Source organism: Mastigoproctus giganteus, chromosome 9 (genome assembly GCF_048544385.1).
Source record: "Mastigoproctus giganteus isolate SK-2022 chromosome 9, ASM4854438v1, whole genome shotgun sequence".
Classification (NCBI taxonomy): Eukaryota; Metazoa; Arthropoda; class Arachnida; order Uropygi; family Thelyphonidae; genus Mastigoproctus; species Mastigoproctus giganteus.
Genome location: NC_143583.1, coordinates 211020916 through 211309273, shown reverse-complemented (window position 1 = coordinate 211309273; position 288358 = coordinate 211020916). Strand labels below are relative to the sequence as shown.

The 288358-nt window shown below is 40.8% G+C and overlaps 3 protein-coding genes across 3 annotated transcripts; 2 read left to right on the top strand and 1 right to left on the bottom strand.

Annotated features, from left to right (window-relative positions):
* The first annotated feature begins 135674 nt into the window (after nucleotides 1-135674).
* Nucleotides 135675-156565, top strand: LOC150081098 (astacin-like metalloprotease toxin 5). Its single transcript, XM_090380921.1, has 7 exons — nucleotides 135675-135754; nucleotides 138438-138511; nucleotides 138594-138669; nucleotides 138800-138914; nucleotides 141902-142077; nucleotides 144649-144848; nucleotides 156437-156565. The coding sequence occupies exons 1-7, from the start codon at nucleotides 135691-135693 to the stop codon at nucleotides 156563-156565; spliced, it is 834 nt and encodes a 277-aa protein (XP_090237047.1). The 5' UTR covers nucleotides 135675-135690.
* Nucleotides 156566-157531: 966 nt separating this feature from the next.
* Nucleotides 157532-172677, bottom strand: LOC150081097 (astacin-like metalloprotease toxin 5). The gene is made up of 6 exons (XM_090380920.1): nucleotides 172668-172677; nucleotides 169902-169978; nucleotides 165151-165226; nucleotides 163755-163872; nucleotides 160395-160573; nucleotides 157532-157749 (listed from the first exon to the last, which is right to left on the bottom strand). The coding sequence occupies exons 1-6, from the start codon at nucleotides 172675-172677 to the stop codon at nucleotides 157532-157534; spliced, it is 678 nt and encodes a 225-aa protein (XP_090237046.1).
* Nucleotides 172678-174351: 1674 nt separating this feature from the next.
* On the top strand, nucleotides 174352-277542 carry LOC150081096 (astacin-like metalloprotease toxin 5). The gene is made up of 6 exons (XM_090380919.1): nucleotides 174352-174409; nucleotides 174505-174578; nucleotides 176104-176179; nucleotides 192634-192748; nucleotides 268465-268640; nucleotides 277319-277542. The coding sequence occupies exons 1-6, from the start codon at nucleotides 174352-174354 to the stop codon at nucleotides 277540-277542; spliced, it is 723 nt and encodes a 240-aa protein (XP_090237045.1).
* Nucleotides 277543-288358: the final 10816 nt, after the last annotated feature.

Here is a 288358-nt window from a genome sequence, read left to right as displayed (position 1 = left end):
CGTGATTCGTTTATCCACATGAACCCTGATGAACTCCAGAAGACCATCACCGAAATTATAACAGTGGCTGCAAACACCTCAATCAAACGGAGACGGCCCAAACCTGGTGCTGTACCTTGGTGGAACCAAGAACTTCAACAGCTTCGCAAGGACGTCCAGACCAAAAGGACAAACTTCCAAAAGGCAAGAAGAACTTGGCCTGAGCAGGAGGTGGACGCGCTCAGAAATCTGTATAGAGAAGCACGAAATGCTTATACCGCCCTCATAAGGAAAAATAAAAAGGAAACTTGGGAGAGACTAGTAGCAAACTCAGGGAACACTGACCCCTGGGGTGTTGTGTACAAGGTTGTCACAAAAAAGCTCCCCAGAGGTGAAGTGCTTACAACCACTGTCACGCCCCAAGGAGAAGAAACCTGTTCCTGGGAGGCATCAATAAACAATATATTAGATCTCACCTTTCATCCCCAAAAAGACCCACAAACGGAGGAGCAGATCCAGACCTGTAGGGAAAATGATAAGTACGGAACAGATAATGCAGAACCGCGATTCACTACGGATGAGCTCATCCTGGCGGCTTCACGTATAGCAGCGAAAAAATGCCCAGGTCCAGACCTCTTGGAGCCGGAAATAATCAAAAAAGTCGTAGAAATAGAACCGGAACTCTTGCTCCAGCTCTTTAACCTATGCCTCACAGTGGGAGCATACCCGCAAGATTGGAAAATGGCCAATGTTAAACTAATAATTAAGAATCCAAACAAACCACCAGAACAGCCATCTTCCTACAGACCGATCACACTACTCACAGTACTAAGTAAACTTTTTGAAAGGCTACTGTTATCCAGAATAAATCACCACTACCAACAGGCAAACCTATCCTCACCAAACCAGTACGGATTCAAACCAGGTCGATCTACAGTAGATGCACTCCAAAGCCTAATTGCCCAAGCACAAGAATCTGAGAAAAAATACGTGCTAGCTATCTCAATTGATTTTGCCGGGGCGTTCGACACCCTATGGTGGCCGAGCGTCCTGGGTCGGCTCCGGGAGGCAGGGGTTCCTGGCAACCTCTTCAATGTGCTTAAAAGCTATCTCACCGATAGAGCAATCAAGATAAAAGCTCCCTACAAAGAAATAGAAAGAAAAATATATAGAGGGTGCCCACAGGGGTCAGTACTTGGACCAACAATGTGGAACCTCCTGATGGACCAGTTTCTAAACAAGGATCTGGAAGGGTTCCGCTCACAAGCCTTCGCGGACGACCTCATCTTAACAATAGAAGCTAATTCCAGGGCACAACTGGAAATACTGGCAAACCGCGCTGTGCAAATTCTCCAAGACTGGGCCACACACCATTTACTACAAATCTCACCGACGAAGACCAATTCCATACTCTTAAAGGGAACACTGAACATCCACAGACCACCCCAAATTAAAATTGGCACTAGAACAATAAGGCTCAGCACAGAGCTCAAATATTTGGGCGTCATCTTGGATACCCGCTTATCCTTCAAACCGCACCTAAACTACGTAAGAAGAAAAATTCTAGTCAAACCGCGTGTCACTGCTAGACGTTGCGGGGAAGTAAATAATCCACTGCGTCCAGTCCTGAACAATCTTAGTAGCCTGCAAAGATTCTTCCCATCAAATGCAGCGAAAATATTTAACTCACTACACATAGATGCCGAAAAACTGTGTGAGGATGCAACATACCGGAAAGAGATCTTCCAGGATTCGTACAGACTTACCAAAATATGAATCGGCTGCAAAGTACCAAAGAATTTAGAGTAAAAGAGAAACTTTCTGCTTTCAGAACAATAATAATTTGTTGACTGTAAAAATATACCTTCTGTAACAGTTATGTAAATATGTAATTTATAGATGGAATTATTAGTGAATTGTAAATATATGAGTTGTAGAATGTATGTACAGAATGATTAATGTGTAAATACTGTATATATTAAACATAAAATGTGTATAAAATGTATTTCGGGACGAGACTACGTGTTCAGTATATGTAACCCACTGCACGTAGTATCTCGTACCCTGATTTGTACTTAGCACCCTCCTGGCACTTTGCCGTCCCGGGGTGGTTTCCTTATGGAAATAAACGGATAATAATAATAATAAAAAATAAGAAACTGCACTGCCTTAATAAACAGAATTGCCCGAAGAGACTGGGGATTGAAACAGAGAACGATGATGTTTTATTATAAAGCAGCCTTCTTACCAATCGCAACATACGCAGCTGGTGCCTGGTACAAAAAGGCCAGCACAGCTGCAAACCTAAGAATACTTGATTCCATACACAGAATCATGCTACTCACTGCTACTCGTGCCTGCAGCACAGTGAGCACACACGCTCTGCAAGTCATCGCAGGAACCCTCCCCTTAGACCTAGAGGTAGTGAGAAGAGGCATCCTCCATGAGCTCGCTAAAGGCAATGCTTGTACACACCTTGACTTCAACGGAGATCCAGGAAATAACCGCATTGCGGAAAAAAGAAGACTCCAGACCCACTTGCTGCAGGCGTGGCAGGCACGATGGGATGTCTCCATTAAAGGTCGGATTACAAATAAATTCTTTCCAAATATACATAGATTCCAACCTAAATTACCAACCTGGTATGCACCTGGTCTGTTTGTGACGTACCTACTCACAGGACATGGTGCCTTAAACGCCAAACTAACAACTCTGGGAATAATTGAAAATCCAAACTGCACTTGTGGCATTCCAGAAACTTGGTCGCATCTAATGTATGACTGCCATCAATACGACGACATCCGCTGCCAGCTGGTGACAAGACTACAACATTCACCCAAGGATCAGGAGCAATTCATTCTGGACGATAAAGGACCATACATGGCATTCACCGAATTTGCACAGAAACTGTTTAACAGACGCCGAGCCACACTAGCCCAACAAGCAAATAACAACACAACTGGAAACTAAATGGGACAAGCCATTCCCACAACAAATTCAATACCTCCAATGAGAATAAAAGGACATGGCCTACAACTCTGCGACTGACTGAACCCTGAATCTGCAAAAACCCACATGGACCTGAACCATGCAGCTTCACTGCCATCAAGACTCGTTGGGGACCAGAATCGAGCACCTGACTCGATTCCTTTCCAAACCTACCACGGCGGGGCGGAGACTCCTTGTGTCCCCTCGCCGAACCCCCCCCCCCTTTCCTCTCTGGTGAGGCATGGGCATGCCTCACTGACCAACTGGGGGCATCTTCTCTATCGCTCCCATATTTCTATCTTTACCCCCCAGTCTTCTGTCTCCCCTCCTACTCTATCTATGTACAATGCGAACGCCCCACACACTAAATTTAACAACACTCAAAATAATCTTCGCCCAATTTCGGCCTATCCATCTATGTAATATCAAACCCCCCAGCGGTGTGTATAGGCATACAACATATGGTGTATGCAGACAAGTGAAATGAGTATATACATGTGCATATACATACATATTATGATTTTTTTTTTTTTTTTTAAAGGTCCTAGCCGCCGAAATCTCAGGAAACTAAGCGGCAGGACCTGCCAGAGTAACTAAGTCTACTGGGTTCCTGGTCTGCCTCCACGGGGCGAAGGTGGGGCAACGTTGGGCTCCAACAGGGGCCCAGCGGCTAAATGACCAGATGAACAACGGTACACGACATTACACATGTACAATACCCACACACTTTTAAATCTCTGGCATTCCCAGCAAGCTGGTACACCCACAATGAAAGCAACGCGGAGATGGGGGAAACCCCTGGTGCCGCATGACATCAATATACCTTACACCTTACACACCTTATCCACATATTTTCCTTCATTGTTCCGCTGTTCAATCACGACGTTCTCGTCACCACTGCAAGCGGATTTTTCTGTTTTTCTCTGAAACAAGTGGCTTTCGGAAGAATATGCGGGCGATTGCTAATTCCCAATTTCTTCAATTTGCTGCATACTAGGTTGAAAATTCAAATGTTATTTGCTGCACACTGGAATCCTATTTTTCCGTACAGGCCTCCTTAAAGTATGGCGGCTTCCTTTTGAAGTATAATTTTTTTACCACATTTATGCCTTTGAGATGTGGAAGAACCCCTTGCATTCCAGTCATTAAAGACCTTCGAATGAATGCTTTTGAGAAACCAGTTGTCTGTCGTTTGTTGAATCGTTGCTCCTGCTAAACGTGCACCCACGGTAAGACCTTTTTCAAAGTCTGATATTTCACTCATTTTCCCCACTTCAGATTACTGCAATCGAACAGCCTGTGCAGTGTTTATACTCAACGAGGCAATACATCATCAACCAACGTCACAGTTTTCTTTGATCTGTTTGCATTTGTTCTCTCTGTGACTGTCTTAACTCAAAGGTTCGTATTTTTTTTGGGCTTCGTGTTCATAAGCCAGTGAGATTAACAGCTTTGGTAGAGAATATCATGGAATCTCTGTGGTTAATATGATGCGATTCGGGCTCATCTCGAAAATTATGGTATCTTAAAGAGATCACGGTATAGGTTTGTTAACGGGAGATCATACCTCAGCAGTCTGGTACATTATTAATTATTATTATTATTAAAATCCGTTTATTAAAAATAGCAAGTGTTTGCCTTCACCCCTTATACACAGCCAACCGGCTAGAAGGGTGTACAAAATGCAAGAATTGCAATTATATACAATATAAGAAGGGTGTACAAAGAGCAAAAATTACAATTATTTACAGTATTTACAATATAAGAAGAGTGTACAAAAATGCACGAATACAATTATTTACAATATTTATACAAATTGTTTACAAATTCACTCACTGTCAAGATTATAGTTGAATTAAGCTGTGCGCTTCTGAGATGCTCTTCACTCTGTACTTCTTGCTTTCGGAGTATTTCACAGGGTCTATTGTCAATGAGTTGAAAAGGTTCACTGCGTTGTTTGGGAAGAAGTTCTTCAGACAGCACAGGTTGGATAGTGTAGAATGCAACGGTAGGTAGGGGTTGTCAATACTGCGCCCAGCACGTGGAGTAGAGATAAGTCCTCGAAGACTGGGGGCGTCAATCACTCCGGTAAGCATCTGAGAAAGAAGAAGAATATTCCTGGATGCAATGTGAACTCTCCAGGGGGTGATATTTAAGTTGGTATATAACACAGCCCTGGAGATGGTGAAAGCATTGCCCGTGACCCTGTTCATCCATCGCATTACCCAGTACTCGACTGCGAGGAATCTATTTATGTACGACGTCGGGGCAGAAGACGTCGTAGATGTAGTCATTAAACAGTTGGATGCAGGTAACAACTTTGGCATTATATATCTAGATACCTTTCCCCATGGAAGGCTGGTATATAAACTGGAAGCAGTTGGAGTTACTGGTAAGATCGTACGCTACATCGCACGCTGACATTTATGACAACCCTCTTGACAGGAGACAAGAGGTTTGTCATAAATGGTAAGATTTCAAGTGGACAAGGGTAACAAGTGGGCTCCCTCAAGGTTCGGTTTGTCCCCTCCTATTTTTAATTTTCATAAATGATATTGAAAAGGGTTTCCAATTTTGACGAAGCTGTCAAAGTTTGCTGATGATTTCAAAGTGGTTAACAAAGCCAGGCCACGTTGCTTCAAAAAGATTCGATCCGTTGCATATATTGTCCGACAAAGATAAATAAAGTTCCGTGCTTCTAAATTCAAGGAAATACATTTGGAACACAAATCCTGGAATCACGTGTAAGCTTAAAGGGAGAGGGTCCAAAGTAGTTCAACAAACAAAAAAGAAGTGAGGTGTTATGATTCTATCTGACATGGAATTTCCCATGCAGTGTAAATAGAGAGTTAGGAAGGCATAGGATGTCCTGTCTATGATTTTTAGGACCTTTGCCAGTAGGGAGAAGGAAGTCATTATTCCTCTTTATAAGGCGATGGTTAGACCGCATTTTGAATATTGCATTTCTGGAGACCGCATCTGAAATAGTAAAGCTTCTAGAGAAGATTAAGAGAGGGACGACCGGATTGATGACGAGTGCAAATCGATGCACATATAAAGAATGGCTTAGAAGGTGTGGACTGAAAAGTTTGATTACCAGATATCTACGGGGGAAAACTGAGGTGTTTAAGGAACTGAAAGGATTGAGTAAAATGAATGAGAAAGGTCTGTTCTCCTTCGTGGATGAGTCACGAACTAAGGGACAGAACAATAAGATTGGATTTAATTAAGTTTACTTGTGGGCAGCGGGTTTTCGGGAATTGGAATAAGTTATCTGCCAGTCCGGTGGAAGCGATGAACCTTGTTAAGTTTAAAGCAGAATTGGATGAATAACTTATGGGAACAGTGTGAGTATTCTGTTTTATTCGACCATCTTAAAGACCATTTTGTTGCATAATTTGCCCTTACTAATAATACTCTTTCCCTCCCCTTTCCAATATATCCACTCTTTTCTCCTCCTGTGCTTGACAGGAGGGGAAAAGAGTTTGTTCGCTTGCAAACAAACACCATAGCAGCTAGGAATTTGGAAGAGAAAGCAATAAGCCACTGGAGCCTCGCTAATTGTAATGTAATTTCTTTCCTTATCTCGCTAAGATGATGTTAAGAGAAATGACTTCGGCAATTATAGGAAACCTTATCTTTATGAGCAAACACGTTGTGCTCCCCGATTGGGGCGCACATGTAGAAAGCCAAGCGAATCAGTCTCTGGTAGTCCCAAGGTTAGAGTAAGCCAGTTCTGGAAGCCCTTCTTGCGAGGATGAAATATGGCACGGACGTGACACGAATGAAGAGCAGCGAACGGGATCTTCTTGCTCACCCAAGATTTGCGTAACTTAGACAAGCTCTTCGCTGTTCTACCGCATGCTGTGTGCCGACGTATTGAGATGTCGGGGATTGGCAGGAGATTTGCACTCGATTTGTTTATTGCGGAATTGAAATTACTTGAGAAACCGATGGTCTCCATACACTTCGAATTAATTCATTGACATTTATTTTCTCTGAGGTAATCGCAGTACGTTTTTTAAATACTTTTTCTTCGATGTCTTAAGATTTTCTTAAGCTTTTTTTGCTCAAAACGGGAAGATTAACTCTTAAAACACCCAATTTATGGATAAGATTTATCTTGATGTGTCATGGCCAACAGACTGTAAAATTTGGGCTGGTTTCCGATGAATGGACTTGGAGTATTCTCTCACCGTAGTGTTTCTTTTAAGCAATCTCGTGGTAGCCATCTTTTCAAGCTTTGATAGACACAGACATTATGTGGTTCTTCGAGCATCTAGTCTGGTTACGTGTTGTTAACTAAGATGTCGGATGGAGAATGAATGAAGCGCACTCAAACTCCGGAATTCTCGACCATTACTGCGCCGCGACTATTGCTGGTCTTTTTTTCCTGGAAGATGCTGTGTCGCATTGCCGTTTCCTAGGCAACGCATTCCTCAAATGTCAGTCAAGTAGCGGATGAGGCCCAACTCAGGTGATTGCTGTGGTTGCTAAGGGAGATATGCTCTCCTAACAGATGAGGGGGGGTGAAAATGGGTTGGGAGGAGAGAAGAAGGCAGTGATCACGTTGCAAATGTAGGTACTTTTAACAACAATTTTCTGGAGCAGCGGATGTCCATTGCGCAGTCTCCGATGTTTGCTTTCAGCTTTATGATGGAGGTTTGTAGGGATCTTTTCCACACTTGTGCTCCGATAAGATACACCCCGCCGTGTGTCATTATTTACACAGTGCACGGGCAACTTTTGCCGACGTCGATATGCAAAAGCACGATGACATTCTCCTCGGAATCGTCCGTGGATTACTCGCGATTAAGATAAGCAAATTTTTATCGATTGCTTCGCTCTGTCGCTGGCGTCTCTGCATCCGCTCGCTGGCAGGAAAACGCTCGTGATGGAGACGCATTAGAAAATGGAAGACAAGCAACGCGTCCCTATCGTGCCGTACGTGGGAGAGACGGGGGATCGGTGGGGGTGGGAGGGAGTCGGGAGGTATACAGATACAGTTGTACGAACATGCGAAGGGGATTGCGCGAGATTCATCAATTCTGCCTGTTTATTTCTGCCCGTGATATTTCGGAAGACCCTTCCGTGGAAATATGTAAAGCAGTCGTTGAATGGGGGAGTCGTGCGCTAACAATGGGCGCGAGATAAAAGGTCTACTTACGGTATTGAGAATGCACGCGGGTTTACTGATGTGCTGGGGGGGGGGGGTTAACTGCTCCCGTGCGTAGCATTTCTTGTATTGGTGTTTAAGATCTCCAATCGAATTTCAGCGAACAATATCGCGTGCATTAAGAGAAATAGTCGATAGGGAGAAGGGCACGCTCGCATCATCGACTATCTATTTAAGGAAGGGTGAGGAGAAGGAGGACAGGGGTCGATATTTGGCTGAATCGAAGTGACCTTCAGATGAGGGATTAAAGACGCGGCTGAGCCTTCAAGAGCGCTTTCCGTTATTAAGATTTAATTAAATAATATAATTTCATTACTCGCTGCGCATGTCCTTGTAACTCTGCTCGCTACTGCTTGCCAACCTACTTATTGCAGCTGTTAATTGTGGCAACCTTTGTGTAACCAGTTTCGCTGTGTACGAGAAGGAACTTATGACTCTGTTGGATATCATTAATTGCGGCCTCTTGTGTACGTTTTGCATTATAAAACAATTCGGGAGAAACTGCCAAGTTAACCTTGGTTCGCAGAGACCTCTCCCGGAGGTTTTGAGGAATTTCTTCGTGTCTGAATTCCCAGAAAGGCGTGCTACTTTATTCGGAAAGTGAACGCTATCACAAAGACTTTTCTGCCGATCCCAAGTGGGCCTCGAGAACAGGCTAGAGTCCGGTGAGCACGAGGCACTAAACTTCACGGACATTTTGCTGGCAGGGTAGCCCCAATTAGAACACGCGAAACGGGACAGCCTGTCAAGTAAACGAAGCGTTAATATCCGCCACCTGACGCCTCAGACTGTGCTCCTGACCTTTGGAGGAGCATTTCTCAACCTTTTTCCGCTTCGTAGCATTCCTCGATGCTGGTTTCACCTTGGTGAAATAATCGCTTGGTTCGGATCTACGTAGCAAATCGCGCGCTAACGGGAACAGCAACAGGATGCACAGACGTCCATGGACACGTCTTGGTATTGGAAACTTCGCTTATAACGAACAGCGGTCAGAAGCAGAGTCGAATTAGAAAACCATCGTGGAAGAGACCCAGCCGAAAATTCTGCTCTTGAACGTTTGCGAGGCGAATTTCTCAAGTTCCATTAATAACAGTGGTTTTATTGAATTCCTTTACCTCCTGAGAAACACCAAGATTATCCATTTCGTCAAGGTTATTTTTAACCTGGCCCTCCCCCATAGTATGTTTGTGTTGAAACCGCACCTTCCTACTGGGTTTTTCATGTTTAACATAAAAGGGCTCTCTTTCTTTTTCTTTCTTTCTTTCGCCCCCTGTCATCTCCCACCCAGTCGCTGTCTTTCATTCTCCTGTTACATCTCTTTGCGTTTAAAAAGAATAAATAAAAGATTTTCAGTTAGTTCGGCACTTTTGAAGTGGAACGCTACTGTCTTCTTTCTGTTCTAAATCCCCCCCCCCCTCGTTTTACTCTTGGCAAAAGAAACGAAGGCCTTTTCCACACCGCACTTGAACAGTAAAGAGCGATGACTATCAGGCACAGTTAGCAACAGAAAGTGACATCACAATACTAACTTAAGTGTCACGTGATGGAAAAAAGATTGTGGATTTCAGTAAGAACACACATATACGCACATCAGTATTAGTAGTGGCACATCATCAGCCAAAAAAATCCTACCAATCTCACCCGCCCATCCCCTCCAAAACTTTATTTGGTTCTTTTTTGAATTTATTCAAACGTTATTTATAAAAAATTTATTCACCCGCTGGCTGAAGGCAAGTTTCCGCACATCTATTCTGCAACTGTCCCTCCTCAATTTTAATTTATGCCCCATAATGTGCGTAGTCTGAGCAAGAAGAAGAATGAATTCAGCATTGAGCCCGCTCAATACATTTAAGGCCTTAAACACCTCAGACAGATCTTCTCGCAGGCGCCTAGACGCTGCAATTTGCAGCAGAACCTTCACCAATCTCGTTGCCCTTCTCTGCAACTGTTCCAGCAGTTCTACGTCCTTCCTAAAATGAGGCCTCCAGACCAATATGCAGTACTGAAGGTGCTGACTGACTATGGTCTGGTACAAAGGGATCATCGTCTCCTTGTCCCTTCGTGAGGAAGAAGAATAGTGATTAGAAGTTAGGGTAATCTCCAATAGAGATATATAATCTTGCCTAGAAATCGGAGTGTCATCTAAGATAAGCATAGGAGCAGAAGAATCTTTTTTTGCGAGATATATGACAGGACTGAGTTTTAGAAAGATTGAAATCAACTAAGTTGTCTTTGCCCCATTGGAGAATTACCTGGAGATCAGCATTTAAGGAATTGGTAGTGGATATTCGAGAAGTTGAAGCTGTTTATTCAGAGCAAGGTTTCTCAAACTGGAAGGTGGAATGCAATCTATCATCAACAAAACTAAAGATAGGATTTCCGGTCAATGAAAGAAGGTCATACAATAGGAAAAGAGTGGGAGAAAGAACTGAACATTGGGGAACTCCTGCATTACTGGAGAAGTTAGTAGACAGAGCCATCTACCATTACCAGCAGCGAGCGGTCAGAGAGAAAACGGGATACGCAGTTACAAAAACACAGTTGGCAAACCATTAGATGGAAACTTATTTAGAAGACGTTTATGCCAAACACAATCAAAAGCTTTTGAAATGTCAAGAGCAACTGCTTGAGTCTCACAAACTTTTCCATTGAATTTGTTCATAGATGGTTAACATAAGCCAGAATGTTGAAAGTGGATCGACACTAACGGAATCCATACTGGCGATCGTTGATGAGACGGAAGGTTTCTAGGTAGTTTAAGAGTTGGCGCTTAATGATTTCTTCATTACTTTAGAGAGAGTAGAAGTAAGTGCAACGGGACGATAACTGGACGAGATGGATTTGTCTCTCTTTTTAGGAACTGGCTGGGTATGAGCAAATTTCCAAGCAGAAAGAAAAACACCTTTGGTATAAGAAAGTGAAAAACAGGACGACACAGAACAGGAGTAAGCTCAGAAGCAGCTTTTGAGAACAAGTGGAGAAATACCATGAGGACCTGGAGTTTTCTTAGCATCAAGATTGGTTGAAATCCTTCTGACATCCTTTTGACGGAAGGCCAGCGGAAGCATTGAATGAAGTGTGCTGGGAATGGTGGGAGGTGGTTTACCACAGTCATCGATACACGACGAAAAATAGGACGCTAGTAGGTCAGCTTTATCCTTGGCTGAAGTGACAATAGAACCATCTGATTTTGACAGAGGTGGGAACAGAGATGGGCAAAAGTTGCGGCCTATAGCTTTGGCAACAGACCAGAATGCTCGAATACGATTTAGATAATAAGTCAGTTTTCTATCCTTAGCCTGTTCGGAATCTGTTTTGGACTGATTAATAACTGCTTTACAATTGTTGCTAACTTTGGTGTAGGCAGAAAATGAACCTGGAGATTTGGAAACAAGCAAATTGCGATATGTAACATTTTTCTCTTGAACAGCCTGAGCACATTCATTGGAAAACCAAGGTTTAGATAAAAGACGAGATTTTAAGGTGGAGTTTGTAATAAAGGATTCCATTCCTACAAGAATAATTTCACTGACACGATCTGAGCAAACGTTGATATTAGATTTGAAATAGTAATCCAACCAAGGAATAGAAGAAAAGAAATCTCGCAGGTCATCCCATTTTTGCATTCTTGTAAAGCCGCGAGAGAGAAAGGCTCCATTAGAGAAGAGGCTGTCACCAAGTTGTGATCTGAGGTGTCTAGACTCTAGAGGACCACTCACCTCGGCCGTGTGCTTAGAAGGGCTGTTTATGAGAAAAAAATCAAGCGTGTTGACTGCGTGTTGGCCAGAATACCAGACATTCCTTAGGACTGTCTGGTATTCTGGTAGGTAAATGAACAATCTGTGGGAGGATATTAGTAATTGCAAAAGCCTCCGAATCTCGACCAGCTGGATTCGTGTGACTAGAAAACCAAAGCCAGCTAGAGTTGTGAATATTGAAATCACCAAGGAAAATTACCTCACTGTTAAGAAAGTTGATGATGTAGAGAGAGAGAGAGAGAGAGAGAGAGAGAGAGAGAGATTTTAAGCCAGAGAAAGTCGAAAAGAAGAGATTCCAAATTTCCAAATCTCTGACAGGGAATATCGTAATAGACGTATGCACAAGTACTACATTTGAGAGAAAGGAATCATACAGTGAATAATTTGGGCAACTGAGATGAGCAGTGGTTGAGTCAACCGATAACTGAGATTCTTTCAGAAAAAGTACATGGGGGTTTGGCACACTGCAAGTGAAAACGGACTTCATTGAGATTGGAACGAAGACCACGTATATTTGGGAAATGAACGAGAAAGTCTCTTTGGGAGGTTTAGATTTTTTCCCAGATAAGTTTGTTCTGTTATTTTGACAATTCATGGTGTATTCTGAATTAAGAAAAGGTGGCGAGGACATGCTGTATGAAGAAATGAGATTTTTGGATGTGGCTTACAGATGGCAAGAATATACCCAGCTGCTTGATATAACGTGGCCTCTACAGTGCCCACGGATACACACTAATCGGACACTCTCCAGTCATTGTCTGGCAGAATGGAGTCAGTTAGATTAATCACTAGCTGGTCCAGAAGTCTCCTAGAGAATTAAGGTTCGGTCCGGTGTACTCTCGAGCGGCCAGCCTGCGAATACCGTTTTTGAACTGTACCCTCGAAATGTAAGGAAGTTTGGATCTCGCCATAATGTCCATCATAATCTCAAATGACATCAATCATACTACATGATGAAAGAGGAGAGGGGGGGAAGCTTACTGGAGCTTTTCTCTTCAGACTAAACATGGGTTCCACCACTTCAAGCCTCCAATAAGCAAAGTGGTGATGTTGCACCGGTTAATGAGAGTCATCTACCACTTAGTATTGCCTGGTAACACAAAGTGGCTACATTGTTCCTCCGTTTGGTGTGGGCGCCACACTTAAATCCGTGCTTAAGTTGATTTGCCCTTGGGTGGTCACCTCTGGTGTGCTAGGTACCGTATTTCCGGACTTTCACATGGGGCAAGTCCTGAAATACGGTATTATCAGTCCAACCATCTTGAAGGTGCAAGCAGAGGATTTGGCTGTCACAGACCGATCGGACTTTGCGGAAATTAGGTCCACTTGACTTGAGTTTCGCTCGAATATCAGTTCCATCAACGTTTTAGACTCCCAGGTATCAAGCACAGCCTGAAGGACCAGCCCCAAAGCTGCAAGGATCAAATTGCTGTATATCATTGACAAAACCCCATGAGCTGTCCTGACAGCCTGTCTGCACTTCTCAGAGAACTTCATATATGACTGCACAATTCTCCCTCTCTGCATTGCACACAGCATCCATGCCATATCGATTGTGATCTCCATAGGCTTTATTGACAGGAAAACCATCTGGAGGTTATTTAATAACGGTTTTATGTGGAGAAAAGAAACTTGATTAATTTCTTTCATAAATTTGCACAAAATTCTCTGCTTGAACTAGTACGCCCTATTTTGACTGTCAATTATTTATCAAAAACATCCCAAAGTGTGTTCAGTTGAATTCAGGTCTGGGTTGGAAACAGAAGATTAATTTATCAAGACATAGAATATTCTAACAATTTCTATATCACGATCAAATATTTTCCATAGGCATGCTTCCAGTGAAGTTAATTTTGGTGTCTCATTCTTTCTGCTGTTTGGCGAACGAACATACCCACTATGTAGCAACCCTATGACACCTCTTTTGAAAGGGATCTAACTCCTTTCAAAAGAGGTTAACACGTGCTTTTTATATATCCTATTTTTAAGTGGCACCGCCGTCTACCTGTCATGTTAGAGTTCCAGGGGTGGGGGTGTCCCAGTACATATTTGAAGACAGTGTATGTATTTTGTTTCTTCATACGGATTAAATTATATATGAGCAAAGGTGGGAACTGGATACTCGTAATTCTTGTTCTTGAGATATTCAAAAGCGTTTTAGTGTTTTCATTGATATGGAAATCACTATGGCAATTTTGAACTGAAGATCAGAGTTCTTCACGAGCTGCGTAGTTTTGAAATGGAAGGTGGAAAAACTGAATAAATAACAACAGTAAGTAATATTATACAAGCTGTAATATCATTTGATAATAATTCTAGAGGGGTACTAATTGCATGCAAGTATACAAAAATAAACTTACATAATTTAAATGTAAAAATTACAAGAAAGAGTCCAAACTCATCAAGGAAAGCATGGCATGGAATCCTTCGATAATATGGCTCAAATCTCCTGTCCTTGCACTAACCTATCGGATGAAGACACATTCGCTAAGAAAAAAAAAAAGTACTGTTCTTCACTAGGGTTTTTCCAATTACATTTGGATTATAATGTCCAGAAGAAATTTTTAGCAATTATGACATCGTAATTGCAAAGCCAATAGACAGGAAATATTGAAAAAATAAATAAATTGAATTTATTTATAGCCTTTAGTTATAACCCTTTATAAAATAGTTGTCGCTGGTCTTCCAATTGGATTATATGATTCCCAGTAGATTTGTTTTTCCAATGACTTAATTTGGACATACAAAATCTTTTAACGAATTCGTTTAGATGTATTGAGTTCTTCTGGTTTAAGCGTATCTATTGTTCGAGAGAGAGAGAGAGAGAGAGAGAGAGAGAGAGAGAGAGAGAGAGAGAGAGAGAGAGAGAATCTATTGGTCTTTCACTTTAACGTTTACTGAAGGACCATGACCCCAGTGATCATTTCTGCCAATCATTCGTGGTATTCAAAATTTGGAAACGCCCAATTTCCAGTCCATGCCAGCTGGTAAACATTAATTCACTTCTCTTGATTTTATAAATATTCACGCGTCGCCATGCCTAAGTGGATTCGGTTCCTAAATCAAATGAAACTAACAAGGTGACGTCATAAATCAAGACCACTAAGAAATCTACCACGCGTGCTGTCCGTGTCTGACATCTGACTGGTAGCGACCACAGGCCACGTGACATCGGATCCGGCGAGTTCACGACGTTTCGCTTTCAGCTGGATATTGTGAACTCCATCACGTACTGTCCGACGACTTGGTACAGCTCCGGCAAGTTTCGAACTGGCCCGTAAGCTGTAATTACCGGGTCAACGGGAGAAGATGACAATAGGGTCATTATTGTCGCTGAACCCGATTTTCCTGACTAATTAAGTTATAAAGAAACAGTTTGGGCATGCCCAGAAGCATTCTATTTATTTTTCTGCAACTTTCTGTTGTCTCCATTAACAAGTAGAAGTGCTGATTATCAGTTTACACCCGGCGATGAGCAAAAAAGATCCGATCCGGGCTTCGTGCATCATCCACACTTACACCCTCCCGAAGATCTCGCTAACAGCGGTTTCTGGAATCATATTTCAAGCTGGTGACCTCATCGATATTTATCGAATTTGTGTCGGAGGAAGAGAAAAATCAGCGTCCTTGAATCAGTGACGTCATGGCTGTAAAGATAGCTCGGATCACTTTTGTCCTTACAGGTGTTCGGCTCGTTTATCAACCCTCTTCTGAGAACACCTGGAAGGCAAAGTATTAACAACTGTGGAACCACTACTCGGTGCACGACAAAGTCGTACTCTTTGAATCGAAGTGTTCGATGGTGCCTATTCTGTTGCTAAGGAAACCAAGGTTATGTCATCGTGTTGTCAGAAATCTCCATTTTCGTTTTTTAAAACTCAACCACAATTTCATGATTGCAACAAACTGCATCTTAGGGGGCGGGAGGTGGTTCTCGTAACTCGTTAACGGAGAGTTCTCACACCATCAACGTGACACCTAAGAAAAACATAAAATCTGTTTTTTTCTTCGTCTTATTTTTGACCTACTTGTGCCGTAAGATGGCGCTGTTGCGTACGAGCTATGCCTAGCAAAAACGCATAACCCACTTTTAAGAACAGATCTGGTTATAAGCCAAGGAGAGCCACTATATCTATCACTCACGTATAAACACCAGTAATCCTCCCCTTTAAAACTAAAACTCCCTTTCTTATTTATTTGCTTATTTTCTTCTTCTTTCAGCGGTGAGATGAAGCGTAGAGTTTGCTGACGCATTCTGATAAAACCCACATGGGCCTAACCCGTATTGTTGTTGTCGGTCCAGCCCTGTTTCGGTATCAGACGTCATGAGCACAATTGGCGTCTAAAATCCGTTTCTGTACACTGAGCAGAGAAAGTAGGGCATGTATACAAAATAGGCCTTTCATTTCTCCCCACTAACCTTGCTCTAGTTGCTAGCCGGTTCTGCGTGTACGTTAATTACAAGCGGTTTCACTAAACTTCGTGTTTTCGCTCTCTCCCACTATTAAAAGAAGGCGCTGGGATTGCGAGTGAATGACCTCACAGAATTACTGCTCTTCATCCACGTGACACGAATACGTAATAACGCTTCTTCCCGTCCTTTTCTGCGCGCTGGTAACAAGCTTTATCGAAGACAAACGACAAGTAGGCATCGTTTGGTAAACTTTCTCTCGTTTGCGTATTTTCTTTTGGTTTTCTGGCAAACAGTGAATTCGACACCGTTGCAGATACTGAAATTAGTCGGTTTATTTTATTTTATTTTCGAATACTACTGCACATTTTAACTAAAATTTGAGCAGCAGATTACGAATTAATATAAGCAGAAGATTACGATTTAATATCAGCTGAATATTATACGTTAATATTGGCAGAAGTTATGAAATAATCTTCTGCTGATGTTAAATCATATTATATTATAGATATCGGCATAACAAATTTGAATTAATCATCAAAAGACTGAGTTATAAGCAAAAGATTATGAGTTAATATAAGCAGAAGATTGAGTTAATATAAGCAGAAGATTGAATTAATACCAGCAGAAGTTGTAAATTAGTATAAGCAGAAGATTATAAAAGTATAACAGTTGACTGAAATTTTTGGGTGAGGGCTTTTCGTGTGCACAATTTTAGAATGGTCTCTAGCTAATGAAGTTTCCTTTAGAATTCATTGTAGAACTGGCATGCAATGAGGCGAAGGATATTACTTCGCATGAATATTATATAATCCTTTTGTCCACAACTCATAATAAATTTACAGTGGAGGAAATCGCGTGGTTGGTTTTCCTTACTGATCGATATCCAGACAAAAATGGAAACGATGAGGGATTTGCTTTCACCAACATTGGGCGTGCTAATGTAAGCGGGTTTTGAGCTGAAATCTAATGGGACCAACGTCGCGGGCGCGCGCACACACACATACACTAACGTGCTTAACTGCTTCGGATATTCAGAAAACAATAAACGAGGAGGTAATGACCTTTAATTGTAACGACGATTTGGCGAAGAGTTTTGAATCAGAATTTTATAAAACATGGCGCTAATGGGAAAAGGATGATTTCGAAAAACCGAAAATAAGTAGTGAATGTTGAACACGCTGGGCAGTTGGGGCATCCATTTTGGATTTTCTCCTATATAACACATCATAGTAATATTGCCATAAAGAAGAAGCTCTGGGAAGTTTTCAGCTTGGAAAAACCTCTGTTCTTCTGAACTTAAAGTGAAGATTTGCAGGGCCCTTAGTCCACTAATGGGGTTTTGCTGGTTGTGTAGCATCTGTAGGTTCCCGAGGCATCAGGTAGGCGTTTGAAAAGCAACCAATACGCACATACGTCAAACTTTTTTTATATAAGAAAAAAAAAACTGTGTTTCTTTGTTCTTGGAGCCAGACAGAGCATCTTTGTTCCCGTCCATCAGCTGTTTGCTGGCGTGTCCAAACAAAATTTTCTTACGGAGAGCTAAATGAACGGCATGCAGAACTCGTTCCGGACGTTCGCTGCATCAGCATCCCCCCCCCCCCTTCTCTTTCCTTTCTGGAGGCACTAGCCGTCGGCATAGCACACGCACGTGCACGTTCCTCGAATTTTCTTGTCCCGCTAGGAAACTTAGATGCCGAAGTGGTATCAGGTTCCATTCAGACCGTAGTCGAAAGGGAACCAAAGATTTACAGGGGCATGGACACTTCGTGGATTCGATTCTTTAAATCTCTTTGGACATCAAAACAAGTCTTAACGGCAAAAAAAAAAAAAAAAAAAAATTCAGAGACATCTTTAGATGTAAGTTCAAGAAACCGCTTGGATTTGGTTGTGGTAGGAGGAGGCCACCGTGCCATTGTTAAGACACCAGAAATCGTTCTGAATTGTTGTTTAATTTCAGAGCAAAGGCATTGGATTACCGTTATGTGACCTCCCACCACAGTGACCTCATCGGCACAATATAAGAAATGAAGATTTCACCAGATCGATCATTAGACCCTTGTACGAACTTTTTTTTTAATATAGATTAATCTCAATTAATTTAGTGGTACAATAAGCTACTTTTTACAGAAATGAGAAGATTGGGAGGGTAGTGGTATATCGTTTCATAGTTCTCGGACCCATGCTGCTAACGTTGTCACTTTCTCTGCAATGTCGACAGCTTTCCTGGCCCGATGGATCCCCTGATTTGTCTTCCATTGAGTATGTTGTTAGTCGTTGACGCATCGGCTTCTGTGGCCATAATGCACCGCCCAAAGTTTTTGCATTTTTTTACTCTGATCCAAGCCCGTGGCGCGATTCGAACCCATGACCTGGTTGCCAGGACTTTACCCACCTGGCTAGCCCGGTCGACTTTCATTGCGTATGTCTGGGGGCATCGATGCCTCAGCGTATAACCATACCTCACTCAGATGAGTGCATCCTTACCTTGGCGTCAATCAAAAAAGGCACCTAATCACTTAGATGAGTGATTAGGTGCCTTTCTTGATTGAAACCTAGGCGCATAATGGCATATATTAAATAAAAAATAATAAATTTTCTGTTTATACTCCGGGACGACCAAACGGTCAGAGGATTACTGCTAGGGAGGTTACATTTCGTATGACGTATGCAAGTAACCTCATTAATTAAATGTTTTTCTTTTCTGGTGTTCTCATGTTTTGCCTTTATCCTTACCTGCGGCCTGAGGTAGTTGAATTATCAACGTGAGTGGGCAGTAGCACTCGCATTTGTGTTGATCTTAGTTCGATGTCATATAACTAGTAAATACGGTGAAGAAGTTATGAAATAATCTTCTGCTGATGTTAAATCATTTTATATTATAGATATCGGCATAACAAATTTGAAATAATCAGCAAAAGACTGAGTTATAAGCAAAAGATTATGAGTTAATATAAGCAGAAGATTATAAAAGTATAACAGTTGACTGAAATTTTTGGGTGAGAGCTTTTCGTGTGCACAATTTAATTGTATTCATTGACAAAATGATTAGTTGTTAACTCTTCTGATCTAGCGGTTGTGACAGAATATAAACACAATATATATATATTTTTTTATTTGCTCAGATACATTTTTATAACACCGATTAACAATAACATAAAAAAATAATTAGTGGTATATGAACATTTAATATTTTTATAGTGGCAGGTACAGGCGTGTGCTGAGGGTGTAGTACGTACAGGTGCAGAAGGCACAGGCGCCTTGGGCGATAATACGTTCGTGACCGACGTTTTTAATACTTGGGATGGTGCCTTGAATCTGCCTCGTGCACTGTAAATTGTCACTTTGCAGTGAGTACGGATTGCAGTACTTAAGTTAACGAGGATGTGGACCGGTGATGTTAGGGATTATTGACAGGCGAAGCAATAAATGTCTTCCATGCTCAGCATAAAGCGGTGGGCAGCCTAAGGGCTCGTGCGAATCGAAATGCTTTATACTCGCACATTAAAGTGGAATTGTTATGAAGGGGTGAAGTAAAAATTCACTGGAGAGAAGTATCTTTTTAATCCACGGGCCAGAGATATTATTTGGAAGCCCCGAGGCTCCGGCGCGAATCGGAGAGGTGACAGCCTCACCTTTGACTCCACTGTTACCATGGTGACCACTTTTGTGTTCGGCGGTCGGTAAACTCGTACGCCGGTTTATTTTGAAAAAGGCCGTGGGAAAGTAGATAAGAGGAGAGGGGTGGGGTGGTTATTCTCACTGCAGACGCGACCGACCTCTCCACAACCAGCAGATATACACCACTGGCTTCCCTTTTTGGGTCTCCCCATTGTTTTTCCAGGGTTTCGCTGCCGCCGCTTAATATCGAGATTACGACTGTTTATGTGTTTGTCACAGAGTTTCAAGCGACCTCCTTCTTGCGAACAGTCTACCATTTAACCACGTGTTTATCTTAGCAAGATTACTGGCGTTGTATCCCCCTCCTCCTCCCAAGTTCTCTCTCATAACCAGAAATCTTTCTCTCATACTCAAACACACACCGTCCCAATAAGTACAGTATTAAAAACGTGATATTAGTGCCATCCAAGAATTACCTCGTCCACCCGTGTCTGCAAATTGCGTGCGTTCTCTGGTCTGTTTGCCTGTTTGAAGGAAAAATAAATAATAAAGCCTTTAAACTATCCACGCGTCATTGACGGGATTCGAACTGGCCCTTTCCCACCCAGTGTGGGGGGAAGGGATTATAACAAATACGCAGACACCGCGAAGACTGTAGGGGTGTTGCGCTTTCATTCTCAGTTGTTTTAGTTATTAATTTTTGGGGAAGAGGGGGAGGAGACTTCTTAAATCGTTTTCAACCTAAGCTGTAGTCAACTTATCACAAGCGTAGGGAACAGGGTTTCTTCCTCGTGAATTCTTCAGGGCTTTCCATCAGGCATGATATTGATATGTAATCGGCCCATAAGCACATTTTTTACAGACCAATACATATAAGGATATGAGCAGCGAGCTTTCTGCTGTTAAAATAATAATTTGTGGGGGATGAGAGAAAGATATTAAACACTGAAGGATGGTCACGTGGAGAAAGGCCAAAGATAATTTTTAAAAATAAATTTTTGCCATTTTGTAATTTTCAAGAAATTCATAGAGAGAAAGGTTTTTCCAAAGAAATAAGCAGTAGTAATACTAAAATGGCATAATGATCAAAAAACAATAAATAAATAAACCTGAAATTATCTGTCGTAGTCATAAGGTAACTATCCAATTCTTCTTTGAATTTTTCCAAACTCTACGCTTCTGCCAGCCCTCGTTGGTATAATCACCGTACAGTTGGTGTAATTACCGCTCTCCCCACACTGGGTGGAAGAGACCCGAGTTCGAATCCCGTCGATGATGCAAGAAATTTTTATGGCCCTTTTTCAAAATATCGCTGAGTTAGTCGGTCTGGGGAAACGGTAGCGTGGTTTTTCATCCAGCAAACAGAAAATCTACCCCCAGAACACACGTTATTTACAGATATGTTATATGGCGCCATATGGCCTAAGTTGCTGTTGCACCTGAAACTCCACAACGACCAACCATCCAAAGACCAGAGGAAAGCAGGCGACCATATATTGGATGAAAACCAGAGTGCCTTCTACAAGAACATCAAGTTAGAGGAGAAGGAGCGCAACGAACCCCTCTCCTTCTACCAGAAGGCATTCGAGGAGTTCTGGCGAAACCTATGGAGCAGAAAACTTAGCCATAACCGCCGTTTCCCCTTGATAAACCTAGAGTGGAAGAAAACCATACAACAGATGACAGAATGGGAGATTCAGGAGGAAGAAATACTACAGCCGATCAGAAAGTCGCGCAACTGGCGAACCCCACGAATAGATTTTATTATTATTATTAGCCACATGGTGTAAGGAAGCCTGAGTCTTTCCTGAGTTAACCAGAGAGAGAGAGAGAGAGAGAGAGAAAGAGAGAGAGAGAGAGAGAGAGAGAGAGAGAGAGAGAGAGAGAAGGCGCCTCCGTAGCCAGGTGGGAAGGAGCAGCAGTGCGTAGCACACGCTTCTTGATTAGACCGGGGTTCGAACCCGTCGCCACCAAATACGGTGGATGCGGAAAGGTCAGGGAATGACCACCGCATATCCCGGAGCAATATGGCCTTAGTTGCTAATGCTCCTAAAAACAAAATAACAACGACAACAACAAGATTAGAAGGGAATCACCAAGAAAGAGAAAAATTATGATATCCAACTCAGGAATCCACAACTTCTGGTACTTACAAGAAGTTCAGCTGCACACACAGGCACATAGTGGAGCAGTTCACCCAGATGTCAAGGCACCCTGACACAATACCAGAGTCTCTGCCGATCGCTCACCTGTCTCCAATAATGTACAGTATTCTGACTAGCTGCATGATTAAGAAGATATTAGACTACTTGGAGAGCCAGAATGATACTTTCTGAATGCAGCCGGAATTCTGAATGAGCCAGGATGTAAGCAGATGAGCGAAGGACACAATGACCAGTTAACCATCGACGCGACAGATATCGATAAAAACCTACAAGAAGCATCGCTAGATGTTCACGGGCTACATCGACTACCACAAGGCCTTCGACTCCGTACCCCAAAGCTGGTTGATAGAGACACTAAAGATCTATAAATTTAACCCGACACCGATACATTTCCTAACCATGTAAGCAACCATGGTTAGGAAATATTAGGAGTGGACGACCATCAGGTCGATAGCATCATGATCAGAGCGGTCCCAAAATAGAAGAGGAATCTTCCAAAGAGATGTCCCGAGTGGACTGTTCTTCTGTCTAGCACTTAATAACAGCAAATATGGATATATCCTTAAAGAAGAGAGGAACAACCTGTATATCCTCTCTCGCCTTCTGTACATGGATGAGATCAAACTCTATGCAGCAACCGAGAATCAACTCCAACAGCTACTTCGGATCGCCCTTGTGGGTAGCACAGTTGGTAGAATCGCTGTCCTCCCCACACCGGATGGCAAAGACCTGAATTCGAATCCCGTCGATGAGGGGGAGGAATTTTTGTGGGTCTTTTTCACAACATGGCTGAGTTAGTCGGTCTCAGGCGCGGGTAGTTTGGATTTTTCTCCTGGAAACTCAGGTTTTTCTTCCAGCAAACAGAAAATCGATCTCAGAGCACATGTCATTTATAGACAATATACACGGAGCAACATGGACTTAGTCGTCGATGCTCCTAAAACCCCAAAAGAACAAACTACTCTGAATCACTGAGGAGTTCTGCACTGACATCAGGATGCAATTAGGCCTAGGCAAATGCACGACCCGCTGATTACATCAGGGAAATCCACTCGGCCGAAACTACCAGCTCAAGAAGGTGAAGAGATGAAATCCATGACAGAGGGAATTACAAATATCTGGGAATGATGCAGGTTCAACAGTTAGAACGCAAGTGATCACGGCCCCCCCCCCCCTTACTGATGAATACCATCAGAGACCGAGGGGCCTGCTTAAATCAAAACTGAATGGCGGGAACATGGTCAGAGCCATAAGCGCGTACGCAGTACTTCGGGATCGTAGATTGGACATGGAGCTGGAGGTGGTTGCTGGGATAAAAACCATGCAACCCTCTCGAGGCCAACTAACTCGCCCACTTTATGAAAATAGCCCGTAAAAATTCGTCGTGTCATTGATGAAATTCGAAACAGGGCATTTCCATCAGGTTTGGGGTGGGGAGGCGGCAATTATATCCACTGTACTACCCACGAGGGCATGAACACGATAACTCGGAATACCGTAATAATCTTGAATTTTCTATCGCGTAACCTTCTCTTACCCCAAATGGCGATCCTGGAGTGTGGCCGGAATTTGTGTTTAACTACGTTGAGATTGTGTTCTTAGATGGCTAAAAAAAATCCCTGCATAAGAAGTAAGAAACTTGGTGTGACTCCTGCAGCTTGCGATGAAATGGAACAATATTTGGTCTGATGATGTACATAGCAAAATGATGAAACGAGAAGACATCGAGAAACTTCGGAAAGGTATAACAGACATTTATAGGGGTTGTAAAAGAATTACCAGAAAGGTTACATTAGAGAAGTCGATATAAGATGCTAGAAAACATGGTCACATAACATCAGAATGGCCTGTGATTCCCTCCAATGGCTGAACGGGCTTGACAGTGGTGAACTATGCTGCATATAAGGTTGTCTACTAGATTTTGTGAGAAGAAATGCCATTCTTCCACAAGCCACATGTTAGCTCACCAAGTGACTGAGGAGTTGGCTGTCGCCCAAAGACGTCCCACACATGCGATCAGATTTAAGTCTGGTGAGCGTGCTGGTCACGGCAGTTGCTGAATATCTTCAATTTCAAGACATTCCTCCACCACTTGAGCTCTATGTGCAGTGGCCTTGTCATGCATTAAAAGATAATCTAGGCCAACCGCACCCATAAAATGTCGCACATAGGGTTCGAGGATCTGTTCTCGGTACCTCTGCGCAGGTACGGTACCCCTATCAAAAACATGAAGGGATGCGGCCATTGATCATTATTCCGCCCAACAAGAGAACATCACCACAGTAAGTGCCCCTTTCTCTGACATTGGAGGATGGTAGCGCATTCCTCGTTGTCTTCAGGTTAAACGACGTCTACCATCTGGTTTTAGTCTAAAACGAGACTCTTCAGAAAAAGAACTGTTCCCAATTTGTGAGGGTTCCAAGTTATATGTTCATGTAGCAGTTTCGACGAGTTCTGCCGTGGTGTTTGGTTAATGGATATAAACCACTGGTTCCTTGGGTAGAGTCCACTTAAATTGAGCCTTCTTAACACATCTCTAACCTGACGGTTGGATATGTTTTCACATGTGGCCGCAGCCACCTCAAGTTGATGATAGGACATTGTAGGGTTCCATCTTGCTGTTAGAGCCAGATAGCGGTGTGTTCTGGCTGACATAACCCTCTGGCGACCTTGTACTGCTCTTCTTGTAATGATTCCTGTCTGTTGAAACTGGGTCCATAGTGCCGAGACGACACTGCGTGACACATTAAGCCGACGTGCCACCTCTGCCTGCTACTGCCCGGTTTCAAGTCGTCCAACCATCTCAAAGAATCATGTAAATGACGATGACTTGCCATCCTGAGCACTGGAGATGTGGCTACCCCTCTGAGCAAGCCAAAAAAAAACGGGAATGAAGTGATGTTGATGCAACCCGTCTTTTTATGGGATTGAGTAATTTGCATAACGTGCGGCCTGTGAGGTGCTTGATCGATTTCTATTGGATACTCGAAATTTGCATGCCAGGATGCCAATTATGTCAGATATTCGCCTTCGGCAACACTGTTCACAATAAAATATTCAAGAAAAACATTTTCTTCTATTAATTTTTTCGAGCAGGGTAGTTCACACCCTAAAAACATTTAAGGGCATTTACTTTGTATATACGCGTGCAAAAGAAACTTTCTGATGGACTGTAAGAAGTTGCCTGTAAGAAGTTGCTTGTAAGAAGCAAACTAAACCTGATCAACGAACACGTAAAAGTAATGAGGTAAACTGTCAACACTTTTTCTACGTTCGAGGAACGCTAAATAAATAAACCAAACACCTACTGGCCTTCCGAAGTATCTGCTTTGCTTTCATCAGCGCTTCTTTGTGAGTTCCACTTCTTTGAAGTTTACGTTGCAGAATTAAACATACGCTGTAGCTCGATAAACTACCACTTACAATCTGAGGAGGTGCGCAGTTAATTTATTTTTGCTATTTCGGTGTTCTGCTAACGTTTCGGACTTATACTACACTCACTGACAAAAAAATTAGAAAACGATATGCAATTTCTGGTAGGTTGCCTTTTGCTCGAATTATAACCCGTACAAATCTAGCGTGGATTCCAGTAGGTGTTTGAGGAACTCTAGCTCCATATTCGACCATTCTTCCATTAGAATATTTGTTAGCTGCTGTATTGTGGTCGATAGAAAAGTGAGAAGTCGAACTGCCCTTTTCAATCCCGGGCATTCCCAATTGGATTAAGATGTGACAACTAGGATAGATGCTGGAAATCTTGAGAATGTTTCTCGAACCATTCAGAGATAATTCTTGACTGATGAATTTCAAGACGACAACGCCGTCTTGAAAGAATCCCTCACTAAAAATGAAGCATTGCAAGGTGAAGTTGTCCGATACAACGGAAAGATATTATGCAATCCAAGAAATACTCTTCTTGCGGTGGTCTTCCATCTCTGGCACGTGAAACTTGTTTTTCGACATGTTCTTCAGTGAAGCGGCTGTGGCTTCCTTCACCTCCACACCCCAGTACTCTTACCACTTGATGTCCTGACCCTTGTCCCAACTGCTGCCTCTTATAGCATTGCAGAGTGGTCAGTATCAGAACTTTTCAAACGACCCACATTGTATACAAGTTTTAGCGTGATGGCCTGTTGGCTGGTAGTTAACCTTCAAATAGGTATCTTTTTTGTTTTTATTTTATTCTGACTAAGTAGCTATATGTAGATGATTGAGCAGCGCACCCATTGTGTTCTTTAAAATGTCTTCTCTGGGATTCGTGGAAGTTCCTTATGTTCAAGTGGCTATAGATGGAGTCTGGTACAATTGTTTGGTACACACGATTGTCTGATCCTTCTCTGGTCTATCCTGTTCGTATTTTCTTTTTCACGCTCGCACCTTTCAAATGAAGCAGGCGTTCCAATACGGGTTAATTCAAAATCCACTTACTGTTACACGTTTGCATACAACAGCGTGGCAGTTAATATAAACATCGAACGCGGTTCGGAATTAGGGGAAAGAGGATCCCATTGAACTGTAGTGTCCCTTAAGCAGGGTGGTGTATGCGTACCACCGCTCACAGATGAAAACTCTAATAAGGCAGCCTAATGCCACGTGGTGCGGGCCTAAATTTGACAGACTTCTTCTTCTCCTTGGCAGTTTGCATTGATCAGGAGCGAACTCAACTACGGGAGAGCCCATGATTTATAGTGTCGCCGGTGTTCACGTTGGTCCCTCAGTGAGACCCACTGCCTCCTAATACGGTCGTAATGGATATTAAGGCAATGCATGTCGCCCACAGCACCCCAGAGGGAGCTTTGCAACGAGGCGAAATTTCGGAACTCCACGTGACAACGCAAAGCTAATTATTGAGAGAGAGGGAGACAGTGCACGTGGATTTAATGCGATAGTCGTGGTAGTTATTGTTAAAGAGAGATGCTTGATTGCCACTGGCTCTTTCGGACACGTGGCCAGCCCATTTGTACGTGAAATTCGGTTCACTGTGCGGATTACGTTCGGATGATATGAAAGTTTTGGAGGATTAATGTACGCATGCGTGACTTCCTTCTCTTAATGCCTGTATAATGAGATACATCAATGTTTCAGCTTTCACTTAACGCCCTGCTTCTCGCCGTTTCTTTCGTTTGGGATGTTCTTCTGTAATAGGCGTCTGATAATAGGGGCACCTCTGCGTTCACTGTTCCAACCGCACCCTCCTTACAAATCCTTCCTTCCCCACCGACCTTCTCCTTGCTTTTAGGAAGACGTCTCGCGTTTCTATTCACACGCCATCAACAACACCCTTTTCGTGTATTCTTCGCATTCGTCTTGCGCTTCCCCTACCCTTACATCTTGCAAACAGCGCAAGAACTGTGTGCAAGTGAATCGTTCTGCGTGTCCTTATACGGACATTTTTGGTCTTCCATTTCAGGCCGACCTTGCCAAAACTTGGAAGGGCAAGTCTTTTACGAATGGCCTTGAAGGGGCGAAATTGTGATGGTTCGTGTTAGGGGAGAGAGAGAGACTGAAGAAGTTCTGAGGAAACGGGGAGAAGTACAAGAGCGAGAGAGAGAGAGAGCTCTGCTAGTAAACAGTGGTATGGAAGACACTTTGCTTTGACACTGGGGTGTTAACCCGTGATTTATTGAACGAGGATGCTTCCCATGTAATTTATCGGAATGTGTGTTGTGGAGGTTGGAGTTCTCCTCGCACATGTTTGCCGAGTTGAAGATGCACAACATCGAGGAGGCAGCCGAATGATTTTCTTAAAAAATTCTGTTTTTTATAGCGAAACAGCATTGCTGTCATCTGGTGAGAAATTTGGAAATCTAACTGTGCTACTTTCTGTACAGAATACAGTTTATCATCGCTTAGCATCTTAGTTCTGGAAGGCATGTTATAACGAATCGAATTTTACCACAAAAATTATTTCATAAATTCGAGATATTTTTGCAGACAAATAATCAGAATGCCACCAACCCCACAAAACAGCGAATAAAGTAAAGGACGCGTAGATCGAGTGTCCTAAGTGAAGCAATAGTCGTTGACTCGTTAATAGCTTGGTTAAATATTAAACTAGGAGTGTTTGCTTTAGATGGAACATTATTATTATTATTTTAGGGTTGCCCATAATTAAATACATTAACCCGTATTTGTGTCTGTAAATTGAGTATGTTCTATAGTCGATTTGCCTGTTTTGCTGGACGAAAAAACCCCAGTTACTGGGGAGAAAAACCTTGCTATCTAAGCCTGAGACCGACTAACTCAGCCACGGAGTGAAAAAAGCCCATTCAAGTTCCTCGCGTCATCGACAGGATTCGAACCCAGGCCTTTTCCACCCGGTGTGGGGAGGACGGTGACGATACCACCGTGCTACCCGCGCAGACGCTTTAGATGTGTTTAAACATGTCTTCACGACTAGCAGAATCATTGTTCTCGCTTCTACAAGAACGCCGACTTGTATCCTTCTAGATACACATTGGATTAGTGTCATCCAAGGCAGTGACAACGAACTACATACACGCGTGTTGAGCAATGACGCTCAAAGACATTAACAAAATGAATAAATTTTCTGTTTATAGTCCGGGACGACAACACCGTCAGAGTAAATATTAGTAAGGCCAAATGATGCAACTTTTTGTCCATCAGCTAAATAATAACAATAATAAAATGACGAACGTCCATACTGTTCTCATTTCCACAAGATAACCATCCAATTCCGCTTTGAACTTCGTCCCTCACTACCTTTGCCACGTTGGGAGGAATCTTATTCTGCCATTTTTTTAGAATACAATGTTCTAGACACAGTCAGCCATCGCTTTATAAAGAGGGATAATTTCCTTCTCCCCATTGGCAAAGCTCCGTTGAACATGGCCCCATGTGCCCTCCTAGCAGCCTTGTTTACATTGCATGAAAAATTCATGTCAGACTGAATCACAACACCTACCTAAGTTTTCTTCGTCTTGAACTATTTTTAGATCCTCTCCTCCTAGCTTATATGTTACTCCACGATTTCTGTTCTCCAAATGCATATTATTACCACTCAGTGGAGTAGCCAGAGTTTTTTTGTCAGCAGGTACATTCACTAAAAAAGGCCCAAACTGCCTAATGCTAAAAAGCGCCACAATACCAGATTTCGGCGTCAGGGGGTATAATGTACATGCTCACCCTACCCTGGCTACGCCACTAGTACCACATGAGATGTCGGCAACTATTACTTGTAAGCGAAAAATGCATTTTTAATTAAACTTTGATCTTCTTTTCCTGGGTTTATCCAGGTTAATCGTGTACGTGTAAATGGACAGGATAAACGACAAAAAAAGGGATGGAACAGATAAGAGTCTCCAGGCGCTTCTGGTCACAAGATCCTTCGTTGTAAGCATTGAGGAGATACCTGCATCTGAGGTTTCTCCTCTATACTTCCTGCACTTCCATCAGTTAAACACTAGTCATTGCAAAAAAATTCCCAGAAGGATCTGCAAGTGATCAAATAGAAAAGATCCTGATTTATCACACCCGGAGTGCAGTATGCAGCATATTGAATTCATTCCGCGCAGCTTCAAAATCATTGTGAACTCATTTTGGAATTGCATCTCCCTTAAAAATGCATTGAGAATAGTGATTACATCCTTCAATAGTTCCTTTTCTTCTGACCTCGCCAAAGCTACTTAAAATTTTTTACGAAATTAAAGGCAAGAAATTCAAATACTAATTGTAGAATAATTCCAAATATGAAGTTCCACTGAGATAGGTTGTTTTTCCAACACTCTTTATTGTTAGCTGTTTGCTAACTTGAAATAACAAACGTCACACATTCAGGTTCGTGCACTGATTTTGCTACAGAGGTTTCTTCCATTTGAACTAGGAGCGAATGGATTAGCTGTAGACACATTTGAGAAAACTCCAAATTTCTGACTTCCATCAGAAGCCTTGTCCACCAGGATTGTAAAACATCAGTAGCCTTGTCCACCAGGACTGTAAAAGAATTACTTTATTTAGAGGCAAACGTTTGTCTTCAGAACCCCCTTTCTCAAGTTTTTCTTTGAGTGTCCTTGGTCTATCAACCTTTGAATACAGAATGCTCATAACAAAATGAATCTATCGACAAGACATTTTATGTCCCATTGCTCAACTTAGAATTGTTTGAACTTAGAGGATTTCTCTGTTACTTCAAGAACCCTTTATTGTATACTTAAGGCCATACACAACACCATTCACGGCTACAAGCCAGAGATTCAAATTATTATACGAAAATTCCACGTTATCAACTCACGGAAATGTAAAACCTCCCTGTTCTCTACCATTACGTTCTCCAGGACAAACTTTGAAATGCGCAGGCAATCCTTCCATTAACGATTACTTGTACTTTGTATGCTTGAACTGACATAAGCCAGACTTAGTGATGGAATTCTTATTGAGATAAAAGTCACAAAAGGCGAAAATCGGTCTGGTTGAAACCTGTCATGATTCTGTTAAAATACAAGCCGTGGTACAAGCGATATTTACGAGAAATACGAAACAGAGTAATCTTTAAACTAGGCAATCGCCTGGTTTATATTTATCATTCCCACCGACACCGACCGGTGGGAATGATCTATCAGCCAACCAAGTACCGACTTAAAACGTTTCATATATAGTACACTGACAAGCTGCAAACCTACCCTAATAATCCGAGAAAGACCATATCCTAAGTGGATTGTTGACTAGTCCTGACAAACTTATTTGCATAACTGTAATTTCAAACTAAAATTTGTTCAGTCATTGTGCATTATTAAGACACTTTAATACATATGTCTGTTTTTTTTCTTTATAATCTAATAAAAGATATATATATTTATATATAATCTTTATAGTATACAAAAGTGATATATACAATATACCCTTCACAGCAGCAATGGCAGGAGTTTTACATTAGCTGGTGGACAAAAAGGCCTTGGGGGAACAGGGCCCATAAGTTTCAGAAATTATTTACAATATATTCATAAAGATATTATACTTTTGACATTATTTACAATATTACACAGACATACTTTTTGACTTTATTGTACTGCCCACATTACCGTGCAGTTTGCCTGGTTGAGGTTAGGCCATCAAGGATCTGGCTTCAGTATTTCCGCTCCTTGGCAAATTTGTAGAGGTCGCTGTGGATTGCTTGGACTGTGATGAGCATCTCCTGGGGAGAAAGTCACTAAGGGCTAGTCTATTAGGGCGGGCTATAAGTGTGGGAGCTGACCTCAGTCAGGGGGTTGAGGGATTCTCCAGCTGCATAGTTCCCAGATGTTTGGCTCAAAGATTATTCCGGTAGTCATTTTAGCAGTTAGGATGGCGCATCTTTCCCTTACAAGATTTGGCAGTCTGACAAAGTTTAGTGCGGTTGCCATCGCAGTTGTTCTTTGCTGGGGTGGACGACGATGTTTATGTGTAGTCCAACGAAGGAGCCAGTGTTCGGAGGAGAACACGCGCTTGATGTTGGTGAGGGCTGCAGATGCCCTGAAGTCCAAATTGATGGAGATAGGATTCTAAGTCGTGTAATTTACGATTGATCTTTTCATTGACGTTTGAGATATATTATAAACTAATATTTAGTTGAACCGCCTCTGGCCCTGATGACAGCAGCAAACCATCGAGGCATAGACGATCAATTTTTGAAGATAATCAATTGATAGTTCGTGGTTCCAAACACCGATTATGGCTTCCACGAAGGATCTTTGGTTTCTTTCTGGCAACTGCAGATTCCACACGATGCCAACAGTTCTCTAGTTCTCTATAGGATTCAGGTCCAACCGGGCTGTTTCCTGGCCAGCTAACAGTTGTAATGGACCGTTCTTCCAACCAAATTTTCACCTGTAACAAATGTAAACACATTACTGTCGAACCTCTAATGCAGAAATGAGGCTAAAGTAACTACAGAAGTGCCTACTTACACTTTTCATCCGATGACAAGGAGCAGAGTCGTCCTGAAAGATGCAGTTACTTGGCAGGTTGAAATAGTCTCTAATGGTTAGCAGCAATTTGCCTTCCAATATAGTCAGGTATCCATTGGCATTTACGGAACTTTTATAAACTGCAGGTGACTTACTCCGCGATACGAAATGCACCTCCATATCAATTGGCTAGTAACGAATTTCACTGTAGACACCATACAGTCTGGATGGTATTCTTCACCAAGTCTATGGCGAATCGTTTGTCTCCCATCAGAGCCAAACAGGTTGAATTTCTTCTCGTCCGAGAAAATAACCGACTTCCCCTGCTCGGGGAAGTCGGTTATGCTCCTTACACCAAATTAATCGAGCACTTTTCATTTTTTGTGTGAGAAGGGGTTTCTTCTTAGGACGATGGGCTACAAGTCCATTTTTGAAGAGGCGTCTTCTGACTGTTACTGAACTTCCTACCACTGCTTTATGTTCTTCCCATTCTCTTTTCAGCTGAGACGAAGAAGCTTTATGGTTTTTAAGGCATAAGCGCTTCAAAACGCGGCCCTGTTTTGGCGTAGAGACTCGCTGGCGTCCGGTTCCTTTTTTTCTATCAGCAGAACCAGTATTCTTCAGTTTGGAAAGAAATCTACTCACTGTCGACTGATTACAAAACACTCTATGTGTGTGTGCGTGACATGTGTTGTGTCTTAAACTAACGTTTAGGGCGTTTAGATGAACTAACGTTTAGGGCGGCCCCTAAACGTTAGTTCATCTCCGCCATGGTTCTCTGTGATGATATATAAGACTCTGTACAATGGCCAGAAATGAGTGTACTGTTATGTTTTCGTAGTGTGTGTGTGTTGTTGTGTTGCGTTGTTTAGCTGTTTCTGGCTGCTTTGCTATCAGGAAGCAGCGATCACCAGGATGGCTGCTTTCCAGTACCCGTCCACGCCACGAGGAGGCGGGCCCAACTCAACACGTACTAAACTAATGTAATATTTCCAGCACCCATACGAATAAACGCAAGTCCTATGGGTGCAGCAGTCTCCTACAATTACTAAACCTGGGAAGAAAAATAAGATTGCAGTTATGATGTCGCTGGATCGAATTGAAGAAGACGAGCTTTCGAAGAATCGTGGCCAGTTGGAATGTATGATGTAAGAAGGCTTGGGTAGAACCAAAACATTACTTTTTTACGTAGTGTATTTAATATCAGGTATAAAACAGCTGGTCACTGCTCCTTTGGCCGAGGAATTCCATCTCACTTGACATCTTTCATGAAGCTCAGTCCAACCTCTCGCTTTTTCATTGTTTGGATCGGCAAGGGATCATAGGTCAAATCGAAAAAAGTTAGAGGATATCCTTTACGAATATAGTAAAGAAAGCATTTGTACGTAAGATACAGATCCAGAGGTAATAAGCCTGCGATGGCTTGCAAAGAAGAGGTTGAAACTGTTCTACAAGTTCTCAGGAGAGCTAGCAGAAAAGTCCTTTGGACACTGTCTAGTTTGGTTTGAATTGTAATGAGTTTGGGTTGAACTGTAATGACTTTGGTTTGAACTGTAATGACTTTGGTTCTGTGAAACTATATGCTGGCTGCATATGTAACGATTGGAATAAACACTGTGTAGTATAGAATTCTGAGGGTTCCCTTTTTTAAATCCCCAGTCCTGCCGATAGATTTTGAATAACATGGCTGTAAAAGTTTTCACTTTTTTTGGAAAGATTCTGGATGTGTGGTAAGAATGACAATTTTTCATCAAAAATAATACCAAGATGCTTGTGTGTGGTAACAAGTGCAGAGATACTCCATTAAATTTGACAACCAGAGGTCCATTATGGTCTAGTTTTCCGTAAAATATCATCATCTTGGTTTTAGATGGTGACACTCGTAATTTATTTTTCAGAGTCCAATCCATCAAGTTATCGAGTACAGAGTTAGCTCGTTGTTCCAATTGAGACCTGGAGTTACCATGTACTAAGATGGAGACATCGTCGGCAAAGGCAATCGTTTGCGCATCGGCCGTGTCGGAGGGAGAAGACAGCCAATCATCAAGGACGAGGTTCCACACAAGGGGAGCCAAGAATGGAACCCTGGGGACACCCTCGAGAAACAGCTTTAGATACCGACTGATGTTTGGTTTGGATGTAGACAGTACGTTCAGCAAAGTAACTTTTGAACAAAAGGAAGAGAAGTCTATAACAACGAGCGATCTATGGCGCCGTAAGACACTCTTCCACCAAACATTGTCGAAGGCGCCTTCAAAATCAATAAAAACTGCCAGTGTATATTTGTAAGTAGAGCTATCAATTAACTGTTTCAATTCAAAAAACGTATCTTCACAACTACAACCAGGTTTAAATCCATACTGAAGAGACGAAGATAGATTATTTTCCAAAAGAAGTTTATTACATCTGTATGCCATGACTTTTCTAGTAACTTGCCTAAGTGGGATAATAAAGCGATAAGCCTGTATAATTTAGGATCACTTGGTGGTTTACCTGGTTTTGGGATTATTCTAATGAGAGCAGACTTACAAATAACAGAGAAATTCCCAGCTACAAGACACTTGTTGAAGAGTTTCGAAAGATGGTTTGGTCTAATAGTGAAGAATCTTTTTATGAAAATGGTTTCCAGATTAGTTTCTGGGTATTTGTTATTATTCATAGAAGAAACTGCATTTTTAAGCTCTTCCATAGAAAATAAAGGAGTAGAAATGGGAAGATTCATAGTGCTCATTTTCTTTCCTAACTCCAGAGTGGTAGGCAGAATCAAGAGTTCTATCATCATTGGGAAAAAGTCTCTCAGGTATTTGATTGGCTGTTTGCGTCCAGTTCACAGTTTCAGTATTATTTGAGATTATTGCATTAAAGATATCACCAGGAGTTAATTTATTTCTATTGATTTTGTATATATGACCCAGGGGATCTTGGTTTCCAGTTGTATGTACAAAATTCTGCCAAGATTTGACCTTATTATTATATATTGCTTTAGTATAGATCCTCTTCTCATTTTTATAATTTAAATGTAGCGTTGACCTCAAGTAAAGACTGTCTATTTTGTTTTGCTCTTTGATAAAGGCGCCTAGCGTGATGAACTTGCGATATTGAATTGTTAGCTCATTTGTCCATGATGGGAAGAACATCCTTCCTCATGTAAAGCAACAATAGCACTCTTTCTTCGTGGCGTCAACTGCACGTAACTCGCCATCCTGACACAAGCAAGAAATGACTGCAATTCTTGCAGAGCGTGCTTATATATAGCTGAAAGTAACAGCTGATGCAATATTACCTCATCACTTACGCGTGTCGATCTTATCTGATGCAATCTGTAAGAAATATTGCCATATACTTATGTTATTCGGACGACAATTACAAATTTAAGGGGGTGATGCACTTTCTTTGAACACCTGTGTATATCGTAGCCGGTGGGCTGTTCAAGAGTGAAACCATATTTCGAAATAAACTGATTTCATCGATAGTAATTATAATTTCCACTAAAGATTGCTGTTCCATTGTCCACCTGTTTTGCTTAACAACCCTCATTCTTGCTTTGTCATTCAGTTTTCTGAAGTTCTTTCAGATGGATAAATAAATAAATTTTCTGTTTATACTCTGGGACGACCAAACGGTCAGAGGAGTTTACAAGATACACAGAATACAAGAAACAGCACAGTATTCTGCAGTCACGGGCTTGAACCCCGGTCACTCAAGGCAACGAGTACCAATTATGCAGAAATTTAACTTACCCTTCAACTTCATCATTTTGCAGGATGATTAATAACACTAATTATCTCTTGTTATCAAGTATACTATAGTTATGCGTTATCTTCAAATGCATATGCACTCTGGATGGAGTAGAACCTGGTGTTTATAATAACATTAACTTAAAATTGCAGTTTATCAAACTGCAAGTTGTGAAGTTGAAATCAAACGCTATCTCTCCCCCAGTACCCTTACAAGATGTTAATGATGATTGCTAGATTAGAAAAGTTTAATTAACGGTTCGCTGAACTGCCCTACCAACTTTTCATTCAATTGAAACTGGGCTACCCATATTTGTACAACGCCGAAGATTTTGCATGGAAAAAACAATGAAAACTAGCGCGTCTGTTAAAGTACAGGCAAACTGAACCAATTAGCTAATGTAAAAGTTGTCTCAGTATGTTCATACTGACAGTGTTATAAGTAACACGTCTTATGATATTTAAGGTCCCTAGGAGCGCATTTATTTAGATGAGTTAAAATATTACTTGCCACAAGAGGATTGGCAAATAGATATGGACTATTTGGAGTTTCATGTGTGATTCTTTTCATTATGTATACACATGTATTAGGAACTGAGATGTCTGCCTGCTTTACGCGGAAACGTGTTATTAAGGGATTTCTTCGCTATTAACAGAAGCTTTCAACAAAGATGGAGTGAGCGTTGTATAACCCGCCCATGACCGCCGGCTTCATGTGTTTACGATTAGAACTTGACCGTATTCGTAAACCGTGTAGTCTTTTCTGAGGAGACCGGAAGGACACCATATGGTAGCGTTGCTCTTGGAAAACAGGGAACAAAAGGCCCCTCCGGTGACCGGATTACACCCGTCCAATGGGTCGGGACAAGGAAATCAAGGCTGAAGATCGGTTTCTCTGGTTTGGAGGTTTTTGCCAGTCCCTAGAACGGCAGGTGGTCCGCATTGACCGTGAAGGTCATCTTTTCCTTGAGGTTCGTACACACCCCAGAACGTCTTACAGGGAGGGGAGTTTTTGTAAGGAGTTTGGGAAAAGAAGACCTTCTTCAGCGGTCGTGGACACGGTTACTGGGAAAGTTTGTAAGAAACTCCATGTGACCTGCATAGTCGTGAATGGCTAGGCCAAGTATAGAACTGAACGATGAATTACGGAAGGCGGAGGGGAGAAGGAAACTTCCTAGAGATAAGAGAAGAATCGAGTTCTGTTTATCACAGCGCCCTCTAACGAATTTTAAAAATTTTAGTTTTGGACAGCAGTAAGAATTTAAATGAAGACTCCTTTTCTGATTTGCATGTATAATCTTGTGTTTGTAAAATTGGAAGGTTTAAGCTTTAGACAACGCCTTTCCCTCTACTGTATCTCGAAAAATTTGAACATTAGCCTTGAAGCATACAATTTATTCCTTAATATTGATGCAGGATGAAAGCTAAGACTGATTCCCGATATAAAATTTGGCTGCACTTTGTACAATGTAGCCTGCTACTATATAATAATTTCGAACCATTTTTGAGGGGCCTTTATTAAATTCAAGGACAACAAGGGAACTGTTCCAAAACTAATTAACCCCGGTGGTTCTATAGTTGGAAAGGCCTTCGGTTAACAGTCAAACGTGTTTGCCAGAACCTTCAATTTGAACGTGGGGCACATAAGCGATGCAAGTGACTACAGTTTTCCTCTAAACACAATGTATTAAATCTTATTGCTGTAGCTCCTTGGGAGAGGAATGTCTTGTAGATTTAGATTCCCTCTGGAAATGTATTTTTACCAGAACAAATGCAAGGACACATTTATCGATATATATCGTGTATTTAAAATAGTAACACCAGTATTAGTTGTGAACAGTATCTCCTAAATAAATGAATATATTTTTCCCTGCTTATATTACGGGACAGTCATAAACAATTTACGAGAATATTACAGTATTTTGTGGTATCGCCAGCCGATTAGCCAGTATAAAGTGGTCAAGTACTGGTACTTGACTACTCGGCTACGGATTTGCAGCTCTTTACATGCATTTGAAAGCTTCTTAGTTCATATATCCTTGAACAGTAACGCGCTATCTGACTTGGAAATTGGGCGAAAAATTTTGTAGTCTTCTGGCATTAAGTCAATATTATTGCTATACATAAATGGCTCCAGTTTATGCACTCCGTATTTACGAGCGATTTCGATTTTTCTCTTATTAAGAAGCCCAATTGTTTTGATGTCCTGAATTCCGGGCATTATGGTGATAAATAAGTGGTAAAGTTGAGTAAAGCAGGTTCGGCATCAGAATTTCCCAAACTGTGCCAATGCAAAGACACCTCAAGTGAGGTGCTGAGTGTTTTATTCGCATGTATAATTATATATTTTATTCTCTGAGACATGAAAATGTAAGGTTTAATAAAAAAAAAAAAACTCACTACAAAGTATTTTAAGATTTTTTAAATAAGGATCGAAAAATTTACAAAAAAAATATTTCAGTGATTTATATTAGCAGCTATATTGATTTTTCATCAAAATCCTACACGAGATTTTATCACTGCTTTACGCAGACGTAGCATTCTAGTGATTAATTTTGCAATAGTGTCTTGACTAACATTATTCCAAGAGATCTGCAATGTTTCCCAAAAAATTTGTGAAGATGGGCAGACTTCACGAACCTGACGGTCTAAATATCCCATAAAAGCTCTATTGGGGCAATTGAGGTAGCCACAAAATAATTTGCAATACCCCTCCTGTTCTTTAGTTGCTAAAAAGTCCCTGCACAGCTTAGAGCTGTGGTTCGTTGTCTTTGTTGTAATGTAAAATTTCTTTCAGAAAGTCGAAGTCCAGTAGTCTTCTTTTCTTAAAATTCCTTCAATCCTGACGATGTCACCCACTCCAGGAAGACAGAAGCAACGTCAGACCATGATGGCAGTGTGGCAACATTTTTTTTTCAGTCGATCGTCTCACATAAACTCAACGCGTGGATCTAAAAATTTCAAATTTGGGTTCATCCATCCACAGTACTACTCCTCAGAGTATATTATTTTTCCACTCTTTGATTGTTGGTGGTTCTTAACCCAAGCAACTGTTTCTTTCGGTTTTCCGTTTTAATAGTAGTTTTCGGACCGCTGAAGTACGACGAAGTTTTACAGTTGGGTGTAGACACGGGAACTTTTCTGTTCATTTTGAACTCAACTCGAATTTCAGGCGCAGTAAATCGTCGATCGCTTTTAGAAATCCGTGTTATGGTCTTATCTTGTGCTTCCGACGTTAAGTGAGGTAATTTTGATCGTGGCTTGTCCTTTAAATTGCCAGTCTCCTTGAATAGTCGAATGGCAGTTTGTACACTTTAAAGGAAACACCTAGTTTTTTTGCCAATATTTCTCATGGAATACTTTCTTAATACAGAGTTATAACAGCATTTCTTTTCTCAGCACTCACTTCCTTATTTCTTGCACGTTTATCACGAAACACTCTTTCTGAATGACGGGTGTTCAATTTTATAAGGTGAGGGGCAAGAGCTCTTGCCCCTCAGTTTATATTATTGCAAAACGCTCTAGAAGTATCTCCAATCTTCTATAATATTGAAACACTACTCCCACTTCCTAACAACTTCTAGAATCATATCTACAACGTTCAGGAATATGTACAATGTTTTATCACATTCAGGAGTCCTCTACACCTTTCGGGAATATTCTAGAAATTTCTTAAATACTATTTAAGTTTTTTTTTTTAATTTTTTATACATAACAGAAAAGATTTTAATAGAAATTGGAAAACAAGGTAGTCCTATTGAACTTTAAAAATTTATAAAAATAAAACGAGATTCCAAACTTTTAGGCGAGAGTGCATATACATGTATATTCAGCTTTCTTGCTGAATATATTTTTAATGCGTCTTTTATTTTCGTGTAAAAAATTCTTTTTTTTTTAAAGATATTATACAAATATGTCGGATAAATACCTTGTTTACTTTAAACATGAATTTAAAAGAGTTTGTGTTCTCCAAACACCTAGAAGTCGCAAGGCGAGTCATTTTTCAACATCTTTTATCCGAATTTATTCTTAATTGTTTTTATAATGAGAATAAATTTGGAAAAATAATTATTCTCAATAACTTTTGAAACAATAATTGCAGAGGTTTCTTGACAGAGAAAAGATCTTCTTCGCTATACTATGAATTCGCATATAACGTAATCACCATTGAGTTCCCAATAATTTAGAGAGTTCCCAATAATTCTGAGAGCCCCAGTTACATCAAGAGGTTGTCTTCAGAACACCTCGTCGTAACACCACGAATAATTTCAGCGATCATTCAGGCGACCAATGTATCCTCTTACTTTCCAAGAACTTTCAAATGTGCTCTGCTTTTGAAACGTCATACTGACAGAGGTACTTTCCGTTTCCTTAATCGTGCAAGTTAATCACCAGTTAGCTTCATTTGCTTAAATTTTAGGTCATCGTCTGGCTGGCGAACTAACAACGAGAGGGTGGACACCGGTGGTTTACCCAAGGTTGTAATTAACTAATAATTATCTACTGAAACCCTAATCAGTGAAGTCAGCCTTAATTTATTTGAAAGCATAATTATCAGAGGAAAACATTTACTTTTTCGTATATCTAGGCCATATATAAAGTGACCCCTTTCTGCTGAGAATTTTAATGAATTTGTTTTTTAAGCCCTCGTGCTAGATTAAATTTTTTTTTGCTGATTTTTCGATCTTCTTCGGATTAGTAACCATTTTTTTTTTTATGCTCGTGCAGTCGTGATTATCATTTGGTTCGTTGGTCTTTTCTCCCTCCACAGGGGAGGGGAGGGGAGGGAGGAAAGGAGACTGCGGTTTCATGCACGAAACAACCCATGCAACTGTTCGTGTACAGTACTTTGTTACTATGCGGTGTTTCCCCTTTCATTACAGAATGATTTTTTTCAGTTTATGTCGAGATTATCTTTCAACAAACCAAAGCGGTTATGACCAACGAGATATAATAAGGGAATGTACGTAACACATTCTCACTAAAATGCTTTTGAAAAAAAGTTAATAAAATGGAAATAAAAAAAACCTTGCACGAACGTGCAACCAACAATAATTGTGAGAGGGCGCGGTGGTGTTTGTGAAAGTTTGGCTTTTCGTGTCTCAGATTTGGTGATTTTAACTATTCGTCACAGTGGGCTTTACTTTAGGGTCGTACTTTTGCTTGTAGTGGACTAGTAAGTTTTGATAAATCTTTTATAGTATTATTTATATTTCGAGAACCTTTTTTTTGGAAGAGTTTCTTTTGTATAGTAACTTAGAATCTGCATTCACTTTTTATAACGTAATTTTTGATGTACTTCACTTTTCTCTGCCACTCAGTTGGAAGTGGCTAATGCATTTTAACTGTAAAACTACGATTACAACGTTCTAATTTTTTTTTTTTTAACATGTAATTTATTTTTTCCGCAAAAATGTAGCGCAGTTAAAACTGCGAAGAATTTTTAGATACCTCGTCCTGCCTTCCAATTGTTTCAACCTGTTGAATATGGGACGTATTTCCATTTAGTTTCATTATGGCGGCTCGAAATAACTCTGATATCAGACAGAATGTATGAACTAGTTCCATGCACTGCAAATTCAAATACTGTAGTTTTGAACCTGCTTTATCACTTCTACAAGCGTGACTAAATTTCTATTCAAAGAAATTAGCTCAGAGAGGAATAAACACGCTTGAAGAAAAATCATGACATTTTACCACGCGCTTATATTTCTGAATCAGCTGGGAAATGTGATCATTCGTAAAATTGAGCATGAAATGCTACCTGAATGTAATTTGAGTTCAGGGTTTAGACAGGCCGTTGTAGATTTCATGCTGCTCAAACAGCCTCGAGGACTATTACCACCGAAAACTCCCTATCTGCCAACCAATAATTTGCATTCCATTACTATTTTGCATATCACTTTAACAAAAAAAAAAAAAAAGAGTATGACTATGGTGTTAATGAGCACCATACTTCCTTTTCCAGACTATTTTTACAGTATCCCATTTTTGCAATTTAACAGTTTTCTTATACTCCTACACCTAAATTCCCTCCTTCCAGTACAAGTACGGTCTCTCATGGACACCTAATTTTGCTACCAATTAGATCTGGAACTGGTAAAGGTGAGAACAACTTGCAATAGTACTTCCCTTATGCAGAGAAAACGGCTGCTTGTTGGGGAGGACACATTGTGTCCTCCCCAACAAGCATATTTAACGTGTTTTACATTTAAGTCATCGGCAGGCGTTAAAAACGCTTTAATTTTCAGATATTTATAAAATTCATGGATAATAATGTTTTTATTTTATTAATAATAATTACATATCGGTTACTGAAAGTATTGGTCTGTGATGACCAAAGTGCGACAATTTTTGCGATTAAGAGTTCGACTAAATACACCATCTATAGTTGTTCCATTACGTGTAGTATTTATCGAAAGATCTGATGACATGTCCAAGTTGAAGAACGTTTTCATAAATGTGCACAACTCTCTTCCAGCCTCAGTTTAATTGTAAAGAAAACCAATTTTTTTTCAAAAATTCAAACGAATAATTTTTTTTTGTTTGATGCTTTAACAGGGGTGGGCCGACTTAATTTGTGATGCGGTCTACTTTTTTTTTTCTTCAAAATATGCCGCGATCTACCGTCTCAAGAATTTCATTGCACATGGTTAGAAAAGATAAAATATTGAAAAATGTGTTGATTATAAATTTTAAAATTAAATACAATTCAGAATTCTTTTTTTAAAATTATACTTAACATAAATTTTTAATTTGTGGTTTGTCTTCGTGTCATCTGCCAAGCTTTTAAAATCGGCGGTATACCGTGATAAGGACAACCGTAAAGAATCTTCTGTTTGCAAGTCCGTAAAGAGTAGAGCGATTCTTCGTCTTAGTTTCAAATACGAAAAGGCCGATTCACATATGTGTAGCCAAAACAGCTATTTAAAAGTTCACCGAATTTTTTTACATTTGGTTACTTTTATCAGCAAACATATTTCCAAGAGTCTTTCTAATGATCTGCTTTTAGGAAGGTATCATTTCGCAGTATAATTTCATTTTCAAGTGATATTTTCTCCAATTAAAAATCTCAGCGTTTTTTCTGCAATTTGTTTCTTATCTAAGTCGACATTAAATGGATAAAAATTATATTAAAAAATGTCTTCAATTGTTTCGAAATCATCCACAACTTTATAATTTCAGAAACATCTCAATATTAAATTCAAAAACAGGATATTTTTGCAAATGATCTTGCATATTTGCAAAATATCGGATTTTTTTTTCTTTGAGATCCTTAGCCATTGCCAAAAATTGATATGAAATACTACTAATCATGTAACCCACATTTTTATTTTTTTCTCGTAATTCCAAATTCAGATCACTTAATTTACTGGTCACACAACCACTCCGTATCTTGTAGCTGCTGACAATCATCTCCGCTTTGATCAAGAAATTTAATTTCATTCAGCAAATTTCGAAATCTCTGTAGAAACTTACTCCGACTTAACCACCTCACATCTGTGTGTAATATCAGATCTGGTTCATTTTCATAGAGTTGTATTTTGAAAAGTCTCCTTTGAGGGGATTGTCCTCTGATGCAATTCACGATTTTGAAACCAATGTCCATAACACTTTTAGTATTTAATCTTTTGCTGGCTAACATTTGTTGGTGGATGTTATCGTGGTAACTCGAAATATTGAATTCATCCTTTTGGCACGATGCGATGAATCCATTAAGATGCCCCATCATTGCTTTAGCTCCATCTGTTATTGATACGAGCTTAAATAGCGGTAATTTAATTTTTTCAATAAAATTTTTGAATGCGTTAAATATATCAAGACAGTTCTTTCATTAAACGAAATCATACCCAGCAGTTCTTCTCTAGCGGCAGAATGATCGAAAACCATACAAATAAAAATGAGCAATTGAGCTGTATCACTGACGTCTGTAGACTCATCCAGTTGTAAAGAAAAGGTCAGAATTAGCAATATGAGAACAATTCGCTCACATTTTTACTCTTTTTTTTTTTCAATGCATCGCATCACAGTATTTCGAGATAATTGCAGATCTTGAAGAGCACTTTTAATTTCATTTTTGTTCTTAAAATTTTCAAAAAGACTTATTTCTAAAAATGCTTCTTTGATGAATTGACCATCAGAAAACGGTTTGCATTTTTTTGCAAGAAGATGACTCACTTTAAATGATGCTACAGTTACTGCTTTAGATTGTAAATTAGGTGTCATGAAGAAATTTTACTGTACGCATAATCTGGATTTAAGTTTTTAATTTATTTTTTCTTTAGGTCAATATTAGGCGGAAAATCCGATTGGTATTTACCATGGAATACGTTGAAATGACTTTCTAAATTTCATTTTTTGGGTATAGCCATGGAAGCATTGAAAATCAAAGAACATTTTTGCTTTTATCATTAAAAAAAGTATTCTAGTTTCCACTCTTGATGAAAATTATACCATTTACCCTTTTTAGCGGTATTCATTTTAAATCAGAGGTTATTAAATTAACATAAGTACTGTCCAGTTATTAATATTAAGTGAGCTAAATAAGAATTCGACGCATACACAACGTAACTCTGCACAACGTTACTGAATTTTCACTAGACAAGCCTAGCGGCTGCGCGGCCACGAGAGTAGTCACGTGGTTAAACGGATTTGTAATAAACGTATGCAAGTGGGGCGCATAATAATATTTAGAACTTGACTAATTTATTTTTTATATATACTTAAAATTCATCGTGATCGACTGATAGATCGCGATTGACTTGTTGGCCCTCCCCCTGCTTTAAGCTTTCTTGCATAATTTGCCACCGCTAATACTAATAAACATTGAAATAGGCGCCGAAACATCAACAACCACCACCACAGGAAATACGTACCGTATTTCCCCATGTATAAGACGTGTACCAAATACGGAGGATGCGGAAAGGTCAGGGAATGACCATCGCATATCCCGGAGCAATATGGCCTTAGTTGCTAATGCTCCTAAAAACCAAATAACAACAACAACGCTCCCATGTATAAGAGGCACCTTAATTTTGGGGCCCGAAATTTGAAAAAAAATCTATTACATAAAGTTACTGAACTCAAGTTTTATTCATCATAAAATTCATACAACTCCTCATCACTGTCAAAACTGCCATCCATTAGCTTGTCCTCATCTGTGTCTGATGATGAATCACTATCTTCATATATTGCCTCGTCCTCAGTTCCATCTATGGCATTTGAAATGCCACACTTCTTAAATGACTTGACAACGATCTCAAACTTGATATTATCCCAGGATCATTTCATCCAGGTACAAACTTCTCCTATAGTTGGTTTCTTCTCTCTTCCTGCTGGTGTCAAATTGTCCCCAGAAGACTTCATCCATTGGTTCCATTCGTCTCTCATGGCAGCTTTGCAGGGTTTATGTTGACATCAAGTGGTTGGAGCTGGGATGTCAAGCCTCCAGGTATGACGGCAAGTTTTGTTTTTTGCTCTGCAGTAATCTTCTTTGTGTTTTTTGTTATGTGTGCCCTGAACTGATCAAGCACCAATAGGGCAGGTTTGCGTAAGAGCCCATCTGGTCTCCTGCTCCAAACTTTCTCAAACCAGATCTTCATCCCATCCTGATCCATTCAACCCTTGTCATGAACGTGGATAATCACTCCTCGAGGAATGTCTTCTTTTGGCATTGTTTTGCGTTTGAAAATCAGCATAGGAGGCAGCTTGGTTCCGTCGGCACAACAAGCTAGAACAACTGTATAATGGCTCTTTCCATGTCCACTTGTCTTCACAGTTACAGTTTTCACCCCTTTCTTATCAACAGTTCTGTTACTTGCGACATCAAATGGAAGGGGGACTTCGTCCATATTTGCAATCTGTCACAACTCAAACTGATGTGCCTTCCGACATTGAATGACAAAACGATGAAATTCAAGGACCTTCTGCTCATAGCTTTCAGGCATCTTTTGGGCAAGTCTGGTGCGTGTACACATGCTTAGTCCATTCCGTTTACCTGAAGCACCAATTGTGTCCTCCTTTGAAATCAGTAACTTCTTTTTCATCAGCAATTCTTCTTGCCTCCTGCTGAACCATCTTTGTGGACACAGGAATTCCAGTTGCCCTTTGCTCTTCAATTCTCTCTCAAAATCAGGCCATTTTGCTGACTTGCCTTCTGCCTTGGCGTTTTCAGTAGGGTTTCTTCTTCCCGTAGCCAGTCTCGGATTGTTTTCTCAGTTGGAGGAGGACCAAACTTACGTTCAGCAGCACGATTTCCATTCACTTTTGCAAATTGGATCACTTTTAACTTGAATTCAGCACTGTACGAAAATATTTTCTGAGCCATTTCTGGACAGAACGTGGCAAAACGTAACCTAATATACCGGTAACAAGTGCGAAACAATGAGCGCAAAGACAAGTGAGAAAAAGCAGGAAATGCAAGTAAAAAAATCTATAACCACTGTATAAGACGCACCCAGTTTTTAGACGCCAAATTTTTCGAAAAAAGGTGCGTCTTATACATGGGGAAATACGGTGTATATTTAAGCAGTTATAAAGGAGGCATCAGGGTTATAAAAATCCAAAAAAAAAAAAAAAAAAAATACAATTTAATTTGCCTTCATAGTAAATTCGGGAGTATAACCTTAAGTTAACTAATCCTGAAATAATAGAACTAACAGAATGATGGTGCCATTCAGAGATAAGGGATGAATTTCATTATGGCGAGTATAGCATTTTTAGGAAGGTTAGGGAGTGGAGCCATGCTGAGCAAAGCTTCCTGAAAGACATTAGACTGTGCCGAGTCAGATCAACTTCGGATGTAAGTTGAGTTTTTGGTATAAAGATGACTTGCGGTAAAGGAAAGATAGTCTAAGAAGTAGGACAACGATTTCTATAAGCAACTTGAATGGATATCTAAGTGTGATTGCTTCATTATGGGCGACTTCAACTGGCCTGTTATAAATTAGAAATCGTACACCGGCAATGCGACATGTGGGATGATTTTTGAGCTGTCTGGGTGATTATTTATTGCAGCGTGATAGAGAAAATACCTACCATTTGAAAGTAGAGGATATTAGAGCCAAGGATCCCAGACTTCAGAGCTTGGCTACTTGACAACGTCCTCGCAGGGGGAGGGGGAAACCTGATAGAGGTATATAAGGCCCTGAAGAGGGAATCAGTAAGATCAATGTGAGCAGCACACTTTCACCAGCAGCAGGTAAGAGAACTATGAGGGCCAAATAAAAAAAATTGTTGGCAGCAGCATACTGGATGCCATGAAGTTTTTACATTTGGGGATCGAAAGTTACAATTAATCGCCTGCCACAGTTGCCGAGGTTGAGAGTATGGTGAAGTTCAAAACTGAATTGGATAGTTTTTTTTTTTAGCGAAGTGTTGTGAAGAATTGTTTTTTTTTTTTTTTTTTTTTTTTTTTGCTGACAAAAGACCACTTGCTTGCTTATTTAGCAAATTTAATAGTAATATGAAGGCATTCAAAATACTAGTATTTGCAATGTGTGCAAGAATATTTTTATGTGAAATATGAATAACTGTAATAGTGTTCTTCTCTTATCACTCAAGATTTAATAATTTTTCCCACTGTTTGATTAGGGCTCCAGTTTCGTTAAAATATTGGTATCTCTTCTTTCACCCCAGTAATTTTAACCGGTGGCCAAAAAGTTATAGTTTTTCTCACCGTCTTGCGCAAATAGAAATTCCTGGACACGATGCTGACTCACAATAGATTGTTAGACGAACTTTATTTCTAGATCAAAGTTTTCATTCAAATATTCCATTGAATTAAAACAGTGTGGTTAAAACGGAATATTTGTATTTAATTAATATATATTGAAACATTAGGCTTTCTACGACCGAAAGCAGAGAAATAATGTACGAGAAGTGGTTAAAGTATCCAGCTTCTCATAGAAGGTATGCTAGAAAATTGTGGAAACCCTTTAATTTTTCGACATAGTCCCCCCACCAATTCAACACTTTGTGGCACGATCCACTGGTTTTCGTAACTAGTTCAAATAAAACTCCGAAGACTCAAACCAGTTGTTGACTGCATCCATCTTCGGATTTCTGCCCTTTAAAGTTTTTTGATATTTTGAAATATAAAGTAACCTTGTGAGCCAAATCCTATGAGGGATGGATGCTGTTAGAAGCGCTGCTGAAGCGCTTGTAACAGCATCCGCATGGCCCGATGCTAGATTGACTCCTTTGGACAATTACCCGCATCTCTTGAGCTCCAATTCCTCTCGGAAACGTCTCAGTAGGTTAGAATAATACTCGGAATCGATAGCAGCACCTCGTTCCAGGAAATCAACCATGATCACTCCTCCTGTATCCCAGAAAATGGATGCCATGACTTCTGCACTCGAAACTTTTTAGGAGCTGAGAGAAGAGGGATGTTTGGAATGTTTCTTGCTTCAGGGTCGAAGTGGTGCACCCATGTTTCGTCTACAGTGACATACCGCACATAACTGAGTTTCATTGGCTTCAAAATACTGCACAATCTCATGACAACGCCTTATTCTTTTCACCTTAGTTTTTTTTTTTTTTTTTCCTTGTGATTTTGAATCGGGACATGACACCCCAACTGTTTTTCTGCTTGTGGAATGAAAAACGAATTTCAGAAAAAAACACAAAAACGCAGTAACCATCGAAGGTTCAGTTACATCTCCACTTGCTACTTGACCTAGAAAGGACTTTCATTCGGAACAGGCATCAGGTGGAAGTGGAGGATTTAACTCGAGATCGATTCCGGATTTTTGTTATTAAATCAGCTTATTTATTATAGCAAATTTTGCTTTCACCCCTTTTACACAGCCGATCGGCTAGAAGGATGCAAAAAGGCAAGAATAGCAATTGTTTACAGCATCTTACAAAAGTAAAAGTTCAACAGTGATTTTATGTTACATTTTCACTTCATACAAGGTAATGCTTCTTAATTATAGTATTACATCTCGTTCCATCTTTGTCATTGAGTTTTCTCATGGACGCTCCCGTTCTATAGATGAAGTGAGCTGTGGACTTCAGATAAGCTCTTTACTTTGTATTGCTTGCTTTCAGAGAATTTCGAAGGGTCTATTGCCAGTGAATTAAAAATATTGAATGCGTTTTTTGGAAAGATTCTTTAGACAGCATAAAATGGCAACGGTACGTAGGTGTTGTCATTACTGCGTCCAGCTCGTGGAGCAGAGATAAATATTTGAAGACTGGGACGTCATTCACACTGCTAAGCATCTGAGAAAGAAGAATATTGCTGGGAGTAATGTGTATAAAATGTATATGATGGTGTAGAAAACACCCTTGGAGATGGCGTGGTGGAATGGTTTGTCCGTGACCCTATTTATCCATCGCATTATCCAGTAATCGACTGCAGGAATCTGTTTACATCCAGTCGAGGAGCAGAAGGCCAGATTGGCGATGCGTATAGTGCAATTGGCTGGACGTATCTCCCGACTACATCGACGTTGAGTAACCCCTTCAGTTGTTGAATTGCTCACATCGCCGAGTAAGTCTTCGTTTTCATGGTTAAAAAATGGTTTTGAAAAGTGAGGCCCTCTACCTTTTTGATTCTTTTTCGCAAAGGTCATTTATACTGATTTAGATATGTTTAGCTCCAGACCTATTTGCAGTAGATACGCTACAACATTGTTAATCAGGGCAGAGATTTTCATCCATAAACCGGTTCATCAGATCGTGACAAAAGTAACCTGAGATTACTAGTATCTACTATTTTTAATTGGATTATTACAACTGATGTCCACTAACGTGCAAACCATGACTGAGCTGGATTGCTAATTAAAGGAGTGCTCAATTCAAATAGATGGATCTGGTATCTGGCTATTAATTCGGCAGAACTGTTTTAAAGCTTATGAATTTAAAATAACTTTCAAAAACTGTACTGAATCATTAAAATAACATGGACACAAGAAAGTTGACCAACGCAGCCGTGACATCAATGACTATATGGGGAGGATGGGGTCAACGGGTGGCGGCAGGAAGTGCTAGAAGGCCCACTGCAATTCCATTTCGACTGTTTCTCGAGATATAGCATTCTGTCACATGAAGAGCTATTTTTGTACCAAAAACGCATTCTCGTAATCAGACTTTGTTACCAATGTCAATGCGCCCCCGATGTCTACGGAACGATCCTATCCCTTCTCTCACTCGATGGTTCGAAGCGAGGGAGGGGAAATGGATGAGCGAAGCAAATAACATATGAAGTGTTTTATACGCGCTTGACTGGATGACTGTCTGAAGAGCGAAGTCTGAACGCATTGGCGCAGTGAAGGAGCGTATTTTTTCCCACTATTTTGCGAAGATTCTGTTGTTACTATTATTAGATTTCAAGTACTATCTGGGGTTGTCACATCAAGGGAGAATCCGCGTAAATCAACTTCAGAGAACAGAAGCATCTAACTTTTAAACGAGAAGTGATGAATTAGCTGTAGATTTCGATCAGAAACTGAATGAAGTATTAGAATGGTCGTATGACGCAGTTGAGAAAACTCTTTAAATAATTCGCGCGTTATCCACCGCTATTGAAATGGCCAGTTATTAGCATAACTGGCCATTTCAATCGTTCGTTAAACTTAAAGCCTAGGACTCCTTGGAATATAGTTATTCCAGTAGTTTACAGCAGTGCTTCTCAAACTATCTGTGGTGACAAACCAGTTCCTTTTATTTCCAATCCGTCGTGAACCGGCACCGGTCGGCGGACCACACTTTGAGTAGCACTGGTTTACAGCATTTCGCATGTAGCTTCATGACAGTCTGATTTTAAATATTTTATTTTTGTCTTCCCTACTTCTTTTAACATCTCGTATATCTGCATCCAACTTATTCATTTCAAGACCTTGCACACCTCAGTCAGGTTTCCTCTCTACCACCTCATCAAGATCTGGTTCACAAGGAAGGAAGAGGATAACGTTTCCTCTCCATCCTCCCCACACTAATCTGGTATCCCATTTTTGAATCTGTTCTTTTAAATGCGGCTTCCAGACCTTAATTCATTATTTCGAGCGCAGTCCCACCATCTTCGTATGTTGAGGAATAATGGATTCTACCTGTTTATGAAGTTACGAAAGTCATTGATAAGACGATGTCCCCCACCTGGCTGCCTGTTTATATTTTCGTCTTTAAACATCTTTAAATTCCGCAGTCCATAAGTTACTCAGAGTTCTATTCTCCAACGCAAAATTTTACCAACGTTCAAACCATCAACTGAATTTCAGTCTCTGTTCTTCCACATCATTGCCACTGAGAGATTATAAACAAGGTAGTAGGATAGCGATCCTTGAGCAATTCCATTTGCAGGCCTACCTCCAGTGTACTCCGAAAAATGCACATTTGTGTCCCTCCTGTTCAGCCTGATCACAACGAAGGAGTTGTGATCCCAATTAGCTCCAGTTTATTCAATAAGGAATAAACTAGAGCCAATTGGGACAGTTAAATTCATTTCAGTGGATTGAAGACTTAGAATTAGGAAGTTCCATGAGGTCATCAAAATGTTAATTAGCGCTGTTACTAAATTCGTTTTGTTAGATTGATGTGATTAGTTATTGCATCTTGGTAAAATGGCAACTGTTCCTGCTCATCCTTCCTGAATGTAACGATATGGCCTTGGTTCTCAAACCTCCATACACGGTAGATCTAGTTCTGACTTCATTGGTTTTGTTTTCCTGACTTATTTCGTTTTTCAAAGAAAGGATTTCGACCAAATTTGGTCGCTTTTTGTATTTGTTATCTCAGATCAGTTGTATGATGACTGGAATAAACAACGGCGGTATTTAGGGAGAGGGCATGCGAGAGATAGAGGGATAAAAAAAAAAAAAAAAAAATGTGGAGCAGGGTGTAAGACGACTGTGAGCAAGCCAGAAAGGAGAAGGCGAAATCAAAACGAAATTAGTTTTCTGTCCCTGAACTGACAGGTGACTTGTGTCGTAACTAGCTTTCCATGCATGTCGACAGTTTGCTTTTGTAACAAAGGGGGTTTCCAAAAGCATGCAAAGAGTCAGCAGACCATTTTGACCTTAGGAAAATGTCCTCGTTATTACTGTTCCATCACCAACCCCAACCGTGAGAAATCGTTAAATGATAATCACAGGGAAGCTGGCAGAATTATTGTGATACGTATACATTAACGACATCCTTGAAGTTGCACCACTTCTAAGACAACAGCGAAAAGTGATTTGAGCAGGAAATGTGCGAAAAACTTACGCCCCCGAGCCTTTTGCATTATACCGGAAACCCTTCAGACAGACAAACGTTCGCTGGCCAATTTGGAGATCAGAGATCAATGAAGATCAGTTTGATTGGGACATGCAAATTACCTTCGGAGCTTTTCTTAGAAACAGCTTTTGAATTAATTGCTTTCGAGACCTTGATTTCGATTTGACCGATCCACATTTCGACATTCAGCTTTTTTTTTTCTTAAATTACTTCGTTCTTATTATTCACCTAATCTCTCTTCCCCCCTCATTTAAAGTTTTTTTTATACCGCTGTCATCCTCTTCTTGCTTCACCATTCGCCCTCATTAACTTTCTCCCCTTCGAGGTGCATTTCCTTTCGATTTCTGCACGTAATTTTAATTCCAGCGTTAAAAGTGATCTTGAATGTCCTTTAAACTTATTCATTTGCGATGTTATCTGTACTTCCGATAGATGGCGTGTCTGCAATGCCATTAATCGAAGATTTCAGTCACCGACTTCAAATAAAGAGGTATTTAGGACAGATTCCTAGAAGCACCCGAACACAGACAGCGGCAGCACCATCTCTGTGACAGCGACCTCTGCCTGTAAATTAGAAGATTAGTTGCAGCGTACGGTCTTTAGCGGGAGATTAATTGGGCGAGAGCTAGTTGTTGACGTATACAGATGCACGCTTCCCGTGGCACGTTTCCATTCTTTCGCTGAGTCCGTGCACTTATAATTTTCGCTCACCTCCAGCGACAAAAAATGTCTCCCTTCAAAACAATCTCATTAACTCATGTACAAATTCTAATGAGTGTAAACTCTCCCTCTTCCATCACTTTTTTTTTCACTTTTCTTTTTCATCTAGCCGTGACTGTCCGATACCAGGTGCAGCCAGTTTTAGTTGTACCCTCGGTAAGGTTAAAGTTCAGTTTTTTCCATCTACTCTCTTACTAGAGTAGCTCCAACATTGAAAGGTATCTAATAGTTTTCAGCTGGTGTAGTGAGATAAGAAAGTTGTTTTTATTATTATTACATAGAAGATCAACGTCAGATCCTTATCACGTGATAATCGATAATCATGGTAACCGAGAGCCGCTGAAAAACGTCCACAGTTTTAGATTTAGCAACACACGTGCAAAAATATGAAAAGTTATTTTTGATAACATACAGATGAACGCTGCCAGTCAGTCCATAGAAGCGCCACCTGAGAAAAACGGTGACTGAATAAATCTAATTTAATTCAGAGAGGAAACTCATTTCATTATCTCTTGATTATAAAAAAGTTGGGATTATTCCATCCCTTCCAGCTACTGGAAATACATGTGTAGAATTGGGTCCCTTTACATCACTCGTTTGGAGAGGCCTGCTTTAATCCGTCGATGACTGGAGGAATTTTAAAAGATCTCTTTCTGAACTGCAGTTATCGGATCTCAGGCTGACAGAGTTCTTCCTTGAGTTAATAGTTTTTTCAGCCCGCAATTGGCCCAAACGCACACTTGTCCAGACAATGCAAAGAAAAGTATGGTCTGTCTCTGGTTCTTAAAACCAAAATATGTGTGAAGATATTTGAAGAAGAATGCTAGTTCTACAAGATAAAGACTGGAACCCACCTAAAATGGCCAGAGTGAATTTGTCATTTAACTATATGGATATTAACGGTTCTCATAATGGCCGCACTTAACTAGAAACTTTAATGTACTCACTGGCCAAAAAAATTAAACATAAGATATGCAAATGTAATTTGTCACATGGTATGATCACTGGTTTCTTGGTAGCAAATAAATACCGTACGCTTTGCTGGGATTAATCTATTTGTTCGAAAGCACAGGCGATCTTCCCGATTTTCAGAAAGGTGTTTGACTACGTTTAGTAGGAGAGCCACACGACAATTGAGAAAACAAAGGAAATCACTGGTGTTTCAAAAACAACCATATCAGAGGTATACAATGAGTGGAAGATGAAAGGAAGAAATGTGACAAAGTCAGTACTTTAAGTACAAGACAGTAGGAATTTAAAGCGAATTGTGCGTCAGAATAGAAGGTTCAGTGTGCAGTAAAAGGACTAAAACATTCAACTTAGGCAACGCAAGACGCATTTCCAATCGAATTATGCGGCCGACTCCGAGAATCTGACGTTTGTTAGTCGTGGTCTGTGCGAAAGCCACTTTTACGTAAAATATCAACGATTCAACTGGAATGGTAACACCAAGACTGAAGAGTGAAAAAAGTTCAAGATATCCCGCAACCACCCTGAATGATAATTCCTGAATCCAATTGAGAATATCTGTTGTAAGGACAGTTCTACTTCGCAGTTCTCTGTTTTGATGAAAGACTGGTCAAATCCGGAGCTAGACTCTCTCAGATACTGTGGAATCCACGCTACCCTACCAGAAATTTACAGAAAGTTTTTAATGTTTATGATGAATTTGTATTAAATCGGCATCCCTTATTTTTTTTTAATACTATTCAGTTAAAAAAATAAAATAAATAATACAATTTTAGCAATAATTGTAAAATGTTACTCTCCAATTAATATTTTAGAATTAAACTATTTTAGATGCGATAAAACAAACTAATGAAAGTTTTGAGTAATTAAGAATTAACAGAACACACACAATGCATTGGGCATAATTCCAATGCATAAAATGAACAAAGAAAAATGCTGTTTCAGTCTCCTGACTGAAAAGACATTCCACCTTGAGGTTTTAGGACCATATTTTCAAAAATTCAAGTGCATCTTCATGATCCCCACGGGGTTGTACTTTCGGGACTTCTTTTCAGTGCCTCTGCCAAAAATTAGCTCAGAGTTTGTTACCAATGAATGTGTTTGTACAAACAATAGCTTGCAAGGTTGATTGGGCAAGAAAGGAGGGGCGGTTCACTGTGTGACCAATTTTGATAACCAAAAGAATAGGAAATTCAAGGCTATGCGTTGAATAAATATACATCACAGTTTGAGTGAATAAAACGTGTTGATTTTGCATGTCATATCCGAAGTGAAATTTCATTCAATTTTCATAACAACAGTAGATGCAAGTCCGTTTTTACCCTAATTTTGGCATATCTTAAAGAAAAAAAAAGTGCGAGTAGGAGGACGTAAGGAAAAACGACAGATAGAAAACTCAAAGCACTAAGAAAGGAAAAAAAAAGTATACCCATTCAAGTGTGTGTGCGCGCACATAGAGAGCTGAAGGCTATTAAATTGCCGCTTGTTTTACCTAAGGGCAAAACGTAATTAAGTTCAAGATTAAGTTTCCCTTGTGCCTCAGATAATTGCATCTTTCAGTCATGATTGCACTTTATCATTTAGATAGCAAAAAAAGATGACTTTGGTAACTCCATCATTATCAGCCAGCGGGCACCGTAGATATATATCTGTACTTTGAGCTTCAGGATCATTTCTGCCTCCTTTTCCCAGCCTCTCTCTCTCACTCTCATAAGGATATAAAAAAAAAAAGCACAAATGCGCCTAATAAACACAAATCTTATTTAATGTCTGTAAAGTCACTCAATGAAACCATTACTACAGTTGATTTAAAAATATTTGCATACAGTAGAACTCAGTCGACTTTCTCTTTTTTATGATCCCCACGAGGGACTGCAGAAGTCATAAAAAGAGAGAGGAAAAAAAAAAAAAAATGATGCTCTGTGAATTTAAGAAAATGCCCGGGACAGATATTTATATTCATCAAGTTTTGTCTAGGTCAATTCTTCAAAAAACAGTAATCGCGAAGCATTTCCTCCAACACCATAACCGAATTCATCTCGGGTATGGGCCCGTGGCAGATTGGTCTGCATGGTACATCTGTACTAGTTTGGAGAGGTCTAGGTTACCCCCATCGACGACTAGACTAATGTGTAAAGGCGTGTTCAGTAGTTGAGTATCAGGCAGAGAAACAATAGATTTATTCCAGATATTTCATCCCGCACAATATGACAGTCAGCCGTCTGCATGCGCTTTAGTGAAGCAGCAGTTTCACTTATACGAGAGTAAAAAGCTCCAAATTATTCGAAGGAATTTGATTAAGTAGAGACAGAGGTTAGCAATCCAAGTGTTGGTGACCAAATTTTAAGTTTCATTGAAACATACTGGAAGATGCTTGTGCTATACATTGGTGTGGTTGGTACCTACACTTTAGGGTGTTTTACTAAGAATCGCCATCCCTTCCCCGGTTGGCCTGAGCAGGATTCCACAGAGAACTCGAAACGTAGCTTAAGTTTTAATAAATTGGGAGCACTGGGTCAAGGTCTTTGTATCTTCCAGTGTGTTTCAGTAAAACTAAAATCTTATTATCAACAAGCGTGTTAAGCCTCTATCTTTGGCGAGGATTGCCTGGTTTTTGTTGCAGAGGACTGACTTTTCTTGTCAAACTGACTATAAATACTTTTCAGAGAAATACACTGACGTCAGGTGTTCCAAATTCAAAACTGTCCTACCTCTGTTATCCGGCTTTTATTGTAAAACCGAATGTATAAACACTAAAAACATAAAAAAAATTTAAAACATGTGAAAAATGCGAAACAGTTAACTTCATTTGATCTCTTCCCACCCACATACTACGCCTATATGGGGGAAAAAATGATGCAAAATGCGAACTATGCAAAAAGATATTCTTCTTAGTCTACTGGTTAAAATTTCGAATAGTAGTTAACCTATTCAGACAAATTCTTCTATAGTTTGGGGCAATTACCTTAAAAAGAAACTTCTAAATGAAGAATCGCGCTGCGAATCTGCTTATCTCTGCGTCGATCAGATGCCACTAGGTAGCGCTGCAGAAATAGGGTAGCGTCGATCACGCACTTCCCCGCATCACGCACATACAAGAACGAAACGGTAAAGTACCGTCTCTTGGGAGCCGAAGGGTAGAAAGAGGGGTGACGTCTTAGGGTTGTGGTAAGTGGCAGCGGGCCGACAGTAATCATCGGGATTGGAGCGATGGAGGAACCAGTCTGTAATCTGCTGGGATCGAGACACTAACCCTGATTGGACTTAAAAGGCGAGAGCGCACAGCGAAAGCATCTGTGACCTTGGCAAGTAACCCTGCTAGCAGGACGGGATTTGACCTACCAAGGCCTGAGAAAGAACGTATTCAGTAGAAGATTCTCGAGTCAGGAGGAGGCGCCTGTTCTTATTCTGATCACGTGCTACTTCCCCCCTCATCTCTACTCTTTTTATTTTTGCGCTCTTGTGAATGGGTTGCGGTTGATGGGATTTAACTGCTAATTGCTGAGTGGACCTGACGAAATATTGTTTTCATTTTTATTAGAGACAGAGTAGGAAAAAAGTTTTTCCGCGAAGGCAGTGGTAATTATAAGAGCTAACCACAGTTGTTGTGGAGACAATTATCATTTCTGTTTAAACACCTGGCTATTAGAAGTTGAAAACCTACCGAGCAGATATTAGCAAGCCGTGGCACTCCTCAGGAATATGGAAGGTGTTGCTTCCAGCAATGGGGATAAAGAACATTGTCTTATTGCTAAATTAAGGGGTAGACGCACATATCACTTGTGAAGCTTTGTTAGGAAATGGTTCAAGGAATACAGAAACAAACCACAGAAAACCAGTAGGAAAAAAAAGGAAGGCAATCTTAATATTTTCTAAGATGTCGCCGACATCTCAGACGTATTGATTTAATTGGCCCACTGTTTTAATATACCTTTCCCCGAGGCATTCCTGGAAATAGCTGGTTAAGCACTGGCCGAGTCCACGAGTCTAGACAGAGCTGAGAATTACAGTGAACATAAGTAAATTTCTAGTTTTTCCTTAGAAAAGGATGATGGTTTATTCTTTTTATTTAGAACCACCTCCCCAGTATTATTCAACTACCTTTTATTGTTTCTAATTAACGAAAATGCGTATCAGGCATGGGTAGCTTTAATGCCATTCATGTAATTTACGCGCATTAAGAAATTATGGTATTCCAGGATTCTTATTGATCCATCAACATTAACGGATTTTATTGTGAGAAAAATCATTGCATTTTACTCTGTATATGAGAAAAATTCGGAGTTCACTCTTGCAAGAGTATGTAAGTTGAGAAACAATATTATATCATCAAAAATATCTGAAGTTTATTAAGCGAATATTCTCTTCAGTTACAGAAGCTATCCATGGATCACCCGATCAAAAACTGACATGTTTTGTTTATTCATTAACGTGTGGCCAAAATTTAGAAACCGGATTGAATCACAACCCGACTTCGACACCGAGGATGCCTTTGAACATTTACTAAACTGGAAAACGATTGCATAATTTAGAAAACCCCACGGACTTATAAACTTGAGCCCAGGGTTGACTTTTGTGAACTTTAATATTTTCATAAGCTTAGAAAGAATTTCAGCAGTGACATTTTATTTGGAGTTAACTCCTTGGATTATAATTAGCGTGTTAACCAAACAAAACATGGTGGTGGGTCGCACTTTAACCATTGGGTCATTGGTTGCCGAAAACTGCCGCAGGCAATAACGACATCAGCCTGCAGAAAGATTCGTGGAAATTGCTGTAGCTGGGGTTTTTTCATAGCTTTCCGGTGGTGGTACAGTTGGAAAGCAACAGCACGCCATCTATCTCTCTCATATGATAAATACCACTACTTGATCTTATTTGTTTATGAAAGAGTGAGTGACAGATGATGGGGAATCGTACAATAAGAGGGGGGAGTTAGATGGAGGTATCGGGGGTTGTGCTATTTTAGCACATGAACGTGCTAAACAATACCTGTAGACAATAAAGAATTCTCTTGGTCCCTCCCCCAGGATCACATATCACACACGCACACTCTCGGTATATACGCAGCGCACCCAGGTGGTGGTGGGAGGTCATTGGTCAAGGACAGTCTGTTGTTAACCCCGTCTACCCTAACGTCAGTCACCCGAGCACTCGTCTACGAAATAACATTTCGCCTTGAGTTTCTCCCGGACTTCTAGGAACGTAAACAGACTCATCTGGCGATTCCACGACCCGTAATGTGGTGCGTGGAAAGTGCTCTAAAACGTGCACGTGAGTACGATTGTCATCGAGCACTGACTCACGAGCAAATTTAGCCAAACAGAGGACCTGTCTGGAGTTCGACGCGGGACTAATGACCTGGTACTGCCATAGTCCCAGAAACTGGGTGGAGACTACGCGGGACGTTCCAAAGGCCACAAAGAAATACTTGGACACGTAGGTTGGATTCATGGTCTCGGGTTTCCGTTCTCTTCCCTTTTGATTTCCCCCTAGTCTTCTGTACATCCCTCCCGCAATTGCTGCCTTCTTTCGTTTCATCCTTCTCCTTCAATTATCTGTTTTTTCTTTGTTTGTCTCTTTCCGAATATGTTGTCCAAATGTGTCACATTTCAGGAAGGGTTGAACAGCACATAGTGTTGAGAAGGTGATCATAGGAACGCAGAAGAACTTATGAAAGAAACAAAAGAAAATGCAAGAAGCTGAGAGAGGAATTAAATAAGATTACGGAAGACAAAAGGTGGAAGGCAGTTGTGGAGTGAAAAACCGATGTCTGAGAGCGAAAGTGCCATTTTTACCATTCCAATACAGTTGAAGGCTACAAATATAAAGAACTTTCTTAGAAGCATCTCACTGTCAAAAACTGAATGTGTAACTTAATCCCGCTGTTTCTTAAGAGAGATAAATTTTGCACATAACTTGTGGAATCATGCGGATGCTCGTCAAGATCATGTCGCTCCAGGTATTGTTTCGTTTCTTTAGAGGTTTCTGTTGAACGTGCATTCAGCAAAGGAGAAAATTCCTCCTTACGTTTCATTAAGCGGTTTGACATTCCTCAGTGGCATTTCCCACGACCATCGCTTCAACAGTTTCTTGTGACCCTGAATATAGACACGTCCTAAGTCAGAGCTTCCGTTATACTTCTTAGAAGACAGTTGGGATATTTCCAGAGGTTTTTGTCCCTCCGTTCACGGACATAGCCCTCAGAATTCTTCCTGATATTTCTTTAATCCTACTCTAGCGATGATAAGATACAGAAGTGGTGGCGTTCTTTCTTTTCATCAGTTTCAAGAATGTGTACACAAAACATTAGTGGTCGTTCAACCGTGCTATATAACCCCCTAATTACCCTGCTCATTTCCACACATGCTCTTTTCTTCTTCGTCTGGTAAGACGAAGAAAAGAACCCCTTCTCTTCTTCCCCCAAATTCCGGTATTTAAGAGAATAAATAAGGCAATCCGAGACGAGCTTCTCTGTAATTATTTATTCATCGAAGAAGCCATACAGGAGTCTCGCTTCATTACCACTCTCCAGGTTAGCTGCAGGAGAATATCTGCTAAATTAGCAGATATCTTGCTGCAGTTGGGATAGTGAGGAGGGATATTAAACAGATAAATAAAAATGAACACATGTAAGTTTTGATGTCATTGAACTACTTGTGGTAATACATCTTGTTTCCATGATCACCATATTTCTCAATCTTCCGATTTTCACTAACAAAAGTGCATTAATCGTATTTAGCAGTCATATTGAATTAAACTGCGTGAACTGAAATGCGTGAGCTTTTGTACTGTAGTGTTGACTACCCTCCTACATCAGGCCTATATTTTTCTCCATTTTTAATGTTTCCGTAAAATTAACCATCCTTGCTTGCACCCCGAATATACAAACGTATTCTATAGTGAAGAACAGTTTATGTTAAAGATACTTCCGAACTGTTGACTCATTTCTCTCTCCAAGAAATTGTTAAAATAATTCCATGGAATTATTTTAACAATTTTGGGATCGAAGGGTGTGCTAGGCCAGTATATTTTTATATTAGTGTGCTGTTTCGTGTTGGTCCCAAAAGGCAGAAGGTCTGGAGTTTTTTTTTTCTCTTTAAATAATAACTCAAATCACCACTTCCTTTCCTAACTATATTCTAGAGTTAATCTTTTTCCTAGTGACAAGGGGTGTCTCCAAAGGGGAAGAAATCTCATTAAGAGAAGCACTGCTTTCCACCTTGTTTTCTGGCAGGTTTATGAATCCTTTTAATGGGAAACCCGCGTATTAATGTTTATTTGATCGCCATCCTTAAAATGTCATCGTGCGCCATTACGACGTCTCATGTTTTTTTTGTGCATTTCGTTTTCTTGTGCATCTACACCAGTGGGGATGAAATTGCGAAGAAAAAAATTCCTTATCAGATTTCCAAGTTCGGGAATGAACGAGTCTTAGAAGTTGAAGAGAGCGTTTGTAATCTCTTCCAAGTGCATCCTTTCGAGCAGAATTTTTAAAATTCTGCCCACTGTTCGTTTTATCTGTTTTAGTTCATCTGTCTCTCCGCATCCGCTACCATCCCTGGAAACTCTAATCATTTTCTTCGCATCATCTTTCCGTTTTCTTATCGCCACTCAGCTTGCCTTGAGAGGATGAATTCACAAACTGTTTTCTCACACTTTTGAGTACTTTATGCAGATCTGCCTCTCGCCAATCCGACAGATTAATGAGCCTCTGTTGTCATGGCGACAACAAACGAATTTAAATACGAATTTAAATTATCCGAACGTTTGGCATGCCTGAAGTGGCCTTGGTATTTATTTTTTCTCTTCTCCTCCCTGGAAAGAAAATGCTCTGCAGTGCGCTTCTTGATGATGACGTCACGATGGTATTTCTGCCATTTCCGTTAGGATCACCTTGGCTATTCGTTGGGGTGTTATTACCGTTGGCCAGTTGTTTTCCCCTTTCGTCAATCTTGTTGTCTTGTCAACCAATTACGGATGCTTCTTTCATCAGCCGCCCTTACGTTGATGACGCGGTACAGTGCCAGATAGCTCGAGTCTTCTTCAAGGGGAAGGTCAAGGACGGACCACACCGCAACAGGATTAAAGTGATGGAGAAAGTTGGTAAAGCATCCGGAATGCGCTTCTTTTCCCCTTTGACTTCCCACCTTTACGTCTCATCCACTTCTCTCGATTTTTCACATTCTTCAAAGTCACCTTCCCTCCATCCGAACTTCATTTTCACCGCTGGTTTCTTTAACCTCTTTTCTGACAGCTCGTGAATCATCAGCACCCGTCGTCACTCTTTCCTACGAGCTTGCCTCCCTTCGATACCATCTAACAATTCACTAACTTCAGGATCAGTATACACTCCTCTCTCTCTTAAAAAAATAGGACTATCTTCTGTTTAGATAGTGAATAATATTGTGTTGTGAACGGTTTTTCGAAAAACAAGAGCTAAGCTTAGTGTGTTTCTTGAAGATTCACGAGTATAAGTGAACTTTAATTTTGCGCAAAAAGAACCCCCTCCTCTCCGGATCTTTCAGATAACACAATATTGCCAAAATGACATCTCCCTTAAGCAACATTTTCATTGGTCTCTCCTCTTCGAATTAAATAACTCAATTTCTTAACAGAAGAGTTCTTTAGAGCCTCCTGGAGGGACGGCGCTCATTATCAAACATGCCTGTCCCAAAAACCACTGCCTTAAATGACGCATGAAATGCTAACTGCCTTAAGACAATTAGCTCCCTTGACGATCAACATTCTTGGAAGTTACTGGTGGTTTTGAGTATTCATCTTGGCCTTATAACTCTGTAACAATACATGATGGGTGCAATTTTTAATTCACTGACAGGAAATTTTCAAAACTGGAATACAGCAAGAGGCGATCAGGACAGTCCCTTTATCCTAGATCTTTAATTAACTGGGACAGTTATGTTTTAGGAGATTAAGTTGTGTGGTAGCAATGCATATTTTATGTATATTACATAAAAGATGGTTAAAAATTTTAGGTAAATTCAAACCAGGTTCGAGCTTAATTTTCAGTTACTGTCAACATGTATCATCATAGTTATATCGTTCCCACCCTGACGGATGGGTCAATTTCCACGTGTCAGTCCACTGTAGCCTCCACCCACTATCGAATATTTTTAGCGTTCCTCATGTTGGGATAGATTTCTGTATGCGGGACTGCTTTAGGCAGAAAATCGACGTTTAAGTTTAATGGGCAAACTTGCTGTGTTAGGAGACGAATAGCATGGTTGATGAAAATCGAGATCATAACTGATGACCCCAAGCAGATGGTTGAGTTTAACAGGTCCTTGTATTTACACAAGAATATACATTTCAAAGACCTGTCAGTTCAAGTAATAATTATTGGAGAAACTGGTTATTTTATTTTTATCTTCTGGATCTTGAAATATTTTATGTATTTTTCAGATTTAAGATATCTGCTCAATGGTTATTTTGACATGACTCAATTATCGTGTTTTTTGATGGGTAATTTCATTCATTTAAGTTGTAATTTTGCCTCTCAGGTTCTTTCATTACCCCCCCCCCCCCACACAGCTATCCCGGTGTAAGCACCTGGTCCTGGTTTTTTGTTTTTCTAGTCATATTTTAAAGTGAAAGCGCAAAGATTCACGGTATTTTATACAGTTAGTCTACTAAACGAAGTGACCCTATCTAGAGGGATCCTTATCTCTAGTGGTGGCATGTTTAGAAGTTGAAGTTTCAAAAGAATGGAAGTATGCAGTTATCTCAAATGCAAAACAAATGAACCAGTGTAATGAGTGGGGACCCCTCAGTTCTGCCTGTGCTAAGGCTCTTGCGTCTAATTTTTATTAATCGTATTGATGACATTGTCACAAATTGAATGCCAGAATCTGCTTTATGGGCAGGGATGTTAACAGCTGGATCTCAGGAAGAAGATGGAAGAATTGAAAAAGAAGGGAGAGATTGTCGAATGACTGGAGGTGGAATTCCTTTACATTGAGATCTCCGCTGTTGGCGAATATGACCAATAATCATCTTTACTACACAGACTTAACTTGCTTTTCAATCAAAGTGGGAAGACGTTTTATCTTCACTACAGAAGCCGTCGTCGGCTGAATTTAGCGTTTATTCTAACAAATAAATCGTTCCGCATCTGGGTCACCATAATCAAGTTAAATTATTAGTTGGCGGGTAACACAAGCAATATGGTTGAAGATGAAAAGGATATCATGGTTGTAAAGCGGTCTGACATGAATGCTGAACTGGTGAAATAGCCCACAGCCCTATTTCAGGAAATATACACACTTCTTTGAAGGAATATGGCAAGAAGAGTAGTTGAGAAAGTAAAGAGATCTTCCTATCGCGAACTCTGTAGGTGACAAAGTTTGTAAACTAGGGATATTGCATGGGGATCTGATTGAGGTGTCCAGCCCTTGAAATGTTGAGAATGTGCGAGAAAAAGTTCCTTCCGATTAAGCAAACACATGAAATTAAGGCAAGATAACTAGTAGACTGCGATGTAAGGAAATTTGCCTCTATTCAAAGAGCAAGTTACTATCCTTCATTTAAAGAGGGGTCAGATAAATATTTGTAAGAAGTAGACAAAATATAAAAATAGGAGTTAAGTAAATTTTCGCCATTTCCAAGTTTTTCTTTTATTTTGCGCATTATCTGGGGTTACCTTACCTCTGGAAATTTATTTCCCTACCATCCTGGATAATCGAGAGTAGTGGATGGTGTTCGGTGGCGGCCATTTAAGAGATATATTTTTAAACACTGAGGAGAATAACATAATTTGATGTTTATTATTGAACTGTAATAACAGTAAATGCCTTTATCAATTTTGTGGCCCAATCCTAGTTTTAATTTGTTTTAAAAGTGGAATTGTATGAATTTAACTCTAAAACTGTTCTTTTTCTTTAGGGAATCAAAATGTGAATCATATGTTCCCTCGATGCATCTTTCTGAACCGATGCTGCTCTGCCCTGATAACTACAATCGGCATCTTGAACCGAAACGTAGAGAACAGCAGATGCTCCTGATGAAGAAATAGGACTTCTCGAGGGCCATCCTAGGGCTGGATGGAGCCAGAGCTGAGGGAGGATGATTGATAAACTTAAAGGACCCCCGAAGGTTCACAGCACTGCGCTAGCCAGTTTATCCTCTACATTTCCACGCTTCAAGAGAAAATGCAGGTGTGTTGCGTATTCTTTTTGTTTTTTTAATTCCTAAATTTTTTATACGAGACGAACACAAATAGAAGGGGAGACCTTGAAACAAACGACAGCAGTAATGGAAGAGCACAGTCACTATTATGATAATTGAGCATGGACAATTAATTCGCGCGTAAATATGTCAGCCTTTTCCTTTGTTGGTCCACCTGCAGCCATAAACTTGTGCAGGTGAGCGTGATATCACAGTTTTAGCCCTTTAAAAAAGGGGGGAAGAAGAAAACGAAAGAATGAAGGCCACCAACCGCAGTCAATGAGTTAAAAAAAATGTTTAAATGCCAGTTCCATTTAAATTTCTGCGGCGTATTTGAAGTCTAATCCGTCCCTTTAACAGGTACCTCGCAGCTGATTGGATTTCCACTGAGCGTGGAAATGCGTTAAAGGAATTAAATATTTTAATTTTTAAGAAATGCAGTTTCGTTACAAAAATCCTCGCGAAAACGTTGCGGACAAATATTTGATTCAGAACCAGTCTCCGTCAAAGTTCAAATAGAAAGCGAATAATCACGGTGCGTTTTGTTTTCGGTGTCTGTTACTATTGACAATGTCAAATTACGTAGTGGCATTTAAGAATTACCGTTAATGTATTATGACCCTTAATGCGTCCCGAAACAGTTTTCGGGGCGATATTTGACGCCAATAACAAGCAGTGTCAACGGACACCTTGAAGAATGACCAAAACGACAGAGAAAAGGAAAAAAGGGGGCAGTGGAAGGGGCTGAATAGTAACAGGGTTGAGATAGGCCCAGCCCAAGTGAACAGACCATGGGAAAAAGGAGAATAGTAAAAGGAGAGCCAGACTACAAAGAAAGAGCAAAGGAACTGGTTTACTTATCGCATCAAAAGAAAGAAGTGTGCGTAGCAAAGATTCACTAACATCAAGATGGTGGTGAGTGAATTTTAAGGAAAGAAGTTTTCCCATCCCGTGATCAATGAAATGGATCGCGCTTTTAAAATTTCCCTCGCTCCTCCTATCGGGATGGGCGACTCCTCTGCAACTGGCAGGGAGGAGAAAATAAGAAATAATGGCATGACCTCTGGCTGGATTGTCTGCTTTCTCACCTTCATGGTACGCAGGAGGTGGGGAACACCGCGCGAAGAGCAAAATTACTTTTTTGTGCGTTAGGTTCCCCCAACCCAGGGCCTGCGTAGCTCATCGCCTAACGCCTACTGGTAATACAAGCTGTGGTGCGACACTTCAGCGGGTTTATTTCCTCGACAGAGCTTCATTTCGGAAACTGCATCTGCGGACATATATTAATGGAGTTTCCGTCTCCGTAGTCGAGATCCACCTTCGCGTAATGACACTTTCAGCGTCGATTTCGGGTTCTGCGCTGAAATAACGCCTTGCAGCGAATACTTTAGTTGTTTTCGGTGCGATCTTTCAAAGCCACCATCTTTAATTCCTCTAACGCTACCAGAGCAACAATTGGAACCATCCCCATGATATTGCCGGTTTACTGATGCAGAATAAACTTTAATTCTTTTTAAATTAATAGGAAAACGGTAGCGTTACCTCCTTAAAACTTCGTATAAGCTATTATGTTTATTGATTAATAATATTGTTTTTATACGGATATCTGTCAGAGGTTCTCTGTATTCGTAACACCTGAACTCGTTATTGTGCCGATTTTTATATATAGGATAAATTGACATTTTATCCCTTTTCAAAGATTTGTATATGTAAATGAAAGCAGTTTCGGAAGTTAAGTTAAATGAGAGGGAGAAGTCAAATTGACACCACATTTTCCGCCATGTTTTGTTGGTTCCTGAGATTTCTCGGTCTAATTTTGATTTCCACATCTCCGAGTTTCTTCTCTAAAGATACATCGTGATAAATTTGAATCGAATGGTACATTTGCCAAACTTACTGACGATAGATTAATCCATTTTCCTTGTGCATAGAACTACTACAAGAATATGAGCCCACAGCTATCTATGACGTGAACAATACGCTTTTTTTTTTTTTTTGTTATCTTAGAATTATAGAATAATATCATGGGAAACGACGCTACGCATATGAGAAACTTGAAAGCAGACGCTTTACTTATCACCAGGTGGAGCCACACGAGCCTGCTTTATGATGCTGCCGTTCTCGGATCCCCACGTGTATTTGTACTGGCATTTTCTTAAACGGAATGACGAACATGTCAGCTTATGTCGGCAGCCTACCTGCACGTGGTCTGTCACAAGGACAATCTTTGAGTTTGTGCACCTCAGCCTGGAACAAGGGTCCCTTTATTCCTCCCCCAGAGAGCTATTTGGGAATGCTTTCGTCTGTGCAGCTATTTCATTAGTTCACCCTCTGCACTCTTGTCTGCAGATTTCTGACACCTGTCATTTTACGTTTTGTATTTCTTCATGACGGTCTTAAGATTGTTCGGCTTTTACCCTGTACGTACAACGCCTTCAACCAGTGCCGGATTAAGACAAATGGGGGCCCTTGCGTAAAACTGAAGCGAGGCAATCCCAGTAGTCTGAGGACTGCACGAAACGATTAGTGTACTTGCATTTTTACCCTGAATAAAATTGAACAAAGACGTGTCAGGTCGATGCTCCCGTCCCATATTAAGTATCTTAAGGATATATGGCACAACTTTATTTGTAAAATTCTCACGAACTGTGAAAAAGAAATGGGGTGAAAGGAAAGACATTAGATGTGCTTTACAAGTGTTTTCACACTTATGACATTGTTCGGTCCTGGCCAGGAACATTGTACGTAGCCATAACTGGCGCAAAGATTTGCTCTTCTGTGCGGTGACCCGAGCCTGCAGGTTAGGCAGAATTCCAATAGATTTGGTGATAGCACAGAAAGCATTAGAATGCACTATAAGGATAAATGATTCTTGTGGCGATCCTAGTAGTATTGCAGCGTGTCATAGGATGGATATTGAATATGGGAAACTGCTCTGAAAGAAGAAAGAAATTGCGATAGTAAGACAATCTAACCTGGAGTTTGACAACCTACATGGGAATAAATTTCTGATGTAGTGACAGTTGCAGCAAATTGTGTATGGTTATACTTAATTGCATGGGTTAAAGATTGTGACAGGACACAGATTGAGATCCAGTTCGGCTTCGTTTAGTATAGAGCCAGTTATTTTTCTTCTTGTGGGGACCGAGGATACGACCGATCATATTTTTATTCTTTTATGGTATATGACGGCAGAACGTGGAATTAAGCTGGAGTCATTAAAACTTCAAATTAATGTGGCTTTTAAGAGAAAAAGATAACGTCACACTCCAAATTGAGATCATAATTAAGATCCATATAGTACTGTATATGAATATTTGTGAGAATATTGTACGCGGTATTTTTTATTTTTAGAATGTTTTATTTAGAGAAAGTTTTAAGATGGTACGCTTAGCTGTCATGAAGAGATAACGACTCGTCTCCCTTTTGAGACAAGCAACCAAGGCATTGACGTTTGATTTTGTTAAGTATTGTCCCGGAATAAGTGGTCTTATTTTGTTAGGTTGATCAATGATATGGGCATGTTTCAGCGCAAACTCGAGGTCAGACAAAAATTGATCTACAGACTGCGTAACACGACTTGTCTTCCCTTAGAACCTGTTTCCCCTTCTGAATAATCCAAGAATTTGGTCTGGGTACTATCGCAAGCTGTTTGGTGTGATGTGGGGATTCTGGGACTCTGCTCTATGAATGCCACAATGACAGAATCAAGCAAACGAACATAAACCCATGGTGTGAAGTATACCCTAAGGACCATGAGCACACACTTCTATTTCTGTGGACAAGGATTGGCGATGACAATCCATCAGTTTTTGCGGCCAGTCTGATTGCTCACACTATTCCCTCTTTCAATCTTTTCACTATTCGGCATCTGTTGACAGCAGTTGTCGCAGAGCGTCACAATTTTTGGTATAGCATCTGACAATTAACCTCTTAAGTACCACTTCTGCAATCTATTCCGCCTGTATGTTGTATCTCCGAGTTACCTGAATACTTTTAAACTTTTTCCTGCATTACGATGAGTGTCTGAATACTTTGTGTATTAGTAAATTTGTGTAGAAGTTTGCAACTTATTCTCCTAATATAAATGATTATTTATTTGAGGCACTGCTGGGAAAGAAGTTTGAAATTGGCTCTAAATTGTGATGAAATTAGTTTTTTTGTTTTGAAAAAAGCAGAAGTTAAGAAAAATTATTCTGCCCGAAAGAAATTGACTAACTTAGCACCGGCTGCGAACGCCTATAGTTTCTCGTCTATCCTTTTCGAAAGAAATCTGAGGAAATGAAATTTAACATTTGCAGAAACATTATGTAAGAAACCAATAACGTTGGTTGATTTGATTAATCCACAGCCAGTGGTGCATTATGGCATAAACGGGACAAGCTTTGGGGGCGCCAGAACTTAGGGAGCGTGTTTTCAGTATATTTAAAGTATTGAGTTCGTTAATTAAAATACTTGTTTAAACATTCGTATTTCGAACATATCAGAACTGTTGTGTTTTGGTTTATGTTTTACCTTTGTGCTGTAATGATGTCATTAAACCCTTGAGGTCGGAATTCCTACATCAAGGGTCTTAAAATGAACAAATGATGCTCAATCCAGGTTATCCATATTTCCAGGTAATACGTTTCACCACAACGACCAATAATTCTTCCCACCGCATTACTGTCTTAGCTGTATCCGTGCTTGCAGCTGAAGGTGACCTTGTAGGCCCTAGGGTCAGTCGGCCGTTCACAGTTCTTTATGGAATTGGGGAGGAGCTTTCTATGTGCGAAGAGTGCATCTCACAGAGCAGGATGAATGGAAAACATGGGAGAAACACACGCTGGAGGAGAAGAAAGACTCCAACCACTCTCAGTTTCGGTGAAATAGTGTGATCGGCAATAATTTTAAGTTGAATTCGTTTAAATGCCGGGATTAGCTGGAGGATAGCTTGTTTTGTTGTAAATGAGGCGCACGATATAAACTGTCGCTAATCTGAGTGTGGATACCTTCTTTGGAATCGTGTGCCGAAAGTATACGGCTATCGAATAACATAGACATTTGCAAGTGTTGTTGTGACACTCTAAAATATTTCTTTCTCACTGTTATTTTCAAATTGTGAACATTGACAGAGTTTACCACATACAGATTGTTTCTTCCCGTCTTCCTAGGGTTGAGAAGAAACCATTATTCATTGACCATGTATTTTGTTTATTTTATTAATTTTTGTCTCTACGCCATTCAACTCTTCTTCCTTCCTTAAAACTGAAACCCAGGAATTATCGTTTAAGCTCAAATATTAGACCGTAGAGCCGTGCGATCCGACCAGTACAAGTTCCAACCCTGATTGAGGAACGGTACACTTCACAGCCGTTTATGCTCCTCACATAACGAAATCGACAGAATTAATGGCCATACTCATGAAGTTCTTTTGCCATTCCAGTTGATCTTTGCTGAAGTGACAATTGGCAAAAATAAATTGACGGTCCCCTTCAGATTGTCGAACGACGTTCACGTGATCTTTAGTAACCACCGGAGAGTCTAGTATTTTCGTCTACTTTACATCAATGGAAATTGTCCAGGAAGATGTCCAGCATTCTAAAATTTGTCCAACCAAGTATGCAAATTTTAGAATTCGTTTATACTGTAAATTTGTTTAAATTTTCGGCTTATATTAACACTTTTCACGAATATTTTCACTTATATATAATGATACATCTGTGGGTATTATTTTTTTTTCATTTGGAATGGTGGTGGTGCAAAGGGAACCGCTAACTTTAGCTTAGTGACCCAAACAAACAAAACAACCAACCTATAAACACGGTGCGCAGAAATTCTTTAGAAGGGGATAATCGTTAAAAGGGATCGTTGCTGCATAGTGAAGATATCGTGTTAAGAGAAACCCACGAACGAGATCTAACTGTAAGACAGTGATGGATGGAAGGATAAAAACGTGGAAATGGAACGTTTAGAATGAAAGAACATGCGCACGACTTTGTGGAAGTATGAGAATATCATCTATCTGTGGGGGGGGGGGGGGGGATCGTATCCCAATAGTTCATTACTTCAACTGTTCAAGAGGTAATTATTAACTAATTAATACTTCAGTCCAACATCTGCAGCTCTGGACAGTTGTAGACGAGGAAGATATAAACTCGTTCGCTCTTGGGTCATTCAACTCCGGGAATTCTTACGATTATATTTCACGTTAATTTCCCCACCATTTCCCTTCTCTTGCACATAATTTCGTGTGTAAAACGTTTAATGGCTTATTCCCAATGCTCTTTCCCAGGAGACGTTATTTTCCCTGCGAAATTACGACTGTTGGCGAAAAAACGTAAAACACGTTTATAGCATTTAAAGATGCGGCCCTCACGGGCGATTTTCCTTGCAGAGTAGCCAGCCGGAAAATTGAGTAGGCCTCAGAGCGCTGAAACAAAAACGCGGCGCGTTTATGGCTCAGCAAATATTCATCTTTGGGCTCTGAACTGCCCTTCTGAGTTGGATTACTGCCATCTCTAAAATACTCCATTCGCCACCCTGAAAAGTTCCTCGGATTTGCATTTGAGCGCACACGGATGTCTTTCTGAAACTGGGAAGTTGGGGGGAGAGGACTTTAGCATTTGAGCGCACACGGGGATGTCTTTCTGAAACTGGGAAGTTGGGGGGAGAGGACTTTAGCATTTGAGCGCACACGGGGATGTCTTTCTGAAACTGGGAAGTTGGGGGGAGAGGACTTTACCGCCACCATAGTGATGCAGCAAAATTATTTTGCACGGAATTAAGAAGACATTCTTAATGCTTGATGAAGATCCTTTTCCTTCCAGGCGTATTCAAATAAAAAATAAGTATACTGAATTTAGTTTCCTTCCCCTTTTCTTACAAGATTTTATTGCCCAATCTTTCTCACTTTCTCTGCAATTGCTTCTGTATTTAACAGAACGTAATGCTCATACTATGCGTGAACATTCGAGCAATGCTTGCCCCTTCGCTTTTCTTTTTCAAGCGAAATAGTTGGGGTTCCGGGGCGTGATCAGACGTGTGCAAACCTGCGAGTCCGAACAATTGTTAGCCTTGACTTTAAAGGTCGCAACACCGTAATGACCTTGTATGAATTCAGCGAGAAACTCGCGAGATGACAACGTTTGCTGGCACTTCGCTTTCCATCAATTGTAAGAAATATTCTTGTGGGGTAGTCGGATCGGCGCTCATAAAACAGAGCGACCACTAAAAACAAAAGAGTGTACAAACAGCCCCTGTTTCGGGTGGTTCAAGGACAGGAGTAAGCAAGGCGGAGAAACGACGAGGAAAACTAGGAAAACTGGGAAAAAAATACTTGGAACAGAGGACTGAAGAGTTAGTAACGAGCAGTGCTTGGCACTGGAAGACAAAGGTACCATACATTTTCGCCGGCCACCCCCTGCCTCCCTTTCATAAAACACACGAGGGAATGTTGCAGAGAAGCGTGAGCTTCGCTGCTTTATTCAGCAAGCTTCGCTCTTCAAATTTCAAAATATTCAAGCATATTTGATTCGTGTCTTATCGGCCCTATTCTTCCTGGCAACGAGTCCTGGTTTGTGAAAGCCCGATCTTGCCCAATAGCCATTCGAAATTATTTTGGAATGGAACGTTGCTTACAATTTTTAAATAGTTGTTCCGATTTAACTATTACCAACACCATTACTTTATTTGTAGTTTTTTCTTTGACATTTCTTTGGTTTGCCAGCAGATGACACCACCTTATAGTTTATTGCAGCATCTGAAGTGGGAATAATCTTCTTGTTCTTTATAGACTTCTGTTATGGTTTTGGTTTAACTTCTGTTGGAGTTAAACCAATAGGACTTGGTTTAACTTCAAGTCTGAAACTAGGATATTAGATCTCTGGGCTTGAAGATCTAGGTGTTTCTTCCATTATGAGAAATGTTTTCTTTTAAAAGTTGTGAAATATGTTCTTTGGGCATCTGTATTTTTATTGTATATATTGCATCAGCCAGTATTCGTAGATCACCTGTTTAATATTTGTAGCTGCTGCCGATCCCCAGATTCCTGTACTGTATGGTGCAGCTGACGAAATTAATGAACTTGTGTTCTTTTAAGATCTTAATTACAAAAAGGTATTGCTTGGTGCTATTTGAAGGGGGTGTGAGGTCCAGAAGGCACCTTTCATCATTTTGCTGTCATTGAAACATGAAATGGTTTCGACTTCTTTGAAAAGGCTCAATTTGGGTTGATATCAAGCTGACAATATCACAGATATAACTGAAGTTCGTTATTTGTTTTTATTATTGTATTCATCTTAAAGTTGCAAAACCCCTGTTAGGGACCATTAACAAATAATGCAACTCAGTTTTTCAACATTTTGAACACTCTTCCCCTTATTATTGGTTAAAACAACTTCGATATCTCCCCATTACGAACCATGACTTTTAAATGCAATTTTATAATGTTCCAAACAGCAGTCCTGCGTCCTAGTGCACTCAGGGGCGCCATCTAGTGCTCTGTGTCCCACACTTCGCCTCCCCCCGGCCCCCTCTTTCAGCCTTAAACCTAAATATATAAGACAAGAGGAAAGAGATGGATTTTTTTCGCCAACATTTTACGCGAGATGACAGAACCTCCAACAAAGCCGTATTCTGCGATATAAATCTTGTCGTGCACAAGGTTGTTTGGATTGGAAATAGAAGCGAGTTGGTCCCAGAAAGTAATAAATGACAACACAGTCGACTCTCCCCAGTAAATATTAGCTCTACGTATAACAAATGTAAGCGCCTAAAAGCTGCAAGTAGGTGACTGCGTGCTGAGTTCTCCTGCGCGTGCAGGACCCCACGTCTGAAAGGCGTTGTTTAGCACCGACTCGGCTAAAAAAGAAATAAAACTGGCTCGAATTTAATTTTCAGTTATTACTGTTTGGGTAGGTAGGCGGAATTCATGTAAAATTCAAACTTTCACTTTTGGGTGGCCTTAAAATGAATTTGAGAGAGGTTCCAGTTGCTTTTTTTTTTGTTGAGATTGTCCATAACAGGATTGGAAAACCAAAGCCCAGTATTTCTTGTTGGCAATATTCAGATAGAACTTCAAGTTGAAAGATAAGCTACGTAAGGTCTTTGGAGTTACCATAGAAACGCCAGAAAAATCGAAGTGCAAACGCTGTCTTTTTGGAGAATCTTGTGTAAAAGTAACCGAAATCTGTCCTCTTAAAGGGAAGATTTCGGTTCCTTTCTTAAGGATGCACATCTCCTTGCTGGTCTGTGGCGTTCATTACCGTGGGTGTGATGAATAGCTTTGATCCTCGAGGGAGGAACGAGAAGAAACAAAGGATTTCTTTCACTACCTTTTGTTTGATACTGCGGACGCGATGCGGTTGCCAATGTCTCGGGACACGTGCAGCATTCGTTTAGAAATAAGTTGGCGTTTGACAATCGTGTGCAGCGGGACAAAGACCGCTAGTAAAAAGAAAGGACAGAGGTCATCCGGAAAGGCTTAGACTGCTAGAAGAGCGATATTTCAAAGAGAAATAACCGAGCTTTAGGATGGACCACCCAAAAATAAACGAAGATTTTCATTTCTGTACGCGCGAAATTTTCCGTGGAAGGGGATGCACACTTGCATCCGCAGTGCGCATCTCTAACCTGCAATTTCGACAATGGCTGCTTTTAGAATCCCTCCCTTCGATCCCTTCTGCCACCCCGCAGCCCTTTCGTACCGCCAACCCCGTTTAGCATTTGATAATCGCTGGAACGTGAGATGCTCCGCCTCAGTCTTCCCGTATCAGAAACAGAAATCACTGTACTTTCTAGTTGGATGGAAGACAAATAATCGATCACGGCACATTGGACTCCACACTCCGCCCCGGACCTGCATGCTGGAATAAATTTGCGATGGCAGTGTCAGATATTCCTCGCAAAACAAAACAAAGCGCAATCATAAGCGCATCCATTGCTACAGGAGACGTAGCAATGCTGGCGAGCACGTCTCGCGTAATGAAAACATTAACTCGCGCCACAAACAACCCTCGTCGTCATCACCATGACAACTAGACCGGCAAATGGAAGAGGCAAAGGGGAACACCGAACTGCGTTGGGCAACTGGTGGCAAAATGGAAAAGCTCCTCTGTCCTTAATTTATTCGTCGTTAAAGTGCCGATTGTGGGGGACGGGGAGGGGGAGTAGAGCGAAAAAAAAAAAAAAAGTTTGCACCGTAATACACTTCCCGAAATGCCGCGTTGTGCCCGAACGCTACTACCCTGATGAGGCCCTCCGAGAAGTCCTAATGTCAGACTCGGAGGTATTCAAAAAACATCCTTGAAGTAACGTAGAAGGTCAGCACGTGCTTATCTTCCCTCCTTTGTGCCATTCCCTCCTCGCATATTCGGGTGTAACAGAATTTCGGGTCAACGGTTGACATCGCCTTAGAGTTTCGGGGCGAGGTCGACCATAGCACGGCAACAAGAAGAAGAAGAAAAAAAGACCCCTCTTCAGTCCTCCCTGAGTTGGTGGGATCACACTTCCGGACGGTGTTTGACTACACGTGCTCGTTCGAGTAGGGGCTGAGCTGAATGAGCGCACTTTCGGAGACACACCTGTCGGTGAGGCAGATGGCGAGTGAAACTTGTCGACTGGTATTATTGTTCGCCCTTCCACCTCATCCCTCCAAATAACACGAGCGAGGAGAGCAAAAAAAAGCGTGATGCATCGTGGGAAGGGCTTGGAGGTGGAGGGAGCAGGTGACGTCATGAAGGTGGTTTTGAAACAGGTGAGAAGGGGAGCTTACAAGAAAGCAAATTCATCAGCAGGGTAACCTGTCACGTCCTGAATCTGCCACAATATAGCCCCCCTCTCTCCTTGTAAAGCTGTTTTCTCCCTCCCCAGGAGTGGGGAAAAATAAAGCGGCACAACTATTTGAAAAGGGTGTGATTATATTTTAATTTATTATTTCCGCTGCTAGAGGGCGCCAAAAAAGTTAATTCCAATGAAAAACGAGTCCATGATAAGATGTAAGAAAGATTCTTTTTCTTCTTTAGTCACATTTCACAACTTGGTACAAGATAATCGCCTCCTTAGGTCAGACCTCATCTTAAGGTAACTTCCGTTTTCCTCAATGCAAGGGCGTTTTAGAGGAACCAGCGTTCCCAGTGTGTGTGCGCAATCAATGCTAGGATAATTACTGCGCACTGTCCAACACATCTGCCACCACAGTGTATAAAATTAGCGCGTGTTATCCGCATTCGTGCTGCCGAGGTGCTATTGTTTACTGCTTAAAATGGATATTAACTTTACAAGTCTAAACTCGAGAGAGCCTCATGGGCAGATTGTGGAAACCGTGCTTGCAGATGATAATTTATTAAAATGTTTTCATCTTTTCTTCCATCCCGTATTCGGCCAATGCGAAAAAGAGGATGAAAGGCGAGTCATTAAATGCGAATTTAAAAGTGTAATTCGTCTTCTATCTTCCCTCCCTCCCATTGGACGCTGCACTGGAACTTCCTAACGTCCCCAGGATGCACGACTATGAAATTCTAAAACATATTTAACACAAACTGGTTAAGAAATCCTACGAATTGAAAATTATACAGGGCGTTCTTTTCCACTTCCGTTCTACTGTTTCCATGTACAGATCGTTTCTACCCACACATGCAAAGACAGACAGTGAATGAACGACTCGATGTTGGCCCCCCTCCCACGTTCCGAGATGGCGGACACTAAAAACCGGACAGAAGTACAATAAATGTTTCTTATATTTCAGTGCACTTGATCACCGGAAGTGACGTAACACTCGTACAGGACATTGCCTGGAAATTTGCAGACAAACGAACATTTTGAACTATTAAATATAAATCGACGCTTATCTTAGTGCGACACTGTCAATAAGATGGAAAAATATGGCTTAATGTAGCCATTAATGCCTTTAATGTAGCCATTATAGCCAAAATATGACTTAATGGAGCTATTTTTTCCTTCAATGCCAGTTTTTGTTTTTAACAATAACAATTCTGTTGTTATAGATTATAATACAGATCAGCTGATTTAATTTGCTTTTCCACAGCCTGAACTGAATGGTGACAACCAACACCTTCCCACCCGCATTATTTAGGGGGTGTTGCTTCGAAGCCATTCTTGGATAGCAGGCAAGATCATGATTTACTCCCCGCCTCAGTGGCTTCGTTAGTGTAACTACAGTGTCAAAGTTGAGTGAGGCCTCGACTGAATTATTGTTCGAACGCGTAGATGACGTATGATGTGAGGAATGAAGAGCAGGTCTACCTGCCACACTGAAACATTGCCGTTAATGATAGGCTGCGTGTTGTAATTAAAGTAATTAAACAAAGGGAGGGTTTGGAAAGCATTAATTATATTATTATGAGGATTTTTTTCAACCTTAAATGTAGCAACGCTTCTGTTTTATAACACCCCGCAACTGGTGCTGGTTTCGAAACAATATGGCATTATTTTGTTTCCTTTTCTTCAGCAAACCGGCTGCTGAAATCTGTCACAGGCTGTCTGCTGTTTTCCCTACATACACCGGTGGTCAATAAGTTATAGACATAAACCCGAGATAGCGAAGAATGTGTAATGAGAGGAATTTTTTATCATATCGTTTGTTGGAGAGGTTGTTGTACGAGGGGCACTCAAAGTTCTGAGAACGGGGTGAAGAAGACAATTAGTACAATTATTTTTTTTTATTTACTTTTCCATGATGATGAGACTTAGGGTTTCTCAACGAGGAATATTCACTTGGAGAATTTAAAATCAATCCTTGCAAATACGGACAGATTTTTTCCCGGCTGACTGCTGGTGATGAACCTGGCTACAGTTTTACGATTCTGAATCTAAATTATAAACCACGTCACAAGAGATTTTCAAACCACCTGTCAGCTGGAAAAGCGTTGGCCACAAATTTCTACGAGGAATATTCTCTTGTGAAATCTCTTGTGACGTGGTTTATAATTTAGATTCAGAATCGTAAAACTGTAGCCAGGTTCATCACCAGCAGTCAGACGGGATAAAAATCTGTCCGTATTTGCAAGGATTGATTTTAAATTCTCTTTTGTTGACTCTGAACATTCCCAAATGCTCATGTAATGGGAAAGGTTAAGTGCTCAAACTTTAACTTTTTTTTTTTTTTTTGCTACGTCAATTGCTTCAAATGGCGCACTAGACCTTGGATCATCCTCAACCGAGTTCCATCATCTTTTGAAATCTGCTCACCGTCTTTTAACAGTAGCTTAACTGGACGATACTTCCTCTAACCCTCTGGTCATTCTTTCGTGGATATTAATATTTCTTCCCCTCGTGGGTAGCACAGTTGGCAGAATCGCTATCCGCCCCGCACCGGGTGTTAAAACACTTGAGTTAGAGTCCGATCGGTGACGCGAGGAATTTTTATGGGCCTTTTTCACAACGTGGCTGTGTTAGTCTGTCTCAGGCGAGAGTAGCATGGTTTTTCGTCCAGCAAACAGAAAATGGATCTCAGAACACGAAATTTACAGACAGTGTACACGGAGCAACGTGGCCTTGGTTGCTGATGCTCCTAAAACCCTTCTACAACAACGTTCCTTCCCTCTTTGGTCAAAATTTGATTACTGAATTTGCTAGTTATTCTTCTGCCTACAAGCAGGAAAAAAAAAAAAAAAAACAATTTTAGAAACTGTATGAAGATACTGCCTTGCATTTTTTTCTCCATTTAATTTTATAAGCGATTTAATCATCACAATAATATATTATGTAATGCATTAATGCATTTTATTTCTGTTCTGGGAACTTTGCAACCTTCTTTACAACCTCAATTACATCGAGGTTGTAAAGAAGTATGGAAACATTTTCACGAATTATATAATATTGAGATTGATCATCCCAAATTGAAGTCATTTGGGCAGTGTTCTGGTGTTTAATAGGAAATACGAACATCTCCCTCACCTCTGATAGTCTGGGTAGCAAATTTTTACAATGAGCCCTCATGCTGTCTATAAAACCGATGGCATTACTTTAGGCTAATAAATTCCACTGTACAAGAGGAGTTCTCTGAGGGCGATCCGATGTGCCTTAATTTTCCTTAAAAATACCCTAACATTATGCCTCATTTCGGACGTGTTCGTTTGTTTCCAGAGAACTTGCTTGTTCTGCCCGTAGAATATTTTTTTCTCACACCGAAGTAATTCATGGACCAATTGATCTTACTGGAAAACTATCGTCCATTAAAAATGGATTCAGGATATTTTAGGCAGCTCAGTAAATCCTCGACTTGAACAGTTAAGGTCATGATCCCTTAAGGACACTATCAGCCCGTTCGTAATGTTGAATATCAGATCATTAAACCGCTGCCACAAGAGTGGACCGTTTCCAAGTTTACCCCAAATCAGAAAATTCTGGAAAAAAGAAGTCAATTTGAACACTAAACTTGACTCATTTTTAAAGATACCATAAACTCGTTGGTTTTGGCACCAGAGGTGGTGTTGTTTGCGTGAAATGAGGTGGTTTCAATTTGGTGGAGAACAAAATCTATGATCTGTTATTCAAGGTTTTGAATGATATATTCTTTCTATCATTCAGAACATTTGAGAAGTATCTTGAACTTGCCTACGAGATCTTTAGTTCAAGAGGCAACTAAAGTTAAAGATACTTTTTCAGCTTACTGATGCTTTCATATTCTTAAAAATGAAATTGGCAAATAGGAGGCCCAACTCATGACTGTCCTGCCATCATTCTGTCAAAATTCATCCACAGCTCCAAATCTTCAAACATCTGTTGCATTTTACATAAAGAGAAACTTTAATCCGATCAGAGTTCACTAGGCAACTGCCTGTTCCCAAAGAAATGTAAAGGGCCAAAGGGGTGCCAATATAGACCTTTTGCTAAATATTTTGTCTGAAGTTTGCAAATCATGCCTAAATTAGTCCTGTACTGAATTAGGTCAGAAACGAATGGTACTGTTGTAGTGCGCATTTTTATATCCTCCTTTGGGGGAGGGGATTTTAGGAGGTGCTAAACCAAGTTTCGAGTAAAAATAGTCTTAAGATTATATTAAGATCCTGTATATTTATGTATATAATTAATATTGGTATTGGAACTGTCTTAGAATTCATATAATGTTGTCTGAGTATAGTTGAACTGAATTTCACTTTGGTGAGCGGCAGTGAAGGATTGTGCTTTCCAATTACAGTTGTACCAGTGTGATAGGATCTTGTGATGCATTTACTAACAACAGAATTCCACAATCACTAAACTAATTTTTCCATGTTTTTGGGATAAATTAAATTATTTAAATTACCGCGTAGTAATTATTAAATCAAAACGCATAGTTATCAGATTAAAAAGAAATAAAACTAGCTGCTCCTTATGACTGTTTAAATAAAAATGCTAATAAACAGCGTTACTGAAAGCAATTACAATCCATCATCGTTGCTAGGACTAATAGCTGTTGTCTGTGTGCCCCACATATTCTGTTAATGTGATTGATTAGACTTAATGACCGGGTTTAATAAAAATTGATCCCCTTCTCACGGGTCAAGGAGAGTAAGCTCTGCAATGAACACAGCTGTTGGATAACAACTCTGTTCTGTCTCTCCTGTTTTAGTATTCATTGTCTACTATTGCGAAGAATAGGATTTCGGGTCAGTCAGTTCTAAGGCTGGTTTGATGTTGAAACACATTGAATGAGCTGTTCAGTCTCAGACAGACATAATGCAGATATTTACTATATTTCTGCTTGAAATTGTTTCCATTATTCGATGGATTCGAACCCGGGACCTTCACAAATAGATGGCGAGTGAGATTAACGAAATGTTTGTTGGTATAAATGCGAAACCCGAACTAAAAACGAGGTTTCTTTTCCGCCCATTCCACTGTCACCAACAGAAACCGAAACCACACGGGTGTTGACGTTATCGGAGGACCATCCGCAGGGACGGGCATGTTGATGCTTTCAATTTCCCGTGACCTTCGGGGTTGTGTAACGGCTAGCGTCCAGTGTTACGACCCTGACCTTGACATCGACCGCCAGTCGAGGAAGGATGCAGTAACGTGGGAACGGAAAGGTGGCGAAGGCAATATGGGGGAAAAGGGGGAGAAGAGGGATGAAGAAACTCGGAAATCTTATCGCGAGACAATTAAATGCTATTAAATGTTGGGAAAGCAGCGAGTACATTCATTCCGCACTTGTTTACTGCAGTGGATCCGATACTTCTTTAGGGTCGTTGTATATTTGTTGAGCAATCGGCGGCGATGAGAAAAACTGTCGCATTCTGTCCGCATCAAATGGAAGCAGGCTTTGCTCCACCGTCACACAAACCAATCGCTATTCACCCTTCCGTACGATGATCCGCAGCAGTTAGACCCAGACCAACCGGTATCGAGGCCAGGAGCTCCTCGAAGCCTTGAACTCAGTGTTCCTTTGCATTCCCCCTTCCATCTGTCCTCTAGCTCCTTTCGCCCCTCTCCTGAGTTAATCGCCTGACTGTTAACAATAGTTAGCAAGGAGAGAGAGAATTTTTTTCCTCTCTCTCTCTGCGCTGTCACGTGCGCGGTGTGGGTAATGAATTTGTTGGCCGCACAGACTTTGTTTGAATAGTTTAATGCCTTTCAGCGAGAATTTCATTCAGCCATGATATATGCTGGGACTTTATCCTTTTGACTTTGCCGCGATGAAACCGAATGACCCCCGCACGAATAAAAACTTGCGCCGGTTGCCCTTTTTGTCCTTTTCGCTCTTCGAGGAAAGGTGCAGCGATAAAGCATGTTCGCTCTCACTGCAAACACCTCTGTTTTTGTCTTTCTTTTGTCATGCATACGTGGCGAGTGCAGAAATACACGCATTATATATAGTAGATGTAGAAATATCTGTTGCGTCACGGTTTAAAAAAGAAATGGCGTTTACCACGAATAGCTCGCAGTTGCTGAGGCCAAGCTCATCTGTGCTTGAGGACTTTTTTTTAATTAACGGGACATTTTTAGGTATAGTCAGGACACCCCCACCCCCCCACCTCTGAGGAAATTAATAAATATTTTTATTCCTATTCCGAAACAAAGAAAAATCATCCAATGTAGTAAGTTTTATAATTTTGGGAAACAAGCTTGTAAACACCTGAAGCAGTCTGGTAAATTTATCCTTGAGTTTTTATTGCAGAAGTTTTCCACATTTTTACAATAATATAGGTTGGTTTCAAGTCTGTTCTGAGCGCCGGTTTGATATTATTACCTAAGCTTGACATTTACGTCAGTAGAGTAAACCACGGTGTCAGTTGGTCATGCGATGTTTGAGAGAACGTGATCTGAGAGCTTCCTCACCCTTGGAAGTTCATATCTAACCCCAAATTCAGCAGAGAATTTCTTTTTGGAGCATGTGGTGTGTCTAGTGCTATCAGTGTCTGAACTCAAGTCACGGTAGCATATAATTCCCTGGAAAAGTAAGATTTTTATTTTTCGTGTTGACTACCCTCTGCCCAATCGTAGTCCCGATCTCACGCCTCTCCAGGCACTTCAGGATTCTTCCCCTAGAAAACTTTCTCTTCATTGATCATGGTTCCCTGACGATGAGAATATACAATTCTTGGAACGTCAGTGCACGAAAGATAATATTCAGTTTATGCTGTGGTGATTAATTTCAGCTTTTTTCAATCACTTACAGAAATAAATGTAAAATTGAAGATTGTCTTCCACTGCGATATTTCTTAACTTTTTTTTTTTTTTATTCCTGCTATACTCGCTGGCTCATGTAGGCAAGCACGGAGGGTAGTATGTGTGTAGTGGAAGAAATTGTCTGCATTTGCCTTCGGGAAAAGTAAAAAAAAAGTAATTTCCGGTGTTGTTACCTGTGCTCTGAAGAACAGGATGTCCGGTGCTTGTGTGTGTGATGTTGAAACAAATGATGAAAGCTTCCGGTAAACAACAACAAAAAAACTTCCGGTAAACATTCTTATGGGAAGATTTTTCCAGTACAGTTATGAAGAGTTCTGATGTATTTGAAAATCACAAGGGGATCACTGGGTCAGTAAATATGCTCTTTATTGTAAAATTTTACCTCTGGAAATTTTTAAATAGCGTCAGTGGAGCCGTTCACTAATTGCAACGGAGGGTGGGAACATCGAATGAAATGTTGTGCAAGGGGGTTGACACGATTGCTGTGTAATGACTTTACTCCTAAAAAGGAGTATTACCTGAGAGTTGGGGGTCGACGTTATTCTTACGGGGAGGAGAGGTTTCAAAAATTAAAAATGGGGGGTGATTTGTGAACAGGCCCAAACAGAGCACCAATCAGAAACGGAGTTAGAAATAAAAGGGTTAGGTTCATTTTTCAGTCGGCTGCACTAGAAAAGGAGCCAATCTGTGCCTTTTAGAAGAGTAAAGCGATCGTTAAAAATGGTTGATACAGTCTCGAGACCGTCTTTCCTTTTTATTTGTCCTCCAGAGAACTTTCACCTGCTACTGTCTGGGAAATGTCGGCTTAATATATTCTGTTTTAAGTGAAGTTTATCGACATCCTGCTATCTTAAGTACTCGTCTAGCCAAGGCCGTTGTCAATTATATATTCATAACAAGCGCTTCTTATCGTATTGGAAAGTTCCATGGCGACATCTGATGGCCAAGTCGTAAACTAAAGTTATTGTGAAATGGTAATAATGATTACCGATCTTGCAATCAGTGCATGCATCTTCATACGAACAACAGAACTGCAGATTCCTTTAAAAAGGCGATGATTGGTGAGATTACTTGACGCCTGACATTCAACAGCACGCCATTTTGACTTTGGTTGTCTAACAACCAATTTTATAGGTTGGCTGTCTTTAACTGCCCATACTCCATTTACGATTGTCCCATTGTTTCGGAGGCTGATTTTCTACTCAAAGGAGCAGAGATATTGCAATGTGATGGCAGTGATTACTTTGGTAACGGGGGTCAATGTTTCAGTCCCAACACGGCTGGCATTTCAGGTGGTTCACCGTAAAGAGCAATCGATAGAAGGCAGTTGCCGTTTGTAATATTTCATCCCAAATTCCATTTTAATTTGCGGAAGATTCGATCATCTTGGCCTATCTGGCCACGGATTCATTCTCAAATTCTTCCTGACAGATGTTACAAGCTGAAACCATTTTCAAAGCAAGCGGTAACATGACAGATTAAAAAAAAAAAAAAAAGCCAATCAAAAACTTGCTTTCTACCCTGAGAAATTTATAAGCTATTTGCGTTATTAAGGTCTCTTCACCATCTGCTGAACTCATTGCCCTCTCATCAAGGACGAAGGAGGAACGATGGAGGTTTAAAGCAACTTTTTTATAACCTTCGAGCCTATTCGCACGCGTGTCTTTAGAATAATAACAGCGTATCTGACCCTCTATTAATTGGGACAGTCGGCTTTTCTCTCTCCACAGCCATTGCAAGCTCACGTGCAGCGTTTCTCCCCTACTTCTCTCTCTCTCTCTGCTTTTCAGCTCTTTCCCATGAAGGGCAAGAGCAACTCTTATTGAATAAGATTAAATAATACCCACTGGCACCCACTATACACAGAAAACAAAGGCACCTTTAGAAATATTTTTTTGTTCCTTGGTTACATATAACACTAACTGGCAACACAATCGGGTGATTTTTCCTAGCCGATTGCATGCAATTTTCGTCTGCAGGTGGGAGCAGCCTTAAACTCCAAGAAAGGGAGATTCTTCGTGAGGCGACATGCACGCGCAAGTGTCGCCTGTACGGTGACTCAATCGTCAAGCACGTGCCGGCAGCGGAAGGGAGGTGAGCGAAGGAGGCAAGGTATGTTCGCGACCTAATCTCACGTCGCATCCTCCTTTTTTTCTGGTTCGATGACCACCATTCGAATTTGTGCCTCAATTTAAAATTAACCCCAATGGGAGATTGAAGGGGGTGGGGTGTAAGGGCTATACTGAGTCAGGATGCTGCCATTCTCGTGACTCACCCTGACAACGGGCTAGTGAAGTGGCATATTCCCTTCATCTTTTATTATACGTTCAAACAGAAGCCCTCCCCCTTTCAAATGATCACCCCAAGCATCTCTCCTAGTTGATGCCGAAGTGTAGTGCAGATGAGGATCTACTTCAGTAGGGGTGGCACGTATCCATTGTCATGCCAATATTTTCCCACGTATTCTGGCCAAAGAAGTCTCGTAGAAAAACAAATGGTGTCTTCAGACACACACCCATAAATACCAATTATGTGAAGACACTTCTGGCCACGGAGGTGAGTGATGAGTGCTTCCTCAATCCATTTGCCGACGTTACTCTGATATGATAGTCCTTTTACAACATCCCTGTTGAACAGCGATGTCTATCCATCATTTGTTAAGTCCATACTGCTGACTCCCCTTTTCCAGATTTAATATTAGACGCTGCTAATATTTTGTCATGGTAATACACAGACGCATTACTCCCAATAGTGTGAGTGGTAGAGGACATTAACTTTTTCTTTTTATTGCATGAGCCGAATTACTGACAGCATATAATCATGGGTTAACCGTAATGGAGATGAAACTGTAGAGTTAACACGGTTGCCCAATAGGAGATTGGAAACTCGCTAAGCTTTGACTCATATTATGGACATTTCCTTTTAGTTCTGCCACTTTCCATTTATGCCAGAGTGCAGCTGTATCTTTTGTTCGTTTTGTCTTTTTAAACCGCATAACTTTTGCGTGTCAGATTTGATCTCGTAAGACAGAATTCAGTTTCAGCCATGTTATGCGAGAGGCGTGGAAGAAGAATCGAATTTTTGCTGTGTAAGAGATTGAATTCGTCTTTAAATGAATATATGGTATTTGACATGGTTGGGTTAGAGAATTGATCGCCAAATGGCTTTACTTTGAATTTTTTTTTCTAAATGTAAGAGGACTCCAAAAAGAAATGTCAAAAATAATTCTTCATAATGCACCAAATCATTTAAATAAGCTTCAAAGTGAAGGTGGTAGCTTAAACAGTTCCTTTCCCCTAACTGTATACATCTAGTGGTCTGTTGAGATCAAAAGATTCTGGAGATCAGTAGCACAAAATTCTTGTTCAACTGAACTGTATCAAAACTGTATTCAAAAAATAGCTTTAAATGAGGTGGTGTTTTCTCGCTGGGAGCATGTACCCTCTATAGCCCAACATATTCGGACACAGAATAAATATGGCAGAAATCGAAAGATTTATAAACTGGGGACAATAAAGAGCGCATCGAAAAAAAAAACAAAACGTCAAGCTTCTTGAAAGGGGCCAAATATGGGGAAAGCGCTAGGTGAGATCGGGAAAAGGGACGCCCATATGAGGAATGACTTGCGGCTGCAGAGCTTGGAAGATGCACTTTAGATTTGATTGAGACGTACAAAGTTTTGGTAGGCGAAATTAAGGAGGGTTAAATTTTCACTGTTATGATTCCAGGTAAAGTGGCCATGGATTCAAATTGCGGTGAAAGAGGTTTAGACTCAACTCCAGTAAGTTTTCTTACAGCCTGCCAGTTGTTAATTATTGGAATAAATTTCCTCCGTGGGTTGTTGAGCCGGACAACTTGGGAAAAGTGAAAAGTCGGCTGGATAATTGCGCACTTGAGGGGAAAGAGTCAAATCGGTGGATTATTCCTTATCTAATACGACTTTTACTGATAAAAAGTAAATAAAATAAGTTTGCAAGTAGATTTTTCCCCCTGCAGGACTGCCTGTTTTTCTTTTTGTAGAGGGCAGCCAAATTCATGGAGCCGTCTCTGCAAAGATATGATTTATCTTTATAGATTAAAATATCGTGATCAAACATATTCAAGAGCGGTTTGATGTCGTACAGAGATTTATCCTAAAGGTTCCTTTCAACTCCTATCCTCTTTTTGAAAACGTTGTCTTGGTTGTATTCTTTCAAATACTTTGATTCAGGAGTGCTGACTTCTCATTAAATAATTCCAAATAACTTTTTACATTGAGAAATCGCATTTTAAATTGCGTCCCTACCCCTTGTTGGGTTTTTAGGACTCTTTTCAGGATGACGGTTGGATGGAATGTGAAGCCCTCGTGTATTTACGGAAAATTACATCCAACGGAAATTCCAGTCTGGTATCTGCAAGTTTGCATCTTGCATTCTATGGTTGAAGATGGAACTTGCATCGTCCCGATCTTCAGCCCGCCTATATCATCAAAGGTCGCCATAAAATATGGTCTCATATTAGTTTAACTTACCCTGGGCTCTTGTTTGGCCCTTCTGGAGATTGAAACTCAATCAAGAAATAGCACAACTAGGACCAGCTTCACATTGAAATTTTTGAACGTGATGAAATCTATTGATGAAAAACTTTATCTTTTATAAAAGATGTTTTTTCTTTTGACATTAGGTATTTTCCTTTCAAGCGTGAATTCACAAGCGTTCCGAACTGATAGTCTGTTACCACTTATCTCAATTTTTTTTTTTTTTATGTATAGATTACCATGTCCGGTTTGAACATTTGCAGCGTCTCTGTATTAATTTTAGAAGCAATATCACCTTCAAAATGCACGAAAGCGAAGGTTGAATATGCTGTCGTTACACAATACGACTAGTTTATCCACCACGTCATCGCTGAAATATTTCTCAGAGGTAACTGCACGCTCGTAACGACAAAAAGTTGCATCAGTTTGAAGTAATTTGGGTAAGTTTGCCGACACTTAATTTTTCAGTTTATCCAGGATGGCATCTGTTTGTAATTAAAAAAAAAAAAAAAAAATATTCCCGCTTGCATGTGTACGTTCAGTTCCAAGCTCTTTGATTCGCAGTTATTATATATTTTTTGGGTAATGAAATTGGTAATAATTTTTTAATAATTATAATAATTACCACGACGAAAGACATGTTAGCCCTTAGGCCGCAGTAGTGGTCAAACGCGTGAGTGTGTTGAGTTACTGCTAAATACGACGATGTTCTTATGTTCATTTCATATCGGGAACTCTGAATACTTGAGGTTGTCTCGTAGTAAAAGCAAACTAATCGTTAGTGTTCTTATTAACTTTGATTCTTTGGTATATATTTTTCATTTATTTGATACGTAATATGAATTCAGTTGAATAATGAATTCAATTCATTGATTCAACTGAATGTGATGCTTTGGTAGAAATCTGTTATAAAATAACGTAATTTACTTTCCTATCATTCTTTTTCATTGAGTTTGAAGGATATACGTAGTCCAATTTTTCACTGGGGGATGTAATCCCAACTCTTCAGAGCTCATTTCAACATCTGCGCAAATCTTCAGTCTTTTGAAGTTAATTTTTCTTCATCTTGAATAACTTTTACTCTACACAAAGATGAAATCGTGACTTTCTTTTTGGTTAGAGGGAGCTGTTGCAGGCCCTTAATAAATGACGTCACATTCTATTTGTTATTAGTAGATTCTCACTTCCGGATTGGAATCCCTTGGGGTTTACTCTTTAGATCCATTTTTACATTTGTCCGACCTTTGCCGACACCATCCTGATTGGGGTAGAGTGTCTGTGAGGGGGGGGTGCTTAAATCTAATGGAAACAGATCGTTAGGCATTACACAGACCTACGTATCGATCGACAACATGGTGTGCAGGCCAGAGTTTCATGTTTCTATGTCACCTGACCGTTTCTATAACGTTCGATAACCGTTGTCAGTTCCAAGTATTTTTTTTTTTTACCAGGGGATCTGAGAGTGTGCGTTTGTGTGGCTGGTTCGTAACGAATCGCCAACGGCAGTGCCACAGGAAATTAGGACGGTTACTGTCATCACAACGAGCTCAGCGAGGTCCTAGTCACGTGCAGCGTCCATTCTGCTTTACCAAAGCGTTGGCTGCGCGCGCTATTCGGAAAAAAAGAGGCTCGAGTAGCCGCCAGCTGTCGCACGTGCCGCCCGAAGAGGGGGGATGGGAGGGAGATGGAGGTTGAGAGGGGGGTGGGTTAAGAATGGTCCGTAAATGATGTCGGTGGACGATAACGGTTGGTGACATCTGACGACAGTCGATATAACACGATGGCAGTGACATCACGCTTCCTAAAGGTTCTTATTACGCGGATTTGAACAAGGGGAGGGGGTGGAACGTTCAGGAAATCGGGACGGCCAGATGAAAAAGACAAAATACTTTGAGAAGTTTTGTGTTACGAAGCCATGAATAATAATCAGAATTGCACCCTTTCCCTCTTTGGTGCGAGACAGACGGGGGGAGGGGTCTGAGGAAGATAATGCCGAATCCTAAAATATGAGCTTCTGTTTATCGTATCTTAATAATAAAAACAAACCAGTGTGTGTAGTCATATTGGTTATCACATGATAACCAAATTAGGATATCGTGTCACTCCTGGACACGATATCCTAATTTACATTCTGATCCGCCTGTTTTTACGTATAAACTCTGTTCTAATCTGCACAGATTCGTATACGTTTTCATTTTTATGGAAGATAGGGTCCTCGATATCTTTTAAGAAACGAAAAAGCAGTAAAAAACTGCCAGCTGACCTGCTCAACACTGTGCGCGAACCTTCTAAGATTAAACTCGCTAGCCGTGAGGAACTTTGAAACCCTTACCGACGCAGAGATTACACACAACGTAAGCCATCACTTCTGCACACTCACCCCCGGTGCTGTGGTGAGTGAAGGGATAAAGCCGAGCGTAAGGTTTCGTATATTTGTAAGCGGTGTTCAAATGGGGGTGGTGTATTGAGAGGTATCCGTAATGAAAAGGTTCTTGACGACTTTCATTTTAGTTCTAGATGAGGCGAAGGATAGGAATCTTTCAACTGTGAAAGAGGTTTTGGAATTTCTATTCGTTTCAGACGACACACGCTCGTGCCCAAGAAAATGGAGAGGAGGGGACGGTGGAGATCTAGATTGGCTAATAACTAGAAAATTACGAAGAACTCGACTCAGTCAGGCGTATTAATACGCAATCATTTTCGAGATACCCTGCGGAATAAGGGAGGAAGGACTGTCGCGAGTAGTATGCAAATACTTTGATTACTCCGATGCATAGCTGCTCCAATGTATTCATATGAAAGGAAAACATCTTTAGCAAATCTGGCCCTCCTTCCCTACAAGAAAACATACACAAACAGGAGAAGACGGCTTTCTCAGCAAGCAAATCTTGCTACATACACAGAATTCCTATTGGTTGCTTGAATCATTCGAGATGTGGAGCAGGGTAGAGGGCCTTTCGGTTTTCTTCGCGGTTTTCACTACCTCCGTTCAGTGCGAATCGTGCTTGAGCGTACATTTTCCTTATGAATTGCATCGTTAAGATTTATATGCGGTCGTCATATTTCTAGACCAGGGTGGGCAAGGAGTGGAGTGCATAGATCACCCTTGTGTAGTCTACCGGGCCGAATTCATCATTCAGCTGTGATTCTACATTCAATAATATAGAACCATAGACACCAAAACTGGCCTTCATGGCTTGCTCTAATAATCAGTTTTAAAATTCAAAGGTCCCATTGATACTGAATAGAAACAGACATGCAGGAAGTTAAGATTTTAAAAAAGTTGAAAAATATATTTGTTGCCATTGTAACTTATGATGCAGGAGTTCGGGGACACAGCTGATAAAGTTGCAATAAGAAGGCAGCTGCACGAATAGGTGTCCTATTAAGTACCCAAGGTGGATGGATACATTGGGTAACACATTGGTACCCAAGGTATCCACTTTATGGAATGATGCACTGCATGTGTTATCTAGAAAGATTCCAGCAGATTTGTTAGTAGCTAAAAAAAAATCTGGACTATGCTGAAGGCAATGCAAAATATCGCTGGGGTCAAGCAGACCAGGGAAGAAATAAGTTCATTCATTCCTAAGGTTGATAGTGTCGATCTTAAGAAGAGGCTGTGGTGTGTATCGGAGTCTAGTATTGTGATTTTAAAATTGTTCAAGGACTTAAAGGAAAAGTTGAAATACTTTTAATTTCGTGGAAAGTGACTTATGCCGTTGTGGACATGTCGAGTCTCTAGTTCATATTATTTTATATATGCCTGAATTATTATGACTTGAGGTTAAAAATAGCAATTAACATTTAAACTGTATTCAGCAGTATTGGGAAATTCTCAATACAACATGTTGAATGTGTCCTCTATGTTTATCAGTAATCTATCGCAATCTGAATGCGAAGTAGTGAACAACACGCTGCAACACTTTCTATGACAGAAAAAATTTAATCGTCAATCGCAATTTCATCTTTCTCCAGCTTAGGAGTGGCTTCTAAATTCTTCGAAGCATTCTCTCTTTGAGAACTCCAGAGATCAATCGCATGGGTTTAAATTAGGTGACATTGGAAACCACCATAGTCTTTCGCTATACAGCTCCGGGTAGTGGCTTGAAACCACCCTGTTGTCAAATTTGGTTCACGGACTACTTGAATAGAACTGTTTTGCTAACTAACTACTCCAGGACAACTTGAATAGAACTGTTTTGCTAACTAAACCTTCGTCTACAGAGTAATGAGGTTTTTGGTACGAAAAAATTGAAGCGTGCGAGGAAAAGAAATAGCACGATTCCAGAAAGATCTGTATTATATCGTTAAATAAACTAAAATTAAAAAATTCATTCCTTTGTTATTTATAAGTTAGTCTTGATTTGTATAGTCTTGTATATCCTCACAGAGAACCATGGAGGAGATAAACTAACGTTTAGGGGCCGCCTTGCGTAAGACACAACACATGTCCATGTCCACATTTATAAGTTAATATTAGGTTATTATGAGTTAAATAATTATTTGTTTAAACTGACCCAATATATTGTTAGTTCACCATGACTCGTGATATATTTTAGGGGAAGGATTGAATACGTAATTTCTTGGCGTGTTGATATCTGGAGCAGTGAATGAGCCTATTGCATCTTGGACTACCGGGTTCCTTAGGTACTGCGAAAGATTTTCCTCCGTTATCGATCCTTCTTGCCACACAAAAAAAAAAAATGTGTGTGGCTGGCTAAATACGGGCGAAGAAAGTGAGAGCAAACAGAGGGAAGGGGTGGTCACATGCTAACATAAATTGGAATTAGAAAAAAGACCTTTAAAATCTTGCTAAGCTCTCAGATCGGCCAAGCAGCGCCACCTTCTGGATGAATACTGTCCATTGATTTCAGCTGCATCAAGAGTGTACAACACGAAGAGATACACGGGGAGGGGGAAAGCACGGGGGTAGGACCTTCTTCCGTTTCCCACGACCCGCACGCCAGGAACACCCCTACTAAAACCCCACGTAATCTGAAACCCGCAGCTGTTCGCCGGGATAAGCAGCGCCATCATTGAGGATGCGACCCACACCGTCTGTACATAGCAGACGTGCCTAGAGCGGTCTGTTAGTCGAAGAGAAAGCACGGTGCGTCGCCCAGCTCGTGTCTGCGAGGCAGCTACTACGAAGGTAATGAACGCCACTTAGGTGGTGGGTAACCATGGTTACGGCGATGGCGCGGAGACCAATAACCACACATAGAGAAGCACGTGTTGCAGAGGGAGACTTCCTTCATTGATTCGTTTTCTCTCAAGGCCATGGGAATCTTTAAGATTCATTTCTATTAGCTCTTCATTCATTGTCTAATTTTTCTTGGCTCGTCTTTAAATGACAGGGCGCCTCCCGCATGTCAAACTGTGATGTGGGCGCATTTATTTATTTCTGATGTGCTTTCTATTCCGAGTGGCATCTCGAAGTGGGTGGATGGGTGGGGGGTTAATTCCAGTGGCATTCCAGACTCAAATGAAAGTATTTCACCCTCGGTATTAAAAAAACATTCCATTTTTTATACTACGCTTGGTCATGCTGTTGCAGCCCTTAAAGTAAAAGGATTTTATTAGTAGAATGGACAACCAAACGATTTCGTGTATTTTGAGAACCCCGAGTTCCATCTCTCCTCTCCTGTCCTTATTAGTCTTCTTGCCACGTTTTTCATTTTAACCATTTCATAACAGAAGTGCGCATTATTGAGGTCCGCTTGGGGGGAGAGAATAACGCCAGGAGTTCTCCGGGATGTCCCCCCATTGTCATTCTAATGCACCTTACACGGGAGGTTGTATTAGAACACACGAGCTCCTGACTCATGCGTAGATTATGTGCAGCTAGGCCTAGCTGTCACGGATGTCATGTTGCCTAATGAAATCCAGATCCGCGTCTGCTTGTTTCTCTCGGCACCTCCCTCGATATCGCTGATCAATAGAACCAGAAGGGTGACTCACCATGCATGCGCTGCCTCCAGCCAGTGGGGGGTCGTAGAAAATGCGCCTGGTGCCTTGATAGATTGCTAGGCTTTTTATTGATTACTACCTAATGCGATTTTATAATGGCGGAAGAAAATCAAGGGGTGGTGAAAACAGGAGGGATGAATGTGTCCGTTTGAATGTTTCTAACACATTACCTCAAAGTATATGCTCAAGCGCCATCTATCGATGGGAAAGTACTAAATATAATAAATTGTCCTTCCATTTTGAAACCTCAAATTATTTTAAAATTGTTGAACAAAACAAGATTATTCGGGTATACGGAAGTCGGGGGTGGGGGAGGGGAGGGAGGGAGAAGAGTTACGACAGCTCGCTCTCGGAAGGCGCTGCCCTGACTACAATTTAGCGATTTTAACTTATTAAAACACAATGATAGAACCATTTCTTTTCGACCAAGTAGAAATATTTTCACGGTATTTCGACAGGTAGCGCTCTGTGCAGCATCTGATAACTGCACGCGTACAATAACTAGTCCACAAGCGCGGAGAGATCAGAGTACTACCTAAAAAACAAAAGTTGAATTAATAATAATAAAAGAAAGCGAATCTGTGCCACCATGCCGAATTCGTACAGGTGGCAGCACCGTCCGTTTCCTTGCTTTTAAACAGCAGAAGACCGAGGCGCCAGCTGTGAAAGCATCTATCACGATCCCTAGTCACCTAATTACCGCCTAGACGAAAAGCAGTCTAGACACATAACTCTAGCGCCCCCTACAGTACACAGTGGGGGACTTTCCTAGCAGCATCCTTTCGGTATGAGCGCAGGGCATCGTTTCAACACTAATGCCTAGTAGGTGTTCCTTTTCGTCTTTAGGTGTTGACCTCTTGACCTGGCTCCGTAGAGTTAAAAGATATCTTTTCGTGTATGAGGTGAGCCACAGGACATCGCAGTACAGTACCCCTACCGTTTAGGATAACCATAAGAACACAGCTTTTCCTAACCCCCTTAACGGGACCTAACACAGGTAAAACGAAGGATCCCATGACATTCATATTGGGATGGGCAGAGGACGTAACAGTGCACCGACATAAACACACAGTTTAAAGATTACCAAAGGATACGCTTCATGTTCACCATATTTTGTTACCTTTATGCAATTTCTACAAGCTAAACATTATCTGACGGGTCAGATTTTTCAGTATGGGATTTTGGGTGTGTCCATCCTCAGAAATTCTATTACTGATCGACCGATAGGTACTGATTTCTTTCTCCATCAAGTGCGCTCAAGGATCATCTCGATGGTACTAGTGAGCTGTCACTTTGGAAGATCTACGACTACACGAACGATCGGTTTCAGGATCGAATATTCAGATTATAAAGAAAGAAGAGTCCAGGTAACATCTTTTCCACGAGCATTGATAATTTTTCTTATGGAGAAAAATGAGATATCAGAGGGTTGGTGGAAATGTCAGGGCATTACTATTTCTTATTTGTACTCCGGAACGACCACATTGTCACAAGATAGAGAGAATACAAGAAACAGCATCGTATTGAGCAGATCATAGGCTTGAATTCCAGTCACTCAAAGCACGTGTACTTACGCACCCTCTAGCATGACTACTCGGCTTCATTCATTTAGTGAAAATCACTGACTGGTTTAAGAAGGTGATCTCTGACCATCATGGTCAGAGATCACCTTCTGGAAGCAGATAAATTTCCCGTTTTGTATGGAAATTGTGGGAAGGAAAATGTGCAGTGGATTCACTTAGGGATTTTCAGTCGACATTTGTCAAAGTTGTCTCCAGCTGATTTTAATTTACAAAAAAACTTAAGATGTTTTGTTCTATTTATCCACAATTTTTGGAACCTAGTGTAGTTGCACTTATTTGGCTTAATTTTAAGAAATGTGGGGTGTTGAGGTACAGGTAGAAGAGTTCGTTTAATTATTTTTTTAAAATATTTTATACTAATTAGCAAGAAGGGAATCTGGGCGGTTGGGTAACTATTAAGTCAACTTACTCCATGAGGTATGATAAGAAGCTGTGCATCTAATTATCGGTGGGATGATCTTTTCAGGGAATAAATAAAAAAAAAAAATTTCTGCGCAGTTTTCCCTTCTATTGAAAAAAGAAAATTATCCAAGAAAAACTTCTTACGGTTTTTCCCCACTGCGAAATTGCCGTTTTTTGTATCGCGTTAAACACGAGTGTGAAGCAAAATCGTCTTCGTTTATTCCGAGTTGAAAAGCACACCGGCGAGAAATGTTCGGTGCCTCTCAGACTGCGTAAAACTTTCTTCAGCAGCGAGAACTCTTCAAGTTTTCACATGACGGATGACCTCGGTTGCCTCTCTTTGATCACCGACTAAAGGCTACAAATGGCCTCCCGGACCCACCCACCGTCACCATTATTCTATCAAAGCCGAAAGAGAGGGTCAGATTGTTTTGACGGCCACTTCGAAAACAAGGTCACTCTTCAAACGCAAGCCAACCCCCGTGCAATGAGCGAAAGAGACATTAGTGTGGCCACCGTCCTCCCATATTGGCGAAAACCGTCGCTGATCACGTTTCGCATGTCTGAGGTTCAAAATGGCGACTTGTGCGAAACGGCCAAGAATTCAGGGGTTGTCATTCTCCCCAAATGTTCTGTCAATTAGTATGACCCGTTTCTGTGGCGACGTGACCACTAAATGGTTACTGCAAAAAGTGGTTTCGGAAGAAACTTTAAAGCAGGATTTTTCTCAGTTGCATTAGGAGAGCAAGAAAAGGAAAAATGACCTAAAAAAAACGTTAATCGAATTGGCATAAAACACGGGAAGCCACAGAGGTGTTGCGTGTGATCTTTAAAATAAAAGAAACAAAAAAAAAAAAAAAAATTTTCTGAACGACCCTGGCGTAGGCTAGTTAAGAGGAAGGCGAACGGTACATTAGTAGCAACGAAATTGACGTTTCAAAGACATTCATCAACTTTCTTCCTCAGACGGAGGAAAAATATTTGTCAGTTTGAGGAAAAAGTCTGCTATAAATTTAAGTATGTTGACTGAAGTGTTGTGATCTGAATGGGGTCCGTTGTGTTCTTGAGGGTCAATTTCACGAGTCATTCGAACTTGCGAACCTTGCAAGCATAGAAATAGACGCAGGGGCTTCGTTTCGTGAGGAAAGTTTTGATGTTTGGAATTCTGTTTGCGTTATACGCTCAGATACGATATACAAGGACTCAAAATTAAGAAACAAAGGTAAATACATCAGCAACTTACTAGATCATGATAAACCTGTAGGAGGCATCAGCACAGGTTTATCACATAATCTACTGACTTTATTAATCTAGTCTTAATAATGCTGGACGAAAATTGGACATATATCGACCTCAAATTAGAATTATGTAAACATTTTGTTGCGATCTGTCATTTATAGCTATTATCAATTGAAAATGTTCTAAGATCTAATTTGGGATATGAAAATTAACAACTTAGGCCATTCTGATAAAAACTGAACAATTTTCAATTAGTTCGGATAATGGACGTTCCATTGTAAATTTTTATCCGGAAAAGGAAAAGTTGAAATTGCTTTGGATATTCCCACTTCGTGGGATTAAAGTGATCTTTTGCACTACTGAGACTTGGGAATTCTAAGGAAAGGAGAGATGTATATCTAGTAATTGTGACCCAGACAACTAAGGCATTCAGTTCCAAAGACTTTGTTGGCATCCGCTGCTTTATTTTTATTTCTTTCTGGCACGATTGCAGTAAACGAAGTTCTGCAGGTGGTTGAAGTCTGAGAAGCGAAATCAGTAATGTGCAGTAAAGGAAAATATTAAATCTTTAAAAAGATTTTATTTAGAAACTAAAGCAGTGTTCCCCACCAGTTGTCCATGGACCGAAACCAGTCCTAGCTGCTAATCCATGAGCATCTTCAAGAATTTCTTAGCATTCTTTGGTGATAATCTTTAACCCCAGTATAATGGATTCTCCACTTTGTTACTCTTTTGGAGTGAACAGCCGTACTTAACTAGGCGCATGAGGCGGTAGTGCGGCCCCACTCTCGCTAGGAGGTTTCACTTACAATGGGTCTTCGAATACATATTAGCAGAAGAAAAAAGATGTTCTTATAGCTGCATCTAAAAGATGGAGAATGTAGAGAAACGGTAATTGAAATATTCAGTTACCGTTTCTCTACCAAATAAATTGTCTAAATCTTTCTCTCCATATGTGTGCGAAACTATTTAGACCCCACGCATTCGGCCACAAAACTAAGAGAAATTACAGAGAAAAAACACCCATTTCGTTGAAATAGGTAATTGGGAGGGGACGTTTTTATATTTATTCCATAGAACAGAGTTTCTTAAAGTGAGGTCCTTGGACCCCTAGGGGAATGGTGACATCCGTCAACCCTGTTGACGGATGTTAAATTAATTTCACGTGAATTTAAATTAAAATATCTGAATTTAAGCACACTACAACTAAAATAGTTGTTTTTACCTAACACAATGTAGGAGAACAATATTATGGTAAGGGCGATACATTTCTTCAAAGAAAAACGTTCTTCACAAAATAAGAATTAAATAATCAAAAAATACACATTTAATGCGTATATTTTTGAATTCAAATGTAACTGAATAATTAAAAAAATAATCTGTATGGACATTTGTCTCTTTTTCCAAATAAGAAATATTACAGGCAGGGGTACGCGGGGAAATAAATTAAATGAAAAAGTGGTCCTTGCACTGACATTTGAGAATCGCTGCGTAGAAAGTAGTTCCTGACCGAATAAGAATTGTCGATGGAAATTTTTATCCTTATTTCGTGGAAATTTATCAATACATACCACTTTTATTGTTTCATTCATAATAAATCAAGTTTATAGTTCTCTGCAGGGCAAGGCAAGACGCGGCCCAGGGCCTTAGTCTTCAGTAGTGTGTGGGTGGGCTTTTGGCTTGACGTTTTTATACAAAATTAATACTTCCCTTTCTATGGACTGCAGAATCCGTGTGAGGTGTGCATAAAACTTTTTATGAAGGTCGGAGTGGGAAGAGATGCAAGAGCAGGATTTGGAACATCTACAAATTTGTGTTAAAAAATTTAAACTTCTCCATTACTTTCTAAAGAAATGAAGAAATCAATTAATCGCCAACTCTTAAAACTATCTGGAAACTTTCCATCTGATCAACGATCGCCAGTATGGATTCCGTCAGTGTTGATCCACTGGTGATATTCGGGCTTATGTTACCTATCTATTGACATTTTCAAAGGCTTTTGATTGTTTTAGCATAAAGGCCTTCTAAATAACCTTCCATCTTATGGTTTGTCAACAGTTTTTTTTTTTTTTTTTTTGTAATTGGGTATGCAGTTTTCTCTCTGGCCGCTCGCTGCGAATTGATGGTAGATAGTTCTCTGACTTCTAACTTCTCCACTAATGCTGGTGTTCCACCAGGTTCAGTTCTTTCTCCCACATTTTTTTTTTTCTCTTGTATAATAATGAACTTTTCCCATTGACCGGATTTCCTATCCATAGTTTTGCTGATGATAGCACGTTGCATTCCACCTTCAAGGTTGAGAAAACTTGCCCTGCACAAACAGCTTCAACTTCACGAATATCCATTATCAATTACTTAAATGCTGATCTCCAGGTCCCCAGGGGACAAAGATAACGTAGTTGATTTCAATCCTTCTAAAACCCAGTCCTTTCTTTATATCTCGCAAGAGGATTCGTCTGCTGCTATGCTTATCTTCGATTACAATCTGATTTCTAGGTAAGATCATATCTCTATTGAGGATTACCTTGACTTCTGACCTCTTGTGCATAAGCACATTACAAATATCCCTTACTCTGCATCTAAAAACTAGATTTTCTCTTTCGCTCTCAGCGTTACTTCTAAACAGCTGTTCACTCTGTACAAATCGCCAGTACTGTGGGAAAAATATTCCATGGTAGGCATTGCATATTGTTCCCACATGTGGGCTCTCCCTCCAAAAAACCTCTCCCAGGCTTCTACTTCTATATTCCATTCAAAAGAATGCAGTTAGGTTAATTAATGACTCATCTCTAGCAGTCTGTCCACTTTCTCATAGACGTTCGTTTTTTGCTGCATGTCTTTTCTATAGATACTTCCATGGGCACCGTTCCTCTGAATTGCCTTCTATAATTCCCGCCCTCTATCAAAGAAGTCGAACACGTGCCGCAACCGATCAACATCCTTTTACTGTCCACCTTCAGACTCGGAGGCAATTTTCTTCTTCCTGATTTATTCCTTCAACTTCCGTTTTCTGGAACAGCCTTCTTTCATACGTATTTTACTGAAAATTACAATCTACAGAAATTCAAGTCTAATGTCAACAAATATCTTCTTTCATCTTAATTTTCAGTCTATGCACAATGCTAAGTGCTATAGGTTCTAATACCCCCTTTTTGGAGTTTTTATAAAAAAAAAAAAACCTCTTTCATAATGTAATCTCTCCATCAAAAAATGTAACGTCTAGAAGTTCTTTTACGACACTGGCCTTTCTTTGAAAATGTTAGTGTTTGAAATGTGAAATAACTTACTAGAGAACATAAAAATGAATCGATCACTTCCGAAAACTAACCTGGAACTTAACTTTAGAAGTAATGGCGTCTCATCAAGGCCACGTGAATTTGCAACGAGTCAATGTTTAAAAATTTGAAAAACAGCAATCCAAAGGTTTTAAATACTACAGAGAAAAATACCGATAAATGTATAAAAACGCTATAAATAATTTATTTATAGTCTTGATGATGATTCTCGTGATGACATTCAGAATTGCTGATGCTAAATTGGCGTCAGTAATTCTACCTGTAATTGATAAACCAATTTCCAAGTTGGAAGGGCATGGAAACCAAGAATTTTGACAGCTATGGCCGAAATCAGAAATGAGCCTGCATAAGTACACGTGCCTTGAGTGACCGGGGTTCAAGCCCGTGACTACTGAATACGGTGCTGTTTCTTGTATTCTGTCTATCTTGTGAACTCCTCTGACCGTTTGGTCGTCCCGGAGTATAAACAGAAAATTTATTTATTTATTTATTTGGCACCTGTTGCTTAGATTAGAAAGAAACTAAAGTTCCAAACTGGCCAAAAATTGAGTATAAAACTGCGTTATGGGTGGACAGAATAAGGACAAATGTTCATTACATGTGTAACTACAGTACTTCACTTTGTTTTGAATGGTTAATAATATATTTGAGAGATCGGAATCGTACAAAGATTTTTCAGTGGCTTTCCCTTTAATTTATAAGATCATTATGTAATGATCTTATTAACCGTAGAAGAGGGGGATTAACAAGGAATAAAAGCACGGAAGTTGATTTTGCAGTTATCCTAAATTTGAATAGGGATGGATGGGAATATAAAACTGGGAGGCTACCTCAGTAGAGCAACTTCTGCGAAGATTACGAGAATAACTTGCTTAGATCTGTTTGTTTTTGAACCCCTGAGTATTGAAAGATTTACGACGAGTTCTGGACCAGACGGCTCTTAGAAGCAACGACTTCTAAAACTCCATCAAAATAACTTGAAATCGTTCTACATTTATTGGATTTTAATCTCTATGAAACAGCGAAAAAAGCTTTTTGTAAACACGGAATCCGGATACGTACGCGGTATTGTAGGAGATTCAACATTGTGATTCATCTCCGTCCTCTCCTTTGCTGCACCATGAAAGTAAACGTATCTTTTTCCCCTTATAGTGCCACGTCGGATTAGCAGTAAGCTTCCTATCTGTTTTCCTAATGCCGCACTAGCACGTCATCCCAGTTGGGCAAGCCACGTCAAATTATAGAAGATCAAAGCGTGCTCCGTAATCCGCTCTCGGTGGATTAAAGGGGGGGGGGTCATGCTTATGTAATCAGTTTGCAGTCGTGCGATACTTGTTATGCATTTTAGACGTTACCGACAGCCATTTTTTTTTTTTTTTTCAATAGTTTACTTGAAGAGTAAAATGGAGTTCATTACAAACGGCAACTGGAAAATGTATTTTATGAATTTAATTGGAAACCAGTAAAACATCTTGGCTGTCTTGATATGTGTTGTACAGTACTGTATTGGCGAATGAGTGAAAGGTAAACATATTCTAGCTCGCAGATGAAACCTCAACTCCGTGGCGCCATCTGTTTGGTGTAGCGAGAACTACGTAAACTTAATTTTTCGAAACTAGGCGTAAGAAAGAACGCATAGTTCGAAACCAGGCGTAAGAAAATTATAGACCTTAATAATAATGATGCATTCAAGAAATTTCAAAGTTTAAGGCTAACAACTTCGGACTTATCAAGGCAAGTTTAAATTGGATTACAAACTGAGTTTAAAGGTACTCGCGGTATAAAGGTATGATTACTTCATGATTATTTTTGCTGATTTGGAGTTGGAACGATTTCTTGGTCTCTCCTTCTAAACTGGACTCAAACTATTTATATTTATTTTTTCTTGTTGGAGGTCATTATTTAAATGATAAAGTGCGTATTTCTAACAGTTGAGGGCTCTGGCTGCAAAGCGAACACTAAGGTCAAAAGGCGTTGTCCAATTTGAACTTTCTGAAGTCTCAATAGAGTTAAGGAAATTCCCCACGTTCAAGGTAATCGTGGTTGTACTTTAAGAGAGAAGTTTGTGAGGGATAGTTTCGGAAATATTCTAGGAAAAATCTGCGTACAGGTGAGAAATAATTTCAAATGAAAGGTTCCTTGAATGGTGCGAGGGATGGGGACATTGTTCTACACGCTTCTGGAAATTCACTCTTGCCTATTGAATTTACTTTTCCACTGGCACATTAAATGGAACTTGTCGAAATAATTTGAATAAAGCGGCTGACGATAACTTTAGGTTTGAATCTGTAGTTTGTTCAATAAACTCCCATTTGACGACTAAGTTCGTTTAGTGGCCAGAGTCCTTTTTTTGATAGTAACTCAATATTTTGTTATGGGTAGAGGTGTGCACAATGTACTTTTGAAGTTCAAAACTTGTTTAACATGCTAATAATTTTATATTGATTGTTGGTTGATTACAAAGAATATGGTGTCCTATGATCAGGACAAACTCACAATTGTATTTTCAGAGTGGCAGGTAAACTCGCTGTTTTAAGTAGTCATTGTGCTTGATTGGGGGTACTACCCAAGGTCTAACCATTCATGGTAACGTAAGATCTTTCTGGAACTGAGCTGAGTGTACAGCAGGGGCCGGTAAATGGTACTGTATATTGCAATCGACCCGGTCGGTCTCAAAGCATATTTTTATCGATCGCGGTGCACGTAAATATAAATACAATTTATTACTTGCTGATATTATTTGTAAGTTTCAGTGTTTATCTATCAACCTAATATTTTTTTTACAATTAAAAAAAAACGTTAATTGTCAATTCGGCATATTTTATTGACAATCATCATCAGCCATTTTCAATCCACTGCAGGATGAAGGCCTCTCCAGCAACTTTCCAGTTCCTTCTGTTTTGAGCGCTGGCCATCCATTTACTACCCAGAAACTCATGAATTTCATCTATCCATCTCCGCCTTTGTCTTCCAGGTTTTCTTCTAGCTCCTCTTGGGTACAATTCTACCATTCTGTTATTTTCTTAGTCCATCTGCCATCATGTCTTCGAGCTATGTGTCCTGCCCAAGACCACTTTAGTTTTCATAAGAATGTCCTTTACTTGAGTTTGCTGACTAATCCATATGTTTCTCTTCTTATCAAACAGTCTGATTCCCAATATAATTCGTTCCATTCTTCGCTGTGCAGTTCTCAGCTTCTCTTCCATTCTTTTGGTGAGTGCCCAAGTTTCACTTGCATAAGTCATGGTGGGGAGTATACATTGGTTCATTATTTTACCGTTTTAGACAAACTGGGATATTGCTCTTCAGCATGTGACTATATTTCCTGAATGCCATCCATCCAAAATTTATTCTTCTCTTGACTTCCAGCCATTTATCATTATTACAGCTAATAACTTGTCCCAGATAAGTATATGACTCCACCTTTTCAATTACTGCTCCTTCAATCAATGTTTCCCTTTCCGTGGCATACTTGTTCATCATTACTTTTGTTTTAGCCATATTCATCTTTAGTCCAAAATCCTTACTAACTGTGCATAACTGATTAAGATTTTCCTCTAATTCTTTGGAATCGTGACTTATGACCACAATGTCATCTGCAAATCGTAAATGGTTTAGGTACTCCGTTTACATTGACTCCTTTCTGCGACCAGTCTAATCTTCTGAAAGCTTCCTCAAGGGCAGCAGTAAACATCTTCGGAGATATTGTATTTCCTTGTCGAACTCCTTTCTCGATTTTAAATTTCCTACTGTCTTTGTCTAGTCTAATAAAGGAGGTAGCACTCTCATATATTTTCTTCAAAATCATAATATATGGGGTATCTATGCCTTGTCTTTCCAGTGCCCGAAACATTGCCTTATGCTGTATGGAGTCAAATGCCTTTTCATAATCCACAAATTCCAGGCATAATGATGTTTTATATTCATTTGCTTTCTCCATTAGCTGTGATATTACGTGAAGGTGATCCATAGTTGAGAATCCTGTCCTAAAGCCAGCTTGCTCTTTCGGTTGATTCTCATCAAGTATTCTTTCTAATCTGTTAGTAATGACCCTTGTGAACAACTTGTAAATGTGGGATAACAAGCTAATTGGTCTATAATTTCCAATTTCTGATCTATCTCCTTTCTTATGCAGCAAAACTATGATTGCATTATTCCACTGCTTAGGCATCCATCACACCTTTTCTAATGCACTTTGTGAAGAGCCTTGCCAGTTTTTGTGTTGTCTCTTCCTCCCAATTTTAACAACTCTACATAACTTCATCTTCCCCCGTTGCTTTCTGATTCTTCATTTTCTCCAATGCATGTTCTACCTCATCAGGAAGAATATCGGGTATGTCGTATGTGTTGCTACTTTGCAATCCATCTTCCCCACTGCTGGTATCATTCCCCTGCTCCTTGTATAATTCTCTATAGTAGTCTTCTGCTATTTGAATTATGCCTTCTCTGCTGTTTTTAAGTACACCATCGCTATTCTTCAGTTTCAGTATCATTTGTCTTTCTGTATTACTGCTCATGGCTGCTGATTTAAATCCTTTGTTTTCCGTTAATGCTTGTTCTATTTTTTTTCTTGTGTTAAATCTTCTTATGTCCTCTCTGAGTCTTTCTAATGGCTTTGCATAACTCAGTATACTCAATTTTCTCCCTGTCAGTGTTTTTCTTGCTCTTCATTTGTCGTCTTTGGTTCATCATGACAAGTGTTTCTTGACTAATTTTTTCTTCTTTAGATTTCTTTTTCCCTATACGGTTCTTGGGCTTTATCACTTTCAGAAAGTTGTAGTATTCCTCGTCGATATTTTGGTCCTGAGCAGTCTGCAGAAGCTCAAACTTGTTCTTAAGTTCCAGTACATACTGCTTTTTCTCCTCCTCTGTTATCTCAAAGACCTTTTGTATTATTTACTCGAGTCAGTTTTTTCCTTTCCTTTTCCACATCTATATCAAGTGTACATCTTACCCTTCTGTTAGTGAGGATGAAGTCGATTTCATTAGTTGTTAATCCATTTGGACTCTTTCATGTCCACTTTCTGTTCATCCTTTTCTTGAAAAAAGTGTTCATTACTGACAGTCCTTGAGATTCTGCAAATTCCACAAGTCTTTCACCTCTTTTATTTCTTTTACCAATTCCAAAATTTTCCTATAGTTCCTCTTTCTGCGCTGTTTTGCCGTTTTCCCCATAATAATAGTGTAGTGGATTTTCTGCTCATCTAGAAGACTCAATTTCGGTGTAAATTTCTTCAACCTCTTCATCATGGTTCGATGTTGGTGCATAAATCATTTTAATCTTTAGCTTGTGTACCTCTTAGAAATCTTGAGTATTAGTCTTGACACCCTTGGTGATGTACTTTTGAATTCCAAAATGTTGTTTTTAAAATCTTTTTGACAATAGAGAAATTTTTGTAGTTTTGTATTTACTGCTGATTTTTGTACTTTTGTTTTTTATTGATTTTTATTTACGATTCTGCTGAGATGGAAGGAAAGCTCACTATTTAAAGTGTGTTTTCTTGTGTGAGAGCGACTGGAGATATCTTGAATCTGAGCAGCGAAGGCCAACTCTAGGCAGCCCCCTCAGGTGGAGTTTCTCAGACTGGATCCTTCAGGGAATGTGTGTTTGTGTGAGAGTTAATATCAAAAGCATAAGCACTTGTATAAACATGCTCCTTTTGGTGAGGGCAGTTGGTGGGTTGTATCTGCTTTTCATTTTTTTTTTTTTTTTTTGTTGGTACTGCTACGAGAATACTTACAATGGTAGACGATGCAAGGAAGCAAATCTTATGTAGCAGTGTCATCAGAAATGATAACAATAAAATAAAAACGAGGCGAAATAAATCTTTCCCCGATTTATATCTTAGCTGCTTAAAAATATTAGTTTAATTCCTCTTCTTCAAATTTACATAATCTGTCTGCTCCAAAAAAAGTTAGGTATAACTTGTTCCAATAGTTCATTACTATTTCACTGAAGGCGAATTTCTTTACATCCAATCTTTCATCAGTTTGGGTCTGTTCTCTCATTTGCGACATCCGAGAAAGGGAAAATATGCGTCTCTGCTCATACCCTTTTAACAACTCAATCGAATGTGCAAATGTCTAGTTTCCAAACTTCGTCATGTACAGCTGTTTCTTTCTGGTGTTGTCCTCCTTAGGGATTTTTCAAGCAAGTCAGTATTTCCTGATGTGAAATTTCAATATGTATACAATATCAAAGATGTGATTTGACCATTGATTTGTATCGCGAAGTGATTATCTGTTAATCTCCAGTGGCACGATAACTGGACATTTGTTCTGAGCACCCTATTTAGTATCATAGCCCTATGTACTGCTCAGAGAATTTCATATCGGGTTGTTTTACAGTTACAGTCCTTAATGTTAAAGCTCTGATTCTTAACAGCATCATCCAAGTTTCTGATTTAACTTAGAATCACTGTAAAGATCCTTGCTCTACAAGCAAACCTAGTTTTTTTTTTATATAATTTAATTACATAACAAGTAGTGTTGCAGCAATGTTCCATGGTTCTCTTTGTGTATAACCCTGCGCTTCTGATGTCAGGTAACAAACGCTTGATCCAACATCAGTATTATTGATAAATAGGACGTCGGTATATTTTGCTAACGATTCGGTTCCCTTTCTGCCGCTATGGCAAATTAAAACCAAGAGGTATTCTAGGCGTTCTACCAGCATACTACAGCGGGTGTAATTCTACTTCTCCTGCGGGACAGTGACTAGTTGAGCTAGTCACTGCGGGACAGTGACTAGTTGAGCTACTGATGTGGATCAAACTAACACGTTCCACATTTGACGTTCTGGTTCATCCGAGAGGTGCTCCAACAAAAGTTATAGAAAAATTATTCAAACTTTTTTTGGAATAAGTTTTGTATATTCATGCCAATGAACCATTAGCGGTATGGGCATAATCCCATACAAACAAACTTGGATCTGTACAAGAAAACTGCAACATCATATGAAGCATGGAACGGTCCAAAATGTAAAGGTAGGCGTCAGCGTTCGTGATTACTGGCACAGCCACCGAAATTTTTAAACCATGCTATTAGAAACAGTTACACACGCCGTAACGTAACCTCTTGACTTACGATAGGACCCAACTATGCACTATTGGAGTTCATAGGTGGGTCATATCGTAAATCAGTCCTAGTAAGGCAACGTTGATAACAGTTCTTCTGGAGAAAAAAATCTAACAAGTATTCTATCCAGGTACGTCCTGTCAGATCAATTTTATAATTTTAATAACAGTAATAGGTGTGTAGAATCCGTTAGTAACAGATTCAGTAGAATTGAAGAGCCTAAATCGGGTATCCGTATGAGAGTTTTCTTTCATGGCTTGAAATTTAAGGATACATTTCCATATCAGTGCGAATTCTGCGTTACAAATGTAGAAACATACACAGATATGTTTCTACATTTGTAAGAAGTCTGTGGAACAGTTAACGTACACAAAAATATTGGCGGGTGGTTTGATTGGTGGCTGTTGTAGGCGTGAATATGTTTTCCTTTGGTCCGACAACTGGATAAGCCGGTGGTGAACCAGGCAACATCTCTTTTGTTTTTTTCATAAATACTTCTAGTGCAAATCTTTATTTTTGAAAGGATTCATTTTCCAAGAGAAGTTTCATTTCCTTAAGCAAAATTATTATGATAATATTTTATTGTTAATCTTTGGTAATTTGTAGTTGAAGCAATGATAAATCACGTGAGCCCAAGTTTCCTCGTACCCGCAAGAACAAAGATATGAGTTAAGCAGGCAGAATTGAAATTATTTTTAATTTAGGGATCCATGACCAGTGATTAAGAATGAAAAGTAACGACTAGGACTGAACCATCTCTTACCATGTCTTCCGGTGGCAAAGATTATGTTCTGTGTCCAGTGTGACTGGCATCCCATCTGGTTTTCCAGATGTTTATCAAATTTTCCCATATCCCAAGTTTCTCTTTAACTTCTGCATCTAAATTTCAGGTTATATCAAGAATTTCAATGTAGATTCTGTTTTATCGGAAGCAAAGACATTTGTACGAGTTGAAGGCGTGAGTGCCAAGCGAATTTCAAAGAGTCTTCTCTAGAATCAGCACACAGAATTTAAGTCTTTATTTGCAAAATTATTTAATTTCTCATCTTCTGATTAAAGAAGAAAGGTACCTTTCTTCCCCTTGTATATAGAACTAACCTATATAACACATTTACCACTAACTTCTTATCGCTTGGTTACTGGTGGCACCGCTTCGTCCTCTGCGTGGCGGGGACTGTAACCTGGAGAAAAGTTTTTCTCTAGGGTTAAAAGGAGCAACCATGGATATTAAAAATTATCCAGCTCTTGAGCTTAGACGCTAATCTCATGACTTGAATGAAACCGAACATGACGTATCACAGTCTAAGAGACTACTTAAAAATGAGAATCAGCAGGAATTCTAACATTCCTTTTACTACATTCTCTCTCAATCAACCTGTGAGTGCCCTTTCACCATTTATAATTCAGAAATGTTTAGAGAGTGTGGCTGGTACCGAAAATGGTGAAAAGACTCAGATCTGGAGATCTACTTGTTGAAACAGCTGAGCATCAGCATTCTCAGAGGCTCCCGAGTGCCAAGCATATCTAGTGATCAGGCGATTTCTCTGCGATTATAAAGCGATTTATAAAGTGAAAGTGATACACATTTATAGAGTTTAAAGCACATTCTCTATTGTATATATACAGTTGCTGTATATATACAAAGGATCCTAAGAAAGGAAAAACGCCTTTCTTTTATTTATTTTCTAGTTTCTACTAACTACTAATCAACTTCCGCTTGGTCACTAGGTGGCACCGCTCCTGCCTACCCGTGGCGGAGCCGGAAACCTTGGGGGAAAAAGCTCTCACTCCCAGGGCTAAATGGAGCAAAATGAATGATCCAAATATCACAATCACAGATCCCAAAGATCTGACTCCTTTGAGTCGGAAAAATGAGGATAATCACGCGAATGTAACCAAAAGACAAAAAAAAAAAAAAAAAAAGACATAACATCGCTTCATGTACCCAGTTTTCTAGTCCTCCATTCAACATCAGAACAGCCGTTGGAAAAACTGTCGCCATTTGCCATCCAAAAATGTCTAGAAAGTGTGGCTGAAACACCAAAAAATGTCAAGCGACTAAAATCAGACGACATTTTAGTCGAGACAGCCAATGCAAAACATGCAGAAAGACCGCTTCAGATGAACTTTTGGTGGGATCCCAGTAACGGTCTCTCTCCATAATAGCCTGAATACATCAAAAGGAGTAATTTCTGAATGGGATCTTATTAGTGTCTCAGAAGAAGAAATTAAAAATGAGCTAGAAGATCAAGGTGTCATAGCTGTGAGAAGGATTAAAGTTACTAGATGGTATATTTACTTCAACCATAAATCTGATACTGACCTTTAACACTCCCAAACCCTACATGGGTGAAGGCTGGATATCTAAATTGTAACATCAGACCATACATTCCGAATCCTCTCCGCTGCTTTAAATGCCAAAAGTATGGTCATTCACAAATGACATACTGTGGAGTTGCTATCTGTTCCAACTGTGGATCTCAAGATCACACCAATCAGAACTGTCCAGTTTAGCAACCGAAGTGTCTAAACTGTAAGGGGGACCATTCCGCCTATTCTAAGAACTGTGAATATTTGAAAAGAGAAAAGCAGATTAAACGATAAAACACTCCGTCACATACCAAGAAGCTAAGAGAACTGTACTCCCGACTATTTTACACAGACATTCCTATGCACAGGTCATAAAGAATCGGCGTACCATAGAGACCCAAACAGATTTCACGATTCCTCCAAAGAAGTCTATTTCAGACTGGGCACGAGCTCAGTCTTTCAGACTGAGCACGAGACTTAGAAGATATACTAACTGAGTTACCTCCACCCTTCTGTATACTGGAAGACCTCAATGGACACAGCCCTTTGTGGGGTAACACAGCCGTAGACCGGAGAGGAAAACAGATTGAAAAATGGATATAACAGAATGACTTAAACCTGTTGAACGACGGCACACATACATAAACGCATCTTCAATCGGGAAAGAGCACAGCCTGTCGACCTATCAATATGCTCTCCAACATTATTTCCAATACCTGATTGGTCTGTACACAGAAATTCTCTCAGTGGCGATCACTATCCGATAATCATTATCATGATATTAGGAACCACATGTCAGTCACATGGAAAGTACATGAAGCGGATTGGGAAAAGTATAAATCTATTGCAAAATTAGACGCAGATATTATCAAGCAAAAACTGTTAGATGCAGCAGTACAATATGTAACAAATAAACTAAACCAAGCTGCTGAGCAGACTATTCCAAAAACATCATCACACCTTCCAACACATCCAAAATCATGGTGGAATGAAGAATGTTTACACGCTAAAAGAGAAAGAAATAAAACTAGGAATAATTTCGGAAGATGTCCCACTACAGAGAACCTCCTATTATTCAAAAAGGCACGAGCGCAAGCCAGATATATTAGAAGAGCCAGTAGGAAAGCATCCTGGATAAAATTCGCATCCAATTTAACAAGTTGCACACCATCTCAAACTGTCAGGAATAAAATCAGCAAAATGAATGGCAGATACCAGAATAATCTACTTGCAATCCTAAACTGGAATGGACAAATCACCGCACAGTCTTCAGAAATAGCCAATGCACTGGCTGAAACCTTTGCCAAAACATCAGCAACCACATCATATACTCCTAATTTTCAAATATACAGGCAAGAATAGAAAAACACAAACTGAATTTTTCCCCAAGAAATGATGAACAGTACAACCTTCCGTTAACTTTCCATGAATTAAAAACAGCGCTGTAGGACCAGACCAAATTCACTACATGATGATAAAGGAACTTGACCAGCAATCCCAAATGGCATTACTTGAACTGTATAACGAAATCTTCCAAACAAACCAGTTTCCAGATAGTTGGCATCGTGCAATAATTTTCCCAAAACGAGGAAAGGATCGCTCTAACCCACGCAACTACTGTCCAATTGCTTTAACAAGTTGCCTAGGAAAAGTTAAGCACAAAATTATCAATGCTCGTTTAACATGGTTTTTAAACAGAAATAACCTTCTCGATCCAGCACAGCATGGTTTCAGAAAAAATCGTTCAACGCTAGATTTAATTATCAAATTAGAAAACAGTATACGGAATGCCTTCATCCGAAAGGAACATCACATCATGACCTGTTTAATATAGAAAAAGCTTACGATACGGTAGGGCGTTATGGAATTCTCCAAAACCTATACCTCCGTGGTTTACGTGGTACATCTTCCTAAATATATTCAAAATTTCTTGCAACACAGTACATTCGAAGTTGGGCTGCAGACAACCCTTTCCAAGGTTTTCATCCAAGGTGTGCTTCAGGGGTCTGTGCTTAGCACTAACCTTTTGCTAAATGCAATAACCGAGCACATTCCAAGAATCGTTTACGCAGCTTTATACTTTGATGATTTCAGCATTTCCTATCACTCTCAGAATATGCGAAGTATAGAACGGCAGCTACAAGGAACAATAAGCAAATGTGTTCAAACAAATGGCTTTCGGATTTCCACACAAAAAACTGCATGTATACACTTCTGTAGAAAAACGAAACCTACACCCTGATCCTGAATTGAAACTTGACGGACATATTATCCCAGTAGGTACCAAGCATAAGATTCTTAGGACTTCTCTTGGATAAGAAATTAACATTTCTTGATCACATTAAACAACTCAGACTTTCTTGCTTAAAGAAATTAAACATTCTCAGAGTTCTTTCCGCAACAACTTGGGGAGCAGATCGATATACACTTATCAAACTTTATCGATCTATAGTTCGTTCCAAACTAGATTATGGAGAAGCTGTTTACGACTCGGCTAAACCAAGTGCATTGAGATGGTTAGACCCCATACACCACAGTGCACTCCGTATAGCACTCGGAGCTTTCCGAACTTCACCTATAAAAAGCCTTTATGCAGAAGCCCATGAACCATTACAGCTTAGACGAAAGAACTTGTTATTACACTATGCCGTCAAGATAATCTATCAGTGATCATCCAAATAGATTTTCTGTTTTCATATAACTGGTAAAACATATACCAAGCTCATCCACGGATGAATCGACCTTCTAACATCCGTCTGAAAGACTTACTACTAAGCCGAGAGCTTGATTATGACAACGTAGCTACTGCAATTGCACAGACCATTCCACCATGGTTCAAACTTTAACCCATATATGACATGTATTTTCAAACCTGGGGGAAAAACACTATCAAGAACAAACTACCAGCAGTTATTTGCAGTATACAAAGAACAATATCCACATCACACCTTCATATATACAGATGGGTCTAAATCAGAGTTGTGTAGGAGCTGCAATTCATTTTGAGGATCGTACCTTCATCCAACAACTCCCAAAAGAATGCAGTATCGAATTACAAGCCATCTCGATGGCCGTAAACCAAGTCAAACATAAACAGATAGCAAACAGCATAATTTTCATGGAATCCTTAGCTTTGTTGACTGCCTTGCAGAATGCCAATACCAAAAGACACCCAATCCTACAACATGTTCAATTTTCATATCAAAGCTATTACAAAGAAACTGCAATATTGATTATGATTATACTCTGATTATGCCTTTTTTTTTTTTTTTTCTTTTACGCAATACCATTACATGATTACAGATTACAAGTCCTTAATCGACCAAAGCAGTAAAAAACAATGGCAACAACACTGGCTAGATCAGACTAACAACAAACTTTGTCTAATTAAAGAAACACTTCGATCGTGGCCTACTAGCTTCCAATCGAATAGACAGTAAGAAGTGACCCTTGCTCGATTGCGAATCGGGCATACATATGACTCACTCTTACTACTCAGAGGTGAAGACCCTCCCCCCTCAATTTCAAAACTGTCAAATTCCGCTCACCGTACATCACTTCATGGTGAACTGTCCAAAATTTCATAGAGAACGACTAAAATCCTTTCAATCAGTACACAAAACAACTTAATGCTTAAAACAATTTTAGATAACCGGCCAAATATTACTGACGTTTTCTTCTTGCTTAAGTTAACTGGATACTTCCAAAACATGAAATAAATAGTATACCATTTATAGAGAAGCGACATGATTATAAAGCAGAATCTTGGCTTTATCCTAAACCACAAAAGTGAAAGATGCTGATATACGAAACTCTCCTACCTAGGCTAGGCGCATTATAGCCTAAGCTGTTCTTGCGCCAATAGCTCTTAAACTGCATGCTTTATGCACTTGCTTACGCAAAACAAAGTTCTCCAGCCTGCCAAGGAACAGTTTTTGATAGAACAACCTTCTTAGTGGAACGGTTGTAGTCTTAATTAGAGCGTTTTGCACTTAAGTGACATATTCAGTAGCAGACGAGACGAAGGAAGATATCTGAGAAGTAATGTGTTGAATAAACTAGCAGAAAATATTCCGCTTGACGTTTTTGATTGTGTATCTGAGTATATCCAGTGGGGGGAGACCAGTTTATGCCGGCTAAAGATAAGAGATGTTAAAGGCCCCGCGAATCACTGTTTGTAACGTTAGTTTTTACTTATCAGTCTGCAATTTTTGGAAAGATTCCATTTGTAGCTAAGGTGACTTCTATATTAGATTTTCCCAAACTACTGGAGAAAGTATATTGCTGATGTGGCACTTCACTTTAGCCCAAAATCTGATTGTGTGCTAAGACGAACTCTTTAAATAATCATTCTCGATTGTCTAATATGCCGCTGTGCCATAATTGTGATTTGGAATTTGAGTCTATTGTTATTAATAAATTGGCAGTTCCCAGTGTTTAAGACTTTTTTTTGAGGTACAGTTATGAAGAGTTGAAGTCTGCAGGAGGACAGTATAGGGATATAATGTTACGGATACAAGAATACAAATAGAATGTTGATCACACAGACGTGATGACTGGAATATCTAGTTGGTTGTTTAATACCACAGTGGCCGATATAGGATCAGCAACTGAAGCAGGGACATGAGAGGCCAAAGAAATTCCCATGACTTTCCGTGGCCTCCTTAAATATTCACCATAAGAAGTATGCATGTTAAGTTTAGATAGTGTTATTCACTGATAATTAACTCATCTGTAACACTTGGAAATCTGTGTGCATTTATTTGCAAAATTTCTATAGGGTAGATAACTGTATTGCTGTTCATATCTATGAGATTCTTATTGGAAAATGGTCGTAATCGTCATTTGTTTTCATATGAGCTCTCTCAAGAGCACATAAGTATTCGGGGCACTGAGTTTCGGTGACCGAATGGGTGTAATCTTTTTTCCTTTTAGCAGTTAATGCATTTCGGTAGTGTTCAGCTTTGAGGGCAGTCTGACAAGTGTTCACAAGTGGCACAGTGACTGTAAGATGTTGAGTTATAGAAGCAGTGATGATCAGAATATCCGTATCCTTAAGCATTTGAAGGCATTTAGTTATATTGAACTTCCGGTATCTGTGAGCATTATGCCCTAGTATATTTATATTCTAAATTACTCTTCAAACACCTAAGAATTCTCGGAGGGAAGCCATCTACCCAGTTTACAATTGTCTTTGCTTTTGAAGCTGTATTAAAAAATGAAAATGTTTCTTGTTTAACTTCTTCAGGAGAAAGTCATAGATTGAGGTTCTTGTAAAAACAAGGTCATCCAGTATCTTAATTGGTCGTTTCCTCTGTAATATCATAAATGAGCGTCCCCGAGTGCCAAGCGATAGTGACCTTGCGATTTTTTGTGCCATATATAGAGTACTGTTACTCAGCGAATAAGTTATATTTATTTTAGAGTGTCTACTTCCTGTTTTACTCACGTGATTCTTTACTTAAGAGCTTTCAAGTAGGAATCCAGAAAGGAAATTCACTTTTTTTTTCCTTATACTTATATATTTATTTAATCCGTGCTACCCCAACTAACGTCCTCAACCGCTTGGTCAATGGTGGCACAGCTCCTGCCTCCACGTGGCGGGGCCGGTAACCTGGGAGAAGAAAGTTACTCTTCCGGTGCTAAAAAGAACAAAGATGGACTTAAATAATTTCCCTCCTTTAGAGCCATCAAGGTCAGAAATGTCTATTGATAGTGACTCAAACCAACCTAAAAGACTTAGAAGTAGTGTCAAAACCTCCCTAACTTTCTGGTGATACACTCTGTCTACTCAGCCTGTGGGCAAGCTATCACCATTTATGATCCAAAAATATTTGGAATCGATTGCAGGATCACCAACTGGTGAAGAGACTACAATCAGGAGACCTCCTGGTTGAAACAGCCACAACCAAACATTGAGTGGCTATTAAATACAAAAACATTTGGTGGGTTGCCAGTATCTGTTACTCCCCACAATACTTTAAATTTATCGAAAGGCGTCATCACAGAGTGGGATCTGCTTTTAGTGTCTGAGGAGGAATTAATACACGAACTTAGTAATCAGTGCGAAGCGCATAATGATTAAAAAAGATGGAAATCTCGTGCCAACTCGATCCATCATTTTAACCTTCAGCACCCCTGATTTGCCATCCACTATTAAAGCTGGCTATTTACACTGCCGGCTTCGGCCGTACATCCCGAATCCTCTCCGCTGTTTTAAATGCCAGAAATATGGCCATTCTCAGCAGGCATGCAGAGATGATGCCATCTGTCCTATATGTGGCTCTAAGGACCATACACAAGTAGATTTCTCAGCCTGAACCCCCCATTTGTTCCAACTGCAAAGGAACTGATTGGTCCTTGAGGTTGTCACAGACATTCTCTCAGATATGCCAGACAAGCTGTACTTGCTACCTGGGAGTCTAAAATGCTGAAGGAACTGATATTTCGGGGACACTCAAGTCAAGTGGACTCAATTTCGTCGAAGTCCGGACGGTCTATGACATCCAAATCCTCTGCTTGCACCTTCACGAAGGTGGGACTGTTAGTAATCCTGGGTATAACCCTCATGCACAAATACATGGTGGGTGACCACCCAGGTGTGAACCAACGTAAGCAGGGGTCGAGATGCGGCGCCCACACCACATGGTGGAATGCCGCCCCTCTGTTAATAGACAGTACTAGGTGGTAGATGACTCATCAACCGGTGCAATACCACCACTTTGCTTATTGGAGGCTTGAAGTGGTGAAACCCATGTTTGGTCTCTAGAGCTAAGTTCCAGTCAACCCTTCCCTATCTCTTCCATCATGCAGATTGATGATTTTTGAGGGTATGATGAACATCGTGGCGAGATCCAATATTCCTTACATTTCGAGGGTACAGCTCTAAAACGGTGTTCGCAGGCCGGCCGCTAGTTAGTACACCGGACCGAACCTATTGGTAACTCTTTAGGAGTTTTCCGGATCAGCTAGTGTATAATCTTGCTACCTCTACTCTGCCAGATGGTGGCTGGAGGGAGTCTGAGTAGTGTGTATGCGGGGAGCATTGTCGAGGACACGTTATGTCAAGGATCTGGGTATATTCTTACCGTGTGTACGCCATATCCAAAACTTTAATTACTTCATACAGCATGTCCCTCCCACTTTTTCTTACTATTAAATACACCATGAATTGTCAAACTAACAGAACAAACTTATCTGCGAAAAGAACTAAACCTCCCAAGCACTTCCTAATTCATTTCACAAATATACGTGGTCTCAATTCTAATCTCAACGATGTCCATTTCCACTTGCAGTCTGCCAAACCCCATGTACTTTTTCTGAGAGAATCTCAGTTATCGGTTGATTCAACTACTGCTCATCTCAGATGCCCAAATTATTCGCTGTATGATTCCTTTCGCCTCAAAGGTAGTACTTGTGCATATGTCCGTTCTGATATTCCCTGTCAGAGACTTGGCAATTTGGAATCTCCTCTGATCTTTTCTGGCTTAAAATCTCTCTACCTCAAGTACGCTTTAAAACTGAAATCCCTGCCAGACCACCCTACGTGGCTATCCGTTTTTGAGCCACGATGGGAAAATTTGTACAATACCCGTAAGACTGCCAATCGTCCTTTTGGTATTTGTCTCCAAGATCTACTCATAGAACTGAATATCAAGGTAGACAAGGTTGCCCAAACAACTAAGCAACCCCTTCCACCCTGGCATGCTCATGTCCCGAAATGTGATTTGTCCCTTCGGAATTGGGGAAAGTCGGACACTCCATCATCTGTCTACCTGCAGCTTTATTCAGCACGAGCTGAACATTCTGACTTCGCGCCAGTTTACACAGACGGTTCGAAGTCAGAATCATATGTGGGATCTGCTGCTGTCTTTACAGACAGCACTACATCGGAGCAGATTCCCTCTGAATGTAGCATATTTACTGCAGAGCTGCACGCAATTGAGTTAGCCTTGGATCACATTAGTGAATGCCAATACCAATGGTTCATTTTATATTCCGACTCTCTTAGCATGTTACAGGCTTTAATATCTGTGAGATATAATCCTCATCCAGTTCTGTCTAGTATCCAGCAGAAGATTCACTTTCTCCATGAACGTGAATATGATATCCGCTTCTGCTGGATTCCCAGCCACATTGGGATTAGGGGAAATGATTTGGCTGACGCCGCAGCCAAATCAGCAATTCCCAATAATAATCGCTGCCTGTCAGTCCCCTATACAGACTACAGGCAAATAATACACGAGAAGATACACTGCCAATGGCAGGATTCGTGGAATAGACAGACTGCGAATAAATTATATCATATAAAGCCTGTAATTGAACCGTGGCAGTCTAGTCTGCGCAGGAATCGTAAGGAGGAAGTTGTTCTTGCCCGGACCCGCATAGGACACAGTCATTTAACTCGTTCTTTTCTGTTGAGGGCTGATGACCCTCCTATGTGTGTGTCCTGTGGCACAATTTTAACGATTAGACACCTTTTAATTGACTGTCCAGATTTTAGCAGCACCCGTTTTACCGCTTTTAATCATCTGACTGAGCCATATACACTCAGTCAGATTTTATCTGACAATGACAACGTGTCTGCTGTTTTTAACTATTTTAAATCAATAAAAGTTTTTAATTGTATTTAAAATTTATGTTATTGTTATCTCTTTATTGGTTTATTTTTTATATACCTGTTATTATATATCTGGACATGGTGGCCACTACTTAGGTCACTGAATATTTTAACTTTTTATAATATGACCGGTATTTGGCGCATTATAGCCTCAGTTGCTGATGCGCCAATAAAACCCAAACCAACCAAATCTCTCTACCTCATTGTGTCAAATTCGTCTGTCTCTACCGTTCTCCCAACTCCACTAATCACTTGGAGCTCTTTGACTTCCTCTCTTTGCATCTTGACTTTCTCCAGTCCAACTTTCCTAACATTGAGGTAATTTTCCTTGGTGATTTTAATGTTCACAACTTCAGCTGGCTTCCGTCTTCTAGTCACACCGACCCAGTTGGTCGAGATGCTGAGGCTTTTACAATTACTAATGACCTTGCACAGATTGTTCATTTACCTACAAGAATACCGGACAATCTTAATCATACAGCCAATACGCTTGATCTTTTTCTCACAAACAACCCTTCTAAGTACACGGTCGATGTGAGAGGTCCTTTAGGCACTTCAGGTCACAACTTGGTGATTCTCTTCTCCAATGGAACCTTTATCTCATGGCTATTCCCAACCTCGTGTTTGGTATTACAAGAATGCAAAATGGGATGACCTGCGAGACTTAATTTCTTCTTTTCCTTGGTCGGATTACTGTTTCAAAACTTCTGAGGTCAACGTTTTCTCAGATCGTGTCAGTGAAATTATTCTTGCAGGAATGGAATCCTTTATCCCACACTCCAATTTAAAATCTCGTCCTTTAAATAAACCTTGGTTTTCCAATAAATGTGCTAAGGCTGTTCAAGAGAAGAATGTTGCATATCGCAATTGGCTTGTTTCTAATTCTACAGTTTCATTTTCTGCCTACACCAAAGCTCGCAACAATTGTAAAGCAGTTATTAATCAGTCAAAACTAGAGTTTGAACAGGCTAAGAGTAGAAAACTTGCTTCTCGCCCTAGTGGTAGCCGACCATTCTGGTCTCTTGCCAAAGCTATTGGCCGCAACTTTTGCCCATCTCTGCTCCCACCTCTGTCCAAACCCCAGATGGTTCTGTTGTCACTTTAGCCAAGGATAAAGCCAGCTGACCTGCTAGCATCCCATTTTTCTTCAAACTCCTGTATTAATGACCTTGGTAAAACACCTCCCACCATTCCCAACACGCTCCATTCAATGCCTCCTGTGGTCTTCCGTCAAAAAGATGTCGGAAGGATTTTGACGAATCTTGATGCCAAGAAAGCTCCAGGTCCCGATGGTATTTCTCCAGTTGTTCTCAAAACCTGTGCTCCTGAAGTTACTCCTATTCTTTGCCGCCTTTTTTTCACTTTCTTATTCCAAAGGTGTTTTTCCTTCTGTTCGGAAATTTGCTCATATCCAGCCAGTTCCTAAAAAGGGTGACAAATCCCTCCCATCCAATTATCGTCCCATTGCAATTACTTCTACTCTTTCTAAAGTAATGGAGAAAGCAATTAACCGGGAACTCTTAAACTACCTAGAAACATTCTGTCTGATCAACGATCGCCAGTATGGATTCCGTCAGTGTCGATCCACTGGTGATAATTCTGGCTTATGTTACCCATTTATGGACTAATTTAAGGGAAAGGTTCGGTGAAACACAAGTAGTTGCTCTTGATGTCTCAAAGGCTTTCGAGCGTGTTTGGCATAAAGGTCTTCTAAACAAGCTTCCATCTTATGGTTTGCCAACTGTGTTTAGTAATTGGTTATCCAGTTTTCTCTCTGATTGCTCACTGAGGGTTGATGGTAGATAGCTCTAACTTCTCCACTAATGCCGGTGTCCCCCAAGGTTCAGTTCTTTCTCCCACTGTTTTCCTGTTGTATCTTAATGACCTTCTTCCATTGACTGGAAATCCTATCCATAATTTTGCCGATGATAGCACATTGCATTCCACTTTCCATTTTGAGAAACCTTGTCCTGCTCAATCAGCTTCAACTTCTCGAAAATCTGCTACCAATTCCTTAAATGCCGATCTTCGGGTAATTGTCCGTGGGGCAAAGAAAACTTAGTTGATTTCAACCCTTCTAAAACTCAGTCTTGTCTTATATCTCGCAAAAAGGATTCTTCTGGTCCTATGCTTATCTTTGGTGACACTCCGATTTCTAGGCAAAATGATAATCTCTTTTGGGGATTACCCCGACTTCTAAGCTCTCATGGCACAAGCACATTACAAATATTGATTCCTCTGCATCTAAAAAACTTGGTTTTCTCTTTCGCTCTCGGCTTTACTTTTCTTCCAAACAGCTGCTCACTCTGTATAAATCGCAAATCCGCCCTGCCATGGAATATTGTTCCCACATCTGGGATGGTGCCCTCAAAACCTCTCTTAGACTTCTTCATTCCATTCATAAGAGGGCAGTTAGGTTAATTAATGATTCATCTCTAACAGTCTCTCTCCACTCACTGTCTCATAGATGTACTGTTTCTGCTGCATGCCTCACCTGCAGATACTTCCATGGGCACTGTTCTTCTGAATTGGCTTCTATAATTCCCGCTCTCTCTTTCAAAACAGTCCGAACACGTGCGGCTAACATCCATTTACTGCCCAACTTCAAACTCACAGAACCAACTTTTCATCTTCCTTTTTTATTCATTCAACTGCCGTTTTCTGGAACAACCTTCCTTCATACGTATTTCCTGAAAATTACAGTCTACAGAAGTTCAAGTCCAATGTCAACAAATATCTTCTTTCATCTTCTCAATCTCAAACCCAAGCACGGTACTAAGTACTATAGGTTGTAATACCTCTCGTGTTTGGGGTTTACATTAAAAAAAAAAAAAAAAAAAAAAAGTCGTCCTGCGTTTTCTAAATTATGCGATATGTGGAAAACTGGGGGGAAAAAAATTCAGAGATACAAAATAGAACATAAAGTAACATATCCCGAAGCACGCAGACAAATTATGTCCACCATGCCGAGTCAATCTTATGCGTCTCGCATCCGAAGCTATCTTTCAACAGCAACTCAAACGGGCGTGTCAATACCACCGAACACCTCTTTGGCAAATTGGGTCAAAGAAACCTTATCAGCCTCCAGAAAAGATACTCCTAAACCTAAAAGCAGTGAAGCCACAAACACCCCAATTAATATCCCAGTTGATACTCCAAAAGTTTTACAGGACACTGAAAGAATGAAAACTACTAAAGATTGTAAGAAAGCCGAACCTCAAACAAACATTATGGAAGTGGATGTACACCCGGATTATGAAGAACCCATCCTAGAATTGCATGCCAGTGACACTATGGATACTGGTCGCCCCACATTCCCAAAAAAAGACCGGAAAAAATGCCCCGCATCCAAAAAAACAGCCAGATGAATCATCCTCAAATAAACCTAAATAATGCATAACATCATACAGTGGAATTGCAGAGGACTAAGCAGCCATTCTGATGACCTAAGGGATTTAATAGCTCAATTCCTCATAGCTGTATGCCTACAGGAAACATTCCTGTCATCCCAAGTTTCGCTAAAATTCTCTCATTATATGACGTATAGACGAGATAGAAACTCAGTCGCCTGCACGTGGAGGAGTAGCCATTCTGGTTAATTCTAACGGGCCATCCAAGCCGATCCCTTTAATAACAAATCTAGAAACTGTGGCTACTCGTATTGCAGTTAGTACATCAGTTATTCTTGTTACCGTTTATATTCCACCATTCAGAACTTGACAGTCTCACTCCACAACTCCCAACTCCAATTTCTTTTCGGTGACTTTAATGGACACCATCCGTTGTGGGGTCCGCTACAATGGACAGAAGAGGCAAATTAATTGAAGAATTTATGAATAATAGTGATCTTAATTTACTAAACACTGGATCTCCTACTTACATTCAACTACCTACAGGATCTACTTCTGCAGTTGAATTGCCAATTCGCTCTCCATCCATCTTTCCAAGGAGTGGGATCTCCTATGTATCTGAGGAGGAGATCGTTCAGGAATTAGGCGATCAAAATGTAATAAATGCCAAAAGGATAGTCATTAAGAAAGATGGGGTTCTTATTCCTACTCGAACGGTCATTCTTACATTTAAAACCATTTTACCAACAACTGTTACAGCTGGATTTTTAAGGTGCAAAATTCGACCTTATATTCCAAACCCACTCGGGTATTTTAAATGCCAAAAATTTGGACACTCACAAGCAGTCTGCAGGAGTGTAACCACATATGCCTCCTGTGGTTCAAAAGAGCATGTTTACACAGACTACCCAACTAAAATACAAAGCTGCCCAAACTGTAAGGGAAATCATTCAGCATTTTCAAAGGAGTGCATCCAGTGGCAGACTGAAAAGAATGTACAAAGTGGAACACATGGTGCCATACCAAGAAGAAAAAAGACAATTGTTCAATTTCAAATTAATTGCCGTCTTATTTTTCAATTATAAAAAAAGCAACTATCCATAACAGTACAAACAGATTGTTCAGTTTAGCCAAGCATCTCAATTTCTGATTGGGCAAGATCAGTCCTCTCTACACTAAAAGAACAGCCTACCCAACAGCAATCAACTCATTTGATAAATACACCATTGACAATACCGCTAGATAAAAATTCTGTACAACAGCCAGTTAATCTAACAAGCTCTGAAAGAAATAATCAAAAATCCAGTACTGATACCATGGACATAGATCGAAATTCACACAGAGATGAACCACTTCTTGAACTTCATGCAGAAGAGGAGGACATGGACGTCACTAGCCCAAATTTCCCAAAAAGAGAAAAAAAGACTAGACGGGCGCGAACACCACATCCCTTAAGCAAGCAGCCACACCCAATAATGCATAGAATCATTCAATAGAATTGTCGCGGACACCGAGCTAACTTAGACTGTTTATGACTTAATTACCGAATATAAGCCTGCTGTTCTTTGTCTACAGGAAACAAACCTGGCCCCTAAAATATCTGAGCATGAAACATCATATAATGCTTAGAAAGGATAGGAATGACTAATACAGCACATGGAGGTGTAGCATTGTTAGTAAAGTCCAGAACTCCTTTCAGACCTGTCGCACTGCGAACAACTTTAGAAACAATCGCTGCTAGAGTTATATTTGAGATAGCGGTAACAGTTGTTTCCATATACCTTTCGCCAAACTATTCATACAATTTCTGTACCTTGGGTGACTGGAATGGGCACCTCTCTTGATAAGAGAGGTCCTTCTTGATAAGAAGGACCTCTCTTATCAAGGCGCGAGGAACCCCTTATGGGTTCCCTCGCACCTTGATAAGAACCTAGTTAATTGAAAAATTTCTTGAAAGGCACAACTTAACATTATTGAATAATCGGACTCGCACATACGTGCATTCTTCCTCAAGGTCAGCTTCTGCAATTGATCTTTCAATATGCTTGCTAAACCTTTTCCCGCTTATTAATTGGACGGTCACTGATAACCTTCGTAATAGTGACCACTTTCCAGTAATATGCACACTGTCGACTAACTCTCCTCCTCTTCAAATTGAAATAAGAACTTTTTGGAAATTCGACAAAGCTAACTTGAAGAAATATCAAGAACTGGCACATCTAGATATTCAGACCATTGAGACTCTCACCATTGACTCTGCCATAACTTACTTAACCCAACAAATGATAGCAGCTGCAGAAACCAGTATACCCAGATCATCCATGAAAATCCGCTCCCACCCAAAAATATGGTGGAATGAAGCCTGTAGCAATGCTAAAAAAGAGAAGAATAGATAGTGGAACTTATTTCATAAATACCCAACCACAGCTAATCTCATACAGTTCAAGAAAGCTAAAGCTAAATCTCGTCATATACAACGAATAAGCAAAAAAGAGACATGGTCCAAATATGTCCTCTATAAACAGAACCACAAATATCAGAACCGTTTTGACTAAGTTCGAAGAATTAATGGAAAATATCCTCCTATAACCACTCCGATAATACTTTTAAAAGGCAAAGAAATCTGCAATCCTCTTGATATTTCTAATACATTAGGTGAAACCTTTTGAAACTGTCTCAGCTGTAACCGCTTTTGAGATATGTTTCCAGGCACATAAAGTACAAGCAGAAAAACATTATCTCAAATTCAGTACTTCACGACAGCAGTAACTCTGCCATGGTAATGTACCACTTACCATGGCAGAGTTACGTAGTGCACTTGCAAGATCCAAAAATGGTGCTGCTGGCTGTGATGGAGTGTACTATGCCATGGTATATCATTTGAGTGAAGGATCCCTTTCTGCTCTGCTAAAACTGTATAATAGAATCTTTAATGAAGACTACTACCCTACCAGTTGGCATCGTTCTATTGTATTAGCTTTCCCAAAACCAGGAAAGGACCGTTCAGATCCAGCAAATTACAGACCAATACATTACAGACCAAAAGACTACTACCCTACCAGTTGGCATCGTTCTATTGTATTAGCTTTCCCAAAATCAGGAAAGGACCGTTCAGATCCAGCAAATTACAGACCAATAACTTTAACTAGTTGTATAGGAAAATTAGAAAAAATAATGCCAGATTGACATGGTTCCTAGAGGCTGAATGCATTCAAAGTCAAAATCAATATGGATTTCGAAGAACTAGATCAACACTTGACCTTATTGTCAAAGCTGAAGGAAACATTCGAAATGCGTTTCTCAGGAACGAACACCTAGTGATGATATATGTCTTGATAGCGAAAAAGCTTTCGATACAACCTAGCCATATGGAATTCTTCACGATCTGTATGAATCTGGTCTTCGTGGTCATCTTCCAAAATTTATTCAGAACTTTTTGAGCAATAAGTCCTTTCAGGTACGATTTCACTCTACTCTTCTCGCAAACATTTATGCAAGTGGGGGGTCCCTCAAGGTTCTGTGCTTAGTGCCACGCTCTTCTCCCTCAGGATTAATTCGATTACCGAATGTATTCCCGACACAGTTGAAACATCTGTATGCTGACGATCTGGCAATCTCATGCCACTCACAAAACATGCCTTTCATTGAAAGGCAGCTTCAAGGCACAATTAACAAACTTGTTCAGTGGGCAAAATATAATGGATATAGACTTTCAAAACAAAAACAACAGCAATTTATTTTTGCCGTAAACGGAATTTACATCCAAATCCCGATTTACATCTTCACTCTCATCCAATTACTTTTCAACAGAGTATTAGCTTTCTTGGACTAATTCTGGATAAAAAAGTTTCTTAGAGCATATTAAGCAACAACTTGTCTAAAGAAGCTGAATCTCCTCAGAGCAGTTCCTGCTATGTCATGGGGTGCAGATCGGTACATGCTGCTGCAGTTGTTATACCGGTCGCTCATAAGATCCAAATTAGACTATGGGTCTCCTGCATATGCCTCAGCTAGAGAAAGTGTATTAAAACGGTTCGACCCAGCACATCACAATGCTCTCCAAATTGCACTGGGAGCTTTTCGTACATCGCCAGTTCAGAGTCTCTATATGGAAGCACACGAACCACCCCTATTTCTTCGTCGGCAAGCTCTGTTATTAAGTTATGCAGCTAAAATCAGAAGTTACCCACATCATCCTATAAAGCAGTATCTATTTACCCCAAAATGGCATAATTTGTACCAAAATAAACCTTTGCAGAATAAACCATGTGGCATTAGATTACAAAGCATAACTATGTGCTGGTAATTAAATATGAATAACATAATTCTAGATATTAGCACGGCTACGCAACTTGGCAAATACCCTTGGCGAATGTTCCCCAACATTTCCAACAATGGGGAAAAAATGCACTTCCAAATTTCAGTATTCAGCAGATCCATGTAACTTACTCTTTTCAGTAAGTTGACGATTCCTTTACACTGATGGTTCCAAGGCAGATAGTAAAGTTGGAGCAGCTGCAGTTCTACCAAACATTACAATATCCCAGCAGCTCCCTTTGGAGTACAGTATTTACACCGCAGGACTGTATGCTATCCTGATGGCTTTAGACAATGTAAAACAGTCATTATATCCTCAAACTATTATCTACACAGATTCCTTAAGCGCTGTATCTGCTCTTCAGTGGAAATTTCCTTCCAGTCATCCGTTACTACAACAAATTCAAATCAAGTTAGTGCAGCTTCTTGCAAACAGGCAAAAATTAATTTTCTGTTGGATACCTGGGCACTCTGGAATCATAGGAAACGAATAAGCGGATCTTGCTGCCAAGAACGCCAGTCACATAACATCAGACATGCAGAAACCTTACACAGATTTAAAACGCATCATGCATAGCACTGTTAGAAAAAAAAATGGCTATCCATTTCGCAGGAAGAAAAAAAGCAATGAGCTCTTTCAGATTAAAAACGATCACAAGCAGTGGCTATCAAGCTTAAGAAGCACAATACAAAGGAAGAAGTAGTACTTGCCACAATGTGAATAGGACATACCCACGTAACTCAGTTACTTACTCACTCAGGATGACCCTCCACTATGCAGTAACTGCCAAACTCAACTCACAGAAAACCACTTGATCATTGAATGCCCATTATATCTGAGAGAAAGACAAACGGCTTTCTCTTCACATCTGTATTCCGCTAATAAACTTTACGTTACAGCAGATTCTCGGAGAACGACAAGATATTAATGATGTTTTTACCTTCCCCAAAACCTTTTATTTAATATAACAATTGTGTACCAAATAAGATTGTAATAGGTGCATTATGGCCTTAGTAGTCCTTGCACCAATAAATCCAACAAACAACAACATGCATTTTTCTTCTTCGCCACGAGCCTCATTAGTTCATCTAACATCCATTTAGGCCTAAACCTTGAACAGTATTTCTTAGTTGGTGTGAAGTCTAGTAGCTTCGAAGATTAATTCCTTGAATGCATACCATTTCGAATTTCCTGTTGGTAACATAACCAGTTGGTCCCACTGTATAGAATTTCAAAGCTGTCTGAGACAACTGTAGTCACCTTTATGAAATAGGTTGATGAAATTTTTGCTTTCATATTTATGAAAGCAAAAACCCCTCCCTTTACTCCTGTTAATAGTTGTCTGAGTAAATCCCACATCAATAATACTGTGGTCACTGCCACCTAGTGGTTCCTTTATCTGCAGATTCTTCATGCATGAATAATCAGTACTGAAATCAGATCAAGAGTATTACGCCCTCTGTTTGCCTCTCGAACATGCTGCTGCAGAAAACAATCATCCAATAAATCCGCAAAAGTCTTGCTAGTGTACGAATGACCAATTAACAATTTTAGTCTGTATCTGGGAAATTAATCTCCCATTCTAAGAGAAATTTATTAGCGAAATCCACAATTATTAGGCCATGAACTAATACTATTGGAGTACCATTCGCCGGAATCATTGTTCCGACACGATGTTGCTTGGATTCAACTATTACCAGTTGAAAAGCGACAAATATTTTTACTATTAATGTAACGACGCTGCTTTCAGTTCTTGGGACGAAGTTTAAGAATAAAGTGTAAGAGGTTTCTGGATGTTTTCCTTGAAGACTTGTAACAATCGTTCATCTTGGGAATGCCCGTGGTCTGTTTTTCGTTGCTGTTTAATCGATTTTGGTACTAATTCGGTCACTTCACTTTATTGCATGCAATGTGTGACCGCTTAGATTTCTGTTTTGTAGCATGGATTCTAAATATCCACGAACCTAATGAACTGGCTAGGCAGAGATCGATTTTATTTTTTTTCTACCTTTAAGAGTGTCTGTCATGAATTGAACCCTTCGCTTCCATTCTTAGCTCTTTGATTTCTGGTATTTAGCATTGCGTGTCTTATGTTATTGGTGATATATATGTATATATATATACACACACACACGTTTATAAAGCGGTATCTTTGGATACCGCATCCTGTAACTGCCTATCGCTCTTTTCATTTGCTCAATTAAACCTTTTATTATTCATTTTGGCATCTTTCGTGGACCCCTCGATGTGGGCACCTGTACGTGGTGAGGGGACCACCCAGTGATGCTGCTGGTTTTCCAGATTAGTATCATTGGAATCTAACGCCCATACCTTGGTTCCAGGGTTACATCATTGGAATCCGGCGTGTGCAGCCATGCGCCGCGACCCGTGGAATTCGAAAAGGGGGATCCTGGTGGTTGAGGGGCCCAGCCTTAAACACCACTTTGGCCCCTGCTTCGACAAGACGGGTGGTCCCGGACAGGCTCGACTGTGATCAATCGGTGGGTGGTTTTTACTGCTACGGTCAACTGCGTTCCAATAAGCCTCCCTCCCTCCCTCCCTTTGGTCCTGGGACCGGATCAAGGCTTATTGGAAACGTGGGTATGGTGCCTCTAAGCTAACTTGGCGTCCCATTCGTGTACGCAATACCTGCTAGTTCACGAGTGGTCGTCCCCTCGTAGGGCTCCGTGGTGGGTGAGGTACTTAGGGCATCGGAAATTATTATTTTACTCCTATGAGTATAATAAATTCAAATTCTTCTGGGGAGCCCCAGCAAGTCCCTACCTAATCGAGACGATGACGTAGAAAACACGTCTGTAAAAAGAGCCAGGACTGAGGATACACCACCACCATCAGTGACATCGCCTTTCCTCATTCTCCATTCCACCGGAGAGCAGTCAATTGGAAAGATGTCACCCTTCTTTATCCAGAAAGGATTTGAGGGGCTGACAGGTTCACCAAAATCCGTTAAACGACTGCGTTCTGGCGACCTTTTGGTTGAAGCTTCCAGCAGAAAATAAGCTGTAAAAATCTTGAATTCTACATCCATATGGGGGAATACCTATCACCGTAACTTCCCACAAAACTCTGAATTCTTCCCAAGGTATTAAATCAGAGTGGGACCTTCATGTTTCTGAAGAAGAGATCTGCTCTGAATTAAAACACCAAGGTGTGACAGCTGTCAAGAGTATATGGATACGGAAAGATGGGAATCTCGTCCCTACCCGAGTTCTTATCCTCACCTTTAACACCCCACGGCCTCCAAGTTCCATCAAGGCAGGTTATCTAAACTGCCCAGTGAGGATTTATATCCCAAACCCAGTGCGGTGTTTTAGATGCCAAAAATACAGCCACTCACAAACATCTTGTCGTGGTAACCCTGCCTGTGCTCGATATGGAGTTAAAGACCACGAGAGCAAGGAATGTTCAGCTCCAAAACCGATCTGTATCAATTGCTAAGGAGAACACCCCGCCTACTCTAGAGCATGCCAGCGGTGGAAGAATGAAAAAGAAATTCAAAAACTGAGCTGAATATCTCCTACACAGAGGCCAGAAAATGTATCCAACCAATAAATAGCGGGGAAACCTTCAAATGCCCAGAAGGTTTCTGCTAAGCGCACTATCGGTACACAAACTGATATGACTATACCACCAAGATTCATTCACTCCGATTGCATGATATTTATTGAGTTCACAAAAGCCCACCAAAAAAACACAATCAGTTGACATTCCCATATCCGTACCTCCTAGTGCTCCACCGCTACCAAAACCAAGTGGTAAAGAGCCTCCAGTAATAACAGAAACAATGGATGTAGAGAACAATGAGTTACCGGATGAATCAGTCTTGAACTCTTTGCGGAGGAAGAAATGGACTCAGGAAAGCATCCATTTTCCCCCGAAAAAGATAAATCGAAGACTGACAAAAGTAAGCCCTCAGTACCTCGGAAGCCGCCTCATGGACCCACCAAGCCAAAATAATGGCTAAATTCCTATAATGGAATTGTCGTGGATTCCCGGCGAAATACTGATGAAATGGCCCTCCTGCAGAAGCACGAGCCAGTTTGCTTTTGCTTGCAGGAGACTTATCTAAAAGCAAATGATGATCCCACCATGCATAACATCACAATTTTTCGTAAGGATAGAATTGCGGATGGTACTGCTCATGGAAGAGTGGCTATCGTTGTGAACAACCAGACCCCAGTTCAGCCCTTGCTAGTTACAACCAGCATAGAGGCTGTTGCAATCCCTTTCAGTGGGATTTTTATTAACCGTGTGCTCTATTTATTTGTCACCTGGGACTGACATCTCCCAGGAAGACCTTGATCTTGTAAGGCAGTTGGCTCCCTCTTTCTTACTTCTCGGGGATTTTAATGGTTAGTGCTAACATCAATGGAAGGGGACGAGTCATAGAGGGTATGCTAAATGACGATGACCTTTCCCTTCTAAATACTGGAACAAACACTTTCTTCCACATGCCTACCTGTACTTTTTCTGCCATTGATCTCTCTATCTGCTCCCCTTCTCTACCCCGTTCACTCACTTGGGAAGTGGAGGAGAACCCATACGGAAGTGATCACTTCCCTGTGATAACCTCGTTACACAGTGGAAGACCATGTCTTCCTTTCAGGTTACCACAGTGGAAGATTGATCAGGCTGACTGGACTGCCTTTCAATATCAGGTAAATTTTGACCTCAGTACCGTCAGTCAGGAGCCTATCAATGATGCAATAACTTACATCACAGAAATTATCGTCCAAGCAGCTGCGAATGCTGTTCCAAAAACATCTGCCCGGTTTCCACCATTTCCCAAACCTTGATGGAATTCAAAATGCACAGCAGCAAAAAAGGCTCAAAATAAAGCGTGAGGGATATTCCGCCGATATTCTACCACGACCAACCTTATAGCCTTTAAACGCGCACGAGCCAAAGGACGCTACATCCGCCGTCAGAGTCAAAAGGAATCGTGGATCCGTTCTACTTCACCAATTACTCATTCCACTAGTACTAAGTTGGTCTGTGATAAAATCCGGAAAATGAAGGGAAAATATACATCCGACCCTTCTTCAATCCTAGATTATAATGGATGCACTATTGCAGATCCAACTGCAATAGCCAATTCTCTTTGGGAAACATTCTCTAACATCTCTGCAACATCTTCGTATTCCCCAGAGTTCCTGGTCCTGAAACATAAAATCAAAAAACAGGAACTTAATTTTAAGTCTAAGAGCCTTTATTCCTACAACGGGGCATTCACTATTCAGGAACTGAATAGAGCCCTCACTCTTTCCAAAGCAAGTGCTGTTGGACCAGATGACATCCATTATGAAATGATTAAGCATCTTTCACCAAAATCTATGGATTATCTGCTCCTTCTATATAACAGAATCTTTTTTGAAGGGCAGTTTCCGGATTCGTGGCGAAAGGCAATCGTTCTTGCTTTTGCTAAGCCAGGAAAGGATCCAAATGTCAATACTAATTATCGTCCTATTGCTCTGACTAGCTGGCTGTGCAAAATCTTGGAGAGAATGGTTAATTTTCGTTTAATCTGGTATTTAGAATCAAATGACCTTCTCTCCAACATCCAGTGCGGTTTCCCAAGGAACCGGTCCACTTTGGACCATCTTATTAGACTGGAAACATCCATCCGGGATGCTTTCCTAAAACGTGAACATTTGGTGTCTGTATTCTTTGACATGGAGAAATCTTATGACACAACTTGGAGATTTGGCATCTTAAAAGTTTTGCATAGCCTTGGTCTTAGAGGGCATCTCCCCATTTTTATTAAATACTTTTTAGCCAATCAATCTTTCCAAGTTCTTGTGGGATCCTCACTCTCTCGTTCCTTCAGCCAAGAGGAGGGAGTACCACAAGGGTCAGTTTTAAGTGTCACGCTTTTCACCATCAAAGTCAATTCCATTTCAGAACAACTTCCTCCAACTGTAAACAGTGCCCTCTATGTTGATGACTTTAGCATATTTTGTCAGTCATGCAATATGAGGGTTATAGAAAGACTACTACAAAAAGACATTGATCGCCTTAATTCCTGGGCACTTGCTAATGGCTTCAGGTTCTCGCCGGAGAAGACCGTCTGCGTACGTTTTTGTCGTAAGCGTAATCTTCATCGTGAACCTGAATTAAGGCTCTGACAAAATGCTATTCCAGTAGCTCCGGACACAAAATTCTTGGGACTCGTATTTGATAAAAAGCTGACCTTTCTGGATCACATCCGTCAACTCCGCACAAATTGCACAAGAGGACTGAATATTCTGCGCTCTCTATCCTCTACATCTTGTGGTGCGGATCGATTGAACCTACTACGCATCTACCGTGCACTTGTACGATCCAGACTAGATTACGGGTCCCTAATATACAATTCGGACAGAAACAGTGTACTTCGATGGCTGGATCCCGTCCATCATCAGGCTCTCCGTATCGCCATTGGAGCATATCGAACATCTCTTGTCCGGAGCTTATACGTCGAAGCAAACGAACCGCCGCTATCGCTTCGACTTAAGCAGTTGTCTCTAAAGTACGCTTTAAAACTGAAATCCCTGCCAGACCATCCTACGTGGCTATCCGTTTTTGAGCCACGATGGGAAAATTTGTACAATACCCGTAAGACTGCCAATCGTCCTTTTGGTATTTGTCTCCAAGATCTATTCATAGAACTGAATATCAAGGTAGACAAGGTTGCCCAAACAACTAAGCAACCCCTTCCACCCTGGCATGCTCATGTCCCGAAATGTGATTTGTCCCTTCGGAATTTGGGAAAGTCGGACACTCCATCATCTGTCTACCTGCAGCTTTATTCAGCACAACGAGCTGAACATTCTGACTTCCGCGCCAGATTACACAGACGGTTCGAAGTCGGAATCATATGTGGGAGCTGCTGCTGTCTTTACAGACAGCTCTACATAGGAGCAGATTCCCTCTGAAATGCAGCATATTTACTGCAGAGCTGCACGCTATAGAGTTAGCCTTGGATCACATTAGTAAATGCCAATACCAACGGTTCATTTTATATTCTGACTCTCTCAGCGTGTTACAGGCTTTAATAACTGTGAGATATCATCCTCATTCAGTTTTGTTTTGCATTCAGCAGAAGATTCATTTTCTCCATGAATGTGAATATGATATCCGCTTCTGCTGGATTCCCAGCCATATTGGGATTAGGGGAAATGATTTGGCTGACACCGCAGCCAAATCAGCATTTCCTAATAATAATCGCTGCCTGTTAGTCACCTATACAGACTAATAATACACCAGAAGATACAATCCCAATGGCAGGGTTCGTGGAATAGACAGACTACGAATAAATTATATCGTATAAAGCCTGTAATTGAACCGTGGCAGTCTAGTCTGCGCAGGAATCGTAAGGAAGAAGTTGTTTTTGCCCGGATCCGCATAGGACATAGTCATTTGACTCATTCGTTTTTGCAGAGGGCTGATGACCCTCCTATGTGTGAGTCTTGTGGCACAATTTTACACATTTTATTATTTATTTATTTATTTATTAAATCAGTTTATTTCCCAAGAAACCTTGGGTCACCCTGGGACGGCTCTGTGCCATTTTAGTTGACTGTCTCGATTTTAGCAATATCCATTTTATTGATTTTAATCATCTGACTGAGCCTTATACACTAGTCAGATTTTATCCGACAATGACAATGTCTGCTGTTTTTAGCTATTTTAAATCAAAGGTTTTTACTTGTATTTAAAATTTGCATGTTAATGTTATTTCTTTATTGATTTATCTTTTTTACATTTTATACCGTTGTTATTTTATATCTTGACATGGTGACCTAAGTAATTAGGTCAGTGAAATTGAAATTTTATATATCACCTGGTTTTGGCGCGTTATAGCCTTAGTTGCTATTGCGCCAATAAAACCCAACAACCAACCAACCTTTTGTGGACCCTCTTCACTTTCCTGACATAAACGCATTTGTGTCTTCCGAGAAATCTTTTGAACACCTTACATAATGGATTCCTTTCCAATAGCGTCTTTCCAGTTAAAAGCCCAAGAAATACCCCATTCGACTGCAGTTACTTTCCTTTGATCCCAGATCTCTTTGGACACTAACCACTTTGGGACGTTCAGTCACAGCCCACTTTTGGTCCCTCTATTGTGTGAAGTTCTTGATGCGGTTTGGATTCTTGTTGACAACTAGCTCGAGGTATAGAAATCTATCTTCCTTAGCTGAGAAAATTTTGCATATATGCAACATTGAGTACAAGTAAAAAGGCATTGAATTGCTACTGACAATTCTCTCGTTATATCTCAACAATCTGAGATATGTTATGATTACCGTTTCTAGTTGAAACCGCACTTTTAGTTAGAAAAAAAAAAGTACCAAAATTGAGCATTGTTGAGTTAACTGATCTCGACCGTTAAATTGCACATTAACCGTATTACGGTATACTGAATAAAAATGAATTAATTCAGTTTAAATTATTAAAGTAAGTGCACTTAAAAATTACACAGCAGAGCGCCCTTTGCCGTTAATTCCATTCATCTCCAAAGTCCTTTGCAAAATAATTAAAACAATCATTGGTCACAAGACAACATCCTGACTCTTGGGTATTCTAGGAGATCTATATAGGTGACCCACACCTTGCATCATTCCGAAGTATAGCTGCCATAATTTTTTTTTGGCCCAGAAGTTAGATTTAAAAAGTGCATAATTGCCTTTAATCTTCCTAAATCTCTTCTTGGTATGGGGGTAAAAATTGACATATACTATCTTCTGGAACTTACCCGAGTTTAAGAATGCTTCCATTATAATAGACGAGTGTGATGCGATTATACGAGCTACAACTGCGCAGTTTTTTTTCACTGATCTGAGATTAATTATTATGAACTTGTCAGTCTGCTCCCCTTAAAAACCACATCCTTCTGGGAATTTAAAAACTTGTTTCAAACTGATCTGCCTTTTGTGATCACCTTTTCTGATCCAAAATAAAATCATATGTTGTCGGATAGCACTTCATACCTCTATTTTTAATAATTTATTTCATATATGCAAAAGTCTTAAATCCTTTCCATAAATCTGCCTTAAACTATTTCGCCCTCAAAGTAACCTGATCACAAAACACGATACGTACATCAATTTCGAACAGGGTCGCTCGATCTGAGAAAAAGATCGAAGGCCACACACCATTTAAATCAACGTTTATTGCTTAAAGTGATGTATAAAAAGTAGTTACTTTCTGAAACTCGCTGAGTTGGATTCGGATGATGTTTAAGGCTTATCTCCCTTAAGGAAAATCAACCCTTCCATATAAATGCTAGTAATTAGTGATAAATTCTGTTGAACTTTTGGGATTGATGAGGTAGCATCTGGTTAGGATGGTTTACAATTGCCTTAGAATCTGTTAGGCTTTTGTAATTGGTCCGAATTGTATGCAAATAATTCGGATGTTTTCATTCATGAAATCTGATATGGTAAAATTATAGAAGTTGAGCGAGTGTTTTTTATTTTAAGTTATATCTTTCTTTGCAAGTAAATGTAATCAAACTTTCCGAAAGTAAAATTATGAAACCATTTTCTGTTAATTATTTTTTCTTAAAACTTTCTGAAATCAATATAAACAAAATTAACGCCGATCAGCTAAACGTATCTGAATTTTTTTTAAATGGAAGCGACGGTTTTAATACCGGCATGTAAGAATGAAATCGATTAACAATATGAATTTGATGAGGATAGTCAATGAGATGACAAAAGTTGTTGCATTTGACTAATTAAGAGAAACATTCTGAAGACTCGCCTAGTTTCGTTCTTCTGTTCGAGTCCTTCCATTTCAACCTGAGGACTTTACTGAATGTCTATCTATCGAAAAGGACCTAGGCTTTTCAACCAGGCATTGCCCTCTGAATCAATAGAGTGACTTAGTGACAGTTTGTTTTGTATTCCGAAATCCACCTGAATTGCTTAATTAATGTGCAAACTATTATACTGTATATCTTTTGGAACGTAGACCCCGTGGTTGTAAAGGGGTTGGACCATATGTGGTTTGATTTTGAATGCATAAAAAATAATTTCAACAGAGTTGCCAAATGCCATATTTCAAATATCATTCGGATTGACTCAAACCTATGGCTCTCTGAAACACCGTAAAATGGTTGTTTTTTACGACAACGATAGTCTCATATTGACTATGAAAAAATTCCTTAACCATGGTGAACTTTAGCAGTCAGAACTACAAAGATCCTGTATGTTTCCATCAGTTTAATTAAATTATATAGCTATTTTATTATTTTGAACCTTCTATTTTGTAAGATTCTTAGATTGTCTGCAGTAGGAGTCAGCGTTTTAACATTGATAAAGAACTTTATCTTCTTACTTGGTGTTTAGTGAGATCAAGGACTGAATTCCAGATTATTTTTTTTTATAATATCAGTTTGTTTTATCAACTTCCCTCATATAACAATTGTCTTAAGCTGATGGGAGAATACAGGTGGTTTGCTTATGAAGAAGATAAGGTGAGCTTTTGAAAGAAATATAAAAATTTCAGCTTCAAGAAACATTTCAGCCTTATACAAGAACTTCCAGGGCAACACCATGATGAAAGTAGTGGTGCTAGTGTTTGTGTCCGTAGCAATTTCAACAACTGCTGCAAGAAATGGTGAGTTGGGGGCTAACGTAATTTACCAGCCCTGCTGCTAATTATGTAACCATCACACTGCTCATTTTATTTGTTACTTCTACCTATGTAGGCTTAATACTCAAAGTTACTCTATTCCAAATTGATTTAAAAAGATTTGGCTGATTAATTTCGTGTATAGAAGCATGATATATATCCTAGGAACTGGAACAACTGTCTATTCCAATTCATATTGAATTTTTGGTACCAGAATTTAACGCAAGATTGTATACTCTAGCCCTTTCCACATAAGATGAGAGATTCTGTGGATTTAAAGAGGGGTCTGGAATGGCTTCAGTATTTTAACAAAATACTCGCGTTTAATTAGCATCTTAGTATAAAATAAGTTCGTCCACTTTCCACCTAGTTTGCGCCACAGAGCCGAGATCTTTGGGTAGCTTCTTAAATATTGATTACTGCATTCGAAAATTAAGTACTGCAGTTAACTTTATATTAAGATGAAAAAGTTGCTGATTATATATGAATTAAAGATATGATTAGCTGAGCAGCAACACTACAGTTAACCCTTCTATGTGTAAGTGAAATGATTCAGAAAGAATGACGAATGTGGACTTGATTCCTTTAACAAAATAGGTAATGTTTTCGATTCACCTAAATTGGAACCAAGTTTTGTTAGCATTTGTTACTAAGCCTCAGATATTCGAAACGGAATACAGACAATTTATAGTATAAACATATTAATACAGTCCACTGTGCTCATTTGATTCAAATAACGTAGACCCGAAGACACACTTTATGGCTATTTTTTACAGGAAAAAATTTCATATGTGGAGAATTTTCGTTAAATGAATGAATGAATTAAATGGTAGCATTGCGGGAAAGTTTCTGCTACTGTGGATAAAGGGAGTCTACGAATAGCACGGTGGTTATAATCGCCGACCTCCTCACACCAGTTGTTTAAGGCCCAGGTTCGAATCCCGTCAGTTATGCAAGGAATTTTTATGGGCTTTTGTCATTCTGCGGTTGGATTAATCGGTAGCAAACGTTGATAGCAAAGTCTCCCACCTCCCAGATACTCGCAAGCAAGCAAATCGAGCAAGCCGCTCACAGAACACATAAATTTATGCATATATTGCACGTGGCTCTTGGGTGACCATAATGAGTCTTTTTTTTTTTTTTTTAATGGATAAAGGGATGATTGAGTGGGAGAAGACATAGTGGTTATCAAAGGTCACTGTTATTTAATGATATTGACGAGGGCACATCAGGCTCTTAATGTATAAATTTTCAGATGATATAAAAGGTTGGAAGGAATGTCAATGACAGTAATCAAGGTGTGCTATGCAACGAGATCTAGAAAAATTAGGTACATGGTCTGAGAAATGGCAATTGAAATTTAACATTGACAAATGCGAGATTCTTTGTATGAGTAGCAGCAATCCCAGATTGACGTATCATCTGTGTGGTACCACACTTAAGGGAATAGAGAACGAAAAAGAGCTGAGGCTAATTGTGCAGTCACATATGAATTTTTTTAGTGCAAACAGGCTGCTACGACATCTCACGGGGTTTTATAAATGATATACAGGAATTTTGGCGGTGGTTAGACCACCTCTTGAGTACTACGTATACATTGCTGGAGGATGGATGTGGATCTATTGGAACGGGTACAGATAACAGTAATGAGAGAAACAGTGGGTGCGCTTTGCAAGAAAGGCTTCCATTTTCCTAACCGCACTGCCTGAAGAGTAGACGCATATGAGGATATGTGATTGAGGTGTTTGAAGCTCTTAATGGATTGAGTAAGTTAAATGTTGGTGGCATCCTTCATCTTGCTCAGATTGCACACGTGAGAGGAGAAAATTTAAATTGAGGAGGAATGGTTGGTTAGAATCACGAAAATTTTTTTTTTTTAAAAACAGCCCGATTCAGTCAGGCTAATTCGGCAAATAGTGGGTTATTTCCTCCACAGCCTATCTAGTGTTTTTCATCCAGCAAACCTACCGTATTATTAGTACTGTGAATGATTCTAACAAGCAAGCTTATACAGCATAAATAATAGAATACAATTAACTTACAAACACTGTATACCGACGATTATTTTTCAGATTGTTTTTAGTAATAATAGGTTTATTTCTGGTTCCCCTGTTTCTGAAAATACATGATGATTTTAAGAAATCATCGTGTTCATAATGGTTATGAATGGTATACTCGCACAGAAAAAAGAAAAAAAATCATTACTTGCTAAAAGAGGGTAAGAAACAAATTGGTAAACCAATAATTTTATCAAGCATTGGGAAATTGAGTGATTTATCCGAGCCTTGTAAGAGGGAATGATGAAAGATTCTCTCGCCCATTAGAAGCAACGTGCTCAAATATCAATTCCATAAGAATCCTGTAGAGAAAGATTCAAAGACGTCTGTTTGAACCCCACTGAAGATATTCATTTTGCGAATGCTTCGACATCTGAAATATGGAATATTCCACATGGATATGTCATACCCCTCCCCCCAGCAATTTAGCACCATAGATGGGTCGCTCTATGGCTCTCTTAAAAAAAATTCTAATTTTTTTTATTTTTAAAATGAATGGGAACTGTTTTCTGCAGCTAATGAACCAATGTAAATCAATTTACTCTTAACAGACAATTTTTTAAAATTGTGATAAAATGCGTACTAATTTCCTCTTATTTTTTTTCCCCCAGTAAACCTCGAAGACCGTCCCATGGAAAATCCAGATCTCTTTGAAGGCGATATTTTTGGCATTTACCCCGACCAAGTAAGTATATGGCTTTGAGTGAGTCTGAAGTGATCATTTGCATTTCTGTAATCTCATTCTTAAAGCAGTTCTTTTTTTACAGGAGAGAAGTGCAGTCGCAACTAACAATGAAGTTTGGCCCGAAGGAATTATACCCTATGAAATGGAGGCTCCCTTAGGTAAGACAGAGAACAAAATTATTTCTTTAACCTTCTCAAGAGCGATGTGTTTAGTATAGGAAACTGTAAAGTGAGAAAACAGTTGAACTAGTTCAGTTCGTTATTAAAATTCAATTCGTTTTTGTTACAGAGGAGCAGAAAGATCTGATTCTTGGAGCAATGAAGGAGTACGAGACAAAAACATGTATTAGATTTGTGGAACATAAAGAAGAGAAGGATTATGTACTGCTCTTTAAAGGAAGAGGGTAAGAAACAAAACGGTACTTATACAGATCGATTTGAAAAGCAAAACGTTTAGAATGGTTGAATTCATAAACTTAGATAATGCATATCATTTTCACCCTGGAAGTTCAGTTTGTGTAAGGTGCAATCAAAGCGAACGAACAAAAAATGCGAATACTGCTTAAAAAAGCAGAACGAAATAGTCGCCATTTATGAAAGAAACAAATTGTCTTCGAATGAAGAGTAATAATGTATGATGACCAGCTGTCTATTTGCCATCTGTATACTGAGTCGGCTTTGCATTAGCAACACCTACCTAATACTTACCTCGTGGGGCAACTTTTGCCTTTTGCGTCTCGACATGGACTACACGAAGTGTTACAGGATTTTCTGTGGTAGTGCTACCCATGCGTTGCACAATATGTCTGTTAATGCCCGCACACTGTCAGGTGAATGGTCATACCGTCGAATAGCCTTTTCTAGGTCCCAAATGTGATCAGTGGGGTTGGACGACCATGGGAGGGCGGAGAATTAATTGTCATGTTCCTGAAACCAGTTAGCAACTTTCCGGGCATGGCGCGTTGTTTCGTTAATTGACGCTGTGTTGCCGGAATATATTGTAATCATGAAGTGGTGTACTCCCAAGAATACAGTCCCCAAACCATAACACCATCGCCTCGAGTTTGCCAAAAATTAACCGTGCATGCAGGTGCCACAGCCTCGTTGCTTTCTTCAAATACAGATACGCACGATAGAGTTGCAAACGGAATTCATCAGGCCAGCAACGCATTTCTACACCTTTGTTTGTAATAAGATTTTAGGCGCTTCAACGACTCGGGCAATATTGCCCCGTATACATTATATCTATAAATTGCGTGGGTTCAATGGTTGATTTTCCTGTTTGCTGGTCGAAAAATCCTGTTTCCTGGAGAAAAATCATTCCATCCCCTGAGACTACTAACTCAGTCACATTGTGAAAAAGCCCATAAAATTACCTCCCAATATCGACAGGTTTCTAAATTTGGTCTTTTCCACCTGGTGTGGGGAGGATGGCGATTGTACCAAATGTGCTACATACCAGGACAGATTTCCATATGTCGCTGGTCCAGCTTTCTTGTGTTTCGCACTGGGCACATGTACTAGTAACGGCAGGGTGAACGGGACGGTCTTTTCCGTTCCCTCACCTCCTTGCCACAACTTTTTTCGCCTGGTGGGGCCTGGGCCTGCCCCACTGATTATCTGGTGTCTTCTTCTCTATCGTCCCCATATTTATATTTTCCCCCAGTGTTCTGCTTCTCCCCCCACTCTGCATAATACGCTGGCGTATACCCCACATAACTTAAAATGTAATGATAAATTTAATTGCGTGCACAATAAAGTAATTTGGCCTTTCTACTTAATTTTCTTAAACCCCACCGAGCAAGAATTTTTATCTTATATATATTAGGTCCTAGCCACTGAAATCTCAGGAAATTAGGTGGCATGACCTGCCAGAGTACTTATTTAAATACTGGTGTACCTGGTCTGCCTCCACGAGACATAGTGTGGACAACGTTGGGTCCCAGCAGGGGTCTAGCGGCTGAATGGCCAGAAGAACAACGATACACAACACTATACTCATACAATATACAAACACTTTTAAATCTCTGGCCTTTACAGTGAACTGTTACACCTACAATAAAAGCAACGCGAAGATGGGGGAAACCCCTGGTGCCGTTAGACACGAACACACTATACTAGTGACGGCCGTCGACTGCCATGGCCTCTACAAGTTAATGGTCGGCGCCTAGTCCATTTGGATATTGGTCTTGCTGTTCCTTCTCTGTACTTGATGGTTAGCTGGGCCATGTGCTGCGTCGCTTCTATGTTATGAGAAGAGACACACGACTCTCTCCACTGGCGTTGACCACACGTGGCTGTCCCATGTATGATATTTGGCCGGTTCTTCTACCGCTGTTAGCCAGTCATGGTAGACTCTTGACAGCACAGAACGGCAGCACTTATCCATGGTGGCTGTTGTTGAGATACTGGCACCTGTACATCTTACCCCACAGTCATTCCACGTTGAAAGTTGTCGACACCAATCGGTTCTAATAACTCTAGAGAATGTGATTGGTGACAAAGCAGATCTTTCAAATTTTTTAAACTTCCTCAAGAAAACTGGAGTTTTCAATCTTTTTTTTGATTACAGATTTTTCTGACCGTACGAGAATATCTGATATCTTTATATAATAAATGAATAGAAGCATTATAGCCAAAGCAGCTTATACACCATTAAACGCCCACAACAACCAAACAACCTTTTTTTTTTTTGCAGAAATTCCAAACTGATCGCCACGCGAAATACTCTATTATATCAGCCATAGTCGACTTACCTCCTTCACTAGCGTCACAGAGCAGTCTATTTATATTCAAGTGGTGGTTATAATGTACAGCCAACTCCGTGTATATCAAAAAGAAATCGTTTTTATGTGCTGCCGACAAGCATGTTGATTGGACTCGGGAGTAATGGTATTTTCAGTGTTGAGTGGAGGTAATTGTTAACTAATAGTTTAAGATGGAAATTTTTTTCGCAACTCCTTAATCGAAAAAGTTGATTTTTTTCCTTTAGCTTTGAAATTAATAAATTCAGCCCAATTATTAAATTTTTATAAATAATCGTTAATGTTTATTGTGTACACGCTTCTTTGCGTACATTTTACATACAATAAACATTAACGATTATTTATAAAAATTTAATAATTGGGCTGAATTTATTAATTTCAAAGCTAAAGGAAAAAAATCAACCTTTTCGATTTTTTTTCTATAGGAACACTAGCGAATAGTCCAGTGTTCCTATTTAAGCAACGTAATAAGGAATTTTATAGTGAAATAATAGTATCTGGTTTAGCAAACTAATTATCTTTGCACTTAATCAGTAGGATCAAAGACATTTACTGATCGCACGATTGCTCAATAAAAATAAGTAACTGATTTTATTTTCATACCTTATGAATTTATTTTCTTACAGCTGTGCGTCCTTTATTGGAAGGCATGGGAACGTGCAGGCCTTAACTCTAGGAAATGGATGTTACAATCATGCGACAGTCCTCCACGAACTGGGTCATGCTATTGGATTCCACCATGAGCATAACAGATCTGATCGAGACGATTATATAACAATTTTCTGGGAACATATCCTGAAGAGTAAGCGATCTACTTATTACGGCTTATGCGAGAATACATTCGAGATATATACAGAATTTTGCCGAGTTCTGTATATAAGAATATATATAGAGCTCGGCAAAATTAACAGAACACGTGTAGCTCTTGCTGCTTGCGATGAAGCGGGACAAAATTTGGTATGGTGGTGGTATACTCTAGAATTTCATCAGCGAAGAAATGGGGAGACAGCGAGAAAATTCGTACAGGTGCAAGGGAAATTTATAGGGGTTGTATAATAATTACCAGAAAAGGTCACATTACAGAAGTCTATATAATGTGACCTGTTTAGCTCGAAAATATGGTCACATGACCATATTTTCGAGCTAAACAGACCTAACGGCGGTGAACCATGCTCGATATAACGTGCCTATAGGATTCTGTAACAACAAATCCCATCCTTCCACAAGTTCTCATGTCCCCTCCCCTCCCCTCCTCTCCTCGCCACCCCCTATTTCTTCTCCTGGTGGGGAATAGGCATGCCCCACTGTTCTGCATTCGGGTCGCCTTCTCTATCGTCCCCATACTTCTGTTTTTCCCCTTTAGTCTCCCTCCCTCCTTCCCTACTCTGCCTATATCTCCAGTGAACGCCCCACACAAATTTTTAAGTGTCCAAATTCTCACCGCATACGTGAACCACTTTCGTCTTAACTAGATTCTAGTATCCATCATTCAGGAAACTAGGTGGCCAGGGCCTGTCAGAATAATTTCCCAATACTGGTGTACCTTGGCTTCCTCCACGGGGCCAAGTGTGAAATGAAAGCAACACGGAGATGGGGGGAAACCCCTGGTGCCGTTTGACACTAAATAACACTTTATACTTTATTTCTTATTGTCTCGAGATGAAATAACGTCTGGAATCTGTTTGTGGACTAAAACGAGACTCATCAAAGAACAAAACTGTACCCCATTTGTCAGGGCCCCAAGTCACATGTTCATAGCACCAGTTTTGACGAACTCTGCAGTGGTTCAGGTTAATGGGATCATTTCATTTAATTACGTATATATAAATATACGCAGATACAAACATTTTATTTATAATCTTCTGATTATAAAGCTTCTCTTAGAAATCTATGTGGGAAAATATGAGGGACATCACCTGACGAGATAGTCAGGTAATGTCCCTCTGCCCAGTATCGGAGGGTGGTTAGTGCTTCGTTTGCGATGATTTCCATCTGAGTCCTAGAGTTAGCGACCAGTACCAGGGAGAGATCATCAGCAAACGCCAATGATTTGACGTTCCCTACATCCTTGCAGAGGAACTGGTCAAGTACACAGTTCGATAGCAGGGGGCCCAGTACCAATCCCTGGGGCATCCTCGACTTAGACTAAGGTTAATGGGATAGACTGACTTCCTTGCGTAGAGTCCACTTGAATTGAGCTTTTTTAACAGTCCGGTTGGAAACGTTTTCCCCTGTGGCTGCAGCAACTTAAGAGATAGTCGATGAAGGGATATCACGGGATTCGGTCTTGCTATTAGAGTCAGATGTTATTTTATTGTTGTTATTTGGTTTTTAGGAGCATTAGCAACTAAGGCCATATTGCTCCCGGAATATGTGGTGGTCATTCCCTGACTTTTCCGCATCCTCCGTATTTGGTGGTGACGGGCTCGAACCCCGGTCTAATCAAGAAGCGTGTGTTACGCATTAGTCAAATAGCGGTATGTTATGATTGACCTGGCCCTAGAGTAACCTTGGACAGCTCTTCTTGTAATGGTTACCTTCTCTTGAAACTGCTTCCATAGTACCGAGACGACACTGCGTGACACATTAAGCCAACATGGCACTTTCGTCTACCACTGCCCGGCTTCAAGTCGTCTAACGGCCGGCCATCTCAAAGAATCATCTAAACGATGACGACTTGCCATCCTGAGTACGGTTCATCCAGAAAACGGGAATGAAATGATGTGGTCGCAACCAGTGTTTTTTTTTTTTTATTCAGGCGTGGTTGTGACCAGGCCTGAATAATTTGCATAATGTGCGGCTCTCTAAGGTGTTAGATTGATTGATTGCTATTGGATACTCGTAATTTGCATGCTAAGATCTATTATATCAAATATTCGCCTTCGACGACACGGTTCACAATAAAATATTCATGGAAAACATTTTGGTCTGTTAATTTTGTCGAGCAGTGTACTTTCATAACATTTTAGAAATTACGAATTATTAATACATGTCATAAACCTCTCTTATACTAAGTGGAGTTACTAATATATTTTATTTAAGCATTAGCCTAAACTAATATATATTGTGTAGCGTTTCAGGTATCTTGCCGATATCCATCATCAGACCGTGGTGTCTGCTGACCGAATACTCTTTTCAGGTTCACAGACATGAAGCAAAAAATTTCGCTTCAGGTATCTTGCCCATACCTGAAGCGTTACCCAATGTATATTAGTTTAGGCTAATGCTTAAGAGTGGTTTATGATATATATTAATAATTCGTAATGAATAATAACCATGTAATGGACTTCCAAACCATGTTAGAAATTGTTCTTTTCTTTTACTATATTTTGATCTATTGAAGTTTCAGTGTTTTGTTTTTATATCATTTTAGGTGCCCGCAACCAATTCCAGAAACTGAACCCTGATCAAAACAGGCTGCTCAATCCCTTTGATTACAATTCTGTAATGTTGTATGGTAATTTAACCTTCTCTAATGACTGGTATTCAATGACTATGGTAGCCAAACAAGAGGGAGTGAAACTAGTTGACTTAGTGGAGAAACCAGGTCTCAGTGAGGGTGATGTGTACAGAGTAAACAAGTTGTACAATTGCACCTCAATATAACAACACTTATCTGTCAGAAGTTGCGCTTTGACTGAATGAAATAAAATGTTAAATTGAAAGTCAAATCTCAGTTCATATTTAAGTCAGTTCAGTAATACATCGGCAAGTTCTTTGCTCATTAACTTTTTTCTTTTGTGTTTGTTCAAGTCATTATTAATGTCATTTTCACTACTTTACAACAAATTTAAAATTTATACCAAAATGTAAGTATTTTTATTTTCTGAAGCATCTAAATCTCGCCTTGTTTCTAGGATAACAGAGAAGGCGTTTCAAAAGTAATGTGAAAATAAATCTTCGAAGTGTTCTAGGGTAAAAAAAAAAAAAAAAAGTAATGTAAAAGCCTATTATCAATAAACGTCCCTGCTAAGCGAAATAACTAATTCAAGAAACAAAAACAATACTTATTCTACATACACCGTTTAAATCTCTATGTAAAATTTTTTTTTGCAGTGATAGTTTAACATTTCAGTGTTATGATAAATATGTCACTACTAGAATGGAATACCCGTGGCGAATATTTTGCACTGTTTCTGAGAAGTAAAGGTTATTTTTCGAAGTAACGTCCCTCTCCGTTGAAACTTGCAAGTGGGACGGACAAGGGTAACAAAATGACTAAAAAATGTAATTAGATATTTTTTTTATCACTGTATCGTCTTTAAAAAAATTAGTTATTGCTTCAAGTTGTCCATGAACAAATATTTCAACTTTGTTTAAACCATGTACTCAAATCAGGAGCAAGTGGATATGTACGGTTTGGCGGACGGCAATACTTTGGATGCCCTTCAACGTGACCACCTGTAGGTGGTGAGGGGACCTCTCAGTGATGCTGATGGTCTTCCAGATTAGCAACACTGGGATCCAACGTTCATACCTTGGTTCCAGGGTTACATCATTGGAATCCGGCGTGTGCAGCCGTGCGCTGCGACCCGTGGAAACTCGGAAAGGGGGATCCTGGTGTTGAGGAGCCCAGCCTTGATACAACACTTTGGCCCCTGCTTCAACAAGACGGGTCTTCCCAGACCGCCCTGACTGGAATCAATCGGCGGGTGGTTCTTACTGCTAGGGTCAACTGCGTTCCCTTTGGTTCTGGGATGGGATCAAAGCTTATTGGAAACGTGGGTATGGTGCTCCTAAGCGAACTTGGCGTCCCATTCGTGTACTCAGTACCTGCTAGTTCACGAGTGGGCGTCCCCTCATTGAGGATTTACGTTCCAAACCCACTGAGGTGTTTTAAATGTCAAAAGGATGGCCACCCACAAACAGCTTCTCGTGGTAACCCTGCCTGTGCTCGATGTGGTGCTCAAGATCACGAGAGCAAAGAATGTATAGCTCCTAAGCCTAATTGTACTAACTGCCAAGGAGAGCACCCTGCATACACTCGAGCATGCCAGAAGTGGAAGGACGAAAAGGAGATTCAAAAATTAAAAACGGAGCTGAATATCTCCTACCCAGAGGCCAGAAAACGCATCCAACCAATAAATATCAGAAAGCCTTCATACGCCTAGAATGTTTCTGGTAAAATTACCATTGGGACTCAAACTGATATGACTGTTCCCACAGTGGACTCTTTTACTTCCATTGCCCGCTACTTATTGAGTTCACTAAAGCCCACCCCAAAATCACAGTCAGCTGCCACTCCAATATCTGTACCTCCCAGTGCTGCAGCATTAACAACAGCAAGCACTAAATTAACATCACAGAAAAGTGAATTGCCCACTTCAGGGCAAGAAATAATGGATGTTGAGACCAATGAGGTACATGATGAGTCAGTCTTGAAAGTCTTTGCGGAGGAAGAAATGGACACACGACAGCGTCCATACTTCCCCAGGAAATATAAATCCAAGACTGACAAAATTAGGCTGTCAGTACCTCGGGAACCACCAATTCCAAATAATGGCTAAATTCCTACAGTGGAATTGTTGTGGATACCGGCAAAATACTGATGACATCAAGGCACTCCTGCAAAAACCAGCTCGCTTTTGCATACAGGAGAGTTATTTAAAGGCAAATGATGACACTGCCATACGTATCATTCGTAAGCATAGAATTGTGGATGGTCCTGCTCGTGGAAGAGTCGCAATCCTCGTCGGCAACCAGATCCCATTTCAGCCTTTGCAGCTTACAACTAACATTGAGGCTGTACCAATCCGCCTTACAGTGGCGTTCTTATTAACTGTCTGCTTTGTTTATTTGCCACCTGAGATTGACATCGCCTGGAAAGACTTTGATGAGCTTATCATACAATTGCCTTCCCCTTGTTTAATTCTTGGGGATTTCAATGGACGTAACACTCTGTGGGGTAGTGCTAACATCAATGGAAGGGGACGAGTCATAGAGCATATGCTCACTGACAATGACCTCTCCCTCCTAAATGTGGGAACAAACACCTTCCACATACCTACCCGTACATTCTCTGCCATCGATCTTTCTAGCTGCTCCCCTTCTCTCCTTCCTTCATTTACTTGGGACGTAGAAGAAAACCCATATGGAAGCGATCACTTCCCCGTGATAACCACCCTAACCAGTGGTAGACCGTGTCTGCCATTTAGTTTACCTGCCGCGGTGGAAGATTCATCAGGGTGACTGGAATGCCTTTCAACATCTGGCAAATCTTGACATCGCTACAGTCAGTCAGGAGCCGATCAATGATGCAGTCATGTATGTTACAGAAACGATTGTCCAAGCAGCTGCAATTGCAATCCCAAAATCATCCAGCCGGTTCCCACTATTTCCCAAACTTTGGTGGAATTCAGAATGCACAGCACAAAACAAAGCCTGGGGGATATTCCTCCGATATCCCACGACCGAAAATTTAATATCATTTAAACGTGTACGTGCGAAAGCGCGCTATGTACGATGTCAGAGCCAAAGGAAATCTTGGATTCGTTTTACATCTTCCATAACTCAGGCTGCTAGCTCAAAAGTAGTCTGGGATAAGATCCGGAAAATGAAGGAGAAATATCTACCATGCCCTTCAGTGATCCGCGAGAACAACGGATGTCCAATTGCAGATCGAACTGCAGTTGCAAGAATTCTAGGAAAAACATTTGCAAAAATCTCTGCAATAACATCTTTTCCCACAGTTTTTGGCCCTGAAAAAGAAAAATGAGAAAAACCCACTGAACTTCTATACAAAAGGGCTTGAATCGTATAACAAGACCTTTTCACAGGAAGAGTTAAATGCAGCACTCTTTCTCACGCATGCAGGTGCTGTGGAGCCCGATGACATCGACTACGAATTGTTAAAACATCTCTCACTACAATCTAAGGATCACCTTTTAATTTTGTTTAACAGAATTTTTCTTAATAAACAATTTCCGGTTTCCTGGCGGAAAGCAATCGTTCTTGCCTTTCCAAAACCAGGAAAGAATCCTAGAAATCCAGGTAACTACCGTCCTATTGCTCTGATAAGCTGTTTGCGCAAGATCCTGGAAAGAATGGTTAATGCCCGACTTGTACGTATTTAGAAACAAATGGTCTGCTTTCCAGGGCACAGCGCGTCTTCTGAAGAAATAGATCCACTCTGGATCATTTAATTCGATTGGAAACATCCATTGGTGATGCTTTTATTAAATCCGAGCATTTGGTAGCAGTTTTCTTTGATATTGAAAAAGCGTACGACACAGCCTGGCGATTTGGAATATTAAAAGACCTCTATAACTTTGGTCTTTGAGGTAATCTTCCTCTTTTTATTAAAAAATTTCTTTCAAATCGCCAATTTCAAGTCCATTTAGGATCCACACTCTCGAGTATTTTGTCAGGAGGAGGGAGTCCCAAAAGGATCCGTCCTAAGTGTCACGCTTTTCGCAATCAAAATAAACTATCACAGAATGACTTCCACCCACGGTGAAAAATGCCTTGTATATTGACGATTTTACTATGTTTTGTCATTCATGCAATATGAGGGTCATTGAAAGGCAACTGAAGAAAACCATTGAGCATCTTACAGCTTGGTCTTTGGCTAATGGGTTCAGATTTTCATCACAGAAGACTGTTTGTGTAAACTTCTGTCGCAAACGTAATCTTCATCCTGATCAAATTAAGGTTTGGGCAAAACAACATCCCAGTTGTTGCATAATTCAAATTCCTTGGACTTATTTTCGACAAGAAGCTGGCATTTTTACAACATATTCTTCAGCTTAGGACAACGTGTGTTAAAAGGCTTAACATCCTTCATGCCTTTTCCTCAACTTCGTGGGGTGCAGATCGTATTACCCTTCGTCTTTACCGAGCACTTGTCCGTTCCAAACTCGATTATGGGTATCGGGTTTATGGTTCTGCTAGAGATAGTGTACTTCGGTGGTTAGATCCAATCCACCATCCGGACAGTCACTGGAGCATTTCACACATCTCCTTTCCAAAGCCTTTACGTTGAAGCAAATGAACCATCTCTGTCTCTTCGACGTAAGCAGTTGTCCTTACAGTACGCCTTCAAATTAAAATCTTCGCCCGATCATCCCACGTGGCCATCAGTCTTTGAGCCGCGCTGGGAAAACCTCTACAACACCCGTCGGACTGCCAACAAACCTTTTGGTATTCGGATTCAAGGGCTGTTGAATGAACTAGACATGACGGTAGACAACGTTGCCCAGTCACCAAGGCAATTTCTTCCACCCTGGCATGCCTATTTTCCAACGTGTGACTTCTCCCTTAAGATCTGGGAGAAGGCTACTACACAACGATCTGTCTACCAGCAAATCTTTGCATCATATAGACAGCAGTATTCTGACTTTCTGCCAGTCTACACAGATGGCTCAAAGTTAGAATGTCATGTGGGATCTGCTGTTGTGTTCCCTCACAAAACATTATCCTATAAGATCCCACAAGAAACTAGCATTTATACTGCAGAGTTGCATGCAATACAAACAGCCCTAGATCACATCAAAAATCGCGAGTAACATAGGTATATGATTTATTGTGATTCATTGAGCGTATTACAGGCTCTAGTATCGGTGAGGTTTAACCCTCATCCGATCCTGTCCAGGATCCGGCAGATTCTTTTTTTCTCTCGTGGGATTAGAATTTGATATTCGCTTTTGCTGGATCCCAAGCCAAATTGGGATCCAGGCAATGAATTAGCTGATACCGCTGCCAATAAGCCATTTCCTTGGATAATCATTGCCTGTTAGTCCCCTATACAGACTACAGGCAAATAATACGTTCTAAATTACATTCCCAAGGGCAAGATTCTTGGCACGGACAAGGCCACAAATAAACTACATCGCATTAAGCCTGTAATTACGCAATGGCAGTCCAGTCTATGCAGGGTTTGAAGAGAGGAAGTTGTTCTTGCTGCTCCGCATGGGTCATAGTCATCTAACACATTCCTGTTTACTGAAGGCGGATGACCCACCTATGTGCGAGATGTGTAACATTATTTTAGCCGTCCGTCATCTTTTTATAGAATGTCCTGTTTTTATAGAAGAAAAACGATTGTTTTACCGCTTTTAATAATCTGACTGAACCATTTACACTCAGTCAGATTTTAGGTGACGGAGACAACATGTCTAACGTTTTTAACTTTTTACACTATTAATTTTTATACAACGATCTAAGTTTTATACTGCACATATTTTTAATTTACTTTACTTTATACCTTTGTTACATAATAGTCAATCTGGTCTCCGATCCTCTTCCCAACTATAGAGTGGACAGTACATGACAATCCTCTAAACATTGACCAGTACCCGCTGATTTGTAGCATTGAAACCACCCAGTCCAAACAAACAGAAACAAAATAGAAGTTGAATTTTTTCAAAGGTAACTGGACAAAATTTACTGAACATGTATCTTTTGACAAAGATATCATTGAGTCTTCTGCTATTGACATTGCCACCGATAATATCAAAACGCAGATACTAACAGCTGCAACAGCCGCCATCCCACAGTCTCAAATAAGAAATCGTCGGAATACTAACCACTGGTGGAATAGTGATTGTAAAAAAAGCAAAAAGAGAAACTCAGCATGGAACACCTTCCGTAAATATCCAACCACTGTCAACCTTATTAACTTCAAGAGACTGAGAGCCAAAGCTCGTTACATCCGGCGAAAGGCCAAAAAAGATTCATGGATAAAGTTTGCCTCATCAATCAACAAAGATATTGATACCCGAATAATCTGGGAAAAAATAAATAAGCTAATTGGAAAATATCACCTTCACCTATTATTAACTGGAATGGGAAGGAGATTTCCTCTCCTGGAGAGATTGCCAATGCCATAGGAACTGTGTTCTGTGAATTGTCTGCCTCAAGCGCATATCAACCGTCTTTCCAAAAAATTAAATCTGAAACTGAGAAAAGGAAACTGAACTTCAAAGCTACTCTATAACCAACCATTAACAATATCTGAACTGAAAGAATCTATATATACCTCAAGAAATAGTGCTCCTGGTTCTGACGGAATTTACCATATAATGCTTCAACACCTTGATCAGAAATCACAATCTTCATTGCTTAAACTTTACAATCGGATATTCTCAGAACATATATTCCCCACTTCCTGGCAACATTCTTATATAATAGTTATACCGAAACCTGGAAAAGATCATTCGATACCACACAATTGTAGACCAATTTCTCTAATCAGCTGCTTGAGCAACACTTTGGAAAAAATGGTTCACCATCGCCTCACCTGGTATCTTGAATCCCGAAACATAATCAGAAACAATCAGTTTGGTTTTCGAAAGAATAGATCTTCTCTAGACCTCATGACAAAAGCTGAATCAATCATAAGAAACGCATTCATCAGAAATCAACATCTCGTCATATGCCTTGATATAGAGAATGCTTTTGTTACCAAATCACGCTACCGCATCTTAAGAGATCTCCATTCTATTCATACGAGAGGGCATTTACCATATTTTATTCATAGCTTCCTTCAACACGGATCTTTCCAAGTTAAGTACCGGCAGGTTTTATCTCAAACATGTATACAAGGAGTCCCACATGGCTGTGTTCTTAGTGCCATTCTGTTCTCACTACGAGTAAACAATATCACAAACCGCATTCCAAACACCGTTGATTCGTATCTCTATGCGAATGACCTTACCGTATCCTGCCATTCCCAGAACATGAACTATATCGAGAGGCATCTGTAAATATCCATTGATAACATTGAATTATGGATGGCACAAAATGGTTACAGACTGTCAAGCTACAAATCTACAGCCATACATTTTTGCACAAAGCACAGAATGCATTCTGAACCTGAGTTGCATTTGTCCACTCACCCTTTACCAATTGTATACAGTGTTCGTCTCCTAGGGCTAATTTTTAATAAGGAATTAAACTTCGAGGAGCACATAAAATATCTAAGAACCACTTGCGCAAAGAAAATGAATATACTCCGGGTAATCTCTAGTACATCTTGGGGTGCAGATCGTTATACCCTGCTCCACTTATATAAGTCCCTAATTAGATCTCGTCTAGACTACGGAGCACTTGTTTATGACTCAGCTAGGGAGAGCACCTTAGCCCGTCTTGCGCCCATCTAACATTCCTCTCTTAGGATAGCCCTAGGTGCATATAGAACGTCAACAGTACAAAGTCTATGTTGAGGCTCACGAACCTGCAATTAGCATCAGAAGAAAAATGTTGCTGATGAATTACTTAGCTAAAATTAAAAGCCTGCCTACTCATCCTGTTTGGCCACTCTTGCATGATCTCCAGTGGAAAACCCACTATGCAAATAAACCCAGAACAATTCGGCCTGCTGGTATCAGACTGCAGGTTCTAGCAGAAAGGTTGAACATCCAATTTGATAATATCCTCAGAGAATCAAAGATCCAGATACATCATGGACTAACTTCATACTTTCTTCTAATGAATACTTTGAGCGGGGTAAAGGTTCAATAGCAAATATTAACATCCAACAACTACATTATGCCCATGCACAAAAGTATCCCCAATTTACAAAGATCTATACTGATGGTTCAAAGTCTGAAAATCAAGTGGGTGCAGCTGCTGTCTTCCCTAATTCAACTGTCTGGTTTTCACTTCCAACCGAATGTAGCAGTTATACCGCTAAACTTCATGCATTAAACTTGCTCTGAAAAATATCTCACTGCTGTTAATAAATAAAGGTATAATATATACTGATTCAGAAAGTGCTATTTTAGTTTTGAAAAGCAGTTCCTCTCCTAACAATCCTTTATTAAAACTCGTAAGACATAAGCTGATGCAGCTTCATGAGCATCAACAAACTGATCTTTTCTTGGATCCCTGGCCACAGTGGTATTCCAGGAAATGAATGTGCAGATGCTGCTTCAAAGCATTCTTCCAACATAGCCTCAACAAATGATCTAGTCCCATATCCTGATTATAGACACAAAATAAGGAGAACGTGAGTGGAACAATGGACACTTCTGTGGAAAATGCAAACAAATAACGAGCTATTTCAAAATCTGCACCACAGTTATGGACTTCTAGCCTTCGTAAAAATAGAATCCGAGTAGGTCACACTCATCTATATCTGCTTACATGGAAGGATCCTCCTCAGTGTGCGCACTGCTCGCAACCAGTTACAGTAAAACATATACTCCTGGAATGTGGCTTGTTTAACAACGCCCGACGAATGGCTTTTAATTTCATTTCAGATCTGCAACAACCTCTGTCTCTCAATAGCATCATAGGCAAAGAAGCAAATCTTTCTGAATTCTTTTTCTATTTAAAACAAATTCAAATGTATGACCGTTTCTAACTGCTGTACAAGCAGTTCTAATATTGAAATTGAATTGATTTGGGAAGCGCAATATGGTCTAAGTTGCCCTTGCGCCAGAAAACACCACAACAACCAACCGAGCAGGTTACGTTACTGCATTTGAGAACAGTGTTGATGAAAAGAGAATTTGAGATGTCATTTTCAATTTAAAATAAATGTAATTAAGATAATTTGGTATTTCGTATCAGTAAACATTCGTTACTTATCGTCCCACCTCTTAAAGGTTGCAATTGATGCCACAAGACACAGATATCGCATTGTATCACTGCTTATCTGAGGCGATTCAGCTGGAAAACTGTTGACTTTGTTATCAATAGTACAGTATCTGGAACTGAACTCTTATAGCTGTTTGGAAGGCCATTCATTTCTGTGAGAAGCAAAACATCTGTTAGACATATGTCTTACGAGCTGTGTAATTCGCACGCGGAATGTCTGCATATGTGATGTTTAAACTCACACCGAAGTAGTTTTAATTTCTTAAGAAGTTTCCTACTATTGTATTTTATTTTGCGTATTGTGTTCAGATTTCGCTGTAATACAAGAAAATTAACCGAACATTTCGCAAGTTTCATTTTAAAGGACAAGTAGTACTGTGATCAGTTATAGTATTTTTATTGCAGGATAACACAACGGTTAATATACGCCGCGTTTCTCATAGCTCAGAAATGGAATAATCCATACCCCAATTGTCCAAATTGTTCGACATAATACAGAGGGTTGTATACAACACGTATTTACCCATATAAGAGATTAAGTTAACCTTGTATCCCTATTTGAAACGTGGAAGAATGATGAAAGTTAGATTTAGATATTTAGTATACTAAGTCTTATTATACTAAAATTTAGTCTATTGTATGGAGCGGAAACCTGGACATTGAATAGGCCAGCGGAAAACAAATTGCTCTCCTCAGAAATGGATTTTTGGAGACGCTCAGCAGGAACTTCTAGAAGAGACAAAACGGAATGAAGACATAAGGGAAAAAATGGAAGTGAAAAAGACTGTTATTGACATCATCAAAGAAAAGCGTCTAACATGGTATGGACATGTAAAACGGATGCAAGAAAACAGATATCCAAAGGCTATCCTGGAATGGATACCTCCTGGAAGCAGGAGAAGAGGAAGACCTAGGAGGACATGGATGGATGGAGTACGGGAGTGCATGACAGCCCGAGGCTTAACCGACCAAGACACCTTGAACAGCACTTTATGGCGGGAAAAAATTCCTAATAAGAAATAACTTGTAGGCTGAGGAAACCCATTGTAAATGGAAACACTCCTCTTGAAGAAGTATACTAAGTATTTAATTATTAATGTTTATTAGGTATCTAATTATTTAGTATACTAAGTAATTATTGATGTACACAGAGGATAGATAACCTCATTTTGTACATAGCAATGAATAAAGTAGGTTTGGTGCGAGGGGGGTGTCAATAAGTGTTTAATTTAAATTATAAATCCTGGAGTCACAGATTTGATATAATGTATACACTTATGAGCCAAAGCATGATGATCACCATATCTTCAGTGGACACATCCTATACCATCTAGGAGTGACGTCACCAACCGTCTCAGCAAAACCTTTGAAACGGGGACAGGGAAGAACCTGATGGCGTTGGAATGGTCCGGAGAGGGACAATTCCACCCATCATTCCAGGACGAACAGGTCATTACAGGTTGACTCTCGAAGTGAATGATGGTTGACTCTTGCTGTCCGCTACAACAGACAACTCACGATCCTTCAGTTAATGGCAGATTACAATCAGGATACACAGAAAATTTTTTTGGAGCGCACCATCCATCGGAAGCATTTACGGATAGGCCCGGAAAAGGCGAACTGTTCATGTGCTCATATTGACCGATCGACATAGGGAGCCCGTTTCTGAGTTCAATTGACCTCACAAGAGTACTAATGGCGCACGTATGGGAAACCACCGGTGACTCCTTGCCCCAAACACTATGCTACTACGTTAATTTTTTCTTGGATCTTTTAATGGGATGGATTTCCTTTTGATGATTTTAGCTGTAAGAAGTTTTGCGATTCTGTTTGTTGAACATATCAGGAATGATTTGAAGATCGTTTTTCATAGGGAAAGAGATAAGACGAAATAATCTGCAAGGTACCAGAAATTTAGTCATCAGTTAGCTTACAGTTTTTTTAACTTACATCTGCCTCTTTTGCTGGTAGCTGGAGCACGGAACCTGCACAACCTGTAATTGCATCGAGAATGGTTTAAGATTACATTATAATACGTATTTAACAATGACATTTTTATTCGAAAACAAGCTGGAGACTGTGAAGGAATCAGACTATGGCTGTTCCAGGTATAAAGTTGAATAACATCTATACAGATAGAATTTAACATCACCATAGTTAGGTGCATTATGGCCTTTGATGTCTTTGCGCCGTAAAGCCCTTAAACAAACAACTGTTCCAGGTAGGGGCTAAAGAGGCTATATCGTCCCCACTTCCCTGAATAATGATCAAAATATCGGTAAATTTTTAGTATTACGTGATGAATCAAGTTTTGATTCTCCGGTTTACTGCTTTATCTGCCCACCCTTAACTATTTTAGATCCTCCTTTTAGAAAATCCTGGGACCACGCTTGAATTAGACTTTTAAATTAATTAAAAGATCTGGTGATATCAGAGAAACCTTTATTAGAAAAGTCATTGATTGAATTTAAAGGAGAGGAAGAATCCAAGGGAAGATGGTATATATTCAGTTTTAATTAAAACGACTGCCATATGAGTGTATCAAACTTTTTTTTTTCTTTTTTCATTTTCAAAAATGATATTGTTACGAGTTTAAATATTATAACTTTTATTGTTCGTAGCCATGGACTTGGTATTATGGCCATAAAACCACAAATCAACCAATCGTGATTGAGGTCGACCTCGCTGCAGACGGCACCTTCAGTCACTGTGGCTCTTGTAAGATTACTGTGGTCCATGGTGAAGTATGAAATCAACATTCGCTATTCAATAATACTTGACATATAGTGAAGTATTATTGAAGAGGAAAATTTGTAATACAACGAGGGAAGGGGTCAAAATTTGTATTTACCCAGAAGTAGTTTTGATAGACTTTTGAAAAGAACACCATGTACTACACTCTTTCTGTGATCCCTTTCATGTGCACATGAAAGGGGTCACAGAAGTCTGGACACCCATCTAGCGCACACGCTTTACTCATACGCAATTGTTGATGGATGATGTTCTCCACAGACCCTAACCTAGTTTAGTTTGGAGCTCTGCAGCTAGTTCTCTGACGCTAATACAGCGGTCTTCCAGGATTAAATCGCCAGTAAAATTCAAATAAAATCAAAATCCAGGATTAACGCATAATTTTTGTAAGGGTCTTCTGTTACAGCAGGTTGCTGAGCGTCCTGGTGGGATTTGTTTATCATGCACTGAGGATCTTCCATATTTCAATTGTTTATATCAATGTGGAATAACACTAATCTGTGCTGTCTTCTTCATGAACTGCAATTTTTTTTTTATTTTTGGATTGTTTGGGGGTTTTCCGTTGCGGAAAGCGGGATTGAATCACTGAAATGTATTCCACTTTATCCATTGTGATACTTCGCTGTGATTCAGCGCTGCAAAGAAAAAAAAGTAAATTGTCAAATCGAAACCAAAATTTGTTTGATTTCTGTAGAGATTTCAACGTATCAAACAAAATAAATTCGTCTTGCTATCACAACTACTTGGGTGAATACACATCTCTTTTGTCAACCCCCCCCCGTTACGTAAAGTGAAGAATTGTCCTAGTCGGTGAAACTGTTTTGATTTCCATATTTCGAAATAAAGTCCCATTAAAGCGTACTAGTCTTAAAATTTTTATTAAATGTAAATTACAATTTCCAACTGTTTAACATATTTTAATTGGAATGTTCACAATATAACTCTGGAATAAAAAAAGCGACGATTTAGCAGTCGTATAACAGATTTATGCTTCTGACGTTGCCTTCAGACAGGCCTGTCTTACGATACACATCTTTCAGAACAACTCCCCTCTGTTTGGCAGTCATAGTTTTGGAGTAGCCATCTTTCGAGAAGGAAGTTCCCCCGTACAGCATGATGGAATCGTAATCAAATGGAACATGCAGTATGTCGTCTTCCAGTTTCGTAAATTGCTTTCTTTGATCTATAAAGTAATAGGAAAAGACGAATAAGGAAATTTTATAAGTTTATACAGTGAAACCTCTCTAAAGCGGACACCTCCTGTCAGAAGAAAGTGCCCACTACAGGGAGGTATCCGCTTTGCAGAGGCAACCAGTTTCCTTAATTCGGAATAATGAAATTCACTAACTAGGAGTGTTTTGTTTATTGATTATCGTGGTACATTGTGTTTTAAATTAGCTTTTAGTAAAAATTAATATAAATGGCTTTGTTTAGAGCATTGCACTTTGGAAATTTAATTTTCATTATCTATAAAGTGACCATTTGCTAGTTTTCATCCACAGTCATCGCTTTTGCGCCCATATATTTTTAATGTTATAGTATAAACCTCTCTTCTTCCCCTTAATAGGTCAAAACTGTTCCCTTTTATGCATACAGCCGTACTGCAAATAGCAAGAAATATTTCTTAAATTTAGCAAGGAGTCACGTCTAGGAAAATTTTGACCAGTATTCTAAGGGAAGATCTACGTACAAAAACCAACTTCGTATACAGATACTAAATCAACCACATGATACAAATCTGAAACCACTTCTAAGTAACAGAGGATATCTTCAATCGGAAAATGTGCCTGCTGCAGTAGACGACGGCCTAATCTCAGAACTATAATGGTGGAGAAATTCATCAACAAAATTACATCCTGAGTTTTGTCGTAGATCAATGACTTTTACAGAAGCTGTAACTTGTACGGTTTCGTCCCCAGATGGCTACGTCAACATGATGCACGCTGTTCACTTTGACACGTTAAGCTCACGACTAGCATTGCCTTATGGGTTCCCTGAACTTCGCAAAAACTCCGCTTCGCGCTCTCTGACTTTCTGACCCAACTGTGACCGGAATGATAGCACAAACACGCGTCCTTTATGAATTTTTCGAACTATTGCAGAGCTGTGGGTGTACTCAGTAGTTTATTTTTAAAACAAGTTGGAAATTTGCTTATAACAAATGTAGATCGTTGAACCAAATTACCAATCCCGAGATATCCTCTATCGTTTGGAAGTGGTTTTAGAGTTGTATCATATACCCTATTCACATAATGTTTTACTTTCATTGAGGAGAATTGTGGGCACAGTGTACTCAGAAAATGCTCCTGGACTACTGGTCAAGATTGTCTATGCAGTTCGTTGGAAAATTTTTGTTATGTATAAATCGCCAACTGAATCCTTTATACAGACTTAATACAGTACTGTTCCCCTACAGTTCTGGAAACAGAATTTCTCAGTTTGGCAGTTGTGCGCTTTGCTAATAATGATACACAACAGTGGAACTGAATCGGACAGCTCAAATAAACATCCATTACCAGAAGAGTTGAGTCTATTAACGAAATTGCGCCATCTACTTTTATTTTTCTTTTAATTTATTGAAGAATACGGCCCCAGCCAGCTTTCCTGGCAACACCGCCATCTATTGAAATAATGTACAGGTTTTTTTTCTAGTATAACATAGTACCACTGGTTGGTTAATAATTCGTGGCACATGGAAACAGCCAAGAACCGTTCACCAGCGTACGGATAATAACAAATACTTCATCAATCATCTGCGAGCGTACTGTTAACACTATACAAAGCATCAATATAATACCCCAAATTTGGAGGGTATGTCAGTTTATTAGTTGATATATCAATGAAACGGGTATTTTGCATTAAAGCTGATAATGAGTCTGCTGGTCTTGATTAGAGGACAAGCCTTTCGCACGAGGAAATATTTAACCGCTTCAGCTTACCACAGAAAAAAACTTAGCATTTACTGCATAAAATTACCACCTTGTACCCACGACAACATATGCAGCTGATATAACCATCACATACCTGTGGTGAAGCCCTAATTAGGAAATGGAACGCAATCCATACAGTAATGGATTGTTCATTCCATGCAGTAATAGAATGAACAGGGGATGTACCACCCTTTCATTAACTACAAAGGAATACTCAGCTCAGTAGCAGACCAGTCTAAATCAACAACTTCAAGAAACAAAGCAACGATTCGCAGTGTAAGCCATGGCCATCACAAGTCTAATTAGTGTTATTGTAATGATCTTTATCTTCACTTGCTTTCTTGCAAACATCTGCTAACCAACGAAAATCACTTTGTGAAATTGTCCGTTGTGGAGAGAGGTCGTCTGACATGCAATTGTTAATACCTAAGTGTCCACAACAAAAGGTTTCCCTTCTAAAGAGGTGTAAATTTCTCCTAATGAAGGTTTCGCCGCACTTAGAATGGAACAGATCATAATTAGTCAGTGCCAGCTATGATAAGGACATATCCTATTAAGCAGCGCGCATTGCATCATCGTTTCTAATATAGCCCCAGTATAACCAAAAAAGACTCGCTTTTGCATCTCTATAAGGCATTGAGGTCACGGTTTGATTATAGATCTCTGGTATATACCTCGGCCAGGAAACGTGTTTTGCAACGACTTGGTGCCATTCAGCTTGGTACCCTTCGGAGCGTCTTGGAATCTTTAGAATTGCTCTACTGCAGTCTCTCTCTCACACACACACAGCTTTTCCTCGTATAGCGCTTTACATACCTTAGTTCTGCATACGCCTATTCGTATATATACCCCCCCCCCCTATTATTCAGGAAGGAATTAAGAAATAAATGCAACTTACTGGGTTCGATATTTTGCCAATGGATGTACAAATAGTCATCCCTGTCCGAACGATTGTGCTCATGGTCGAAACCAGCGGCATGTCCCAGTTCATGTACAATCGTTCCTTTATCGTGACATCCATTATCTAAGGACACGACTTGTGAACCACGACTAGCCATGCCAACATACGAGTTGCACCTGAAAATAAAGTTGAGTTTAATGTTTTGGTGTCACAACCAGAGCCTACTTCGAAATGAGTGAAGTTATAAGAATGGTTTTTAATCGGTGGTAGATTTCAATATTTTGGGGATGCCTGACATATTTGTGCAACTCCTGCTGTACCTTCCAGTATTAACAATAAAATATAATTTCAAACTGCCCCGACTGCCAAGCGATAGTGACAAGCGATTTTATTTGAGATATACAGTGTGCTCTTTCTAAGTGACAAAGTTTAATTTCCTTTCTAGTGTCGTTTTCTCTTTTGATTATCTAAAGTTGTTCTGTGCTTCAAGTGTTAAAGTAAGAACCAAGAAAGGAAAACTACCTTTCTTTTTTCAGAGTATATATATATTAATTACTAACCTTTACAACCGCTTTGTCACTGGTGGCACCGCTCCTGCCTCCACGTGGCAGGGCCGGTAACCTGGGAGAAAAAAGCCCCTCTCCCAGGGCTAAAAGGAGTAGACATGGAATTTGATAATTTTCTTCCAAGGCCTCGACGCTCATGTCCTAAATTAAATGATAATGACCATTACACATCACAGTCGAAAAGACTGTGGACTGACACAGAGCAAAAGGAATGTCCATCTTTCCTTATCTTCCACTCCTTGTCAAACAAATACATGAGAACACTCTCCCCATTTCTGATACAGAAATGTTTGGAAAGCTCAGCGGGTTCACCTAAAATGGTGAAAAGACTTAGATTAGGTGATTTACTAATTGAAAGTGTGAGTCGTAAGCAATCAGAGACTCTGCTCAACCTCAACCGTTGGCGGTATTCCCGTGCGCGTTATCCCATATGCAACACTAAATGCCTCCAAAGGGGTTATCACTGAGTGGGATTTGATCAATGTCACAGAAGATGAATTAGTCCAATCATTAAAAGAACAAAAAAGTCACACATACTAAGCGGATTATGATCAGAAAAGATGGCCAGCTTGTTCCCACGCGGAACATCATCTTTTCGTTTGGTACACCTAATTTACCATTGAGCGTTAAAGCCGGCTATGTCATTTGCCGCATAAGACCCTACATTACTAATCCCATCAGGTGTTATAAGTGTCAAAAGTTTGGACACTCTCAGATCGTTTGTCGAGGGAATGCAGTGTGCCCAAACTGTGGTTCAAAATCCCACACACAAACGGAATGTGATGCTGAAACACCACTTTGTCCAAACTGTCAAGGCTTACACCCCACTTATTCGAAGTCCTGTGAACTATGGAAAACAGGAAAAAAGATCCAAAAATACAAAGTAGAGCGGAAAGTGACTTACCAAGAGGCAAAGAAGCAAATTATGCTTACGACGCAGCAGCAACAAAGAAATACCAGTGAGCAGCCACTCAAACTAACATGTCAATTCCCCCATCCATGTCTATTGCAGATTGGACCCAAGAAATACTCTCAACCTCACAGCAATCTACTAAGGAACAGCATGCGATAGATAGTGCTAACAACATACCAATTACACTACCGCCAACTGCTTTGCAGTCTTCCTCAGAAACGTAAAAACTCACTTTTAATGACACCTGGTAACTCCTACCATTGTTTGGCGCATAATGGCATTTAGCTGCCGTTGCGCAGAAAAATCTCCAACAACAACAACCCTGGAGAATATAAAAGAAGGCTCGTACTCTATATCCATCATATATACGGACTCGTTAAGTGCTGTTATTGCTCTACAGTGTAAACTCTTCCCTAGTCATCTTCTGGTACCGAAAATTTGGACACAATTACTAGGACTACATGGACAGTTCGTAATATTTTGTTGGATCTCTGGACACGTTGGAATCCCAGGAAACGAGCAGGCAGATTTTCTAAATATGCTACAAATGTGATTACACTTAATTTCAGGACTCTTTATATTGACCATCCATTATCAAACAGACGTATAAAGAACAGTGCACACGGATGTGGCAAGGACAAGCAAATAATAAACTTCTTGAAATCAAGAGAGAACCCAAGCAATGGCAATCCAGTCTGAGACGAAGCAGAAAGGAAGAAACCATCCTAGCCAGATTACGTCTTGGGTCATACATTCCTCACTCATAGCTACCTATTAACAAAAGATGATCCTCCACAATGCAGTAACTGCCTATGCTCATTAACAGTAAAATGTATCATCATAGAATGCCCGCTATATCTGAAAGAACGGAAAACTGCTTTCTTCTCTCATTCTCATAATTGCAACAAGTTATCAGTAAAGCGTGTTCTAGGAGATCGCGAGGATATGGATGACATTTTTCTCTTTCTAAAATTGATAAATAAATATCACAATATATGAACCATATTACTTGTAAGACAGACGAAGATGATATTAGACGGTAACTAGTGAGCCTAAGTTGCTGATGCACCAACAAATCTAACAACAACAGTTCTCTGTAGGGTTCAGCAGAAGATGCATTCTCTTTATGAACACAAGTGTGATATCCACTTCTGTTGGATTCTTAGCCACATTGGGATTAGGGGAAATGATTTGGCTGACACTGCAGCCAAATCAGCAGCTCCCACTAATAATCTTTGCCTGTCAGTCCCCAATACAGACTACAGGCAAATAATACGTTCTAAATTATATTACCAATGGCAAGATTCTTGGCACGGACAGGCCACAAATAAACTACATCACATTAAGCCTGTAATTACGCAATGGCAGTCCAGTCTACTCAGGGTTCGAAGAGAGGAAGTTGTTCTTGTTCGACTCCGCATAGGTCATAGTCATCTAATACATTCCTTTTTGCTGAGGGCGGATGACCCTCCTATGTGTAATACTGTTTTAACTATTCGCCACGTTTTTATAGAACGACGACGTTTATTTTTTAGCGATTTTAATCATCTGGCTGAACCATTTACGCTCAGTCAGATTTTAGGTGACAGAGACATGGCTGACGTTTTTAACTTTTTACGGTCAATCAATTTATATAGAAAGATTTAAGTTTATATTTTTTATTTACCTTTATACCGGATTATATCATGTTTATAGGCTACCAATTTTTTGTATCGGCTTTAATTTTGACTTGGAGCATTATGGCCTTAGTTGCCAATGCGCCATTAAACATTAAACCAACCAACAACAACATCACACTATTCGGAATGAAATTTAATGATCATGTACTATGTTAAGCAGAATTTCTTCAAGAAGGAATTTTCAAATGAATTAACTTACCCACTGCCACGGAGTATTATGATGTAATTTGTCTGAGTGTCCCTTCGTGGCACAAACTTAATACACGTTTTTTGGTGGTATTCTTCCATGGCATCCTCTATTTTGCTTTGTACCGACGCTAAAAAATATAATTTTTACTCTTAACTGATTCTTTCTGTAAAACAATATCAAAATTGAATAAGAAAATATTACATATTGATTTGCCTGGTCCATAGTAGGCTTAATTAAAAACATTTCGGCAGTGATTCCTGTCAAAGACGCGAGGGAACCAGTATAAGCTTTTTCTTTCCGTGGCTGAGTTAGTCGGTCTCAGACGCGGAGGATACAGTATTCTGTTAATTGATCTGAAGAATTAAATAATATTTAATTAGCAAACAAGCCAATTATAAAAGTGATAAGGCTTAGAGTAAATGCTCCGAGTTGTAATGGTAAGTCACAACAAAGCACAGGCCTCAGGTGCCAAGGGATTTATAGAGTGTTCTAAAAAATATACCAGTTTCTTTAATTTTCATCTTTAAATTCCTTTTATTTTTGTGACACAGCTCTTTGTCTTACAATCAGTAAGTGAAGACAGAAAGGAGACTTATCTTTCTTATTTTTTCTCTTATTCTCACTTTTACTAATAATTTACACAGCCACTTGGTCACTAATGGCACTGCTCTTGCCTCCACGTGGCGGGGCTGGTGAGCTGGGAGAGGAAAGTAACACTTCCAGGGCCAAAAGTGCAAACATGAGTAGTAAAATAACTACTGATACTACAAGGCTTCAAGAGAAAACCCTACCAAGAGGTAGGGTTTTCTCTTGAAGAGGAAGAGACAGAAGACAGATATGGGCACACCAAAAATACCGACATACATTGTTATACATGCTATAGGAGATCAGACATTAGGACGTATGTCTCCCTTTGTAATTCAGAAAACATTAGAGGGTCTAGTAGGATCTCCCAAGTCTGTTCGACGCTTGAGATCTGGGGACATACTAGTGGAAACAGAAAATGCCAAACACTCCCAGAAGCTGCTATCAACAACAATTTTTGGAAGAATGCCAGTAGTTGTAACACCACACAACACGCTGAATTCTTCCAGAGGGGTGATCTGAGAGTGGAACCTCTTAAATGTGTTAGAGGAAGAGCTCACAAAAGAATTAAGAAGCCAAGGAGTAACAGGAGTGAAGAGAATTAATATCTGAACGGATGGAAATATAATTCCGACAAGAACCCTTATCGTAACCTTTAATACTCCAACAACAGTCAAAGCAGGATATCTGAACTGCGAAGTACGACAATGCATACGATTTTAACAAAAGAACCTTACGAAGTAGAAGAGTAGTAATGTACTATTTTAAAAAGTTAATAAATTATTGTTTAATAGAAAGTAAGTCAATATAATATACTTACCTAAAGAAGAATCTATTACATAGGGAATCGTCTTGTTCGGCCATTTTACAGTGTGGCTAGAAATGGCGTTGCGGTCCTAATAATGAAATAATGAACGTTCTTAGAAAGCTTGAAAAATATGTACGCAAATAAATAAAAAGTCATGCATTCGACACGCAAGTGTCGAATGCATGACTTTTGTTTGTTTTTCAGATAGCATCTTTTAGAGGTGATTTGGATGAGATAATACTCATTTATGTTTTTTTTTTTTTTTAAGATGGCTATATAATTTTTCCAAAAAACTGTATGTGTACATTTCTGCCAAAAAAGAAATCTCCATCTTGATCCTGAATTAAAACTAGAAAGCCAGAAAATGGCAACGCAACCGAAAGCAAAATTTCTTGGGCTAATCTTAGATAAGAAACACATTCGTGGAAAATATGTGGCAACGACGAAAAAGCTGTACAAAACATCTTAACATACTTAAAATCCTCTCATCAACAGCATGGGGAGCAGACATATTCCTAACTAAACCTATACAAAGCATTAATTAGATCAAAGTTGAATTATGGGGCCCAAGTGTACGATTGAGCACGGAAAACAGCTCTGAAATGGCTGGACCCAGTTCATCACAATGGACTGCGTGTAGCCACTGGGGCCTATCGCACATCTCCGATATACAGTCTCTATGCCGAAGCTAACAAACCATCCATAACACTTAGGAGACAACAACTGGTGTTGGATTATGCATTTAAAATAAAATCTATGCCCCGACATGACCCCGGGTGCCAAGCGAATTCGCGGTCAAGCGTTCAAAGTGCGATTATATAGCGATTTATCTCAGCGATAAAAGTTCATTTTAAGTTATATCGTTCTCTATTAGCAGTTCTACACTTGGAAAGTCACAAGTAAGAACAGAAAGAAAATTCATCTTTGTTTTCATTACATATATTACTTTATTTTTTTACTAACCAACTAACTTATCTAGTCGCTTGGCCTCCTCGTGACTGGGCCGGAAACCTGGGGGGAAAGTCAACTCCCCAGGGAAAACGGAGCTGACCATGGACTATGACGATTACCCAGAGCTTGAGCAGCCTAGGCGCTCATCCAGTACTGTCAGCGATGCTGACCATGAAATTACCCATGATGCAACAAAGTCTAAACGACTGCGTCTAGACACAGATCAACAGGAATGCCCATCATGCCTTATCTTACATAGTCTGTCGGACAAATCTATGAGCTCACCATTTCTTATACAGAAATGTTTGGAAAATGTAGTAGGCTCTCCCAAATTGGTGAAAAGACTAAGATCTGCAGACCTCTTGATAGAAACAGTAAGTCGAGCACATTATGAGAGACTGCTGAAACTAACGACATTTTGAGGACTACCCATTCAAGTTACCCCCACATGCATCCCGTAGTTCCATGATGGCGATACAAAATATCAATTCTAACAAACATCCACTACAACAGCAAATTCAATACATAATATTAAAACTCCTTGAACAACGTCGTAATATTTGATTTTGCTGAATTCCAAGTCATGTCGGAATACATGGTAACCTCTCGAAAACAAAGCTCAATAGAAAGCATGGGGTATAGTTCGCCGTTACCCCAGTACAAATAACCTAATAGCCTTCAAACGTGCACGAGCCAAAGCACGTTATCTTACACGTCAGAGTCAGAAGGAATCTTGGATCCGCTTCACTTATTTGATTTCCCAGACAGCGTCACTAAAAGTCGTCCGCGATAAAGTCCGGAAAATGAAAGGTCAGATACACATCGTACAATATATCGATTCTAGAACATAATGGATACGTAATCGCAGATCCAACTGCAATTGCAAACACTCTAGGGGAGGCATTTGCCAAAGTATCTGCCAAAACATCATACACCCCTGATTTCCTGTCCCTGAAACAAAAACTGAAAGGTTGCCGTTGAAGTTATCTTCAAAAAACTCGAAGTTTCAACCAACCATTTACAAAAGATTAACTGAAAGTGGCACTACCTCTGTCCAAAGCGAATGCCGTTGGGCCAGATGATATCCATTATGAGATGGATAAACATCTTTCATCTCATTTTATGGATCGGCTGCTCTTTCTTTACAATAGAATCTATCTGGAAGACCAGTTTCCGGACTCCCGGCATAAGGCAATCGTTCTTGCCTTTCCTAAGCCAGGAAAGGATCCCAAAATTCCGAACATCTGTCATCCTATCGGTCTGACGATCTGCTTGTGGAAGATCCTGGAAAGGATGGTCAATGCACGGCTCATGTTGTATTTAGATGCAAATGACCTCCTTTCCAAAGTGCAGTGTGGCTTCCGAAGGAACAGGTCAACGCTCGACCATCTAATACGATTGGAAACATTGATCCGAGATGCTTTTCTGAAACGCGAGCACCAGGTGTCAATTTTCTTTGATATGGAAAAAGCTTATGACACGGATTGCAGATTTGGAATTCTAAAAGATATCCATAATCTTGACCTTAGGGGTCATTTCGCCCTTTTTATTAAACCGCTCCTTCCAGGTTCGTGTTGGATCCGTTCTTTCTCGCTGTTTTTGCCAAGAAGAGGGAGTCCCAGAAGGATCAGTTTTGAGTGTTACGCTTTTTGCTATCAAAGTTAATTCTTTTACTGAACAACTTCCTCCAACCCTAAACAGTGTCCTCTTCGTCGGTGACTTTACCATTTTTTACAGTCATGTAATACGAGGATCATGGAAAGGCAATTGCAACACGCCGTTGACCATGTCAGCTCTTGGGCAATGGCTAATGGTTTCAGGTTCTCTCCTCATAAGACTGTTTACGTACACTTTTGTCGCAAACGGAACCTTCAGCCTGAACCAGAAATCAAGCTCGGACAAAATATTATTCCAGTAGCACCCGAGACGAAATTCTTGGGGTACATATCCGTCAACTGCGGACAAAGTGCACAAGAGGATTGAACCTCTTACGAGCCATTTCATCCAATAATTGGGGAGCAGACCGTTGCACCCTACTCCACCTATATCGTGCACTTGTCCGTTCTAAATTAGATTGTGGGTCCCAAGTGTACGCATCAGCAAGAAACAGCGTACTACAATGGCTAGACCTAGTCCATCATCAAGCCATCCGCATTGCTACTGGAGCCTTCAGAACATCCCTAGTCCAGAGTTTATAAGCCGAAGCAGGTGAACCGCCACTGTCCCTACGACGAAAGCAATTATCACTAACATATACTTTTAAACTGAAATCCCTGCCAGACAATCCTACGTGGACATCCGTCTTCGAACCACTATGGGAAACTCTCTACAATACCCGTCAGACTGCCAACCGTCCATGTGGTATCCGTGTCCAAGATCTCCTCAGAGAGCTTAATATAACGGTAGACAATGTTGCCCAGGCACCAAGACAACCACTTCCACCTTGACACGCTCGCTTACCATCCTGCGACCTTTCCATTAAAAATTGGGGTAAGGCTATCACCCCATCTTCTGTCTACCAACAACTGTATGCTGTCCACCGAGCCGAGTACTCTGACTTCTTACCCGTCTTTACTGATGGCTGGAGGGCGGAGTCATCTGTCGAATCTGCTGCCATCTTTCCAGATAAAACTATATCTGGGAGACTTCCCCACGAATGCAGCATGTATACGGCTGAGTTGTACGCTATAGAATTAGCCTTGGACCACATAAAAACCCACAAGTATGAAAGGTGTATGGTGTATACTGACTCCTTAAGTATACTGCAGGCTTTATCTGGGATTAAGTTCAATCCACATCCATCTTTGACCCGGGTCCAGCAGACGCTATTTTCTCTTTCTGAGTGTTCATTCGACATCCGTTTCTGCTGGATCCCAAGCCACATTGGGATCAAGGGTAACGAACTGGCTGATGCTGCAGCCAGGTCACCGCAACAATAATACTCTGCCTCTTTGTCCTCGATACAGAATACAGGCAACTAATACACGTTAAATTATTCTCTCAATGGCAGCAATCTTGGCATGGGCAGGTTACAAACAACTGTATCAGATAAAGCCTGTAATCCAACACTGGCAGTCTAGTCTGCGCAGGAACCGCAGAGACGAAGTTGTTTTAGCTCGCCTCGGCATAGGATACAGTCATCTTACGCATGCATTTCTGCTGAGGGCAGATGACTGTCCTATGTGTGAGAACTGACACCTTTTTAACTATTTGTCATATTTTAACTGAGTGTTCACATTTTAGACACGAACGTGGCGTATATTTTACCGCTTTAATTATTTGGCTGAGTCATTATCTACCTTGCTATTGTTACATGTTAATGAGATTTGTCTTTTTACAGTTTATACTTGTTTTTATATTTTGACTTAGTGACCTAATTCATTAGGCCACTGAAAGTTTTACTTTTTTATGACCAGGTTTTGGCACATTATAGCCTTAGTTGTTAATGAGCCATAAATCGCAACCAACTAGTTCGGGAACATATCGTTATTGAGCCCGCCCTAGATTGTTTAATGCACGCCGTTTATGTTTTGCCCTTTTAATCGTCTGACCGTCGGTCATATTTATCTGACTTCTTTTAGTTCTTTAATTATTTTCGCACATTTAAATTTACCGTTTTATAAACTTTTTTTCATACTTTTATTGCTGTTTATTTCGACTTAGTGAACTAATTCCTTAGGTCACTGAAATATTAACTGTTCTGTTTTCTACGCGTTATAAATTTAGTTTCGATGCGCCCATAGAATCAAAAACAGCAACAACGCAACTGAATAAATGAATTGGCTATTCATGATTTATCACTATTTGCTTACCGTAGAACGAGAGTATCCTAAAATGTCCCCTTGAAACAGGTGCTTATTTTCCAGCAGACGGTTCCTTGGATCACTACCTATATAGTTAAAGAGATAAATAAATAAAAACAAACGTACAAACAGACACAGATTAGAAGAAGTCAGTCTTTGTTACCTTCCCCTTGTATTGCTGCCAACGACAAAACGAAGACAGAAAAGATTAGTTCCATTCTGGTGTCGAATTTAGTCTCCTGAAAGCATTTCGTGTTTTGCTGTGTTTGTGGTATAGCGTGGGAGATAATCCAACTGTTTTCAATCAAAGTTCGCAAATGACGACACAGCACACATTTTTGTCTATATGGTAGCAATTGAGCGTTTTGTTTTTACATTTTATCTCTATTTAAAAAATAGAAGTACTGTAATGTGAAAGGTAGAAGAAGAAGAAGACTGCTTTGATAAGGCAGCCAGATGTGCTAGAGTCAATTATAGGAATGCTTTTTTTTTGTCACGGATTTTATACTTCATTTATATACGCATTTTGGAATAAAAGAAAACTGACCTGTCTAATTTATTAAAATTTGTTCCTACAGACAGTAATTTGTTTTCCACTTCCTGGTATGTCGAACTTGCGGTCCACTAGTTGTCATGTGTTGCTCAAGGGAGTTCATAGTGATATTTTCTAACACAGTACTCTCTAAAAAACGGACACACTTCGGTTTCACATTGACGTCAACGGCAGAATCCTTTGGCCTATGGACTAAAATGGCCAATAAACGGTAGACAGTTGGTATAGTCCGACCTTCCACTCGATCAGCAGCATTAAGCTAAATGGAAACCCTGTTCCACTTAATCTGAAGTTAAATTAACGGAGTTTATATTTTACAGACAGGCGACCATTCTCGAGAATATTTGCCACTTAGGACAAAATGCTGGAACGGCATCAACACCTTCACTTTAAGGCCCCAAGTGCCAAGCGATTCTGTGATCAAGTGACTTTTCGCTCTGAATTAGTGCTCTTTCTTGAAGTAGAAATCGTTTCCTTATTTAAAGCATTTATTAACACACAATTAAATAATCCATGGTAAAGAAAGCAACTTTACTAGATTAAGAAGGAAAGCAACCTTCTCCTTCCCTTTTATTTTCTGCTATGTCTTAATTATTAACCTCCTAGTGCTTGGTCACAGGGTGGCACTGCTTCTGCCTCCACGTGGCGAGGCCGGTAACCTGGAAGATGTTGTTGTTGTTATTTGGTTTTTAGGAGCATTAGCAACTAAGGCCATATTGCTCCGGGATATGCGGTGGTCATTCCCTGACCTTTCCGCATTCTCCGTATTTGGTGGGGACGGGCTCGAACCCCGGTCTAATCAAGAAGCGTGTGCTACCACTGCTGCTCCTTCCCACCTGGCTACGGAGGCGCCAACCTGGAAGAGAAAAGCCCTCCCTTCCAGGGCGAAATGGAGCGAACTGACTCCAATACCCAGGAATCCACTGGGTCAACGGACCCGAATAGAACTGATCCAAGATATGAGAAATCTAGTTCTGTCGGAGTCACCTCTAAGGCAATCAGAAAAGGCGACAGAAATGACTCTGTCTCCACAAAGAGATTAAAAACTGACTCTCAAGTTTTAATTTCTCCAACATATATTACTGTACACTCAAATACTGAGAAAGCGGTAGGACAATTGTCACCCTTTCTCATACAAAAGCCAGTTTCTCAAACGGATTAACTACTATAATTTGATATAAAATTCATAACAAAAGACATCATTGAATAAGCCATAAATCATAAGTTTGGCGCATTATAGCCATAGAAGCTGATGCGCCAGTAAAATATCCAATCCAACCAACCATCATACAAAAGACTCTTGAGAGTTATGTCGGCTCACCAAAACAAGTTAAGAGACTAAAATCAAGCGACATTTTGGTAGAAACGGCCAATGCTAAATACTGTACTCCGAAAAATTATTACAAATGACAACCTTTGCAGGAATACCAGTAATAGTATCCCCACACAATACAGTAAATACTTCAAAAGGTGTCATTACGGAATGGGACCTCCTAAATGTGCCCGAAGAGGAAATTCGAATGGAACTTCAGCAACAAGGAGTCATCAGTGTTAAAAGAATTACAATTAAAAAAGAAGGGATAATCACCCCCACCAGGAATAAATAAATAAATAAATAAATCTTTATTGTGAAGTAGATTTACAGCACAATATCCCATCACGGCGACGAGCGCCAGGGGTTCACATATAGATAACATAAGTACAAATTCAAATGGCTACAAAATATAGCGAACACATACAAAAGGCTACAAAATACAGATTACAAATCTGATACACACCAGGAATCTATAACTTTCAATATCGCATCCCGTCATAAAACAAATTTTTTCCTGCTTAAACCACCTACGAAGTAAGAATCATGCAGTGCTATTTTGTTGGATCCCATTGCACTCTGGTATCACAGGTAACGAGAGAGCAGATCAGGCAGCCAAACAACCAATCAGTGCAATACCATCACATTACTAAGTACCATACGTAGATTATTTGAAGCACATTAAAAAAATCAGTACAATCCAGTGGTCTGAAATCTGGAGGTCACAAACGAACAACAAATTGCTTGAAATCAAAGAGAAACCAGCACTATGGAAATCTAGTTTAATAAAAAACAGACAAGAAGAGGTTGTGCTAGAAAGATTACGCATAGGGCATACACATCCAACCCATATATATCTACTCAAGCAGGAGGTCCCACCTCAATCCACTCATTGTGCTTTACCACTTACCGTCAGGCATATACTCTTAGATTGTAAAGTATTCTTATTTCCGAAAAAATAGTTTCCATTCACTGTCACAACTGAAAGAGCCTCTATCACTTGCCCATATTATTGGAAACAATGCGAATTTAAAAGAACTATTTACCTTTCTTAAGCAGATACAAATATATGATTTTCTATGATTACAAACTGGAACCAAATTTTATATAAAAACAGGTCATAAGAACAGGCACATTTTGGCCCTAGTTGCCCTTGTGCCCAAAAATACCAATACCAATACCAATACCCAGTCAGATTTTATCAGACAACAACCACGTGTCAGCAGTTTTTACGTTTTTACAAGCTATTAATATATATACACATATATAAATTGGATAATTTACCTTTAAACTTATACTGCCTTATATATATAACAATTTGACGAGGTAACCTTTTTAAAGGTTACCAGAATTTATCTTTGCTGATATTTTAATCTTTTCTTGGCGAAGTATAACCGTAGTCGTTTTTGCGCCAATAAAATCAAAATCAAATCAAATTATTGATATTCTCTTTTGCTGGATCCCAAGCCACATTGGGATCCAGGCAATGAATATCTGATACCGCTGCCAAATCAGCCATTTCCCTGGATAATCATTGCCTGTCACTGTCCCCTATTCAGACTACAGGCAAATAATATTCCCAATGGCAAGATTCTTGGCACGGACAGGCCACAAATAAACTACATCACATAAAGTCTGTAATTTCGCAATGGCAGTCCAGTCTACGCAGGGTCCGAAGAGAGGAAGTTGCTCGGCTCCGCATAGCTCATAGTCACCTAACACATTCCTATTTGCTGAGGGCGGATGACCCACCTATGTGCGAGATGTGTAACGTTATTTTAACCGTCAGTCATCTTTTTATAGAATGCTCTGTTTTTACAGAAAAACATCGCTTGTGTTTTGCCGCTTTTAATAATCTGATTGAACCATTTACACTCAGTCAGATTTTAGGTGACAGAGACAACATGTCTGACGTTTTTAACTTTTTACTATCTATTAATTTTTATACAAAGATCTAAGTTTTATACTTCATATATTTTTACTTTACTTTATACCTTTGTTACATAATAGCTCGACGTGGTAGCCTAGTCTACCAAATTGTTTAGTAGCTTTTGAAATTTGTCTTGGCGCATTGTGGCCTTAGCTGCCAATGCGCTATTAAAAACCCTGTCAATCATTGTCATACACCACTCACAGTCAAACACATACTTTTGGACTGTACTCTATATAATAATGCTCGATTAATGTCTTTCAGTTCTCTGTCAAATTTAAAGGAACCTTTTTCACTTAGCCATATCATTGGCGAAAATTCAGATTTCGCAGAATTTTTCTCCTTCCTAAAACGAATAGGATTGTATAACCGTTCTTAACTGCTTCTAAATCAACAAACGCAGGCAGTATGCACCACTTCCATAAGTGAAATATGGCCTAAGTAGCCATTGTACTTAAAACCCCAACAACAACAACAAGATTTTAATTGTTTTTCATGCCCTGATTCTATCTGAAGGTTTCTCTGAAATGTGTATCAATCACACGATACGTACTTCTGTTATCATTACCAAAGCAGATAAACACGATCATAAAAGTCGAATAAACTGTCACATTCACCTTTTTCCTGTTTGAAGCAGTGAAAGGAACACATCGCAAGTACTGTCATGTATCGTGTCGGTTTCGTACTATTTCTGGTGGCAATAACAAACTGCCAACCATTTGGTAAATTTTTATGCATTGCAATCTTTGCCTTTGAACTAATTTGAAATCTGCAGGTGGTTCACGAAGCAATTATTTGATTTTACTCTCTTTTTTAGTGAACATTGGAGACCTTCCTATGCAAAATCCTGATTTGTTTGAAGGAGATATTGTTGGTCTTCACAGCCTTGAGGTATATTTCTTTATGTTAGATTTATAATTAGAGAGAGAGAGAGAGTCTAAGATAAGAGTTTTCAGATGTATTAACGGTATCTTGCTTTGCAACGTGTGATCAGCGAAACCTTTAATTTCTCAAAGGGAATCCTGTTAAATTTTGTTTAGTTTAATACTTGTATTACTGTTTTACTGTACCAAATGTTTCGTAATATGCGGGCTGTGCTTTCAGAATCGATTCCGAACCTGAAAAACAATGAAACATGTTCTTATAAAAAAATGTTTATTTTGCGTTTAAATTTTAAAATTCCTGGATTAAAAATTCAGACATCGTAAAAAACTTATTTTTGTCAATGCAATAAACTTCCCGTCTTCGGTTTAGTCGATAAATGTCATGGTGGTTGTTGTACGGTTTTTTGGGGCATCAGCGACTGAGACCATATTGCTGTTCGTAAATTGCTTGGTTCTGAGGTCGAGTGTCCGGGAGAAAAAACCATGTTACCCTCGCCTGAGACCAACTAACTAGGTCACGTTGTGAAAAAGGCCCATAAAAATTCCTTCCATCATCGACGGGACTCGTACTCAGGTCTATTCCACCCGTTGTGGGAATGATGGCGATCCTACCAACTGTGCTACCCACGAGGGCAAAAACGTAATGGGTGTACTTCTGTTACGGCTGTCGTTGGTAGCACAGTTTGTAGAACCGCCTTTCTTTCCACACCCTGTGGCAAAGACCTGAGTTGAGCCCTGTCGATGACGTAAGGAATTTTTCCCACTGAGAAAAATTCAGGTAAAAAAGAAATCTCTTTAAAATCACAAGATATAAACCGCAATACTTTGTCCAATTTTAATATCAAATTCAAAAATTTCTGCCCAAACACGACAAACTTCCTAGATCTAAAAGTAACACAGACAAACACCGGTGGAGTTAAATGAAACACCCTGTATGGTTATTTCTCCTTTTAAAGATATTAGAGCTATATATGCTATCACTGCATTGCATTAAATTTTTAGGCCTAATTCAATTGAATGGAAATTCGAAAAGGATTTATGAGATGTGTATGTTTACATTCTCCACCCACACGACAAAATATTGCGGCTTTGGATTGTGCTCAACTGCGATCCAAACCAAAATTGCAGTACAGACGTTAGGGTAATATGATGGTAATGGCGTTTTTAATAATTAACTGTGATTTATACGAAAACTTTTCCATTCTAAAAATATTATGTACACCGTGTAAGCTGACTTCTGAAGATTAATGCATGAAAAAAAAAATTTCACATTGGAGTTAGCGGAGAACCACTTCATCTACCCCGGTAATGTTTCCATAAATTGTGTGTTCTCTTGTCGGTTTGTCTGTTTTGACGAAATACCGGGACTCTGAGAGAAAAGCGGAGATGAAAATAGACTAACAGTAAAAACCATTAAATCAAAACTGGACATTTTCGAAGATATTGGTTTCAGAAGTCAGGTTGCCTGGAATGCAAAGAAAATAACAAGCATTATTATGTTGAATAAACAAATAGGAAATTTACCATTTTAGGATCGTAATGCAATACCAGAGGATGATATGAAATGGCCAAACGGTATAATCCCTTATGTGATTGAGGATTCTTTAAGTAAGTATTGAAAATGTCTGTTGTTGAAATTCCTGTGCTGTAAAATGAAGTAATTAAAATAGCTTTATGAAATGAGGAAACTCTGCATTATTTTTTGGCCCCGAGTGCCCAAAACAGATCATTTTGAGAGTGCTCTCTCAAAATGACATCGTTCTGTTTATTTCTAAAAATGCTAGTGCTTTTTTCTCTTCTCAGTTCACTAAAAGTGGTTCTGTACTTAAAAGATTTCAAATGAGAACTGAGAAAGGAAATGCGCCTTTTTATCCTTATTATAGGCCCCGGGTGCCAAGCGTTATTGTGATCGAGCGATTCTCTGAGCTATTTACAAAGCGTTTTCTTACTGCGACAGTTCTTGTTAATTTGGAAAGTTTCTCTTACGTTTAAAACTATTTATTGTTAACTTACTCTTACGAATTGTAAGTAAGTTACAGAAAGGAAAACCACCTTTCTTTTTTCTTTCCTTAAACTAACAAACTAACTTACACCGCTTGGTCACTCTAGCGGCACTGCTCCTGCCTCCCCGTGGCGGGGCCGGTAACCTTGGCAGAAAAGTCTCTCTGCTAAAAGGAGCTGACATGGATCTCAAAGATAGTTATCCATCTGTTGAGCCTCGTGCCTCAACCTGTCCAAGGACAGACCAAACTGATTTTGACACCTCCCATCCTAAGAGACAAAGAACAGAAGTTTCCAAAAAGGAATCGCCTCTGTTTCTTATAATACATTCCCAAACAAGTCAACCAATAGGTGCACTTTCTCCATTTCTTATCGAGAAATGTCTCGAGAATGCTGCCGGACCACCTAAAATGGTGAAAAGACTCCGCTCCGGAGATCTACTTATAGAGACCATGAATAGTAGGCACTCTGAAGCCCTACTGAGAATTTCAAAATTTGCTAATATTCCTGTCACAGTAACCCCACATGCCACCCTAAATTCATCCAAAGGAGTGCTCTCTGAGTGGGACTTATTAAATGTTACTGAAGAGGAATTAGTCCAAGAGCTACAAGATCAAAAAGTTATACAGGCAAAGCGAATTAAAATCAAGAAAGATGGCGAACTGGTTCCGACACGCAGTGTTATACTGACGTTTTCAACACCAATCCTTCCAGCTACAGTTAAGGCTGGATATCTGAACTGCCATATCCGACCTTATATCCCTAATCCGCTCAGGTGCTTCAAGTGCCAAAAATTTGGCCATGCTCAAACAGTGTGTAGAGGGGTTTCAGTGTGCCCCAACTGTGGATCCAAGGAACACACTCAGACAGACTGCCCAGCACAAACACCAGTATGTCCAAACTGCAACGGTAGCCATCCAGCTTACTCAAAAGTTTGTGAAACCTGGAAAACAGGAAAGAAGATACAGAAATACAAAATAGAAAACAAAGTGACTTATCAAGAAGCAAGGAAACAAGTTTTGCTCACAGTACCGAAACTCACATATGCAGCTGCAACACAAAAATACAAATCAGAAGGAACACAAACTGAAGTGTCCATACCACCAGCTACATCCATTTCCGGCTGGGCTCGGACTGTTCTAGCGAATCCGCACGAGTCCCCTAAAGAAAAAGTAAAAGAACAAGCAAATAATACCCCAGTAACCGTACCACCAACTATTGCTCCATTACGTTCAGATACTGAAAGTCTAAGAAATCTTAAACAGCAAAATACTTTAACCGCAGATATGGAAACCGATAACACCACCAACAATGATGAAACAGTCTTAGAAATACATGCTGAGGAAGACATGGATACTGCACGACCCACTTTCCCGAGAAAAGATAAAATAAAACTGGAACGCCATAAACAGATTGGTTCTAAAAAACAGTCAGAAATAATTTCTACCTCAAAAGCTAAATAATGGAACAGTTGATTCAATGGAATTGTAGAGGCCTCCGTAACAACATAGATGACATTCACGACTTGATAAATCAGCATCATCCAGTAGGCATCTGTCTACAAGAAACGAATCTCTCTCCACAAGTGACACTTTCAGTTAAAAACTATACCTTGTTCAGGCAAGACAGGATCTCTGCCCATGGATCACATGGTGGTGTAGCTATATTGATTGACAGTAAAATCCCATCCAGACGTATTCCTGTCCAAAGCACTTTAGAAGTAGTTGCAGTACGCCTCGCTCTTGGCACAACGCTTACTCTCGTATCTATATATATCTCACCAAATCAGAACTGCCCGATAACTGAACTAGATGATCTTATCTTACAACTACCTTCTGGCCCCGAGTGCCAAGCGAGTGACTATAGCGATTCCTAAGCGATTTTGAAAGCGATTTACTTAAAAGAGCGGTTGATTATAGAATAGTGTTATTTTTCTGAGCTTATTTAATTTTGCGCTTCTGAAGTAAAGAAGTTAGCGCACTTGACAGAAAGGCAAGACACCTTTCTTTTTGTATATAGGAATAACTTATTAACACACTAACAACTAATCTCTTTATCGCTTGGTCACTGGTGGCACCGCTCCTGCCTCCACGTGGCGGGGCTGGAAGTCTGGGAGAAGAAAACCACTCTCCCAGGGCTAAAAGGAGCAGTAATGGAAAACACAAAACAGTCTAGCCATGGATCTACTGATCCAGATGTAGATAGGCATGACCTAGATCATGACTTAAACCCATCCCATGCCAAGAGACAAAAAAAAGAAGGGACAGATTATTCTGCTCCTCTCTTTTTAATATTGCATTCCTCCACAGACCAACCACTGAGTAAGTTATCTCCATTTTTGATTCAGAAATGTCTCGAAAATGTGGCTGGCCCTCCAAAAATGGTTCGTCGATTAAGATCTGGAGATTTATTAGTGGAGATGAACGAACATAGACATGCAGAGAGACTCCTGAAAATTTCTACCTTTGGTGGAATTCCCACAAAGGTTACCCCACATGCCACCTTGAACTCCTCTAAAGGGGTAATATCAGAATGGGATCTCCTAAATGTATCGGAAGATGAACTTGTCCAGGAATTAAACAACCAAAATGTAATCCACGCCAAAAGAATTTTGATCAAAAGAGATGGAGAGCTTGTCCCTACTCGGACAGTTATACTGACTTTTAAAACACCAATTCTCCCCACAACTATAAAGGCTGGATACCTCAGATGTCATGTTAGACCATACATTCCCAATCCGGTACGGTGCTTCAAGTGCCAAAAATTTGGTCATTCACAAACGGTATGCAGAGGTGTAGTCACTTGTGCTGCTTGCGGTTCTAAAGAACACACACATACCGATTGTAACAAGGAAACTCAAAACTGTCCTAATTGCCATGGAAATCATTCTGCCTTCTCTAAGGACTGCGATCAATGGAAACGAGAGAAGAATATTCAGAAATATAAAATAGAGCATAAGGTGTCATATCAAGAGGCAAAAAAACAATTTACAACTCCTGTCAAATCATCTACGTATGCATCAATTACTCAACGACTACGCTCAATATCAACTCAAACTGACTGCTCAGTCCCTCCAAATATTTCTATATCTGGTTGGGCTAAATCAGTACTTTCTTCATCAAAGGAACACTCTCCCTCCAGATATGTAACAAAAGAAGTAAATACACCAGTAACAGTTCCTCCAGATAAGAATCCAAAACAGCAACAGAAAGAACAAATCAAGAGCTCTGAAAGAAGTGATAAATACAAACTCAGATCTGATACCATGGACATCGATGAAAAAGCAGGCGATGACGATACAATTCTTGAAATTCATCCAGAAGATGACATCGACACAGGCAGACCAGTATTCTCAAAGAAGGAAAAGGGGAAACTAGACAGGCGTAAGCAGACTACTTCACGGATGTTAGCAGACACCAGTTAAAACCAAACAATGAGTACAGTTATTCAGTGGAATTGCCGTGGGCTCCGTGGTAACGTAGATGACTTTTACGATCTATTAAGTAAATATAAGCCTGTTGCAGTGTGCCTTCAAGAAACCAATCTCACAAATACAGTGTCTATGACAATTAAACATTATACTATATATAGAAAAGATAGAAGTTCCTCTAACTCAGCTCATGGAGGAGTAGCAGTCATAGTGAACTCTGTAGTTCCCTGTAGACCTATCCCCATGCAAACATCTTTAGAGGCAGTTGCAGTTCGTGTCACCATTGGTATAACAGTAACATTAGTTTCGTTGTATCTATCGCCAAACCATTCATACAGCCTTGATGATTTAGATGATATAGTTAAGCAAATACCTGTTCCCTTTTGTATTATGGGTGACTGGAATGGCCATCACCCCCTATGGGGTTCCCAACATCTTGACTCTAGAGGACAGATAATAGAAAAATTTTTAGATAAACATAATCTAACTATTCTAAACACTGGTGATCACACATACATACACTCTCCATCTGGTTCAAGTTCAGCTATTGATCTTTCAATATGCTCCCCAACAATATTTCCTATCATAGACTGGACTGTTACTGACAACCCTTGTGGTAGCGATCACTTTCCTATCATCTGTACTTTTAGCTCAAGTTCTCCTCCCCAGAGAGAAATTAGGACAAGCTGGAAATTTGAAAAGGCTAACTGGACTAAATACCAGGAAATAGCTCGAATAGATACTGCCGTCATAACAACCCTCACAATTGATTCTGCAGTCAGGTATACTACACGAAAAATAATGAAAGCATCGGAGGCTGCTATTCCAAAATCTTCATCCAAAATCAGGCTTCATCCAAAAATGTGGTGGAATGAAGCATGTAACAATGCTAAAAAAGAAAGAAATAAGTACTGGAATCTGTTTCGAAAATATCCAACTACAGCCAACCTCCTACAGTTTAAGAGAGCCAGAGCTAAAGCTCGTCATATAAGACGAGAGAGTAAAAAAGAAGCATGGGCACGTTTCGCTTCCACCATAAACAGATCCACAGATACTTCTAAAATATGGAAAAAGATCAAACGAATTAATGGCAAATACACACAAACAATTTCTCCTATTCTACTCGTAAGAGGGAAGGAAATTTCTGAACCTCTGGAGATTGCCAATATCTTAGGTAATTCATTTGAAACACTTTCAGCTGTTGCCACATATGAACCAGCATTTCAATTGTTAAAATCCCGGACAGAAAAATACAAACTAAAATTTAATACTGCCGTCCCATATTCGTATAACCTACCTCTGACCATGATTGAATTGCGCAGTGCACTTTCCCAATTAAAGAATAGTGCTCCAGGCCCCGATGGAATTTTTTACACCATGATCTTTCATTTAAGTGAGGATTCATTAACTGCCCTATTACAACTGTATAACAGAATTTTTCTAGAGGAGTATTACCCTGCTAGCTGGTGCCATTCTTATGTGCTAGCTTTCCCGAAACCAGGAAAAGACCACACAGATCCCAGAAACTACCGCCCTATTTCTCTAACCAGTTGTCTGGGAAAAACATTAGAAAAAATAGTTAATGCTAGATTGACGTGGTTTCTAGAAACGGAAAACATTCTAAGTCCAAACCAACATGGCTTCCGGAGAAGAAGATCTACACTTGATCTCATTATCAAAGCAGAAACAAATATCCGGAACGCTTTCCTCAGAAACGAGCACCTAGTCATGATATGCGTTGACATAGAGAAAGCCTTCGATACAACTTGGCGATATGGGATTCTTCAGGACTTACATAAATGTGGACTTCGGGGTCATCTGCCGATATTCATTAAAAACTTTCTAGGCAATAGATCATTTCAAGTCCGATTCCATTCATCATTGTCTCGAGCATATGTACAAGAAGAGGGAGTTCCCCAAGGTTCAGTGTTGAGCGCTACACTCTTTGCCATTAGGATTGATGCCATAACCAAGTGTATACCTAATACAGTTGATGCATACCTATATGCTGACGATCTTGCCATCTCATGTCACTCTCAAAATATGCGACTAATTGAAAGACAACTACAAGGTACTATTAACAAAATAGTCTCTTGGGCCAAAAACAACGGATATCGACTTTCTAAACCAAAAACAACAGCAGTACACTTCTGTCGCAAACGTTCTTTACATCCTGATCCAGACCTACAGTTAGATTCTCATCGTATTACTTTCCAGCCTAGTATTAGATTCCTTGGTGTAATTTATGATAAAAAATTAAACTTCCTGGAGCATATAAAACATATCCGTACAAGTTGTCTTAGAAAACTAAATCTTCTGAGAGTAGTTTCCTCCATGTCATGGGGCGCAGATCGCTACATGTTGCTACAGCTATATCGATCGCTGATTAGATCCAGGTTAGACTACGGGTCTCCTGCATATGACTCGGCCAGACCGAGTGCACTTAAATGGCTCGATCCTGTACATCATAGTGCCCTACGAATTGCACTGGGGGCTTTTCGTACTTCACCAATCTTAAGTCTATATACCGAAGCCTATGAGCCACCGCTACATCTTCGACGACAAGTTCTGTTACTAAATTACGCAGCCAAAATCAGCAGTCTTCCACATCATCCCATATGGCAATATCTCTTTATACCCAAATGGAGTAAACTTTATGAAAGTAAACCACGGCTCAATAAACCATCTGGCATTAGGCTTCAAGCTCTTATCACAAGCTGGGGCCTGAATTTTACTAACATTCTTCAGGACACTAGCATGGAAACCCAGCCATGGCAAATGCCCCCGATACATATTGATAGACACTTTCAGCAATGGGGAAAGAATAACCTTCCAGATTCCAACATTAGACAAATTCATAAGACCCACTCCTCTGAGTTTAGCACTTTCATTCAAATATATACAGATGGATCCAAAATTGGTAGTAAAGTTGGTACCGCTGTAGTATTACCAAATATCACCATCTCCAGACAGCTTCCGTCTGAATGCAGTACTTATACCTCAGAACTATACGGCATTGTTCTAGCTCTAGAGAATATCAAAGAAGAGTCGTGTACCAAATCCATCATATATACGGACTCATTGAGTGCTGTTAATTCTCTACAGCGTCAATTCTTCCCTAGTCATCCGCTGGTACAAAAAATTTGGGCACAGCTACTAGAACTTCACGGACATGGACAGCTAGTAATATTTTGTTGGATCCCTGGACACGCTGGAATACTAGGAAACGAGCAGGCAGATCTAGCTGCTAAATGTGCTACAAATGTGATACCATCTAATTTCAGGACTCCTTATATTGACCATAAATCCATTATCAAACAGATGTATAAACAACAGTGGACACGCATGTGGCAAGGTCAAGCAAATAATAAACTTCTTGAAATCAAGAGAGAACCCAAGCAATGGCAATCCAGTCTGAGACGAAACAGAAAAGAAGAAACCATCCTAGCCAGATTACGCATTGGTCATACATTCCTCACACATAGCTACCTACTAACAAACGATGATCCTCCACAATGCAGCAACTGCTTATGTTCACTAACAGTAAAACATATCATCCTGGAATGCCCACTATATCTGCAAGAACGGAAATCTGCTTTCTTCTCTCATTTTCATAACTCCAGCCGGTTATCATTACAGAATGTTCTAGGAGATCGTGAGGACATGAATGACATTTTTCTCTTTCTAAAATTGATAAATAAATATCACAATATATGAACCATATCATGTGTAAGACAAACTAAGAAGATATTAGACAGTAACCAGTGCATTATAGCCTAAGTTGCTGATGCACCAACAAATTTAACAACAACAACAACAACAACAACAACTACCTTCTCCTTTCTGCATATTGGGTGATTTTAATGCGCATCACCAGTTATGGGGATCTTTACATACAGACAACCGGGGACGCACGATAGAGGCTTTTCTTTTAAAGCATAATATCACACTGCTGAACACAGGCTCCGACACCTATGTCCATTTTCCAACAGGCTCAACTTCTGCTATAGATCTGTCCTTATGCTCACCAATGTTATTTCCAGATTTCGATTGGAGAGTTTCAGAAAATCCATTAAACAGTGATCATTTTCCTATAATCTGTAAGCTCTGCACAAGAAGAAACTTACCAGTAAGTAGTCGAACCAAGTGGAAATTCTCAAAAGCTGACTGGAATAAATATGCATCAAGCGTTACACTAGATGATGATATTATCCATCATCACTCCATAGATGACGCCGTTAAACACATCACAGAAGAAATGCTGGCGGCAGCTGCTATAGCCATTCCTAAAACTTCAATTAAAGGATTCAAACACAAAAATTACTGGTGGAATTCGGCGTGTAACACTGCTAAGGCGGAAAAGAACAAGGCATGGAATCAGTTCCGAAAAAATCCAACCACTGCCAATCTGATTACCTTCAAGAAACTTAAAGCCCAGGCCCGATACATCCGGCGAAAAGCTAAAAAAGAGTCTTGGATTCGTTTTGCCTCATCTGTCACTAAAGACTCAAGTGCAGGACTGATCTGGCGGAAAATAAGATGCCTTACCGGAAAGTCTCCATCAATTCTCTCCTCTATCATTGTCTATAAAGGACAAGAGGTAACCCTTCCCGAGAATATTGCAAACATCCTCGCGGAATCCTTTGCTCACCATTCTGCATCAACCTCATATGATCCAACTTTCTTAAAAAGCAAATCAGTAGCTGAAAAATATAAAATAAATTTCAGAACGAAGTCAGCCCTCTCTTATAATGAACCACTTACCATATATGAATTAGAAGAATCTCTAAAAAAATCTGTCAATAGTGCATCTGGTCCAGACGGCATATTCTACTTAATGATAAAAAATCTAAATGAGAAATCTCGTTACTCTCTCCTAAAACTTTTCAACCGGATATTTGTCACAAATTACTTTCCCCTATCTTGGCGCCATTCTGTAGTCCTACCCATTCCAAAACCAGGAAAAGACCAATCAGACCCACATAATTATAGACCAATCTCACTTACTAGCTGCTTAGGTAAGACCCTGGAAAAAATGGTACATCGTCGCCTCACCTGGTATCTGGAAACTCAAACTACGGTGAACAACGATCAGTTTGGATTTCGTAAAAACAGATCTACCTTAGACCTCATGATAAAGGCTGAGGCAAATGTGCGAAATACATTCATAAAAAACGAACATTTAGTTATGGTGAGCTTAGATATAGCGAAAGCCTTTGAAACTACGTGGCGTCATGGCATCCTTTGTGACCTGCATGCCCTAGGATTAAAAGGACATTTACCAGCATTCATTCAGAGCTTTCTTGAATATCGAACTCTCCAGGTCTGTTATCGAGGTACACTCTCCAAAATCTACATACAGGAAGAAGGAGTCCCACAAGGGTCAGTCCTTAGTGCCACACTCTTCGCAGTTAGAATACACACTCTAACAACAACCATACCGAATTCAGTAGAAACTTATCTTTATGCCGATGACCTCACTATATCCAGTCACTCACAAAATATGTACTCTATCGAAAGGAAACTCCAAATATCAATAAATAAAATACAAACGTGGATGTCACAAAATGGTTACAGACTGTCACCAGAGAAAACTGTCGCTATACACTTCTGCAAGAAACGAAAACTGCACCCTGATCCTGAATTGCGCCTGGGAAACCATGCTATTCCAGTTAATGATAATATTAGATTTTTAGGATTAATATTAGATAAAAAATTAAACTTCCTGAAACACATACAGCATGTACGAACTATTTGTTTGAAGAAAATGAATATTCTTAGAGTGCTTTCTGCGATGTCATGGGGAGCTGACCGACTCTCCCTCCTTCACCTGTATAAAACTATAATCCGATCCAGACTAGACTATGGTGCACCCGTATATGGCTCAGCTAGAAAATCAGCTTTACAGTCCCTAAATACCATTCAACATAATGCACTTAGAATAGCCCTAGGTGCCTTCCGAACGTCGCCAGTCCAGAGTCTTTATATTGATGCACATGAACCTCCATTATCGTTTCGGAGACAGATGCTGCTGCTTACGTACGCTGCCAAACTTCGGAGTATGCCCTCACATCCCATCTGGCCTTACATGTTTGCTCCGTCTTTCCAAAATTTATACAGAAATAAACCAAATGAAAATAAACCTGCTGGAATCAGATTGAAAGATGTTGTACAGAATTGGAGTGTCCCACTCGACAATATCCACCCAGACACGGAAGACATTGAGCCTCCATGGTCCAATTTTACACCTTTAATCGATGAATACTTTCAAAAGTGGGGAAAACAGGCGTTGGACAATCACAATATACAGCAGCTACATTCAACTCATGCATCAGCAAACACTCACTGTTTTCAAATTTATACTGATGGATCAAAATCTGATAAAGATGTAGGTGCTGCAGTAGTTCTTCCAACTTGTGCAATCTCCGAAAAACTTTTCCCAAGTTGTAGTATTTACACCGCTGAACTCCATGCAATAAAAATGGCTATCAAACACGTCAACAACAGGTCTAATGAAGAAATTATAATCTATACCGATTCCTTGAGTGCAGTAACGTCTTTACAACATAAATTTCCGAAATCTCATCCTATTCTGAAAGAAATCAGAGCTCAGCTAATTAATCTCGCAAAACATAACACAGAGGTAAGGTTCTGCTGGATTCCTGGGCATGCTGGAATCCAGGGAAATGAGAAAGCAGATCAAGCAGCAAAAAACCCAGTCAACCCCGTATCTTCACTTGCCTCGATTCCTTATATGGACTGTAAACTTATCATAAAACAGTTATGTATTGACCAATGGACATCAGTATGGCAGCAGCAAACCCACAATAAACTTTTCCAAATCAAGAAAAAGCCACAATACTGGAAATCTAGTTCACGACTAAACAGAAGAGAAGAGGTTGTCCTTGCAAGGACACGCATCGGGCATACCTATCTCACCCACCTCCATCTGTTGACAGGGGATGAACCTCCTCACTGTCGTCGGCCGAATGCCGTGTAGCAAAAAGAGACCAAAATAAAGCTTGGAATACTTTCAGGCGCTATCCAACCACCGCTAATCTCATTCAGTTTAAACGTGTTAGAGCAAGAGCGAGGTACATTAGACGCAGTAATAAAAAGGCCGCTTGGATTCGCTTCACTTCAACCATCAATCAAGCAACTCCCACACATAAAATTTGGAAAACAATCAGGAAAATGAGTGGTAAATATCAAATGACACCTCAGCCTATCATGGAATGGAGAGGGCAGAACATTTCTGACCCTACCCAAATTGCCAATATACTAGGAGAAACTTTTGCCAAAACATCAGCAACAGAAAGTTACATACCAGCTTTCAGAAGATTCAAAGCAAATTCAGAAAAACAAAAGTTAAACTTTTCTTCAAAAGCAGAAGATCAATATAACCTACCATTCACTACCTACGAACTACATAGAGCCTTGTCAACATCTAGGCGTAGCGCTGTAGGACCAGATAATATCCATTATTCGATGATACAGGAACTAAGTGCTGAATCACTGCAGTCACTTCTTGATCTGTTCAATAGGCTCTACCGGGAAGACACATTCCCTGAACAATGGCACCACGCTACAGTCCTTGCATTCCTTAAACCAGGAAAAGACCCGACAAACCCTACTAGCTATAGACCCATTGCCTTGACCAGTTGCCTTTGCAAAATTCTTGAAAAGATGGTGAACCGTCGACTGATATGGTACCTGGAAAATTTAAATCTCTTACATCCTGCACAATTCGGCATTCGACAAAACAGATCAACACTAGATATATTAGTAAGACTAGAGAATTCCATTCGGAATGCATTCCTTAGATCGGAACACCATGTGATGGTTTGCTTTGACATCAGCAAGGCCTATGATTCCACTTGGAAGTATGGAATACTCCGCGAACTACATCGCCATGGACTTCGGGGCCATCTCCCGATTTTCATACGCAACTTCCTAGACAAGAGAACTTTCCAGGTTCGATTTAAAACTTCGCTGTCCAGACTATTTTTCCAAGAAGAAGGAGTTCCCCAGGGCTCTGTACTCAGTGCTACGCTCTTTATAATTGCGATAAACACCATTGCTGAACAACTTCCGAACACTATCGATAAGGCACTGTTCGTAGATGACCTTAGTATTTCTTGCCATGCGAAAAACATGAATACGATCGAGAGACAATTACAAGGGGCAATAAATAAGATCAGTACATGGGCACAAACCAATGGTTTTCAGCTTTGTTCTGAAAAAACGTTGTGTATCCATTTTTGCCGACAACGTAAATTGCACCTACACCCGGAACTACAACTGAACGGAAAACCAATAGCAGTTCAACCCAGCATACGATTCTTAGGAATCACCTTAGATCATAAACTTACCTTCCTGGAACATATTAAAAGACTAAGAACATCCTGCCAACAAAAACTAAATATCATCCGGGTTCTCTCAGCAACAAAGTGGGGAGCTGATCGCCTTACCTTATTACGGCTATACAGATCTTTAATAAGATCAAAACTTGATTATGGGGCCCCAGTATATAGCTCAGCAAGGCCTAGTGTCCTTCGCTGGCTTGATCCTCTCCATCATAGTGCAATACGCATTGCTCTAGGAGCATATCGCACGTCCCCAATACATAGTCTATATGCCGAAGCTCACGAACCCCCTCTCTCTATCAGAAGGCAACAACTTATATTACGCTATGCATATAAAGTTAGATCTATGCCTGAACACCCAAATTGGGAATTACTTTTCAATCCCCAACACAGCAGGTTATACCATAACCGCCTTACTGCTAACAGACCGTTAGGTTTAAGAATAAGACATCTTCTAGAAGAACTTAATCTGAGTCTTGATAATATCGCAAATACCCCTCCACTACTCCTTCCACCGTGGAAAATTACTCCACCTTTATGTGATAAATACCTGCATAAATGGGATAAATCTGCACTACATAAAGAAAATTTCTTGCAATTGTACCTTGCAGTGGTGGAGCAGTTTCCAAACTTCATTGTTGTTCATACAGATGGGTCAAAAAATGACACCCACGTTGGAATCGCCGCAGTTTTCCCGAACATAACATTAGCCTACAAACTGCCACATGAGTTCAGTATCTTTTCTGCTGAACTAATGGCAATTCAGGTTGCACTGAAGCATATCGAGTCCTCCAATATTGAAAACAGTATAATATTCTCTGATTCTCTAAGTGCACTTCAAGCCCTGGAAAACATCATGAACATCACCCACCCAGTCGTTAAAGAAATAACAAACTCTTTATATACCTTATCTGAGCTTGGAAAAACCATACACTTCTGTTGGGTCCCAGGACATATGGGAATTACAGAAAATGAATTAGCGGACAGTGCCGCAAAAGCGGCCGACTTACCACCTGACGTACAGTGGAGAGTTCCACATCAAGATTATAGACGAATAATACAGGAAAAATGCATGTACCAGTGGCAATCAACATGGCAAAACCAACTTGAAAATAAGCTTCGAAGTATCAAGCCAAATCTTGAGCAATGGCCTTCAAGCCTCAGTGCAATTCGACAACATGAGGTAATACTAGCTCGTCTCCGAATAGGTCACACTAATATTACTCATGGTTATCTTTTAAGAGGAGAGAATCACCCCCAGTGTGATCACTGTAAAACAGTGCTTTCAGTAAAACATATCCTTGTGGAATGCAAAAAATTTGCAATAGAACGCCAGAATATCTTCACTCCAGCCACTACTGAAGACCCACTAACTCTTATTTCACTTTTGGGCAATAAAACCAATGTCTCAAAAATTTTTACCTTTCTCAAAGCGATCAATATATACCACCTCATTTAGCTAGTCAAAAATCAGTTTCCTGACTCTCGATCCATAAAGAAATAGCATAAGTATTAACCTATGTATGGCGCACTATGGCCATAGACGCCCATGCGCCAAAAAAATCCCCAACCAAACAAACAAACAATCCTCACTGTCGCCATTGTTCCGCCCTACTTACAGTGAAACACATTCTCCTCGAGTGTCCTTACAATCATGCTGCCCGATTAACAAATTTTAAATCGGTTTTAACCCAAAACAATTCATTAGAGATGAACCATATTCTCAGTGATGACGCAAATCTATCCGATTTATTTAGTTTTTTAAAACAAATTCATTTATTTGAACTTGTGTGACGTACGACTGAAAAAAAAAAAAAAAAAAATTTTTTGCACAATTACTGTGACAGGCACAATTTGGCCTTAGTTGCCCTTGTGCCAATAAACTTCCATTTAAACAACATCCTTATTATAATTATTTAACTTTTTTATTAACCAAACTAATTTCAACAACCGCTTGGTCACAAGTTATCCGCCGATAGAGCAAAAACGCTCTAATAAAATAAGGATGCATGAAAAGGGCCATGAGCCTTCACAGGCTAAAAGAATTAAAGAAGATTTATCCTCGTTGGAAATATCATATTTCCTCATTATGCATTCGTGGAACGGGCAAAAATTAACAAATTGTCTCCTTTTCTTTTACAGAAAATTGAGGCAGTAGCTGAATCTCCAAAATTGGTTAAGCGACTTCAGTCTGGGGATCTTCTAACAGAAACATCGTAACCAAGACATTCAGAGCAGCTGTTGAAACAAAAAACGTTTGGTGAACTCACAGTTACAGTCACTCCTCATGCTACAATGAATACCTCTAGGGGAGTTATAGCGGAGTGGGACTCGTTGATCGTCTTAGAGGAGAAAATTGTTGAGAAGCTTAAAGATCAGAAAGTTACACACATGCAAAACAAATTATGCTTAAAAAGAATGGCAATTTAATACTCACACGCAGCATCATACTAAATTTCAGTACTCCTGTCTTGAAGTATTAGGCTTTTTGCTAATTAATTCTAGTACCTACCAACTTCCTCCAACTGTAAAAAGTGCCCTCTTCATTGTTGACTTAGCATATTTTCACTGTTATGCAACATGAGGGTTATTGAAAGACAATTTCAGCAGGGTAATGACTAATGGTTTCAGGTTCTCATCCCAGAAGATCGTTTGCGTCCAATTTTGTTGCAAACGGAGCCTTAATCTTGAACCAGAATTAAAGCACGGGCAAATATTCATTCCAGCAGCACTCGAGACAAAATTCTAGGGCCTCTTATTCGATTGTAAATTGACATTCTTTCTGCCTATCCATCAAATGCTGACCAAGTGCACAAGCGGACTGAGCCTCCTTCGTGCCACATCATATAATAATTGGCGAGCAGATCGCTGTATTCTACTTCGCCTCGATCGTGCACTGGTCCGATCAAATTTAGACTATTGGTTCCAAATGTACGCATCGGCCAGAAACAGAGTACTACGACGGCTAGTCCCAGTTTACCACCAAGCCATCTGCGTTTCTCCTCGAGCATTTTGAACATCATTTGTTCAAATTTTATATTTCGAAGCAAATGAACCACGTCTCTCAATTCGACGAATACAATTGTCGCTAAAAGATGCCTTTAAAATGAAAGCCCTGCCAGACCACCTTACATGGACATCTGTTTTCGAGCCACGATGGGAAAAATCTAGGTAAAACTCTTCGGACTGCCACTCGTCCCTTTGGTATACGTGTCCAATAGCTTAATATCGTAATATTGAACTGCTCAGACAGCTCAATATCACCATGCTGCCGAGTAACCGAGAAAACCTCTTCCACCTTGGCATGGCAACTTTACATCATGCAATTTCTCTATTCATAACCGGGAAAAGCCATCTCTTCACCATCTGTCTACTTACAATTCTATGTTTCTCACCGATCTGATTACTCAGATTTCCTAACTGTCTTCATTGGTGGCTCGAAATCAGATTCATCCGTGGGATCGACTACAGTCTTCCCAGAGAGTACGTTATCTGAGAAGATTCCCTACGAGTGCAGTATGTACACCGCAAAGTTGCACTGGGATCTAACTGTCACAACCCGGGGTGTTTACCCTGCCCTGCAATCCGTGGAAATTCGAAAAGGGAGATCCTGGTGGTTCAGGATCTCCCTTTTCGAAAGAGAGATCCTGGTGGTTCAGGGGCCCAGCTTTAACACACCACTTTGGTTCCTCCTGCTTCGACAAGATGGGTGGTCCTGGATGGTTCGGCCAGGAATAATCGGCTATTGGATTCGCTGAAAGGATCAACATGTCAATGCTATGCACCACTTTTCATGGTCCGAAGGACAGGAACCATGCTGGCGGCGATGCCGGTATGGTATCTGGGAAGCCTTGGCATCCCACTTCCGAGCGCATTTATTGCTTGTCGGGTAGTGGGCGTCCACCTCAGCACCTTGGTTTGATTTCCATAGTGGGTGAGGAACACAGGCATCGTAAAGAGGAAGTTGTTCCAGCTTGGCTCTTTATTGTGCACAGTCATCTGATAGGCTTTTTTTTTTGAGGGCGTATGGAAAGTTTTTATCAGTTTGGGCGTTTATGTTTTATGGATTCTGATAGAATGGCTGAACTGTTTACGGCCCATTAATTTGTGTACACGTATTTGAATTTACCCTTTTATGTCTTTTGATATATATTTACTACTTTTGATGCGGTAAGTTGGTTATATGTTACTAGAAATATTTACTGATATCTCATTAAGGGCTTAGCTACCAGTGTGCCATTAAACACCAAATAACCAACTTGTAGGTTTGGAAGAGGAGGTGATCAATCAAGCAATACAGCATATTGAGGAGATTACATGCATTGATTTTGTTCCCAGAACGACAGAAGAGAACTACATCGAGATGAAGAAGGGCAAAGGGTAAGAAAGAGAATTTACATTATTAGTCTTCAGTAAATTCTTCTGCTCTCAGTCAGCACACTGCTGAATGGTAGATAGAAAGAACGATAAGTCTGTTTTTTCATGCGACTGTGAACATGATTATGACTTTGATAATAACTTAGAAAATAAATTCTAAACTTAAGTAGGATTATTTAAATTTAGTAGTAAGTGAGACTAATGAAGGGCAAGACTAAAGAAGAACATGAATTTCTTAATTAGTCTCACTAAGGAAGAAATTCATGTTCTCTCTTGAAATGATTTCTAAATTGTTGCCACCACATTTTAGGACGCATTTACGGTTTCGAGTTTGATCCAATTCAACACAGTGCTTTGAGATTGCACTTGGCGCACAGCCTCTACACTGATGTTTATGAGTCCCCATTAATACACATACATACATATATTAAAAACTTCATCCCATACGTCCCTCCAGGGCCTTGGCCCATATGCACTAATTCTCAAGGTCCAAAGACCATGCATACAGCTTTTGATTTTAAAGTATGTATTCATAATCAACTTAATAATAAAAAATAAAATAAAATAAAATAAAAATATATAAATAAATAACAATAAATCTTTCTAAAATTTCCAATAAAATCTTGGAAACAGGAAGACAGGAAGTACGTACTTCCTGTCTAAAAAAGTTAAATATACTCAGAGCTTTATCCTCCCAAACATGGGGCGCAGATCGTACATCTCTGCTTCGGCTATATCGGGCTTTAATCAGATCCTGTCTTGATTGTGGAGCTCCCATTTATGACTCTGCCAGCAAGGCGCATTACGCTGGCTTGATCCAGTTCAACACAGTGCACAGAGGATTGCACTTGGCACATTAAGAACATCGCCAGCACATAGCCTTTACATTGATGCTCACGAGCCGCCACTATCTTTATGTAGGAATTGCTATTGCTGAAGTATTCTGTCAAGATACAAGGTTGTGCCTCGCTTCCCATTCAGCCATATCTTTTCAATCCACCATTAGAAAACTGTACAGAAATAAACCTAGTATAGTAAAACCAGCTGGTCATCGCCTTCTTGAACCCAAAAGAATCACTATATTTTAATGAAAATCAGGAGTTTGCTATTGCGAATTGATCACCGTCAATAACTAGTGAAGTTTTGTGGATTCCGGCACATTCAGACATAAAAGGAAATGAACCGGCTGATATATCTGCTAAAAATCCATCAACCTTAGATTTAAACTCTGTCTTCATTCCAGCTTCTGATTATAATATCATAATTCAAAGAGCATACCATGCACAGTGGACAGTGCTATGGCATAAAGAAACAAATAACAAACTTTTCCAATTGAAACAGGACCCCAAAATTATGGCACTCATGCACTCAGACAGTTCGGCGATAAGATGTGGTATTCGCACGGATTAGAATAGGGCATACCCATCTGACTCATCTCCATTTACTCACCGGCGATAATCCTCTTCAATGATCACACTGCTCTGAACATCTAACAGTCATGTATATTTTGATTGACTGCCCACACTATCAACCACATCGTACTTCAACACTTCAGAAAAATGGCTAACTTCAAGAACCGTTGACAATATATCATATCATAGGAGAGGAGGCAAATATTAAGGAACTTTTTTGCTTTTGAAACAAATTCGGGTGTACAATCTTTTATGAATAGGTTTCGAACTGAAATGAATTTGAACTGCTAAGTTCTTAATTATTTTCTGATATAACTACGAATAGGTGCATTATCGCCATAGCCACCTTTACCGCTTCGACGTAAACAGTTATTTCTAAAGTACGCTTTAAAACTGAAATCCCTACCAGACCATCTTACGTGGCCATTCGTTTTTGAGCCACGATGGGGAAATTTGTATAACACCCGTAAGACTGCCAATCGTCCTTTTGGTATTCGTCTCCAAGAGCTACTCAAAGAACTTAATATGAAGGTAGACAAGGTTGCCCAAACACCAAAGCAACCCCTTCCACCCTGGCCTGCTCATGTCTCAGCATGTGACTTGTCCCTTAGATATTGGGGAAAGTCTGACACTCCATCATCTGTCTACGTGCAGCTTTATTCAGCACACAGTTTACACACTTTACTGACTTCGCGCCAGTTTACGAAGTCGGAATCATATGTGGGATCTGCTGCTGTCTTTCCGGACACCACCATATCACAGAAGATTCTCCCCGAATACAGCATATTAACTGCAGAGCTGCACGCTATAGAGTTAGCCTTGAATCACATTAGTAAATGGCAATACCAACGGTTCATTTTATATTCCGACTCTCTCAGCGTGTTACAGGCTTTAATATCTGTGAGATATAATTCTCGGCCCCGGGTGCCAAGCGATTGTGACTGAGCGATTTATCTGTATTTCCAGTGCGATTTCTAGAAAGCGATTTACAGTTCCTTTTTGTCCTTACCGTTAAAAAATCCATTTATTTTATAACAGCTCTTGTAACAAAGGTTCCTGTACAGAACAAGGAAGGAAAGTCACCTTTCTTTATTTTCTCATAGTATATTACTAACCCCTACTACTCTTCGCTTGGTCACACCAGGCACTGCTCCCGCCTCCCCGTGGCGGGGCCGGAAATCTTAGCAGAAAAGTCTCTCTGCCAAGGGCTAAAAGGAGCAAAGATGGACCATACCAATACTGACTCTTGTGGGATCAATGCCCCATCACATTCGAGAGAGCAGGAAGATTACAACCCTTCCTTTGCTAAGAGACAAAAGAAGGATACAGACCAGAATATCTGGCCTCATTTCCTCATTATACATTCTTTGACTGATCAGCCAGTCAGCAAGCTTTCTCCTTTTCTGATTCAGAAAAGTTTAGAGAACGTCGCTGGCTCACCAAAAATGGTTCGCAGACTGAAATCAGGTGACCTGCTTGTTGAAACAACACAATCCAAGCATTCTGACAAGCTACTTAAATTGAAAACACTTGGAGGAACTCCTATAGAAGTGTCACCTCACGCCACTTTAAACTACTCAAAAGGAGTTATAACAGAATGGGATCTTTTACATGTATCCGAGGAAGAAATTAAACAAGAACTTTCAGAACAAAATGTTATTCAGGTAAAAAGAATACTAATTAAAAAGGATGGTTCACTACTTCCAACCAGAAACATTATACTAACTTTCAACTTGCCAAATCCACCAACATCTGTAAAAGCCGGATACTTGAACTGTCATGTCCGACCATATATACCGAACCCAATCAGATGTTATAAATGTCAAAAATTTGGGCATTCACAGACAGTATGTCGAGGGATTGCTGTATGTGCTTCATGTGGATCTAAAGACCATACCCATACCGAATGTTCTGCACAAATCCTACAGTGTCCAAACTGTAGAGGCAACCATTCCGCTTACTCCAAAGACTGTGAAACATGGAAAAAAGAAAAAATGATTCAGAAGTATAAAACCGAGCACAAAGTCTCCTACCCTGAGGCAAAGAAACAAATATCACCAATTACAATAACACGCTCATATGCAGCAACTGTCCAACAGCATAAACAAATAACTGCTGTCACCACCACTACCACTTCAGTTCAAACCAAAGTTACAATTCCCCCAAACATCTCTATTTCTGATTGGGCTCGCTCAATCCTAGCTCCATCAGCAAAATCATCTTCAATCTCAACTTCTAATGGCCCCGGGTGCCAAGCGAATGTGACTGAGCGATTTCTCTGTGCTATTACTGCGATTATCCAAAAGTGATCTATAGTTATTTTACGTTCTTGTCGTTAATAAATTTATTCATTTAAAAACAGCTCTTGTAACAAAAACACTTGTACAGAGCAAGAAAGGAAAGGCACCTTTCTTTATTTCTTCTAGTTTACTACTAACCACTTACTACTTTTCGCTTGGTCACACCAGGCACTGCTCCTGTCTCCCCGTGGCGGGGCCGGTAACCTTGGCAGAAAAGTCCATCTGCCAGGGGCTAAGAGGAGCCAACATGGAACAAAATATGTTTCCAACTTTAGAGCCGTCAAGCTGTCGGCCAACCACAGAAAATGACCATGACCATGATTCGTCGCAAGCAAAGAGGTTGAAAACCAATCCCTCGGCGACAGACTTACCTGCATTCTTAATAATGCACTCACTATCTGAACAGCCTCTCAGTAAGCTATCCCCCTTTTTAATTCAAAAACATCTGGAAAGTATTGCAGGGTCTCCCAAGACGGTTAAGAGACTGCAATCAGGGGACTTACTTATTGAAACTCTGAATAGCAGGCACTCTGAGAAATTACTAAAAAAGACAACTTTTGCTGGTATTCCAGTGAAAGTAACTCCACATGCAACCCTAAATACATCAAAGGGGGCCCCGGGTGCCAAGCGTTCCGTGGCCAAGCGATTTGTAGTGCATTTCTAAAACCGATTTCTGCAAAGAGTATTTGAGCAAACAGATTCTATTTTTGTTTCAAAAACCGTTTCCTTGATTTCTTTGTATATCCAAGTAGCACTTTCACTCTACAAGAAGTAGGGAAAGGCCCAGAAAGGGAATCCACCTTTCTGTTTTTTTTCTATAAATACTAATTACTAACCCAACCGCTTGGTCACCTCGTGGCACTGCTCCTGCCTCCCCGTGGCGGGGCCGGTAACCTGGGTGGAAAAGATAATCCCCCAGGGCCAAAAGGAGCCATCATGGATTCTACAAATTTTCCACCCTTAGAGCCTTCAAGCTCAAGACCAGAATATGGTAACGAAGACAAGGAAAATAGCCAACCCAAAAGGCTTCGAACAGAAACACACTGTTCAGATATTCCCAATTTTTTGGTGATGCACTCTCTGTCTACCCAGCCTGTGGGTAAGTTATCTCCGTTCGTGATTCAAAGACATCTAGAATCTATTGCAGGATCACCAAAAATGGTAAAGCGACTCCAATCCGGAGATCTCCTGATTGAAACAGCCACCACAAAACATTCGGAGTGGCTATTAAAGACAACGACATTTGGTGGGTTGCCAGTATCTGTTACTCCCCACAATACCTTAAATTCATCAAAGGGTGTCATCACAGAATGGGACTTAATTACTGTGTCTGAGGATGAATTAGTACAAGAACTTAGCAACCAAAAGGTAATCAGCGCTAAAAGAATAATGACAAAAAAAGATGGAAATCTCATTCCAACTCGTTCCATCATTTTAACTTTTAGTACTCCTGATTTGCCATCCTCAGTAAAAGCTGGATATTTAAACTGCCGAATTCGTCCATACATCCCAAATCCTCTTCGCTGTTTTAAATGCCAGAAATATGGCCATTCACAGCAGGCATGCAGAGGTGACGCCATCTGCCCTATTTGTGGAGCAAAGGATCATACGCAGGCAGATTGTCCAGCCGCAATTCCCATCTGCCCCAACTGCAAAGGCAATCACCCCGCATTTTCTAAAACATGTGAAATGTGGAAAACAGGTAAGAATATCCAAAAATATAAAGTAGAACACAAAGTCACATATCCTGAGGCACGCAGACAAATAATGCTGACCATGCCAAGTCCATCTTATGCCTCTCGAACCCGAAGTTTTCATACAACTGCAATTCAAACAGATGTGTCGATACCGCCCAACGTCTCGCTAGCTAATTGGGTTAAAGCAACCATATCAACCACAGGAAAAGAAAATTCTAAAACGAAAACCAGCAATGCCACCAACACCCCAATTAGTATCCCAAATGATACTGAGACAGTCTCAAATGACACAGAAAAATTCCCAATTGAGACTCGGACAGTTCTGCATAACAAAGAAAAACTTAAAACTGCTAAAGATAAGAATAAACCTGAATCAACAGCCAGTAGTATGGAAGTAGATGTAAACCCAGATCATGAAGAACCCATACTAGAACTTCATGCAAATGACACGATGGATACTGGACGCCCTACTTTCCCGAAAAAAGACCGAAAAAAATCCTCTTCAAACAAAAAACAGTCAGATGATTCATCCTCAACTAAACCAAAATGAACCACAACATCTTACAATGGAATTGCAGAGGCTTTCGTTCCAACACAGACGATATTCAATACCTAATTAACCAATATTCTCCGGTTGCCTTTTGTTTACAGGAAACTTACCTAACCACACAAATTTCTCCTTCGATAAAGAACTATTGGATTTATCGAAGAGATCGAAATACTGCTAACGCTGCCCATGGTGGTGTGGCAATACTAGTAAATTCAAAGATCCCATCTAAACATATCCCACTCCAAACTGAAATAGAAGCTGTTGCTGTTCGTATAACTCTCCATGGTACAGTAACACTAGTCTCAGTCTAGGCCCCGGGTGCCAAGCGAATGTGATCGAGCGTTTTCTCTGTGCTTAAAAAGTGATTATATAAAAGCGATTTAAAGTTATATTAAGTTACTGCCCTTAAGAAATTTATTTTTTATATCAGCTACTGTCACAAAAAGTACTTGTACAGAGCAAGAAAGAAAAGCTACCTTTCTTTATTTTTCATACTTCTTTTACTAACACTTAATACTCTACGCTTGGTCACACCGGGCACTGCTCCTGCCTCCTCGTGGCGGGGCCGGAAGTCTTGGCAGAAAAGCTCATCTGCCAAGGACTAAAAGGAGCAAACATGGATCAACATGCCTTTCCGCCTCTCGAGCCGACAAGCTCTCGGCCAGAGTTAGACCCTGACCATAATACGTCGCAACCCAAGAGGTTGAAAACCACTTCCTCAGCGACAAATTGTCCTGCATTTCTTATAATGCACTCTCTTGCAGATCAGCCTCTCAGTAAGCTCTCTCCGTTCCTTATCCAGAAACAACTGGAAAGTTTGGCAGGATCTCCTAAGACAGTCAGGAGATTACAATCAGGCGACCTGCTATTGGAAACAGCGAACAGTAGACATTCAGAGAAACTGCTAAAACTTACAAGTTTTGCTGGAATTCCAGTAAAGGTTTCTCCCCATGCCACCCTAAATACATCTAAGGGTGTTATATCCAGCTGGGATCTATTGAATGTCACGGAGGAGGAGTTAACACAAGAGCTTCAAGATCAAAATGTCACTGCTGTGAAAAGAATTATGGTGAAAAGAGAAAATATACTCACACCTACAAGGAATATTATTCTAACTTTTAACACGCCAAATCTACCACCATCGATAAAAGCAGGCTACCTACTCTGCCGCATTAGACCATATATACCTAACCCATTGAGATGTTTTAAGTGCCAGAAGTATGGCCACTCTCAAACGGCATGCAGAGGAAACCAGGTTTGTCCTAATTGTGGGTCCGCTGACCACACCCAAACTGACTGCTTGGCAAAAGAAATGACTTGTCCCAACTGTAAGGGAAACCATCCTGCCTACTCAAGGACGTGCGATAGATGGAAAACTGAAAAGCAAATCGTTAAATATAAGATTGAAAATAAAGTGAGCTTTCAGGAAGCACGGAAATTAATTGCTCCCAGTATGAATAAACGTACGTACGCCAATATTACGCAAAAATATCAATCAGTAGCCACTCAAACTGATGTTACAGTCCCTTCTACCACCTCAATCTCTGACTGGGCTCGGACTGTTCTCTCTCAGCAACAGTCCAATGTCCCGAAACAGTTGAACCAGGCAAGTAATACTGCACTTACAGTACCAGCTACAACTTCTTCTCCTTCCCCAGTGATTTCTTCTATACCGAATAATCGCAACTCAAATTTAAAAAAGAATATCCAAGAAACGTCTATGGATACTATTGACTCATCCAGACAGGAAGAACCGATCTTAGAAATATATGCGGAAGAAGAAATGGACACCGGTCGACCATTATTCCCAAAAAAAGATAAACCAAGGCCTGAACGTCACAAGACAGTCACATTAAAAAAACAGTCAGAAGCAGCTTCTTCTACTAAACATCAGTAATGCCTTACATTCTACAATGGAATTGTAGAGGATTTCGTAGCAACCTTAACGATATTCAAGTCTTAATTAACCGCTACTCTCCAGTTGGTTTCTGCCTACAGGAAACCTATCTAACTCCGCAAATTTCCACCAACATAAAGAACTATGTAATCTATCGGCACGATCGTAATAATTCAAATACTGCCCGTGGGGGTGTGGCCATCTTAGTCAGCTCAAATATCCCGACCAAGCAAATTTTTTTGCAAACTACAATTGAAGTTGTCGCCGTACGTTTGATAACCCAGATTGCTTTAACACTGGTATCAGTCTATCTCCCACCAAGTCATACCTTCTCTTACCAAGACCTTGAAAACCTGCTAATGCAACTAGAACCCCCTGTCTGTCTCTTGGGTGATTTCAATGGCCACAATCCCTTATGGGGATCGACAAAATTAGATATCCATGGCCGCTTAATTGAAACCTTTCTGGATAAGGAAAACCTTACTGTTCTTAATACTGGTGCACCTACTCACATACAACTACCAACTGGACAAACCTCTGCAATCGATCTATCAATATGTTCCCCGATTCTGTATCCAATTATAGAATGGTCTGTTATAGACGATCCCATGGGCAGCGACCATTTTCCGATTATTTGCGACCTGCTCACTGCACAACCACCATTAATCATACCCTGCAGGAAATGGAAGTTCTCTCAAGCCAACTGGGTCAAATTTCAATCAGTTGTCACCCTGGATGAACAATATATACAAACACAGTCGATAGATGAAGCCACAGAGTATATCACTTCACATATAATATCTGCAGCTAAATGTTCGATTCCATTGTCGAATCCCCAGTCCCGACGGCACCTTAACTATTGGTGGAATCAAGAATGCACAATAGCTAAGAAGTTAAAAAATAAAGCGTGGAATTTATTTCGTAGATCCCCAACCACAGCTAATCTTATCAATTACAAGAAACTAAGAGCAAAAGCACGTCGCACTCAAAGAGAAGCAAAGAAGAATTCTTGGATTCGGTTTGCATCCACCATAAACAGAAACACTAACTCCAGGTTAATATGGAAGAAAATCAGGCAGATTTCTGGAAAATTTCCAACCACCCCTTCACCAATTCTTTCATGGAATGGGCAAGAACTATCTGCTCCTCAAGACATTGCAAATGCCTTGGCTAAAACTTTTGCCGAAGTTTCTGCGGCATCAAATTATTCTCCGGATTTCCAGAAAATAAAGACCCAGACTGAACAACGAGCCATCAACTTTCGAACTTCAGTTTTCTTTCCATATAATCAGCCTCTGCAATATCATGAACTTATACATGTCATTAAAACAACACGCAACAGTGCCGCTGGACCAGATGGAATCTCTTACATTATGTTACAACACCTTGGTGAGAGAAATTTACAAATACTGCTGGTCTATTATAACCGGATATTTATGGAAAACATTTATCCCAGCTCTTGGCATCATGCCACAGTTCTTGCCTTTTTGAAACCCGGTAAAGATCCTACCAGTCCTAACAGTTATAGACCTATTTCTCTATCCAGTTGCCTCGGTAAATTACTTGAAAAAATGATCCATAATCGCCTTGTTTGGATCATCGAAACGCAACAACTAATTAGCAATAATCAGCATGGCTTTCGAAAGAACAGGTCCTCCTTAGATCTCATGATCAAAGCTGAGTTTGCAATTCGTAATGCCTTTGTGAAAAACGAACATCTTGTTATGGTTTCCATAGACATAGAAAAGGCATTTGATACTACCTGGCGTCGTGGCATTCTCAGTGACCTCCATGCTCTAGGTCTACGAGGCAACCTTCCTATATTCATCAGGAACTTTCTCAGGACTCGTTCGTTCCAAGTTCAATACCGCAACTCGCTTTCTATGACATTTTTACAGGAAGAAGGAGTGCCACAAGGGTCCATACTTAGTGCAACCCTGTTTGCCCTAAGAATCGATTCCATCACAAAAGATCTTCCAAATACTGTTGAGACCTACCTTTATGCCGATGATCTCTCTATTTCTTGCCATTCTCTGAATATGAGATCCATTGAACGGCAGCTGCAGATATGTTTAAATAAAATCCAAAGGTGGGCAGAGTTAAATGGCTATCATCTATCACAGCAGAAAACTGTTGCAATCCACTTTTGTAATCAACGGAAAATGCATACAGATCCCGAACTTCAGATGCAAAACTTTACTGTTCCAGTGACTAACAGCATCAAATTCTTGGGCTTAATCCTTGACAGGAAACTGAATTTCCTTGAGCACATTAAATCTGTGCGTATATCCTGCCTCAAAAAGCTGAACATACTAAGAGCTTTATCTGCCTTGTCTTGGGGAGCAGATCGTACATCTTTGTTGCTCTTATATAGAGCATTGATCAGATCCCGATTGGATTATGGTGCTCCTCTTTATGATTCCGCCCGTAAGAGTACATTGAAATGGCTGGATCCTATACAGCATAGCGCATTGCGGATTGCACTTGGTGCTTTCAGGACATCTCCTACTCATAGCTTGTACATTGAAGCTGATGAGCCCCCCCTTCACCTCCGCAGAAAAACGCTGCTTCTAAAGTACGTAGCCCGAATACAAAATTGTGGTCATCATCCTGTTCAGCCATACCTCTTTAATCCACCACTTCAAAACCTCTATAGAAATAAACCCAGTAAAATAAGACCAGCAGGCTTACGCCTCATTGAGTTAATGCAGAGTTGGAATGTTCAGATTTTCAACAGGCAACATTTAATGAATTACTCCCAACCGCCATGGATTCCGCCTCCTCAGTTATATTTCGATACTTATCTTGACAAATGGGGAAAGAATCGTCTACCAACACTCAATATGAAGCAACTCCATGCAAGCCATATTCAGAAATACGTTGATTTTTTGCCCATATATACTGATGGCTCCAAATCACATTCAGCCGTTGGAGCAGCGGCAGTATTTCCCTCTACTATCATCTCAGCTGCCCTTCCACCTGAGTACAGCAGCTTCTCCGCAGAACTTCATGCAATAAAATTAGCTTTAGAAAACCTGAATCTCAACCCATCTGTAAAATATGTTGTATACACAGACTCTCTCAGCTCAATAACTGCAATGCAAAACTCCTCCTACAAGGCTCATGGCCCCGAGTGCCAAGCGAGTGATCAAAGCGAATCTACAAGTGAATTTCAAAGCGACATCTCTAGAGTTAATAGATTTCAGAGAAATTTCAAGTGTTTCATTTGCTAAGTTATTTATTTTCAGCTCTTCTAAATAAAGAAGTAAGCTTTTCAAAAAGAAAGGAAAGGTACCTTTCTTCTTCTTGTATATAGAAATAACACATAACACACTAACCACTAATCTCTAATCGCTTGGTCACTGGTGGCACCGCTCCTGCCTCCACGTGGCGGGGCCGGTAACCTGGAGGAAAAGTTATCCTCTGGGGCTAAAAGGAGCAACCATGGATTATGACAACTTTCCAGTACTTGAGCCTAGACGCTCATGTCATGACTCAAATGAACCCGAACGTGACGAATCACAATCTAAGAGACTACGCAAAAATGAGAATCAGCAGGAATATCCAGCGTTCCTCATATTACATTCTCTTTCTGCCAAACCTGTGAGTTCACTTTCACCATTTCTAATCCAGAAATGTTTGGAAAGTGTGGCTGGTTCACCGAAAATGGTGAAAAGACTCCGATCTGGAGATCTTCTAGTCGAAACAACTAAGCACCAGCATTCTCAGTCTCTACTGAAATTATCCACTTTCGGCGGAATACCAGTACAGGTCACCCCTCATGCCACTTTAAATAGCTCCAAAGGAGTAATAGCAGAGTGGGACCTGATGAATGTCACTGAAGACGAGATAGTAGAAGAACTAAAAGATCAAAAGGTAGTTCAAGCAAAGCGGATAATAATTAAAAAAGATGGTGAACTTGTTCCCACTAGGAATATTATCCTCACATTTAGTACACCAACCTTACCATCATGTGTCAAAGCCGGATACCTTAATTGCCGAATACGTCCCTACATTCCGAACCCAATCAGATGCTTCAAGTGTCAAAAATTTGGACACGCGCAAACAGTATGTCGAGGAGACGCCATCTGCCCAAACTGTGGTTCTAAAGCTCATGCACAAACGAACTGCAATGCAGAAACGCCACAATGCCCAAATTGTAAAGGCCAGCATCCAGCATACTCAAAATCATGTGAACTCTGGAGGGTAGGAAAAGAGATCCAGAAATACAAAGTTGAGCAAAAGGTCACCTACCAGGAAGCTAGGAAAAAAGTTATGCTCAGTATACCAAAAATTACCTATGCTGCGGCAGCCAAAAAATACCAGTCAGCTGCAACACAAACGGCAGTCACAGTACCTCCATCCATCTCAATTGCTGATTGGGCCCGATCAGTGCTGTCGGTCCCACAGCAGCCACCTACAGAACAATGTGAAGTGACTTGTGCTAACAATACTCCGCTAACAGTCCCACCAACTGCAACTGATACTCTACCAGAAACTGTGAAATTGAAAGCATCATCCCCAAATATTGCACAACAACCATACTCAGGAAATATGGACACAGATGCTGGTACCCCGCATGATGAGACAATATTAGATTTACATGCAGAAGATGATATGGACCTTGGGCGTCCTAGCTTCCCAAAAAAAGAAAAGATGAAACCAGAACGACACAAGCAGGTTGGACATAAAAAACAGACAGAACCATACTCAATCCCAAAAACTAAATAATGCAGAATATTATACAGTGGAACTGTAGAGGTCTACGAAGCAATATATTTGATATTTATGACCTAATCAAACAGCACAGTCCAATCAGCCTCTGCTTGCAAGAAACCAATCTAACTCCGCAGGTGACTCCAGTGATTAAAAATTATAGTATCTATCAACAAGACAGAAGCAATACTAACTCAACCAGAGGAGGTGTAGCCATACTAGTTGACAACAAAGTTCCTACAAAACAGATCTCCCTGCAGACCACATTAGAAGCTGTAGCCATACGTATTGTTTTAAATTTTACTTTAACCATTGTCTCTGTATACCTTTCCCCAAACAAAGAATTCACTGTGAAAGAACTGGAGGACCTTATAAAGCAGCTTCCATCTCCTTTCATTCTACTAGGAGATTTCAATGGGCACCACACTATGTGGGGATCTCCCCAGATAGACAAACGAGGAAAACTTATTGAAACAGTTCTTGAGAGCCAGAATCTCACATTATTGAACACTGGTGCTGACACTTATATTCATTTTCCCACCGGAGTATCTACTGCCATAGACTTATCAATATGTTCCCCAAAACTATTCCCAATCATTCAGTGGATAGTTTCAAGTAACCCACTAAACAGTGACCATTACCCAATTATTTGCAAATTGCAAACAAACAGAACCACACATATAGCCAGCCGCATAAAATGGAAATTTTCAAAAGCAGACTGGAACAAGTTCACAGATTCAATTTCCTTTGATAATGAAGTCATCAAAAGCCAGTCCATAGATAAAGTTACCGACCACATTACTGCACAGTTAATAACAGCTGCAACCTGTGCTATACCAAAAACCACAGCCAGTCCTCGCAGACATGCCAATATCTGGTGGAATGATGCATGCCGTGATGCTAAAAGAGAAAAGAATAAAGCATGGAATCGATTTCGCAAGTATCCAACAACTGAAAACTTGATTAATTTTAAGAAACTTAAAGCAAAGGCACGTTATGTGCAGAAAAAAGCGAAAAAAGACTCTTGGATCCGGTTCGCTTCCACTATTACTAAAAATACAGAGATCAGAAAAATCTGGAATAAAATCAAAAAACTGAATGGTAAACTGTTCCCCGAATCAATGCCGATTATAAGCTGGAAAGGTAAAGACTTCTCTACTCCAACAGAAATTGCAAATGCCCTGGCAGATTGCTTTTTCCAAATCTCCGCAGCATCAGCATATGAGTCTACTTTTAAACAGCTAAAAGCTAAAGCAGAAAAGCATAACCTGAACTTCAATACAAGGGCATCTCCTCCATATAACCGACCTTTTACATCATTTGAACTAGAGAGCTGTCTAAATAGGTCGGGTGATAGTGCATCAGGGCCTGATGGGATATACTATATAATGCTTAAACATTTAAACAAACAAGCTTTGAATTCATTGCTAATATACTTCAACCGGATATTCTCAGATGGCTACTTTCCTCTTTCTTGGCGTCACTCAATAGTTCTAGCGTTTGCTAAACCTGGAAAGGATCAATCAGATCCACGAAACTATCGGCCAATATCTCTCAGCAGTTGCCTTGGTAAGACACTAGAAAAAATGATCCACGCCCGTTTAGTATGGTATCTAGAATCTCATTCGGTGATGAATAAGAATCAGTACGGATTTCGGAAAAATCGGTCAACTCTAGACCTTATGGTCAAGGCAGAATCGAACATACGCAATGCTTTTATCCGTAAAGAACATCTAGTCATGATTTGCTTGGATATCGAAAAAGCCTTTGATACCACCTGGCGGTATGGCATACTTCAAAATCTGTATGCCACAGGGCTCCGGGGTCAACTACCCCTTATCATACAGAGTTTTCTAGAAAACAGGACCTTTCAAGTGCGTTACTGCAATTCACTCTCCCGTACATTTGTCCAAGAAGAAGGGGTCCCACAAGGATCAGTTCTAAGTGCAACGCTCTTTGCGGTTAGGCTAAATAATGCAACAGAAAATATTCCGGCTAATGTTGACACCTATTTATATGCAGATGACCTTACTATATCCTATCATTCACAAAGCATGCGGTCCATTGAGCGACAATTGCAGCTCTCGATAAATAAAATAGAATCATGGGCATCCCGCAATGGCTATCGTCTCTCTGCAACAAAAACAACTGCTATCCATTTTTGCAAAAAGCGTCAGCTCCATCCAGATCCCGAGCTAATATTAGGAACCCAAAAAATACCACTTAGCAAAAGTATCCGGTTCTTGGGCCTTACACTTGACACCAAACTTACCTTTCAGGCACATATACGACAAATAAGAACTCAGTGCATGAAAAAGATTAATATCCTCAAAGTTATATCTTCCATGACATGGGGAGCCGATCGCTTCACTCTTCTACATCTGTATCGAACCTTAATAAGATCTCGTCTAGATTATGGAGCCCCAGTTTATGATTCTGCACGAAAGACAGCATTGGCTTGGCTCAATCCGGTCCAGCATAGTGCTCTCAGGATTGCCTTAGGGGCCTTTAAGACATCCCCAGTGCAAAGTATGTATATAGATGCCAATGAACCTCCACTACATCTTAGGAGAAAAGTATTGCTTCTTAGTTATGCAGTCAAATTACGTAGTCACCCGTCTCATCCCATCTGGACATATCTTTTTGAACCGCAGTGGGAAAACCTATATAGAAATAAACCCAACGAAAACAAACCTGCTGGTATTCGGCTACAAGAGGTAACTCAAAATTGGAAAATCTATCTTGGAAATATCTTTCAAGCTACGGACGCAGTACAGGCACCATGGGCAATGTATATACCTCATTGCGACGACTATTTTCTTCAGTGGGGAAAACACTCCTTATCGAACCACAATCTTAGACAACTACATGCGAATCACGCATTGACCAATGCTCACAGTCTTCAGATATACACGGACGGCTCCAAAACTGATGTCTCCGTGGGAGCTGCAGTAATGAGTCCTGCATGCACTGTCTCTGTCCAATTACCACTTGAATGCAGTGTTTTTACGGCCGAACTATACGCCATCAAAATGGCTTTAAAACTCCTTAACGATGTTCCAAACACCCAAGTAATAATATATACAGACTCTTTAAGTGCGGTGAATGCTCTGCAGAATAAATCACAACATTTGCATCCATTCCTCTCACAAATCAGGTCACAGTTATGCCAACTCAACAAAAATAATCGGACTGTTACGTTTTGCTGGATACCGAGCCACGTTGGAATTCCAGGAAATGAGCGTGCAGACGAAGCAGCAAAACACCCTACTTGCTTCGATTCCACCCCTGTTCCTTTTTCTGATTACAAACCAATCATACGGCGGATATGTACTGAGATGTGGTCTGAAATGTGGCATAATCAAACCGGTAACAAACTTCTTGAAATAAAACACAATCCACAGCTGTGGAGATCCAGTTCCCGATCAAACAGGCAGGAAGAGGTCGTGCTGGCAAGAGCACGAATTGGCCATACACATCTTACACACCTATTTCTACTGCTAGGAGAAGATCCTCCACTTTGCCCGCATTGTAGTTCTATACTTACTGTAAAACATATTATCATTGAATGTGCACATTATCATTCAGCTAGAATCGCATGCTTCAGATCCTTAATTAGCTCACAAAAACCTCTGCAACTAAGCCACATACTTGGAAATGATGCCACTTTATCAGAACTGTTCACCTTTCTAAAAATGATTAACGCATACAATCACTTCTAGAATAGTCTCCTTTCCTATACTGACAAACACTCCAAAGTAACGGTATAGGCGCAATATGGTCATAGCAGCCCTTGCGCCAATAAACCCACTCCAACAACAACAACAACAAGGCTCATCCTGTGTTAAATCAAATCGGAAGACTCCTATTACAAATTGAAGAACGTCATCAATCAGTGACCTTTTGCTGGATCCCAGCACATTCGGGGATAAAGGGTAACGAACTTGCTGATGAAAATGCTAAAAATCCGTCAACCTTTGATTTAACCTCCAGTCCGGTTCCAGCCTCTGACTACTGTCACATCATACGAACAGCAGGTTTCGCGAAGTGGAAAGAGCTATGGCACACACAAAAGAATAATAAACTCTATCAGTTGAAACAGGATCCAAAGCATTGGCGCTCTAGCACCAAAACAGTGCGAAGAGAAGAAGTGGTTCTTGCACGGGCAAGTATTGGACACACATATCTGACCCACCTCCATCTGCTCAGAGGCGAAGATCCTCCTCAATGTCCATACTGTTCAGAAAATTTAACAGTAAAACATATTCTGATAGACTGCCCTCAATATCAACAGGACAGAACATCCGTCCTCTGTTCCCTGAGAAATCTACGAGAACCAATGACATTGCAACATATTATTGGAGATGATGCAAACATCAACGAGTTTTTCTCTTATCTGAAAATAATTGGACTTTATGATAAATTCTAAAGTATCTCTGTAAACGCAACCAAGCTGTTATGCCTAAATTATGTTTTTAGCTATGCTTAAATTTTGTGTTTAGCATTTTCATGTGAATAGGCGCATTATAGCCACAGCAGCTTATGCGCCATTAAACCCCCATAACACACACACACACACACAGTCTCAGTCTATCTACCACCAAACTGTACTTGCTCTTTAAAAGATCTCGAAGACCTCTTTATACAGATACCTCCACCTTTCTGTATATTAGGGGACTTTAACGGGCACCACCCATTATGGGGCTCTACTAAATTGGATAGACGAGGTAGACTAATTGAAAGTTTTTTGGAGACACTAAATCTCACTGTACTCAATACAGGTGCACCGACACACGTACAGCTCCCAGCAGGACACACCTCAGCAATAGATCTCTCAATTTGTTCACCAGTACTAGCCCCAACCATAGAGTGGTATGTAATAAACGATCCCATGGGCAGTGACCATTTCCCAATAGTATGCAACTTTCTGAAAGCAAAGACTCCTTCATTTCAACCCAGCAGAAAGTGGAAATTTGTCCGAGCAGACTGGGCAAAATTTCAGTCATCAATTGACCTTGATGAGGAAAAAATCCGCCTCCAGCATATTGATGATGTGACAGAATACATCACGTCACATCTTCTAAATGTGGCTAAAGACACGATACCACTATCAAATCCGCCGGGCCGAAAGCACTATAATTACTGGTGGAATGACAAATGCACCACAGCAAAGAGAGCAAAAAATAAAGCCTGGAATTTGTTTCGGCAGTGCCCAAGCACAGTCAATCTCATTAATTATAAGAAATTAAGGGCAAAAGCACGCTTTATACAAAAGCAAGCAAAGAAAGAATCCTGGACCCGGTTTGCATCCACTTTTCACAGAAATACTGATCCCAAAATAATATGGAAAAGAATTAGACAGCTGTCTTGTAAGTTTCCTACCATACCTTCTCCAATCCTCTCCTGGAATGGGCAAGATATATCTAATCCTGTAGATATAGCCAATGCTTTGGGCAATATTTTTGCAGAAATCTCAGCAACATCAGCATATACTAGCTCATTCCAAAGAATTAAAAACACTAAAGAAAAGCATGGTATTAATTTTGAAACTTCAAACCTTCTCCCATATAATAAACCTCTGCAATATTCTGAACTATTACATGTCATTAGAACAGCCCGCAATGGTGCTGCTGGACCAGATGGGATTTATTATGTCATGTTACAACATCTTAATGACAAAGCTTTGCGCCTCCTCCTAGTCTTTTACAATCGTATATTTTTAGAAAATGTTTTTTTAGTTTCTTGGCATCACTCTACAGTTTTGGCATTCCTAAAACCTGGAAAAGATCCATCCAACCCATATAGCTATAGACCCATATCTCTCTCAAGCTGCCTCAGTAAAATCCTTGAGAAAATTATCCACAGAAGACTCATCTGGATCATCGAGTCGGAAGAGCTAATGAGCGGTAGTCAATATGGCTTTCGTCAAAACAGGTCATGCTTAGACCTTATGGTCAAGGCTGAATTTGCCATCCGTAATGCTTTTGTCAAACATGAACATCTAGTAATGGTTTCAATAGACATAGAGAAGGCATTTGATACCACCTGGAGGCATGGTATACTTAGTGATCTGTACTTTCTCGGACTACGTGGCAACCTTCCTGTGTTTATTAAGAACTTTCTACATACTAGAGCATTTCAAGTTCGATACCAACATGCCCTCTCTTCAACTTTCATTCAAGAAGAAGGTGTTCCACAGGGATCAGTATTGAGTGCCACTCTTTTTGCTATTAGAATTGATTCCATCACCAAACAGCTTCCAAACACAATTGAGACATATCTATATGCAGATGACCTTTCCATCTCCTGCCATTCCCAAAACATGAGATCTATTGAAAGACAGCTTCAAATTTCACTAAATAAAATACAACAATGGGCCAGCCTCAACGGCTACCGACTCTCTCAGCAGAAAACAACTGCAATTCATTTTTGCAGACAACGAAAACTTCATCCGGATCCTGAACTTCAAATTTCCAATGTCTCCATCCCAATCGCTACTAACATCAGATTTCTAGGATTAATCCTTGACCACAAATTAAATTTCCTAGATCATATTAAAAATGTACGGACTTCCTGTCTGAAAAAGATAAACATACTCAGAGCGTTATCTGCCCGAACGTGGGGTGCAGATCGTACCTCCCTGCTTCCGGTTGTACAAAGCATTAATCAGATCCCGTCTCGATTATGGTGCTCCAATCTATGATTCTGCCAGAAAGAGTGCATTACGCTGGCTTGATCCTATTCAACACAGTGCTTTGAGAATTGCAATTGGTGCGTTCAGAACGTCGCCAGCACATAGTCTCTACATAGAAGCTCACGAGCCCCCACTAACTTTACGCAGGAAAACACTGTTGTTGAAATATGCTGTCAAGATACAAAGTTGTGCCTCTCATCCCGTTAAGTCATACCTTTTAAACCCACCATTAGAAAACCTATACAGAAACAAACCCAGCATAGTTAAACCAGTTGGTCTTCGCCTTCTTGAACTGGTGCAGGTTTGGAATATTTCCATCCGGAAAAGGCCCCGAGTGCCAAGCGATATTAGTGACCACAGCGCCTTTCCAGAGTGATTATCTAGTACGCTTAATTGTAAATACGTTATTCCTGAGTTTCGAAAGTCCGATAACTCCTGAATATTATCATTAAATAGATATATTCAAATACTATAACCTAGAAAGGACAACCACCTTTCTTTAATCCCTCTTTTTATTTTTAGTTATTATTAACCCTTTTCTTCGCTTGGGTCACTAGGCGGCACCGCTCTTGCCTCCACGTGGCGGGGCTGGTAACCTGGGAGAAAAAGACAATCTCCCGGGGCCAAAAAGAGCATATCATGAGTAAATCAAACTCAGACTTATCTGGGCTGCCAGACGCAACCCAGATATCAAAAAAGAAAGACAGTTCCACAGCAGGAACGGCAAAGCGCCAAAAAACTGAGCCAGAGACATATCCAATTCCAACCTATCTGATCATCCATTCAACTGGTGAGAATGCAGTTGGCAAACTTTCTCCCTTTAGAATTCAAAAGGAATTGGAAAGTAAAGCAGGATCTCCGAAATCCGTAAAAAGACTCAGATCAGGAGATCTTCTCATAGAGACGTCTAATACCAAACATTCTGAGCGACTTCTGAAAACAAATTACTTTGCAGGTCTCCCAGTAACTGTAACACCCCACAGATCACTAAACACCTCTAAAGGAGTGATCTCAAACTGGGACTTACTAGATGTAACTGAAGAAGAAATGCTAGAAGAACTGAAAGAACAAGGAGTTATTCATGTCAAGAGAATCTCCACGAGAAAAGATGGTAATCTGATCCCTACCCGCAATCTGATCTTGACCTTTAACACACCGAATCGTCCATCATCCATTAAGGCCCCTCGACGTGGGCACCTGTACGTGGTGAGGGGACCTCCCAGTGACGCTGCTGGTTTTCCAGACTAGCATCACTGGGATCTAACGCCCATACCTTGGTTCCAGGGTTACATCGTTGGAATCCGGCGTGTGCAGCCGTGCGCCGCGACCCGTGGAAGCGGAAAGGGGGATCCTGGTGGTTGAGGGGCCCAGCTTCAATACACCACTTTGGCCCCTGCTTCGACGAGACGGGTGGTCCCGGACCGGCTCGACTGGGATCAATCGGCGGGTGGTTTTATACTGCTAGGGTCAACTGCGTTCCAATAAGTCTCCCTCCCTATGGTCCTGGGACGGATAAAGATTTATTGGTAACGTGGGTATGGTGTTCTAAGCGAACTCGGCGTCCCATTCGTGTACGCAGTACCTGCTAGTTCACGAGTGGGCGCCCCCTCGTAGGGCTCCGTGGTGGGTGAGGTACTTAGGCATCAGACATTTTTTCTTTACTCTCATGAGTAATTTAAATCCTTCTTCTGGGGCCCCAACAAGGCCCCTACCTAACCGATCAGATGAGAATGACACCAATTCTGCCAAAAGAGCCAGAACTGAGGATAAACGACCACCTATTACACCGCTTTTCCTCATACTCCATTCTACCGGAGAGCAGTCAATTGGGAAGATGTCACCCTTCTTTATCCAGAAAGGATTAGAAGGGCTGGCAGGATCACCAAAATCTGTAAAACGGCTGCGTTCTGGCGATCTTTTAATCGAAGCTTCCAGTGCAAAGCAAGCAGAAAGAATCCTGAATGTGACATCCATAGGGGGAATACCAATCAGTGTAACACCCCACAAAACTTTGAACTCTTCACGAGGAGTCATTTCAGAGTGGGATCTTCTTCATGTCTCTGAGGAAGAGATCTGCTCTGAACTAAAAGACCAAGGAGTGACGGCTGTCAAGAGAATATCAATGCGGAAGGATGGGAATCTCGTCCCTACCCGAGTTCTCATCATAACATTTAACACCCCACGGCCTCCAAGTTCCATCAAGGCAGGCTATTTAAACTGCCCAGTGCGGCTTTACATCCCAAACCCACTGAGGTGCTTTAAATGCCAAAAATACGGCCATTCACAAACGGCTTGTCGTGGTAACCCTGCCTGTGCTCGATGTGGTTCAAAAGATCACGAGAGCAAGGAATGTTCAGCTTCTAAACCGATCTGTATAAATTGCCAAGGAGAGCACCCTGCTTACTCCAGAGCATGCCAGCGGTGGAAGGATGAAAAAGAGATCCAAAAACTAAAAACAGAGCTGAATATCTCCTACCCAGAGGCCAGAAGACGCATGCAACCAATAAATAGCGGGAAACCTTCATATGCCCAGAAGGTTTCTGCGAAGTGCACTATCGGTACACAAACAGAGATGACTGTACCACCAAAAGAGTCATTCACTCCGATTGCACGCTATTTATTGAGTTCACAAAAGCCCACCAAAAAAACACAGTCAGCTGCCACTCCTATATCCGTACCTCCGAGTGCTCCACCACTACCAAAACCAAGTGGTAAAGAGCTAACAGATAAAACAGATAAAACAGAAACAATGGATGTCGAGCACAAGGAGGTACCGGATGAATCAGTCTTGGAACTCTTCGCGGAGGAAGAAATGGACACGGGACAGCGTCCATTCTTCCCCAAAAAAGATAAAGCCAAGACTGATAAAATTAAGCCCTCAGCAGTTCGGAAGCCGCCTGATGGACCCACCAAGCCAAAATAATGGCTAAATTCCTACAATGGAATTGTCGTGGATTCCGGCGAAATACTGATGACATCAAGGCCCTCCTGCAAAAGCATGAGCCAGTTTGCTTTTGCTTGCAGGAGACTTATCTAAAAGCAAACGATGATCCCACCATGCATAACATCACAATCTTTCGTAAGGATAGAATTGCGGATGGTCCTGCTCATGGAGGAGTGGCTATCCTTGTGAGTAATCAGACCCCAGTTCAGCCCTTGCTAATTACAACCAGCATAGAGGCTGTTGCAATTCGCCTTACAGTGGGTTTTCTATTAACGGTCTGCTCTATTTATTTGCCACCTGGGACTGACATCTCCCAGGAAGCCCTTGATGATCTTGTAACGCAGTTGCCGCCCCCTTTCTTATTTCTTGGGGATTTTAATGGACATAACACCCTGTGGGGTAGTGCTATCATCAATGGAAGGGGACGGGTCATAGAGCGTATGCTCAATGACAATGCCCTTTCCCTTGTAAATACTGGAACAAACACCTTCTTCCACATGCCTACCCGTACGTTTTCTGCCATTGATCTCTCTATCTGCTCCCCTTCTCTACTCCCTTCACTCACTTGGGAAGTGGAGGAGAATCTATACGGAAGTGATCACTTCCCTGTGATAACCTTGTTACACAGTGGGAGACCATGTCTTCCTTTTAGGTTACCACGGTGGAAGTTTGATCAGGCTGACTGGAATGCCTTCCAACATCAGGCAAAGTTTGACCTCAGTACAGTCAGTCAGGAGCCTATCAATGATGCAGTTAAGTACATCACAGAAATTATTGTCCAAGCAGCTGCGAAAGCTGTTCCAAAAACATCTGACCGGTTTCCACCATTTCCCAAACCTTGGTGGAATTCACAATGCACAGCAGCAAAAAAGGCCCAAAACAAAGCGTGGGGGATATTCCGTCGATATCCTACCACTGCTAATCTAATAGCCTTCAAGCGCACACGAGCCAAAGCACGCTACATTCGCCGTCAGAGTCAAAAGGAATCATGGATCCGTTTTACGTCATCTATTAACCAGACTACCAATTCTAAGGTAGTCTGGGATAAAATCCGGAAAATGAAGGGAAAATATACATCCCACCCTTCTTCAATCCTAGATTATAATGGATGCGCTATTGCAGATCCAACTGCAATAGCCAATGCTCTTGGGGAAACATTCTCTAACATCTCTGCAACAGCTTCGTATTCCCCAGAGTTCCTGGTCCTGAAACATAAACTGGAAAGAGAAGCACTTAATTTTAAGTCCAAGGGCCTCTATCCCTACAACGGGGATTTTACTATTCAGGAACTTAAAAGAGCCCTCGCTCTTTCCAAAGCAAGTGCTGTTGGACCAGATGGCATCCATTATGACATGATTAAACATCTTTCACCAAAATCTATGGATTGTCTGCTCCTTCTGTATAACAGAATCTTTATCGAAGGGCAGTTTCCGGATTCCTGGCGCAAGGCAATCGTTCTTGCCTTTGCTAAGCCAGGAAAGGATCCAAAAGTCACTACCAATTATCGTCCTATTGCTCTGACTAGCTGTCTGTGCAAAATCCTGGAGAGAATGGTCAATTCTCGGTTAATTTGGTACTTAGAATCAAATGACCTTCTCTCCAATATCCAGTGCGGCTTCCGAAGGAACCGGTCCACTTTGGACCATCTTATTAGACTGGAAACATCCATCCGGGATGCTTTCCTAAAACGCGAACACTTGGTGTCGGTGTTCTTTGACATGGAGAAAGCGTATGACACAACTTGGAGATTTGGCATCTTAAAAGATCTGCATAGCCTTGGTCTTAGGGGACGACTCCCCATTTTTATTAAAAACTTTTTAGACAATCGATCTTTCCAAGTTCGTGTGGGATCCTCACTCTCTCGTTCCTTTAGCCAAGAGGAGGGAGTACCACAGGGATCAGTTTTAAGTGTCACGCTTTTCGCCATCAAAGTAAATTCCATCACAGAACAACTTCCTCCAACCGTAAACAGTGCCCTCTATGTTGATGACTTTAGCATTTTTTGTCAGTCATGCAACATGAGGGTTATTGAAAGACAACTGCAAAAAGCCATTGATCGCCTTAATTCCTGGGCACTTGCTAATGGCTTCAGGTTCTCGCCGGAGAAGACCGTTTGCGTGCACTTTTGTCGCAAGCGTAATCTTCATCCTGAACCTGAATTAAGGCTCGGACATAATGCTATTCCAGTAGCGGCGGATACAAAAGTTTTGGGACTCGTATTTGATAAAAAGTTAACCTTTCTGGATCACATCCGTCAACTCCGCACAAGGTGCACAAGAGGGCTGAATATTCTGCGCTCTCTTTCCTCTACATCTTGGGGTGCGGATCGATGCACCCTACTACGCATCTACCGTGCACTTGTACGATCCAGACTTGATTACGGGTCCCTGGTATACAATTCGGCCAGAGACAGTGTACTTCGTTGGCTGGACCCTGTCCATCATCAGGCCCTCCGTATAGCTACTGGAGCATTTCGAACATCTCCTGTCCAGAGCTTATACGTCGAAGCAAACGAACCGCCGTTATCGCTTCGACGTAAGCAATTGTCTCTAAACTACGCTCTAAAACTAAAATCCTTGCCAGACCATCCTACGTGGCTATCCGTTTTTGAGCCACGATGGGAAAATTTGTACAACACTCGAAAGACTGCCAATCGTCCTTTTGGTATTCGTCTCCAAGAGCTACTCAAAGAACTTAATATCAAGGTAGACAAAGTTGCTCAAACACCGAAGCAACCCCTTCCACCCTGGCATGCTCATGTTCCGGCATGTGACTTGTCCCTTAGAAATTGGGGAAAGTCGGACACTCCATCGTCTGTCTACCTGCAGCTTTATTCAGCACACCGAGCTGAATATTCTGACTTCGCGCCAGTTTACACAGACGGCTCGAAGTCGGAATCATATGTGGCATCTGCTGCTGTCTTTACAGACAGCACTACATCGGAGCAGATTCCCTCTGAATGCAGCATATTTACTGCAGAGCTGCACGCAATAGAGTTAGCCTTGGATCACATTAGTGAATGCCAACACCAACGGTTCATTTTATATTCTGACTCTCTCAGCGTGTTACAGGCTTTAATAACCGTGAAATATAATTCTCATCCAGTTCTGTCTAGCATTCAGCAGAAGATTCACTTCCTCCGTGAACGTGAATATGACATCCGCTTCTGCTGGATAGCGGGAAACCTTCATACGCCCAGAAGGTTTCTGCAAAGTGCACCATCGGTACACAAACGGAGATGACTATACCACCAAAAGAGTCATTTACTCCGATTGCACGCTATTTATTGCATTCACAAAAGCCCACCCAAAAAACACAGTCAGCTGCCACTCCTATTTCCGTACCTCCTAATGCTCCACCACTACCAAAACCAAGTGGTAAAGTAAAGGTGCAAACATCGGAAGGATCACCTGCAATACGAGAAACAATGGATGTCGAGGATAAGGAGGTATCGGATGACCCAGTTCTGGAAATCTTTGCAGAAGAAGATATGGACACAGGCCAAAGACCTGTGTTTCCAAAGAAAGATAAAGCCAGGACTGAGAAAATGAAGCCCTCAGCCCTTCGGAAACCACCTGATGGACCCAACAAATCCAAATAATGGGAAAGTTTAAATTTCTACAATGGAATTGTCGTGGATTCCGTCGAAATTGTGACGACATCAAGGCGCTCCTGAGTAAGCATGAGCCTACTTGCTTTTGCTTACAGGAGACGTATTTAAAGGCAAATGAGGACCCATACTTGCGTAACGTTTTCGTTATACGAAAAGACAGAGATGCGGATGGACCTGCCCACGGAGGCGTCGCAATCCTTGTGGGTAACCACATCCCATTTCAAGCTACACCACTTACCACCAACTTAGAGGCTGTAGCAGTTCAAGTTACTGTAGGGTTTCTTTTAACTGTTTGTTCCATCTATTTGCCACCTGGGAATGACATCCCCCAGGCAGACCTTGATGATCTCATTAGACAATTGCCGCCACCTTTTCTGTTACTAGGGGATTTTAATGGACACAATACTCTGTGGGGTAGTGTAGACATTAATGGAAGGGGTCGGACTATAGAGCACATGCTTGAAAACAATGACCTGGCCCTTCTAAATGTTGGACTTAACACCTTTTGCAACATGCCTACCCGTACATTTACCGCGATCGATCTCTCTATATGCTCGCCCTCTCTCCTTCCCATGTGTACATGGGAGGTTGAAGACAATATTTATGGCAGTGACCACTTCCCCGTGATATCCACCCTTTGTAAAGGGAGACCATGCCACCCGTCCAGGATGCCACGGTGGAAGATCGGTCACGCTGACTGGAATGCCTTCAAAAATCTAGCACTATTTGATATCAACACAGTCAGCAAGGAACCGATTAATGACGCGGTAAAGTACATTACAGACGCTGTTGTCCTAGCAGCGGCAATTGCAATACCAAAGACTTCGTCTCGGTTTCCACCATTTCCAAAACCCTGGTGGAATTCCAATTGCACTGCAGCAAGAAAGTCTCAAAACAAGGCGTGGGGTATTTTTCGCCGGTACCCCACCGCAGATAACTTAATAACATTCAAACGTGCACGTGCGAAAGCACGTTACGTAAGACGTCAGAGTCAGAAGGAATCTTGGATCAAATTCACATCTTCTATCAATCAGGCTTCATCATCTAAGCTTGTGTGGGATAAAGTCCGAAAAATGAAGGGGAAATATATATCCCACCCTTTTTCGATTCTGGAGTATAATGGATCTGCAATTGCAGACCAAACTGCAATTGCAAATACTCTTGGGGAGGTATTTGCTAAAGTGTCTGCCAAAACATCTTACCACCCTGAGTTTCTGGCCCTCAAACAAAATGTTGAAAGGCAACCTTTGAAATTGTCGTCAAAGAACTGTGAAGAATACAATCAACCCTTCACTGAATGGGAAATGAAAGCGGCACTATCACTATCCCAGGCGAGTGCCGTAGGGCCGGATGACATCCATTATGAGATGATAAAACATCTTTCGTCTCAATCTCTGGATCAGTTGCTCTGTTTGTACAACAGAGTTTATCTTGAAGATGAGTTTCCGGACTCCTGGCATAAGGCAATCGTGCTTGCGTTTCCAAAACCAGGAAAAGATCCAAAATCTCCGAGTAATTACCGTCCCATTGCTTTGACAAGCTGCTTGTGCAAGATCCTGGAAAGGATGGTGAATGCCCGTCTCATGTGGTATTTAGAAGGGAATGACCTCCTTTCCAAAGTTCAATGTGGTTTCCGAAGGAACAGGTCAACACTTGACCATCTTATAAGACTGGAAACATCTATCCGAGATGCTTTCCTTAAACGTGAACACCTGGTGTCAATTTTCTTTGATATCGAAAAAGCGTATGACACGGCCTGGAGATTTGGAATCTTAAAGGATATCCATGATCTGGGTCTGAGGGGCCATCTAGCCCTCTTCATTAAAAATTTCTTATTGAATCGGTCATTCCAAGTTCGTGTCGGCTCTGTTTATTCTCAATCTTTTTGTCAAGAAGAAGGAGTCCCCCAAGGGTCAGTGTTAAGTGTTACGCTTTTCGCTATCAAAGTTAATTCTATTACTGAACAACTTCCTCCAACCGTAAACAGCGCCCTCTTTGTTGATGACTTTACCATCTTCTGTCAGTCATGCAACATGAGGGTTATTGAACGACAATTGCAGCATGCCATTGACCATGTAAAAACTTGGGCAATGGCTAATGGTTTCAGGCTATCACCACAGAAGACCGTCTGCGTACATTTTTGTCGCAAACGGAACCTTCACCCTGAACCAGAACTCAAACTTGGACAACACATCATTCCAGTAGTACCTGAGACAAAATTCTTAGGTCTCACATTCGATAAGAAGTTGACATTTTTACCACATATCCGTCAACTGCGAACAAGGTGCACGAGGGGATTGAATCTCCTTCGTGCCATCTCCTCAAATAAATGGGGGGCAGACCGATGCACTTTACTGCGTCTTTATCGTACACTTGTTCGTTCAAAATTAGACTATGGGTCCCAAGTGTACGCATCGGCTAGAAATAGCGTTCTACGGTGGCTAGACCCACTGCACCACCAAGCCATCCGTACTGCAACTGGAGCATTCAGAACATCTCCCGTCCAGAGTTTATACGTCGAAGCAGGTGAACCACCACTATTGCTCCGACGAAAGCAATTGTCGCTAAACTATACCTTCAAACTAAAATCCCTGCCAGACAACCCAACGTGGGCTTGTGTTTTTGAGCCACGATGGGAAACGCTTTATAAAACCCGTCAGACTGCTAACCGATCCTTTGGCATCCGTGTCCAAGGTCTGCTCAGAGAGCTCAACATTACGGTAGACAATGTTGCAAAGTCACCAAGGCATTTACTTCCACCCTGGCATGCTCGCTTACCATCATGTGACTTCTCCATAAAAAGTTGGGGTAAAGCCATAACTCCGTCCTCTGTCTACCAACAACTCTATGCTGCCCATCGATCCGATTACTCTGATTTCTTGCCTGTGTTCACTGATGGCTCGAAGTCAGAGTTGTCTGTAGGATCTGCTGCTGTCTTTCCAGATTGTACTATATCTGGGAAGATTCCCCTCGAATGCAGCATATATACAGCTGAGTTGTATGCTATAGAGCTAGCCTTGGACCACATTAAAACCCGGAAGCATCAAAGATGTATGGTGTACACTGACTCTTCAAGTACACTGCAGGCTTTATCGGGGATGAGATATAATCCTCATCCAATATTGACCCGGGTTCAGCAGACTTTACATTCTTTGTTTGAGAGTTCACTCGATATCCGTTTCTGCTGGATCCCAAGCCACATTGGGATCAGGGGAAATGAACTGGCTGATGCTGCGGCCAGATCACCAGAACCCCAAAACATGTATTGCCTGTTAGTCCCCTATACAGACTACAGGCAAATAATACACCAAAAGATTAATTCCCAATGGCAACGATTTTGGTATGAGCAAGTCACAAACAAGCTCTATCAGATAAAGCCTGTAATCGGACATTGGCAGTCTAGTCTGCGCAGGAACCGCAGAGAGGAAGTTGTTTTAGCTCGCCTCCGCATAGGACACAGTCATCTTACACATGCTTTTCTGCTGAGGGCAGATGACTGTCCTATGTGCGAGAACTGTGGCACCATTTTAACTATTTATCACATTTTAACCGTGTGTCCACGTTTTACCCCTGAACGTGATTTTTATTTTACCGCTTTTAGTCATCTGGCTGAGCCTTATACACTCAGCCAGATTTTATCCGACAATGACCACGTGTCTGCTGTTTTTAGCTTTTTAAAATCAATAAACGTTTTCGCTTATATATAAAATTTACATTTTATTGTGAATTTTTGTTGATTTACCTTTTATACATTTGCTAAATTTTTTGACATAGTGACCTAATTAATTAGGTCACTGAAAGTTTACTCTTTTATACATGACCTGGTCTTGGCGCATTATAGCCTAAGTTGCTAATGCGCCAATAAAACCCAAATCAAACTCAAACGCTTCTGCTGGATTCCTAGCCACATTGGGATTAAGGGAAATGATTTGGCTGACGCCGCAGCCAAATCAGCAATTCCAAATAATAACCGTTGCCTGTCAGTCCCCTATACAGACTACAGGCAAACAATACAGCAAAAGATACATTCCCAATGGCAGGATTTGTGGAATAGACAGACTGGGAATAAACTATATTGTATAAAGCCTGTAATTGAACCGTGGCAGTCTAGTCTGCGCAGGAATCGTAAGGAGGAAGTTGTTCTTGCCCGGACCCGCATCGGACATAGTCATTTGACTCATTCGTTTTTGCTGAGGGCTGATGACCCTCCTATGTGTGTGTCCTGTGGTACAACTGTAACTATCAGACACCTTTTAATTGACTGTCCAGATTTTAGCAATATCCGTTTTACCGCTTTTAACCATCTGACTGAGCCGTATACACTCAGTCAGATTTTATCTGACAATGACAATGTGTCTGCTGTTTTTAGCTATTTTAAATTAATAAAAGTTTTTAATTGTATTTAATTTATGCTTTTGTTACATTATTATATATTTCGACATGGTGGCCTTACTAATTAGGTCACCGAGATTTTAAACTTTTTAAATATTACCTAGTCTTGGCGCATTATGGCCACAGCTGCCAATGCGCCATAAAAAACCAAACCAATCAATCAATCAATCCATTAAGGCCGGATATCTGGTATGTAATGTCAGACCGTATGTCCCAAACCCGCTACGGTGTTTCCGATGCCAGAAGTATGGACATTCTCAAACAGCTTGCCGGGGAACCCCTACTTGCGCAAAGTGTGGTTCAATCGAACATGATTGCGAAAACTGTAATGCTCCTCAATCAGTATGTCCAAATTGCAAGAAAGATCATCCCGCTTATGCCAGAATATGCGAGCGCTGGAAAAGTGAGAAACTTATCCAGAAATATAAAACTGAGCATAATGTTTCTTACCAAGAAGCAAAAAGAATCATCTCACCACCAACTCATGCAGACAGACCTACGTATGCCCAAGCCATCAAAAAATTCCAATCAACCGGATCGCAAACTGAACTAACAGTATCCCCAAAACAGTCTTTCTCAAATTACGTAAAATCTTTGTACAGTGCAACTCAAACCCAAGCAGTAAATACACCAATTACCATACCACAAGAAAATGTCCAGAGTCCGGATCAAGGACCCAAAGAAAAACATATCCTAACTTCTAGTCACCAACAACAAATGGACACTGAAGAAAAATCAGCAGATGACCCTGTTCTTCAAATTTTTGTTGAAGAAGACATGGACACCGAAAGGCCTTCCTTCCCAAAAAAAGATAAAAGCAAAAGTGAAAAACAGAAAACTTCAGCAACCCGAAAACGCTCAGAAAGCCTAATAAGAGATAAATAATGCACAGAATAATACAGTGGAATTGTCGTGGATTCCGTGCCAATATCGATGACCTATACGATCTTTCTTGTAAGTACTCACCAATATGTCTCTGCCTTCAAGAGACGTATTTAAAACCCCATAATACACCAAAACTGTCTCGTTACAACATTATTAGAAAAGACAGAACCAATGGGAATATTGCACATGGTGGTGTAGCCATTTTAACAAACCAACATATTGCTACCAAACAGGTCTCACTGAACTCTCCCCTCGAGGCAGTAGCAGTCCGTGTGGCAGCTGACATCCATATGACAATCTGCTCCTTATACATCCCACCAAGCTATACCTTCCAACAAAATGATCTCAACAATCTTATAGCTCAACTCCCAACACCTTTCCTCATTTTGGGAGACTTAAATGGTCATCACACTCTATGGGGTAACAACAACATCGACCAAAGAGGAAAACTAATTGAACAGTGTCTAGACTATAACAACCTCCTTCTTCTAAATGACGGTTCACCAACATACGTTCACCTTCCTTCAGGAACAAGCACTGCAATAGACTTGTCTATCTGTTCAGCAACCTTATATCCTATTCTAAAGTGGACGATAAACAACGATCCGCTACATAGCGATCATTTCCCCATAATAATTGAATTACTTAATAAGCCCTCTCATCATCCTACTAAAATTCCACATTGGCTCACTGAAAAAGCAGATTGGCAGTCCTATAAAAAATTAACTAAGCTTGATTCCGAAATAATCCAAAATTCCACAACTGATGAAGCAGTTGACTATGTCACAAAAACGATATTACATGCAGCAGAACAAACTATCCCGAAATCCTCATCTAAATTACCGATTCATCCAAAAACCTGGTGGAGTGGTGAATGCCTTGTGGCTAAAAAAGAGCAAAGCAAAGCTTGGAATTCTTTTCGCCGGAGTCCAACTACAACCAATCTCATTCAATATAAGCGCGCTAGAGCAAGAGCGAGATATGTCAGACGCTGCAATAAAAAGGCTGCTTGGATCCGATTCACTTCAACTATTAATCAAACAACGCCTACACATAAAATTTGGAAAGCAATCAGAAAAATGAGTGGCAAATATAAAACGATACCTCTACCCATCATGGAATGGAGAGGGCAGAATGTAAATGATCCTGCTGAAATTGCCAATATACTGGGCGAAACCTTTGCAAAAACATCAGCAATAGAAAGTTATACACCGACTTTCAGAAGATTAAAAACAAGTTTAGAAAAACAAAAGTTAAACTTCTCTTCAAAAGGAGATGAACAATACAACTTACCTTTTACCATTCACGAATTACACAGAGCCTTGTCAACATCTAGACGCAGTGCTGTAGGACCAGATAATATTCACTATTCCATGATTCAGAAACTTAGTACCGAATCATTACAGTTACTTCTTCATCTATTCAATAGACTCTTCCTGGAAGATAAATTCCCTAATCAATGGCATCGTGCCACAGTCCTTGCCTTCCCTAAACCAGGTAAAGACCCTACAAATCCCACTCATTATAGACCAATTGCCTTGACCAGCTGCATTTGCAAAACTCTCGAAAAGATGGTGAACCGCCGACTGATCTGGTACCTTGAAAATCTCAATCTCCTACATTCTGCACAATACGGTGTCCGACAAAACAGATCTACACTAGATATACTAGTCAGACTAGAAACTTCCATCCGAAATGCATTCCTCAGATCGGAACACCATGTGTTAGTCTGCTTTGACATCAGTAAGGCCTATGATTCCACGTGGAAGTATGGAATACTCCGTGAATTACATCGTCATGGACTTCGGGGTCACCTCCCGATTTTCATACAGAATTTCCTATGCAAGCGTACATTCCAGGTTCGATTCAAAACCTCACTGTCCCAAGTATTTTCCCAAGAAGAAGGAGTTCCTCAAGGCTCTGTACTCAGTGCTTCACTTTTTATAATTGCAATAAACACCATTGCCGGACAAATTCCAAACACTATTGATAAAGCACTGTTTGTAGACGACCTGAGTATTTGGTGTCATGCAAAAAACATGAATACTATTGAGAGACAGTTGCAAGGGGCAATAAATAAGATCTGTTCATGGGCTCAGACTAATGGATTTCAACTTTGTCCGGAAAAAACATTTTGCATCCATTTTTGCCGCCAACGAAAACTCCATCCCAATCCAGAGCTAGAACTGAATCGCCAACCAATAGCAGTTCAACCGAGCATACGGTTCTTAGGAATCACTTTAGACCAGAAACTCACCTTTGTTGAGCATATCAAAAGACTAAGAAACTCATGTCAACAAAAACTAAATATCATCCGGGTTCTCTCTGCAACTAATTGGGGAGCTGATCGCCTTACTTTATTACGGCTATATAGAGCATTAATAAGATCAAAACTTGACTACGGAGCACAAGTCTATAGTTCAGCAAGACCTAGTGCCCTTCGCTGGCTTGACCCTATCCATCATAGTGGCATACGGATTGCATTAGGAGCATATCGCACGTCTCCAATACATAGCTTATATGCTGAAGCACACGAACCTCCTCTTTCGATCAGGCGACAACAACTGATACTACGTTACGCCTATAAAATTAGATCTATGCCAGAACACCCAAATTGGCAGATACTTTTTTCATCACAGCACACCAGGTTATACCAAAACCGCCCTAATGTTAATCGTCCTTTGGGCATGAGAATAAAACACCTCTTAGAAGAACTAAATCTAACCTTAGACAATGTGGCACATAGCCTCCCATCCTCTCTTGCTCCTTGGAATATCATTCCGCCCTCATGTGACTTACATCTACACGAATGGAATAAATCTACATTGCATAGAGAAAACTTCTTGCAGCTATACCATGCAGTAGTGAACCAGTTTCCTAGCTTTTCCATAGTACATACTGATGGATCAAAGAATGATGTCCACGTTGGAATCGCCGCAGTTTTCCCAAACATCACATTAGCTTATCAGTTATCACGTGAGTTCAGTATATTTTCCGCAGAACTAATAGCAATTCAGGTTGCACTGAATCATATCGAGTCTTCCGATATTAACAACAGCATTATTTTCACAGATTCCTTAAGTGCCCTTCAAGCACTAAAAAACACAATGAACATGTCCCACCCAGTCGTGGAAAGAATAGTCAACTCTCTGCATACCTTATCAGTACTTGGGAAAAACATACACTTCTGCTGGGTCCCAGGACATATGGCAATTCCTGGAAATGAACTAGCGGACAATGCTGCCAAATTAGCTCACCTTTCATCTGAGAACAAGTGGAAAGTGCCTCATCAAGACTATCGACCAATAATCCATGAAAAATGCACGCGCCAATGGCAGTTATTATGGGAAAATCAGCCAAACAATAAACTTCGAAGTATCAAGCCAAACCTTGAGCGATGGCCTTCCAGCCTCAGTTCAATCCGACACCAGGAGGTAATATTGGCTCGTCTGCGAATAGGACATACAAATGTAACTCATGTTTATCTTTTAAGAGGAGAGATACCCCCTCAATGTCATCACTGTAATACAATGCTCACAGTGAAACACATTCTGGTCGAATGCACAAAATATACAAGAGAACGCCAGATGCTTTGCACTTCAGCCACAACAAAAGATCCTACACTTACCTCAATTTTAAACAATGAAACAAATGTCTCAAGCATTTATAATTTTCTCAAGATAATTAAAGTATATCACCTCCTTTAGTTAGAAAAACTTTTTGGTCCCTTCTTTCCATTTTCTCTATTTGAAAAGAAATTACATGCATAGTTACCATATGCATGGCGCACTATGGCCATAGTTGCCGATGCGCCCAATAAATTCCGAAACAAACAAACAAACAAAACCATCCGGAAAGTACAGCAGATATCAACCTTTGCTCAACCACCATGGGCTCCTCCTCCTCTTCCAACATGTGACACTTACCTCTGCCAATGGAGAAAGAATACTTTGCAAGCAACAAACTTCAAACAAATTCATGATGTTCACATTCAAAGATATATTGATTTCTACCAAATTTATACAGATGGCTCTAAATCTAATTCAAATGTTGGAGCAGCTGCAGTGTTTCCAAATACAGTTGTATCAGTATCCCTTCCATCAGATTTTAGTATATTTTCTGCTGAATTGTATGCAATAAAACTTGCTTTAGAAAATCTCTATTCCGACTGTTCTTTAAAATCTGTTATTTATACTGATTCCCTCAGCTCAATCATGTCACTAAGTAATTGCGAAGATAAAGTTCACCCTGTTCTAGATGAAATCAGAAGCTTGTTACTACAAATCAAAAAACGTCAACAACTGGTTGCTTTTTGTTGGATACCCGCCCATTCCGGTATTCTAGGCAATGAACTGGCTGATAAAGCTGCAAAAAATCCAACTACCTTTGATTTAACCAATATCCCTGTTCCAGCATCAGATTGTGTACTAACCGTTCATGCTGCTTGCCTATCACAATGGACAGCACTCTGGCACTCTCAGACTAATAATAAACTCTTTCAGTTTAAACAAGATCCGAAAATTTGGCGTTCCAGTGTTCGTACATCGAGACGAGAAGAAGTAGTCCTTTCAAGGGCAAGAATAGGTCATACTCATCTGACACATCTTTATTTACTCACAGGAGGTGATCCACCACAGTGTACACATTGCTCTAACATCTTGACTGTTAGACATATTCTAATTGACTGCCCCTACTATAAACAACACAGAGCTTCATCCCCTCGACGTGGGCACCTGTACATGGTGAGGGGACCTCCCAGTGACGCTGCTGGTTTTCCAGACTAGCATCACTGGGATCTAACGCCCATACCTTGGTTCCAGGGTTACATCGTTGGAATCCGGCGTGTGCAGCCGTGCGCCGCGACCCGTGGAAGCGGAAAGGGGGATCCTGGTGGTTGAGGGGCCCAGCTTCAATACACCACTTTGGCCCCTGCTTCGACGAGACGGGTGGTCCCGGACCGGCTCGACTGGGATCAATCGGCGGGTGGTTTTATACTGCTAGGGTCAACTGCGTTCCAATAAGTCTCCCTCCCTATGGTCCTGGGACGGGATAAAGATTTATTGGTAACGTGGGTATGGTGTTCTAAGCGAACTCGGCGTCCCATTCGTGTACGCAGTACCTGCTAGTTCACGAGTGGGCGCCCCCTCGTAGGGCTCCGTGGTGGGTGAGGTACTTAGGCATCAGACATTTTTTCTTTACTCTCATGAGTAATTTAAATCCTTCTTCTGGGGCCCCAACAAGGCCCCTACCTAACCGATCAGATGAGAATGACACCAATTCTGCCAAAAGAGCCAGAACTGAGGATAAACGACCATCTATTACACCGCTTTTCCTCATACTCCATTCTACCGGAGAGCAGTCAATTGGGAAGATGTCACCCTTCTTTATCCAGAAAGGATTAGAAGGGCTGGCAGGATCACCAAAATCTGTAAAACGGCTGCGTTCTGGCGATCTTTTAATCGAAGCTTCCAGTGCAAAGCAAGCAGAAAGAATCCTGAATGCGACATCCATAGGGGGAATACCAATCAGTGTAACACCCCACAAAACTTTGAACTCTTCACGAGGAGTCATTTCAGAGTGGGATCTTCTTCATGTCTCTGAGGAAGAGATCTGCTCTGAACTAAAAGACCAAGGAGTGACGGCTGTCAAGAGAATATCAATGCGGAAGGATGCGAATCTCGTCCCTACCCGAGTTCTCATCATAACATTTAACACCCCACGGCCTCCAAGTTCCATCAAGGCAGGCTATTTAAACTGCCCAGTGCGGCTTTACATCCCAAACCCACTGAGGTGCTTTAAATGCCAAAAATACGGCCATTCACAAACGGCTTGTCGTGGTAACCCTGCCTGTGCTCGATGTGGTTCAAAAGATCACGAGAGCAAGGAATGTTCAGTTTCTAAACCGATCTGTATAAATTGCCAAGGTGAGCACCCTGCTTACTCCAGAGCATGCCAGCGGTGGAAGGATGAAAAAGAGATCCAAAAACTAAAAACAGAGCTGAATATCTCCTACCCAGAGGCCAGAAGACGCATGCAACCAATAAATAGCGGGAAACCTTCATATGCCCAGAAGGTTTCTGCGAAGTGCACTATCGGTACACAAACAGAGATGACTGTACCACCAAAAGAGTCATTCACTCCGATTGCACGCTATTTATTGAGTTCACAAAAGCCCACCAAAAAAACACAGTCAGCTGCCACTCCTATATCCGTACCTCCGAGTGCTCCACCACTACCAAAACCAAGTGGTAAAGAGCTAACAGATAAAACAGATAAAACAGAAACAATGGATGTCGAGCACAAGGAGGTACCGGATGAATCAGTCTTGGAACTCTTCGCGGAGGAAGAAATGGACACGGGACAGCGTCCATTCTTCCCCAAAAAAGATAAAGCCAAGACTGATAAAATTAAGCCCTCAGCAGTTCGGAAGCCGCCTGATGGACCCACCAAGCCAAAATAATGGCTAAATTCCTACAATGGAATTGTCGTGGATTCCGGCGAAATACTGATGACATCAAGGCCCTCCTGCAAAAGCACGAGCCAGTTTGCTTTTGCTTGCAGGAGACGTATCTAAAAGCAAACGATGATCCCACCATGCATAACATCACAATCTTTCGTAAGGATAGAATTGCGGATGGTCCTGCTCATGGAGGAGTGGCTATCCTTGTGAGTAATCAGACCCCAGTTCAGCCCTTGCTAATTACAACCAGCATAGAGGCTGTTGCAATTCGCCTTACAGTGGGTTTTCTATTAACGGTCTGCTCTATTTATTTGCCACCTGGGACTGACATCTCCCAGGAAGCCCTTGATGATCTTGTAACGCAGTTGCCGCCCCCTTTCTTATTTCTTGGGGATTTTAATGGACATAACACCCTGTGGGGTAGTGCTATCATCAATGGAAGGGGACGGGTCATAGAGCGTATGCTCAATGACAGTGCCCTTTCCCTTGTAAATACTGGAACAAACACCTTCTTCCACATGCCTACCCGTACGTTTTCTGCCATTGATCTCTCTATCTGCTCCCCTTCTCTACTCCCTTCACTCACTTGGGAAGTGGAGGAGAATCTATACGGAAGTGATCACTTCCCTGTGATAACCTTGTTACACAGTGGGAGACCATGTCTTCCTTTTAGGTTACCACGGTGGAAGTTTGATCAGGCTGACTGGAATGCCTTCCAACATCAGGCAAATTTTGACCTCAGTACAGTCAGTCAGGAGCCTATCAATGATGCAGTTAAGTACATCACAGAAATTATTGTCCAAGCAGCTGCGAAAGCTGTTCCAAAAACATCTGACCGGTTTCCACCATTTCCCAAACCTTGGTGGAATTCACAATGCACAGCAGCAAAAAAGGCCCAAAACAAAGCGTGGGGGATATTCCGTCGATATCCTACCACTGCTAATCTAATAGCCTTCAAGCGCACACGAGCCAAAGCACGCTACATTCGCCGTCAGAGTCAAAAGGAATCATGGATCCGTTTTACGTCATCTATTAACCAGACTACCAATTCTAAGGTAGTCTGGGATAAAATCCGGAAAATGAAGGGAAAATATACATCCCACCCTTCTTCAATCCTAGATTATAATGGATGCGCTATTGCAGATCCAACTGCAATAGCCAATGCTCTTGGGGAAACATTCTCTAACATCTCTGCAACATCTTCGTATTCCCCAGAGTTCCTGGTCCTGAAACATAAACTGGAAAGAGAAGCACTTAATTTTAAGTCCAAGGGCCTCTATCCCTACAACGGGGATTTTACTATTCAGGAACTTAAAAGAGCCCTCGCTCTTTCCAAAGCAAGTGCTGTTGGACCAGATGGCATCCATTATGACATGATTAAACATCTTTCACCAAAATCTATGGATTGTCTGCTCCTTCTGTATAACAGAATCTTTATCGAAGGGCAGTTTCCCGATTCCTGGCGCAAGGCAATCGTTCTTGCCTTTGCTAAGCCAGGAAAGGATCCAAAAGTCACTACCAATTATCGTCCTATTGCTCTGACTAGCTGTCTGTGCAAAATCCTGGAGAGAATGGTCAATTCTCGGTTAATTTGGTACTTAGAATCAAATGACCTTCTCTCCAATATCCAGTGCGGCTTCCGAAGGAACCGGTCCACTTTGGACCATCTTATTAGACTGGAAACATCCATCCGGGATGCTTTCCTAAAACGTGAACACTTGGTGTCGGTGTTCTTTGACATGGAGAAAGCGTATGACACAACTTGGAGATTTGGCATCTTAAAAGATCTGCATAGCCTTGGTCTTAGGGGACGACTCCCCATTTTTATTAAAAACTTTTTAGACAATCGATCTTTCCAAGTTCGTGTGGGATCCTCACTCTCTCGTTCCTTTAGCCAAGAGGAGGGAGTACCACAGGGATCAGTTTTAAGTGTCACGCTTTTCGCCATCAAAGTAAATTCCATCACAGAACAACTTCCTCCAACCGTAAACAGTGCCCTCTATGTTGATGACTTTAGCATTTTTTGTCAGTCATGCAACATGAGGGTTATTGAAAGACAACTGCAAAAAGCCATTGATCGCCTTAATTCCTGGGCACTTGCTAATGGCTTCAGGTTCTCGCCGGAGAAGACCGTTTGCGTGCACTTTTGTCGCAAGCGTAATCTTCATCCTGAACCTGAATTAAGGCTCGGACATAATGCTATTCCAGTAGCGGCGGATACAAAAGTTTTGGGACTCGTATTTGATAAAAAGTTAACCTTTCTGGATCACATCCGTCAACTCCGCACAAGGTGCACAAGAGGGCTGAATATTCTGCGCTCTCTTTCCTCTACATCTTGGGGTGCGGATCGATGCACCCTACTACGCATCTACCGTGCACTTGTACGATCCAGACTTGATTACGGGTCCCTGGTATACAATTCGGCCAGAGACAGTGTACTTCGTTGGCTGGACCCTGTCCATCATCAGGCCCTCCGTATAGCTACTGGAGCATTTCGAACATCTCCTGTCCAGAGCTTATACGCCGAAGCAAACGAACCGCCGTTATCGCTTCGACGTAAGCAATTGTCTCTAAACTACGCTCTAAAACTAAAATCCTTGCCAGACCATCCTACGTGGCTATCCGTTTTTGAGCCACGATGGGAAAATTTGTACAACACTCGAAAGACTGCCAATCGTCCTTTTGGTATTCGTCTCCAAGAGCTACTCAAAGAACTTAATATCAAGGTAGACAAAGTTGCTCAAACACCGAAGCAACCCCTTCCACCCTGGCATGCTCATGTTCCGGCATGTGACTTGTCCCTTAGAAATTGGGGAAAGTCGGACACTCCATCGTCTGTCTACCTGCAGCTTTATTCAGCACACCGAGCTGAATATTCTGACTTCGCGCCAGTTTACACAGACGGCTCGAAGTCGGAATCATATGTGGGATCTGCTGCTGTCTTTACAGACAGCACTACATCGGAGCAGATTCCCTCTGAATGCAGCATATTTACTGCAGAGCTGCACGCAATAGAGTTAGCCTTGGATCACATTAGTGAATGCCAACACCAACGGTTCATTTTATATTCTGACTCTCTCAGCGTGTTACAGGCTTTAATAACCGTGAAATATAATTCTCATCCAGTTCTGTCTAGCATTCAGCAGAAGATTCACTTCCTCCGTGAACGTGAATATGACATCCGCTTCTGCTGGATTCCTAGCCACATTGGGATTAAGGGAAATGATTTGGCTGACGCCGCAGCCAAATCAGCAATTCCAAATAATAACCGTTGCCTGTCAGTCCCCTATACAGACTACAGGCAAACAATCCAGCAAAAGATACATTCCCAATGGCAGGATTTGTGGAATAGACAGACTGGGAATAAACTATATTGTATAAAGCCTGTAATTGAACCGTGGAAGTCTAGTCTGCGCAGGAATCGTAAGGAGGAAATTGTTCTTGCCCGGACCCGCATAGGACATAGTCATTTGACTCATTCGTTTTTGCTGAGGGCTGATGACCCTCCTATGTGTGTGTCCTGTGGCACAACTTTAACTATCAGACACCTTTTAATTGACTGTCCAGATTTTAGCAATATCCGTTTTACCGCTTTTAACCATCTGACTGAGCCGTATACACTCAGTCAGATTTTATCTGACAATGACAATGTGTCTGCTGTTTTTAGCTATTTTAAATTAATAAAAGTTTTTAATTGTATTTAATTTATGCTTTTGTTACATTATTATATATTTCGACATGGTGGCCTTACTAATTAGGTCACCGAGAATTTAAACTTTTTAAATATTACCTAGTCTTGGCGCATTATGGCCACAGCTGCCAATGCGCCATAAAAAACCAAACCAATCAATCAATCAATCAACAGAGCTTCATCCTTGATCTCACTGATAAATAATCGTAAACTAATAACTCTTGAAAATCTCATTGGTGATAAAGCAAATATTTCTGAATTTTTTGACTTCCTCAAGCAAACTGGACTTTTTAATAATTTCTGATTTAAAATTTTCTTTTGATTTTATGGAAATTCCTCATCTCCTAAAATAATAAGTGAATAGGCACATTATAGCCATAGATGCTTATGTGCCATTAAGCCTCCATAACAACAACAACAACAACAACAACAACATCAAAGGGTGTAATATCTAGTTGGGACCTGATGAATGTGACGGAGGAAGAAATTAAAGAAGAGCTTCAGGAACAAAATGTAATAGCTGTAAAAAGAATAATGATAAAAAAAAAAGAAAATATTCTAACACCTACCAGAAATATCATTCTTACCTTCAACAGTCCAATCCTGCCCTCATCAGTAAAAGCTGGATATCTACTTTGCCGCACTCGTCCTTTCATACCAAATCCGTTGAGATGTTATAAATGCCAAAAGTATGGCCACTCTCAAACGACATGCAGAAGCAACCCAGTTTGTCCCAACTGTGGATCCTCCGATCACATTCAAAGTGATTGTGTGGCGAAAGAAATGATATGTCCCAACTGCAAAGGGAACCATCCGGCCTACTCTAAGACATGCGAGAGGTGGAAAACAGAGAAAAAAATTGTGAAATATAAAGTTGAAAACAGAGTTAGTTATCAGGAGGCTAGAAAATTAATTGCACCGAGTATACCTAACCGTACCTATGCCAATATTACAAAAAAATACGGCCCCGGGTGCCAAGCGTATTTCGAGGCCAAGCTATATTCTTGCGATTTATAAAGTGCTCTTGATAAGTGATTGAAATTATATTTTACGTTCACATTTCTATAAACAGTTTTACTTTAAAAAACAGTTCTATACTTGAAAAGTAACAAGTAGAACACAGGAAGGAAATACACCTTTCTTTACATTTTCCTCAATTTATATTTTTACTAATTAACTAACACTTCAACCGCTTGGCCTCCGAGCGGCACTGCTCCTGCCTCCCCGTGGCGGGGCCGGTAACCTGGGGGAAAAGTTATCCTCCAGGGCGAAAAGGAGTAACGATGGATATAAATGACTATCCACCACTAGAGCCTTCAAATTCAAGGCCAGACATACCAAATGATGATGACCTAAACCAACCAAAAAGGCTCCGAAGAGAAGTGCAGAGCAATGAGATGCCAAACTTCCTTGTAATACATTCGCTCTCCAACCAGCCTGTTGGCAAATTGTCACCATTTGTCATCCAAAGATTTTTGGAATCCATTGCTGGTACGCCGAAAATGGTTAAACGTCTGCAGTCCGGAGACCTACTAATCGAAACAGCTTCCTCAAAACATTCAGAATGGCTGCTTAAAACAACAACCTTTGCTGGGCTACCCGTATCTGTAACTCCCCACAATACGTTAAACTCGTCAAAAGGTGTCATCACAGAGTGGGACCTGATTACAGTATCTGAAGAGGAACTAGTACAGGAACTGGGCAATCAAAAAGTAATTAGTGCAAAACGTATAAAAACCAAAAAAGATGGAAATCTTGTTCCAACCCGATCCATAATTTTAACATTCAGCACCACAGATTTGCCATCCTCAGTAAAAGCTGGCTATTTAAACTGCCGAATACGGCCTTACATACCTAATCCTCTACGTTGCTTTAAATGCCAAAAATATGGACATTCGCAACAAGCATGTAGAGGTGATGCCATTTGTCCAATTTGTGGTTCCAAGGAGCATACACAAACAGACTGTTCAGCCTCAAGTCCCATTTGTCCAAACTGCAAAGAAAGTCACCCAGCCTTTTCCAAATCTTGTGAAATGTGGAAAACGGGGAAGAAAATCCAAAAATATAAAATAGAGCACAAAGTCACGTACCCTGAGGCACGCAGACAGGTTATGTCGACCATGCCCAGTCGTTCATATGCAGCTCACACTCGAAGCTTTAATTCAACAGCAGCTCAAACAGATGTATCCATACCTCCCTGCACATCTCTATCTAACTGGGTTAAAAACACATTATCAAGCCCTGTCAAAGACACACATCAAATTAAAACCACTGAATCGACCAACACTCCAATCAGTATCCCAGTTGAGACTCGGACAGTCCCGCATGACAAAGAAAAACTGAAAACTACTAAACACAACAATAAACCTGAATCATCCACTGGTAGTATGGAAGTAGATGTAAACCCAGATCATGAAGAACCAATACTAGAACTTCACGCAAACGATACTATGGATACCGGTCGCCCTACCTTCCCGAAAAGAGACCGAAAAAAATCCTCCTCAAACAAAAAACAGTCAGATGAATCGTCCTCATCTAAACCAAAATGAACCACAGCATCTTACAATGGAATTGCAGAGGCTTTCGTTCAAACACAGACGATATTCAATACCTAATTAATCAATATTCTCCGGTTGCCTTTTGTTTACAGGAAACTTACCTAACCACACAAATTTCTCCTTCGATAAAGAACTATTGCATTTATCGAAGAGATCGAAATACCGCTAGCGCTGCCCATGGTGGTGTGGCAATCTTAGTAAATTCAAAGATCCCAACTAAACATATCCCACTCCAAACTAATATAGAAGCTGTTGCTGTTCGTATAATTCTCCATAGTGCAATAACACTAGTCTCAATATACCTACCGCCAAACTGTACTAACTCTTTAAAAGATCTTGAAGACCTCTTTATACAGGTACCTCCACCTCTCTGTATATTAGGGGACTTTAACGGGCACCACCCATTATGGGGCTCTCCTAAATTGGATAGACGAGGCCGACTAATTGACAGTTTTTTGGATGCACTAAATCTCACTATACTCAATACAGGTGCACCGACACACGTACAGCTTCCAACAGGACACACCTCAGCAATAGATCTCTCAATTTGTTCACCAGTACTAGTCCCAGCCATAGAGTGGTATGTAATAAACGATCCCATGGGCAGTGACCACTTCCCAATAGTATGCAACTTTCTAAAAGCAAAGACTCCTTCAATTCAACCCTGCAGAAAGTGGAAATTTGTCCGAGCAGACTGGGCAAAATTTCAATCATCAATTGACCTCGATGAGGAAAAAATCCGCCTCCAGCACATTGATGATGTGACAGATTACATCACGTCGCATCTTCTAAATGTGGCTAAAGACACAATACCAATATCAAATCCGCCGGGCCGAAAGCATTATAATTACTGGTGGAATGACAAATGCACCACAGCAAAGAGAGCAAAAAATAAAGCCTGGAATTTGTTTCGGAAATGTCCGAGCACAGTCAATCTCATTAATTATAAGAAATTAAGGGCAAAAGCACGCTTCATACAAAAACAGGCAAAGAAAGAATCCTGGACCCGTTTTGCATCCACTTTTCACAGAAATACCGATCCCAAAATAATATGGAAAAAAATTAGACAGCTGTCTGGTAAGTTTCCTACCATACCTTCCCCAATCCTCTCCTGGAATGGAAAAGATCTCTCTAATCCTGTAGATATAGCTAATGCTTTAGCCAATACTTTTGCAGAAATCTCAGCAACGTCAGCCTATACTACCTCTTTCCAAAGAATTAAAATCACTAAAGAAAAGCATGCTATTCATTTTCAAACTACCCGTCCTCTCCCATATAACAAACCTCTGCAATATTCTGAACTTTTACATGTCATTAGAACAGCTCGCAATGGTGCTGCTGGACCAGATGGAATTTATTATGTCATGCTACAACATCTTGATGACAAAGCTCTGCGTTGCCTCCTGGTCTTTTACAATCGCATATTTTTAGAAAATGTTTATCCAGCATCTTGGCATCACTCTACAATTTTGGCATTCCTGAAGCCTGGAAAAGATCCATCAAACCCAAATAGCTATAGACCCATATCTCTCTCAAGCTGCCTCAGTAAAATCCTTGAGAAAATTATCCACAGAAGACTCGTCTGGATCATTGAGTCGGAACATCTAATGAGCCATTGTCAATATGGCTTTCGCCAAAACAGATCATGCTTAGATCTTATGGTCAAGGCCGAATTTGCCATCCGTAATGCTTTTGTCAAACATGAACATCTAGTAATGGTTTCAATAGACATAGAGAAGGCTTTTGATACCACCTGGCGGTATGGTATACTTAGTGATCTTTACCTTCTCGGACTACGAGGCAATCTTCCTATATTCATTCAGAACTTTCTACATACAAGAACATTTCAAGTTCGATATCAAAATGCCCTTTCCCCAACTTTCATCCAGGAAGAAGGTGTTCCACAGGGATCAGTACTGAGTGCCACACTTTTTGCCCTGAGAATAGATTGTATTACTAAGCAGCTTCCAAATACAGTTGAGACTTACCTTTATGCAGATGACCTTTCCATCTCTTGTCATTCTCAAAACATGAGGTCTATTGAAAGACAGCTTCAGATATCACTTAATAAAATTCAACAATGGGCGAGCCTCAACGGCTATCGGCTCTCACAACAGAAAACAGTTGCCATCCATTTCTGTAGACAACGCAAACTTCATCCAGATCCTGAACTTCAAATTTCTAACATCTTTGTCCCGGTCACCAGCAACATCCGATTTCTAGGATTAACCCTTGACAATAAGTTAAATTTCCTAGATCATATTAAAAATGTACGGACTTCATGTCTAAAAAAGTTAAACATACTCAGAGCTTTATCTGCCCAAACATGGGGTGCAGATCGTACCACACTTCTTCGGTTATACAGGGCATTAATCAGATCTCGTCTCGATTACGGTGCTCCAATCTATGATTCTGCCAGAAAGAGTGCATTACGCTGGCTTGATCCCATTCAGCACAGTGCTTTGAGAATTGCAACTGGTGCATTCAGAACGTCGCCAGCACATAGTCTCTACATTGATGCTCATGAGCCCCCACTAACTTTACGCAGGAAAACACTGTTACTCAAATATGCTGTCAAGATACAAAGCTGTGCTTCTCATCCCATTCGGTCATACCTTTTTAACCCACCGTTAGAAACCCTATACAGAAACAAACCTAGCATAGTAAAACCAGCTGGTCTTCGCCTTCTTGAACTTGTGCAAGTTTGGAATATTTCCATCCATTCCGTAAAGCAGGTAGCAACTTATACTCAACCTCCATGGACTCCTCCTCCTCTTCCAATCTGTGACACTTACCTCTGTCAATGGAGAAAGAATTCCTTGCAAGCAACAAATATCAACCAAATTCACGCAGTTCACATTGAAAGATATTCTGATTTCTCTCCAATTTATACAGATGGCTCTAAATCTAATTCAAATGTTGGAGCAGCTGCAGTGTTTCCAAATACAATTGTATCAGCTTCCCTTCCGTCAGAATTTAGTATATTTTCTGCTGAATTATACGCAATAAAACTAGCTTTAGAAAATCTTCATTTTAACTCTTCCTTAAAATCTGTCATTTACACTGATTCCCTCAGCTCAATCATGTCGTTATGTAATTCCTCAGATAAAGTTCACCCTGTTCTAGATGAAATCAGAAGCTTATTACTGCAAATTAAAGAACCCAATCAACAGGTCACTTTTTGCTGGATTCCAGCACATTCCGGTATTTTAGGAAATGAACTGGCCGATAAAGCTGCAAAAAATCCAACTACCTTAGATGTAACCAACATCCCTGTTCCAGCATCAGATTATGCACTAACCATTCATGCTGCTTGCCTATCACAATGGACAGCCCTGTGGCACTCCCAGACTAATAATAAACTCTTTCAGTTTAAACAAGACCCGAAAATTTGGCGCTCCAGTGTCCGTACATCGAGACGAGAAGAAGTAGTCCTCTCAAGGGCAAGAATAGGACATACACATCTGACCCACCTTCATTTACTGAGAGGAGATGATCCACCACAATGTACACATTGTTCTAACAATTTGACTGTAAAACATATTCTTATTGGCTGCCCCTATTATAAACAAGCGAGAACTTCATCCTTGATCTCACTGGTTAATCTACATAAACCAATTACTCTTGAAAACCTGATTGGTGATAAGGCAAATATTTCTGAATTTTTTGACTTTCTCAGGCAAACTGGGCTTTTCAATTATTTCTGATTTTCTTTTGATTTAGAGAAAACTCATGTCTTAATATAATAAGTGAATAGGCACATTATAGCCTTAGCAGCTGATGTGCCATTAAACCTCCAGAGAAACAACAACAACAACAAAAAAATACCAAACCATTGCCACACAAACCGATGTTACCGTTCCTTCAAACACTTCCATCTCTGACTGGGCTCGGGCTGTCCTCTCTCAGCAACAGTCCAGTGCCGTTAAGCACTCAGACCAAGCAAATAATACGCCTCTCACAATACCAGCAAAATCTCAATCTCCGTCAGTGAATGCCACTACAAATAAAGATAGTTTGACTTTGAAAAAGATTATCCAGGACAAATCGATGGAGGCAGAGTATCCACCAAAACAGGAAGATCCAATTCTGGAAATATTTGCTGAAGAAGAGATGGACACTGGTCGCCCTTCCTTCCCGAAAAGAGACAAACCAAAGCCAGAACGCCATAAGACAGCCACGTCAGGTACAGCTTCTTCCTCTAAATTCAAATAATGTCTAACATCTTACAATGGAATTGCAGAGGCTTTCGTGGAAACATTGACGACATCCGTTATTTAATTAATCGCTACTCTCCAGTTGGTTTCTGCCTGCAAGAAACCTATTTAACTCCTCAAATTTCCATTTCCGTCAAAAACTACTCGGTCTATAGGCGAGATCGGAATATATCCGATTCTGCTCGAGGTGGTGTAGCTATTTTAATTACACTTACCTCTGCCAATGGAGAAAGAATACTTTGCAAGCAACAAACTTCAAACAAATTCATGATGTTCACATTCAAAGATATATTGATTTCTACCAAATTTATACAGATGGCTCTAAATCTAATTCAAATGTTGGAGCAGCTGCAGTGTTTCCAAATACAGTTGTATCAGTATCCCTTCCATCAGATTTTAGTATATTTTCTGCTGAATTGTATGCAATAAAACTTGCTTTAGAAAATCTCTATTCCGACAGTTCTTTAAAATCTGTTATTTATACTGATTCCCTCAGCTCAATCATGTCACTAAGTAATTGCGAAGATAAAGTTCACCCTGTTCTAGATGAAATCAGAAGCTTGTTACTACAAATCAAAAAACGTCAACAACTGGTTGCTTTTTGTTGGATACCCGCCCATTCCGGTATTTTAGGCAATGAACTGGCTGATAAAGCTGCAAAAAATCCAACTACCTTTGATTTAACCAACATCCCTGTTCCAGCATCAGATTGTGTACTAACCGTTCATGCTGCTTGCCTATCACAATGGACAGCACTCTGGCACTCTCAGACTAATAATAAACTCTTTCAGTTTAAACAAGATCCGAAAATTTGGCGTTCCAGTGTTCGTACATCGAGACGAGAAGAAGTAGTCCTTTCAAGGGCAAGAATAGGTCATACTCATCTGACACATCTTTATTTACTCACAGGAGGTGATCCACCACAGTGTACACATTGCTCTAACATCTTGACTGTTAGACATATTCTAATTGACTGCCCCTACTATAAACAACACAGAGCTTCATCCTTGATCTCACTGATAAATAAATGTAAACCAATAACTCTTGAAAATCTCATTGGTGATAAAGCAAATATTTCTGAATTTTTTGACTTCCTCAAGCAAACTGGACTTTTTAATAATTTCTGATTTAAAATTTTCTTTTGATTTTATGGAAATTCCTCATCTCCTAAAATAATAAGTGAATAGGCACATTATAGCCATAGATGCTTATGTGCCATTAAGCCTCCATAACAACAACAACAACTATTTTAATTAGTACAAGGATTCCAGCTAAGCAAATTACTCTCCAAACCCAAATCGAAACTGTCGCTGTGCGTCTGATTACTCAAACTGCATTAACTCTAGTCTCAGTTTATCTCCCACCAAACCATGCTTACACCTATAATGATCTCAAAGAACTTTTACTGCAGCTACCCTCCCCTATCTGCCTGCTAGGGGATTTCAACGGCCACCACCCTTTATGGGGTTCATCTAAATTAGACAGATGCGGCAGATTGATTGAAACTTTACTGGAAAAAGAAAACCTCACTCTTCTTAACAGTGGCTCGCACACCCATATACAGTTACCTAAAGGACAGACCTCTGCCATTGACCTATCAATTTGCTCCCCGATACTATTTTCAGCTATACAATGGTCCACTCTGGATGATCCCATGGGCAGTGACCATTTTCCAATTGTTTGTAATCTATATCTTGAAACAGGCCTATGGGGCTGGGAATTTCCATACTATAATAATTAATGATAGACACCAGCCAGGAATTAAACTAAAAATTTACTATACAATGAAATAATATACAATGAAATATGATGCAAATAAAATAAAATAAAACACTGATTAAATTATAGTTAAAATATAGTTAAAATTATAGTTAAAATATATTGTTTTATCGCTTTTATCCTATTTTATTTTAATTAATTTTATTGTTTTTAACTATATTTTAACTATAATTTAATCAGTGTTTTATTTTATTTTATTTGCATCATATTTCATTGTATATTATTTCATTGTATAGTAAATTTTTAGTTTAATTCCTGGCTGGTGTCTATCATTAATTATTATAGTATGTTTGTAATCTGTTGACTTCACAACCACCATTAGATGAACCCTGCAGGAAATGGAAATTCTGTAAAGCCAATTGGGCCAAATTTCAATCAGCAGTCACTCTTGACAAAAAAACTATTCAACTACAGCCCATAGATGAAGTTACTGATTATATTACATCCCGTCTCTTAGTTGCAACTAAGTACTCAACTCCGTTATCAAATCCCCCGTCCCGACGGCATTTCAACTACTGGTGGAACGAAGAGTGCACAAAAGCAAAGAAGGAAAAAAATTAAAGCATTTCATTTATTCCGTCGATCTCCAACCACAGCTAATCTAATCAGCTACAAGAAACTAAGGGCAAAGGCGCGTTACATTCAAAAGCAGGCCAAGAAAGATTCTTGGACTAGGTTCGCATCAACTATCAATAGGAACACTGACTCCAGACTAATATGGAAAAAAATTAGGCAGCTTTCTGGTAAGTTTCCAACTGTTCCTTCCCCAATTCTCTCCTGCAATGGGCAAGAACTCTCTGCGCCTCTAGATATAGCCAATGCCTTAGGCAAAACCTTTGCTCAAATATCGGCTGCATCAAATTACACTCCAAAATTCCAGAAAATTAAGACCGCCACCGAACAGAGACCTATCAACTGGCCCCGGGTGCCAAGCGATTGTGACTAAGCGATTTATCAGTACTTCTAGTGCGATTTCCAAAAAGCGATTTACAGTTCCTTTTTGTTCTTATCGTTAAAAAATCTATTCATTTTATAACAGCTCTCGTAACAAAAGTCCCTGTACAGAGCAAGGAAGGAAAGCCACCTTTCTTTTTTCTCATATTATATTATTAATCCCTACTAATCTTCGCTTGGTCATACCAGGCAGGCACTGCTCCTGCCTCCCCGTGGCGGGGCCGGAAATCTTGGCAGAAAAGTCTCTCTGCCAAGGGCTAAAAGGAGCAAAGATGGACTATACCAACACTGACTCTTGCGGGATCAATGCCCCATCACATTCTAGAGAGCAGGAAGATTTTACCCCTTCCTTTGCTAAGAGACAAAAGAAGGATACAGACCAGAATATCTGGCCTCATTTCCTCATAATACATTCTTTGACTGACCAGCCAGTCAGCAAGCGTTCTCCTTTTCTGATCCAGAAAAGTTTAGAGAATGTCGCTGGCTCACCAAAAATGGTTCGCAGACTAAAATCAGGTGACCTGCTTGTTGAAACAGCACAATCCAAGCATTCTGACAAGCTACTTAAATTGAAAACACTTGGAGGAACTCCCATAGAAGTGTCACCTCATGCCACCCTAAACTACTCAAAAGGAGTTGTAACAGAATGGGATCTTCTACACGTATCCGAGGAAGAAATTAAACAAGAACTCTCAGACCAAAATGTCATTCAAGTTAAACGAATCCTAATTAAAAAGGATGGTTCATTACTTCCAACCAGAAACATCATACTAACGTTCAACTTGCCAAATCCACCAACTACTGTAAAGGCCGGATACTTGAACTGTCATGTCCGACCGTATATACCGAACCCAATCAGATGTTATAAATGTCAAAAATTTGGGCATTCACAGACAGTATGTCGGGGGACTGCTGTATGTGCTTCATGTGGATCTAAAGACCATATCCATACCGAATGTTCTGCACAAACCTTGCAGTGTCCAAACTGCAGAGGCAACCATTCCGCTTACTCCAAAGACTGTGAAACATGGAAAAAAGAAAAAATGATTCAGAAGTATAAAACCGAGCACAAAGTTTCCTACCCTGAAGCAAAAAAACAAATATCACCAATTACAATAACACGCTCATATGCAACTGTCCAACAGCATAAACAAATAACTGCTGTTACCACCACTACCACTTCAGTTCAAACCAACGTTACAGTCCCACCAAACATCTCTATTTCTGATTGGGCGCGCTCAATCCTAGCTCCATCAGCAAAATCATCTTCAACCTCAACTTCTAATCAAGCCATAAATACACCTGTTACAATTCCGCCAACAATGCCGTCTATGTCACGGCCAATCATGAATACTAAAAATATAGATAAAGATGACAAACCCCGCCCATGATCATATGGATACATGTGAAAAAGAAGTCCCAGAAGAACCAATCTTAGAGATACATGCTGAGGAAGAGATGGAAGTTCGCCCAATCTTCCCCAGAAAAGAGAAAAAGCCTGAGAGATCCAAGCAGACCCCCACTCGTAAAAAGTCAGAGACAAATACAAATACAAAGCCAATATAATGCGCACAATAATACAGTGGAATTGTCGAGGTTTCCGCAGCAACCTGGATGACATTCGCAACCTAGTTGATAAATATCACCCGGTAGGCGTCTGCCTTCAAGAAACTAACCTAACACCACAAATAAATGCAGCAGTAAACAACTACGGTACCTATAGACAAGACCGAAGATTTTCCGGAGGAGCTCATGGTGGAGTTGCAATCTTAATCGATTCCAAAATTCCGTGTAAACGCCTCCAACTACAAACTCTCTTGGAAGCAGTTGCAGTTCGAGTCTCAATACATTTTACTTTCTCACTGGTCTCACTCTACCTTCCCCCAAATCAAGAATTTTCATTTTCAGACTTGGAAGCGTTAGTAAACCAGCTTCCACCTCCGGTCTGTATCATGGGAGATTTAAATAGTCACCATCCCATGTGGGGATCCCGTCATCAAGACAAACGTGGTAAATTGATTGAGAAATTACTGGAAGAGCAAAATCTCTCTCTCCTTAATACTGGTACTGAGACATACATCCATTTGCCCACTGGAACAGCCTCCGCAATTGACGTATCCATATGTTCACCTGTCCTATACCCATTGATTGAATGGTCAATATTGAAGAATCCACTGAATAGCGACCATTTTCCTGTGGTCTGCAAAATACTAACAAATGATGTTGCACATCACGATGGCCAAAAAAGATGGAGATTCCATAAAGCTGACTGGACTAAATATAAAACAATTGCAGCAATAGATGAACAAATAATCACCACTCAGCCCATAGACAATGCTACAGCTCATGTCACAAACCAAATTTTAATAGCAGCTGAAGCTACAGTTCCTCGGTCATCTGGAAAATGCCATAAACATAACACAGCATGGTGGACTGAAGAATGCAGTATGGCCAAAAGAGAGAAGAACAAAGCTTGGAATCTCTTCCGAAAATATCCCATTTTCACCAATCTCATAAATTTTAAAAAAGCCAGAGCCAAAGCTAGATATCTCCAGCGTAAAAGTAGAAAGGAATCATGGATACGTTTCGCCTCCACAATTAACAAAAATACAGATACCCGTGTCATATGGAACAAAATCAGAAAACTAAATGGGAAATTTCCTTCAGTTCCAACTCCACTAATAATCTGGAATGGACAGGAGATAACCAACCCCAAGGAAATCGCAAACTTACTGGCAACTACTTTTGCAAATATATCAGCAGTATCGGCCTATACTCCATCTTTTCAGAAAACTAAAACTGTAGCTGAAAAATACAGACTAAATTTTAAAACCAACCAACAACTCCCATATAACCAACCTTTCAACATAGAAGAATTACAAAAAGTCCTGGCTAAGTCTAGGAAGAGTGCAGCAGGACCTGATGGAGTTCACTATGAAATGATCCAACAACTTAATCAAAAATCTCTAAAGGCATTGCTTATGCTATACAATAGAATTTATACGGAAAACTGCTATCCAAATTCCTGGCTTCACTCCCTTATAATTGCCTTACCAAAACCTGGCAAAGATCACACGATCCCTACAAATTATCGACCAATAGCGCTAACAAGTTGCCTTGGGAAAATCCTCGAGAAAATGGTGAACAACAGATTAACCTGGTTTCTGGAAACATATAACGTACTTAACATAACTCAATACGGATTTCGTAAAAACAGATCATCTCTGGACCCCATGATAAAAGCAGAAGCAAATATCCGCAATGCTTTTCTAAGGAATGAGCATCTAATAATGATCAGTCTTGATATAGAAAAGGCCTTTGATACTTCCTGGCGATACGGCATTCTTAAAGATCTCCACAATATCGGGTTGCGAGGAAACTTACCACTCTTGGTAAAAAATTTTCTGAAAGTTAGAACCTTCCAGTTAAAATACCAAAACAATCTGTCAGAAATATACACACAGGAAGAAGGAGTACCACAAGGCTCAGTGCTGAGTGCAACCTTATTTGTCATCAAAATAAACCCTATTATAAAAGACCTGCCAAAAACAGTTGAAACATTCCTTTATGCAGATGATGTTACTATCTCGTGCCATTCACAAAACATGAACATGATAGAAAGACAATTACAAAGCGCAGTGAACAAAATAGAACTGTGGACTAAAAACAATGGCTACAGATTATCAGAACATAAAACAATAGCTGTACACTTCTGTAGAAAACGAAAAATGCATCTAGATCCAGAAATAAAACTAGAAAACCAGCTGATACCTCTAGCAAATAGTATACGTTTCCTTGGCCTGATTCTTGACAAAAAACTTAACTTTTTGGAACACATCAAATACCTCCGAACAACCTGTCAAAAAAAACTAAATATTCTTCGAGTTCTTTCTGCAATGAAGTGGGGAGCCGATCGGTTCACACTGCTTCACCTATACCATGCTATAATCAGATCAAGACTAGACTATGGAGCCCCTGTGTATAGTTCGTGTAGACCAAGTGTCATCAAATGGCTCGATTCCATACATCATAGTGCCTTACGAATCTCTTTAGGTGCATACAGAACATCACCAGTACAAAGCTTATATGCAGAGACTCATGAGCCCTCATTATATCTCCGGAGGCAAATGCTGCTATTAAACTATGCAATTAAAATCCGAAGTCTGCCTCACCATCCTACTTGGCAGTATCTTTTCAATCCACAGTGGGAAATCCTCTACAGCAATAAACCCACAGTAAATAAACCAGCCGGAATACGACTAAAAGAAACAATCTCAAAATGGGGCCTAAGCTTTGAAAATGTACACGAGGAAAATAGCACAAGTATTCCACCATGGCACACTTTCACGCCAAACTGTGACACTTATTTTCAACAATGGGGAAAAAGCACTCTGGCAAATGTCAACATAAAACAGATGCATGCAGCCCACGCATCACAGTTCTCTGAATACCTTCATATATACACAGACGGCTCTAAAACAGACACCAAAGTTGGTGCTGCAGTTGTATCTCCAGACACTGTTCTCTCACAACAACTTCCAAACCAATGCAGTAGCTATTCCGCTGAACTATTCGCCCTAGAAATGGCCTTGAAATACATAGATTCTTCCCCTCTTCTAAAACATCTCATCTACACAGATTCATTAAGTGCAATACAAGCTCTCCAACAAAGACAGACTCCATCACATCCCATTCTCTATCAGATACAAGCTCACCTTGTGAAACTTAAAAGCAAAATGAGGCAAGTAAAATTCTGTTGGATCCCGGGACATACAGGCATTGAAGGTAATGAAAGAGCTGATCAAGCAGCAAAGAATCCTACAAACACAAACCGCAGGTTTTGCCAAGTTCCATATACCGATTACAGACCAATCATAAAACAGTCTCTCCACAATCAGTGGTCACAAATGTGGCAAAATGAATTAAACAATAAACTGTTTCAAATAAAACATGAGCTACAACCATGGAAATCGAGTCTTCGCAAGAATCGGCATGAAGAAGTCATTATATCCAGATTACGCATTGGACATACACATCTTACGCACAATTATTTACTCATCAAAGCAAATCCTCCAGAATGCCTTCACTGTTCCTGTCAACTCACTGTAAAACATTTCCTTATAGAATGTCCACAATACCATATGGCGCGACAATCAGCCTTCCATCTCCCTATAAATTTCCAAGATTCTCTGACCTTATCACAAATCCTAGGCGATAACTCCAACATTGAAAATATATTTACATATTTAAAATTAATAGGATATTTTGATCAGATATAAATCATATTTAAGAAATCGAAACGTCCTTGTCACTAAACATTAATAGATAGGCGCAATATGGCCAAAGTTGCTTTTGCGCCAAAAAAAAAACCAACAACAACCAACCAACCAACCTATCAACTTTCGAACCTCACTATCACTTCCCTATAATCAGCTTAGTGACCTAATTCGTTAGGTCACTGAAAGATTTTTATCACTTTCATGACAAGGTTTTGGCGCATTATAGCCTTAGTTGCTGATGCGCCAATAAAACTAAACCAAATCCAAATCCCTATAATCAGCCTCTGCAATATTGTGAACTTTTACAGTCCATCAGAACAACACGAAACAGTGCCCCTGGGCCAGATGGCATATACTATGTCATGCTGCAGCATCTCGATGACAAAAACTTACAACTGCTTCTAATCTTTTTTAATCGGGTCTTCCTGGAAAATATTTATCCAACCTCTTGGCACCATGCTACAGTTTTGGCGTTTTTGAAACCTGGAAAAGATCCCTCCAATTCTAGTAGTTACAGACCAATATCTCTGTCAAGTTGCCTTGGTAAAATTCTGGAAAAAATGATCCATAGTCGACTCACTTGGGTCATTGAAACTCAACATCTACTGAGTAATTGTCAATATGGCTTTCGCAAAAACAGGTCATCCCTAGATCTGATGATCAAGGCGGAATCTGAAATTCGCAATGCCTTTGTGAAAAACGAACACCTTGTCATGGTCTCCATTGATATAGAGAAGGCATTTGATACTACCTGGCGGTATGGCATTCTCAGTGACCTATATAATCTTGGTCTACGAGGCAACCTACCCATATTTATTAGGAACTTCCTCAAGAGCCGATCTTTCCAGGTGAGATATCAAAATTCCCTTTCTGCTACATTCTCGCAGGAAGAAGGAGTACCGCAAGGATCAGTTTTGAGTGCAACCTTGTTTGCCCTTAGAATTGATTCCATTACAAAAGTACTCCCAAATACTGTAGAGGCTTACCTGTACGCTGATGATCTCGCTATTTATTGACATTCTCAGAACATGAGATCTATCGAAAGGCAATTGCAGATGTCCCTCAATAAAGTTCAAAAGTGGCCTGAGCTCAATGGATATCGTCTTTCCCAACAGAAAACAGCTGCGATCCATTTTTGCTGTCAACGCAAATTGCATGCAGATCCTGAACTTCGGATTTCAAATTCCATCATTCCGATTGCCAGCAATATGAAATTCTTAGGACTAATCCTGGACAGTAAGCTCAATTTCTTTGAGCATGTTAAATTAATACGTACTGCCTGTCTTAAAAAGATCAACATGCTAAGAGCTTTATCTGCCCTCTCTTGGGGAGCAGACCGTACAACTTTGCTGCTCTTATATAGAGCACTAATTAGATCCCGTTTAGATTATGGTGCTCCAATTTATGATTCTGCCCGAAGGAGTGTGCTACGCTGGCTGGATCCTATTCAACATAATGTACTGCGGATTGCAATTGGTGCATACAGGACATCCCCAACTCAGAGCCTATACATTGAAGCTCATGAGCCCCCTTTGCATCTTCGTAGAAAAATGTTATTACTTAAATATGCAGCCAAAATACAAACTTGCTATTCGCATCCTATTCAGCCATACCTTTTTAATCAACCACTGGTTAATCTCTACAGTAATAAACCAAGTAAAATCCAACCAGCTGGCCTACGGCTCCTTGAAATATCACAGAACTGGAATGTTCCTCTCCACAATAGGCAACAGATAAAGAATTACTCTCATCCACCATGGACTACCTTTCCTCAACTGACGGCCCCGGGTGCCAAGCGTTCCGTGACCAAGCGATTTCTTTGCGTATCTCAAAGCGTTATCTCTAAAGAGCCTTCAAGTGATAGATTATATTTTGTTTCAACAACCGTTTTCTTTATTTATTAATTAGTGTAGCTCTTTTGCACTAGAAGAAGTAGGCAAAGGCCCAGAAAGGAAAGTTACCTTTCTGTTTTTTATTTCTAATAATACTAACTAACTAACTTAGCCGCTTGGTCACCTTGTGGCACTGCTCCTGCCTCCCCGTGGCGGGGCCGGAAATCTGGGTGGTAAAACCAACCCCCAGGGCCAAAAGGAGCAAAACATGGACTGTGACAATTTTCCACCGATTAGGAATGCAAATCCAAATACACTGGATTTGCACACACCCGATAATGACTTATCCAATCCAAAGAGACTGAGGACGGATGCTCCCCGAATGGAAAACCCAAGTTTTCTGATTCTGCATTCGCTAACTAACCAATCGTTGGGTAGTTTATCACCATTCCTCATTCAAAAATGTCTTGAGAGCGTAGCTGGCTCCCCTAAAATGGTACGACGACTGAAATCTGGCGACCTGCTTGTTGAGACCACCAACTCAAAACACTCTGAGTCTCTACTCAGACTCACCTCATTTGGTGGAGTTTCAGTTAAAGTGTCCCCACATGCCACACTTAATTCATCCAAAGGCGTTATTTCTGAATGGGACCTAATGAATGTATCAGAAGAAGAAATTGTTCAGGAACTGCAGGACCAGAAAGTCACACAGGCAAAACGAATTATGATGAAAAAAGATGGAGAACTCCTTCCAACTCGTAGCATAATTTTGACATTCAGCTCACCTAATTTACCTTCATCCGTAAAAGCAGGGTATTTGCATTGTCGCATTCGCCCATATATCCCGAACCCAATAAGATGTTACAAGTGTCAGAAATTCGGACACTCACAAACAGTCTGTCGAGGAGACCCCGTATGTCCTAACTGTGGTTCAAAAGATCATTCCCAGGCTGACTGTAAAGCCCAGGCTCCACTCTGCGCCAATTGTAAAGGTAACCATCCAGCCTTTTCTAAAAATTGCGAACAATGGAAATATGAGAAAAAAATTCAGAAATATAAAATAGAAAAGAAAGTTTCATTCCCAGAAGCCAGAAAGCAAATACAACTAATCACGCCTAGACGCACGTATGCTGAAGCCGCTACAAAGTTTCATTCAGTATCGGTGCAGACTGATACATCAATACCTCCAAATACCTCTATTTCAGAATGGGCTCGTTCCCTGCTCATTTCTGCACCTCAACCTTCAAAGCAACAGATTTCTACTAGAGCTAACAATACACCAGTCACGATACCACCTTCTGCCGGTGCAGATCCCGTAAGATCCGTCCAAGCAGATAACGCAGATTCTAATCGAAAACAGACATTTGACTCCTCCCTTATGGATACTAATGAAATTTCCAATCAAGATGATACCGAAACCATTCTGGAGATCCATCCAGAGGATGAAATAGACCAAAGACCGGTTTTCTCAAAAAGAGAAAGGATTAAAATTGACCGTGCCAAACAGACTTCCAAAAAGCAGTCAGATTCAGTTCCTTCATCTAAATTGAAATAATGAACAACGTTGTCCAATGGAATTGTAGAGGCTTTAGGAGCAACATTGATGACATATACGACATAATTAAGCAGCATAAACCAGTGGGCATCTGCCTACAGGAGACATATCTGACTCCTCAGGTATCTCCTTTGATAAAAAACTATACTCTTTTCAGACAAGATAGACCTATTGCAAATAATGCTCGTGGTGGAGTAGCCATACTCATAGATTCGCGAGTCCCATGCAGACGCATTTCTTTACAAACCTCTATAGAAGCCGTTGCTACCCGAATAGCAATTGGCATCACTCTGACTCTTGTTTCGATCTATCTACCACCCAATCATCCGTGTACTATTCACGAACTTGAAAATCTTATAATGCAGTTGCCAACCCCTTTCTGTTTATTGGGCGACTTCAATGGACACCATCCATTGTGGGGTTCTCCCAATGCAGATGGACGAGGGCAACTCATTGAAATGCTCATTGACAGACAAAACTTAACCATCCTAAATACTGGTTCACCCACTTATATCCATCTCCCAACAGGAACAGTGTCTGCAATAGATCTATCAATATGCTCTCCGATCCTCTTTCCTAATATTGAGTGGACAGCTCTAGATGATCCACTAAACAGTGACCACTACCCATTAATCTGTAAGATCCAAACATCACGCTCTTCAACTGCAAAAAACCAAATAAAATGGAAATTTACCAAGGCAGATTGGGCCAAGTATACCTCTCATGTTTCATTTGATAAACAGATCATTGAATCCTTCCCAATTGACACAGCCACTGATCATATCACCAAAGAAATTCTAGCAGCTGCATCCATTGCCATCCCACAATCACAATCAGTCACCTACAGACCTATAAATTATTGGTGGAACGATGAATGTAAGAATGCCAAAAAAGAAAAAAACCGAGCGTGGAATATATTTCGCAAATACCCTACTACCAACAACCTTATAAATTATAAGAAACTAAGAGCCAAAGCCCGACACATCAGAAAGGAAGCTAAAAAAAACTCTTGGATCCGATTTGCGACTTCAGTAAATAAAAATACTGATGTAAGAACAATATGGAAAAAAATAAGACAGCTAAATGGCAAATTTCCTCCATTATCCTCGCCAATATTCAACTGGAATGGACAGGAGCTTTCTAGTCCTGCAGAAATTGCGAATACTCTAGGGACAATATTCTCCCAGTTGTCTGCCTCGAACTCGTATGATCCGTCATTTCAGAAGATCAAAGCCTCAGCCGAAAAATCAAAACTTAACTTCAAAACCGCTGGTTCTCTACCATACAATCAGACACTTACTATGATTGAACTTCAAAAAGCTATATATTCCTCAAAGAACAGTGCTGCTGGTCCTGACGGAGTATATTACATAATGCTTCAACATTTAGACAATAAATCACTGTCATTGCTGCTGACCTTTTACAACCGTATATTCATTGAACATTCATACCCCACTCGCTGGCATCACTCCTATGTAGTGGCAATTCCCAAACCAGGCAAAGATCATTCTATCCCTCACAATTATAGACCCATCTCTCTTACCAGTTGTTTGAGTAAAACATTAGAAAAAATTATACACCGCCGATTAACATGGTATCTGGATTCAAAACATCTAATCTCTGATAACCAGTTTGGTTTCAGAAAAAATCGCTCATCCCTAGATCTTATGGTTAAAGCTGAAACAAATATCAGGAATGCATTTATACGAAATGAACATCTTGTCATGGTCTGCCTTGACATAGAGAAGGCCTTTGACACCACCTGGCGTTTTGGTATCTTAAAAGATCTTCATTCCCTTGACCTGAGAGGTCACTTACCATGCTACATACAAAACTTCCTTCAGTATAGATCTTTTCAAGTTCGCTATAGAGAAGTCTTCTCACAAATCTACATACAAGAGCAAGGAGTACCACAGGGCTCAGTTCTCAGTGCTACTTTATTTGCATTGAGAATAAATCATATTTCCAAATGTATTCCCAAGACTGTGAACTCATATCTCTATGCTGATGATCTGACTGTTTCCTGCAGTTCGCCGAATATGAACTTCATTGAAAGGCAACTACAAATCTCACTAAACAATATTGAACTATGGATGACACAGAATGGTTACAGACTATCTCATCAAAAATCGAGTGCCATTCACTTTTGTAACAAACGAGGGATGCATCCTGACCCAGAGCTACACCTAACAAATCATCCTATCTCAGTTATGAGTAGCATTCGCCTCCTCGGTCTAATTTTTGATAGGAAACTTAATTTTTTAGAACATATCAAATATCTCCGGACAACCTGCCAGAAAAAAATGAACATTCTCAGAGTTCTTTCTTCTACAACATGGGGTGCTGACCGTTACACCTTACTTCACCTGTATAGAACTCTAATCAGATCTCGTCTTGATTATGGAGCCCCGGTGTATGACTCTGCTAGGGAGAGTGTGCTAGTACGGCTTGCTCCTGTTCAACATTCTGCCCTTAGGATTGCTACAGGTGCTTATAGAACATCGCCAGTACAAAGTCTCTACGCCGAAGCCCATGAAATTCCACTCTGCCTCAGAAGGAAGGTGTTACTTTTGAATTATGCCGCTAAAATTCAAAGCATGCCTACCCATCCAATTTGGCCTATACTTAGTGATCCACAGTTTAAAATGTTCTACAGAAATAAACCCAGAGCAGTCCAACCTACTGGCATCAGATTGCAGGCTCTATCTGAAAGCTGGAATGTGCACCTTGAAAAAGTCCTCCAAGATCCAAACACTTCAGTTCCCCCATGGTCCTGGGTTAATCCATCCTGTGACAATTACTTCCTGAACTGGGGAAAAGATTCCCTTGCAAATATTAACGTGCGACAACTTCATACTTCTCACACACAAAATTATCCGCATTTCATGAAAATATACACAGATGGATCAAAGTCTGATAGTGGAGTAGGTGCTGCAGCAGTTTTCCCTTTTAACACCATCTCTGTATCTCTGCCTACTGAATGCAGCAGTTATACAGCTGAGTTATTCGCCATTAAACTTGCCCTAGAAAATATTATTCATTGCTCCATTAAAAAAAGTATAATATATACCGACTCGCAGAGTACACTAGTAGCCCTACAAAACATCTCCTCACCAACCAATCCTTTAATACAAACCATAAGAAGTAAGATGATTCTTATTCAGGAACGCCAGCAAGTAGTCATCTTCTGCTGGATCCCAGGTCACACTGGGATCCCAGGAAACGAATGCGCAGACCATGCTGCAAAACATCCATCTAACCCATTATCTTCAGGCTTTTGTGTTCCATATGTTGATTACAAACCTATGATACGAAGGACATGTAAGGAACAATGGACACTTCGATGGCAAGCTCAAACGGGTAATAAGCTATTGGAAATAAAATCAGAACCACAGTTATGGACCTCTAGTTTTCGTACTAACAGAAAGGAAGAAGTCATCTTAACCAGAGCACGAATCGGCCACAGCCAGTTTACTCACCTATTTCTCCTTACAGGCCCCTCGACGTGGGCACCTGTACGTGGTGAGGGGACCTCCCAGTGACGCTGCTGGACTTCCAGACTAGCATCACTGGGATCTAACGCCCATACCTTGGTTCCAGGGTTACATCGTTGGAATCCGGCGTGTGCAGCCGTGCGCCGCGACCCGTGGAAGCGGAAAGGGGGATCCTGGTGGTTGAGGGGCCCAGCCTTAATACACCACTTTGGCCCCTGCTTCGACAAGACGGGCGGTCCCGGACCGGCTCGACTGGGATCAATCGGCGGGTGGTTTTATACTGCTAGGGTCAACTGCGTTCCAATAAGTCTCCCTCCCTTTGGTCCTGGGACGGGATAAAGACTTATTGGTAACGTGGGTATGGTGTTCTAAGCGAACTCGGCGTCCCATTCGTGTACGCAGTACCTGCTAGTTCACGAATGGGCGCCCCCTCGTAGGGCTCCGTGGTGGGTGAGGTACTTAGGCATCAGACATTTTTTCTTTACTCTCATGAGTAATTTAAATCTTTCTTCTGGGGCCCCAACAAGGCCCCTACCTAATCGATCAGATGAGAGCGAGAGCAATTCTGCAAAAAGAGCCAGAACTGAGGATAAAACACCATCTATAACACCGCTTTTCCTCATTCTCCATTCTACCGGAGAGCAGTCAATTGGGAAGATGTCACCCTTCTTTATCCAGAAAGGATTAGAAGGGCTGGCAGGATCACCAAAATCCCCTCGACGTGGGCACCTGTACGTGGTGAGGGGACCTCCCAGTGACGCTGCTGGTTTTCCAGACTAGCATCACTGGGATCTAACGCCCATACCTTGGTTCCAGGGTTACATCGTTGGAATCCGGCGTGTGCAGCCGTGCGCCGCGACCCGTGGAAGCGGAAAGGGGGATCCTGGTGGTTGAGGGGCCCAGCTTCAATACACCACTTTGGCCCCTGCTTCGACGAGACGGGTGGTCCCGGACCGGCTCGACTGGGATCAATCGGCGGGTGGTTTTATACTGCTAGGGTCAACTGCGTTCCAATAAGTCTCCCTCCCTATGGTCCTGGGACGGGATAAAGATTTATTGGTAACGTGGGTATGGTGTTCTAAGCGAACTCGGCGTCCCATTCGTGTACGCAGTACCTGCTAGTTCACGAGTGGGCGCCCCCTCGTAGGGCTCCGTGGTGGGTGAGGTACTTAGGCATCAGACATTTTTTCTTTACTCTCATGAGTAATTTAAATCCTTCTTCTGGGGCCCCAACAAGGCCCCTACCTAACCGATCAGATGAGAATGACACCAATTCTGCCAAAAGAGCCAGAACTGAGGATAAACGACCACCTATTACACCGCTTTTCCTCATACTCCATTCTACCGGAGAGCAGTCAATTGGGAAGATGTCACCCTTCTTTATCCAGAAAGGATTAGAAGGGCTGGCAGGATCACCAAAATCTGTAAAACGGCTGCGTTCTGGCGATCTTTTAATCGAAGCTTCCAGTGCAAAGCAAGCAGAAAGAATCCTGAATGCGACATCCATAGGGGGAATACCAATCAGTGTAACACCCCACAAAACTTTGAACTCTTCACGAGGAGTCATTTCAGAGTGGGATCTTCTTCATGTCTCTGAGGAAGAGATCTGCTCTGAACTAAAAGACCAAGGAGTGACGGCTGTCAAGAGAATATCAATGCGGAAGGATGGGAATCTCGTCCCTACCCGAGTTCTCATCATAACATTTAACACCCCACGGCCTCCAAGTTCCATCAAGGCAGGCTATTTAAACTGCCCAGTGCGGCTTTACATCCCAAACCCACTGAGGTGCTTTAAATGCCAAAAATACGGCCATTCACAAACGGCTTGTCGTGGTAACCCTGCCTGTGCTCGATGTGGTTCAAAAGATCACGAGAGCAAGGAATGTTCAGCTTCTAAACCGATCTGTATAAATTGCCAAGGAGAGCACCCTGCTTACTCCAGAGCATGCCAGCGGTGGAAGGATGAAAAAGAGATTAAAAAAACTAAAAACAGAGCTGAATATCTCCTACCCAGAGGCCAGAAGACGCATGCAACCAATAAATAGCGGGAAACCTTCATATGCCCAGAAGGTTTCTGCGAAGTGCACTATCGGTACACAAACAGAGATGACTGTACCACCAAAAGAGTCATTCACTCCGATTGCACGCTATTTATTGAGTTCACAAAAGCCCACCAAAAAAACACAGTCAGCTGCCACTCCTATATCCGTACCTCCGAGTGCTCCACCACTACCAAAACCAAGTGGTAAAGAGCTAACAGATAAAACAGATAAAACAGAAACAATGGATGTCGAGCACAAGGAGGTACCGGATGAATCAGTCTTGGAACTCTTCGCGGAGGAAGAAATGGACACGGGACAGCGTCCATTCTTCCCCAAAAAAGATAAAGCCAAGACTGATAAAATTAAGCCCTCAGCAGTTCGGAAGCCGCCTGATGGACCCACCAAGCCAAAATAATGGCTAAATTCCTACAATGGAATTGTCGTGGATTCCGGCGAAATACTGATGACATCAAGGCCCTCCTGCAAAAGCATGAGCCAGTTTGCTTTTGCTTGCAGGAGACTTATCTAAAAGCAAACGATGATCCCACCATGCATAACATCACAATCTTTCGTAAGGATAGAATTGCGGATGGTCCTGCTCATGGAGGAGTGGCTATCCTTGTGAGTAATCAGACCCCAGTTCAGCCCTTGCTAATTACAACCAGCATAGAGGCTGTTGCAATTCGCCTTACAGTGGGATTTTTATTAACGGTCTGCTCTATTTATTTGCCACCTGGGACTGACATCTCCCAGGAAGACCTTGATGATCTTGTAACGCAGTTGCCTCCCCCTTTCTTACTTCTCGGGGATTTTAATGGACATAACACCCTGTGGGGTAGTGCTAACATCAATGGAAGGGGACGGGTCATAGAGCGTTTGCTCAATGACAATGACCTCTCCATTCTAAACACTGGAACAAACACCTTCTTCCACATGCCTACCCGTACCTTTTCTGCCATTGATCTCTCTATATGCTCCCCTTCTCTACTCCCTTCACTCACTTGGGAAGTGGAGGAGAATCCATACGGAAGTGATCACTTCCCTGTGATAACCTTGTTACACTGTGGAAGACCGTGTCTTCCTTTTAGGTTACCACGGTGGAAGTTTGATCAGGCTGACTGGAATGCCTTCCAACATCAGGCAAATTTTGACCTCAGTACAGTCAGTCAGGAGCCTATCAATGACGCAGTAACGTACATCACAGATATCACTGTCCAAGCAGCTGCGAATGCTGTCCCAAAAACATCTGCCCGGTTTCCACCATTTCCCAAACCTTGGTGGAATTCACAATGCACAGCAGCCAAAAAGGCTCAAAACAAAGCGTGGGGGATATTTCGCCGATATCCTACCACGAACAACCTTATAGCCTTCAAACGTGCACGAGCCAAAGCACGCTACATCCGTCGTCAGAGTCAAAAGGAATCGTGGATCCGTTTTACATCATCTATTAACCAGTCTACCAATTCTAAGGTAGTCTGGGATAAAATCCGGAAAATGAAGGGGAAATATACATCCCACCCTTCTTCAATCCTAGATTATAATGGATGCGCTATTGCAGATCCAACTGCAATAGCCAATGCTCTTGGGGAAACATTCTCTAACATCTCTGCAACATCCTCGTATTCCCCAGAGTTCCTGGTCCTTAAACATAAACTGGAAAAGCAAGCACTAAATTTTAAGACCAAGGGCCTCTATCCCTACAACGGGGCATTCACTATAGAGGAACTGAAAAGAGCCCTTGCTCTTTCCAAAGCAAGTGCTGTTGGGCCAGATGGCATCCATTATGAAATGATTAAACATCTTTCACCAAAATCTATGGATTGTCTGCTCCTTCTGTATAACAGAATCTTTACTGAGGGGCAGTTTCCGGATTCCTGGCGAAAGGCAATCGTTCTTGCTTTTCCTAAGCCAGGAAAGGATCCAAAAGTTACCACCAATTATCGTCCTATTGCTCTGACTAGCTGTCTGTGCAAAATCCTGGAGAGAATGGTCAATTCCCGTTTAATATGGTATTTAGAATCAAATGACCTTCTCTCCAGCATCCAGTGCGGCTTCCGAAGGAACCGGTCCACTTTGGACCATCTTATTAGATTGGAAGCATCCATCCGGGATGCTTTCCTAAAACGCGAACACTTGGTGTCGGTGTTCTTTGACATGGAGAAAGCGTATGACACAACTTGGAGATTTGGCATTTTAAAAGATCTGCATAGCCTTGGCCTTAGGGGGCATCTCCCCTTTTTTATTCAAAACTTTTTAGCCAATCGATCTTTCCAAGTTCGTGTGGGATCCTCACTCTCTCGTCCCTTCAGCCAAGAGGAGGGAGTACCACAAGGATCAGTATTAAGTGTCACGCTTTTTGCCATCAAAGTCAATTCCATCACAGAACAACTTCCTCCAACTGTAAACTGTGCCCTCTATGTTGATGACTTTAGCATATTTTGTCAGTCATGCAACATGAGGGTTATTGAAAGACAACTGCAGAAAGCCATTGATCGCCTTAATTCCTGGGCACTTGGTAATGGCTTCAGGTTCTCGCCGGAGAAGACCGTTTGCGTACACTTTTGTCGCAAGCGTAATCTTCATCCTGAACCTGAATTAAGGCTCGGACAAAATGTTATTCCAGTAGTGTCAGACACAAAATTCTTGGGACTTGTGTTTGATAAAAAGTTGACTTTTCTCAAACATATTCGTCAACTTCGTACAAAATGCACGAGGGGACTCAATATCCTCCGCTCTCTCTCCTCAACGCGTTGGGGAGCAGATCGATGCACCCTACTACGGCTTTACCGTGCACTTGTACGACCCAAATTAGACTACGGGTCCCAGGTATACTCTTCAGCTAGAGATAGTGTCCTCCGATGGCTAGACCCTGTCCACCATCAGGCTATCCGTATCGCTACTGGAGCTTTTCGAACATCTCCTGTCCAGAGCTTATACGTCGAAGCAAACGAACCATCGTTATCCCTTCGACGTAAGCAGTTGTCTTTAAACTATGCTTTAAAGTTGAAATCCCTGCCAGACCATCCTACGTGGACATCGGTTTTTGAGCCACGTTGGGAAAACTTGTACAATACCCGTCAGACTGCCAACCGACCTTTTGGTATTCGTGTCCAAGAGCTAATCAGAGAGTTTAACATCATGGTAGACAAAGTGGCACAAACACCAAAAGAACCTACTCCACCCTGGCATGCTCATCCCCCACCGTGCGACTTTTCCCTTAAGAAATGGGTAAAGTCTGAGACCTCATCATCTGTCTACCAGCAGCTCTACTCTGCACACCAAGCTGAGTACTCAGACTTCCTGCCCGTTTACACAGACGGCTCGAAGTCTGAATCATGCGTAGGATCTGCTGTTGTCTTTCCGGACACCATAATATCTCAGCAGATTCCTCCCGAATCCAGCATATACACTGCAGAGCTGTATGCAATAGAGCTAGCCTTGGATCACATTCGAACTTGTCAATTCCAAAGGTCAATAATATATTCCGATTCTTTGAGTGTATTACAGGCTTTATTATCTACGAGACATAATTCTCATCCAGTTCTTTGTCGGGTTCAGCAGAAGAGACATTCTCTTCATGAATGCAAGTTTGATATCCGCTTCTGCTGGATTCCTAGCCACATTGGGATAAAGGGAAATGATTTGGCTGACGCTGCAGCCAAATCAGCAACACCCACTCATAATCGTTGCCTGTCAGTCCCCTATACAGACTACAGGCAAATAATACGCAAAAAGATACATTCCCAATGGCAAGAACTGTGGCACAGACAGAGAACAAATAAATTATATCAAATAAAGCCTGTATTACAAACTTGGCAGTCTGGTCTGCGCAGGAATCGGAGTGAGGAAGTTGTTCTTGCTCGACTCCGCATAGGTCACAGTCATCTGACACATTCTTTTCTGCTGAGGGCGGATGACCCTCCTATGTGCGAGTCTTGCGACACCGTTTTAACTGTACAGCATATTTTAATAGATTGCGTCCTTTTTACCCATGTTCGCAATATACATTTTACCGCTTTTACTCATCCGACTGAGCCTTATACACTCAGTCGGATTTTATCAGACAACGACCACGTGTCGGCAGTTTTTAAATTTTTAAAAGCGATTAATATATACCCACATATATAAATAACAATTTGACGAGGTAACCTTTTTAAAGGTTACCAGAATTTAACTTTAATGTTATTTTAATCGTTTCTTGGCGCAGTATAACCTTAGTTGTTTTTGCGCCAATAAACCCAAAATCAAATCAAATCAAGATCACCAAAATCTGTAAAACGGCTGCGTTCTGGAGTTCTCTTAATTGAAGCTTCAAGTACAAAGCAAGCAGAAAGAATCCTCAATGCGACATCCATAGGGGGAATACCGATCATTGTAACACCCCACAGAACTTTGAACTCTTCACGAGGAGTCATTTCAGAGTGGGATCTTCTTCATGTCTCTGAGGAAGAGATCTGCTCTGAACTAAAAGACCAAGGAGTGACGGCTGTCAAGAGAATATCAATGCGTAAGGATGGGAATCTCGTCCCTACCCGAGTTCTCATCATAACATTTAACACCCCACGGCCTCCAAGTTCCATCAAGGCAGGCTATTTAAACTGCCCAGTGAGGCTTTACATCCCAAACCCACTGAGGTGTTTTAAATGCCAAAAATACGGCCATTCACAAACGGCTTGTCGTGGTAACCCTGCCTGTGCTCGATGTGGTTCGAAAGATCACGAGAGCAAGGAATGTTCAGCTTCCAAACCGATCTGTATAAATTGCCAAGGAGAGCACCCTGCCTACTCCAGGGCATGCCAGCGGTGGAAGGATGAAAAAGAGATCCAAAAACTAAAAACAGAGCTGAATATCTCCTACCCAGAGGCCAGAAGACGCATGCAACCAATAAATAGCGGGAAACCTTCATATGCCCAGAAGGTTTCTGCGAAGTGCACTATCGGTACACAAACAGAGATGACTGTACCACCAAAAGAGTCATTCACTCCGATTGCACGCTATTTATTGAGTTCACAAAAGCCCACCAAAAAAAACGCAATCAGCTGCCACTCCTATATCCGTACCTCCGAGTGCTCCACCACTACCAAAACCAAGTGGTAAAGAGCTAACAGATAAAACAGAAACAATGGATGTCGAGCGCAAGGAGGTACCGGATGAATCAGTCTTGGAACTCTTTGCGGAGGAAGAAATGGACACGGGACAGCGTCCTTTCTTCCCCAAAAAAGATAAAACCAAGACTGATAAAACTAAGCCCTCAGCACCTCGGAAGCCGCCTGATGGACCCACCAAGCCAAAATAATGGCTAAATTCCTGCAATGGAATTGTCGTGGATTCCGGCAAAATACTGACGACATCAAGGCCCTCCTGCAAAAGCACGAGCCAGTTTGCTTTTGCTTGCAGGAGACGTATCTAAAAGCAAATGATGATCCCACCATGTATAACATCACAATCTTTCGTAAGGATAGAATTGCGGATGGTCCTGCTCATGGAGGAGTGGCTATCCTTGTGAGTAATCAGACCCCAGTTCAGCCCTTGCTAATTACAACCAGCATAGAGGCTGTTGCAATTCGCCTTACAGTGGGATTTTTATTAACGGTCTGCTCTATTTATTTGCCACCTGGGACTGACATCTCCCAGGAAGACCTTGATGATCTTGTAACGCAGTTGCCTCCCCCTTTCTTACTTCTCGGGGATTTTAATGGACATAACACCCTGTGGGGTAGTGCTAACATCAATGGAAGGGGACGGGTCATAGAGCGTTTGCTCAATGACAATGACCTCTCCATTCTAAACACTGGAACAAACACCTTCTTCCACATGCCTACCCGTACCTTTTCTGCCATTGATCTCTCTATATGCTCCCCTTCTCTACTCCCTTCACTCACTTGGGAAGTGGAGGAGAATCCATACGGAAGTGATCACTTCCCTGTGATAACCTTGTTACACTGTGGAAGACCGTGTCTTCCTTTTAGGTTACCACGGTGGAAGTTTGATCAGGCTGACTGGAATGCCTTCCAACATCAGGCAAATTTTGACCTCAGTACAGTCAGTCAGGAGCCTATCAATGACGCAGTAACGTACATCACAGATATCACTGTCCAAGCAGCTGCGAATGCTGTCCCAAAAACATCTGCCCGGTTTCCACCATTTCCCAAACCTTGGTGGAATTCACAATGCACAGCAGCCAAAAAGGCTCAAAACAAAGCGTGGGGGATATTTCGCCGATATCCTACCACGAACAACCTTATAGCCTTCAAACGTGCACGAGCCAAAGCACGCTACATCCGTCGTCAGAGTCAAAAGGAATCGTGGATCCGTTTTACATCATCTATTAACCAGTCTACCAATTCTAAGGTAGTCTGGGATAAAATCCGGAAAATGAAGGGGAAATATACATCCCACCCTTCTTCAATCCTAGATTATAATGGATGCGCTATTGCAGATCCAACTGCAATAGCCAATGCTCTTGGGGAAACATTCTCTAACATCTCTGCAACATCCTCGTATTCCCCAGAGTTCCTGGTCCTTAAACATAAACTGGAAAAGCAAGCACTAAATTTTAAGACCAAGGGCCTCTATCCCTACAACGGGGCATTCACTATAGAGGAACTGAAAAGAGCCCTTGCTCTTTCCAAAGCAAGTGCTGTTGGGCCAGATGGCATCCATTATGAAATGATTAAACATCTTTCACCAAAATCTATGGATTGTCTGCTCCTTCTGTATAACAGAATCTTTACTGAGGGGCAGTTTCCGGATTCCTGGCGAAAGGCAATCGTTCTTGCTTTTCCTAAGCCAGGAAAGGATCCAAAAGTTACCACCAATTATCGTCCTATTGCTCTGACTAGCTGTCTGTGCAAAATCCTGGAGAGAATGGTCAATTCCCGTTTAATATGGTATTTAGAATCAAATGACCTTCTCTCCAGCATCCAGTGCGGCTTCCGAAGGAACCGGTCCACTTTGGACCATCTTATTAGATTGGAAGCATCCATCCGGGATGCTTTCCTAAAACGCGAACACTTGGTGTCGGTGTTCTTTGACATGGAGAAAGCGTATGACACAACTTGGAGATTTGGCATTTTAAAAGATCTGCATAGCCTTGGCCTTAGGGGGCATCTCCCCTTTTTTATTCAAAACTTTTTAGCCAATCGATCTTTCCAAGTTCGTGTGGGATCCTCACTCTCTCGTCCCTTCAGCCAAGAGGAGGGAGTACCACAAGGATCAGTATTAAGTGTCACGCTTTTTGCCATCAAAGTCAATTCCATCACAGAACAACTTCCTCCAACTGTAAACTGTGCCCTCTATGTTGATGACTTTAGCATATTTTGTCAGTCATGCAACATGAGGGTTATTGAAAGACAACTGCAGAAAGCCATTGATCGCCTTAATTCCTGGGCACTTGGTAATGGCTTCAGGTTCTCGCCGGAGAAGACCGTTTGCGTACACTTTTGTCGCAAGCGTAATCTTCATCCTGAACCTGAATTAAGGCTCGGACAAAATGTTATTCCAGTAGTGTCAGACACAAAATTCTTGGGACTTGTGTTTGATAAAAAGTTGACTTTTCTCAAACATATTCGTCAACTTCGTACAAAATGCACGAGGGGACTCAATATCCTCCGCTCTCTCTCCTCAACGCGTTGGGGAGCAGATCGATGCACCCTACTACGGCTTTACCGTGCACTTGTACGACCCAAATTAGACTACGGGTCCCAGGTATACTCTTCAGCTAGAGATAGTGTCCTCCGATGGCTAGACCCTGTCCACCATCAGGCTATCCGTATCGCTACTGGAGCTTTTCGAACATCTCCTGTCCAGAGCTTATACGTCGAAGCAAACGAACCATCGTTATCCCTTCGACGTAAGCAGTTGTCTTTAAACTATGCTTTAAAGTTGAAATCCCTGCCAGACCATCCTACGTGGACATCGGTTTTTGAGCCACGTTGGGAAAACTTGTACAATACCCGTCAGACTGCCAACCGACCTTTTGGTATTCGTGTCCAAGAGCTAATCAGAGAGTTTAACATCATGGTAGACAAGGTGGCACAAACACCAAAAGAACCTACTCCACCCTGGCATGCTCATCCCCCACCGTGCGACTTTTCCCTTAAGAAATGGGTAAAGTCTGAGACCTCATCATCTGTCTACCAGCAGCTCTACTCTGCACACCAAGCTGAGTACTCAGACTTCCTGCCCGTTTACACAGACGGCTCGAAGTCTGAATCATGCGTAGGATCTGCTGTTGTCTTTCCGGACACCATAATATCTCAGCAGATTCCTCCCGAATCCAGCATATACACTGCAGAGCTGTATGCAATAGAGCTAGCCTTGGATCACATTCGAACTTGTCAATTCCAAAGGTCAATAATATATTCCGATTCTTTGAGTGTATTACAGGCTTTATTATCTACGAGACATAATTCTCATCCAGTTCTTTGTCGGGTTCAGCAGAAGAGACATTCTCTTCATGAATGCAAGTTTGATATCCGCTTCTGCTGGATTCCTAGCCACATTGGGATAAAGGGAAATGATTTGGCTGACGCTGCAGCCAAATCAGCAACACCCACTCATAATCGTTGCCTGTCAGTCCCCTATACAGACTACAGGCAAATAATACGCAAAAAGATACATTCCCAATGGCAAGAACTGTGGCACAGACAGAGAACAAATAAATTATATCAAATAAAGCCTGTATTACAAACTTGGCAGTCTGGTCTGCGCAGGAATCGGAGTGAGGAAGTTGTTCTTGCTCGACTCCGCATAGGTCACAGTCATCTGACACATTCTTTTCTGCTGAGGGCGGATGACCCTCCTATGTGCGAGTCTTGCGACACCGTTTTAACTGTACAGCATATTTTAATAGATTGCGTCCTTTTTACCCATGTTCGCAATATACATTTTACCGCTTTTACTCATCCGACTGAGCCTTATACACTCAGTCGGATTTTATCAGACAACGACCACGTGTCGGCAGTTTTTAAATTTTTAAAAGCGATTAATATATACCCACATATATAAATAACAATTTGACGAGGTAACCTTTTTAAAGGTTACCAGAATTTAACTTTAATGTTATTTTAATCGTTTCTTGGCGCAGTATAACCTTAGTTGTTTTTGCGCCAATAAACCCAAAATCAAATCAAATCAAATCTCCTTACAGGAAATGATCCTCCACAGTGTTCTCAATGCAACTGTCAGCTAACAATGAAGCACATTCTTGTTGAATGCACTCTGTACAAACATGCTCGGCAATGTTCATTCAGCTTCCTTCCAAATCTAAAAGAACCTCTAAAACTCTCTCACATCATAGGCAACGATGCTAATCCCTTGGAGTTATTCTGTTTTCTTAAACGAATAAAACTATATGATCGTCTCTGACTGTTTCCATAACAGTCACCATTGATAACTTTCATATCACTGATAGGCGCAATATGGTCTAAGCAGCCCTTGCGCCAAAAATAACAATAACAACAACAACAAAACCTCAACTGACCTGTGATACCTATTTTCTTCATTGGGGAAAGAATTGTCTACCGGCTGTGACTATGCAACAACTCCATGCTAGCCATATTCAAAATTATGCTGACTTCTTGCCGATATATACGGATGGTTCCAAATCTCTGTCAACAGTTGGAGCAGCAGCAGTGTTTCCCTCTGCTATCATATCAGCTTCTCTTCCACCTGAGTATAGCAACTTTTCAGCAGAACTGTATGCAATACAGTTAGCTCTAGAAAATTTGACTCTACATCCATCTGAAAAATATATAGTTTATACTGACTCTCTCAGCTCAATTAAAGCAATGCAGAATACATCTCAAAAGAATCACCATATTGTAATGAAAATCAGGAGTTTGTTATTGCAGATTAATGATCGTCAATAACTAGTGAAGTTTTGCTGGATTCCAGCACATTCAGGCATAAAAGGGAATGAAGTGGCTGATATATCTGCCAAAAGTCCAAGTTCAGACCTAACTTCTGTCCCTATTCCAGCGCCCGATTATAATATCTTAATTCAAGCAGCATGCATTGCACAGTGGACAGAATTATGGCATAACCAAAGGAATAACAAACTTTTCCAGCTGAAACAATACCCAAAGTTCTGGCACTCCAGCAATCAGACAGTGCGGCGGGAAGAAGTGGTACTCACACGAATGAGAATAGGACACACCCATCTGACTCACCTCCATCTACTAATGGGCGATGATCCTCCTCAGTGTCCACACTGCTTAGAACATCTAACAGTGAAACACATTCTGATTGACTGTCCACAGTATCAACAACATCGAGCTGCAATATTTCAAAATCTGGCTAATCGTCGCGAACCATTGACATTATACCATGTCGTTGGAGAGGACGCAAATGTTAACGAACTTTTCTGCTTTTTAAAACAAATTGGAGTGTATCATCTTATATAATAGACTTCAAAACTGAAACTAATTTAAACTAGATTATTTTATAATACTCTTAGGAATAGGCGCACTATAGCCATAGCAGCTAATGCGCCAATAAACAACCATACCACACACACACACACACACACACATACCGCTTCAGGAAAGCATTTCCGACCCCACATTGCTATATGATTTCGAGTTGTCAGGATGTACCCTACCCCTCTTAGAAGTTCTGAAACGTTTAACTGAAACACCCTGTATAGTTTTGCTTAAAAATTGAGTTATTGACAGTTATTAGATATTGCAATTACGCTTCCTGTCAAACAGTACATTATACTGTAATATTTCAACATGAAATTTAAATATTTTCTAGTTGTCATTCTAACGTCGGAATGGTTGGTGGACCTCAGGAAGTTTCTTTGGGTCACGGATGCCATTTACTGGGCACAATAGTTCACGAGCTGAACCACGCTATAGGTTTCTATCACGAACAGAACAGATCTGATAGAGAAGACTACTTAATTATTCACTGGAACAACATAGAGGAAGGTAAGATTGAATAGAAGTTTGAACAAGAGAATTACACATTAAAAGAACTTTTCCTTTTTAAACTCCAAGTAATTTGTCCATCTGCTTGCAATCAAGTGGGATGAGAATAGAATTAGTGGTATTTTGTAAATAAATAAATACAGGGTGGCCGATAGGAGAATATCAAGAAGTAAATTACGAAAATATTTAGATAAGTTCTTTACTATTTTTATTTAAGTGTTCGTAAGTATTTATTTTTAATTTAATGTGGTATGACATTGACTTCGATATTTAAACTGTATCAATTATTTCTTAGTAAAATGATAATGTCACTTACTATGGTATATATATATTAAATGAGACTTGATATGTGGCCGCAGGTGCCAAGCGATTTTGTAATCAAGTGTCTTTTCCAGTGAATTAGCGCTCTCTTGAGTAAATAAAATCGTCTTCTTTATTTACAGCCTTATGCTAACATTCAATTAAATAAGCTTCAATAAAGAAATCACTTTACTTGAACAGGAGGAAAAGTAATGTTCTTCCTTTTTTTCCCCCTATATTACTACTAACCCAATACTGCTTGGTCACAAAGGTGGCACTGCTCTTGTCTCCACGTGGCGAGGCCTGTAACCTGGAGGGGAAAAGGTCTCCCTTCCAGGGCGAAATGCAGCAAGAAGTCCATAAAACCCAGAAAAACCCTGAAAAGACAAGAACAAGACAAGTCCAGTTCTGTCGCAGCAAAACGTCAAAAGACTGCCGTAGGCAGAATCCGAACTCCAACTTTCTTGATTATACATTCAACTCAAGAACAACCAGTTGGAAAACTCTCCCCTTTCCTAGTGTAAAAATGCCTAGAAAGCATAATAGGTACTCCTAAAACAGTCAGACGGCTCGAAGTCAGAATCGTATGTGGGATCTGCTGCTGTTTTTCCAAATAATACCATATCAGTGCAGATACCCCTTGACTGCAGCATTTACGCTGCAGAGCTGCATGCTATAGAGTTAGCTCTAGATCACATAAGAAAACACCGTTACCATCTGTGTATTATATATGCTGATTCAGTGAGTGCACTACAGGCTTGGCCCCGGGTGCCAAGCGATTGTGACTAAGCGATTTCTCTGTGCTTTCACTGCGATTCTCAAAAGGTGAATTCTAGTTCTATTTTACGTTCTTCTCCTTAATAAATCCTTTTATTTAATAGCAGCTCTTTTTTCAAAAGTACTGATCGAGAGCAAGAAAGGAAAGTAACCTTTCTTTTTTCATATTTAATAGACTAATCACTACTAACTTCGCTTGGTCACACCAGGCACTGCTCCTGCCTCCCCGTGGCGGGGCCGGTAACCTTGGCAGAAAAGTCCATCTGCCAGGGGCTAAGAGGAGCCAACATGGAAAAAAATATGTTTCCAACTATAGAGTCGACAAGCTGTCGACCAGATACCGAAAATAAACATGACTCGTCACAAGCAAAGAGGTTGAAAACAAATCCCTCGGTGACAGACTTACCAGCATTTTTAATAATGCACTCACTATCAGAACAGCCTCTCAGTAAGCTATCCCCTTTTCTAATCCAAAAACATCTGGAAAGTATTGCAGGGTCTCCCAAGACGGTTAAGAGACTGCAATCAGGGGACTTACTTGTTGAAACTCTAAACCACAGGCATTCTGAAAAACTACTAAAAATGACAACTTTTGCTGGTATTCCAGTTAATGTAACTCCACATGCAACCCTAAATACATCAAAGGGTGTAATATCTAGTTGGGACCTGATGAATGTGACGGAGGAAGAAATTAAAGAAGAACTTAAGGAACAAAATGTCATCGCTGTAAAGAGAATTATGGTCAAAAGAGACAATATACTGATACCTACCAGAAATATCATTCTCACCTTTAACAGTCCAAATCTGCCCTCATCAATAAAAGCAGGATATCTTCTTTGCCGCACTCGTCCGTTTATACCAAATCCGTTGAGATGTTATAAATGCCAAAAGTATGGCCACTCTCAAACGACATGCAGAAGCAACCCAGTTTGTCCCAACTGTGGATCCTCTGATCACATTCAAAGTGATTGTTCAGTGAAAGAAATGATCTGTCCCAACTGCAAAGGCAACCATCCGGCCTACTCTAAGACATGTGAGAGATGGAAAACAGAGAAAAAAATTATGCAATATAAAGTCGAAAATAAAGTTAGTTATCAGGAAGCAAGAAAATTAGTTGCACCCATTATACATAACCGTACCTATGCCAGTATCGCAAAAAAATATCAGACAATAGCCACGCAAACTGATGTTACCATTCCACATAACATATCAATCTCCGACTGGGCTCGAGCTGTCCTCTCTCAGCAAGAGTCCAATACCCTGAAGCACTCAGACCAAGCCAGTAATACGCCTCTTAAAATTCCAGCAAAATCTCCTCCTCCACCAGTGATTGCTACTACTTCAAATAATCTTAATTCATCTACAAAAAAGGTTATTCAGGACACATCGATGCATTCAGAGTATTCTCCCAAACAGGAAGATCCGGTTCTGGAAATATTTGCAGAAGAAGAAGATATGGACACAGGTCGCCCTACATTTCCAAAAAGAGACAAACCAAAGCCAGAACGCCATAAGACATCCACGTCAGGTACAGCTTCTTCTTCTAAATTCAAGTAATGCCTAACATCTTGCAATGGAATTGCAGAGGCTTTCGTGGCAACATTGACGACATTCATTACTTAATTAACCGCTACTCTCCAGTTGGTTTCTGCCTGCAAGAAACCTATTTAACTCCTCAAATTTCCATTTCCATAAAAAACTACTCAATCTATCGACTAGATCGGAATACATCCAATTCTGCTCGAGGTGGTGTAGCTATCTTAATTAACACAAGGATTCCAGCTAGGCAAATCACTCTCCAAACCCAAATCGAAGCTGTCGCCGTGCGTCTGATTAGTCAGACTGCTTTAACTCTAGTCTCAGTTTATCTCCCACCAAATCATACTTACTCTTATAATGATCTTAAAGAACTTTTATTACAGCTCCCCTCCCCTATCTGCCTGCTAGGGGATTTCAATGGCCACCACCCTTTATGGGGATCAACTAAATTAGACAGACGCGGCCGACTGATCGAAACTTTACTGGATAAAGAAAACCTCACTCTTCTTAACAGTGGTTCGCACACCCATATACAGTTACCTAATGGACAGACTTCTGCCATTGACCTATCGATTTGCTCCCCAATACTGTTTTCAGTCATACAATGGTCCGCTCTGGATAATCCCATGGGCAGCGACCATTTTCCAATTGTTTGTAATCTGATGACTACACAACCACCATTAGACGAACCCTGCAGGAAATGGAAATTTTCTAAAGCTAATTGGGACAAATTTCAATCAGCAATCACATTGGATAAAAAAATTATACAACTACATCCCATAGATGAAGTTACCGACTATATCACTTCCTGCCTTTTATTTGCAGCTAAAATCTCAATTCCAATATCAAATTCAAAGACTCGACGCCATTTCAACTGTTGGTGGAATGAGGAATGCACAAAAGCGAAGAAAGAACAAAATAAAGCATGGAATTTATTTCGGCGAACTCCAACTACAGTTAATCTTATTCAATACAAGAAACTAAAGGCAAAAGCTCGTTTCATTCAAAGACAAGCCAAGAAAGATTCTTGGACTCGGTTTGCATCCACTATCAATAGAAACACGAACCCACGATTAATATGGAAGAAAATTAGGCAGCTTTCCGGGAAGTTTCCAACTGCTCCTTCCCCAATTCTCTCCTGCAATGGTCTAAACGTTTCTGCTCCTCTGGATATAGCAAATGCCTTAGGCAAAACGTTTGCTGACGTCTCAGCTGCTTCCACCTACTCTCCGGAATTTCAGAAAACTAAGAACACCGCAGAACAGAGACACATCAACTTTCGAACTTCACTGCTACTTCCATATAACCAGCCACTCCAAAAATGTGAACTTATGCAAGCCATCAGAACAACGCGCAACAGTGCCGCTGGGCCAGATGGGATATATTATGTTATGTTACAGCACCTTGATGAGGAAAACTTACAAATGCTGCTAGCCTTTTTTAACCGAATCTTCCTGGGAAATGTTTATCCCACTTCTTGGCACCATTCTACAGTTTTGGCCTTCTTGAAACCTGGAAAAGACCCCTCCAATCCTAATAGTTACAGACCAATATCTCTGTCCAGTTGCCTCGGTAAAATTCTTGAAAAAATGATCCACAGTCGACTCGCTTGGATCATTGAAAGCGAACATCTACTAAGTAATAGTCAGCATGGCTTTCGCCAAAACAGGTCCTCCTTTGATCTGATGATCAAGGCTGAATCCGAAATTCGCAATGCCTTTGTTAAAAACGAACACCTAGTTATGGTCTCCATAGATATTGAGAAGGCATTCGATACCACCTGGCGTTATGGAATTCTCCGTGACCTCCATAACCATGGTCTCCGTGGCAACCTGCCTATATTTATTAAGAACTTCCTCAAGAGCAGATCTTTCCAGGTGCGATATCAAAATTCCCTTTCTACTACATTCTTGCAAGAAGAAGGAGTACCACAAGGGTCAGTTTTGAGTGCGACCCTCTTTGCCCTCAGAATTGATTCTATCACAAAAGAACTTCCAAATACTGTAAAGGCGTACCTTTACGCTGACGATCTCTCTCTTTCTTGCCATTCACAGAATATGAGATCTATTGAAAGGCAATTGCAGATATCTCTCAATAAAGTACAAAAGTGGGCTGAGTGCAATGGATATCGTCTTTCCCAACAAAAAACAGTTGCGATCCACTTTTGCAATCAACGCAAACTGCATACGGATCCTGAACTTCGGATATCAAATACCACCATTCCGATTGCCAGCAATACCAGATTCTTGGGACTAATCCTGGACAGTAAGCTGAATTTCTTTGAGCATGTTAAATTGTTACGTACTACCTGTCTCAAAAAGATCAACATGCTAAGAGCTTTATCTGCCCATTCTTGGGGAGCAGACCGTACAACTTTGCTGCTCTTATATAGAGCATTGATCAGATCCCGTTTAGATTATGGTGCTCCAGTTTATGATTCTGCCCGAAAGAGTGTACTACGCTGGCTAGATCCTATTCAACATAATGCACTGCGGATTGCAATTGGTGCGTATAGGACATCTCCAACTCATAGTCTATACATTGAAGCTCATGAGCCCCCTCTGCATCTCCGCAGAAAAATGCTGTTACTTAAATATGCAGCCAAAATACAGACTTGCTCTTTGCATCCTATTCAGCCCTACCTTTTTAATCAACCACTAATTAATCTCTATAGAAATAAACCAGGTAAAATCCGACCAGCTGGCCTACGGCTTCTTGAAATATCACAGAACTGGAATGTTCCTCTCCACAATAGGCAACAGATAGAGAATTACTGTCATCCTCCGTGGACATCGTTTCCTCAACTAACTTGTGATACTTATTTTCTACAATGGGGAAAGAATCGCCTACCGACACTGAATGTGCAACAACTCCATGCTAGCCATCTTCAAAGCTGTGCTGACTTCTTGCCGGTATATACGGATGGTTCCAAATCTCTTTCAACTGTTGGCGCAGCAGCAGTGTTTCCCTCTGCTATCATATCAGCTTCTCTTCCACCTGAGTATACCAACTTTTCAGCAGAACTGTATGCAATACAATTAGCCCTAGAAAATTTGACTCTACATCCATCTGAAAAATATATAGTTTACACTGACTCTCTCAGCTCAATTAGAGCAATGCAGAATCCCTCTCAACAGAATCACCATATTTTAATTAAAATCAGGAGTTTACTATTGCAAATTGACAACCGTCAACAACTAGTGAAGTTTTGCTGGATTCCGGCACATTCAGGCATAAAAGGAAATGAACTAGCTGATATATCTGCTAAAAATCCATCAACCCTAGACTTAACCTCTGCCTTCATTCCAGCATCTGATTATAATATCATAATTCAAACAGCATACCATGCACAGTGGACAGCGCTATGGCATAAAGAAACAAATAACAAACTTTTTCAATTGAAACAGGACCCAAAATTATGGCACTCATGCACTCAGACAGTTCGGCGAGAAGAAGTGGTACTCGCACGGATAAGAATAGGGCATACCCATCTGACTCACCTCCATTTACTTACCGGCAATGATCCTCCACAGTGTTCACACTGCTCTGAACATCTAACAGTCAAACATATTTTGATTGACTGTCCACACTATCAACCACATCGTACTTCAACACTTCAAAATCTGGCTAATATTCAAGAACCGCTGACACTACATCATATCATAGGAGAGGAGGCAAATATTAAGGAACTTTTCTGCTTTCTGAAACAAATTAGAGTGTATAATCTTTTATGAATAGCTCTCAGAACTGAAATGAATTTGAATTGTTACGTTCTTTATTATTTTCTGATATAACTACGAATAGGCGCACTATAGCCATAGCAGCTAATGCGCCAATAAACAACCATACCACACACACTACAGGCTTTATCAGCGGTGTCACGCACTAATCATCCAACCCTGTCCCGAATTCAGCAGATAATATACAACCTCTGTGCTAATCGATTTGATATCCGCTTCTGCTGGATCCCCCAGTCACATCGGGATTAGAGGAAATGATTTGGCAGACACTGCAGCCAAATCGGCAGCCCTGACGGATAATCTTGACCTGTTAGTCCCCTATACAGGCTACAGGCAAGTGATCCGTAAGAACTCACAATCTCAGTGGCAAGATTCGTGGCATCGACTGATTACTACAAACAAACTATGTCGAATTAAGCCTATGATCCATCCTTGGCGGTCCAGCTCACGCAGGGATCGCAAAGAGGAAGTTGTTCTTGCTCGGTTCCGCATAGGACACTGTCATGTGACACACTCCTTTTTGCTGAGGGCTGATGACCCTCCTATGTGCGAGCAATGCGACACCGTTTTATCCGTCCAACACATTTTACGCGACTGTACCAATTTTATAAAGGCTCTTTTTAGCGCTTTTATCCCTCTAACTGAGTCGTATACACTCAGTCAGATTTTAAATGACAATGACAATGTGTCAGCAGTTTTTAAATTTTTAAAATCGATCAATATGTATACACTCATATGAAATATACAATTTGCTTTTATCATTGTACTGATTTTACGTATTGATATGTCTGTATATATATATATATATATATATATATATATATGCAAATTTAGACGAAGTAACCGGTCTAATCTTTTTTAAATTTTAATCTTTCCACGGCGCACTATAACCTTGCTGTTTTTGCGCCACAAAAAATCAAAATCAATCAATCAACCTAAAACAGTTCGTCGATTAAGATGAGGAGACCTACTGGTTGATATTATCACTGCAAGACAATCTGAACAACTACAAAAATTACAATCCTTTGGTGCAATTTCGGTCACCGTTTCACCGCATGTTTCCTTGAACACGTCAAGAGTGGGACCTCATCAATTTGTCAGATGAAGAACTCAAACAAGAATTACGAAAAGAAGGAGTCATCAGTGTAAGGCGAATCCTCACGAAGAAGGATAATGTATTAGTTCCTACCCGGAATCAGACACATTTTAATCGATTGTCCAGATTTTAGCAATATCCGTTTTACCGATTTTAATCATCTGACTGAGCCGTATACACTCAGTCAGATTTTATCCGACAATGACCATGTGTCTGCTGTTTTTAGCTTTTTAAAACCAATAAACGTTTTTGCTCTTATATAAAATTTACATTTTATTGTGATTTTGTATTGATTTATCTTTTATACCTGTTATACATTTTGACATGGTGACCTAACTAATTAGGTCACTGAAAGTTTAAAATTTTTTATATATGACCTGGTCTTGGCGCATTACAGCCTTAGTAGCTAATGCGCCAATAAAATCAAAACCAACCAAACCAAACAGGACCGGTAGAATGTGGGGATGCCTGGAGAAAATCTGCTGACGGAGTGCATTGTGGGCAATGAGGTTTGGAGGAGTGGGGTTATGATGTTCAGCCGTGTCTCATGATGGTGGTGTGACCTAGTACTTGGAGCGGTTGTTAACTTAGACATCGACGTTTGTGGGAAACGAACAAATCTGACGTGTATATTTTTGACAATTCCGTGCTTCCTACGATGTGAAGTTTGTGTGCACGAATGTACACAAGTTGGAATGTCTGGCACAGCTTGTCGATTTGAACAACTACGGATGAACTGAAAGGTTAGGTGAGGGGCAGACTAGCAAGTCACGCATCGACGCTGATCAGGTCGGTGTTCCACTGGAGCAATGGAGGCCTATACCAGCTTGATTCTGTTCTTGATTGGTGACATTACATTATTGTGAAACCGACATGTGTATGGTATCAGCTGCTGATGCGCCAGTAAAATCCCAACCAACTAACGAGAAGTAATTAGCAACTTTTTTTTTAAGTAAGCTGGAGAAGGATTTATTTCAGTTTATACAATTGAGTGCAAGTAAATTGCCACCACAAATATTACAAAGCCTTGTGTTAAGAATCTGGTAAAACAGAAATAAAATTCACCACACTAAGCTGGTGGAAAATGTTATTATGAAGGATAAATAGCATAATTCGAAATATCTCCATAAATAGGGGAGGCTAGAAATGAAATGTTTATTTATTTTCTGATTTTTAAAATTATTTTTTTAACTATGTTTATTCTGAGACTCGACAATTTCTTTCAGGGTTGCAGTCGAATTTCAACATGTTAGCACCACAAGAAAATAGACTTCTGGATACTTTTGATTACAACTCTATCATGTTGTATGGGGAAACTGCTTTCTCCAAGGATGGCCTTTCCAAAACGATGGAGGCTAAAGATGGAACTCGTCTGAAGGACATATACGAGAAATCCGGCCTTAGCGACAGTGACGTTCTTAGGATCAAGAAGTTATACTGTGCTCCCTAAACCCTGTTGAAATATGGTCTCAGATTTATCTTTATGCAAATTCTTGGGTGCTTCTCTAAACATAGAGATTGACAAAATGAAATTAGTTCAGCACCTAGTAACAAAGAAAAAGCCATTAAATACCCTAATTGTTAATTACTGATGCTAGTTGTTAATTACTAACAAATATCCCAAAATTATAAATATACTACAGCTCAAAATGTTATTAATACCTCATTGTGCATCAACGTGATCCTTAATAAGGTCACTGATTCTAAAAAAGAAAATCGGCAGTTATAAAATTTAAAGGTATTTAGAGAACCGTAAATAAAGTCTTTCTAAAACCAGAAGGCAAAGAGTGCTTTATTTTACTCCTTCGCCACATTTTATCGATTATTTTCATTTGAAAAACGAAACATTGAAATCGCATGTATTCGGCAACTGCTGTATTCATTTCTAGGGCCCCTCGACGTGGGCACCTGTACGTGGTGAGGGGACCTCCCAGTGATGCTGCTGGTTTTCCAGATTAGCATCACTGGGATCCAACGCCCATACCTTGGTTCCAGGGTTACAACATTGGAATCCGGCGTGTGCAGCCGTGCGCCGGGACCCGTGGAAGCGGAAAGGGGGATCCTGGTGGTTGAGGGGCCCAGCCTTAATACACCACTTTGGCCCCTGCTTCGACGAGACGGGTGGTCCCGGACCGGCTCGACTGGGATCAATCGGCGGGTGGTATTATACTGCTAGGGTCAACTGCGTTCCAATAAGTCTCCCTCCCTATGGCCCCTCGACGTGGGCACCTGTACGTGGTGAGGGGACCTCCCAGTGATGCTGCTGGATTTCCAGATTAGCATCACTGGGATCTAACGCCCATACCTTGGTTCCAGGGTTACATCTTTGGAATCCGGCGTGTGCAGCCGTGCGCCGCGACCCGTGGAAGCGGAAAGGGGGATCCTGGTGGTTGAGGGGCCCAGCCTTAATACACCACTTTGGCCGGCCCCGGGTGCCAAGCGATTGACTGAGCGATTTCTCTTTGTGCTTTCACTGCGACTTTTTCATTGGTGAATTCTGCGTTCTCTTTTACGTTCCTCTCGTTGAGAAATACTTTTATTTAGTAGCTCTTTTATCAAAAGTACTGGTAGAGAGCAAGGAAGGAAAGTAACCTTTCTTTATTTTTCATATTTAATAGATTAACTCCTACTAATTTCGCTTGGTCACTCCAGGCACTGCTCCTGCCTCCCCGTGGCGGGGCCGGTAACCTTGGCAGAAAAGTTCATCTGCCAGGGGCTAAAAGGAGCCAAAATGGAACAAAATATGTTTCCTTCTTTACAACCGACAAGCAGTCGGCTAGACACAGAACAGGAACATGACTCTTCACATGCAAAGAGGTTAAAAACCATTTCCTCTGCGACCGAGTTTCCTGCATTTTTAATAATGCATTCATTATCAGAACAGCCTCTTAGTAAGCTATCCCCCTTTCTTATCCAAAAACACTTGGAAAGTATTGCAGGGTCTCCCAAGATGGTTAAGAGATTGCAATCGGGGGACTTACTAGTAGAAACTGTCAACTGTAGGCATTCTGAAAAACTCCTGAAAGTGACAAACTTTGCAAAAATTCCAGTAAAGGTAACTGCCCATGCAACCCTAAATACCCCTCGACGTGGGCACCTGTACGTGGTGAGGGGACCTCCCAGTGACGCTGCTGGACTCCCAGACTAGCATCACTGGGATCCAACGCCCACAGCCCAGGTTCCAGGCTTACATCAATGGAATCCGGCGTGTTTGCCGTGCGCTGCGACCCGTGGAAATTCGGAAAGGGGGATCCTGGTGGTTGAGGGGCCCAGCTTCAATACACCACTTTGGCCCCTGCTTCGACAAGACGGGTGGTCCTGGAAGGCCCGGCTAGGATCAATCGGCTAGTAGGCTCGCCTGCGAGGGTCAACCGTGTCAATGCCACGCCCCTACCCTCATGGTCCGAGGGACAGGATTCAGGCTGGCGGCGGTGCGGGTATAGTGTCTGGGTAGCCCTGGCGTCCCACTCCCGAGCGCATTTATTGCATGCCGGGTAGTGGGCGTCCCTTTGGGCTCCGTGGTGGGTGGGGAGCCCGGGCACTGAAAAATTTATAAATCTCTATGAATCCTGATAAACATACTCCTTCAGGGGCCCCAACCCGGTCCCTATCAGAAAACATTGACACAGATACAGAGAGCAGTATTGCTAAAAAGAGGCAGCGAACCGAAGTAACATCAGGGCCAATCCCTCGGTTCTTAATCATGCACTCAACAAGTGAAAAACCGATTGGAAAAATGTCACCCTTCTTTATCCAAAAAGGGTTGGATGGGTTAGCAGGTTCACCTAAGTCAGTTAAGAGGCTCCGTTCTGGAGACCTCTTAATTGAAACTAAAAATGACAGGCAATCAGAACACCTACTCCGAACAACATCAATCGGAGGAATCCCTATAACAGTGACACCACACAGAACACTCAATTCATCTAGAGGTGTCATTTCGGAGTGGGACCTTCTCGACGTATACGAGGAGGAAATCTGCTCCGAATTAAAACCACAGGGAGTCATTGCCGTCAAGAGAATCACTGCGCGAAGGGATGGAAAAATTGTTAAAACCAGGAGCGTTATCCTGACTTTTAACACTCCTAAACCTCCTGATGAGATTAAAGCTGGATATATCAACTGTTCAGTGCGTCCATACATACCAAATCCTTTACGGTGTTTTAAATGCCAAAAGTATGGACATTCCCAAATGGCCTGCCGTGGAGTCCTTGCATGCGCTCGATGCGGTGCAAAGGACCACGAAACATCAGCATGTTCAGCCGCAAAACCCACCTGTATTAATTGTGAGGGCGAACACCCGGCCTACTCACGAGCATGCCAGAGGTGGAAAGAAGAAAAAGAGATTCAACGGCTGAAGGCAGAGCTTAACATATCATACCAGGAGGCAAGGAAATCGGTCAAACCCCTGAATATCAACAAACCTACCTACGCCCAGAAGGTAGCAGGGAGATGTTCCGTCGGAACTCAGACGGACATGACCATTCCTCCAAAGGAGTCTTTCACTCCCATCGCGCGGTATCTCTTAAGCTCTCAAAAACCTGCACAAAAGGACCAATCAGCTGCCACTCCTATATCGGTACCTCCTAATGCTCCACAAGTTCCAAAGGTAATTATGAAAGAAAAGAATACGAAAGGGGAAGTCCCTCCTAGTATCCAAGAAAAGATGGATGTCGAGCAGAAGGAGGTACCCGAAGATTCAGTCTTGGAACTCTTTGCGGAGGAGGAAATGGACACGGGACAGCGTCCATTCTTCCCCAAAAAAGATAAATCCAAGACTGATAAAAGTAAGCCCTCAGCACCTCGGAAGCCGCCTGATGGACCCACCAAGCCAAAATAATGGCTAAATTCCTACAATGGAATTGTCGTGGATTCCGGCGAAATATAGATGACATCAAGGCCCTCCTGCAAAAGCACGAGCCAGTTTGCTTTTGCTTGCAGGAGACATATCTAAAGGCAAATGATGATCCCACCATGCACAACATCACAGTTTTTCGAAAGGATAGAATTGCGGATGGCTCTGTACATGGGGGAGTGGCTATCCTGGTGGGTAACCAGACCCCAGTGCAGCCCTTGCTAATTACAACCAGCATAGAGGCTGTTGCAATTCGCCTTTCAGTGGGATTCTTATTAACTGTATGCTCTATTTATTTGCCACCTGGGACTGACATCTCCCAGGCAGACCCCCTCGACGTGGGCACCTGTACGTGGTGAGGGGACCTCCCAGTGATGCTGCTGGTTTTCCAGATTAGCATCACTGGGATCCAACGCCCATACCTTGGTTCCAGGGTTACATCATTGGAATCCGGCGTGTGCAGCCGTGCGCCGCGACCCGTGGAAGCGGAAAGGGGGATCCTGGTGGTTGAGGGGCCCAGCCTTAATACACCACTTTGGCCCCTGCTTCGACGAGACGGGTGGTCCCGGACCGGCTCGACTGGGATCAATCGGCGGGTGGTATTATACTGCTAGGGTCAACTGCGTTCCAATAAGTCTCCCTCCCTATGGTCCTGGGACGGGATAAAGACTTATTGGTAACGTGGGTATGGTGTTCTAAGCGAACTCGGCGTCCCATTCGTGTACGCAGTACCTGCTAGTTCACGAGTGGGCGCCCCCTCGTAGGGCTCCGTGGTGGGTGAGGTACTTAGGCATCAGACATTTTTCTTTACTCTCATGAGTAATTCAAATCCCCTTTCTTCTGGGGCCCCAACAAGGCCCCTACCTAATCGAGATGATGACGCAGATAACACCTCTGCAAAACGAGCCAGAACTGAGGATAAATCACCACCATTAGTGACACCGCTTTTCCTCATTCTCCATTCCACCGGAGAGCAGTCCATTGGAAAGATGTCACCCTTCTTCATCCAGAAAGGATTAGAAGGGTTGGCAGGTTCACCAAAATCTGTAAAAAGACTGCGTTCTGGCGACCTTTTGGTCGAAGCTTCTACCACCAAGCAAGCGGAAAAAATCATAAAGGCTACATCCATAGGGGGAATACCTATCATCGTAACCCCTCACAAAACTCTAAATTCTTCACGTGGTGTCATATCAGAGTGGGACCTTCTTCATGTTTCTGAAGAAGAGATCTGCTCTGAATTGAAAGACCAAGGAGTGACAGCTGTAAAGAGAATATCGATACGGAAGGATGGGAATCTCGTCCCTACCCGAGTTCTCATCCTCACGTTTAACACCCCACGGCCTCCAAATTCCATCAAGGCAGGTTATCTAAACTGCCCAGTGAGGATTTATATCCCAAACCCACTGCGGTGTTTTAGATGCCAAAAATACGGCCACTCACAAACATCTTGTCGTGGTAACCCTGCCTGTGCTCGATGTGGTGTTAAAGACCACGAGAGCAAGGAATGTACAGCTCCAAAACCCGCCTGTGTTAACTGCCAAGGTGAGCACCCCGCCTATTCAAGAGCATGCCAGCGGTGGAAAGACGAAAAAGAAATCCAAAAACTAAAAACAGAGCTGAATATTTCCTACCCAGAGGCCAGAAAACGTATCCAACCAGTAAATAGCGGGAAACCTTCATATGCCCAGAAGGTTTCTGCTAAGAGCACTATCGGGACACAAACTGAGATGACTATACCACCAAGAGAGTCATTCACCCCGATTGCACGCTATTTATTGAGTTCTCAAAAGCCCACCAAAAACACAGTCAGTTGCCACTCCTATATCCGTACCTCCTAGTGCTCCCACCACTACCAAAACCAAGTGGTAAAGAGCCTGAAGTAACAACAGAAAGAATGGATGTAGAGAACAAGGAGGTACAGGATGAATCAGTCTTGGAACTCTTTAGGAGGAAGAAATGGACACGGGACATCGTCCATTCTTCCCCAAAAAAGACAAAGCCAAGACTGATAAAAGTAAGCCCTCAGCACCTCGGAAGCCGCCTGATGGACCCACCAAGCCAAAATAATGGCTAAATTCCTACAATGGAATTGTCGTGGATTCCGGCGAAATACTGATGACATCAAGGCCCTCCTGCAAAAGCACGAGCCAGTTTGCTTTTGCTTGCAGGAGACTTATCTAAAGGCAAATGATGATCCCACCCTGCATAACATCACAATCTTTCGTAAGGATAGAATTGCGGATGGTCCTGCTCATGGAGGAGTGGCTATCCTTGTGGGTAATCAGACCCCAGTTCAGCCCTTGCTAATTACAACCAGCATAGAGGCTGTTGCAATTCGCCTTACAGTGGGATTTTTAATAACGGTCTGCTCGATTTATTTGCCACCTGGGACTGACATCTCCCAGGAAGACCTTGATGATCTTGTAACGCAGTTGCCTCCCCCTTTCTTACTTCTCGGGGATTTTAACGGACATAACACCCTGTGGGGTAGTGCTAACATCAACGGAAGGGGACGAGTCATAGAGCGTATGCTCAATGACAATGACCTTTCCCTTCTAAATACTGGAACAAACACCTTCTTCCATATGCCTACCCGTACTTTTTCTGCCATTGATCTCTCTATCTGCTCCCCTTCTCTACTCCCTTCACTCACCTGGGAAGTGGAGGAGAATCCATACGGAAGTGATCACTTCCCTGTGATAACCTTGTTACACAGTGGGAGACCGTGTCTTCCTTTTAGGTTACCACGGTGGAAGTTTGATCAGGCTGACTGGAATGCCTTCCAACATCAGGCAAATTTTGACCTCAGTACAGTCAGTCAGGAGCCTATCAATGACGCAGTAACGTACATCACAGAAATCATTGTCCACGCAGCTGCTAATGCTGTCCCAAAAACATCAGCCCGGTTTCCACCATTTCCCAAACCTTGGTGGAATTCACAATGCACAGCAGCAAAAAAGGCTCAAAACAAAGCGTGGGGGATATTTCGCCGATATCCTACCACGAACAACCTTATAGCCTTCAAACGTGCACGAGCCAAAGCACGCTACATCCGTCGTCAGAGCCAAAAGGAATCGTGGATCCGTTTTACATCATCTATTAACCAGTCTACCAACTCTAAGGTAGTCTGGGATAAAATCCGGAAAATGAAGGGAAAATATACATCCCACCCTTCTTCAATCTTAGATTATAATGGATGCGCTGTTGCAGATCCAACTGCAATAGCCAATGCTCTTGGGGAAACATTCTCTAACATCTCCGCAACATCCTCGTACTCCCCAGAGTTCCTGGTCCTGAAACATAAACTGGAAAGAGAAGCACTTAATTTTAAGTCCAAGGGCCTCTATCCCTACAACGGGGATTTTACTATTCAGGAACTGAAAAGAGCCCTCGCTCTTTCCAAAGCAAGTGCTGTTGGACCAGATGGCATCCATTATGACATGATTAAACATCTTTCACCAAAATCTATGGATTGTCTGCTCCTTCTGTATAACAGAATCTTTACTGAAGGGCAGTTTCCGGATTCCTGGAGAAAGGCAATCGTTCTTGCCTTCCCTAAGCCAGGAAAGGATCCAAAAGTCACCACCAACTATCGTCCTATTGCTCTGACTAGCTGTCTGTGCAAAATCCTGGAGAGAATGGTTAATTCTCGTTTAATATGGTACTTAGAATCAAATGACCTTCTCTCCAACATACAGTGCGGCTTCCGAAGGAACCGGTCCACTTTGGACCATCTTATTAGATTGGAAGCATCCATCCGGGATGCTTTCCTAAAACGTGAACACTTGGTGTCGGTGTTCTTTGACATGGAGAAAGCGTATGACACAACTTGGAGATTTGGCATCTTAAAAGATCTGCATAGCCTTGGCCTTAGGGGGCAACTCCCCATTTTTATTAAAAACTTTTTAGCCAATCGATCTTTCCAAGTTCGTGTGGGATCCTCACTCTCTCGTTCCTTCAGCCAAGAGGAGGGAGTACCACAAGGATCAGTATTAAGTGTCACGCTTTTTGCCATCAAAGTGAATTCCATCACAGAACAACTTCCTCCAACTGTAAACTGTGCCCTCTATGTTGATGACTTTAGCATATTTTGTCAGTCATGCAACATGAGGGTTATTGAAAGACAACTGCAGAAAGCTATTGATCGCCTCAACTCCTGGGCTCTTGCTTATGGCTTCAGGTTCTCGCCGGAGAAGACCGTTTGCGTACACTTTTGTCGTAAGCGTAATCTTCATCCTGAGCCTGAATTAAAGCTCGGACAAAATGTAATTCCAATAGCAGCGGACACAAAATTCTTGGGACTCGTATTCGATAAAAAGCTGACCTTTCTGGATCACATCCGTCAACTCCGCACAAAGTGCACAAGAGGGCTAAATATTCTGCGCTCTCTTTCCTCAACATCTTGGGGTGCGGATCGATGCACCCTACTACGCATCTATCGTGCACTTGTACGATCCAGACTGGATTACGGGTCCCTGGTATACAATTCGGCCAGAGACAGTGTACTTCGTTGGCTCGATCCTGTCCATCATCTGGCTCTCCGTACCGCTATTGGAGCATATCGCACATCTCCTGTCCAGAGCTTATACGTCGAAGCAAACGAACCGCCATTATTGCTTCGACGTAAGCAGTTGTCTCTAAACTACGCTCTAAAACTGAAATCCCTGCCAGACCACCCTACGTGGCTAACCGTTTTTCAGCCACGATGGGAAAATTTGTACAACACCCGTAAGACTGCCAATCGTCCTTTTGGTATTCGTGTCCAAGAGCTACTCAAAGAACTTAATATAAAGGTAGACAGGGTTGCCCAAACACCAAAGCAACCCCTTCCACCCTGGCATGCTCATGTCCCGGCATGTGACTTGTCCCTTCGAAATTGGGGAAAGTCGGACACTCCATCGTCTGTCTACCTGCAGCTTTTTTCAGCACACCGAGCTGAACATTCTGACTTCGCGCCAGTCTACACAGACGGGTCGAAGTCAGAATCATATGTGGGATCTGCTGCTGTCTTTACAGACAGCACTACATCGGAGCAGATTCCCTCTGAATGCAGCATATTTACTGCAGAGCTGCACGCTATAGAGTTAGCCTTGGATCACATTAGTGAATGCCAATACCAACGGTTCATTTTGTATACCGACGCTCTCAGCGTGTTACAGGCTTTAATATCTGTGAGATATAATTCTCATCCAGTTCTGTCTAGCATTCAGCAGAAGATTCACGTTCTCCATGAACGTGAATATGATATCCGCTTCTGCTGGATTCCTAGCCACATTGGGATTAGGGGAAATGATTTGGCTGACGCCGCAGCCAAATCAGCAATTCCCAATAATGACCACTGCCTGTTAGTCCCCTATACAGACTACAGGCAAATAATACATCAAAAGATACATTCCCAATGGCAGGATTCGTGGAATAGACAGACTGCGAATAAGTTATATCATATAAAACCTGTAATTGAACCGTGGCAGTCTAGTCTGCGCAGGAATCGTAAGGAGGAAGTTGTTCTTGCCCGGACCCGCATAGGACACAGTCATTTAACTCATTCGTTTTTGCTGAGGGCTGATGACCCTCCTATGTGTGTGTCCTGTGGCACAATCCTAACGATTAGACACCTTTTAATTGACTGTCCAGATTTTAGCAGCACCCGTTTTACCGCTTTTAGTCATCTGACTGAGCCTTATACACTCAGTCAGATTTTATCCGACAATGACAACGTGTCTGCTGTTTTTAGCTATTTTAAATCAATAAAAGTTTTTAATTGTATTTAAAATTTGTTATTGTTATCTCTTTATTGATTTAATTTTTATATATTTGTTATTATTTATCTGGACATGGTGACCTAACTAATTAGGTCACCGAGAATTTAAACTTTTAAATATTGCATAGTCTTGGCGCATTATGGCCACAGCTGCCAATGCGCCAATAAAAAACCAAAAACAAACAAACAAACAAACCCAGGCAGACCTTGATGATCTTCTAACGCAGCTGCCTCCCCCTTTCTTACTTCTTGGGGATTTTAATGGACATAACACCCTGTGGGGTAGTGCTAACATCAATGGAAGGGGACGAGTCATAGAGCATATGCTCAATGACAATGACCTTTCCCTTCTAAATACTGGAACAAACACCTTTTTCCACATGCCTACCCGTACTTTTTCTGCCATTGATCTCTCTATCTGCTCCCCTTCTCTACTCCCTTCACTCACCTGGGAAGTGGAGGAGAATCCATACGGTAGTGATCACTTCCCCGTGATAACCTTGCTACACAGTGGGAGACCATGTCTTCCCTTCAGGCTACCGCGGTGGAAGATTGATCAGGCTGACTGGACTGCCTTCCAACATCAGGCAAATGTTGATCTTAGTACAGTCAGTCAAGAGCCTATCAATGATGCAGTTAAGTACATCACAGAAACTGTTGTCCAAGCAGCTGCTAATGCTGTCCCAAAAACATCAGCCCGGTTCCCACCATTTCCTAAACCTTGGTGGAATTCACAATGCACAGCAGCAAAAAAGGCTCAAAACAAAGCGTGGGGGATATTTCGCCGATATCCTACCACGAACAACCTTATAGCCTTCAAACGTGCACGAGCCAAAGCACGCTACATCCGTCGTCACAGTCAAAAGGAATCGTGGATCCGTTTTACATCATCTGTTAACCAGTCTACCAACTCTAAGGTAGTCTGGGATAAAATCCGGAAAATGAAGGGAAAATATACCTCCCAACCTTCTGCAATCCTAGATTATAATGGATGCGCTATTGCAGATCCAACTGCAATAGCCAATGCTCTTGGGGAAACATTCTCTAACATCTCTGCAACATCTTCGTATTCCCCAGAGTTCCTGGTCCTGAAATATAAAATCGAAAAACAGGCACTTAACTTTAAAACTAAGGGCATTTATCCCTACAACGGGGATTTCACTATTCTGGAATTGAAAAGAGCCCTCGCTCTTTCCAAAGCAAGTGCCGTTGGACCAGATGGCATCCATTATGAAATGATTAAGCATCTTTCACCAAAATCTATGGATTGTCTGCTCCTTCTGTATAACAGAATCTTTACTGAAGGGCAGTTTCCGGACTCCTGGCGAAAGGCAATCGTTCTTGCCTTTCCTAAGCCAGGAAAGGATCCAAAGGTCACCACCAATTATCGTCCTATTGCTCTGACTAGCTGTCTGTGCAAAATCCTGGAGAGAATGGTTAATTCCCGTTTAATATGGTACTTAGAATCAAACGACCTTCTCTCCAGAATCCAGTGCGGCTTCCGAAGGAACCGGTCCACTTTGGACCATCTTATTAGATTGGAAGCATCCATCCGGGATGCTTTCCTAAAACGCGAACACTTGGTGTCGGTGTTCTTTGACATGGAGAAAGCGTATGACACAACTTGGAGATTTGGCATTTTAAAAGATTTAC

Excerpts from the sequence above, each read along its gene's own strand:
- LOC150081096 (XM_090380919.1), top strand. The coding sequence starts at position 174,352 with ATGTATCGTGTCGGTTTCGTACTATTTCTGGTGGCAATAACAAACTGC. Across the intron at positions 176,180-192,633 it reads TGTGATTGAGGATTCTTTAA|GTTTGGAAGAGGAGGTGATC; the intron begins GTAAGTATTGAA and ends ACCAACTTGTAG. Across the intron at positions 268,641-277,318 it reads CTGGAACAACATAGAGGAAG|GGTTGCAGTCGAATTTCAAC; the intron begins GTAAGATTGAAT and ends AATTTCTTTCAG.
- LOC150081098 (XM_090380921.1), top strand. The coding sequence starts at position 135,691 with ATGATGAAAGTAGTGGTGCTAGTGTTTGTGTCCGTAGCAATTTCAACA. Across the intron at positions 138,512-138,593 it reads TTGGCATTTACCCCGACCAA|GAGAGAAGTGCAGTCGCAAC; the intron begins GTAAGTATATGG and ends CTTTTTTTACAG. Across the intron at positions 138,915-141,901 it reads CTGCTCTTTAAAGGAAGAGG|CTGTGCGTCCTTTATTGGAA; the intron begins GTAAGAAACAAA and ends ATTTTCTTACAG.
- LOC150081097 (XM_090380920.1), bottom strand. Across the intron at positions 160,574-163,754 it reads ATAATACTCCGTGGCAGTGG|GTGCAACTCGTATGTTGGCA; the intron begins GTAAGTTAATTC and ends CTTTATTTTCAG. Across the intron at positions 157,750-160,394 it reads TTGGCAAAATATCGAACCCA|ATCAAAGAAAGCAATTTACG; the intron begins GTAAGTTGCATT and ends ATTACTTTATAG.